Source organism: Urocitellus parryii, chromosome 1, assembly GCF_045843805.1.
Source record: "Urocitellus parryii isolate mUroPar1 chromosome 1, mUroPar1.hap1, whole genome shotgun sequence".
NCBI classification, from domain to species: Eukaryota; Metazoa; Chordata; class Mammalia; order Rodentia; family Sciuridae; genus Urocitellus; species Urocitellus parryii.
In genome coordinates, this window is record NC_135531.1 from 226,678,375 (window position 1) to 226,948,956 (window position 270,582).

A 270,582-nucleotide genomic window follows, 5' to 3' on the forward strand; every position below is an offset into this window, starting at 1 on the left:
TCACCTTTGATCCTCAGGGACAGTAGGAACCTCAATGCTTGTCAATAGTGAACAGACAATAAAAGTTCCTTAATGTTAGAAGGGCTTATTGCCAGTATCCTCATCTTAACTCTGGAGAAAACTCGGAGCCTGTTTTTTTTGCCTATAGGCCCTTGTCCATTCTGTTCCTGTTCCCAGAGACAGTGGTTTGTCCTCTTGGAGGGATGAGACCCCATTTAGCCATTGGCTAAGGTCAAGTGCTAATTCTCAATGTCATCCGAGTTCTGTGGCTCTATAGGTCTTATTGATTAGGAGGGGTCTAAATTGGGCTTTCACGTTTTTCAGAGTAAGTTTATTAAACTAAAAATGTTGAACAAATAGAACCTATATGGTTTGTGATTAAGGCAAATCCTGAAGGTTGTTCACAAATGACTATGTTGGGGGAAATGTTTGTTGAATAGTCACTCCAGTTGGCTTTGAGGAGGGAGGGTACTGGGGAATGAGGAGGGGGGAGATGTCTGAGGTGGGTGAAGGAAAGGGAAAGGGACCCCTGAAAAGACTCTGAGCTGGGGGGCCTCCCTCACCTCCTATGCCTCTTTATTTCCTAAGGGCAGCTTCCACACTAACACTGAGGAAATTCCAACATTCCTGATGAGAAAACTCACTGCAGTTTCCAATTTTGTGACACTCTATCCTACAATTAAGACAGAGCAAAGAATTGCCTTTAGCTGCTTGACTCGTGTACACGGAGGAGAGGGCCACAACTGTCACTCTACAGTAACAAATTGCTGATTTAACTATCTATTAGTATCCTGCAAATTCTAAGTCATTTGATATTTTCTCAAGGAAAACATCTCCAAATTGTCAGCACTCTCTCCTGTGTCCTAATTATCGTATTACTACATGAATTGGTTCCATTCCTTCCCACCCAGAATGGATCCCTCAGCATTGGCTGATCACAGTTACCATTTTTTAATGGCCAAAGTTGATAGATTTACAAAGAGTTTCCCTAAAGTCACTGGCCATGTGGGCCTTGCACATCAGCTTGAGACAGATGTGAATTGAGTAATTCCTACTGAGGCATTGTCAACAACTCAGAAGAAAAAATGTCACCAGCATGTGATGGTGATGAAACTAGTTTATATTTGACTTTGGCTGTACTTTCTTCTAGGGATTAAAACTGCAAAACGTTAACCATCTATTACATTTATTTATTTACTTACTTACTTATTGTTAGTACTGGGGATTGAACCCAGGGACACTACCACTGAGCTACATCCCCAGCCCTTGAAACTTTTTATTTTGAGACAGGATCTCACTAAGTCTCCAGGTTGGCCTTGAACTTTTTGTTGTTGTTGTTGTTAAATATTTTTTAGTTGTAAATGGACCTTTTATTTTATTTATTTATATGCAGTGCTGAGGATCTGAGGATTGAACCCAGGGCCTCACACATGCCAGGCAAGTGCTCTACCATTGAGCCACAACTCCAACCCCATGGCCTTGAACTTTTGAACCTCCTGCTTCAGCCACTTGAGAGAGTAGCTGGGATTCTAGGTGTGCACCATGTACCCGACTACCATCTGTTATGTTTAAACTTCTAGTTCTTTTATTGAAGACAACTTAGGTAGTTTTATTTTTCTATATAATGCTTGACCTACCAATCAAGAGTAGGATAATACCAAAAAAGACAGAGTTAGTCTGAGATAATGATAGTTACAAAAGATGATGGCTAACAGTTAAGTGCTTCCTGTATGCTAGACTTGTGGGGGGTTTTTTGTGTTTTTTTTTTTTTTTTGTGGGGGGATTGAACTCAGGGGCACTCAACCACTGAACTACATCCCCAGCCCTATTTTGTATTTGATTTAGAGACAGGGTCTCACCGTGTTGCTTAGCACCTTGCTTTTGCTGAGGTGGGCTTGAACTCTCGATCCTCCTGCCTCAGCTTCCTGAGCTGCTGGGATTAAACATATGCACAAGGGTGCCCAACTCCCTTTGTGTGTATTGACTCAATCCTCCAACACTTATAAGACAGGCTTTGTTATTTTCCCCATTTTTCAGATGAGAAACTGAGGCACAGAGAGTTTTAATAAGTTACATAGCCAGGCAATTGGCTGCCAGAACCCATGCTCTGAAAACCAGTCGCCTCCACCAGAAGTAGTAGTATCTTCATTATCATCAACAAATATGTATAAACACCATGTCAGGTGTGTGGACTGCTTCACCTGCATTCTCATTTAATTCTTGTAGCAATTCCATATGGAAGCGTGATTACTATTCCCTGTTTTTTTTTTTTTTTGGTTTTGTTTTTTTTTTTGAGAGAGAGAGAGAGAATTTTTAATATTTATTTTTTAGTTTTTCGGCGGACACAACATCGTTGTTTGTATGTGGTGCTGAGGATCGAACCCAGGCCGCACGCATGCCAGGCGAGCGCGCTACCGCTTGAGCCACATCCCCAGCCCCTACTATTCCCTGTTTTACAGAAGAAGACACTTAGATTTACCTAGAATAATGTGCCCAAAGTTACATACCCTTTCTTTCTTTCTTTCTTTCTTTCTTTCTTTTTTTTTTTTTTTTTTTTTTTTGGAATTAAACCCAGAGTCCTCTACCACTAAGCTACCTCCACAGTCCTTTTAGTTGTTTTTATTTGGAGACAGGGTCTTGCTAAATTGCCCTGGCTGGCCTTGAACTTATGATCCTCTTGCCTCATCTCCTGAGTCACTGAGATTACAGGAGTGCACCACTCTCTATGCCCTACAGCCATATCACTTTTAGGTGTTGTGGCAGGGACAATAGCCCTAATGGACACTACCACTGTAAGGAGAGGATCTGATCTGGGCCCTAACTGAAACCACTAGCATAACAGCAGGGAAATGTCAAATGCCCTGGGAGGCCCGCTGAGAAATGGTACATTCCAGCGATGCAGCACCAGGGCCTGAAAATACACGGTGGGTCTGGAGAATTTTATACTGACAGAAAGTAAAGTCATGCTCAAAACAAATCTGCACACTTCTACAAATCAAAATACAGAAAGAGATGACGTCATGTCAAAAGGCCACAGGAGCGAGCCTGAAAAAGTTCCCAATGTCCAAAACCAGAACAATTTGAGTAATAAAATAACAGCAGCATTGAGTTATACCTCAAAGAATAAAATATCCACCAGTGCATAGTGATATAAATAAATGATTGAATAAATAAATAAATGAGTAGAAGAGACAGACTGTTCTTACAGAAGATTCCAGGTTATAAATGTGAAAGGATTCAGAGAAGTAGAAAATCACCATTTGAATCCACAGTAATAATTGTTTCAGGAAAGAGTCATGTGAATGCTAAAATTTATTTTTTTGGTACTGAGGATTGAAATCAGGGGTACTCAACCACTGAGCCACATCTCCAGCCCTATTTTGTATTTTATTTAGAGACAGGGTCTCACTGAGTTGCTTAGCACCTCAAAGTTGCTGAGGCTGGGTTTGAACTCGCGATCCTCCTGCCTCAGCCTCGAAAGCTACTGGGATTACAGGCAGGAGCCACTGCACCCGGCTATTTTCTTTACTTATATGTGGTGCTGGAATCAAACCCAGTGCCTCACACATGCCAGGCAAGTGCTCCACCACTGAGCCTCAGCCCCAGCCCTAATGGGCAAAACTTTGGGGAGAAATAGAACCTTTGAGTAGCCTCAAAGAACCTACATGAATTACTCTGGTGGTTTTAATATATGTCTACAAATTCCTTGACAGTCCTTCCTTCAGAGAAGGAGCCTAATTGCTTTCCCCTGGGGTGTGGGCTGAACTTGGTGATTTATTTTTAACAGAGTATGGAAAAAGAAAATTAGTAACTGCAGGGTAGCAAACCACCTTAACCAAATGATCAAGATGAACATCACGAGACCTCTGCCATGCTGATATCATGTACCCTCTGATGTGATGTCATGAGAAAGGCACTTCTTTCTCCAAATTCATATCCCCAATCTAGTCATAAAGAAATATCCCTCAACTCCAAATCTTTTTTAAAAAATTTTTTTTTTTTGTACTGGGGATTAAACCCATGGCTACTCACCACTGAGTCACATTCCCAGCCCTTTTTATTTTTTACTTTGAGACAGAGTCTCACTAAATTGCTAAGACTAACCTGGAACTTGCCATCCTCCTGTCTCAGCCTCCTGATGGCTGGGATTACTGGCATGCACCACTATACCCAGCAGATCGAAGGACATTCTACAAAATACCTGACCAATACTTTCCAAAAGTGTCAAGTCATAAACAACAAGAAGAGTCTGTCACAGATTGTAGATAACTAAAAAGACAGCCCTGGTTCTTTAAGGAATTAATATTAGGGGAAGCTGGATGGAAACATGAGGGGATTCTTAGTGATAGCTTTGAGGAGGGGAGTGTCCAGCAGTTGAGGGCTGGGTGCCAGACTATTGAAAACACCTGGCATATGGAGATTCCTTTATAACCATCTGCTGATCCCATATGTTCTCTCACAAGACTGGACATACACACCATCAATTCATGATTATTTTCTATTAGTTTTTGAAAGCTTGGTGGGAGATTAGAGAAAACAGATAACATGGCTAGAGAGCGGCAGAGAGGCAGGAGGACAGGTCCAAGTGAATCAGAATAAAGCATGAACTTTAGATAGCAATATGTCATTCAGTAATGTCCTATGCTAATACGAGAAATCAGTAATGGGGAAGCTGGATATAAGCTACATGGGAACTCTCTATGCTATTTTCTCAGTTTTTTTCTGTAAAATTGTTTTCTATTCTAAAAATAATCTATTAAAAAAATATATAAAAAAAACCCTAAAAACTGCCCCTCCTGAGTAAGGTAGACAGATCACAGAGGCTGCTGGTGGTTGAGCAGAGCTGCCCTGGTTCAGTCTGGCTCTGAGGGGGCTTGTGAGTGTGTCCATAGAGAATGAAACACGCGGCAGAAAGAAGAGCCACAGGGATGAGGGAGGACATGAGGGAGGAGACACGGTTAGTCACAGGAAAGCAGGAGAAGGAAGGGGTAGACGACCAAGAAATGAGACCCCCTGCTCCAAGTGCATCCTTTCCCTTGGCCACCCTCCTGCCTAACCCCTCTCCTGACTCTTGACCTCTTACCCTGCTGTTTTCTCCCAGCACCTGTTACCTGGTGTCTGCATATTCTCTGTCCCTCTGGTTCCACTCTCTGCCCTTTCCCACTCTGCCTCTAGCTTTCCTGGGATCGGCCTAATGGGAGGCAGGGGCAGGAACTCTGAAAAGGGAGGAAAATAGGCTCAGAGTCCTTGGCCCTTTGTCTACCAGTGTCCCCCTGTGACCATGTCTCTAGCCTAGAGGTCACAGCTCCTGCCAGGTGGCCCAGTCCCTACAGCTCTTCTCACTGACTTTTGGGAACTGTCCTGCTCACCCAACTTCCGGCCCTCTAATAGGAACGGCTCTCCCTGATGGGGAGGGGCATTGCACTGTTTCTTACTGCCTTCCCTGAACTTTATCCACGTCTTGGAAAATCTTCCCTTTACTAACTTCTTCTCAATGACTCAAGTATGTCATGAATCAAGTATGTCACTGGTTTCCAGCTGGGACTTCAAAGGATAGAAAAATTAACTTCCTCATTATGTTTACTGTCTACTGTTTTCCTTCCTCTTTAGAATATAAGCTCCACGAGGGCAGAGGTTGTATATGCTCTGTTCATACATATTTGTTAAATAAATGAGCACATGCTGCTTGTATTTGTGCTTATGTGGTTGTCACTAGCTGCCTGTGGCACTTGAAGTGTAGCTAGTAGGACTGAAAAACTGAATTCTAAATTTGAATACACATCCATCTAAGGAGAGGCCCCTGAGCTTAAGGCAATTTGCTAGCTACTAAAGTCCACTCTGTCCCAAGACAGATGAAGAGAGTTGCTCGAGACTGAGTCAGCTAAAGCAAATCAATGGTTCTAGTGGTTTCCCTTGCCCTGGAGAAACAGGGCTGCTGGGCTTTCTGCCTTCTCTCTGGGCAGGCAAACTTGGGAATGTATGCCCTGCATTTGAGCATTTGCATTTTAATGCAATAAAACAGTTACAGGGTGCACACCAGGCCCTTAAAAACTTAGAGCTTATAAGAGCTCTGGCCCCTGGCCAAGGGAGTCTCCAGCTGCTGACTGACCCTGCCTGGAAAGTCAACTTGGAAGAGACACAAATGTCCTAATCCTCTTCCAAACCACTCTAAGTAGGTTTATCCAGTGACCTGTAAAACCAAATTAGTAAAGGGACACTTTAATTCCAGCTCGTTAGAGAGCTTCTAAAATCTTGGAGAAAGCCAACACAGCAAATTCTGTGCTGGGTGGGGGCTGAGAAATACATCTCATTTTCAAAAGCAAAACGTCCTTGCTTTTACATGGTTTCTCTTACCCACATAATTCAGCACATAGAACTTTTCTGGGGCTTTTTACAGGCCCCAGTGAAAGTAGGAGGCAGTTCTCAAAAAGGAGAAAAATACGGTGGCCCCACGAGGTCAAGTGATTTTTTTTTTTTCCACCCAATTGTGCCAAGTCCAGTCCCATCTCTGGTCTCCTGATTCTGGCAGGGGAACATTGCACTGTTCTTATTACTCACCCCTCGAGTTGGCTTATTGCACAATATCAGGAAATAGTCCATATGAAATCCTGGCCCACGGAGCGTACATGTTCTGTTTTTTATTCTGCAGCTTTTTTATAATGCGTGTTTTCCTTTCCCATAATGTCATCTGGAAGCAATTCCTCCCAACAGCTGGATCTGCTTTCACAATTGGTAAACACGTAAAATGGAAGGCCGAGGAAGACGCAGAGACTCACAGAGGAGCCTTTCCCCCACCGCTTGGCTCACGTTCTGAGGCTTATCTTGGGTCTCGGCACAAGCCTCATCAAAACCAAGAATGTCTTCAAACAGGCGACCCACATTCATTCCCTCCTTCAGAGGGTCAACATGTTCTTTGGGGGAGAAATTTTCTGAATATTTTGCAGATAAAATTGATGAGATACAGGCCAGATTGCCAGCTGCCAAGATCTGCATGCCACATGTGGAGGCCAGGAAAGCAGCCTCTTCCCAGAGTTACCACCACCATGGTACAGTCAGAACCTCTGGGTCCCCAGGGAGGCCTCCCTGGGAGAGACGTGCCTTCCAGTGCCACTGCCACCAAAGCCCTCAAAGACAGGAAAAGAGCCTAAAGAGCAGTAAGTGGTCATCATCACCAGGATGAATGTCCTCCAAACCAGCTCCTCAGGAACAAGTTTTCATGCACATAAAAGCAGCAACCAGGCTCTGAAGGGCCGAGCCAAGGACACAGCTGTCTCCCGTGTGTTGGCTCATGTTCTCTGCTCTGCCTCTGGGGCCTGCAGAGGCCACCATTCTAGGTGGCTCACCAACAGGACTAGATCTGGTCCAAGAAGTTTAAGGACATGGTATAGGGAACAAAGCTCAGGCACTAGGCTCTCGATCTCCCATGGAGGAATTGCTGTTCTTTGGATTTAAGTTTCTGATATGGGGAAATCCGCTGAGCACAAGGCTGAACTCTCAGAGGGAGCTCGGAAGTGTGCCAGCGAACACCAGGCCCAGCTGCAGGGATGATCACAACACAACGCTGGCCAGCTTTTGGGGCGCGTGGGAGAGCCTGCCTTCTAAGCACAGTCAAAACTCTGGGTAATCGGGGCCACTCACTCCCCACGAAAGGGAGTCTAAGTGTCATGGGTGTTTGATGAGGAAGTTCTCCAGGTAAAGAAGGGGCTCCTTCCCACTGGACAAACAAAAGAAGATTGTCAAGGGGCCAGAAGACCCTAAGGAAGAGTGCCTGCCCTTCAGCACGTGTACTTCTTCTAGAGGAACCTGGGTCCCCTGACCTACCTCTCCAATGGTCCCTCTCTCTCCTTCCCCTGGCCTGGTGGAAGCTTTATCTTACCTGGGGTTGGGGGAAGAAAGTACATCCTACATTTTTCCATATTTCACAGTCTCTTGCCTGGAATTTTGAAAATTCATGAATTTTCAGTCCATGCCAAGGCTCATTCCCTCAGATCCTGGTCACTCTGGTCTGGTCACGTGGACTGCCGGGGTTGGGAGGACACATGGTAAAATTCACTGAAGCCTGGGACAGAGGGATGCACCGTGGGGGGAGCAGCCCATTCGTTAATGCTTCAAAATGATCCTCCAGATTAAAGAAACAGAAGAAGCAGAACAACTGAATGCATTGTGTAGACTGTTTAGATCTTGACTCAAGCAAACCAACCGCAAGGAGGTATTTTGGAATCATCAGAAAAATTTGAATTGGGACTTTGTATTAGAAAATATTATAAAGAGGTACGGTTAATTTGGGTATGTATGATAATGGTGGTGTGATTGTACAAGAAAATGTCCTTATCTTTTAGAAGGTATATATTAAAGAGGGAAATACAATGTCAGAGATTGGTTTTAAATAATTCAGAAAAAAGAAAATATGTCAAGGTATTAATGGTTAAATATAAATGACGGGTATGCATTTGGATTCGTTTGGGATGGTGGTGGTACTAGGGTTTAAAGCCAGGGGCACTCCATCACTGAGCTACATCCCCAGCCCTTTTATTTTGAGACAGACTCTCACTAAATTGCTGAGGCTGGCCTTGAATTTGTAATCCTCCTGCCTCAGCCTTCCGAGTAGCTGGGATTACAGGAGTGCTCCACCATATCTGTCAGTATGTGGGATTCTTTATACTGTTCTCCATACTTTTATGCATGATGAAAAAAAATTGTAATAAAGAGCTTTAAATATAGAGAATCTTCTCACAAAAACTCCTAGAGGAAAACAAAATAGACACCTGAGTCCGTGCCTCAGTGGGGACTGAATTCTGTGCTTGGGATCTCAGTCTTCCCAGGGATACAGTAGGGAAGCGACCAGAAGGCTCCCATCAAAGATGACTCACACAAGCTCTGACCAGAGGTTACTAGGTCACCTCAGCCCCCCTCTGCCTGGCCAGATGGAGAAGGGCTACTGGCTCGCTGTCTTCTGCCCCGCAGCTTTCACCATCTCTGCGGGCTGTGGTTTCCTCCTGTGCAGGCCGTACCACTGCCCGAGCAGCTTGGGGGCCTATGTGACGGAAAGTAGGACACAGACCAGATGCTGATGAGTGACAGCTAAGTAAAGTTCCTGTTATTATAGCTTCAGATTGCTGCTGCTCCCTGGGCCCCAAGTTGCTCACCATCACCCTGCACTGACTCATCCAACGAGCATTAGTCAACCATGAGCTGGGTGCAGATCTGGGAGGACGAAGACTGTCCTTCCTGGCTGTGGGGAAGGTCTCTTATTAGAGAGTTAAAGCAGGGCCTGGTGCCTGCTGACTTCTTGCCTAGCCCCGGCCTTGGCACCGACTCCCACCTTCCATTCTAAGTTAGTGCATGGTCTTTAGCCTTTGCCTGGTCCTCGAGAAGGATGAGTTTCTGTGTTCTGACCTCAAACAGGCTTTTCTAGTAAACCATTTTCCCCTTCTGCCTTGAATTATATTGGGGTACTTTACTTCAGGTATAAAAACTATATTAATGGAAAAGGTCTACAGACATTTCTTCTTGGACACACCCACAAAGTGGCCACAATGGCCAGGGGTCTTGGTGTGCTGATCTTGGACACAAAAGCCCTAAAGGTGGAGTGGTCCTTGGTGGGCCCAAATCTTCTTCACTTTTTCAAGATCTTCATGGAACTTGTCATCCAGACCATGGGTCAGAACCTGGGTGTAATCTCCATCTTCCTGTCTGTTTAAGAACCAGTCAGGGGGGCTGGGGCTGTAGCTCAGTGGCAGAGTGCTTGCCTAGCACATGCAAAGTACTGGGTTCTATCATCAGCAGCATCACATAAAAAAAAAAATAAATAAATAAATAGCAGTGTTCTGTCCATCTACAATAGCAACAACAACAACAAAAGAGGAGCTCACATGGGCCGGCATGGATTTTGAAGGATAGTGTTTTTTTTATATGCTCCTATCATCCCCAGGTTCTCGGGCCCTCTTCATGAGGTGTGCTGGGTATTTTATATTCTTTTAGGAGTAAAAGGCAAGCACCTGATGGAGAGGTCATGCTTTAGTCCTTTCTTAGGACAAACCAGACAACCCAGTCCTCCAGGAGGGAAAGGCAGGCCTCACCCGTGGAACTAGTGCCCAGGGAACTGGTTGCTGAAATCCTTCCTAAGCAATGAGCAATTTCCCTTATAAGGAAAGACTGCTTCCACAGAAACAAAAAGTGAATTTTAAAAATCCCAATTATACTTTATCTGTCAGACTCAACATTTGATGCTCCTACAGTATTTTAGATAGATTCTCTCTAATTTTGATTTTTTTCTTTTTTCATGGTTTCCATCTTTGTCTCCATCATAAGAAAGTAATGAGAACTACAAGTTTTGAAGTAGCACCCACACTTTCTTTTTCTTTCTTCTTCCTTTTTTTTTTTCCTTTGGCAGTACCAAGATTTGAACCCAGGGCCTCAAACATGCTAGGTAAGTTAAGCTCTACCATTGAACTACACCCCAGCCCTAACATCCACAATTTGATTTTTTAAAAATTTCTGCTCATTTTTTTGTGAATAATGATGCAGGAACTGACAAGGTTCAAGCCAAGCAGGAGTCCCACCTGAGGTATGTCAATAGTAGCTCAGATGTCTGACCCGTCAGAGGGTAGGTGGAAGTCCAAATTCAATCCACAGGGGTTTGAAGAGGGTAGATGCATAAAGTTTGAAAGTATGAGTTGTTTAAAAACCAAATTTACAAAAGCTGAAAACATTCACCCAACGTTAACTAGACTATAAGTGTCCTGCAGGCAGGAGTGTTGTGCACTCTGTACATTGCTATATCTCAGTGCCTGAGCCAGGAGCTGGCACAGGATAGGTGCCCAGACAGACTCAATGCATGTGCTGAGGATGCTCTGGGATTCCTGTGCCTACTTGCCCCACTCAACCATCTATGACCATCGTTACACTTCTCTTCAAGACTGGAAGCTTTTGAAAGCAGAAATTAATCTTCTGTCCCAGAATACATACCTCATACATTAATTGAAATGCAATAAGCCTAAAGTAAATGATCTAATTTAGCCAATGATTAAACCATAGAAAAACAAAATCCCAAATAGGTCATGAGAAAAACCATGGCCCATGCGATAGACGTGGACAATTCCTGGAATCTCCAGAAGGCCCGAAGTATTGTGTGGCAGGGAAGTAAATTTTCTGCCCCAGAAATCTGGCAAAAGAATTCATTTGAGGACTTAAGCCTCAGAAAAAAAAGACCCAAGGAAGGAGGCAGAGAAGGGGAGGTCTTTCCAGGGCCCACAGATTAAGGGTATTTAGATACCACTTAAGAAAAGGACCAGATGCCAGCCGGGCTGGTGCTTCAGTGTAACCGTGTTCCTGCAAACTTGCTTATGGGAAAGAAGATCAGAAGCGCTGACGATCATTACCGAAGAAGATTCAGAGGAATTATGGCCTACTCCGGGTTGAAGAGAGAACAAGTCCCAGTCTTTTTTTGGTGTCAAGTTCTATTGAAATGTGCTGTTGTCAAATCAAAAAGGGGACAGATTCGGAATTGTACAACTCTGATGAAAGTGAAATAAAAGAAAATCTGTATCATCTTAATCAAAGCATGTGCCACCTGAGTCGGCTTCCCGTCTCGTCCCTTGGCCTTGGTGACTCTCATGTGCTAGAGGTTAAGGGTTTGTTAAAGAAGATGGGTTTTGATTAAGTGTCACATTTAGTGTGATGTGACATGCTCTTTATCATTGCAAGGGAAGATTGGGGCCAGGGGGAGCTTTATACCTAGTTCCCAATATAAATTAGGAGTCTTGGGGAATGGGTGCTTTGCTGTTGGCCTTGATCTTTCAAGGGCCCAACGAATGTGTATGTGAGAGTGTGCACACATGTATGTGTGTGTGTTTGGAGAGACGGCAGCAAAGTCAGCTTCCAGGTGCCTGCGCTAATGGGCTGGTTACCCCTGTTGGAGTTTGACTTGTAATTGTAACTCGAGGCTCCAGTTCTAAATCCGTCCAAGTTCTTGATGTACGAGGCAAAGGTCTCCGTGCCTTTTACTCCTTTGGAGTTTCAGTGTTGCCACTGCATGGATTTGAAGATGGAAAAGCAGGAAAAATTTTTCCAAGTGCCCGAGGCCGAGCATCCTGCCTCCCCTTTCTCCAAGGGAATGTGCAGAGCCAAGGCTACCTCCTGCCAAATCTAAGATGCACAATACACCTGCAGATTCTGATCCCCATTAACTTGGGGAGAATAGAGAGAATGGGGGTGCAGAAAAGCCCCAGATAGGTCTGGAGTGCTCAGGAGGAAGGGAACCTGGAAGTGGGAATTAGGGGAAAGCGTCTCAGCCTCCCACCCAGTGGCCACCCATCCATTTCCACGTTACATCACTTGCATTGAGTTCCTGGCCTGTTCAGCATCCTTCAGTGGTCTTCCCTTTCTTGTTTGTCTACCAAGAAAAATCCACTCTCCCTCCAGGCATCCAGTGCCCACATCCTGGGTACCACAAAATCCACCTGTTCTTTGTCTCCCAACTGAATGACTTGTTCTTATCTTCAAGCTATTGCTCAGGTTACTCTCTGCCTGCAAAACCATCCCTGTTTCTCTTGCCCCGTGGAGAGGCTATGCATCTTCCAAGAACTGCCAGATCCCTTCCTGTGTCACCAAGGAGCCACAGACAACTGCAGTAACTCCAACTTCTTTATTTATTACAGAAATATGAGCTGAGAGCCTATAATTGAGACCTGCCCAGGCACCTGGGATGAGTCAGAGACAAAACAAATGAAGATCCCTGCCTCCAAGGAGCTTCTGGCGTGGTCCTGGGGGGATTCTTATAGTCAAGTGTGAACTCAATGCAGAGGTGGCCTGACTGCTACGGAAAACAGAAGGGAGCAGGGAAGTGGAGACCAGGAGTTCTAGGGGCGCTGCCGCCAGTTGCAGGTTAGTAAGGATGGTCAGAGGGTCTCACTGACATGGATAAAGGTCCAGGGAGATGAGGAAGCTAGCAAAGCAGAAACTGGGGAAGAAGAGTTCTAGGGGAGGGAATCTCTGCCCCATCCCCATTCCTGCCCAGTCCTTGGGAGGGATGGGCCCCCCTCCCTCTTTTCCAGGGTCCTCTTTAAGGTGGTAGGAAAGAGTGTGCATAAAGAAAATATAACAAAACCCAAGCCAGGCGTGGTGGTGCCTGCCTGTAATCCCAGAGACTCTGGAGGCAGAGGCAGGAGGATTTCTAGTTCAAAGCCAGCCTCAGCAATTTAGTGAGGCGCTAAGCAACTCAGTAAGACCCTGTCTCTAATAAAATACAAAATAGGGCTGGGAATGTGGCTCAGTGGTCAAGTGCCCCTAAGTTCAATCCCTGGTACTCCCCTCTCCCTGCCAAAAAAAGAAAGAAAGAAAGAAAATTCATAGCTGGGCGCAGTGAAGTCCATCTCATTCCACAGTTAATCCCTGATGAGTGCTTGTGGGTGTGCTCTGCCTACTCTGGCTACAACTTTCTTCCTTTCCACTGGGGATGCTCATACAGGCCCTGCTCCCTGCTACACTTCTTGCCCACCCTGTAAGTGGTGAGGTCTCCAAAAGCTCTGGCTTCTACCTCCACTTGTACTTCCTACAAGGCCTCTTCACATCCAGGCTGGTGACTTCAACTACCCCACATTTATATTGGTGACCACACCTCAATTTCTCTCTCCAGGTCTGAGCTCTAGACTTTCATATCTATGGTATGCTGAGCACCAACCAGAGCTCCATGCAATGTACCTCCCACACACTCTCTCCACTCTTCTCTCATCCTTACACCATCCTCCCTCAGTGTACTTGGAGATTGGTTCTGAATATCCCTCTGATACTAAAATCTGGGAAAGCTTAAGTCTGTTATGTAAAATGGTGCGGTATTTGCATATAACTACATCCATTCTCCTGCATACTTTATTATTTAATTTTTTTGTTTTTGTTTTTGTACTGGGGATTGAACTGAGTTTTGCTTAACCACTGAGCAACATCTCCAGCCCTTTTTATTTTTTATTTTGATTCAGGGATTCACTAAGTTGCTGAGGCTGGCCTTGAATTTGCAGTCCTCCTGCCTCAGCTTTCTGAGTTGCTGGGATTACAGGCCTATGCCACTTGACATTATCTCAGATTTAAAATCTAGAGAGCTTTAGGTTCCATATAATATCTAATACAATGTAAATGTCATATAAATAGCTGTCATACTGTACTATTGGAATCTTGGCTAGGAAAAATGTCTGTGCATGTTTAGTACAGACAGAATCATCTAATCCTAACTGCTTAGTACAGAAGAGGGAATGAGGCTCCAGGTGAGCAAGACCCTAACAGTGAGTGCTGAGAGGGACTGAGGATCTGGGAAATGGCTAGAGGCACCAAAGGACTGGCACATGGAGGTAGGTGTTCAGGGGACCTTGGATGAGTGGGTCTTGGAATGAGAAGAGACCCAGGCTGACCATAATCATTACATTAATACTGACCAACACATACTGCAGGCTTAGGACGGGCCAGCGCTGTCTTCTCACCAACCCTATGGGATAGGCACCGCTGTCAGCTCCACGTTACAGATGGAATTGAGCTGCAAGGAGCTGAAGGACTTGTTCAAGGTGAGGGCACCCTGCCCGTCCCCTGAACTACTCAATTTGGGAGGTGGGAAGAAATGGGAAGTCATTGAAGCCTTAGGAATGGAGGTAAAGGTTAGAGATTGCAGAGAGAGGGAATAATTCCCTAGGGAATGTCCAGTAAGTTAGGAGAGTCCATGGAGGAGGAGCAGAGGCGGGGAGACCTGGAGAAGCTTGAGCCCTGGATGCCTTTGGAAGGCGGAAGGAGGCAGGAAGACCACTGGGGTGGAGGGCTGCACCGGGAGCCCTGGGGATCCTTGGTGAAACCGAGATGAATTAGCAGGGCTCCACCAAGGGCTGTGGCAGGACAAAGGCACTGACTGGGGAGGGGCCGAGAGCTCCAATCTTGCCAGCCCCTCCTTCCCCAGGCCAGGCGCCATTGTCCCAGCTGGCCCCCGGCCAAGTCCCAATATGAGCCAGAGCAGCTCAGGATCAGTGGCCCTAGGGAGGATGGGGGCAGGACAGCAGGGGGACTGAAGTTTATTAAAGACTGGTTTTTCAAGTTGCCTGGCTGGAAAGAAAGGAGGAAGAAGTGACTTTAGAGAAGGAATAGGATGGCATGGTTCTCATTGGACAGGAGGAGCCGCCGACAGGGAGGGGATGAATGAATGAGCTGCACACTGAGGCTACCTGTCACCCAACAGATGACTTGCCAACTGAACCTTCCTTACCATCCCCAAAATGTGAAACTCCACCCTGAATTCCCTATACTTGGCTTCATGATTTTCCCCAGAGACAACAGTTTTCATTTAGTCCTGCAGTGAGAAAGAAACTAGGCAAGTAGTTTGCTCCAAAGTAACACTGGCTCCTTGTGGCCTGGAATGTGATATGAGGCACAAAAACACAGACTGCCAAGGGTGTGGAGGACCAGGGATATCCAGAGGGCAGTGCCTTCTGTGAAGAGTGCAAGGTAGCCATGCACGCCCACCTGTAATCCCAGAGGCTCAGGAGGCTGAGGCAGGAGGATCTCTAGTTCAAAGTCAGCCTCAACAAATCAGTGAAATACTATCTCTAAATAAAATACAAAGAAAGGGCTTGGGATGTGGCTTAGTTAAGTGTCCCTGGGTTCAATCCCAGTACCAAAAAAAAAAAAAAAAGTGTAAAGTACTCTGAGGTTCACAGACAAGGCTAGTACCCTTCCCCCCGCTTTATACATATATTTTTTTCTTTACTTGTATATGACCACAATGACTTTATTTTATTTATTTATTTTTATGTGGTGCTGAGAATCAAACCCAGTGCCTCACACATGCTAGGCGAGCGCACTACCACTGAGCCACGACCCCAGCCCATGAACCTTTCTTCCTTTACCAAACAATCAAGCTAATTAGAAAAATAGGTTAACAGGGCTGGGTGTTGGAAAGACAGGGGGGGAGGGAGGGAGGAGGGAAGGAAGGAAGGAAGAGGGAAGAAATGAGAAAGAAAAAAGGAAGAAAGAAAGAAAAGAAGAGAAAATATATTACCAACTCACCGAATTCATCCTGCAGCTTCTGCTATCTCTAGGTAGGCCTGTTATTCAAACACAGGCCTACCTTATGGTGATTTTTCTCTATGTACAGTTGTTCATATATATATATATATATATATATATAATATTTATACATATAATTTTTTTAGTTGTAGATGGACACATACCTTTGTTTATTTAATTTATTATTATTTTTTTTAATGTGGTGCTGGGGATCGAACCCAGTACTTCACTCGTGCTAGGGAAGCTCTACCACTGAGCCACGACCCCAGCCCTCTTTTTTTTTTAAACACAGCTGTAATCATGTCCACAATTTTATACCCAGCTTCTCCTACTTCTTATGTTTGTTTCCTTCTGTCATTACTCGCTTTAGTTTATTTTAATGAGTGCATAAAATGTCATCATGTAGCAAAGTTTACTTAACTGTTGGGTATTTAGACTGCTTTAATGTTTTGCTATTCTAAATTTTTTCTTTTTCTGAATGTTTTGCAGTGCAGAAATACGCACAGACCTTTTGGCATTTAAGACAATTAAGATAGAATTTCAGAAGTAAAATTATTCAGTAAACAGATATGAATGCTCCTAAGAGTTTCAAATTCATGTTGCTGAGTTGCTCCCTAAAGAGGACTATATTAAGGTACACTGAGACTAGCAGTGTCTGAAAATTTTAAATTCACAATGGCTTTAACCAAACAGGCTAAATCACTAAATATACCTATACATCTATATCTATGTCTCTAACGATCTATCATCTATCAGGCAGAAAGTAAGCTTGATTTTATGTAAACTTTATAGTAAGCTTATCACACATGCAGAAAATATACCAATCACAAAGTGAATTTTCATAAAGTGAATACCTGGGATTAAGTAGCAGCCAGATCAAGAAAAACACTAGAAGAACCCTAAAGCCATCAACACGGCCCTTTTTCTCTTTCCAGTCCCACCCAAGGGGAATCACTATTCTGACTTCTCACACCATAGATTTGTTTTGAAGAGTGGCTTTGTTGTAATTTTCATTTCCTGGATTACGAGAGGAGTCAACCATTTTCCACATTTTAGTCAATGAGTTGCAGTTCCTCATTTATCAATTGTCTTTTCAAGTCCAGGAAATGAGTGACTCTTAAGCAATCTCTTAACGTTGAGTGTGACTGAAGGAGGAGTGGAGGCACCAGGACGTTGTTCATAGTGGAGAGACTTGCTGAGCCCCTGCAAGACTCGCCTCAGCCATGCTTCTCAACTGCAAAGCAAGATGGCGCCTCTCTGGGTAACACCTGGCAGGGTAATTTTTGAGTGACAGAACTGAACCTAAATAGACTCTGCTGTTCTTTCAGTGTGTATGAAATTTTCAGAAATAGGTCACTGAACCTTTTTAAAAATAGAACTGACACTTTTGGGGAAAGCATTTTTTCTGCTGAGATAGCACACAGTACAAGATATAATGATCTCTACCAGGTAGATGGGGACATTTGGTATTAAAAATAAATACATATTCTTAATGATAATGACTGACAGGAAACAAAGTTTTTCATAAGAAAGCTCCTCAGGACCAAAAAAAAAAAAAAAGAAAGAAAGGTCCCTAGGGCTGGGGTTGTGGCTCAGTGGTAGAGCACTTGCCCCTCATGCATGAGGCACTGGGTTCAATCCTCAGGACCCATACAAAGAAAATAAAGGTATTGGGTTCACCTACAACTAAAAAAAAAGAAAGGTCCCTAAACATTGTGAACTGAAGAGCCTACAAAAAGTTTTCCCACTTGAATTCTACTGTGGGTTCTTCTGAGGTGTAAGTGATTGCTTGCTAACCCCTGCCCAACCACACCTGATAACAGTTTTTGATGGAGAAAGAAAGGCCACATCACCAGCTGTGGGCAGTATTTGCAGTATTTGCTCCCTCACCGAAGCCAAGAGCTCCTGTCTCCTGGGTTTGATTCTCCTCTCCAGCTCACTCTGGGACCATTATCCAGGCTGCAGTAGAGCTGTGATAAGGCCATCATGCTACCTGTGAACAGCTACGTCCCTCCTCTCCCCAGCACTTGACTGCTCTGGGTCACGCCAGCCACAACACCCTTTGCCTAAGAATCTCCAGGGAATGGTCTAGGGCTCCAGATTTGTTCTGCTTGAGGCTCTTTTCACCCTGCTCCTGAGCCATCCTCAGAAAGCATCCTCTGGCTGTTGCCCCAGCCCTTCCTCACACCCTGCCCCTGCCCTGCTACCTTCAGAAGCCCCATTAACCTCAAGAGTGGAAGCTCCTGTCTTCTTAGGATTTCTCATGTCTCTAAATACCAATATAAAATAGGGCTGGGGATGTGCCTTAGTGGTTGTGTGCCCCTGAATTCAGTCCCTGATATGCCCCCGCCAAAAAAAGAAACAGAAAACTTGTTGTAGACCACCTCCTAGGGTCTCTGCTTTGGCAGTCCTTTTTAGGTTCATCCATTTTCTCATTAAGGATGTGTCCCTTCTGCAAAATAGAGGACACAGGAAAAAATCAATTTATAAACACAAAATTCCTATAAATACAAGTTCTTAAGACTATTACATCTTCCAGCCGGGCGCTGGGAGGCAGCGACAGGAGGATCCGGAATTCAAAGCCAGCCTCAGCAATGGCAAGGTGCTAAGCAACTCGGTGAGACCCTGTCTCTAAATCAAATACAAAATAGGGCTGAGGATGTGGCTCAGTGGTTGAGTGCCACTAAGTTCAATCCCCCAGTACAATTTCCCCCCCCAAAAAAGGCTGTTACATCTTCCAGAGAGACAGACCCATATGACAAAGTGTAACCACAATAATGGTTAGAACATATTTGCACAGTGTTCTTTGCTTTGCAGGACATGTAGATCATTTTTATCCCAAAGACATCAGCACAGAGGTAGGGCAAGCATTGATGTTACGTTACGTCTTACAGATGAGGAAACTGAAGAATAGCCGTGTAAGCAGAATGCTTACACTCATAGGCCAGTTGTCAGCAACTAGAATTAGAACCAACGTCTTGTCACTTGCCCCCCAAAAAGCACTTGTCCAGTGTGCCTTGTCTGACTTCCCTCCTACTCTCAACCCAGGGCCTGGAGACCTCACTACACAGACAAGAGGAAATAATATTTTCTGACATAGGGAGAGAAGCACAGAGCCTCCTCCTGACCCCAACTCGTGTAGATGAGGGGAACTTTCTACTAGGGCTTCCTCTTGGCCATATACCTAAGGCATTTCCTTTTTCTTCTGAAGGCTTACAACATTTCCTTCTGAAGTTCCTTAGGAATGAACCTGGAGGAGCGCCACCTAGTGGCCCAGGCCATAAGAACTGTCACTCATTTTCATCACGCTACTCAACCCCCACTCCACCGGGCCACCTTGCCTAGAAAGCTGGACCCATGCTTCTTGCCATCCACCAGGATAAACTGAAAATGGATCAGAAAGCCTGATGTGAAAAATGAAATCACACAAGTGTTAGAAGAAAGATGGGTATCCGGGCGCTCTGGCGCACGCCTGCCATCCCTGTGGCTCAGGAGGCTGAGGCAGGAGGAACACGAGTTCAAAACCAGTCTCAGCAACCGCGAGGCACTAAGCAACTCAATGAGACCCTGTCTCTAAATAAAATACAAAAATAGAGATGGGGATGTGACTTAGTGGTCGAGTGCCCCCGAGTTCAATCCCCATTACCCCCCCCCCCGCTCCCCCCCCCACACACACACAAAAAAAAAGATGGGTGGATTGATTGATTGATACTTTGGGTGCAGGGAAAGTATTTCTGTGATTAAAAGTCTGAATGCAACCGTGTGCAACTCTGTGTCTCTCCTCTCCAGCTGAGAGAATTGATGGGGCAACTTCTACCCTCTCCAGTGAAAGTTAAGTATCCCCAACCTCCTGGGTTTCTTTTCTCCAAAGAGGAAAACAGATAAAAAAAAAAAAATTAAACTGGTTATGCCCACTGCCCCATTGTCTTTGTGGCAGAAGAAAAGGGTCCTAGGGATGTGCCTCATAAAAGGGAAACACTCTGTTGGGCACGGTGTACACGCCTGTATTCCCAGCTACTTGGGAGGCTAAGGCAGGAGGATGGCTCCAACCCAGGAGTTTGAGACCAGCCTAGATAACATGGAGAGACCCCGATTAAAAAAAAAAAAAGAAAAAAAAAAAGCAGAGGTAAATGTTAAGATATCAAAGGCATAGAAATGCAGTCCAAGTCCTCACACACACAAAAAAAGAAAAAGTACAAGTCAATCCAAATCCCAAATAAATGTTTTATAATGAGAAATATAATATCTAGATGCCATAAAAGAAAATATTAATTAATTCAACAACAGTTAAAAAAAAAACAACTCTTCTGCATAGTAAAAAAAATCTGAAACCTGTGGGAAAATGCGATATTTATCACAGACACAGGTCAATCTATAATATTAGGAACACTTAAACATGGAGGGATAAGGCCACAAGTTGGTAGAAAACTAGGCAAAAGGCATGGAAAATTCACACATATATATACGCAAAAATGTGGGTAGATGGACCTTAAAAATTTGAAAACATGATCAGTTTTACCCACCATGTTAGACAGGCATCTTTGACTGTCACTGAGATGTCAGTTTTTATCAAATTATCCACGCATCAGACGTTTGACAATACATTCTGTTAGCAAGGCTGTGGGGAAAGGGGAATTCTGTTATTCACTGGTAGAATTGCCAAGTGGTACAGCTTCTATGGAAGGAATTTGGAAATATTCAGCAAAACTATATACGCATTTACCCTTTGACCCAGCAATCCTAGCTTCATGAATTTACTCTAAAGTACACTTCCACAAATATAAAACTGCATATCTATAAGATCATTCACCGACTCATTATTTATAATAGTAAACGGTGAGAATTAACTTCAATGCTAATTGAATAAACCATGACACATTCATACAATAGAGTGTAAATGAGCTGAAAAGGGTTGAGGAATATATCCTTGATACTTCACCACTGAGCCACATCCCCCGCCCTTTTTGTGTTTTATTTTGAAATAGGGTCATGTTAAATTGCTTAGGGTCCACTAAATTGCTGAGACTGGCCTCAAACTTGCAATCCTCCTGCATCAGACTCCCTAGTCACTGGGATTACAGGCATGTGACACCATGCCTGGTATTTCTACAATACTTTAAGTGAAAAAAAAACTGAAGAGTGAATATGCTTTTTTAATATTTATTTTTTAGTTTCAGGTGGACACAATATCTTTATTTTATTTTTATTGGTGCTGAGAATCGAACCCAGTGCCTCACGCATGCCAGGCAAGCACGTTACCACTTGAGCCACATCCCCAGCCCCTGCTTTTTTTAAAAAATATTTATTTTTTAGTTGTATTTGGACACAATAACTTTATTTATTTATTTTTATATTTATTTATTTATTTACATGCTAGGTGAGTGCTCTACCACTGAGCCACATCCCCAGCCCCATTTTGTATTTTATTTAGAGACAGGGAGGGTCTCACTGAGTTGCTTAGTGCCTTACCATTGCTGAGGCTGGCTTTGAACTCATGGTCCTCCTGTCTCAGCCTCCCGAGCCACTGGGATTACAAGTGTGCACCACTGTGCCCAGCAATTACATATTCTTTGTCAGATATATTCTACAAAGAACTACAAAGAAGCCATAAACTTTCCTTAGAAGGTTTGTTGTTGGAAATGGTATTTGAGTAGTAATTCTAAAAGTATTTTGGGTGCATTACAGTATAGAGCAATGATTAAATATATTGGTGTTTTGGGGAATTAAGATTGTTATTGTGAAGGAAAAAAAAATTCTAACATGGAGTGGGAAAGCAAAGAAGAATCCTGTGGAGTTGGATTTGAATTGGAGGAAATTTCTTAATTAAAAAATTATTTTAAGGGGCTGGGGTTATAGCTCAGTGGTAGAGCGCTCGCCTATCACATGTGAGGCACTGGGTTCAATCCTTAGCACCACATAAAGATAAATAAATAAGTAAGTGAAGGTATTTTGTCCATCTACAAATTAAAAAAAAAAAGGGCTGGGGATGTGGCTCAAGCGGTAGCGCGCTCGCCTGGCATGCGTGCGGCCCGGGTTCGATCCTCAGCACCACATACCAACAAAGATGTTGTGTCCGCCGAGAACTAAAGAAAAATAAATATTAAAAAATTTTCTCTCTCTCTCTCTCTCGAAAAAAAAAAAATAATTTTTTTTAAACAAATTATTTCAAGCCAGGCACAGTGGCACAGGCCTATAATCCCAGAGGCTTGGGAGGCTGAGACAGGAGGATATCGAGTTCAAAGCCAGCCTCAGCAATGGCGAGACACTAATAACTCAATGAGACCCTGTCTCTTAAATCAAATACAAAATAGGGATATGGCTCAGTGGTTGAGCGCCCCTGAGTTTAATCCCTGGTACAAAAACAAAAATATTTAAAAATATGCATTTCCTAGTTCTGTCCATAAAAGGGTCTGGAAGCAATGATATCCCAGTTACAATGAGAAAACCTGGTGGCCAAAGCTCCCAAGATGACCCCAGCGGTTGGTCCCCACCTCCTGGTACTGAGAGCTTTGGGCATCCTCCTCTACTGGAGTGTGGGCTGGGCTCAGTCACTTGCTTCTACAGAGTAGAACAACTCAAAAGTTATGAAATATCACTTCTGAGATGCCCAGCAATCAATTCTCTTTTTTTACATCACTATGAATATTGTCCATTTGTGCTGCTAAAACAGAAAATCTGAGACGGGGTGGTGTATAATAACAGAAATTCATTGGCTCACAGTTTTGGTAGCTGGAAAATCCCAGAACACATTTACAGCATCTGTCTGGGGCCTTCTTCCTGTGGAATCACAGGAAAGCACGGGGCAAAGGAGGTTATGACAACATTGATCCCACCAATGAAGGTGGATTCTAATTCTTGCTCTGTTCTTTCTTGGCTGTGTGATTTTAGACAAGTTACTAAACCTTTCTGACCCTGAGTTTCATCATTTGTAAAATGTGCTTGATCATGTCTATTCTGCAGGGTTGTAATATGCTAAATGAATAATATCCCCTGTCTCGCTTTACACACTGCCAATTCATTCATTCATTATTATTTCTTGTTATTCCCTTCAATGGGCAAGGGATACAAATATAAATCAAGGGCACTCCCGATCAAATGGGAGAAATCCGGAGTGTCAAGACTCAAAAGGTAAGTGTTGGGTGTTGGGGGTGAGGAGTTGCCTTGGAGGTTGCCTACAAGAGGGGCAGCCAGGCAGAGCCTGCAATGGTGAGTGTGGAGCCTGCAGGGGGGGTGAAGGAGAGTACCCTGCTGGGGGCCCTTAGGGGCAGAGGGAGCAGGTGGTTCAGAGAAGACTAGTGAGGGGTCCGACCAGTCTGGACCTTGGCAAGAGAGCTCTGCAGATTGGACAGGACCTTGTCAGGAAATGGATTGACTTGTGTGGGGCCTGGTCTAAGGTGATGGGGCACCTCCAAAGGACGCATTTCCAAAGATCACTTATTATTGACACGCAGGCCTCCTTATCAGTGCAGCTCAGCTATATCATTCCAGTTTATTTAAAGAAAAACAGCTGAGCCTGGTGGTGTATTCCTGTAACCCCAGCTACCTGGGAGGCTGAAGAATCTCAAGTTTAAGGCCAGTAGGGTAACTTAAAAAAATATGTAAAAAACTAAAAATATAAAAACATATTTTTAAAAATGTGAGATGTAGCTTAGTGGTAACCTGGTTTCAATCCCCAGTACTGCAAAAAAATAAGTTAACAAATGAAGTACCAATATGTCTATATTTAAACGGCACTTGTTAAGTAAATAGAAGGAAACTGTGGACCCTAACCTTCTCCCAGCCTTCTACCCAGAGGGGAGGAGAAAACCTAGATGGGGACTAGGCCTGACTACAGGCGTTGTTTCTGAAAAGGGAGGTATTGATTTCAGAGTAAAACTTTCCTACCATCTTTTGCCCCTATTGTATCCAGTTTCTTTCTTTTTTTTTTTTTAAGAGAGAGTGAGAGAGGAGACAGAGAGAGAGAGAGAGAGAGAGAGAGAGAGAGAATTTTTAATATTTATTTTTTAGTTCTCGGCGGACACAACATCTTTGTTGGTATGTGGTGCTGAGGATCGAACCCGGGCCGCACGCATGCCAGGCGAGCGCGCTACCGCTTGAGCCACATCCCCAGCTCCTGTATCCAGTTTCTGTCCCCAAGCATCTAAAGCCCTTACCCACCTTCCAGGCTGCAGTATCTACTGTTTTTTTTTGTTTTTTTAAATTATTGTTAGCTAGGCATAGTGGCATGTGCCTGTAATCCCAGTGACTTGAGAGGCTGAGGTAGGAGGATCACAAATTGGAGGCTAGCCTACACAAATTAGTGAGGCCTTGTCTCAAAATTAAAAAAAATAAAAAGGGCTGGGGATGTGGCTCAGTTTTAAAGCACCCATGGGTTCAATCTCTGGTTCCAAAAATAAAGTCCATTTAAAAAAAATTGTTAATTGTAAAAACTTATGGACTATAGTGGGATAAGTTGACACATGTATACAGTGTATGATACAATCAAATCAATACAGTTAACATTTTTTTTTTTTTGGTATCATTCAAATCCATGGCTTCTTGTATAAGTGCTCAACCACTGAGTGCTCCCCCACCACCCAGCTCCTTCCTTAAACTTTTCTTTGTTTTTTTTTTTTTTTTTTTTTTGGTACTATAGATTGAATCCAGAGCATTTAACCACTTAGCCAGCCACATCCTCAGCCCTTTTTAAATATTTTATTAGAGACAGGGTAAGTTGCTTAGTGCCTGCTAAACTGCTGAGACTGACTTTGAACTCTCCATTCTTCTGCTTCAGCCTCCAGAGCACCTGGGAGTATAGGCATGTGCCCCAGCTTCCTTAAGCATTTTTTTTTTTTAAAAAGAAATTGAGAATTAGCTGGGCGGTATCGCACTAACTATAATGGCCCCACTGCACTGGAGAACTGGAGAATTTATTACTTCTGCCTTTGGGTACCAGTTATCCAACCTCCCTGGGTCCCTCTTTTCCAGACTACACTTTCTGAATCACACATTTTTATAATGCCCTAACTTTCTGTTTGCCACAAGTGTAAATTATTTTAGTAACAAACAAACAAACAAAAAATCAAAATGAGAGGGACTGGGGATATATCTCAGTTGGTAGAGTGCTTGCCTTGCATGCACAAGGCCCTGGGTTCAATCTCCAGCACCACAAAATAAGAGAAAGAAAGAAAGAAATCAAAATGAGAGAGAGAGAGAGAGAGAGAGAGAGCCCTGCACACAGACTTGGGTGTAAACACCTGTAATCCCACCCATTTGGGAGACTGAAGCAGGAGGATTGCAAGTTCAAAGCCAGTCTCAGCAATTTAGCAAGGCCCTCAGCAACATAACAAGTCCCCAAGCAACTCAGCAAAACCCAGTACCAAAATCAAACATTAAAAGGATTGGGGAGGGCTGGAGTTGTAGCTTAGTGGTAGAGTGCTTGCTTAGTATGTGTGAGGCTCTGGGCCGTATCCTCAGCACCACATAAAAATAAATAAAGGCATTGTGTTCATCTACAACTAAAAAAAATTAAAAATTAAAATTAAAAAAAAAAAAAACAGGGTTGGGGATGTGACAGAGTGGCTAGGTTCAATCCTTGGTGCAGAGAGCGGGAAGGGGAAGAGGAAGGAGAGGGAGAGGGAGCGCATGCCCAGTTTTCACATCAATCTAGATGGGTCCATTTCCAAGCCTGGGGTGTTGGGGGGCGGTGATTAAAAAAAAAAAAGAAGAAGAAGGATGGGGTATGTCTCTCAGTGGAAGAGCAGTTACCTAATTTGCCTAAGGCCCTGGATTGATCCCCAGTACCCCAGGGGGAAAAAATGGTCCCCCCCCCAGCAGTCCCTCTTCAATTTTCGAGGTCCTCTATATCCGTCTCCTCTGTCCCTCCCTTATTTCTAGATTGCAGAAAGCAAGAACAGGAAGGAGCAGGCTTGACAGCAGCGTGGCCTCACGCCCTGGCTGGAGGTAGCCAGGAGAACCCCAGCATCAGCCAGCCCTGGGCCTGTGGCCCTGGGGCTCCTGGCTGGGGTCCCTGGCGGGGACCTGGTGAGGCCACCCCGCCAAGCCCGGGCCTGGGAGCCTCCGCCCCCGCCCGCTGCGCACCCGCAGAGGGAAGCTTCTTGCCTCCTTCCAAATCATTTTTTTTCTAAGAACAAAAACTATGTACAAATGAATATTTCCATCTTTATTTCAAATTCTAGGTTTCAACTGCAATATTAATGCTACTCCACAGTGTAATTTACTTGTAATAATATATCATTATTTCTATTTTACAGTTCTCTTCTTAAAGTAGTAAAGCAAATGTTTAAAACAGCACAAATCCGCAGCCCCACAATTCCCCATTCAGGCTCAGAATTTGCGCTCTCCTTTTAGAATTGCACATAATTGAAAACAATGAAAACCCCCGATGTGCTAAATGCTCTAGTCATTAAAGCATTTTTTTTTTAACTTGGGAATAAAAGACGGTTCTTGTGGTTGTGGTTATTATTTATTTATTTATTTATTTTTAGAAACCCCAAACAGACTTGCTTCCTGTTCCCAGACTGACATCTGCTGGGGATGTCAAGCCCACGGACTTCGGGGGCAGGCCCGCAGCCGGCTGCCACTCGGCACTTTTCGGCAGGGGGGGCGGGGTGGCACAGCGACCTGCGTTCGGGCACCTGGCCAGGCCTGCAGGCCCTTTGCTGTGCGCTCTCCCTGCGACCGGGATGGATCCGGGGTTAGCAAAGGCCTAGAGGTGCTCCGATGTCTCTCTGACTCCGTGCAGCTGAGTTAAGCCCCAGAATAGCACTGTTTTGGCACAGGATCCGGGTTGCTGGTGGCTCAGGCAAGGAGTTGTTGGGCAGGTGAGAATTTGAAGGCAAAAGTAGACACGAGGGCAGGATGCACCTCCTCTGTACCATCATTGTTCTAGGGCAACTGGACCCGAAGGCCAAGAGAGGCCAACGCCATTTCCTGGCTCTCTCCAGGGTGTCTCCAGGTGCACCACTCAGTCTTTTTCTGGATGGCTTCACTTGCTTTGGGGAGAAGAACTCCTTATCTAGGCAGCTGGGTAGACTCCTCCAGGGAAGGGCTCAGTTCACCACCAATGGGATCCCGATTCCCCTGTCCTCTTGTTTAACAAATAGGATCTACCTTTCCTTTTCCACCTAGAATGAGGGAGAAGGGAGTCCCTCTATTTCCCAATTTGTAGCAACTCTGCATCCTCACACAGCACACAACACACTCTCTACTCCCTCCTCACTGCCCTCTGCCTTGGGAGGCCAACGCTGGGATAAAAGTGAGGAGAGTTCTCTCTGGTCTCCCACACAAGCATCTCCAGTGGGCCAAGATTCCCGATGCACTGGATCCTCCTGCCCATCCCCAACTGTCCCCCCTCTCCCCCTCAGTTGACAAACCTGACCTCGATCTTCTCCACCCTCTCCCACAATCTAGTCCCTCTCTGGCTGAACTGCTCACTCCTCATTCCCAAACAGTATTCTCAAAAGCGCCCCATAGCTGGGGCATGGTCACCCAAAGTATTCCCAGCAGCTCAGGAGGCTGAGACAGGAGGATCTTGAGTTCAAAGACAGCCTCAGCAAAGGAGAGGCCCTAAGCAACTCAGTGAGCCCCTGTCTCTAAATAAAATACAAAATAGGAGGGGATGTGGCTCAGTGGTCCAGTGACCCTGAGTTCAATCTCTATTGAAAGAAAGAAAGAAAGAAAGAAAGAAAGAAAGAAAGAAAGAAGGAAGGAAGGAAGGAAGGAAGGAAGGAAGGAAGGAAGGAAGGAAGGAAGGAAGGAAGGAAGGAAGGAAGGAAGAAAAAACCATAATCCACTTAAAAACACTATTAATGAAATGTCACTGTCACAGAAGAAGCCCAGTCCCTTGGTCAAGATTTACCAAAGCCCAGGAACCTGCCTTAGGAGCATGAAATGATTTTAGATGGGCTGAAAAGGCATTAAAGATGGAATTGCTGAATGAGAAAGTGATTCTGCGATGGAGTTCTGGTTTAGTGCTGGGTTTTGTTTTTAATAAACTTTTAAATTTAGGATATTTTTAGACTTACAGAAAAGTTGCAAGAACATTACTTAGAAATTTCTATATACCCCACACTCCCCCAGCCCCCAATTATTGCTAGTGGATGCTTTGACCCCTCCCTGAGGTGAGTCTTTCTCCTTCACAAGGACAGCATCTAGAAGTCACAGGTGGGGAAGGTGATTTTGTGTCAACAGCCAGCAAGTGACATAAGGCATCAATATTTCAAAATCTAAAAGATCTGAAAAATGAAAGAAGTTTTGTAGGTTTGGAGTTCATTTGAGACAAACTATATGTAGTCTTAATCTTTTTTAATGTAAGTATCCATATATTTCTCTGAAAGGTATTCATTGATTCTTTTGCTCTCTTGGGATGTTCACTAATGTTGGATACATACACTAGATCACCTTCCTAAATCAATAAAAAACAAAACAAAACACCCTGCATTCCATAATACCTCTGGCACTCTGAGTTTTCTATTTATGGTTATGAGATAAAATTTATTTAAAAAACAAATTGAAATCAGGCATGGTGGCACATGTCTTTTATCCCAGCAACTCCAGAGGCTGAGACAGGAAGATCGAAAGCTTCAGATGAGCTTAACAAATTAATGAGGCCCTAAGCAACTTAGCAAGACTGTCTCAGAATAAAAATAAAAAGGGCCGGGGGTGGCTCAGTGGTAAAGTGCCCTAGGATTCAATCCACAATACCAAAATAAAGAAAAAAAAATTTTGAAATAGAAAAAGCAAGTCTATTTAAAGAGAAATAGCTCATCTTAATTACAGGTGACCTGTATTGTTTAATTTCTTTTCACTTTTTTCCATCCTTCATATAAACACACAAACAACTACCACCAAAAACAAAACAAAGAATCAGAGTTGCCTTCAGGATCCAGCCCAAACTCCTCAGTTGGTCCTCATCTTTGCTCTGGTTCCCTAGCTCCAGCACCCCAAGGACCAACCTTAGTTCACCCAACAGAACAGGCTTGCTTCTCTCTCCAGGCCTTTGCATATTCTGTTCCATCTCCTTGAAATGCATTTCCCCACTTCTTTTCCTGGTAAAATTCTGGCCTCTTCTTCCAAGCTTAGCTCAGATGCCACCTCCTTTAGGAAGCCCTCCCTGGTTGTATCTGGTATCTCTCTCCTTTTTTAAATTCAATCCTGATCAAGTGATCATCCTGTAGGGTCTCGTGATATATTACATATAACATTATGGGTATGAAAGGGGTTTGGGTCACTTGATTATGCTCATTCAGCTTTATTAGAGGGATTAGTAATGGTGGCTACTAGTAATTGAATTTGTACCCTATTCTAATTGCTTTACATATGCAGATTTATTTAATCCTCACGGAAAGACTGAGAGATAGGAAGTGCTGCTAAAATCCCCCACTTAACATATAAGAAGACTGAGGCCCAGTAGAAGATTTATTTTCCCCAAGTTTCAGAGCAGCTAGGAAAGTACCTACATCATGCGTGAGCAGGAGGATAAAGCAAGATGGCCAGGTCAAGCATCCTCACCAAGCCAAGTTCTGAGCCTCATCTTCCCAGGCTGCTCCAAGCCAAGCGCTCACTCAGTACCCCAGATTTAGCTCAGCCAAGGAGCCTGCAAGTGCTGGTCTCTGCTGCATCTCTACTTTGTCATTCCCTCCTGGGAAGCCTCCTGCCTGGCCTGAGCAGGGTGGGGCTGCCCACTGTGCTTTGTACTCTAATCAGTATTTACAGTTTGGGCCTCACCCTTTGAGCTCAGCAGAAAAAAATGTGCCTGATTCACATTCGTCTTTCATCCTGCACCTGCGCAGGGACCACACTGAAAAAAATTGGTAAACAGGAGAGGATGAAGTAATGGATGGATAGATGGGTGGATGGATAGATAGGATGGACCGAGGGACAGACTAACAAGGAATGGACACACTTTTGTCCTTAGAATTTCTAACACATTTGACACACTTTGACTATAGGAGAGGGAAAGATAACATTTTCCAGATAACACTCTTCGAACCAGATGTTCAGGGAACTGAACAAGAAAACATCCTTATCCACTGCCTTGAATTCTACATCTGCATTTTTAGGAAGATAGTGTGGTAGTGATATTCAGCCCTTATGATCTCCACTTGAGATGGGAACAATTGACATTCGTGAGAAAGTCCAAACTTATTAACTGTCATGGAATGAATTTGATGGTCTAATCGTATTTCAAAATGAATCTGAGGTCGGCTCCTAAATGGCATTACTGCAGCAGACGGTCTGTGAGCAGGTGCTGAAAGGTGCTGTCACCACTGGGAAAGTAGCTCCTTAGGAGAAAACTACATAAATGACCAAATAATAATCCAAGATACAAAGTCTGTACGTTGAGTGCCAAATCCACAGGTTCAACCAACTGCACATTTAAAATATTCAGGGGAGGGGGCTGGGGTTGTGGTTCAGTGGTAGAGTGCTCGCCTTAGGAGCATGCAAGAGGTACTGGGTTCCATCCTCAGCACCACATAAATAGAAAATAAAGATATTATGTCCACCTAAAACTTAAGAATAAATATTAAAAAATATATTCAGGGGAAACATTACTTCTATACTGAAATGAACTTTTTTTCCCTTGTCATGAATTGCTAAACAATACAGTGTAACAACTATTTGCCTAGCACTTACATAGTATTAGGTATTATAAGTAATCTAGAGAAGATTTAAAATACATGGGAGGATATATATAGGTTATATGCAAATACTATGTCATTTTATGTAAGAATTTTGAGCAGCCGTGGCTTTTGGTATCGGCGGGGGTCCTGGAACTAATCCCCTGTAGATATAGAGGGACTGTATTTCATTGATTGCAAAAGCATGAAAATGTCATTGACATTCAGTTTATTAGATTACTGTTTCTTATCTCTTTCCATTCCTTTAAATTCTATAGTGGAAGGATAACATATTCATTAATGAGTGCAGTTTCAAGAGGTAAAAACATTTAAGCATGGGATTAGAGGAAATTATTTTTTCCGGAGACTGCAGACCAGCCCAGGCCAGTCTGGCAATGGTATCCTCAGGCACTGCTATTTCATTTATAAGCCATTTCTTTATCTCTTTACCTCCAATTAGCAGTTGGTAAAGTGTTGATCTTACCAAGGCCCTTGGCTCTGTTACCCTACTTGCTACCAATGTAAATGCTGCACTCTATAAATAATTTCAAAATGGTTGGCCATTAAGTCATATCTTTCAAGCTTGTTTTGAATTTATTTTAGTTTGGTAGAATCTTCACATTTCTCAGTCAATGCATTAATTAAAAAAATTAATAATTAATTTTTTGAAAGATTTTTAAGATGCTTGAAGGACTTTATATTCTCACAGTAGGAAGCAGAATCTTTTTCAAAAGACTCAAGGGCCCCTCAGAGAGCAGCGACTGTGGGAATGCAAGTGGCCCGAGACGGAGAAAGATGCAGTCTTGTGAAAAGTTGTCAAATCACCACTAAGAAGGGCAACCCGCCCCCACCCCTCAACCCTTAGGACTCAGTCACTGCAGATCAACTAGGATGGGGGGGCTGCACCTGCAACTCCTGCGTCTACCTTCAAGAATGGCCAACAGAAGGGTGCAGATGAAAGAGCCTCAGACTGCTCTACCTGCCCTCACCAGCCCTAAGGCCATCTCGGGGCACCTCCTTGGCATGCAGCAGGTTTCCCAAGAGGGTGTGGGAAAACCATCTGCAGAATTTCCTGGGACTCTGTTCCACAAAGTTGTTCCAAAATCTCCTAAGTATGATGGAGCTAAAGTTATTTTATTTTTTATTTTTTTGTGGTGCTGAGGACTGAAGGAGCTAAAGTTCTTTTAGATAGGAGCATATTCACTTCATCTTTGTTTTCATCTCATTCCCCCCCACTAACACCTTGAGCAGATTGGGGTACAGGGCTCTTTACCTTAGAGGAAGTTTCAGGGTGATAGGAAAAAAAAAACACCAAAACAAAACAACAACAACAAAAAAAACAACCAGGGCTTCTGGCTTTTGTTATTCAAAACCAAAGTCCTCAGGAGAATTCTGCTGATTCTTAAGCAAAGACCCCATGAATGGAGTGGGATTTACTAGAGCTTGGAAACAGATTTTGAGGAGCGAAGGGAAGGCAGAAGGTGGCAGGGAGGAAAACCGGATGGAAGAGGAGGAGGAATCTGGAAGAGGAGGGTAAGGGAAGGGAGAGAGGAAAGGGAGGGAATTGGCTTCTGTGCTCAGCAAAGTTCCAGGCCTGCCCTCACGCAGAGCCCCTGGGGGGCCGCGGAGATAAATGGTCAGCAAGGGCACCCAGATCAGGGCTGGCAACCCAGATGTTTGCAGGAATCAGGCCGTGGCTGAAACAGTGGCAGTGACCATGGATCTGGAGAGAAAAGACGTCCTTCCTAAAGGACCAGGGCTCCTGTATCTTGCATTTCTCCCAGAAGGCAAGTCAGGTTCTCAGACACAGCTGGGCCTTGTGGACAGGGATTTTGGACAGCTGAGCTGTCCTGGATGGGTATGGTGAGAACCAGATGGGTGTCCTGGAACTCTGGCACAACTCTGGGTTTGGGGTGCCAGAGAATTCCAGGAAGGAGGGAGGTTATGGTATGTTTTTCTCCTCAATCTGGATGAGAGGGACTTGGAATCAGAAATTAAGTCGTTTTTGTTCAATTGAGTCTGTGGACTGAGACTGGCACTCATGTTCACAGGAACTGCTTTTTTTCTCAAAGTTAGACAAAATTTCTTTTCTTTTTTTTTTAAATATTTATTTTTTAATTCTCGGTGGACACAACATCTTTGTTTGTATGTGGTGCTGAGGATCGAACCCAGGGCGCACACATGCCAGGCGAGCGCGCTACCGCTTGAGCCATATCCCCAGCCCCATAGACAAAATTTCTTATTGTAGGACTTCTCCGAAGTTTTAATACACAAAAGTATTACATTCTAGATCTCAGAAAGGGATTCAATGGACCACTTGTATGCTGGTAAATGATCAATAAAGAATCTGGGCATTGAATCAGGGAATAAACCCCTGGATTTATAGCACTGCCAGTTTCCTTGATGTAAACCTGAAGGGCCGTCCCCACCACAGAGGCTGCCTAGGGCTGACGGAGGCCCTTGTTGTTCTACCCTTCCCTGGTCCTCTGATGGCATCCCAGCTCCTTCACTCCCAGCCAGTGGAGACACCCAGAGCACTCTCCACTCCCATGTAAATGTCTGCCTTGGAGATGTCTCCCAGGTAACCTGGCTTAAGTCCTCCTCCACACCGTGCCATCAGTTACAATTAAAAGATGCTTGCATGGGACTGGAGCTTGGAAACAGCGGTAGAGCGCTTGCCTCATACGTGTGAGGCACTGTGTCTGATTCCCCAGCACCACATATAAATAAGCAAATAAAACAAAAAGGTCCATCAACAACTAAAAATATACTAAAAAAAAAAAAAGAAGACATTTGCTGACTCACTACAATATTTCTACACAGTTGGGTTCCTTTAACTGATAATACCTAGACTAAGGTCTACTTTTGTGTGTGTGTGTGTGCACGTGTGTGTGTGTTGCTGGGGATAGAACCCAGGGCCTTGTGCATGCGAGGAAAGTCTACGTTCTATAAAGCATAACATTAAAATTTTTGCTGGGTACAGTGGTTCATGCCTATAATCTCAGCAATTTTGGAGGCTGAGGCAGGACGATTACAAGTTCAAAGCCAATCTCCGTGACTTGGTAAGGCTCCAGCAATTTAGCGAGACCCTGTCTCAAATAAAATATAAAAAAGAAATAAGAATGTGGCTTAGTGGTTGTGTCCCTGTGTTAATTCCTGGTACAAAAAAAAAAAAATTTAAATTTTTAAAAAGACAGGGTCCCTGAGTTGGCCAGTCTCTAAGATGGCCCCAAATAATTCTTGCCTTCTGATATTCATGTCTCAGTAGAGGACTGATCTATGTAACCAATAAGGTATTTTGGAAATGATACTTTGTAACTTCGGACTCTATGTATGTCATAAAAGACCTAATGGTAGGAGCTGGGGATATCGCTCAGTTAGTAGAGTGTTTGCCTTGCATGCACATGGCCCTGGGTCCAATCCCTGGCACCACCAAAAAAAAAAAAAAAAAAAAAAAGACATGATGGTTTTTGTTCTTCCTGGGACCACTCACCACAGGGAGAGCCAGGTGCCATTTTGGGAGGCCTCCTGAGTAGCTCTAGGGAGGAGTCCAGGGGTGAAAAAAACAGCGCCAGCCAAGAGATTGAGCTTTCCCAGAAGCAGAGCCTTCAGCTCCAACTAAGGCCTTCCATGGCTGTAGCACAACTGAATTCAACTTTCTGGCTCAGAGAAACCGCTGAATAAAAAATGACATTGTTTTAAGATGCAAAATGGGAAGGTAATTTGTTATGCTAAGGAATATAACTAATACAGAACCTATCTATTGGAGTATTTATAATTCAGCAGGGGAGGAAAGAGGGATATGGAGATTTTTTAAAAATTGTGAAATAAAACAGTATGTCTAGAATCATATACTGACTGTAACAAGTTCTGAAAAATGGGCTTGCAGGAGGGAGGGAGGAAGTAAGGTTATACCGTTGAAAAACAAGGAGACCCATTCAGGAAGCTTTCCAGAGGTCAATTTTGGAAGGAAAGGAGGTTGAAAAAAGGCAAGACCACATCTTGAGTTCTCTCCTTTTTGGAGAAACCAAATTCTTGAAGAGTTTGTGTAAATGTTCTTTGCAAAATGTGAAATTCACTTGGAAATCAAGAATTTATTTTTAGAACAATAGATCAGTCGACTTGTTTTTAGTAAAGTAATTCAGCCTTAGAAAAAACACAAAAAATTTACTAACACCCAAAAGTGGTTTGCCCTTGTGCACTGGATTCCAGGCTGAGGAGCAAAAGGACATGTCATGTTTAGGTGGGTTTAAATCAAAGAAGAAAAGATTTAGTTTGGTGGATTGGTTTCCAAACTGGAGAGATGGATATAAGCTGAAATAAAGGGACTTATTTCTATTTCATTGAGAAGAATAAACAAAAACCCTCTCCATCAACCAGAGGAAATTAGTACTTCTTTCCAGGCTTTGTTGTTTTTCATTTTGCTTTTTTTTTTGCGGTGGGTGGGGAGGAATTGGAATCAAACTCAGGGGCACTTGACTACTGAGCCACATCCCCAGCCCTACTTTGTACTTTATTTAGAGACCGGGTCTCACTGAGTTGCTTAGCACCTCACTTTTGCTGAGGCTGGCTCTGAACGCGCCATCCTCCTGCCTCAGTCTCCCAAGCCTCTGGGATTACAGGCATGTGCCACGATGCCCAGCTGTCTTTTTTTTTTTTTTCTTTTTTTCTTTTTTAAAGAAAGTAAAACTGTCATTGAAGTCATGATGGTCAGGAAATGCTCGCTGAAAAACATTCTGGCATCTTTTCATTTTGCCAATTCTCATTCAAGATAGCGGTTTCAGATGGCACAGGGAAGCTTGTTTAATCAAATAGAACATTAAAGAGCGTGAGTCAGCAGCTTGAAGAAAAAGTACCATAAGTATAAAGTAAATGTATAAATATATTTAAAGAATCAAACTTGGGGCTGGGGTTATGGCTCAGCAATAGAGCTCTCACCTTGCACGTGCAAGGCCCTGGGTTTGATCCTCAGCACCACATAAAAATAAACAAATAAATAAAGTTATTAAAAAAAGTCTAACTTACCAATAATTATAGAATGTAAAAAAAACTATAAGGAGACCAAATTTTTGAAAATCTTTCAGATTAGTATAGACGAAAAAGTTTTAATAATTCTTCATAGTTGGTAGTAAGGAGAATCAGACATGTCCCAGGTGAGGGGTGGGATTAGTACCCATGTAGACAAATAAACTACACCTAACAAGATGTTATTGCACATACCTTTGACCCAGCAATTCCATTCCTAGGAATTTGTTCTAGGTGTGAATGTATAAGCATGAACTCAAAGATATTCAGGTTGGATAATTCATTAGAAGAACACACAGAACTCATGGCAAGCTATTTTGCTCATGGTTCCAGTTTATTACAGGGAAACAATGCAGATTAAAGTCAGGCAAAGAGAGGTTGGGGATGTGGCTCAATAGTAGAGCACTTGCCCAGCATGTATGAGGCCCTGGTGCTTATCTCAAATACTCAAAAAAAAAAAAAAAAAGGCTGGGGATATAACTCAGTGGTAGAGCGCTTGCCTAGCATGTGAGGCACTGGGTTCGATCCTCAGCACCACATAAAAATAAACAAATAAAATAAAGACATGCTGTCCAATTACAACTACAAAAACTTTTTTAAAAATCAGCCAAAGAAAGAGATAGGGCAGGGTCTGGGAGGGTTTCAAACATGAAGCTTCTGTTGTCCTTTCATGTGGAGTTACGATGTGTTATCCTCCAGGCATCTATGTAGACAGTTCACATGATGTATTGTCAATCAGGGAAGTTCACTGTAGTGTGTTTCTGTGTTCCGAGTTTTACTGAGGTTTCATTATATAAGCATGATTGATTGATTGATTACCCAAATGGTTGATGTTCTTTCTTTCTTTCTTTTTCTGTGGTGCTGAGGATTGAACCCAGTGCCTCACATATGCTAGGCAAGTGCTCTACCACTAAGCTACAGCCCCAGCCCCAAATGGTTGATGTTCTGACAGTCACTGACACAATCCAACATTCTAGCCCCACTCTAAATCACATGGCTGTATTTTTGGTGGAGGGGCAGATAATCTGGACACTAAGACTCACTGTGTTTATCTCCTGCCCTAAACAAAAATGCTCCTATCATGTATAAAATAGATTAATTCCAGAGGTTGAGAACAAAGGTCAGGACACTCTTTGGGCAAGACCAAATTCTCTCCTACCTTATAATTAAAACCTGAAATAGCTATGTGATTGCTGTCCCACCTGTTCCTTGGTGCATGATATGCTTTCTAAGATGTGTTTTTATGTGAGAGGATTGGACTGCACTGAGACTTGGTGATCATATGGACTTTGATTCTGTATTTCTCTGTTTGGTATCTGTTATTCACGAGGCCAAACTAATAGACAAAATTGTTATCTCCCTTGCAATACAGCTTTCATGGGTGCACAAAAATCATATTATTAATCCTCTGACCAATTATGGGTCCATACTCCCAACTATCTCCTTATCTAACTTTCACACATCAGCCAATATTTCTCCATATTTAAATCATATAGGAGTAGGTTCCAGACAACAAGGGATTACCCCTATATTCCAGATCCTGTTTCCCCAGTCTTGTTCCTATGGAAAACAAAAGAAAATCTCTGCTCAGGCTTTGTTCTCACTCCTTCCTGCCTCCTGACCAAACCTGGTGCTTCTCTATGTGGCCCTGTGTGTGTGGTATGTCCCTTTTCTCTTGGGAACCCCTTCGGTAAGGTGGAGACAGCTTTGAAAGCCCTCCCCACAGGCCTAAGGCTTCCAGAGGCAAACAATCCTCATTGCCTGGTCCAGGTTCCCTCCTGCATGTTGCTGAACTTAATGAACAACTTTTACACTACCAAGTTGTTGCTTAGTATAGGAGATTGGAACTCTACATGGAATTTGATAATAAGTGCAGTAAATTATTTACAAAAGCACTCATTAGCCCACAAACCTGCACTGCCTGAATTCACTGGAAGGGTTCTAACTTGGTCAATGTTCTTTTGTCACTACCTCCTCTCTCTTCCTCTCTCACCACACCCTGCACCTATTCATTTAATGATGCCAATAAGCCATATCTACTGACAATACTTAAATCAATCTACCTTGGCCACCTTAAAAACTAAAACCCAGCTGGGTGCGGTGGCACATCTCTCTAATCCCAGCAGCTCAGGAGGCTGAGGCAGGAGGACTGCAAGTTCAAAGCCAGTTTCAGCAACTTAGCGAGACCTTGTCTCTAAATAAAATATAAAAAGGGCTGGGGATGTGCCTTAGTAGTTAAGTGCCCTAGAGTTCAGTCCCCAGTGCCAACCGCATACAAACTACAACCCAGAATGAAAGAAAAGTCGTGTGTATTCCTTTTGGCATCGTTTATTGTAGCTTCTGACCGGCACTAGTTTGTGATTGTTATTGTTTATGACAAAAATTCAGGGATTTCCAGGAGCTGATTTTAACCAGCACACCTTAAATGGACTCTCATGGAAAGAGCTGAAAACCAGAAAACCTGGTAGATTGAAGATGCACATTTGGTAGTTGATTCCATAAATCTTCACAATGCTCTCATCTGTAAAACTGACCCAGTGACATGGCTCCTTGAATGCTGAGCCCTATTAGCTAGCCTGTTAATCCCCACAGAGAAGTGGTGGAGCGGTGGAGCTGTGCAGAGCACTGCTGGCCTGCATGGAGGCCTGGCAGGCAGCACCCAGGTGAGCCAGGGCAAGTGGACCTTTCACTCCACAGTGCCAATGCTCACTGCAGAGTCTGCTCCACACAGCGAGGCAGCTCAGAATGCTGTGCATGCACTATTGGAGGACCTCAACCTCCTGCTTCCTTACGAGGGGCAAGAAAGCAGAAGTAGGGGGCCTGGGGTTATGGCTCAGTGGTAGAGCGCTTGCCTAGTATGTGTGAGGCACTGGGTTTGATTCTCAGCACCACATATAAGCAATTAAATAAATAATAAAGGTCCATCAATAACTAATAAAAATATTTTTTTAAAAAGAAAGAAAGCAGAAGTGGAGCAGACCTGAATGGAAATTCAGACTCTAAGGGCTAACCAATAGCACTAGCACTTTTCCACACACAGATTAGCATAAATTTAGACCGATAGCATTAGTGCCTTTTCAAGCCCTGATTAGCATAAAGTTGGATTAATAGCTTGACCCAAGTACTTATAACCGCCTAGACTAGCACCCTATTGGCAACCCCTCTGGAGTCTTTCCTCGCCCTGGGAGAGTTCTGTTTCTATTCACAGTTGACTACATTCTACTCTTCCACTCAGACATCTTCATCTGTGGATTTCATTCTTTTTTTTTTTTTTTTAAGAGAGAGTGAGAGGGGAGAGAGAGAGAGAGAGAGAGAGAGAGAGAGAGAGAGAGAGAGAGAGAGAGAGAGAGAGAGTTTTTCAATATTTATTTAGTTAGTTAGTTCTCGGCGGACACAACATCTTTGTTTGTATGTGGTGCTGAGGATTGAACCCGGGCCGCACGCATGCCAGGCGAGCGCGCTACCGCTTGAGCCACATCCCCAGCCCCTGGATTTCATTCTTTGAATTGGGGACACAAGAACCCAGAAAGAAGAAATTGGCAGTGAGCTTCCGGGTTTTGCTGCAACACTGGAAAGTACAGCCCACTATGAAGGGTGGCCACATTTTCTCAGCTGCAGAAGCCCACAGCTTAGGCAGAGGTCATCTGTCCACAGTTTCATCAGCAGTTCCCCAAATGAAGTTTGGCTGTCTTCCTGGATTGCTAGGGACACAAGGTAAAAAGACAGGAGAGGGTTGGAAAGGAGAAAACTGTGATAAAAACATTAAATACAGCACAAACTTAAGCCTCTAGTGATAAAAGTGGGGAAAGTGCTGAAGTTTTGGGCAAATAAGGTTAACAAATGCCAAGCCATAAAGAATGAGGAATGATTTGGGTTTTAATAATGCAGGTGAGCTTTTACAGCAATTAAAAAAAAAAATACTGCCTCGGGCAATAGTAGAGGCTGTTAGTGGTGAGTTTCCAATAATCCCTAAAAGCTGACCCAATTAAGAATTCAAATTCTGAGCCAGAAAGTTAAAAAAAGAAAAAAAAAAACTTTAAAGAAGAAATCTTTAAAACGACTATTTAGGAATATGGACATTTTCTTTTCTACAGAGAGGTTATTGGAAAATCATTTTATGTGTAATATTCCACTAGCCAAAGTACACAAGAAAACCAGAGGAATTGAAACACTCTGCTTTTATAACACTCTTGGATATTTCAGTGTATTTAATAAGATCTTAAGGGGCATGGCCTAACAGCAAGGAACAAATGGGGAATTGGTTTTGCTGGGCCAGAATGGAGCATGTTAGCTATAAATGCTCTTGAGCATAGCAAGCTCTGTGAAGTTAAGTGCATCCAGAAGCTTCTAGCACCAAGGAAAACTTAGTGAGACCCTGTCTCAAAATGAATTTATTTTTTAAAAAGGGCTGGTGACGTAACTCAGTGGTAGAGAGCTCACCTAGGATGTTAGAGGCCCTGAGTTCAATCCCCAGTACTGCAAAAGAAAAAAAATAAGAAAGAGGGAGGAGGAGGAGTTGGAGGAGAAGGAGGAGGAGGAGGAGCTCGGGGAAGAAGAAGAGGAGGAGGACAAAAGTCTGGTGTGAGGCAGCTCCTGATTGACTACCAGATATTCTAGGGGTTGCTTCTCCACCCATCTCTTGGCTTCCCCTTCTATAACTCTAAATACAGTTTTTCATTAACTCTATTTTCAAATAAAAAAGAAAAAAAAAAGAAATGATGTCCAGAGGGCCCTGGAATTCACCCCAAGTCCTTACAGTAGAAGAAAGTATCTTTTCTTGTCTCCATTTTTGTATTAGGGAGAAAAAAAATTTTTCCCAAAGTTCTGCCAAGTCTCCTCCCCAGACTTCCTCATATTTCCTAGTCCTGGCCAAGGAGAAGTGAGATATCATGATGAATTTAGACCAAACATGATTTGTTTCCTGGAACTGGGCACACTGTCTCTCTTTATCAAACAAATTGAGTTTAAAAAAAAAAACAAACCTTTGTTTATTTATTTTTATGTGGTGCTGAGGATCAAACCCAGGGCCCTGCATGTGCTAGGCAAGCGCTCTATTGCTGAGCCACAACCTCAGCCCCAAATTTGAGATTTTTGTTAGCAGGAGAAGGAGTGTGTGTATGTGTGTGTGTGTGTGTGTGGGGGGGGGTGGTTATGTGTAAACAATCAGAATTTGTGACACTTGGAGGCATTAACAGGTGAAAGGTAGAACTTTGGTCTCAAAGCTTCGGTTGTTTATTACTACTCAAAGGATACATAAGAAGGAAATACCTCTTTCATTTGGTACGTTGTTTAATCGGGATAAAGATCTCAGTGAAAGCAGACATCATATGTGGTTTTGGAGGAGTTAAGCCATAGAATAGGCTCTTTCCTTGGAAATAAAACTTGGTCTAGTCTATTTCTTAGAATTATAGTTCTTCATCAAATTTATTTTCAAATAAAAAAGGAATGATGTTCTGAGGTCCCTGAAATTCACCCCCAAATGACTCAAATACAATGAGCCACAAGGCTGAAATCACTTACATACAACATTTAACCAAAGCAAATAAGCTTGCTTTCACGCTGTGATCAGAAGAGCAGGAAGCCAGAGGCTTTGTTCGAAGTCAGGAGAACACTGAATTCTAAAGCTGAGGGTCCTCAGAGGGGGAAGAGAGATATTAGTAAATAGGGTTCGTTAATCCACTCAGGCAAGTGCCTCGGAAGTTCAAGAGGTGGTCTCTTGTCTGCACGTTTATGGGATTTCAAAGGATTGAAATGAAAGGCTATGAACAGTACATACCTCTCTCTCTCTCTCTCTCTCTCTCTCTCTCTCTCTCTTTTTCTCCCTCTCTCTCTCTCTCTCTCTCATACACACATACACATACACACACACACAATTCAATTATTCATCAACGGGCATTGCTGTACTTTACAAAGAGACTGGAACTTTTCTGAAGAAGGGTGGTGGTCCTGAGCAGAAACTGCTCAGATTTGGCAGGCCTCTTGAGAGCAAGAACTGGGGGGTGGGTGGGTGGTGGTTATTTATTTATTTATTTTTAATTTTGGGGTACCAGGGATTGAACTCAGGGGCACTCGGCCACTGAGCCACATCCACAGCCCTAATTTGTATTTTATTTAGAGACGGGGTCTCACTGAGTGGCTCAGCACCTTGTCCTTGCTGAGGCTGGCTTTGAACTCGTGATCCTCCCATCTCAGCTTCCTAAGCCTGGGATCACAGGCATGCGACACTGCTCCTGGCAAGAACTGGGGGATTTTATCAGGAAAATCAAAAGGTAAAAGGCAAACTGAGAAACAGTTTAGCCTGGAGGACAGGGTCAAGCAGGAGGCAGAGTCCTCATTCTAGGTCGGCCATGCCCCCTGTCCAGTGTTGTCATCCTTCTGAAGTAACTGACAGGGCCAACTCAAACCCCAGGTGCTCCCACATCTCTTAGGATCCCATAACTAAAGGGTTAATGAATGGTGACTTCTGGGACTCTAGGCCAATTTTGGGAACCTAGGTAAAACAAACAAAAACCCAACAAGGGCAACTTGAAGAGGGCTGTGAAGAGCTTCTCTGCTTCCCCTTGAACTCTCTCCCCACAGCCCATTTTGCTGAGGGCCTAACTCCAACCTCCCTGAGAAAACAGAAGCTGCACTTCTTCCCAGGCCTTCCAGACTGCAGAGGCAGCAGCACTCCCCAGTCAACCAAAGGCCAATCTCAAGGACCTTGCTGCTTCCCTCCCCCTTTCCCTCTTGCCTCATCAGCCTCAGACTCTTCTCAGGAGCATGCCTACCAACCTCCGCACACAGGCCAGCACTTTCCATTGCTAAAAAAATCAAAATTGACCAACCAACCAGACCGTCCACCCCAAACCCCTCTTCCTGCACATCTCCCTCCAGCCTCTTCCCCATTTCTCTTGCTCACTTTATGGCAAAACTTCCCGAAAGAGAAACCTAACCTGCTTTCTAATGAAACAGAACTTGTCAAGCAGCGCATCTTCATCTTCATTTCTTTTAACTGCTCATTAGCATTTGCCTCTTGCTGGAAACTGTCTCCTCCAGGCTGCTGCAATGCCACCCTCCTTCATGGCATGCCTGCTCACTGGCTGCTCCTTTCAGTCTCTTTTGCCAGCTCCTACTCCTACTCCCTTCTGCACTAGGCTCCTTCTGGGGAAACTCTTTCTTTCTAGATCCTTTGTCTTGTCTAGGCAACCTAATCTGGTCCCCAAGTTTTATTTAAAAAATTTATTATTATTATTATTATTATTTTATTTTGGAAACAGGGGCAAGCAATTTATCATTGAGCTACATCCCCAGTCCTTTTTTAAAAATATACCTTTATTCACTCATTATTTATTTATTAAAAAAAATATTTATTTATTTATTTATTTATTAGGCGTAGATGAACACAACACAATGCCTTTATTTTTATGTGGTGCTGAGGATCGAACCCAGGTCCTGTCCGTGCCAGGTGAGCGCTCTACCGCTGAGCCACAACCCCAGACCCCCCCACACACCTTTTTTTGTGTGTGTGTGTGTGTGTGTGTTTTATTTAGAGGCAGGGTCTCACTGTGTTGCTTAGGTCCTCCCTTAGTTGTTGAGGCTGGCTTTGAACTCCTCCTAATTCAGCCTCCCGAGCTGCAAGGATTACAGGCGTGTTCTACCATGCCCAGCTCACAGGTTTTAAATATTAGTCATATCATAACAATCCTAATATGCCATAAAATTCCCTCTGAGCTTGTGACATATCTATCTGTCAAGTTGATATTCACCTCTGGGCGCTGTGGTGCATGCCTTTAATCCAGTGATTTTGGAAGATGAGGCAGGAAGATCCTAAGTTCAAGGCCAGCCCTAAGCAACCTAGTGAGAACCTGTCTCAAAATAAAACATAAAAGAGGACTGGGGATGTAGCTCAGTGGTAAAAAGCCCCTGAATTCAGTCCCCACCTAGTACAGGGAAGAAAAAAAAATGTTGATATCACCCAACTTAAACCTACATTCAAAATATTTTCTAGTTGGGCTGTTGACTTTCTTATAGTAGAGTTTTAAGAGTTCTTTGTATGTTTTCATAACAGTTCAGATCAATGAAGCTAAATTCAGTAGCATACATCTATAATCCCAGATACTCAGGAAGCTGAGGCCAGAGGATCACAAATTCAAAGTCAGCCTGGGCAACCTAGTGAGACTCCAGGCTAGGAATGTAGTTCAGTGGTAGAGAACTCCTGGGTTCAATCCTCAGTACTGGGGCAGGACAGTAGGGTGAGGATCATTGACCTAAAGGTAAATTCAAAACTCCTTGAAGATAATAAAGGAGAAAACCTAGATGACCTTGAGTTTGGTGATAATTTTTTAAATAAAACATTAAGGCATGATCCTTGAAAGAAAGAATTGGTAAGCTGGACTACACTAAAATTAAAACTTCTTTGTGAAAGACATTATTGGGAGAGTAAGAAGACAAGCTGCAGAGTGGGAGAACAGATTTGTCTTGATTACTATAGCTTTATAGTAAGTCTCAAACTCAGGTAGTGCCTTGGGGGGTGGGGCAGGGATTGAACCCAGGGTCTTGTGCATGTGAGGCAGGCACTCTACCAACTGAGATGTATCCCCAGCCTCAGAAGAGATTCTTGATTCCCACCTCCACACACATTCCACACCTAATTCACCGCCATCTTTTTCCTCTTGCATCCAGTTGCTCAGGTTAAGAACCTGGAAGTCAATTCTTGATTCTTTCCCTCCCAACTTGCATCTAATCTATCAGTATGTCTTGTCAATTCTTCCTCCAGCAAGCAGAGCAAATCAGGCTACTTCTTTCTATGTCTGCATATTCCATGTCAAGAGCCATTTGTGGGGCTGGGATTGTGGCTCAGTGGCAGAGCGCTCGCCTAGCACGCGATCCTCAGCACCACATAAAAATAAAGGCATTGTGTTGTGTCCATCTACAATAAAAAAATAAATATTAAAAAAAAGAGCTATTTGTGCTACTGTGACTGGTCTCGCACTTGCCCTCCTCTCCATAATAAGCAGCTCACCTCTTAAAAAAAAAAAAACAAAAACAGAAATGAAGATTGTTCACACTTCTTACATTCAATCTTAAATGGAAACACAACCAGTCTGAGCAAAATGTTTTATAATAAGGTGTTAAAATGAGATGGGGATAAGAATTGAGGTAAATCCTGGGAGGAAAGGTGGAGCCCTGACAGGGCTCGTATAAGCCACATAAGGTTGTAAAGCCCTGGAAACAGGGCTGATCTGAACGGAGTTTTGAGATGAAACCTGACTCTTTGCTTCTGTTGGAGGGTGAGACTGGAGTTTGTCTGCTTCTGCTGGCAGGTGGGGTCTGCGCAAGCTGCGTGCCCCTGCAGCTGAGAAGTGTCACAGCTCTTAATGGTGGGCCATGCCCCCCAGTGTTGCAGGAGACCCCAGCAGTTCACCATCAACTTTTTGGGTTCTTATTTCCTGAATTTTAAGAATGAAATCCACAGGCCCAGATGAGTGAGAGTAAAAGTAGGATTTATTAAAGAATAGAAAGAGAACACATAGGGGCTGAGATTGTGGCTCAGCGGTAGAGCACTCACCTAGCACCGGTGAGGCCCGGGGTTTGATCCTCAGCAGCGCATAAAAATAAATAAAGATATTGAGTTCAACTACAACTAAAAAATAAATATAAAAAATTAAAAAAAGAAAGAGAACACATAGCACAAGAGTAGAAGCACAAGAGTAGACCCCACAGCAGGTTTTCTCCCCCAGAGCCTGCCACTGTAGGGGTTTATATAGTGCTTGGGTCCAGATATGTGCTAATTAGGACTTCTATAGCTATCGGTCTAAATTTATGCTGATTAGGTTTTGGAAATGTACTGATGTTATTGGTCAACTTTCAAGTCCTGACTGCCATTCAGGTCAGCCCCATTTCCATTATCTCACCGCAGGTCAGGAAGCAGAAATTTGAGGTCAAAATGTGATAGTCTATGCTTGCAGGTTCTGGGCTGCAGTACTGCCACAGAATGGCTTTTGCAGTAAGGGTCCACACCATGCCCAGGCCTGGTGGTGGAAGGATGACTGGTCTGCATGCCTTGGCTCTCCCCTGTGCTGACTCACTGCACCTTAGGTCCCCCACCCCATGACACCTGTGTGGTTGGCTCCATGCTACTGGGGGTGCTGCCTACCACCTGCGCTCCCATCCACCTTGGCCACCACTCTGCTGCTCCACTGCTCTACTGTCGCTTATTGGCAGGGACCAGTAGGCTCGCTGTGCAGCTGGGGAGCCATATCACTATGAGTATAAAATAACTACAGATTTCAAAAACTTAGTGCAGCTTCAGTATTCCTTATCTGAAATGCCTGGAACCAGAAATGTTTCAGATTTTAGAGTTTTTTTTTTCTTTTTCTTTTCTTTTTTTTTTTTCAGATTTAGGAATATTTGTGTAGACTTCACTGGTGTAGCATCCCTAATCCAAAAATCTGAAATTGTAACGTTTCAAAATCCAAATGACTTTCACTTTGGTGCTCAAAAAGCTTTGGATTTCAGAGCATTTCAGATTTCTGGCTTTTAGATTGGGATGCTCAATTTGTGTGACAGAAAAAAAAAAAAGAAATCTAAAACATGAATTATTTTCAGGTTGATCATACATTAAAAGGGTAAAATTTGGCTGGGATCTTGGCTTCGTGGTGAAGTGTTCCTGGGTTCAATCCCCAGTATAAAAAAAAGAAAAAAAAAGGTAATATTTGGGGTATGTTGGGTTAAATAAAATACATTATTAAGAGGAATTTTCTTGGGCTGGAGATGTGGCTCAAGCGGTAGAGCGCTCGCCTGGCATGCGTTCGGCCCGGGTTCGATCCTCAGCACCACATACCAACAAAGATGTTGTGTCCGCCAAAAACTAAAAAATAAAATATTAAAATTCTCTCTCTCTCCCTCTCTCTTAAAAAAAAAAAAGAGGAATTTTCTTTCTTTTTAAAAATGTGGCTTTTAGAAACATCTAAGCTGCACACCTGACCCCATTGTATTTCTTTGGCAGTTCTGTGCTGGTCAGGGTGCTGTGTCGGCTACAGTGCTTCTGTTACCCTCTTCCTGCTCCTGGGGCCTCTCCACTTCTCTGTACTCCATTTAGCACATTGCTTCTTCTCACTGTTGGCTCTTACTGGTTGGTCTCATGACTAGGATGACTGGACAAGATGTGGAGACCAGGTGACCTTTCAAAATTTACATTAGAATGTATGAATCTGATTTAAAACCTTTTAATGGAAGTAGAATCGAATTGCAGCCCTGTATTACCCAGAACCGACCACCTTTGCTCCTTCCACTTCAGCAACCCGGCCTCCAAAACCTTGCCTCACAGCCTCTGCACTTTCCATCCTTGTGCTTGGGCTGCTCTGATGGTCGTACCCCCACTCCTCCAGTCTTGGCTTACATAAATAAAGGTCAGTTCTTCGGCATAATGGAATTCTAGATGGCTTTACATTGCCTTCAAATCCTCAATTCAGTACTTTAAGTGAAAAAAATTTTTGAAACAATATGTATAGGATGATCTCATTTTTGTGAAAAATGAACGTAGATGTACACATGTGTGTAAACACTTTCATAACTATTCAGAAGGATACATACCAAACAGTTACCAAGGTCACCTCTGGGACCATATTCTACATATTGTTCTGCAACTTCGTTTTTCACAAAGCAATATGAATAAGAAATCTTCCTATTCCAGCTCATATAGATGTGCTTTATTATTTTTAATGGCTGATAGTATTCTTTTATATGGATGTATTATAATTCATTTCACCATTTTCCTATATTGATGGATATTTAAATTGTTTCCAATTGTTTTTGCTGTTACAATTGAATCTTATTACAGCTGATACGGATTTCAATTCTTTGGATCATAGAAAATTACCTTTTCATCTGTGGGAACCAGTCTTTTCTCATAGCTTCTGCAGTAATATATCCTGTTCAGTTGTGAAATGTGGCCATCCTAAGCATTAACAAATTTTTATGAGTTTATATGTTGATATTATCTCCAACTTAACAAACATCTTTAAAATTTTAATGTACATAAGCACTATGTGAAGACTTAACGTTTAAATAATGTTGTGCAGATAGTGGCTCTACCGACCAACCATTTAACATCTGGATGCAGTTTTTCCCTTTCTTTTTTTAAATTGAGGTATCATTTATATAAAATACACAAATCTTGATTGTACAGTTTGATGAAATGTTTACATATGTATACATCTGAATAACTGCTCTCCAGATAAAAATATTTAACATTTCCTATATCTTAGCAAGGCTGAGAGATAGCACTTTCTTTTTTCTTTTGGGGACTGTGTCTTGCTTTGTTGCCTAGAACTCCTGGGCTCCTGTGATTCTCCTACTTTATTCTCCCAGTCACTGGGACTCCTGGCCAGGGACAGCATATTTCAAGTAGAATGGTTTACAAGATTTTTTCCCCCCTACAAATTTCCACAATTCTTTGGGATGAATACTTCTTTTTGATTCTTATGGTACTAACAGTTTTAAAAAAGTGTAACACGAAGAAACAGAATCACAAGCCTCTGTTTAGGTATTTTCTCGTTTTTACTTATTTGTGTTTTTTTTTAAAGAATTGCTCATGAGTAAAGGTTGGAATTAATGGGAAAATAATGATTGTTGAAAACTTTCAAGTTTCTTTGATCAAAGAAGATGGGATTTTAAATTTTAATCTCCTAAGTTTGTTTACATTCATTAAGGCTAATATGGGTCATTCAATGCAAATGCTATTCTGTGCTGGTTTTTAAATTATAGACTTTTTTTTTTTTGACACAAAATAATAAGCTGTGCAATTTTGGTTAAGGAAGTTAATTTCCTTTTTTTTTTTTTTTCCTAGAATTTAACCTTTATTTTAGTTGTTGTTGTTTCTTATGTGGTGCTGAAGCAAGCACTCACCAGTGCTAGGCAAGTGCTCTACCGCTGAGCCACAACCCCAGCAGCAAGGAATGTAATTTCTATGTCCATACAAGACAAGGAATAATGGGAGAGAGACTTGGAGAAGTAGGCTTTAGGCTTTGGCTAGATCTCAGATGGTCTCAATTGTCATCTGAGAAGTATGGGCTCCCAAGCCTTTTTTTCTTTTTAAGATACCAGAGGTTAAACTCAGGAGTGTTCTACCTCTGAACTATATCCCCAACCCTTTCTTATTTATTTATTTGTTTTTTTTAAATTTTGAGATTGGGTTTTGCTAAATTGCTGAGGCTGGCCTTGAGCTCATGATCCTCCTGTCTCAGCCTCCTGAGTCATTGGATTACAGGCATGTGTCAATATGCATGGCCCAAGCCTTTCTTTATTGTTTCTTTTCTAGGCCGTCCAAGAGCACCTACAGTACTGCAGTTAATTACATTGAAATAATTATACTTTGAAAATGTAACCACAATTTTCTGTGAGAAAATACCAATTTTCAAATACCTTAAACATTTTAAAATGGTTTATTATGTCAAAACTTGTCATTTTGGTTAGTGTTGTTTATTCTAGTTGTGTGATCTCAGGTAAACCACCTAATCTTCCTGTTGCTCAGTCACTTCTTCTTCTTCTTTTTTTTAAATATCTTTATTCTATTTATTCATTTGTATGTGGTGCTGAGGATCGAACCCAGGGCCTCACATGTGCTAGACAAGCACTCTACCGATAAGCTATAGCCCCAGCCCCATTAGTCAGTCACTTTTGATTCACAGAAATATGTAAGTTAAGCAAGATATTCTCAAATGACATTTTTAGTCCGGAAATTCAGTTATTTACAAGAAGTCCTGGCATGTTATTAGCAAAATGCCAACACTCAATCTAAAAATCTTTCAGAATATTCTTCAGCAACATTAAAACATTAACAATGCTTTTGCAGGACAAGTATTTAAATAATCAAAGAATATGCCCCATAATTTTCTTATGTATAGTACATAAGGATTGAGCCTGTTCATGGTGTTTACTTTTAGGTGATGATAAACTATATAGGAATTGACATTTGTTGAGTGGCTATATATCTGGAAAGACTTTCCTCAGTCCTTTCATAGTAGGACTTTTTTTTTTTTTTTTTGTACTTCCCAGGGGTGCTTTATCGCTAAGCTACATAACAAGACCTTTTTATTTTCTTATTTTGAGACAGTCTCACTAAGTTGCTGAGGTTGGCCTTGAACTTGCAATCCTCCTGCCTCAGTCTCCTAAATAACTAGGACCACAGGTGTGTACCACTATGCCTGGCTCCAACAAGGCCATTTAATCTACATGTTGATACATTAGCATTATCTTCATACAGAGACTCTAAGGCCAGAAGAGTGTCTTGTACCAGGTGAAATCTAAGTGGAACCCAGATCTGATCAAAACATTCTTCATGGGGCTAGGGTTGTGGCTCAGTGGTAGAGCACTCACCTAGCATGTGCAAAGCCCTGGGTTCGATCCTCAGCATCACATATAAATAAAGGTATTGTGTGCAACTACAACTAAAACATAAATAAATATTTTTAAAAAACCCACTCTTCACTCTGTGTAACTGTTCACAACACAGAACAGGAGCTATAAACTCCAAATAAGGTATAATGGAAACAAGTACAGAAAATGTCTATATTTGTTAGGATAAAAGCTAAGCTGTTAAAACAGAATATAGTAGCTCAGAACAGAACACTCTAGTTTCTTTTTCCTTCTTGTACTAGCTTAATGAATATCTATATTCTCCTCAAAGCTGTAGGTTCCTGCCATCTTGTTGCCCCATTGTCCCCTAGGGTGTTGTCTTGGTATGAATTAGTAATGGTGAGGTTTTTTTTTTTTTCTTTTTTTTTGTGGTGCTGGGGATTAAACCCAGGGCCTTATGCATGTGAGGGAAGCACTCTACCTACTGAGCTATACCCCCAGACCTAATGGTGAGTTCTCTGAAAGGAACGGCACAGAAGGGGAGCACACATCTAAGTTGCAAATTAACTCCTTCAAATAGGAGTTTATAGCTATGATCCTGAGAGTAGTGCTTTTATAAAACCATATCAAGAGGACTAGGGAAGTATGAATGTAAAGTAATTAAATGAAGATGTAACCTATTCCTGATACTTTAAGGTAACTAAAATGGGGTCCCCCCCAAAAGGACAATTTACATGAGGACCAGAGGAGAGACAGAGTTAAAAATAAGACATGTCACTATTTATCCATTTTCTCACATTCTATGGCAACAGACTGCATTGACTTTCCTAAATAGAACGGTGGGCCTTCAAATACAGGCCACATACACCATTCCCATCCTTAGTTAATTGTTAAAGTGGGAAAGCCACTCTGTCATCCATAACATAAATACAGACATGCTCCAGAGAAATGGCATAAAATCAAGCTATTCTTTGGTTTGGGAAGCATAAACTCAGTGAAAGAAAATGCTGGATCAGAGAATATTGATTTATGTGACCAAGTTCTTTTCATGTTTTATTAACAAATTTGTAGCTCACCCTAGAGCTGGAAGTCTGGGATGCTGATAAAGCAAAGAATTATCTGTTCTTTTTTTTTTTTTTTTTTTTTAAAGAGAGAGTGAGAGAGGAGAGAGAGAGAGAGAGAGAGAGAATTTTTTAATATTTATTTTTTAGTTTTTGGCGGACACAACATCTTTGTTGGTATGTGGTGCTGAGGATCGAACCCGGGCCGCACGCATGCCAGGCGAGCGCGCTACCACTTGAGCCACATCCCCAGCCCCTATCTCTGTTCTTATAAGAAATACCCAAGCTGAGTGTGGCAGCACATGCCTGTAATCTCAATAATTCAAGAGGCTGAATTGGGAGGATCCATAATTCTAAGGCCAGCCTCAGCAGTTTGGCACAACTCTGTTTCAAAATTATAAAATAAGGGCTGGAGTTGTAGCTCAATGGTAGAGCACTTGTCTTATAACTGGTGAGACACTGGGTTTGATCCTAGCACCACATAAAAACAAATTTAAAAATAAAGAAGCAAAGGATGTAGCTCCGTGCTAAAGCACCCCAAGGTTCAACCCCCAATACAAACAAAACAAAAAAACCCCAAACATCCTCCCCTAAAAAACACAACAAATCTCAAAATTATTTCTGCCCATCTTTCACTGTGACCTTATAGAAGCAAGACTAATAAATTGATATTGATCTACTTGAAAAAAATATCCTCAGTTGGGGATACCCTACTACATTTTTCTTTTTCTTTCTTTCTTCCTTTTTTTTTTTCCGTGTGTGGTGTTGGGGATTGAACCTAGGGCCTTGTGCATGTGAGGCAAGCACTTTACCAACTGAGCTCTATCTCCAGCCCCATCCATTTACATTTCTAATTTTATACTTTCCAAGCAATTTTCTATTCTGTAATTGTCTAGATTAGGTAGATACCAGAAGAAAGTTACAATTGCTAATATTTACTAAGCACTTAATAAGTGCTAAGCAATTTTAGTATTTTAATATGTAAACTTAATCCTCACAAAAACCCTATGAAGGAAAAAGGTCCACAGACTCAGAGTGGTTAAGTCACTTGCATAACCAAGACCACACGGTCGGTCAGGTTTCAAACCTGGCTTCCTGACTCCTGTGTGGATCTGCCTTCACCACTACCACCTGCTAAATAAATAACGTAGCATTCTAGTTTACAAATTAAACTTTGAGAAATAAGTCGTAACAGATATGTGTTTTGTGGTGCTGGGAATTGAACTCAGGACTTCACACACATGAGGCAAACACTCTATGTTGGGTGCAGAGCAGGCTGAACTGTGTTGTCTGCAGGGCAGGCTGAACAGATGTTGGCTGCAAGATAGCCCACGCACTCAAACCCCCCTCTATCTGGTCCTTTATCACCTGTTTGTGTCAAGTCCCGCTCAAGGCTGAGCACTCAACCCCCCTTGGGCCAACAAGGCAGCTTGCAGACCCAGAGGCCCCATTAGATTTGGGCTATAAAAACTCCCTCCTGCTGCCAGGCCCCCCTCTCTCTTGCTCTTTCTCTCTTGCTCTCTCTCTCTCTTGCTCTTCATCTTTCTTGCATGCACTCTCTCTCTCTTGCTCTCTCCCTGTTCATCTCTTCTCTTCTTTCTCTCTCTCTCTTTCTCTCTCTCTTTCCTTCCTTCTTTTCTCTTTGTTGCACTGCTGCAATAAAGATCTTTTGGTCACTCCGAGTGTTGTGGTCACTTTCCTTTTACTCTATATTCTACCAGAGTTACATCCCCAAACTTTTACTTACAAGTTTTTGAGACAGGGTCTTGCTCAGTTGCCCAGGATGTCCTTGAACTTGCCATCTTTCTACCTCAGCCTCCAGCATACTTGGGATTATTGGCGTGTGCCACCCCACCCAGCCCAGATGTGTTTGAGAACTGTGCAGTGCTGCCTAGGTGGTCCAGTGGGCCCCTCGGCCTTTTAAAAAAATATTTCCTAATTATAACATGGAACTTTTCACGGTAGTACTAATTTATAAGTGCCTCAGTATATTCGAAGACTATGAAGATTATTCAAGAACTGTCAATTTTTATATGGGGGCCTAAAGCAATTAGGAGGAAAAAAATATCACTCAACATTCAAACTTCTTTTATTCTACGATTATTCTGTATCTCTACACACTTAAATGCATTGTGATCAACTTTTTTCCTATTTAAGGAAAAAAATCCAACATTTATTTTCTTTTTATTGGGGATTGTGAGCACAGAGGTGCTCGCCATTCCCAGCCCCACCTCCCTTTTGGAGACCATCTCACTAAGTTGCCCAGGATAGCCTCAAATATGTGATCCTCTTGCCTCAGCCTCCTGAGTCACTAGAATTACAGATGTTTACCCCAAAACCTGGCTTTGCTTTTTTTTTTTTTTTTTTTTTGCAGTACTGGGGATTGAACCCAAGGACATGAGCTTTCCATTGAGCTATTCCCTCACTCTAGCCCTTTTAATTTTTTGTTTTGAAACAGAATAAGTTTTAAATAAGTTGCTGAGGCTATCCTCAAACTTAAGATTCTCCTGACTCAGCTTTTCAGATAGCCGAGATTAAAGGTATGTGTGTGCCATGGTGCCTGGCAATAACTAACTTTTCTGAAGTCTGGCAAAACAAAGAGAGTATTAAGTGAATTTAAGTAGATTAGTCAGAAAAACATGAGAGGCTGGAAAAGAGGAGATTTTCTGTCTCTGACTTTGAATGAGAAAAGGCAGAGTTGTGACCAAGCAGCTTTGGAAGTATCAGACAATCAGAGGTGAGAATCAGTGTGGAATTCTAATATAGGAAGTTGATTAATCATGAGTAAGAAGACCTACTCTATCATGGCGCTGGTGAATAGGGAACAGAAGCTTCACTCTGAACTAAGTGATGTGAAGTATTTGTGCTTCTCCAAGAGACCTGGTTCTGACCTGAGCCATGCCCCAAATGCAAATTATGAAAGCAGTGTGAGAAAACTCAACTTAATGGAGGTCACAAACATTTTTCAAGCTTTGTGCACAAATCAAATGTCCTTTAACAAAAAACGATTAAGATGGAGCTACTTATGTGCAAAAATATTTATTTATAATCCTAAAAAATATGAACTATCACTAATCTTTTTTCAAATATTTAGTTATAAATGGACATCATAACTTTATTTTTATGTTGTGCTGAGGATTGAACTCAGTGCCTCACTTGTGCCAGGCAAGTGCTCTACCACTGAGCCACAACCCCAGCCCATATCACTAATCTTAAAGGAGACACCTTATGGGGCTGGGATTATAGCTCAGTGGTAGAGCACTTGCCTAATATGTGTGAGGCCCTGGGTTTGACCCCCAGAACCACATAAAATAAATAAGCAAAATAAAGCATTGTGTCCATCTACAACTAAAAAATATTTTAAAAAAGGGGAGACACCTTATATATAGGAAGCAGTTCTTTTTTTTTTTTTAAATATTTTTTAGTTGGTTGATGGACCTTTATTTTAGTTACTTGTATGTGGTGCTGAGAGTCGAACCCAGTGCCTCATGCATGCTAGGCTAGTACTCTACCACTGAGCCACAACCCCAGCCCCAGGAAGCAGTTCTTGAATGGTTAATTCTGAACATTTGTAGAAAATGCAATTTTGCACATACATATATAGAATGTTGCAGAACTTCCAACCAAATTAAATATTTTTAATATTTGATTTCAGCCCCTGATGAATGCAGTTGTCTCAGAACCAACTCCTTTATCTCTTTAATGGTTTTGTTCTATAATGTGCAATTATCATATCAGAAATTGGATAATAAAATTACACAAACTTAAAAGGTTTCTGAGTGAGGTTTCAAACTTCTTTTAAAAAGTATGCAATTTACTTTGGAGCAGACTCAAAAGTATTTTATTTCTTCTTATACTGCTGAATTACCTAATAATAATCCACTAATCTACCCATTTCTCCAATACAGAAATATAACAAGAATTTTCCACAGCACTCTATATCTGATTTCACTTACTACACTTGGTTTCATTTACGTTTTACTTAGTTCTTTTTTTTAATCCCTTGCTTAGTTTTCTTCTTATTTGTTGCCGTTTATTCTTTTTTTGTTTTTGGTACTGGGGATTGACCCCAGGGGAGCTTAACCACTGAGCCACATCCTCAGCCCTTTTTCATTTAGAGATAGGGTCTCACTGAGTTGCTAAGTGCCTGAGACTGGTTTTGAATTTATGATCTTCCTGCCTCAGCCTTCCGAGCCACTGGGATTAGAGGTGTGTGCCACTGTGCCCAGCCATTTATTTATTTTTATGTTAGGAAAAGGATATCACTATTTGATACTCAAAAATATCCTTTCTTAGGCATAGCCAGCTTTTCCTGAGAAACCACCTATTTTCTTGTCCATTGTGTGATGTAGATTTCTGTATCTTACTGTGACAAAGTAATACAGTGAAGCAAAAAAGCTGGCCTGGGTATGAATCTATATTCCATGTAAATGGCCCTAAGATTATAGAGGAGCACAAAAAGGTGGTGGATGGGGACAAGGAGGTCTCACAAGAGTGTTAAAAAAAGGAGAGCTCAGGGATGAAAGAATTCTAAGACTTTCGTCATCAGAGAAGAAGGCAAATAGTCTCCAAATAACTAATTTGTTATTATTCTTTCTGAATCTTTCTGCTACAATTTAAAAAGTGTTGAATTTATACATACTAAAATTTCAACTGGCCCATATTATTTATTAGCAAGTATGACATTTTAAAATGATAAAAGTCTAATCTTTTAGCAGTTTCACAACCAGTGTATAAACTTTTGTACACATTGCTGTATTGAAACAAAAGTCTAACCCACCAGAAATGAATGGGCCAGTTTTCACAATTTAATAATTTCATAGAAAAGATTAAAAACAAAGACACCCTTTAATATGGTCAGAACAATAATAACAAACAAAATACCTTAATTTTTGAAACAGATTTTTTTTTTCTTCTGGTTAGAGTCAACTGTTATAGACTTTGTAATAATATTCCTATCATCTTTCAATAAATGTCCATCTACAAATTAATTAACTTTTTTGAGACAAATCCCTGGTATACTATTCTTCTGATTCCCATGAAAGACTCACTTTTAAGATACAATTGCAGCTGCCCCACACTGCCAGTTACTGTGTCATACACACGCCTTAAAATTCTGTAATCAGCAGCCACCAGGTGCCGTATCGCATTTAGCACACCACAGTCAGTCAATACAGACATCCCCAAACACACCAAGGCTGGTTTTGTCAAATGTTTTATTGAGTGTAGACATCTGGAGTACTGTAAAACATGCATTATCTGTAGATTCAAAAAGGAGCAAGCCACATTGTCCTCACTGTCAAATGTGTCAGGCTTGGCATACATGATGGAGATTAATGAAGTATCATGAGAGTAATATGGTTCCTGAAAAGCTTCTACAATTTGGAGTAGGGTCTTAATCACGTGAAAAGGAAAGCTGTTTACATTTAGTAACTTGCATTTCATTGGAGGTACACAGTATTTTATAATTTTAAAACAAATAAAAATAATTTGTTTGTAGAAGATTCCCATCCCCCCAACTTTATTTATCTCTTTAGTTTTCAGAAATTAAAAAAAAAAAACTATGTCTTTTGGAATTTGTGTTTATCTGAGCAATAGCTAAAATTTATTTCTTTTTCGGTTGTTGTGGTGTATTAAATTTGAAGAAGATAATATCTCCATCTTCAACAATATAATTTCTGCCTTGTTGTCTGTACTTTCCAGCAGCCTGCAAACAGGAAATACAGGAGAAATGGATTATTATTTGACAACCAAATACATACAGCAAATGGTAAGAGCAGATGCAAAGATATACTACTTGTGTAATAATTAAAAAACAGAAAAAGGAAAGTAAAAAAATAAATATAGAAGGCATATGAGTTGAAGACTAGACTTGGAGAGAAGCAAAGTATTTCTGACTTGGGCAGAACTAGATTTTCCATATATACATAATCATAATGTATTCTCCACTAAACTGTTGGTACATAAATGTAATTATACCAATATCATTAAGTTTCATTACATGCTGTTTATGGTACATTTCTGATGTGTCTGCAAACATCCAGCAAGTTGCTGTAACAAAACAGATCAAACGAGGCAGAAAAAAGACTATATAACTAGTTAAAGCCATTTTACTTTCTTAAAGAAATTCTTTGGTGACAATGGTGATGCCAAAAAGGTAGTTGCTATATGAGAAAGTATAATTAATTGTATTGCATAGATTTTGAACTACTTCCTTGTAATTTTTTTTAGTCTTGATAATGACTATTCATAGTGATGTATACTATAATTCATCATTGAAGAAGTTACTGAATAATGGTTCTGTTTACAAGCAGACTCTAACAGGTTGGAATAGCAAAAACAGATACTTTTTTTCCATTTCTAAATTATCAGCAAAGCAACTGATTCCACCTGCTGGTATGCAGACCCAGACACACAATCTGCCATAACTAATACAAACAAGTGGCAGTTTCAGAAAACCAAGTTCACCCTGTGGCACAGCACATACATTTAACCCTAAGCACAACAGGCTCTCTAGTACCCACACTTAACACTGCACACCACTGATATGGTCTCATGTGATCCTGCCACAGACTACTCAACAATGAGAACTCAAGGATCTTTTGGGAAAAAAAAATCTCAAAAATGTTTTCCTTCTTTTATATTAAGAATATGAAATCTTTGTTCAATAAGATATGTTCTTATCATTGAAGGTATCAATAAGAATGTTCAAAAGTCAAGTGAAATTATACTAATAAGTAGCAAAAACACTAACAAAGATCATACTTCCAAGGTTAAAAAACAAACCAAACTTAAGAGCCCTCATGAACATCTTTTCAATTATCTAGACTATATAGAAAATCACCTACTAATAGAATATGCTATTAAAATAAAAGCTTACTTTAAAAAAGAGAATGTACCCTACCATTCTACAAGGCATAAATAAATAAATATTCACATGATTTTTGTAAAGACATGTGATGTACTGAAGACCATATGCTCCTTATTTCTAGACTCTAAAGCCTACTGTTACAAAATTGTATAGACAATCTAAATCAAATACATATTGACATGACATATTAGTGTAAGTTTATATACTTTGTTACCACTCAAGTTTACTATTAATAGTGACAGTGTTCCTTTAAATTCTCCAGAGACCATTTAATCCATTTCCACTGCTATCAGAAACACTGGTTGAAAAAAAAATCAATACCCATTTGTGAATCTTGAGTATGTATTAAACAAGACACGTCTAACCAGTTCATTTGCACTTGAAAGCAGCCATCTGTAGAAGCCAGCTTTGCCTAAGCAGATATGATTGCTAATAATGTGATATCCCTGTAGACTACAAAGCCCACACAGAGCTATTCAGTATATAGTTCACAGCACTGGCATTAAATTAGTTATGCTGCACTGGTGTTAGAAATACATATACATATACACGCATATATATAATTCTGCTCTCAAACCTAAAACCTACTTATGATATGCAAGTAAACAGCTGTTAAATAAGGGAACATAAGGTAATTTATAAATGCTTCATTTTACTCAGAGTTCAAAAATTTAAGTGTTAGTTTTGGACATTAAAACCACATAAAATATTCTAGGTTGAAAAGTCAGAGGTCAACCATTTCCATTTATAATATAAAGCCTCAGTTGGTGTTAAATATTCTTATAAGCAGAAAATGTTTTTCTCTGAATTGTTAAAGTATTCACAATTCATGCTGTTTTCAAGTTTATTATAACCCAGACTTCACCAAGATTGGTAAGATAGACTTATCATGTAAGAATTTAAAAAAGAAGCATCTTACCTCTGAATTCTACTAATAGAAAATAACCTTTACTCCATGAAAATATACATATGCCAATATTATGTAGCACGTTGACAAATAATTTGAGATTTTTTCCTCCTGAAGTCTAATTAGTATTCCTGACAAAGTTCAATCTCAATATTTGCATACCTATCTCTATCAATATACATGACACCACTGGAAAATTAATGACTTTGCTTAGTTGTAAACTGGAACTACTTCTGCTCATTTTAAAAAGCAAAATGGCTCTCATTCAACAGTAAACCAATTATATCAAGATATCCACCCCCACTCCTGGGGTTCCAGCAGTTCTATTAAAGTCCTGCTGTCCAATATGATCACTCCAATGATACCAGTGAGAATAAATCAAATTTGAAATAAACTTTTTTGTATGCCTTTCAAATTATGAAATAGTAAACATAAGATAGTTCTCCTTAAATTCTATAACATTTTCTATGGTCGTCTTTAAATATTAAATTAAATTAAAGATAAAGAAGCCTTCCTAGAATTTCAAGTTTAATCAGCTGACCTATCCATTCACTGGAGGTTACTAGATTTCTCTAAGTAAAATCTAATAAGAAAAAAGAGAAAAGCAAAAAGCAAAAATAAAAATTTTGCAACAGAATTTATATTTAAAAAATCATTTATGATTCATCTATAACACTGCTTCATTATTAGTGCATGAAAATCAAATCATGTTTATTAGTTAGAATAAAGCACAATTTTGGACCTGCCCTCTAGTGTTGAGAAAGCAACTCAAATTCTCAAATATCCTGAAATGACAATAAAAAAGTAAACCATAAAGTTTTAGCAATAACAGGTTTTATTTAGCTAAGTGTCTATCTCTTGATTTGAATTAATCATGAGACTTGTATTTCAGATATTCATATTATAATTTCCACTGGTTATCAGTGAAAAAATTCTTTAAAATTATTTACAATGAATTAAAATAGTTCATTTTAATTTTTAGTTAAGGAAAAAAACCTTACACAACTACTGACAACAATCTTTAAAAATTATCTAAAAGCATGTGAACATTTGAAACTCCTGAATCAGTTGGTAAGTAATACTAAATTCTGATAAGCTTATTTTAGACTACACTGTTTAGTGATAACTATCATTCATTCTTATCAGGCTAGATAGCATCATATTAGTGAAAAAATAGTGAAACATGAAAATTAAAAAAATGTTCTTTACCTTGACTGCATTTTCAGACCCTTCCTCTTTAAAATCTTCGTATTTCATTACTTCAGCCATAATGAATCCCTTTTCAAAATCTGTGTGAATCTTTCCTGCAGCTTGAGGAGCCTTCGTCCCTTTCTTTGAAATGAAAGACCAGAGAAAACTAATTGCATTAAAGATGACTGAGTGTTAGAATTTCTTTTTTCTGATCTTCAATTGGTGCAACTAAAACTTACTTTAATACCAGTTAGGATGTCAGGTATACAATTAGTACATTTCAACACTGGACACTATCTGTGCAGCAGATATAGCACAGATAGATCAGGAGATATTAAAGAAGTGTAGCTTTGTTTTTCCTAACAGCCGTCTATGGTTTTATTGATTTAGATGCAGTGGTCTGGTTTTGGTGTAGGTTTCATTTCGATTTTCTATTCTTCACAGTAGAAAAAAATAAAGATTTTTAAGCAACTTTCAAGCTGAATTATCAAAGGTATTAAAAAAGATAAAACACTCTTAAAATTTCAGCTCATCTAAAGAACATATATAAAAATCAATATACAAAGGGACATTTTTAAGGCATATCCAACAAATCAGTAACCTACATTCAGCAGATAATTTCAAAATTCTCAAGAAATTTTAATAAGACTTTTAAACATTTTGGATAATACACCCTGCCTCTAACCAATATGAAGGAAATTCAAGTTAAGATAGGAAGAGAAATGTTTTATAATTACCCCCATATGTTAAATTACAAGGGCATACATTCCAGACACACACAACCATAGAAAGAAATCTGAGAAATAATGGTGACCGAAAGTCTGCTTAATAAAGCATGTTAAAGTGATAAGGAGTCTGACACTATAAAGCACAGTTTTTACAATAAAAGATGTATTGGGTTAATATGGGTACTCACTGATGCTTACCTGACTAAATATCTTAGCACATTAAATCATGGATACTTACAATCAGTCTTAAGATAAACCAGCTTTCACATTTTTAAGCCCAGAGCATGCTCTTTTTCCTGATTCACATACTTAAGTTGAAGTTTTAAAATATATCTTTAAAATATATAATAAAAATAAACACTGGCAATTTGTTTACCAACTCATATTTGCTTTGACACTATTTTTAAAGTCTACATAAAAGGACGTTGGTTAGAAGTCAAACATTTTTTTTCCCTCCAAAGGGGAAAGGAGATTAAAGAAAAGTGAATCTCATATTCATACAAGGTATTTAACATTATGTTGAACTGCTTCCATATTTCTATGCATATTAAATCAAAACAAATGTAACAATAAATTATAGTAGTCAACTGAAAACAGAAATCAGCACTAAAATTTATTATGTAGCAGATATTTAAAAAAGCATAACAAAGACACTAAGTTTAAAAGTTCTCGCATTATTTTTATATTCTGTAACACATTATTTGGAACTTTATGTATTTCATAATATTTTTCAATAGTAACTACTATATTATAATATATTTACATCTAAAAGCAAACCATTACAGTTCAGTTTCTGTTGTCCTCTGGGAATAAATTAGTCATCCTCTCTGTTCATATTCCGTAGACATCAATATTTAAAATCATATCACATTTTTAAAGAAGATTGAACATATAACACTGAAAATAAATATCACTTTCATGAATTCAAATAAAAAAGGCACGAATTATTGTACACTGAATTTAGCTTTTTTGAGCCCAACTGTGTATCTATGAAGAGCATAATGATGTCATATTGCTTTTATTGCTGAAAATGTAATCCGAGCAAAGCAAAGGAGGAAAGAACCACCCGCAACCCAAACAAACTTAGCGAATACAAAATGAAAAGCAACATCAATTTCACTGCAGACAAACCCAGTCACACAGATTAAGCAAGCACAATACTGGTTCGTCTTATCTCTGACCACAGGAGGAGGGTAGACAGATTCTACAGGATGAAGAAATTCAGACTATGTAATAGGCAGAATCAATTGTTACCTGCCTCAATCAATGCCGCTCCACTTTCACTGTTCAGCAGCTCACAAATAATTAAAGTTATCCTGGACAAAAACCTCATCTGTAATGACTAGCTAACCGCCACCATGACAAACTTCAAAGTCAGTGATATCAATCTGAATTCAATAGTGTGGAACTGGATATAGCTGATGAATAAGTATGAATCTTACCCTGATGGTCCATGCACGCACTTCATCTGGGCCTGCAGTGAAAAAGTATTCTAACTGGAGTGCTGCAAACCCAGCCTTAATGATCTTTGGCAAAGCACTGAAATAAAATGAAACAAATTCACTCAACACATAAGTTGACTGTGCCACAGATCAGAATGAAGCTAAAATTATTCATTTCAAGCAGATAATGTTAAAGATATTAGCAAATGACCATTCATCTTTCATAACATACTTGAAGAGGTCAGAAAGCAGTGACTATTTCTAAAAATGTTCTTTGTAAAATTGGTTTTAATTGTATTAGCTTCAAGATGTCATTTTATATTATTTACTATTAGAAAAAAAGAAAAATTAGTTTAACCCAACCTATGACTATTTTCATCTAATATTAATTTTTTCTAGGGCTTGGCATGAAAGCAAAATTATTTGATTGAAATCCAATAGTCTAACAATATATTACTGTTACTCAGAAAAAAATATGGCAACTGATTCACTCTTTCCCCTCCCCCACAGAACATGACGAAAGAGTTTTGGCGATCATCCCTCCTCAAAAATATACATAACTAATACCTATGTTATAATTAAAACACTGTACGGAGATGACAGATGACAGTTAAAAACTTAATTTAAAATAAATCTTTTCACTCTGTCTCATGGTAAAGAAAGGAGAAGATTCCCTCTTTATAATGGTAATTACTCTGTCATTTATTATTCTATCAGCGCAAGCAATTAAATTACTGCAAGGAAATAGTTGATAATAAAGTGTAGGGAAAATGAATGCTAATTAACCTTTGTGTCATGTTCGCTTCCAGATACTTCTGTCTCTCCTCAGCACTCAATTCTTGCAACTTGAGTTCCAAGGCCCCACTAAAAGGAATGACCAAGGCACCTGGGTCATACTTGTCCACCCACTCTTTAATTTTTATCAACCTGTAGACAAAAAAGGGCACAACATTATCTTGTAGTGCATGCATGACTGTACCACATTCATTATTATCAAGTAGCACATACATATTCATAAGAATTGCACGGTTTTATGATGCCATCTTTTTGTGTATAGCTTTCCAAGGTCAAGGCATTAACAGGCAGCAATTGCTTCAGGTGTATGCCATGATATTTTACTGTAATATAGTTTTACTTTAGCACATTATCTGTAGGAGCTGTTTTACAAATATTTTTAAACTTTTTAAAGTTACACTAAATTTGTTCAGCCTTAACATCATATCCTTAAATAAAGCCTCAATGTTATACTTTGTTTTCTTTACAAAGTCAATTTTTAAAAAGAGAAAATATAAAGTTCGATTTGTATAAGGATCACACCTAAAAATGCCAGATAATTCTGAAGAATCTTTGATAAATAATTTGTTCCATTGAGATATTTATATGCCTGGTTTAGTTCATCCCCCAACTGCCTTACTGGGGATTGAACCCAGGTCCCTGTACATGCCAGGCAAGTGCTCTACCACTGAGCTATACCCTTTAGCCCTGGTTTAGTTCATTGTTGAACTAAAAGAACTCACTGGTTTTGAACTGTTTTTTTTTTTTTGTTGTTGTTGTTGTTTTGTTTTAACTACAAAAAAACAAAACCAAAACAAATAAAAAGCACAGAAATAGAGATTTACTAATATAGTCAATCAGGTACAAACTGTTCTTATGAACCAGACTTTTGTAGAATCATGAATAATAGAATTGCATAGGAAATAAATTCCTTTAATCACTAAGGTTTTGGAAAGCCAAATCAGTAGGAAATTGATACTAGTTGTTACCTGAAAAGGCATTATTAAGTAGGTTTTTTTTCCCTTTCAAAGTATGGAGTATTTTGGTAAAGCAGTAATTAGTACATAAATGAAATAAATGTGATAATAACCAAAAGGTTTCACTTCTAAGTTTTTTATTCCTGAGCAGATTTTACTGAGCCTTTTTTAAAAGTCTCAGTTTCCTCATTTGTAGAAATGGAGATAATAATATTATATATATTATAAAGAACTTAGAAAAATGCCCTATGAATAGTAAACAAATACTATTATTTTCATTCTCAGATAATAACAGTGTATAATCTTGTGCTTCTGGAACTGTATTTCATACATATCTGACTAAATTCAGTTGACATTTATATTAAAAATTTTAATGTATGCCATAGCCTTATATAATTCTACCCACAGCCTATATTTAGACCAAGCTTTTAATAGCTATTTCAGCAAAATACTATGCATAAATCCTTTAAATGATCAATGTAAATGCCACTTTAGGGGAAAAGAAAAACAAGATCTAAAGCACAAATCTATCAAAACTCAACTATCAAAGAAAATGGCAGGGGATCATAGTTATTAGAAAATTAAGAATATGGCCCACTGGACAGGACTTAAAATAGGAAAAGAAATGAAAAAATTCATAAAAGTTTTTACATATTTGTTATACAACAGTAACTATTTAACATATTATTAGATTTTTAAAATATCTTCATAACTTGTTTCTTTTTGTTCATACCTTAAAAAAATAGATCAATCCCTAAGACTTACTTTGGAATAAAGTATGTAGCCTTAAAAATGAGAGTCAAACCAGATATTTTCTAACCCAAAATTATGAAGGAAAGAATAAAAAGAAAAAAGGGGAAAATTTAAATTGGTACTTTCTGTCTAAAACGACATCACTGCATTCTAAGTTACTTTAGAGACTTACTACTTTCAAACAAAACTCTATATTAAAATGTTATCAATGGTTTAGTAACACACTTTTATTATAAGTTAGAATGAAATACCTAATTTAAAAAAGCAGATCATAAACTGATTCAATGAAGTGAAATAAAACAAGCCTAGGTATAAAGATAAAATAAAAATGTCACACACATTTTGTTTCACACATACGGTCAACATAACTAATAAAACTAGAACTGTTATGAAACAAGATAAGAAATAATTACTTTGGCTAAAACATCAATTCAGAATAACAATAGTTCTACCCTGTCATTTTAACAGCCTTTCCTGCAGAGACCTCAGAGGGATTATTTGCATTCCTCAGGTGTTCTATTGTACAATTCAGATGAATAAAGACTTACAAATCATTCCTCTACCGCCAATGTAAGACTTTGATCTGGTGAATACACCATTGTACCTTAACTATAATTGGCAAAAAAACCTGACAGTGTAGAGCATCACAAGCTTAATAACAAAGGAGAATATCTCAAAGTGTTGACAGATGATCTTCATAATGCAGAAGCAGAGCGGGTACATTTTAGCAGTAAATGAGCACTGAGGTCTAAAGGTCTCTAAAGTGACTGACATCAGACCTGCTATCGCCTCACTAAAAGAAAATGGTACCGTAGCACTCTTCGCAGAGTGAGTTGGGCTCTTTGCCTGCAAGCTTCACTTCTGTGACTTTCACTGTCACAGAAAACACAGGGAAGATGAAAAGTGAGTTAGGTTCTTTGGCTATACGCTTTACTTTTGTGACTTTCACTATCAAACAAAAGTGAGAAATGTCCCAAAATGGTTTTTAATTACATATTTGAAATAAGCCTTGGGTAATTGAAAAATGAGGTTCAATTTCAAGATTATAGATGAAAATATAAATGCTATGTCTACTGGGTCTGATGGTTACAAAAGTGTGATAATGAGGCCAAGATCACAAGTTTGAACCCCATGAGAACCAGTACCTTTTGCAGAAAAATGTCTATTCTCTTGCTATAAACCAAATCCCAAACTATGGCTAGTCATCTCAAAAATGTATGCTACTAGCACATGAAGGATATAGAAAATTAAAGTTGAGCTCAGTTACCAGCACTGGAAAATCAATTCTAAGCACATTCCATCAAAGCAACTGAATAATAATTTCCACATACAAATGTTAGGAAATGTCTAAAGAAAGCCACTGAATTGCTAGTGAGCAAAATAATAATGATAATATTCACACAAATTTCAAATTATATGAAGGGAGAGGAAGAGAAGGAATAGTAAAGAAAGTATACTCCCAAAGAGTTAAACTTATAAAATACTTATGTAGTATTCATTTTGCAAATTTATATGAACAGATATTGTAAGGGAATTCATCCTTCTCAATAAGGGTCAAAACTACATTTGGTTTCCTCAAAGTCTTATGAGTAAGAAATGGAGAAAACTGCCATTATTATATTTTTCTCCCTGGCAGTTCAGCAAAAGGACAAAGCAGGGACAACTAGTTTGAAAACTAAAAAAGATGATGATACTCTGAGATATACTTTGGCAGGTTGTGAACTCTTAAGATCTTCAGCATTAAATTAAAAAATAGTCCAAAATTTACCTTTAGTTTTACAATCTAACCTTCTTAGCCAGTCTTGAAATTTTGGATCCCAAAATTTGATTTCCCTAGGGTTAGTTTACATTGTTTATATTTCTTTTCCTACTATTTTTTTTTTCAATTAAAAAAATTTTATGGCATTGGGGATCAACTCAGGGTCTCATGTGCTAGGCAAGCAGTCTGTCAACAAGCTACATTCCCAGCCCTAGATACCAATTTTATCACTGAAAATTTTATTTGTTTTCCTTTCAAATCTATTTGCACTTTTTGGTCTATATTTACTTGTTTAATAAATTCTTTGTCCTTCCAACATAATTTAAAACTTCCTTTCAGGTTCTTTTTCTTTTTTGACGCTGGGGATTGAACACAGGGCTTTTGTGCGTGTGAGGGAAGCACTCTACCAATTGAGCTTTATCCCCAGCTCTCAGGTTGCTTTTTAATTTAGTTTCACGGGTATAACTCCCTCACTCCTTCATTTGTCATCTGCTAATGACCTCTGGGAACACTGGCTTGTACATGTGCACATGCATATAGTGGGTATCATTCTGGCAGGAGCAGTTATGTTCCAAAGAAGACTGGTGGTCCCTGGGTTGAGATCTATCTATGGGATAGTTTTGCCTTTTTTAGAGAAAGGCATATAGAGAGACCCAGGGTTTGGGTGAATTTACACATCATCCAGTTTTGGGTGAGGGCCATGCACTGTCAATTTCATTCTCCAGTGTCACTGAGATTCCTTCTATTTTGGCACCCTAAGAAGTCCCTATTCTGTTTTCAAGTCCTGTTACGTGGTCTAAAACGATCACACCACCATCAATATGACCCTTTTTTGGTTATTTCATCTAGTGTTTCTATACATTAGAAAAAAGAGGGGAGCTTCCTGTGGTGTTGTTTTAGTCTACTATTTTGACTGAAATCTCTCAATGTTAAGAGTTAAATCAATATTTTATAGAGTTTTAATACAACAGCTTTCAAACATTTTGACCACAACTAACAGTAAGAGACAAATTTTATACTCTGATTCAAACATGAATATACATATCATATTCATACACATAATCAAACTCAGAAAGGCATCAAAAAACAATATTTACCTTAACAAAGGGAAAAGAACACATTTAACAGTGCTATTTGATATTGTACATAACAACCAAATCCTTGCAACTTAAAATATGTCCCTGAAATAGTACCCTCCCGCACCTTCTTTTCTTGGTATTCTGGATTAATCCCAGTGATGCTTTACCACTGGAGATACATCCCCAGTCCTTTTTATGTTTTATTTTGAGATAGTCTCACTAACTTGCCCAGGCTGGCCTCCCAAACCTGTGATCTTCTTGCCTCAGCATCCCAAGTTACATATTGGCATATTACAGGCATATGCCAATGTACCTGACTGAAATAGCTTTTCTAGCATACTTTGGTAAGAACTTTAGTATCATCTTTTCTATATCTCATGCCCTTCCAGCCTTTCCATGACCTCTAGCCACTAAAATTCTGATTATATTTTTAGAAAATTCTTTAAATATGGGTCGGGGGGGGGTGGGTTTATGGCTTAGTGGTAGAACAATCACTTCTCATGTGTGAGGCACTAGATTTGATCCTCAGCATCACATAAAAATAAATAAATAAAATGAAGTTACTGTGTCAATCTACAACAACAAAGAAATTTTTATAAAAAATGCTCAGTGGTTGAGTGCCCCTGAGTTCAATCCCTGGTACCTGCTCCTGCAATAAATAAATAAATTAAATTAAATAAAAAAATCGGTCCAGGGTTGGAAGTGTAGTTTAGTGGTATAGTTACTGCCTATACCACTGGTACAATCCCCAGCACTATGAAAGATGGCCCCATTTAGTACTAAAGCCAAGGTATATGGTATAAAATTATATAGCATTTAGGGTACCTTTTTTGAACATTAGAACTCTTTCAAACCTACTTATTCTATTATGGACTTTTAAAAATAAAAGGAAATCAACTGAAAGCATGAAAATGTCTGAGATGACTATACAAACCAACTAATAATGAAATGGATAGATGCTGACTACCTATTCTACTGACATACAGAAGAACAAGAATGATAGAATAATTCCTGCTATGTCTCCCATGTCCAAAACCAGAAGAGAAAAATGTCACTAGAATTTTAGGGAGGAAGGAAAATACTTTGTTTGAATCCCCTGCAATGTTAAGGAAGTTTCAAATACACAGTTAAAAAAAATACTTTAGACAACATTACGATTATCAATAGTTTCTTCTTTTTTACTTATTTTATTTTTTTATGTAGTGTTGAGGATCGAACCCAGTGCCTCACACATGCTAGGCAAGTGCTTCAACACTGAGCCACAACCTCAACCCCACTTCTTACTTTAGAAGACAAAATTATGTTTCTTTTATTCTAATAAGTCCTAATACCTAGAAAAACAACTGTAGTAAGTTAGCTTTGGAGTCCAGATTCAGAATATAAGTAATGATTCCAGCAGAGAGGACTTGGTGAATTTATATCAAGTGAAATATTGCCACGAACTGTTCTCTATAAGAACCTCACAGAACCACTATCTGAAAAATCTCATTCATTCTGCAGTCATTATAAGGCAGCATGTTTTTTGTGTGTGTTCTGATCAATGGAGTCAATGGGGCATGAGGAGAAGTCTGTAAAGGGGTTTGGAACAAGGTTTCAAAAGATTCATTTGGCTCTTAAAAAGAGAAAAAGAAGAGAATCTCTGCTGGACACTGTTTAGATCTTTCCCCTGAAACTCTAGAACTCATTTGTAATGAAAAGAATGGAAGTGGGGAAATATAGAAAAAAATCCTTGTTCATGATGATACCATAGGAACTCTGAATTAACCATCCCAGGAGACCAACTACTGGGTCTTAGTATGTATTAGGATTTTCCTTGTTATTTATAGCTGAAAGCATCTGGTACTGATGCATCTTTAGGGTTATCTTTATTTAAGTATGTGATTTCAGCTCTTAGTTCTAATTTCAATTTATTCTTTAAGATTCAAGTGTCTCTAGAGCTTTCTCTGAGCTCCCACATAGGCATTATCACCACTTTAAATTGCCTATTAACCTACACATTGCCTATTTTGTGCACTAGAAATTGCCTATTTTTTTAAATCTTCTCCCACCATAGAAAAAACTTCTTGAGGTTAGGACTATGTCTTTGTTCCCTGCTATCTCTACAGAATACTCCTACCACACAGAGGATGAACAAACTTTTCTGAATAGAAAACAAGATAGAAAGAATTCTAGCTAATTCAGGTTTAGCACCCTTAATTTGAAAATCTGAAGTGCTCTAAAATCCAAAACTTTTCAGTGCCATGATGCTTGAAAAGTTTCAATTTCAGAGCACTTCAGATTTTGGATTAAAGATGCTCAACTAGTAAAGTTTATGCAAATATTCCAAAATTTAAAAGAACTCTGAAACCTGAAACACTTCTGATCAAAGCATTTTGGATAAGAAATACTCAACCTGTAACTAGCAGAGTGACTCTAGTTGGTTATTTTAATCATCTGCAAATTGGTCTACATTAGTATACTTCAACTTGTTCTGAGTTTTCTACGGGATTTTCCAAGGTGCTAGGAGGAAAAGGGGCGGAGAAAACAATGACGAAGGAAGGAAAATTGAAATAAAATGACTGGGGATATAGCTTAGTGGTAAAGCGTCCATGGGTTCAAATCCCAGTACCAGGGGGGAAAAAAAGATTTCATCTGAAGATAAGAGTTCTGTTGTTTTGAGCCACTCATTCACTGATTGAATGATCTTCTTCTGAAGTATACACTATTCCATCAGAAGAAGATCAAACAGTGTTAAAATCAAACAGTGGTAAAATCTTTAGGTACTTCATTTAGATTTATTTAAATGCTACTTTCCCCTCCCATCTTCTGCCACTCTCTATTCCCTTATGTTAACTTGTTTTTCTTCACAGGACTTACTACATTACATATTTAATGTTTATTCTTTCTAGCCAGCACTGATAGATCCTTTTTTTTTAACCCCAGCCCTGATAGACCCATTTTAAAAAATCTCTTGTCAACTACAGAATCTCCAGCACCTCCTATTAAAGTGCCTATCATAGGTAGATGCTCGATAAATGTTGGGTGATCAATGAATTAATCTGAAATTTTGTCTAAAAAAATTAAGTAAAAGAACATTCAGAAGAACATATGATTCTTACTTTCCTTAACTAGCTAGCTTTTGCCAAAGTCGAACTTTAGAAACTAGTTTCCTTGACCACTTGAGGGAATTCTTTTTTTAAATAGCTAAATGGTGAAGTGAAAATCACAACAGAACCTGGGGATGGGGGGCAGTCACGGGGGGCGGGAGTGGGGGGTAGGGGGAGCACACCTAATTGTTGTGAGACTACATCAACAAAAATCCATGTAGGGTTTTTTCATTTCTAAGTTATAACTGTAGCTTGAACTACTACAATTCAAGTCTGAACCATCACGCTACTATCTCTAGGTTCATTGTGAATGTACCAAAAGAAGCAAGTAAAACTTTTAGATGCTCCCTGAATCTCTGGCTTCATAACCCCTTTATAATGGCTACTAAGTTAAGATTTGTACTGATACTAAGTGGCCCTAAACAGAGTACATTTCTGAAACTATAGTCCAGTGTTTCTCAAAATACAGTTTGTGGATAACCTGTGAATCCAATAATTTATTTTAAAAACCTAAATTTATGACCTTTAGACGTGAGAGTTTGTACTTAACCCTTCCAACACTTTGCACTCTGATGTCTTACTATTTTTGAATCTGTATCTGTTCTTTGCAATTTTATATTCTGGTCTTAAATATCACACATAGAAATATTCTGCAATTACAGTTATCATGAGTTATGAAGTTATAACTATAAAACATTGTTAGCCTGTAAGGAAATTTCCCAACTATATTAATGATCCTAAATGCAATATGAAATTACTAGGCCAGGCAAAGTGATGCATGCTGGTGATTCCAGCTACTTGAGTGGCAGAGGCAGGAGGATTACAAGTTTGAGGCCAGCCTCAGCAACTTTGCGAGACCCTGTCTCAAAATAAAAACATTAAAGGTCTCAAAAAAAGAAATGCTTGGTAAATGTACAGTGTTAAGACAGTAATTTTTTGCGGGGTTCAGTGGCAATGCTTATAATTCCAGCAACTCGGGAGGCCAAGGCAGGAGTTTAAAGCCAGTGTCACCAACCTTATCAAGACCTCTCGGCAACATAGCAAGAAATATAGGTTTCCACTTATGTGAGGTATCTGAAGTAGTCAAACTCATGGACACAAAAAATAGAATAGAGGTACCAGTGTTAAAGAGGGATTTTGTTCAATGGGTATAGAATTTCAGATTTGCAAGACGAAAAAATTCTGGATATTTGTTGCATAGCAATGTGAATATAATTAATACTGAAGTGAATGCTTCTAAGGAAAGCCTACTTGTTCCTGTCACAAACACATTTAGCACACATGGAACGACCATAGGCCCTGCTAAGATGTTCTTTCATTTTAGACAATCTTTTCAGGACTTTAGGTCTGGCAGCATGAATCCCAGGAAGTCTGCCTGGGCACACACCACATGCAGATTTTGGTGCTTTCCCAACTCCTTTGTAAAAAGGTAAATTCGATTCCTAGGGGCTCTTGACAGGCTAGTTTTGTTAGAGGCTTTATTGTTGGAAAGCCTACCAAGTTATGACAAAAGACCACTTGGAGTGCCTCTAGATATCGTCCCAGGAAGAAGAAGAACACCCCTCCCCGTTTTAAACAGGCAGCACACATAGGAACATCTGACCAACACTGGCCAGCCACTCTGTCGACAGTCAAATGTCAGTTCCGCATCACTTTGTAGACAAAGGCAGACTCTCAAATCTTGCAAAGGATTTAGGAAACAGTAAGATGATTTCTCCCTCCAACTCGAAAATCATACATTTCAGTAAATTTCAGTAGATATGTGTCTTGAAAAACTTAGTTGGGAGTCCCTAAGAAGATGATCTACTGTCAGTCCCTTCTTTACCAGCCTGGGCATCCAAAATTCTTCTGAAGGTAAAATGAATTTTTTTTTTAAACAGTCTTTCCTGCTGTAAGAACTTTTATAATGGAGACTAGTCCCGCTATAGCTAAGACTTTTCCGTGCCATTGGAGTAATGCTGCACTGCTAATTTCTGTGGGCTTCTCAAACCCTTTATAAGTGTACTTCATTAACAAGTCAATGCCATTTCTGTACATAGACTATACAGCTTGCTCAACTTCACTGCTCTTACGAGTTTGTCAGTACTTTTAGCACCGACCTTGGGCTTGCTCCTTCACAGCTTGATTTTTGGTGTTGACTGTTGAGTTCCACAAGGCTACATGGAAGGCTCGAATCAGGCCCCCTTGCCACAGAAGCCCATCCACCTCGCTAGGGCCTAAGGTCTGGGCCTGGCTTTCCTGCTGGCCACGGCTTCCTCTTGCTCCTCAACTGGTTCTCGTCAACTCTTTTATGTCCACTGGATGGAATCACGAGGATAGCGTGTTCTGGGCTATGGTGGGAGTTCAAAGCCTGGTTCAGCCGGCTCCCCGCCACTCTGCTTGGGGATTGGAAGCAGCTGCCCACACCTCCTCTGTGCACAGACACCAACACCCACTCACTTTCCTGGATTTCCTTCTTCTTGAAGGCTACAAATATTCCCTTGTTTGTCTGTCCTACATTTTCTTTATCCATTGATCTATGGATGGGCATCTGAACTGCTTCTCCCTCTCAGCTATTATGAACAACATTGCAGTGAACACGAGTAAGTAAATATCTCTTTGAGAATCTACTTCCAATTCTTTTGAAAGTAGGATTGCTGGGTCATAAAGTAATTCTATGTTTAGCCTTTTCAGGAGGTACTAAACTGGACCATTTTTTTTTTTGGGGGGGGGGGAGGAGTAACCAGGGATTGAACTCAGGGAAACTCAACCACTGAGCCACATCTCCAGCCCTATTTTATATTTTTTTTAGGGACAAGATCTCACTGAGTTGCTTAGCGCCTCACTTTTACTGAGGCTGGCTTTAAACTCACAATCTTCCTAACTCTTGAGCCGCTGGGATTATAGGTGTGTGCCACAATGCCCAGCCCATTTTACGTTCTTACCAGTGATACACAAGGGTTCCAATTTCTTCAAATCTTTTTTTTTTTTTTTAATTTTTAATATTTATTAGTTCTCGGCGGACACAACATCTTTGTTGGTATGTGGTGCTGAGGATCGAACCCGGGCCGCACGCATTCCAGGCGAGCGCGCTACCGCTTGAGCCACATCCCCAGCCCAATTTCTTCAAATCTTTACCAGGACTTGTTATCTGCTAGTTTTTTGATAGTGGCCAACTTAAAGAGAGTGAGATGATATTTCATTGTGGTTTTGATTTGCATTTCTCCAGTGATTAGTGATGTTGAGTATCTTGTCATATGCTTGTTAGCCGTTTGTATAGCTTTTGTGGAGATATGTCTATTCAAGTTCTATGCTTTTTTTTTTTTTAAATTAGGAATTGAACACAGGGGTGCTTAACCACTGAACTATATTCCTAGACCTTTTTTATGTTTTATTAGAGATAGGGTCTTGCTGAGCTGCTCAGGGCCTTGATAAGTTGTTGAGGCTGGGTTTGAACTTGCAATCTTCATCTTTTGCCTTCCAAGTTGCTGGGATTATGGGCGTGCACCACTGTACCTGGTTCCCATTTTTTAATTGGGTTACCTCACACCCAGTAGGTTATAAACAAAGGATAATAATAAGTGATTTATCCACACAATGGAATATTAGATATAAAAAGAAATGAAGTACCAACATGTTACAACATGAACACTGAAGCATTATATTAAGTAAAAAAAGTCGTACACAAATGCCACTCAGAGTATGATTCAATTTATATGAAATAGCCTTTATAGGCAAATTCAAATAGAAAGTAGATCAGTAGTTGCCAGGGGCTAGATGGAGAAGGCAATGGACTGTTTGTTAATGGGCATGAGTTTCTTTTTGAGGTGATAAACATATTCTGGAATTAGTGGTAATGGTGATACAATATTGTGAATATACTAAAACCTACTGAATTGTGCACTTTTGTGTATGGGAATTATATCTAAAAAATAAAAAACCCTGAAACTAAGCTGAGAACTAATTTAAAGATAAAAAAACAGGAATATTAATATTACCCACATTATGATCCTATGATGTTCATGTTCCTGAGGAGATATATGGGTCAATACAAAAAGCAGAGATTTTGGAGTAAGGCAGATATCAATTCAAATTACAGTTCAACTGCATTCTAACTACACAATCTTGGGAAAGCTATTTAAGCTTCCTAAGCCTCTTTAATCACCTATAACAAAAATAATCTACCTACACTCACAGGTTGATGCTAAAGTATTTTGAATATAGGAGACCTTCAAATGTTAGTCCCCAATCTTAGCTGTCTCCTATCAGTGAGTGGGCCATTCTCAATATTTACTGTAGAATTAAAAAATAGTATTAGATTGCCTATGAATAAAGAACAAGAACGCCTTTTAAAAGTCAGTTGTCTATTTCTAAAAAGTCTTGCTTAATTGAATCTTTATAGATAGGAAGGTAATCGAAAGTGAAAGAATTCAATTACAGTGACTATAAAAATATATATTAAGAATTATGTGTGGGGCTGGGGTTGTAGATCAGTGTTAGATCACTTGCCTAGCATGTGTGAGGCCCTAGGTTCAATTCCCCAGCACCACATAAAACTAAATAAACAAAATAAAGGTATTATGTCCATCTACAACTAAAAATATTAAAAAAAAGAACTATGTGTGGTGATGCAACTTTGAAAAAGCAGAGTAGGGAGTGGGAAAGAAAGAAAAGGCAAACATTCAATTGCAAAAGAGCAGAACATGTTATAATAGGGAAAATGCAGTGCTCCGAGAAGAGTAAGAAGGGGGTGCACAATCTTAATATTAGAAGATTTTGGCCTCAAAACCAGGAATTTGAAGAAAAGAAACCAAGACATTCAATGACCTTTAAGGACATTTAAAAAATGTTAATTTATATAAAAAAACACACAAAAAGAAAGCTGCAAAGTGAAAATTAATAAATATTTAGTCAAATTTTAATTAAATGTCTACAGATGCATAACCTTATGTTAACTTCATTAATTGTTAAAATTTGAATTCATAAAAAATTTATTAAAAAAAGTTAGTTTAGCTAGAATAAGAAAAGCAGAAAAGGAAAAGTTTTGTTCATAGTACAGTTGGATTTTTTAAAAAAAATATTTATTTTTTAGTTGTAGATGAACACAATATCCTTATTTTATTTTATGTGGTGCTGAGGATAGAACCCAGGGCCTCACATGTGCTAGGCGAGCGCTCTATTGCTGAGCCACAACACCAGCCCACAGTTGGAACTTTTTTGCCAGGCACAATGGCATAAACCTGTAGTCCCATGATTCTGGAAGCTGAGCCACGACAAGTTCAAGGCCAATTTCAGCAACTTAGCAAGACCCTTAGCAATTTAGTGAGACCCTGTCCCAAAATTAAAAATAAAAGGAGCATGAGATGTAGCTCAGCGGTAAGGTGCTTCTGGGTTCCATCCCTAGTACCAAAAACAAAAACAAAATAACCCCCCAAAACAAAACAAACAAAAAAACATTTGGAATTTTGTGGGGCTAATAAGACTGTAATATACTTCCAAGGGAAGGATAAGTGATTGTGCACATCAGAATCCATTCACACAGACATCATTTCGCAAGTGGCTCTTTCTTCCTGAAGTTATTCTTAAATCAGTCTCTAGGGATGTTTCCTTATTGTAACCAAAGTGCATTTATGATCCTGTTTATCCACCTCCATTCAGTATTTACCACACATGGATATACAAGTTTCATTAAGAGTAGACATATTAAAAATGTGGATGTGTAACCGATGTGATTCTGCAATCAGTATTTGGGGTAAAAATGGGAGTTCATAACCCACTTGAATCTAATGTATGAAATATGATATGTCAAGAGCTTTGTAATGTTTTGAACATCCAAAAAAAAAAAAAAAAGAGTAGACACAGAAGGATCCAAAGTCAAGGCCAACAGTCATTGTAAAAAGGGGAAAGTTATTGTTTCTGTAACTTTGGAGAAAAGGGATTTAAGGGCAGGGGAAAAACAAGGATCACTATAAGATAAATGGTAGGTCTTATCCAAACTTCAGTAGGTACAAACAGGTATGAAACCACATTAGTTGAGAAAAGACGTGTCCTGGAAAAACTTTCTATTCTATCAATGGTGCATAACCTGTGGTGCAATTTTCAACTGCTTCTGAAAGATGATGCCTTATTCTTTCTTACATGAATGATAATCTTAATATAATTTTATGTGTAGTTGTGTACAACATGCCAATTGGCTTAAAGGAATATTTTGACACAAGAAAAGAAATAATTGGGAAATGTGTGGGATTAGAATCATATCTAACAAAACTGAAAGATGGGATATAGTTTATCAATAATAAGCAAGAGCCCATCATTTTACTAAAAAGATACTATATGCAAATGAACTTTTGTAAATAAAATACAAAAACTAATTTAATTGAGAAATTCTATAACTAAAGAACTTCCATAGGTGGGAGCATGGAGGAAGGGAGGAGGAAGAATAGAAAGAAGTTCACTGGATTACACAAAGGGGAATGAAGGGGGATGGGAATAAGAAAGACAGTAGAATGAACTGGACATGACTTTCCTATGTTCATATATGAATACACGACCATGTAACTCCACATCATGTACAACCACAAGAATGGGAAGTTACATTCCATGTATATATAATAAGTCAAAATACACTCTGCAGTCATTACTGTCATGTATATCTAAAAAGAGCAATAACAACAAAAAGAACTCTCATAGGCAATCTGTTTGCAAAGAAGGCAGTATAAACAGTATATAGTTCTCCGCAGACACAACATCTTTGTTGGTATGTGGTGCTGAGGATCGAACCCGGGCCGCACGCATGCCAGGCGAGCGCGCTACCACTTGAGCCACATCCCCAGCCCCTTTAGCTACTCATTAAAAATCATTGTTTTCAGGATTGGGTTGTGGCTCAGCGGTAGAGTGCTAACCTAGGATGTGTGAGGCCCTGGGTTTGATCCTAAGCACTACATAAAAATAAATAAATAAATAAATAAATAAAGTAAAAACAAACGAACAAACAAACAAGTAATATAAAGGTATTGTGTCCAACTACAAGTAAAAAATATTAAAAAAAATCATTGCTTTCAGAAATAATTTCATGTTGCAAATATCATACAAAGAAATACATTTGAGGCAAACCAGTGGTAAGTGTATTTAACTTTGGTATATGTTCTATTATATCACTTTAAATAGCCAGACTAGGAACAATTTATTACTTGGCTGTGTGTATGAAGGGTGGTTTGACACATCTTATTCTCTGGTCTTTTGGGAGAGACAATAACTGATAAAACATCCCTTTGTTTCCTCCCCCAGTATAAAGGTTTCTCTTCACCATCCTGGCAAATTGCCTCTTACACTTATCTACTATTTTCCAATAAATTAATTCATTTGAAAAGTAATTGCCAAAAATAATTTTATTATGAACATATTATAATTAAATGAAGATTCTTAAATGGTTTTTCTTTCTTTATATTAAGATTTCTGCTTATAGCATATATCAAAATAATAATTACAAGAAATCAAATGCTATGCAACTGACTTAAACCCATTTTTATTTTTGTTCTCAGTGCAGATACAGAACAGGTTTTCCATTTTCTAACAACTGATCCAACCGTCATTAAATGTACCCTACCTTTCCATTGTAATCAAAGAATTTGTAAAAGTGAAAATATATTTGTCTATCAAATTGGTAAAGATTAAAAAAAAAGAATAACAGTGTTGGCTGAGGCTAAGATAAAGGTAAATGTACTGTCTTAAATGGCTGCATGATGTTCACTATGGTTTTCTTTTTTCTTTTTTTTTGGTAATAGGGATTGATTGAATCAAGCCACATCTCCAGCCCATTTTTTATTTTGAGATGTGGTCTTGCTAAGTTGCTTAGGGCCTCACTAAGTTGCTGAGGCTGGCTTTGAACTTGTAATCCTCCTGCTTCAGCCACTAGAACCGCTTGGAATAAAAAGGCGTGTGACACAGCACCTGGCAGTATGTTTTTTTTAAAAAAGCAAAAGAGCCAAAAGAAAAAACACTGAGGGACCTGGATAAATATAGTACACTGTTATAATAATATACCACACAATAATTAGAAACAGTCTTAAAAAACATGTGGAATAGCACTCACGATGCATTGAGACCATTCACTCACATAACTATTTATTAAATGTTTATGTGTCAGACATTATGTTCACTAGGTGCTGGGCTGGTGTGAATAAGACAGGCGTTGTCACAGAGATTACCAAGTTTGCCTGTTGATCTTTCTAGATTTTTTGTATAGTCATGCAATGCACAATGTTTCAGCCAATAATGGACTGCATACAGAATGGTGGCCCCATGAGACTTTATTGCCTAGAGGCATCATAGCCATCTAAGTTTGTGTAAACACACTCCATGATATTTGCATGATGATCAAATCCCCTAATTACACATTTCTCAGAATGTGTCTCCATTGTTATGTGTTGTGTGACTGTGTATTTATACACTCCTGTAGGAAACAAGGGGGCACTGATAGCTTTTTCAAAAAGTTATTTTTTTAGTGAGGTAGAACTAACAAAGAATTAAAATGCACAGATTTTGGATATTCAGTTTGATTAGTTTTGAAAATTTCATATATACATATAATTACTTCCTACAAAGATACAAAGCATGCTCCGTTCTAGTTAATCCTACCTCTTCGCCTGATGCTCTGTGTATTTACTGGGGAGGTGTATGATTTCCACCAGATCTACAATTTCCAAGATATCACAATTTATTTATTCATACTCTTATTGATGAACATGTGTATATTTACAGTTTGGGGCTATCTCAAAGCAGCTATTTATACTTTTGTGTAATAAAAACATTTATAACATATGAACATAGTTCCATTTCTTTTGAGTAAATACTGAAAGTTGGAATTACTGGATCACAATGTAGATTTATGCTAATTTATAAGAAATTGCCAGTTTGTGAAAGTTGTTTTACCATTTTCTATTCCAACCAGCAATGCATGACAGTTCTTATCGTCTTACTTCCTTGTCCACATTTGGTGATGTTAGTTATTTTGATTCTAGCCACTTTAGTGAGTATGAAATTATATCTAATTGTGATTCTAATTTGGTTTTCCATGATGTATTAAAGATGCTGAGTACTTTTTGATGTTTAACTATATATCTTGTTTGTGAAGTTTATGTTCAAGTCTTTAAGCTGATTTTTAAAACTGGGTCATTGGTTTTTATATTGTTCATTTGTAGAATTTTTTTTTTTTTTTTTGGTACTAGGGATTGAATCCAGGGCCTTGTGCATGCTAGGCCCACACTTTGCCAGTAAGGTACATCCCTAGACCTTTTAGATTTTATTTTGAGACATGAACTCACTGAGTTGCCAGGCTGGCCTCAAATTTGCCTCAGTCTCCTAGGTAGCTAGGATTTACAGGTATGTGCCACTGTGCCTGGCTCATTTGTAGAAATTTAAAAAATATATTCTGAATAAAAGTTCTTTGTTGGACATACATATAGTAAATATATTTTCCCCAGTCTGTAGCTATTAATTTTCTTAAAATTTTTTATGAACATCCATTATAATGAGGTCTCTTTTTCTTGTTATGGTTAGTGCTTTTTGTGAATCATCCAAGGGATCTTTGCCTATCAAAAGTTGTACAGATATTCTCCTATGTTTCAATGAAGGACTATGGAATAAAATGGCAAAGTGAGAATGTTTAAGTCTAAATCAGAATGCACTGCAGATGATAAATTATGAGGCTGTTACCTAAGTCAAAAATGAAAAAAGGTTTTAGTATTGGTTGTTATGCAGTGTAACTGAAGAAGATGGAAAGACCATCTGAATAAAGACCATCCAGATTTAGAAACAAAACAAAACAAAAAGATGAAACTTAGTGATGAAATAAATATGGCATATAAAAGAAGATATATTAGGGGTTGGAGTTGTGGCTCAGTGGTAGAGCATTTGCCTAGCATGTGTGAGGCACTGGGTTCGATTTTCAGCACCACTTAAAAATAAATAAATAAAATCAAGGCATTGTGTTAATCTATAACTGAAAAAAAAAGAAGACATATTATGGGCTGGGGATGTGGCTCAAGTGGTAGCGCGCTCGCCTGGTATGCGTGCGACCCGGGTTCGATCCTCAGCACCACATACCAACAAAGATGTTGTGTCCGCCGAGAACTAAAAAATAAATATTAAAAAAAAAAAAAGAAGAAGACATATTAAAATGATTTGAAGAACTTAAGCATAAATAATTCAGAGTGCTGATTTTACTAAAAAAAGATAGGAAGGTTGAAAAGTAGATTCCATTGTGGATATCATTATATGAAAAAAAAAGTTTAGTTTTATACATAGCATGCTTAGTATGATAATGAAATATCCAAATGGAAGTTTCTTGTTAACAATATCAAGAACAGTAAAACTTAAAAAGGGAAAAGAGGAAAAAATAAGGCTGTAGATTTGTTAATCATTAGCATAGAGCAGTGCTTTTCAAAGTAGTATCCATGTACCAGCGATGTCAAGTTGGAACTTGTTAGACAATTCTCAGGTCCTATCCTGGAGTCACTGATTCAGAAACTCTTGAGGTAAGGCCATGCAACCTATGTTTTATTTATTTATTTATTTATTTAGCAGTGCCAGATATTAAACTCAGGACCTTGTGCATGCTATGCAAGTGCTCTACCACTGAGCTCTATCTAATCTGTTTTTTAATAAACCCTCCGGACGATCCTGGTGCCTACTTAAGTTTGAGAACCAGTAGCACTGGGTTAGAGTTGAAGCACAAGTGAAAAAAGGTAAGAATTCCTCAATTATAAGTCCCTAGGGAAGAGCCATGGTAGGCAGAGAAAAAAAATCAGTAAAGATTAGATGTGAAAGGCTAATAGACTTGTCACCCAAAGGCCAAGCAGAACACAATGTCACAAAATTTCTAAGTTCAATTTATTCTGATAGAGAGACAAGAACATGGAAGTGCTTTTTCACCCATTATAGACTTCACCTCAGCCCCAACCCCAAAATGAGAGTTATATTGTTTTGAGGAAAAATATTAATCATAACCTACTTTCCACACTAGCTTTCCTTTAAATAAAGGAAATCTGCAAAATAATAATCAAAAAGATACTGCTATATGATGACATTTCTTTGAAGGAAAAAAGAGAAACTGACAGGCATTTTGCCTATGTAATTTCATATAATTCTTACTGGATTTAGGATTTAAGACTACTTGAGCTGGGTATAGTGGCACATACTTGCAATCCCAGCAGCTCAGGAAGGTGAGGCTAGAGGATAGCAAGTTCAAAGCCAGCCTCAGCAACTTAGTGAGGCCCTAAACAACTTATCGAAATACTATTTCAAAATAAAAATAAAAAGGGCTAGGCATGTGGCTCAGTGATAAAAGTCCCCTGGGTTCAATCCCTAAAACAAAAACAAACAAACAAAAAAAGACTACTAGTCTTTCCACTATGTAAGTAGTGGATTGAGCTACATTTTCCTAATGATATTTATTCTTCATTTGTGCACTTCAGTTCCCAGATGCCACTTAGATATAAAGTCTCTTACAAATAGTATAGTATTTGCATATAACCTACTTGCATCCTCCTTTATACTTTCAATCAACTCAAAATTATTTATAATACCTGACATAATGAAAATGCTATATAAATAGTTATATACTATATTGTTTAGGGAATAATGGTTAGGAAAAAAAGGTCTGTACATGATTATACAGATGTAATTTTAAAAAGTATTTTTGGGGCTGGGGGTATAGTTCAGTGGTAGTGCGCTTGCCTAACATGTGAGAGGAATTGGGTTTGATCCTAAGCACCACATAAAAACAAATAAATAAAATAAAGGTATTTTGTCCATTGACAACTAAAAAAATTTTTTTAAAAAGTACTTTTGATCTGTGGTTGGTTGAATTCATGAATGCAGAACCTGCTGATAAGGAAAGCCAGCTATATAATAACACTTTCAAAAATGAAGGAGAAAAATGAACTGTAGTGTGAAAGGCAAGTAGGGCCACAGTTACTTTTAAGAGATAGGACAAGGGGCTGGGGTTGTGGTTTAGCAGTAGAGTGCTCACCTAGCACATGTGAGGCCCTGGGTTTGATCCTCAGCACCACATAAAAAATAAATAAATAAAATAAAGGTATTGTGTTAACTACAGCTAAAAAATATTAGAGAGATAGAGAGATAGATAGATAGATAGATAGATAGATATTGGATAGATAATACCACATTGCTATACTACCTGGGAACATCCACTAAGGAAGGACAAACTGATGATGCAGGAGACAGGAACTACTTGAATAGATGAATGGGATATATAATCTCATGTACAACAGACATGTTGTACTATGGTTAAGTATAGCTGGGGTCAGCAAGTCACTGCAAATGTTTTTGTACAACTTACAGAATGTTTTTCACATTTTAAAATGATTTCTTAAAAATATTTTGTGAGAGTAAAATTATATAAATGTCAAATTTCAGTGTCCACAAATAAAATTTTATTGGAACAATGGCATGTCCATTTGTTTATGTATTGTTTATGGGGGCTTTTGCATTACAACAGCAAAGCTGAATAGCTACAATAGAGACTATGTGGTCCTCAAAGCCCAAAAATGTGATGATTCATAGAAAATTTACTGACCCCTGGCTTAGATAATTTTTCTACCTGTACTCTAAACAACAGATGTATTAACCAGAATAGACTGGCTTCCCGTGATCTATATATTTTTATTAATGAAGACTAAAAGGGAGTGTTTAAACAAGTGGGATAAATTCAATGACTTTCATCCACCTAGCCATTCAATCAAGCATCAATATTTACTGAGTCCCCAGTGTCAAGTACTAGAGGTATAAAATAAACAAGAGAGGAATGGTCCTTGTTCTTATGGAAACTAAATTCTTAGAAGACAGAAAAACAAGAGACAAATAAGTGAAATGGTATAGCTTGTGATAAGGACTGGAAGGAAATACACATGATGCTATCTATGATAGAGAAAAAAAAGGAAGTCTGAGGGATTATTCTAGGCAAGATATTTTTGAGGCAAGGGGAGACAACTATGTAGGGGTAAGTGGTGTGGAGTAAGGCAAAGAATTAAATATTCTCATATTTCCACAACATTAGAAACAGGTGAAGATGGAGAAATATACATTTGTGAATTGCATAAATGTGGACTATGTTCCCTGATGAATTTTCCAATGGCATGTTTGCTACAAAATATACAGAGTATAATTATATAATGGGTCCAAGTGGTTCATAAACAAAATGCAAAAAAAAAAAAAAAACCCAATATAGTATAATTACTTTATTATCCCAGGAATAGGAATGGTTCCAGAAAGTCAGTTCCGCTTATCAGGTATATACAGTAACGGTTATTATTTTTTTTTAATGGAGGAAAAATATTCTACACAATGTAAGTCTTACAGGATACTGGCAAATGTAAACATGCCAAAGAAAGTATACATGGTAGGAACTGCTTAAAATAAAATTAAGCTTTTTGTACTCACATTAAAACAATTAAATATAAAAAGTGATCATAAAATGGTAAAAAATTTTAGAAAGAGTAGAATGTTCTTTGATTGTAATTCATACACAGCTAATGCAGCATAACGTACCAGTTGACGTTTGATAAATGATAAGTAAGCTATGAACTTTGGAAAAAAGCTAGTGTTATGTGGCTCTTAATATTTTTCTTGGCCTTAACTGTTTTAAACACAACCTATCCATTCTGTGGGATGGCTATGCAGTTTGTTTTATGTCTTAAAATAATTTGTCATCTTGTTTTAGATATAAACAACTTTCCACTTAAAATTTAAGCAGATTGAAGTATCACTAAATAAACTGTTCAGTAATCTTTTAGATATTTACAATTAGGCAATTCTAGTTTATTTCTCCTTATGACAAAATGAAAAAAAAAAAATTATTTCCAACCATTTGAAAAGCCAGGCACAGGTCTATCGAAATGTAAGGTATAGTTCAATGTAATGATTCATGGTGTCTCTAATAGAAAGATTCAGCAGTTCTCAATCGAGACCTTTATTCTTTCTCTGAATAAATGATGCCTGAAATTTTTATTCTTGTTCTAATGGAATTTCAATGGCCTTCACTGCAAATCTACTGGAAATTTTTGCATATTAAGTGGAAAAAATTAAATGATGTTAACCACATTTTAATGTGATTAAGGCTGACAGGGTCATTATTTCTGCTAATCACTCAGTTTAAAAAGCTCAAACAAAACTTTATAACAGACAAGGTTTTTAATTTTATGTATATTTTGTTGAAATTAAGAAAAAAAACTGTAAAAGAAAAAGAAGAGAAAAAAAACTACAGTCCTTGACAAAAACCAACGAGTAGTTCTTACAATTTGCAGATGGGTTTCATTATACTTAATCTGGTGATGTAAAAACAAAAATGCAAAACAATCTTACATTGCACATGCTCCTCTGGTTTCTTTCCTTTTAAACATGAAGAGGGTAAGAAAATGTACTTTGTAGAATTTTGAGTTCTGTGTTTCCTATTTGCTGCTAAATGGAAACAAATATAGTTTTTTCTTTAGATCTTATAGCAAACCAAAAACAGAATTAATGCATAAAACTGCCTTAAACAATTCTTCAGTTTCTATTTTTTAGATTAATCTATGCTATGTACAACAAATATTATAAATATATCAGGATAAACAAAATCTTCACTGATTAAAAAAAAAATCTCCCCCAAAAGTGATATTGACATCAGAAGAATAATAGGGATCCTAATCATTAGTAGTACTTACAAATAATTCATCCTTTCTATTTTCTGATAAGAAATTTACTTTCTTCAATGGTTATTCTATACTAGAAACTTAAATTTAAATTAACTTATCTATCTATCTATTTATTTATTTTAATGTGGTGCTGAGGATCAAACCCAGGGCCTTGCACATACGAGGCAAGCGCTCTAACCCCAGCCCCTTCAATTAACTTTTTTTTTTTTTAAAAACATTTATTTATTTATTTTTTAGTTTTCGGTGGACACAACATCTTTGTCTGTATGTGGTGCTGAGGATCGAACCCGGGCCGCACGCATGCCAGGCGAGCGCGCTACCGCTTGAGCCACATCCCCAGCCCTTCAATTAACTTTTTAAGCTCATAAGTGTATTTAGTGTAATCTTGGCATTCCATTTGCAAAGCATTATTTTTAAAAGCACACCATTATAATATTCTTAGTGCAAAAATGAGTAGGATACTAGCAAAAAATTTCTAATTTTCTGAGCATTTCAGTATTTTCCATAAAGAGCAATTAAGATAGATATATAACATACCCAACTGTAAAAGAATGTATCAAATATCTCCCTATCTCTTTTGGTTGGCTGTCAACTGCTTAATCAATAGTGGTTCTTGAAAATTATCTTTATTATATTTTAGCTACTAAACTGGAAATTTCTAAAAATGACTTGAGGATTGTAATTCATTTTGACACATGAAGGTAATATGACTATTCCTAATTCAGTAGTTATAGGTTTACAGAAACAAAATTAATTAGCTTTTAGAAAAGTATGATGAGCAAATGATTTTTAAAAAGAAACACACCTGAAGTTCAAGCACTCTAATTCATATTGATTCACCCCAATCTAGTAAACTTAAACCAAATTCATTAACCAAAAACAAAACATCTCATACATAAAAAAGATTAAATAAATACATTTTGCATTGTAGTTTTCTAAGGCAATATGAAACTATGATCATTGCAAATAAGAGACAAACGGAACAATTATAAAACTTAAGCTACAGGTGCAGTACCTTTATCCAAAACCGGATCATCCTTTTCATGGTAAATTACTCAATTGCATGCAAATAGATAAATGAGTTTACCTCACTGATCACAATCTAAGCAGCTAACAAAAGCAGAGCACCTGGCCATAAACAAGTCCTTTGAAATGCAATTTAGTACTATAAAGTTTGAGAAATTGCTGTTCTGCTTTCATATTAAAAAGCATAACCAAACTACTTTTCAGCAAGAAGCTCAGCCTTTTGTGAAAATAAAGAGATTAGAGTCTGTAGTAGATTATATAAATAAAGAAAAAAAGTCAATATTAACACTGTTTTGTGGCCATAATCCTTCTTGTCCATAGAAAAAATTAATACTATTGAACTTTTTTTATTTAGTGTGATGCTATGCACTGGTGCATCAGCTAATAACCCTCCAGAATTTCTATGCTCATCTAAAAAGAGTCCCTGCTGAATGTTCTAATGCATCTTATTGTGAATCTTCAGCAAATAAAACTTCATGTATGAGCTCATGATGTGCTTTGCTGCCGGAAAGTCACAGACTCTGTGGGAAGCTCTTTATCTTCCCAGCAGTCAGTTCTCTGAGAACATCAGTGCAGCTACTGTAGTTACCTGTAGATTACTTGTATTTTCTCACATCTGTGTCCAGCAATCTAAACCATGATGATAAAGGGTCATTAGGTTTTGAGTGAGGAAGGGGATGGACTAGACAATTTGCTCTGATAAGCTCCTTGTTGGGAACTCCAGTTTAGAATGTGAAATGTCAGATATGTACAGTTTTATACTAAAAGGAAAAAGGAAATTCACTTTTTTGTACTAACAATTAAAAATGATGAAGTTAAATGTATCAATATGGTCTGCTGATTCACATTTTATTTGGGGGCTTTATAATTAAAAGTACTTAAGACAAATAATTTTCTGCTTGTAAAATAGATGTCCACGCTCTATTAGCCACAAAGAATTCAGGTACAATTACTAAGATAACTGCTGTTTGGTGCACAGCAAAGCAATTTCCCACAGTGGGACTTACAGTTCAATTTACCAGTTGGGCAAATATTTTGTGCTCTGTAGTGGCCTAGAGAGTTAAAAGCTGTAGGTAACATTCGAGTAGTGTTATACTTGGAGAAAACTTTCTTCAATCCAAATGGGTGGTTTAGATTTCAAAGTACAGATGATATACTAAAAACATTTCCCCAAATTAACAATATAAATTTAAAATGCAACGTACAAAATACTATTGTCACAGCAAGCCCTCTGACTTCTCATCACCCCAAAACAGAGGCTCAGAATTTAGAACTCAACGCTGTCGTGTTATTTTCATATTTGTGTTGGTTACTAAATCGTTCTGATATATTTCTTTAGCAATTAGCTGATAGACTATGTTATATTCTTGATTATAGAATGGGGATGCTAATTAATTTTAAATGGCTTAGAATAATTGTTTCAGATCATAGAAATATATTTACAATTTTTTTTGTCATTCTTCAGATATTATACACCATATAAACAGGATGCAAAGGGGAAGTTAGTGAAAGATAGAAGGGTTTAAAAACACTAAATTTATATTGGGAATTTACCTCTTTATTTAGGTATGCTTATTCTAGCACTATTATGTCCTCTCAAATATCTACCTATCTTCCCATAAAAGGCATTTTTAAGAGAAAGCAGTGACTGACACAAATAAAATACTGCCTTGCCTCAAATAACTATATTAAAATAACAAAAGTATGTGAATAAAAGCATATAATATCTTAAAATGAAACATCAAGCAGGGATTTGGTTTTTTTGAAATATATTTTTAAATGGTTGGTATTCATTTTACTGTCTGAAGGCTTTCCAATGTTTCTGGAGAAGAAAAAATAAAAATACTTACTTTCAAAGTTGTCTGCTAGCCTTAAACATAAGCAAGCATTATTTTCCAACAGATTAAAGTAAGCATTTAAAAACTCTTTCTTTTAAATACATGAATTATCTACAATTCTCTTACGAAACTCTGTAGGATGGAAGATATGTCACTATTATCATTGTAGACACATTTCCTAAAATAAAAATTATCATAAAATACAACATTTTCATAACCAATATTAACACCCTAAGGCAATATGAGAACAGAAATCCATAATAATTATTCATACACCAAGCCACTGTAAACCTAAATCATTTCTGAAGACCTGAATGTGTCAAGAACTTTGACAATTATGACTGGAGCCAGGAAACTGTAGCACTGCAGAATTTCTTATGAATTTCTCCAGTTACTTTTTATAAATGCTGTCTTGGATGACAGCTTAATGTGTACCACATGCAATATTTATTCTTCTTCAGTGTCAGACTGTCTAGCCATCCAAGGGAATACAAAGAATGTCACTTATTAGGATAAAAGCACAAGGAAAGTAATCAAGGACATATGTAACATCAGCCAATCATGCCCTATTTCAACATCCTATTCCATTCATAACAGTTCAACAATTATTTGCTTACTGATAACTTGCTTTCAGGCTGTTTGTGTTCACCATAATGGTGGTTTGCATTTATTTTGCTCTTTAGAATTGGACACTTGCTGTGCCATACGTGTTTGTCAAAACTTTATATCTTCTGTCAGAAATGGCTTAGAATATCAAATAATTTCTATTTGTCAGGAACTACTAACACAACAATCAGTAACCCTTGATGTCAACAGGGCACTGAAATAAACAATAAAACAACAAATGCCTAACTATTAAACATTTCACTGCAAAAAAAAAATTCCATAAGTGATACATTTAAGAAAGAAGGTATTGTTAGCTCAGCCACATTCACACACCTTTTCCTGCATAAGAATGCTTAATAGGCATGCTTTTTCTTTTGTTTCAGTTTTCCATGATTTATCTAAGAGAATTTCTCAATCTAATCTGGTGGTCTTGAAACTATATACTTCCAATGTCCAAAAAACAGAAAGTCACATTAAAACATATACTTTGGCCACTCATACATATTTTACTTAATAATGGATTTTAAATAATATAATATTCCACCACATACCATAATCATGTACTGTGTAACTGCAGAAACATATATGGATTTAAATCCATATATGGATTTAAATACAGAATTAATTCTGTATTCTAGTAACATTTAAAAGCGTTGGATCTAGACAACTAAGATGGCTAACCTCTGAATACAGAAAAGAAACAAATATTTGATATTCTCCATATTCCCTCTCTTGGTCTCTTCTGTTTCAGATTTGGCCTAAAGTAGAGTAAGTTCTACACAGCAAGAAACAGCTTGCCATACAAACTATCTTATAAAATTTCTTAAAATAAGATGTGAGAGGAAAACAACAACACTTTTTTTTTTTTTTAGAGAGAGAGAGAGAGAGAGAGAGAGAGAGAGAGAGAGAGAGAGAGAGAGAAATTTTTAATATTTATTTTTCAGTTCTCGACGGACACATCTTTGTTTGTATGTGGTGCTGAGGATCAAACCCTGGCTGCACGCATGCCAGGCGAGCGCGCTACCGCTTGAGCCACATCCCCAGCCCCCCTCTAAAAACAACACTTTTAAATAAAAGTATTATTGTAGATTTTTCTAAGCCTACATCTAAATACTATCTTATAAACCAGTCAACATATAAGTGATATATATATATATTAACTTATAATTTTTTTAAATGTTTATTTTTTAGTTGTTTTATTTTTTATTTTATTTATATATTTTTATATGGTATTGAGGATTGAACCCAGGCCCTTGCACATGCTAGGTGAGCGCTCTACTGCTGAGCCACAACCCCAGCCCTTAACTTGTAATTATTAATTGCTTAATCTACTAAGCAATTTTCTTGGTTATATAGTATTATGACTTAGCTGCTGGCTTGCAAGCATGCAGGACTGGAGATGAAAATCCATTTGAATAGTATTGAAAAGGTAAATATGATTAATGAAAAAAGAAGCACAGTCGGATTTTTCTAAGAATTGCTATTCTTATTTAAAAATCTGAAGTATCTACAAAACAGTAAGATATAGCTGCCACATTCTAATATAAGCAAGAACTCAAGTTAGTTAACTTATTATGTAATTTATTATGTAATTACAATGACAGACACTAACCAACTGACCATCAATTTACATCTATACATACACATATGCTCTCAGAATTAAGTAAAATTAGACTTCAAGCCAAAAGGACCTATTTTGGTCACAGAATTATTTCACTTAATATATGTATATTTAAATTCTCACATATATAAATATTTTAATTCTCACTTTTCTTTAAGAAAAGTATTATTCAGTCTGGTAGGCAAAGAAATCAAGGGTTTTAACAAAAACTAACCAAAATATCTTGAGTTCATACGAAACACTGCAATTATGTACATTCTCTAGCAGGCATGGGTTTCTGTATAATTTTTGCTAGAATATCAACAACACAGAAAATTCTTTGTGTGCCATTTTGCTGCATGAAAAGGATGCTAAAATAAAAAAAATAAATCTTTGTACTTTCTCTTATGAGTTTGAGCTAAGAGAAGTCTTTACAACATTTAACTGGGTTTCTTACTTCACTTCTCTAAGCCTTAGTTTCTCTTTACCAAGTGAATAGAAATTTGCCTTTCAAGGTTGTTACGAGGATTAATTAAACCAAATGATTGAACATATTTAAATTCCCCAAAGTCCAGTATATCAACAGATGGTAGTTACTCATATAGTAATTAACCAGAATACTGTGCAAATAATTTATTTGTACTTTAACTAATAAAAGAAAGATACGTATACACACATCTCTACTCCTAAAGTAGTTATCAAATATAAATCTCAAGTACTGAGACTGTAAGGAAATAGAATAAATTAGTATGTGGTTAAAACAAACTCAAATGAGGCTGGAAGTGTTGCTTGCTTAGCAAATACAAAACCCTGAATTTGATCCCTAAGCACCAGAAAACAAGCACACACACATGATTAAAGAAAGCAATTATTGTGACAAAAGAATCAATATGTATTTTAAATATAAAAACTATTTAAATTATTGTCCCTGCAAAGGGATATTAAATTGGAAAATAGATTTTAGAGATAAGTTCAGAACCACAAAACCAAAATTTTTGTATTACTTTTAGTTGGCATTCTCTATGTTATAATGAATTTTTTTTAAGAGAGAGAGAGAGAGAGGGAATTTTAATATTTATTTTTTAGTTTTTGGCGGACACAATATTTTTGTTTGTATACGATGCTGAGGATCGAACCCAGGCCGCACGCATGCCAGGAGAGTGCGCTAACGCTTGAGCCACATCCCCAGCCCTATAATGAATTTTTGATCTCTCATTTTGTTGAGCATGAACTGTCTAACAACAATAAAGCCTTATCAAAATGAAATTTAGAGTGATAAGAAATGTGACTAGTATATGATATATTTCTCAGGGCTTGTCTACCTTTCCAGCATCATCCACTAGTGCCCCAATGCTGAGATATAATGGCACAGTAGTAAAGAAGAATATGAGCTCTGCAGATAAATTGCTTAGGTTTGAATCCTGGCACCATTGTCCAGCTATTAATTTTGGCCAACTACCTTCATCTCTCTGAACTTGCTTTCCTCTCCTCAAAATGTGGGTAATAATACCTACTTTATAAGATTATTGGAATAATACCTACCTTATAAGATTATTGGGAGTCGTGGGACTGGGGCTGTAGATCAGAGGCAGAGCGCATGTATAAGGTACTGGGTTCGATCCTCAGCACCTCATAAAAATAAAATAAAGACATGTGTCCACCTATAACTAAAAAATAAATATTAAAAAAAAGATTGCTGGGAATCTTAAATACAATTGACACATAGTTAAGGGTTTGGTAAGTGTTGACTGACATGACTACTAGCCCAACATTAGACACACAAATTATCTGCCATTATTCCATTTTCATAGTATACCCTCATTTCTCTGTTCATTTACACATCAATTCCCTTGTCCTAGCAGTGATATTTTTAACAAACTCTCTAGTTTGTTATTTAAAAAATAAGTCAAATCTTTTATTGTATTACTATACAAAAGTTAATCTGTAGTTACAGTTATGTTTTTAAGGATCTAACTTGTGGCATTCCTATATTTTAGACTTGGCAGTTTAATAGACTTTCTAGTTTCAATAAGGACCACTGTATCTTTTGACCAAAATTTTATACATAGTATATACTTAAACATGGATGCTAAAGTGTGTGCTAAAATATACTGCTGTTGTCTCTTAAAAATAGGTATTATATAGGGCTGGGGATGTGGCTCAAGCGGTTGCGTGCTCGCCTGACATGCGTGCGGCCCGGGTTCAATCCTCAGCACCACATACAAAGATGTTGTGTCCGCCGAAAACTAAAAAATAAATATTAAAAAATTCTCTCTCTCTAAAAAATAAATACATTAATTATGCAATACTTATATAAAAATAGGTATTATATAGTTAACAAAATTACAAGATAAAGCAAAAACAGCAGCAGCAAAAAACTTACTATCCTAAGACAAGCACACAGTTATCAGATTTCTGGAGGTTTACAAATATATCTTGTACTACCTCTTGGCCACAAGTCATCATGTGTGGAACAGGCAAAAATATAAGTCAAATGGATCTATTTTTACTACTTAACTTACAAGAACCTGGGCAGGTTTTGTAATTTCTCTAATTATCCTATCTGTAAAATGGGCATGATAATATCTGTTTAATAAATATAACATCATAAAACTTCTATTTAGTAAGTTTTAATATTTATGTAAATATGTTTCATCAATTCTTCTATTAACATCTCAGCAATTTCTAATCTCAGAGTTCCTGTCACATAGCAGGAACTCTCATGTATCTCTTTTGGTTTGGTTTAGGAGAAGCTAAATCAATGATATTAAATGGGGAAAAATTAATTCAAGCCCTCACCATGGCCTATTAATCCCTATACTTATTGACCCCTCTATTCTTTTTACCTTATTTTCCTTGTTTATTCTATCTGGCTACCTCAGAGCCTTTGCACTTGCCATCTCCTCACCCTCAGATTTTCTCAAGGTGTATGCACTTACTTCTCAAGGCCTCCCTAACCACCATAACTAAAATAGCCTCTCTGCTCTGCTTTTATTCATGGTGCTAATAATTTCTGGACATTAAACTTAATAATTTCTTATTGGATGCTTATTATCACATAAAACCATAGCCCTATGGAAGCAAGGGCTTTTTCTGTTCACTTCCTAGAAAAGTACATGACACACAGAAGCTCAATGATTATTTGCTTAAAAAGAGAGAGAAAAAACCTCAATATCTATCTCCTCTTTGAGCTCAGAGCCTTCATATGTAACATATTTTTATGAAGTTGATTCCTTTTCTTGATATAAAGCATTAAAAAAGACTGAATACCTACAGGTAGTTCCAACCTTTTAAACAGGGGTATACTTATATATTGATAATTTCAGAGCAGGTTTTAAAGCAGAATTTTTAAAAAATGGTGATAAAAATGGTCACAGATACCTAAGTTGTATTATTTCTACTATATTGTGAATTAAATAAGCTTTTGAGGATGAGTCTCACAATCTTATGTTTTTGACAGGAAAATGCTTTCTAGGTCATGCAACAGTTTGAGTACCATTATTAGCCTCAAATACAGATATGCCAATTGTACAATAAGTTTTTTTTTTTGAGGTGGGGGGTTACAGGGGATTGAACCCAGGGATGCTTAGCTGCTAAGCCACATCCCCAGCCCTTTTTATATTTTATTTGGAGACAGGGTCTCACTGAGTTGCTTAGCAACTCGCTAAATTGTTGAGATTGGCTTTGAACTCATGATCCTCCTGCCTCAGCCTCCAGAGCCACTGGGATTATAGGCATGTGCCACCAAGCCTGGCCTCTATGAATAAGTTTTATTTTCAATTTGGTGTCATTCTAGTCATAGCAACAGCTGTCCACTATGAAGAAAGATTGTGAAGAAGATGGTAAGACTTAGACTCAAAAAACTTATTTCCAAGCAATTGCAAATTGGGAGAAGGAATGAGAGTAGGAAAAGACCAGGTCTTATCTCCAACACAGTCCAGAAAAGCTGCTCTTAAACTGGGTCTTTCAACCTCAGGAATGTTCTGTACAGTTTCACAGTCAGGAAAAAAACATACCATCATAAAGCTATATGTGAGAGGTAAAAAAACAATAAATATCTGCCTGGCCATCTTTTCTTTCTGAATTTGGTATAGTTCAATTCATTAAAATCATAAAATTCTACAGTTTGGGGATATAGCTCAATGGTAGCACATTAGCCTAACATGCACAAGGCATCATAAGAAAAAAAAAAAAAAAAACCAACCCTCTGCCCACAAATTTCTAGTACTGGAAGGGAACCTTAGGGATGATCTTTAATTCTTTACTTTCCCTGCCTCACCACCAACACACACGTACATACATATATTCAAACAACAGAGAAAGTAAGATATAGATCACAATGGAACTACTTAAAAAGACTTTTTAAAGAACAAACTCCTAATTTTAAAAATGATGCTACTGTGATAATTAACAAATAATTTACACTACTGGAAGCCATGGGGTGTAAAATAATCTAAGATGCACATAGTAAAATTACATTGAAGTAGATGGTAGGACCATAGGATCATATGATGGCAGCAATATTATACTGCTCTATGTGTATATATAATACATTTTGTTCCTCACTCTAAATAACAGAAAGAAAAACCAAGGGAATGTACTCAGAAAATGCATTCCAAAGGTCAAACACATTCTTTCTCTATTACTGAGTTCTTTTTAAGCTTTGAAAATTAAATTTGGGAAATATTATTTATTTAGAACACATTTTATGTGAACAATACGGATGAACTACTTTCTACATGAAAGGCTAAGTCATTTGCCCAAAGTCAAAGAACTAGTGAGCAGCAAATAAAGACCACTGCACCAGTATTTCAAATTTTAAAATAATGTTCTAAGTAAACAAAAGTTCCTAAAAATATCTATTCCCTAATTTATAAATAGAACACATTATCAAAGTTTCTCAAAAGTTCTTTTTTTCTTATAGAAACAATGTTATTAATGGTGCCCAGCATTTCAGTCTAGCCTTCAAAATCTACTTAATCATCCAGTAAGTGAACATTAATTCCAAAGCTAGGTTTTGTGATGGGGGAACATGAATAAAGTACAGGCGAAAAGAGTAGGAAAAAACAATGTGCACAAGCAGGATATTTAAGCAAAACACTGAAATGGCTCAAATTAGCATCCTCTTCTATAATCTTCTCCCAGGGAAACCCATTTTTCAGATCCTGTACTCTGTCTTGAGGCTCCATTCTAAACTCCTCACAAGGCTCTACATCCAACAGTCCTATAATTTCTGAGCTTTAGAATTCTTACTTTTTACCTATTGCTACCCAAAATTCTCATTCTTGAGTGTAGATCATTCTAACTCATTATTTTGGAAATGAAATTTGAACTAGAGGTCCTTCATCTCTGGGGCATAAAGAAATATGTCCTTCAATTATTCACCAAATTAAGAAGGGTTCTCTGTATACATAAATCATTTGTAATTTAAAGAACATTGTGTAGTTATAAACCAAATTTTGTCTTTCACTTCCTAGATCATAGGTGTATGTGCATGTATGGAGAACACTTGTTTTAGCTTTGTGTCAAATGCTAGGATATAACATTTTTTAACAGCTTAAACATTTTAATCTCTTAAAGCTAGGAAAAAAATAAAACTTTTCCTGTTTATGTGGAGCATAGTTTAAAAAAAAATCAAAGTCCCGACGTATTTGATAAATCATACCACTCACAAATCACTAAGTCAGCAAATGATGCTAATGAAGATTACAAGGATACGCCCAAATGTACCACATTCTCTTTTCAGTGAAACATCTTGCAAACAGAAATTAATGGCTATAAAAAATATTGGGCAAATTCAAACAAATCAGAGAAAATTCCTAATACACATATATTGTGCATCAATAGCATAATGCTCATATAGAGATACACTTTCTTCTACAAGTATCTTTTTCATAATATGAAGTAAAAAGTATACTAGTAATTAGTACCTCTTGATAAGAATATGAAATTGCTGAGTAACCAAAATCATTTCATGTAAAAAAACTCCATAAATTCACAAATATTATTACACATAAAAAGCACATCTGTAAAAAAGAATAGGAAAATAAGAAAACATTAGATCTATTCCATGATTTCTCCCCTAACTAGGTATACAATTTATAGTATCTCCACACTGTTTTTAGTTTTGTACAAATTATATGAAAAACTACAAGACAGACAAGTGTGTGTGTTGGGGAGAACTGAATCATTGTATAAGAATTAATAATAAAACTTACTTGTATTTAAAATTTACTTTGTGAACTTGACACTGCCCTTGATTACAATGGCTTAAAAGACTCCAAGTATCTGTCTACCTATCTTGAATCAATTTCATCACTTAGAATAACTCATATAATATTAACAAAAAAGAAAATATTATGTGACTACAAATCCACCAGAGTATAAACAAATGTGTTTATAATGAATGCATGTGTACAGACACATATATACTATGAGGAAGTCTGAATGTCTTAAATTTTATTTATATTTTCCAGGTGAACATGAATATGCAGTGTAAATAAATAATAACATAAGTCCTTTACCAATAATTTCAAGACAGATGGGGACAAGAGAATAAAAAAATGAAACATAATTAGTAGCTATTAGGTTTAAAACATATCTAAAATTAGTTTGTTTTGATTTCATAATTGGACAGCATACACTACTAACATAGCAGCAAAAGTGCAAAGACTGAAATCTAAACCCTAATAAAGCAATGGTTTGACAGTTCAAATGTCCTGTACCTGCTTGACACCATGACTCAGTAGGCAATCTCAAATGAAAATACTGCATATAGTATAATCTTGGTTATAAGTAACTGATAATATTTAGAAAATGAAAACCTCAAGTGTTCAAAAATCATTAGCATCCACCAAGAATAACAAAAACTCCTACATGGTTTTATTAAATTCATCTGAGAAACAACAATTAAAAAAAAAAAAAAAACTTTCAATGGATTCTCTCATCTTGATTGTAAAACAACTGCAACCAAGCTGGCTAACACATTAGTATCACTTCAGGGGCGAGGTCTTAATCATAAATCATCAAAATAATGAATTCAACATTGTTAAAACTAGTGAGTAAATGCTTGGACCCATTCCAGTTTTTGTCTTTCAAAAAGTCGGAATATCTACTCAATTTCAAAATGCTTCTTTTTTTTCTAGAATTGAAAAATAACATGTTTCCATTTAAATTTAAAGCAAACTTTAAATAATATTTTAAATATTCATTACTTCTAAATGGTGACCTGTAAGATAGTTTTAGTTTTTTTTCTTGTGGCAAAAGCCACAAACCTCTCCTCCTCTTTTCTGTTTAAAAGTTTTCTGCTTCCTGTATGGGTCTTAATTTGTCACAGTAACATTACAAGTTAACCTTAAAAAAACAGAAACTTTTTCTTTTGCTAAAGGAGCAACTAATACAAATGGAGCTTATATATAAACATTACCAAAAAACAAGATGTTAACACAATTAAATGGATTTAGTAGTTAAAATGAATTTTAACTATTTACATCTGCTTGCAGTGTTATAAATGATGAAAACCTAGTGTTCATATCCTTAATAATAAAAATTTATTCTGTAATTTAATACAAAGGCTATGTTGCATAAACAGAGGATTTAAAGCTGTAGCAGAGTGGCTGAATGAAAGGAAAATGGCAATCTTTCTGGCTCCAGTAGATGCCATTCCCTATCACACAATGTTTCCCACTCATAAATACATGACAAATACTTCCTCAATCATTTTTTACGAGCAGGGATGCACAGGGGGTAGTCAATGGCTAGCTTGAGGGAAAATAGGAACAGCAGGCGGCAGAAACTGTACAGAAAATGGCTATGTGGTAAATTCTCTTCTGGAACATCACTCAGTTACCCAGTCTTTGATCTTTCAGCTACAATTACACTAACTTCCACAAGATCTGGATCCACCCCCCCCCCGCCCCGCCATACACATACCCCAACCTCAAACCAGATCATTAGTTACACATAAAACCTACTAAAATTTTGTTTTATAAAATATGATCATTCATACCTCTACATTGCTACAAATTAAAATTTGTTATTTAGACAAGAGCTTACTTTCAATTGGCTATAACCATATCATCATCACAACTGGTCTCACAAAAAACATGGGGTGTCTGGCGACAGCTAAATCACAGACTGGCGTCTCCTAAGCAGTCTGTCTACCATTAGGGTCTGGGAAATGGTATTTACTATACAATTAGAGCCATGGAGTTCTACCTGTAATCATCCAAATACAGGTGTGAGAAGCCCCTTTGGGCAAGGAAACTGACTCATCCCTTTTCATGTAAACTTTGATGTCTGTATTGTTTCACTCAGCCTCAGGAAAGCTTACCATTCATACTACCATGAGAAGATTTATTAACTGAGGTCAAATAATAAATTTTAAAATTCCTTCCTAAAGGTAACAATTTTTAACACATTAATCATCAAATTTATAAGAACTGAAACAAGACAGAACCGATTATTTTAAAGTTAACTACTTGCTGGAGGACACTGACCAGTCTGAACAATGTTTTTAGGTTAAATTGTGTTTACTAGAACATTACCAATAAAAAGGTAAAATTCAGCTCCCTATCAGGAAAACAAAATGTCTTATAGTAATATCAACAGGGCATTTTTAGTTGCAGTAATTTCACAGAATTTATTCTAATGATTTATTGGAGTTAACCATCTGACATTAATTATTGTTTTGGCTTCTAGTCTATGAATGTTTATTTTTCAGTTTAAAGCCTTCTCACTCTTTGATATCATATGGAAATGAGAATTTTTAATGGAAAATTGAAACCATGTGCATCTAAGTACTTAATGAAGTACAGGGAGAAACTGACAATATATTTTAGGAGAATTCAGATATTTTGCTTTTGATAGTTTTGATCTACTTTATAACTCAACAGTATAAAATATTGAGGGTCCAGTGAGGCAAGTTAAAATGAATTCTATGTCAAATGTGGACATATGATTCTTTTGGAGTTTCTAAAAATCTTGTAAAAATCAAGTTTCTAAAAATCTTGTAAAAATCAAGTTTCTAAATCTTGTATGTTTTGATTACATGTCAAAAATGACAATACATTAATGCATAGTTTTCACCTTGGAACATTTTTAAAGTATTTGAATGGTACCTACCCCCACCCCGAGTTTATTTTAAAGCATTCAATCTGTACTTTAAAATTTATGTCCAGCTACAAAACCAAAAGGATATTTTAAAGTCACTTAAAATATCAACACAGGTAGGAATTCCTAGCTTCAAGTTTTATTGCTCCAAAAACCTTTGATTTTCATTTTGCAATGGATAAAAACAATAATGCCCAATGAACTCAAATTTGCTAAATAAATATGTATGATTCAAAATTGCCGAACAGTTTTGTTTTTTTTAAGTTCTCTCAGTATAAGTCAATTAGGAAACTCAATTCTAAATTTAACACCAGTCAAAGCTTTCATGTCCACTTTGAACTTTTACATAAGGAAAAAATATTAAAATTAAACACAGTGTTATATGTATGTGTATCTGTGTGTGCATAGATAAGTATCTGAGTATATCTGGAGAGGAAAAACTTACCATTTGTTTTTCTTTCTAATGTAGTCTTTTTCAGAGAGATTAACCAAGTAGACCATTGGTTTTGAAGTCAAAAATAAGTGTTTATTCAACACTTCAATCTAAAATTGGGGATAGAGAAAGAACACTTTGAAAAAGTTGGGTAAATATGAGCAAATCACTGAACAATTTATAAGTACACCTTCTTTAAAACAAGTAGGCATTTTCATTTTTATTATTCTTGTTTCCAAAAGATTAGTTGTTATGAAATACCAAGAATGAGAAAATGAGGAAATGAGGAAGGTGAGGGATGAGGAAAAGGAAAAATCAATAAGCCTAGGAATAAACAATTACTGACAGAAATAAGAAGTTTTACTACATATAATGATAAGTATAAAATAATGACAATTCTAATTTACTCTCTAAGAAATCAAAGGCAGTAACAGCATATTTATAACTTACCTCTTTGTCATTCCAATCATGATAGAATCGAACAGGTTTCTTTTGATCCATAACCCAGGATTTGACTTTGCACATTATGTCCTATACATGATTGAGAAAAAAGCAAATATAAAATAAATACTAAGCATTTAGATATTAAATATTAAAAGTTTTCAAATCCTCAAGGATAAAAAATTTTTAAGTAAAGGGGAATTAAACCATATAATGATTTTCAGCACTGCATTAAAAAAACACCACTGAAACATTAAGGCATTAAATTTTAATATACAAAATGAAGATGTTAGCAAAATTAGTAACAGTCTGAAAAATTTCAAGACAACTCAATCACATCATAGACATAATATTAGAGTTAAAAATATTTCTACATTACCTAGTGATGCCACATGCAAGACAAACATGCTATTAGGAAATGGGGGCAGAGGGTATATTGGAAAGAGACTAAATTATATTTTTTCCTTAAAAAAATAAAATAAATGAAATTGAGCCTATTATTGATGATCTCCCTTCCTTCCAAAATATTAAATCAACTGACCAAAATCTTTTTCCTTCTGAATTAATTTTTGCCCACACCTTCTCCTTCCCACTTCTTTTGCCGCTCCCCCACCCCAACCTGCCAAAGCCTCCATTACACAATGGCAAGAGCCCTGCACTGGTGACCTCCAACCAGCTGCATTCACTTTCAGAACATCTCTCTCTGCTGGAAATCTAAAGGCCTTTTAGTTAGCAAGCTAGTGTGCATTCAGAAGGAGTAACTGCAGGAAGAGCCCAATGTGCTTTGTTTCTCTGGCCTTTCTTCACAGAAAGATTAATCATCTGTGAAATGGAAACGGCAAACAGCAAGTGACACAAACTGAACCCTTCAAGCCTTTCCTCATCAGTTTTGTGGTTCTGAATCTAAAAGCTGCGTGTGGCAAGGTTCTCCTTACAGGCAGGTGTTAATAAAAGGCTCTCAGGTCTGAAAGGTCAAACTTGGCTCTCCCAGAAGAAGCACATTTGAGAGTCATGTGGGGCTTTTTTGTTATTGTTGTTGTTTTTCTGTTACAGATAATTTATGGATATGTTTTAAATATGCATTTCTCAAAATGCATTGTAACAATTATTATTAATAGATTTCTCAGATTTCCATCAATGTGTTTTACTCAACCATAATCAATAATTCTCCCATAAATGTCTACTTATATAAATTATCTCAATATTTAGTATACTTTTCTTCCAAATCTTGCTGTTACCAATAGAAAAAATAAGGAAAAACCCCCATATTCTTAGATCCTGATTTGAAACCCTCCAGGAAAAGGACTTCCCACAGATTTTAACAAGGAAGGGGCAAGCTGAAAACTTTTAATGAAATCTAACATGTTCTGCTTAAGAATAATCACTTTTACTCTTCTATAACTGAATTTCACTCATAAATGTTTAAAAGTGGCTAATGTAACACCATTTCCTACAAGGAGAAGATCAAAGTGCTATATTACAAATGCATTATGATTAAAAAAGCCCTGTGCAGCCTTGCTATTAACTGTTCTTTAAACCCTAAAAGGCTTCCCATAGATCTCACTTGGCATTGCATATACAACCTTTGACAAGTAATGTAGACCATTTTTATTCATTGCCTAAAATTGTAGGCAATTATGTGCGTCACACTGGCCACCTGCAAATTCTGAATGCCTGCTCCAGTTGTCAGTGCAAAAAACTAATGTCGGAGGGGATTAATCTAGGGGGAGAGAGTCCTCTTTAATGGCTCCAGCAGGTGAAATGGCCCAGCTGGTTACTATGATGAGTGGCCAGAACAGCTTATGTAGAGACACGCAACAAGATTATACAAAAGAAGGAGAAAACAGTGGTACCATCTTTTTTTGGTTCCATCAGTTTTTTCAATTAAAGAAAGAAAATTTTAAAAATAGACAAAAGAAAGTCAATCCAAAAATAAGGGAGTTAAATTTTAATCATATAAAATGTGTAAAATACTATTGTAACTGTAAACACTTTTACAAAACTAACGGGCTTCAAAAAGCACAGAATCACTAGTGAAGGAATTTGAGTACACCTCTTTAAATTAACTAGATCACTACTTCAAATATCTTATCACAATAGCATTTTGGCACAAGGTTTTCTTCTATTTTGTTTTTCTCCTCTCTTTTATGCCAACATATTATACCACAAATTAGGAAGACCCCAATTTTGATTGACTCATACTTAAAAGTTCTCAAATAGTATATTCCTTAAAGTCACATTCAAATATTTTTAGAAAAATTTACAAATTATAACCTAGTTTTTGAAAAGATGGAAATAAAATATTTGGCACCAAGTGCTCTCAATTATCCCCTTAAAATATTTAACAACCAAGAAAAGACACCTTAGATTTACTAATGATGTCGGTTTTTACCTAAAACAGAAGTAGACTGCAACCACACGAGATTACTGCATATAAATGATCGTATGTGGTATGATTTGTTTGTCCTTTTCTTATATAAAGTAAAAATTAATTCTAATGTTAGCAAAATGTTAAAAGACATTATATTCCCTACCTGAAAAACTCATAAGCAGATAAATTACATTTGCACTTGTTTGGATGTAATGCTTACTTGACTGAATTTTTTTTACCCCTTGTGTTTGTATATAAAAGCAAATATATAAATGATGGCTAGAACAATAAAAGGTTACAGGTAACTGAATTTCATTAACTGAAAACATACATACTTTACCCATTTTTAGAATATAATAAAATATAAATTAGAACATAATAAAAACACAACACTTTAATCTTTAATTCATTTAAAGGTTACTTTGGGATTTCATATTTACTATTTTACATAGAAATATAGATGTAAGAGAATTAAATTGAACTGTTTTGATAACTAACGAATTCCTCATTTTGAAAATAAGTTCTATATATTATGGAGACACATAACAAAAAATTCCTGGTCATTTGAATTTTGGGGTTAGACTAAAGTTTTAGGAGTGTACTAATTCAAGAAGTAACAACATAATGTTTAAGTGTCAGAATAAATCCAACAGGTTTACCATTTACCAGGTCCATGACCTACTCCACTGATAAAATGCAGATGATATCTACTTCTCGGGGTTTGTTGTATAGATCAAAATAGATCATACACATAAAGTGTTTAGCACAGTTCTCAGCACAGGTAATAAATATAGTAGTTAGCATTGTTGACATTATTGCTGAAAGATTAAATACCGGGCTGGGGTTGTGGTTCGGCGGTAGAGTGCTTGCCTAGCATGTTCGAGGCCCTGGGTTCGATCCTCAGCACCACATAAAAATAAATAAAATAAAATAAAGGTATTGTGTCCAACTACAACTAAAAAATTAAAAAAATATATTTTTTTTTAAAAAAGAAAGATTAAATATCAATGGTCTATAAAATGGCAACATATTCTCTTGGATGCTCCTTTACAGCACATACACAACTCTCCAATATGCACATTACTCATTAGCACCACATAAATCTAAATAAAATAAAGGTATTGTGCCAACAATACCTTTATTTTATTTTATTTATACCTACAACTAAAAGTATTTTTTAAAAAAACTGGGACAATAACTTGAACACATGGTAATCACAAGGATAAAGGTACATTCACAGAGTGGGAGTATGAGGGACTTCAGCTAGTCTCTGCCTGCCATCTGTAATCCTAAAATTCCATGGCTAAATGGACAGACATGGCACAGTTCTAGGTACAAAGTAAATATTAATATTTATGGTAGAATGTATAATGTAATTCCATGTATGGTTTTGAAACTATATAATACATAAATAGGTAGACTATGTAATGAAACTGGACAGATATCACACTACATTATTAGTTACAGAAATCTCTAGGTTAGATTCCAGAGAGTGTTTCCCCTTCTTCCTTCATTTTAAAAAATACCACATTGTTTAAACTTTTTTTTAACCAATGAACATCATTTTGGAATGGGGGGGTGGTGGATAAAGGTACATTCACAGAGTGGGAGAATAGGGACTTCAGCTAGTCTCTGCCTGCCATCTGTAATCCTAAGATTCCATGGCTAAATGGACAGACATGGCACAGTTGATCAGGGAGGTTGACTCATATTCCATAATAATGATAACTTCCAAGTCTGACATTTCTCTAGCCTAGCCAAACCTGCGACGCTAATATTTGATGATGATATCCCGATGAGATGACTTGTGCTGGTTACGTGGCTTTAACACAGACAGCAATGATGCACTCAGACCAAAATAATCGGGGAAAGTCTTCCAGCTCAAACTAGTCTCAACAGAAATCTACTAATACAGCTTCTTCCAACTCCTCCAGTTACCTCTAATTACCAAATTGAGGAAAACTCAAATTAATCTTTCTCTCATAAAACAGACCTCTATTGTATACTCTAACCGACAGAAACATACATATACTATTTGAGTTGTGATTCTCAAGAAATAGTATTATCCCATCATTATATACAACTTTAATGCACCAATAAAAAATAAAAAACAAAATAAACAAGTATTGGGTCAATGAATATCCTTATGGGGAAGAAAAAGAATCCTTACTCACCTTCTACTATATACAAAATGTAAAGTTTTTATAGAATAAAAAGTAAAGCTGTTTCAGAATAAAACATCTGCAAGGTAACATAGACTGTCTTTATGACCTTGGATTTGACGATTTTATTATTTTTTTTCTCTGACACAGTTTGGAAGTGTAACTATGCTTGTTTGTCTTTTCTTTTTATATATACATGACAGTATAGTGTATTTTGACACATTATGTATACATGGAGTATAACTTATTCTAAATAAGATCCCATTCTTATGGTTGTACATGATGTGGAGTTTCACTGGTGGTGTGTTCATATATAAACATAGGAAAATTATGCCTGATTCACTCTACTATCTTTCTTATTGATAAATGTTTTTTAAAGGAACACAAAAGCAATAATAATAATGAAGATTATTTTTAAATTGGACTATGTTAAAATGAGAGCACTTCTGTTAAACAAAATCAAAGTAGGAAAATAAAAGTCCAAACTGACACACAATTGGTACAGAAGAAGATAACCAATGGTCTATAGATAAGGCTTAAGAGGAGGAAATATTTAGTATAACATACAATCAGTAAAATGTAGGATATAGCTCAACAAACTATCATGGAATAAACACATCCCTATAATTACAACCCTGACCAACAAATAGAACATTACTAGCAGGGTAGTCAAATGGTTCACTTTTCTCTAGAGATAATCACTATCCTGGTTTCTTTGCATAACTAATTAATTTGTTACTGAAATATTTAAAACTGGACTCATACAATATAAGTAATATTTTGTGTCTGGCTTCTTTAGCTCAATATTGCTTGAGAAATTAATCCATGTTGTTAACCTGTAGCTCTAGTGTTTTTCTCTGCTGTATAGTATCACTATAGGAAGATTCCAATGTATCCACTCTATTGCTGATGAGCAGCCAAATTATATTTTTACACTATTTAGAATAAAGCTTCTGTAAACATTCTTACACATACATTCTGGTAAATCCTTGCACCCATTTCCCTTGAGTATATACACAAGACTGGAATTGCTCAGTCATAGATCACATATTCATGTAAACTTAATATATATTGCTAGCCAGTTTTCAAAAGCAGATGTACTGATTTTACTTCTATCAGTCCTGGATGCAAATTCCATTTGTTTCAGTCTTTCCAACACTTGGTATTATCAGTCTTTCAACTTATGTAAGTACATGGTATCTCACCATGGTCTGAATTTCTGTAGTGACTAACAGGGAATTTGTTTCATTTTGCTGTCTTTTTCTTATTTATTGGTAGGAATTCCTTGCATACTCTGAAGAAAAGTTCTTTGTCAATGCTGCAAATACCTCTTTTCTGTAAGGCTTACCTTTTCTCTCTCTTGTGGAAAAAGAGAAAGTGGACAGGTAAGAATATCTGGGGAAATGTTCCCATGCACTGTAATATCAGTTCTTACATGAGTTTGTTCCTTTCCTCTCAGGGTATATATAAGTTGTTGATTCTAAAGTAGTCTGGTCTCAAATGAGTATAATATTAGTTATAATGCTCCAACACAATATGTACTTCTGTATTATCCTGGAACAGCTTTGTACTTCCTAACTACTATCCTCAAATAAATAACAGAGAACACTGAGGACCTACAAAGCTCAAGTCTCATTCCTTTTTATAAAGAATACTAAACACATTGTTCAATATGGCATGTGGCTCCCAATCCTTTCCCAAAGGAACATGACTCAGTTCACAGCTTCTGCTGAGAGGACAGTTCTAACAAAGACAGTCTCCTAGTCAGAACTAGTAGACACTTGACTCTATTTAGTTGTCTCCTGCAAAAGTTCTGCCAAAATGGGAATTCACTGAGGCAAGGTGATGCTTGACTTCAGGAATCTGAATTAGGAAATACCCAGAGAATAAATTTGGAGACTTAAGGTGAAAGGATACATTGAAAAAATACAGAGCAGAGTAGGCATGACGTTATAAATAACTAATTCTAAGTAAGCAAAAGTCAGGGAAAAAACGATAACACAGGTGATGAATTTTAGTGGCAGTGCTGGGGATTAAACCCAGGGCTTCATGCATGTTAAGCAATCGCTCTACCACTGAGATATATCCCTAGCCCTCATTTTCCAACATTGTCTTTCTTAAATAGATTTAAGATTAAACCTTATCTTAATGCTTTGGTTTTATGGGGTGAATTATGACCCCCAAAAGGATATGTTGAAATCCTAATCCCCAGTATACAGAATGTGATCTTATTTGAGAATCAAATAAGATGAGGTCATAGAATGGGTTCTTGATCCAGTATGACTAACGTCTTTCCAGGAAGAGGGAAATTTCAGTAGAGACACAGAGAGTAGGTGGCCATGTGAAGACTAAGGTAGAGACTAGAGTTATGTCATAACAGGCTTAGAACACTTGGGGCCAGTAGAAGCCAAAGGCAAGGAAGGATTTCAACCCTACAGGTAAGTATCAGGGGCCCTGCCAGCACCTTCATTTCAGACTTTTAATCCTACTGAATTGCAAAATATTAATTTCTTTCATTTTGCAAGTCATCCACTGTTGGCATTTGTTATGGCAGCCCTAGGAAACTAATACGCTTACTTGGTGGATACCAAAATGAAATGCTTGTCCCAGTCCTACTTTCCTACAGTGTTTCAGTTTTACTTGAGACAGCAAACCCACTACTAAAGATGTCATCTATGTCAGACTAGATCTACTTTACCCTTAGGAAAGATTCTGTTTTAACATTTAAAAGTAGGCTTATTTTTTTCTACAGGATATCTAATTGAAGTTTTTTCCTGCTTATTAACAAAAATATAAATGACATTTAAATCTGGAAATTGGAAATTTCACAGTAAGAGGTTTGAATGTTTAATTTCTAAAAGATCATTCAGAAAATAAAGGAGACCCAATTAAATGAACAGGGAGAGGGGATCAGCAATATTAAAGAATAATCAGGTAAATACCTAGTGAACAAAATGACCTACCTACCTTTCTCATAACTTTCCCTTTTATATCTATCACATATACATTCAGACCATATTATGAAGAACATAGGAAACTTTTTTTAAAAAAGAAACTCCAGGGCTGGGGATGTGGCTCAGGCGGTAGCACGCTAGCCTGGCATGCATGCGGCCCGGGTTCGATCCTCAGCACCACATACAAAGAAAGGTGTTGTGTCCGCCAATAACTAAAAAATAAATATTAAAATTGTCTCTCTCTTAAAAAAAAAAAGATGTCAATGGATCTTTATAAAAAAAAATAATAAAAAAAATAAAAAAGAAACTCCCCTATAACAAGTAGTTGATATCATAATCATATAGGTGCCTTCTTTCTACAGAGAAAACTAAAGATAAATCCAAAGAAAGAAAAAATATATAACACCAGCAAATTAAATTTGTAAAACAAATGAACAACTAAAAATAAGTAGAATGATTGTGACAAAAAATATAAATGTACACTGGGTAAAGAGATGAGGAACACGGACTATTAATGCCTTCTGCCCCCATCTCTATGCCCTCAAAAGTCCTGTACATGCTAATGGCTTTATAAGGCAAATATCTTTAACTTTGCCTAAGCACTGTGCTCTGATAACATAGATATCAAGCTGCAGGGAATTAGCACTCTTCTAAAAGTAGCCCATAACCAGTAACTGATGGAAATTGGTTGATAATCATGTTAGCTTCCTTGTCCTTTCAGTAGAAAATTACAAGTCAAAATGCTTACCCACAGATATCTACACTGTTTCCAGAGGTCTTCAGCAGGACTGAGTCCTAGCTATCCACTGTGGCAACCTGCTCATTTACATACTTTATATTGTTTTGTTTACTATCTCAGTAAATATACCTGATATATACCTCTCCCAAAGAAACCATTTGTACTCTAATCCTTCCCTCAAGGTCTGCTTCTGAGGAAATCCAACCTAAGATATACAGACTAGATTAAATGAGTTATGTGTGTTCATTGGCTCTGTGTCTCAAACTGGCACGCTCCTAAGAACACTCATCAGAAATTTCTTCTGGGGTTGTTTTTTTTTTTTTGTGTGTGTGTGTGTGTGTGAACACCACGGACTGAATCCAGGAGTGCTCTGCCACTGAGCGACATTGTCAGCTCCATTTTTTTTTTATTGAGACAGGGTCTTGCCAAGTTGTTCAGGCTGGCCTTCAAGTTGCAATCTTCCTGCCTAGGACTCCAGAGTTGCTGGGATTACAGGTGTATGCCACCAAGCCTAACAAGAATTTCTTCTTAATCTTTATTTATAAATTACATGGTCTCTACCATATTTCAAGTTAGTGAAGGTAGAAATGGTCCTTATATTTATGCCTTCTCATGTCTGCATAAGCTTCACATCTCTTACAACATTACTTTTCCAAATTCAAACAGAAATCTCAAAACACTTTCATTCAGTCCAAAGACAAAATTACAGTTTGATGAATATAGGTCACAAATAGCAAAAGTCAATGTATATGATTTTAACTCTCTCTTTGGAGGCCACTGGAAGGAAATAATTTCCCTAAATAAATTAACATAAAAACAATACACTGCTATAGGAAGAGATCAAGTAACAGAAGTACAGCAGATAGAGTCAAAGTGCCTACCTACAGATGTTAACAGGTAAGACACTATTAACTGTTTGATTTATGACAAAGACTTCTCTGAAATAGAGAAAGGACTGTCTTTTTAAGAAATGGACCTGGAACAACAGGCCTTCCACATGGGAACAACAGTAACAACAACAAAAAATCAAATTGGATGACTATCTCAGCATCATCAACAACAACAAAATCAATTCCAGGTGAGAAGCAAAACAATGAAGATTTTAGAAGACAAAATAGGAAATTATCTTTTTTTTTTTTTTTAAGAGAGAGTGAGAGAGGGAGAGAGAGAGAGAGAATTTTTAATATTTATTTATTTATTTTTTTTAGTTCTCGGCGGACACAACATCTTTGTTGGTATGTGGTGCTGAGGATCCAACCCGGGCCGCACGCATGCCAGGCGAGCGCGCTACCGCTTGAGCCACATCCCCAGCCCCAGGAAATTATCTTGTTGACCTTAAGGTAGGAAAGATTTCTTAAGACAGAAAACACTAACCTTTAAATTAAGACCTGTTCATCAAAAAATACCATAAAAAGAAAAAAAGAAAAGCCAAAGAGCAGAAAATAATTGCAATCCGCTTACAACAAAGGCCTACTGTCCAGAATATATAAGTAATTTTCAAAAAATTAATGAGAAAAAGACATTAGTTCAATAGAATAATGAGCAAAACAGTTAGAACAAATACTTTAACAAAGTAGATGTCCTCAAAGGTCCAATAAACATTTTCACAGGAGTTCAACCTTAAATAGTTAGGGAGCTGCAAATCTGAATCACAAATACCATAACTATCAAATTGCAAAACAAAAAATCTGACAATACAAAGTGTTGACAACAGGATAAATTCTCTTATGCTATGAAAATAGTGCTATCCAAAACAGTTGATGATATATACACTACTGACTGACTTCTAGATACATACCAAACACACAAATATATACATACACAAATATATACATTACAATTCATATTGATTTCAACATCAGGCAAAACTCATTCATACTATTTTAGATGGTATATGTACCATCTGGTGATATTTAAAAAGTAAAAATAGTATTACTATAAAAATCAGAACATTGGTTAGTGATGGGGAAATGTGGGGGTACTCTTATTTCCTGATATGTAAGGAGTTTTTTTTTTAACTAGTATTCGTTTACAACTGCATGTTAAATGATAAATATGCTATTAGTGTATGTTTTTGTATGTTATATTTTATAATTTAAAAAGAAAATGTTAAATAAAAAAGGCAGAACAAAACGTTGGCTCTATAGCTAGCCTGATCTGGTTGAAAACTTGATCTTTGTAAATGTTAATCTTCTCTTCAAATTGAATTACACATAAATAAAATTCTATTTTTTAAAAAATCTAAAAGAAAATTTTATAAGCCATTTGTTTTTACTGTATGTATAAATATTGAATTTGCTATATAGTATGCATTCTCAATGGGAGTTAATACCTTTCCAGGAAGGGAAAAAATTGGTTCTTGGTGTCAGGGGACATATATATGGTTCTCAAAAACTCAACCCTATTTGACAAAATCCTACTTATTAGGATTAAATACTTATTAGTATTTAACTTTTCTCACTAGGGAGGAATTAAACTAATTAATTTAAATTCAATTTTTTCCCTAACAGTGGTAATAATAACAAAAAGGTTGAAAAACACTGAATTACAATTTGTTTTCAAGCAACTCAACCTAATAATAAGGAAAAACAAAAGGTAGAATAACAACACTTCTTGGAAAAATTAGGCTATGTTTTCTATCCATCCAAAAGAGCTTGATATTGAAAGGGAAAATGATTAAGGAAAAGGTGTTTCAACTTTCCTGTAAACATAAGTTCAAGAGGTGCTTTACAAATGTTGTATGTGAATTTGAGGAAAATAGTTAAAAATGAGAAGGAAATGTTGTTACAAGCAATAACACATTCTAGCTTTCTTCGATAGAAAAATCAGAAAATGGTAGCCTAAGAATATCAGAAGAGTCTGATGCCCTTTTCTCCCATTTAAATAAAACAAAAACTGGCAAAGTTACTTTTAAGTTAGTTAACATTTCTGAAAGATCTATGGATATCAGGTAGTTTCAAGGAACAAAAGGGTGACCACAAAAAGGACTTACTTTGATTACAACCATGCTGGTTGGAACAAATGAATTACTTTCAATGCCAACATCTTTCCCATAAATTTTCCCTTTTTTTGAAAGGAAGGTGTGTGTATATTGATCTGTGCGTGTATAAGATTTTGTTTTGTTTTGTTTTGGTGGTGCAGGGTATCTAATACAGGGCCTTATGCATATTAGCTAAGTATGTTACCATTCAGCTACATCTCAGTCCCAGGAATGTTTACTCAAACTTGTAATACCCCTTGCCCTTCTAAACCTTGTACAATTTCTTCAGACAAATCTCTCCATTTTCCATTCTATACAAAGAGGAAATAGATGATTTTAAAAGTTAAAAGAAGTAAAGCAATTTGGGCTTGCTCAATACCAAGGAAAACAACAGTACAACACAGGTTTCTTTATCCCAAATCCAAGTGTTTTTTTAACCACCAGTTATTGACCATTAGTGTGCCCAAATTTAGAATTAATTCTGTAATTGATTTCTTCCTTAATACTGAAGTTTTGCAAATTTATTAAAAATAAATGAGGAAGGGGAAAGATGGGAAAATCACAGTTTCTAAAAATAAGAAAATTAAAACAAATGTATATATTAAACTTAATATAGAAAAATTAGAAAGAAATATCATCCCATGACAAAGATGCATTTAAAAGTAACAATGATTTTTAGAAGATATTAATAAATAAGAAAATGGACACCTAAGGCATGGCCTTTTTTAAAAAAAATAATTTTTTTTTGGTTGTTGTTGTTGTTGTAGATGGACAGAATGCCTTTATTTTATTTATTTTAATGTGGTGCTGAGGATCGAACCCAGTGACTCATGCATGCTAGGAAAGTGCTCTGCCACTGAGCTATACCCCAGCCCAGCATGGCTTTTTAAATGTAAAAGAATTCAATCATATTAAAATTAAAAACCTCAAAACTGATTTAAAACATTTATTACAATGTTACTAATAATATGCTAGAAAACATATCTGAAAAGTAATGACAATGATGCATGTTTTCATTCCATAAAATATAAAAATCATGTCTACTTAAAGGATGCACTCATTCAGGCAATCCCTATGGAAGACCAATTCTTTCTGTAAATCACTAATTAAAATCCAAGAAATTCATAACCTCAGTCATTTATTTAAATTTGGTGTTTTTCATCATAAAATCATACTTCATCAAACACTAAAATTCAAAGGTCTGCATTGTAACCACATAAACACTCCATATTACTAACTATGGCTTGCCAAGAACACATTATATAGACTATCATCATGACCCTTGGTTGCTCAAAAAAAATGAAGTTTCTCAAAAAAATTTTTATCAGTAATAACTCTTGCATTCTAAAACCCTATAACAATTAGATGTTTTATGTGCTTTATTTTTGTTATTTTTTTAAATTAAGAAAAAATTTAAGTTTCTAAAGAAGCTGTAAATTTTTACTTACATATTCAGGTTTTAGTTTTTTATCTCCTCCTCTCACAGCCACCTTTTCTAGTTTATCTATAATGGGCCCAATCATTTCCTCATCTTTAAGCTGAAGCTCTTCATGTATTATTTCTATATCTCGAATGGGATCTACACTTCCTTCAACATGCGTGATATCATCATCTTCAAAAGCACCTAAAATGAATTAAAGGGAAGCAATTTAATAAACAAATACAGAAGGTCATTATGATTAAAGAGAGCAGAGTGGAAGATTTTTAGATGTGAGCAAATAGGTTTAGTGAATAAATTATTCTGAATTGTATCCAAGTAGGACAAAATATTTTTTTTCCCATTTAGTAATAGCACTGACAGCAAAACAGTTCAAGAGCCTCAACATTTCAAAAACTGACTGAAATAAATAAGTAAAAGTATAGTCCTTACAGAAAAAAATTATGTTCCAGAACTACTGGCATTTCCAAGTTTGGTACATTAAAGGTACTGAATTCCAGGCATGAAAGACTGAAGTTCTAAACCACACTATTAGGGTTTCCAAGGGAAACCAGATTTGGGGGGGTGGGGGCGGCTGAAATCATCTGGCAGACCTCTTCCCTGCTTCAATCTACTTTATCACTGTGGTTCTGACGGTGATTAGATAATGAACCACTCAGACACACAATTTACACAGCAGCTAATTTCATCGGCCTGATTTGAGGGTATGGTTTTTAGGGGGCTATCAAAGAAGCAGATGAAGGTGCATTTGTCATATATGAGTGACAACCATTCACACTATCTGAACAAAATGGTGCTGGCCCTTATTAGAAACACATGCTATTATCACATATTTAAAGTGCAGTTGAAGCCATAATTTCAAATTGCCAACTGGAAACATAAGGGTAAAACAACCAGATATTACTGAAGCATGTGTACTGACTTTATGCCCTTTTGAAGACATAATGTGGCAACATAATTCAACTGGGATTTACTCAAATTACCAGATAAAGAACAGTATCACAAAAAAATGAACAAATACGAAGAAATATTATAAACAGAAAGCAATGATATATCCACAAAACAATAAACACATTTATAAACAAATTAATTTTATTAAAATTACCAATTTGATTATACTCCCCAAACAATATATTTTCTAACATAAAGTATCTTTACTTTCAAGAGAGGTATCATAGAAATTATAAGAGTTTCCTTGAGTTTGGTAAGACAAACAGTAAATATAGTTCATTCTTAGATACCAAAGACTTGGATGTTCTAAAGACAGGTTACAAAGAGTTTTAAAATAGCCAGGCATGGTGGCACATGCCTGTAATCCCAGCAACTTGGGAGGCTGAGGCAGGAGGATCACAAGATCAAGACCAGCCTCAGCAACTTAGCAAGACCCTGTCTCAAAATAAAAAATAAAAAGGGCTGGAATGTAGCTCAGTAGTAAAATGAGAAGAGAGAGAGGGTTTTAGAATATAACTTCCTAGAATTAAAAATAATGAAGTTGTTTGTATCCTAATGTGGATTATTCAGTAATAATAAGTATATTATTGCAATTAGAATGTAAGTATTTAAAATAATATTTGAGTACTTTTGGTATATAACTATCGCCTTATATAATGTCAAATACATACAAACAAAATTAGTAAGAAATAATGAGGTGTATTATATTTTACTAATAAGCACAATGGACCCCCCCCCAAGCATATTATTTATTGTGATGATTTGAGGCATCTTACACAAATGATACAACCAAACAAACAAATAAAAATTAGCTTCCTGGCAATCTAAGCAAAATTAGTAGCCTGGTCAGTTATAGAAATAATAGCCGTCAATGACATTCAGAATGAAAAATAGGGCCCAATGACTGACTATTGTGATGTTTTCAACAATATTTTTACAGTGCATTAGCAGACTTAAAATGGCAATTTCTTCATTATAATCCTCAATTTTAACCAAGTAGGTAACAGAGAAGGAGTTAGTGACTGTGATTCTTTTGGAAGTATATATATTATGTTTAGTCAAACTTCTTTGTCATAGTTGTATCTCACTTTTAACTTTTTATAATGAACACACTTTTTTTTTTACAAAAACAAATCATTCTTTTGTTTTTATTTAAAAACTATTTACTTTAAAAAAAATATTGATTTTATTTATTTATATGTGGTTCTGAGAATTGAACCCAGTTCCTCACACATGCTAAGCAAGTGCTCTGCCACTGAGTCACAACCCCAGCCCCCAAGTCATTCATTTTAAAACACAAGTAGCAAGTGTAAATCTTTATTTTTCAAATGACTGTTAGAAAATTACCCATAAACTAGGCTTAAATTATATTCTATCACAAAGAGTTCTTATCCAGGAATCCTATCATGTTTCCTCTCACAACAAAGTATGTCCTTTTTTTCAAACCATCTTGATTTCACTCCCATTTCCTATGCTTTCCCCTTCTCCTCTGCTACCTGGCAGATGACCTAGTCTTTCTCACTTCATAAGGAAAAATCATGTCATTTGTAGAGAACCAAATCTCCTTTCTGTTTTTCCTCAACCTTTTTCTTATTCCCAGCAGTAAAAAGGAAAACACTATTTATTATCCCTGGTCAATCTCTCTACCATTTCTGTTCTGGATCCTATTCCTTCCCACAAAAGCTACTCTGTAAATGAAATGTTTCTTGTATTTCTTGAGACCTCAATCTATTACGCTTCTTTCTCCTCTATTTGCATCATCTCCATTTTCATTAAAACTTTTCCAAGAACATTCAAGTAGCTTAAGATTCTGCATAAAATTGATTATGTCAGTTGCCCTGGACATTAAGTCCCACTCCAACAACTGTTTACTTTCCTCCAGTTCAGAGCCATACTATCTGAAAAGCTGTCTATGCATACTCTCTCCACTTCTTTATTTTCTATTTATAACTCAACCCACTGTAGTCTGGCATTTGCCTCTACATCGCTACCAGAAATCAATGTCAGAAAGGACCCCACTGATTTAGCCTCATAATGCTAAATCAAACAGCTATTCTTTAGGAAGTGACTGTTCGGTAGCATCTAACTTCAGAGCTTTGAAAGTCTCTTTCATTGCTCCTTTTAAACCATATTCTCCTGATTTTCTGCTATTTTCTCTAGCCATTTCTTTTGGGGTCATTCTTTTTTCTATTTTTGTGATACTAAGGTTGAGCCCAGGGATTCAGGAATGCTTAGCAAGCACTCTACCACTGAGTTACAATCCCAGTCCCTAGGTCATTTCTTTTCTTGCTGTATTTCCACATAAATGTTGATGTCTCTTAACTCTCTTCTCTTACCCCTTTTACATTCTAAGAAAATTTCCATAGAATTCTTCTGTGTTTCCAGTATATTTTGAGGCAACAATAAAATGAAACCAAAAGACTTTTTAGTTATATAAATGATTTCTAATATAAGACTATTCACGAAGTGAAAAAATGCAAAGTATCAATATTTATACTAAAGTTGTGAGTTAAATGATGAATTAGCTATTTTCAGTGATTACAAATGGACTGAAAATTGATTGGTTTACTCAATTCATAAAAGCCTGTTTTATTCCATAAAGTCCTTCACAGTTTTATTTATATAATCAGAAATAAAAATATATTTTGAAATCCAGGTCTTCAGAAAACGAATTGCTGTGTATCAGTTCATACATTTAGGTTGTATTCAGTTTTCAAAGAAAACATCCTTGGCTGGACAACTAAAGTACATTGTAAAACACCTGGTATATCTTTTCTTGCTGTATAAGTATAAGCTTTACAGCAATATTTTATAAACCATCTGTCACAGAAACTTTAATATGCCAAATAGCATGTTTAGAGTTTTTGTGGTGAATAAGAGGATATGGGGTCAAGATGGATCTATATGACTTGTGTTTTTTCTATACTCTATACCACTATAAAATGCAGAGATAAAGAATTATTTGGTATATTAACTTCCAGGCTCTCAACACATATACAAACCACTTAATTAATATTAACTAAGCAATGCCTTGCTAAATGTAAGTTTCCTCAATGAAGAAAGCTCCCTTGTACATCCATCAGTGTGCTAAGTCTATAAGAACTAAAAACAAAGATCAAAACAATAGGATTTTTGGTCTTAATAACATATAATCTAGTTGGGAAAACAAACTAACCTATTAAAAAGGGAGAGCAACACTCACTAGCAAGGACCTTAAATATAATTAATAATAGGTAATCAGCAAAGTCTTTAAAAATGAAAAAATGTTAGTATAGGTAAATAAGTTAAAGGACATGACAAGTAACAGGGAAAAGCACTGGATAAGAAATAAAAGTATGAAATAAACAAAACTCATTGGTCATAGTGAGAAATTGTATTGGAGAGAAGTAAAAGATAAACATTCATTACATCAGGTATGGGTGCAGGACAGGGAGTCCAGATATCAGTGTTAAGTCTGGATCTCATCTGCTAGTCACTAGGGAGCCAACAACGGTTCTTATATTAGTAATAAACAGAAAGCAACATTTTTAAAAGACCAGAAATAGGGAACCAGGTAAAAGGGAATTGCTGTATTTCAAATATTGAGAAGAATTGCACTAGGATATTGAGAGGAGACAAAAAGACAGGATAAAAAGTGAGAGAACTAAAGAAAACAATGTTATCTAGAGAAAATCAATAAGTAGGAGGTGAGGGGAGAGAGAAAGGGGGAAGAGGAGGGAGAAAAATCACCATAAGATTTCAAGTAAAAGGTCTTTATTTTCATTATTGTAAAGTCAATGTATGTAAAATTAAAAGCCCAAATCAGGAATGAAAACAAAAGGTGTTATGTAACCAAAGTATAGACTCTAAAAAAAAAAAAAGGAGAGAGAGAGAGAGGAAAAACATATTACACAAACGTGAAGATCTTAATAATTCAAAATTTCAGGATATCCTGTATGCTACATTATTTCATATTACTTTCCAGTTCGTTCTGTAAATAGTAAATGTTGGGAAAAAAATAGTAAATGTTGGGAATATCTATGCTGTAATCAAGAGTTCCACCAAAATCAGTAAAAGGCTTGGGGCTACATTTCTAAACCAGAAGGTAAATGATTAAATACAATGTTAAAAATCAAGACGAATATTCTTCTAAAACAAAACAAAACAAAATTTGAATCTTCAAATTTCCAGACCATTCTGCAATGCAAAGTCCCATCTTATGTCTAAACTCTGGTTCCCAACTTCTTTATAATTGTGTGTGTGTGTGTGTGTGTGTGTGTGTGTAAAGTGATGTCACTATGGTTGCCTAGGCTGGTCTCAAACTCTTGGATTCAATGATCCTCCCACCTCAGACTCCCCAATAGCTAGGACTATAGGTGTGTGCCACCACATTTAGAAGCTCATTAATATTTAAAGAGAAGGGAGTTTTTATTTGTTTTTTGTAGTGCTAGGATCACACCTGAAGCCTCAGGCATACTGGGCAAGCTCTCTAAGAGAACCATACTTGCATTGGCGATTTATTTAACACCTATAGTGTCATTCAGAAACACTGGAATATGCAAGTTATTATTTATTTTTCATAAATGAATGACAAAATTATTACACAGGAGAGGAAAGGAGAATGTAAGTTATTTATTGCGCATTCTAAGTGCTCTGACTTAGAAGTGCAGTTTAAGCCCCAATTTTCAGATGTACTTCAAAACTCTAAAGATAAAGTCCCTGACATCTTGACAAAAAAAAAAAAAAAAAAAAACACCAAAAATCTTGTTAATTATTTTCTCCAAAATTTAAGAGTTCGTTTAAACTAAAAACAATATTTTAAAAGCAGTGAATAAAAAAAAAAATTGGGTAAAAAGGATGAGATAAAGTAGGCGAAAAAAATAAGCAGGCATAAAGACATGGAAAAAATGTTAAAATTGGAACTTACATCAGTGTAGCATCAAGCAAAAAAGCTTTTTGGTTATGACTGACATCATTTAACCAACAAGAAGCAATACATTACAATATTATACAATATAATTCTTTTAAATGTATAGAACACCAGAAACTTCTGCCTAACAGTTACTGGTATTATACTTATATTGTAGATAATTAGACATCCGTACCATTAAGGAATCCTTACAGTCACTTAAAAGTTATGAATTATAACCTAGAGTCAACACCTGTACTTAATTATATTCAATTGCTCAAAGATTTTACATTTTTAGTTGCTGTAACATATCAACTCTTTCCAAAGAAGTAGGCAGAAAAGAAATACCTTAATGAGAACTAACATTCATTTCTCAACAAGATTTTCACTTCTTATTCTATATTACATGATAGACACTTTAAATGTGTAAAAGGCAAATTTAATCAATGATATTTTGAATTCTTACTAATTGAGATTCTGCTCTACTTCCAATATTGACCCAGTTACTTTTGCTATATTTATCCTTCTCGATAACAATCTCACTAACTTCCTAACAATTATTTGGTTTTCTGAAGGTAGAAAAAATCCCTGTATAATCTGGCCTGTGCCACCTTCCATTTTCACTACCACCCACTGTCCACAAATCCTTACCTCAAGCCAAATTCTCGGTAAGCCCTGAACATTCCTCCCGTCATTGTATTATTTATTGTCTATTCCTATTTTGATGCCTTAAAGATATGTGTTTTCTCTTATAAATTACATCCATCCTTAAAATGCATAGCTTAACATCACTCCATCTACAAAGCAATTCTGGAGAAGTTCAGATCCCTGCCATCCCTGACTTGCAGAAGAGCTGTAGAAACTTCTTTGGAATAAATTACAGTAAAAATGATGCTTATTAAATATATTGCCCTAAATATGACTTCTAGGTTAAACATATTACCCTAAAAAATGGTTTCTGAGAATTTTCCAAGGAGTAGTGTAAGGGAGAAAAAAGGCAAAGAGAGATATTAACAAAAACTAGAAAAATTCTTAACCAAACTAAAAAGGTTTGGGGACATAGCTCAGTGATAAAGCACCCCGGGTTGAATTCCCCAGTACCAGTACTGTTAGCAATCAATGAAGGGGTCAAATAAAGTTGCCATCATTCAAGAAACAGACTAAACAGCAAATCAGAGCTTTAACTTTTTAAATGTTGATACCCATAATACCACACTGTTGATCTGAGTTGGAGTTTCTGTTTTTTAACTTCCATGCTGTTACTCATCCTTCTAATGGAAATGTTCTTCCTCCCCTTTTCTGCCTTTCAAAAACTTGCATATACAGTATGTACAGTCTCGTTCAAAGCCTTAATTAAATGTCACCAAAATGACATCTCCATGACAATACATTCTCTGAGCATACCCTATATTTGAATTGCTACAATAATCTATTTATTTGATTTGTAGCAAGTACATCTAGTGTTAGAACAAGTGACTCTACTCCTAGTTACCTAAACCCTAGAATTATGTTGTGCCCCTGCCCCCCAACCCAAGACCATCCTAAATGTCTGTCTGGTTCCCATCAATCAATGCTTTGATCAGAGTTGATACACAACTGGGAATAAAGTAATGAATAAAGGAATCAATAAGTGCATAAATACTTCAAGCATTTACTAGCACTCAGAATTTAAAAAAAAATTGTTAGAGAGGAACTATAGAGTCTAGATAAAGCTAAACATGTAGCACAACAAAGGATAAATTTCACAGCATATGGTAAGATATACAACAAGCATTTCAAAGAAACCAGTGCTAAGCATATCAACCACATAAATTAACAAAGAAGGAAAGCACAAAACTTATTACAGACTGCAGACATAAGCAGTTTCCTGTACTTTATCTCTTCACATCTGAACTCAACTATTGGTGATGGATATTCTTTTAGGTTATAAAATGCCTATGAAGATTTCCAGAGAAGTGTTCTTGTGACCCTGCTTTTGCTCACTTGTTTGCCCACACTCCCTTTAAATGATTCTGTTATTTATGTATAAGATACATAAAGCTTGCAGAGGGACTGATCACAGAGTAGTGGATTGTTGAGTACTGAAAAATGACATGAGTTGGGCATAGTGGCACACACCTGTAATCCCAGCAACTTGGGAGACTGAGGTGAGAGAATCCCAAATTCAAGGTCAGTCTCAGCAACTTAGCAAGGCCCTCAGCAACTTAGTGAGAACTTGTTTCAAATTAAAAAACTAAAAAGGTTTGGGGACACAGCTCAGTGATAAAACACCCTGGGTTGAATTCCCCATTACCAAACAACAATTAAAAAAAAAACAAAAACAGGAAAATGGCCAAATCTTAAAAATACAAAACTGAATTAGCACTGAAGAGCAGCAGCCATGCTACCCAATGGCTGTAGGCCTGAAGGAGGCAGAGAACATGAGCAAACACAGGCACAGCTGTTGCCATAGGTGACTTATCAAGCATATCAAGTTTGTGTGGGAATGATCCTAAAAGTGTTCAGCTTTGCCCTATAAGAGCAGTACCTCATGTAGCTGCTCTGGATCTCTAAGGACACCCTCTAGTTCCCAAGAAAAGAGTGGGGACACACATTCATGAGGGCAAGTAAAGCTAAGAAATGTCCTGGCCACCATAAGGAAAGTGGTTGCCAACAAGGGCCAAGCCCCCTCTCCCCTCTGTACATTAAAAAAAAAAAGCTGAATAGAATCAGTATCTGCTTTCAAAGATGTTTACAATCTAATAAGGTAGAACAATCAGCACATAATAAATAAAAGAAAGTAAACCCAAGTGGAAGGTGAGACAGGGAGTCAGTATTCAGTACAAGTTGATGGGGGAAAAAAAGCCTCAAGGTTTCATGGAACACTAGTGTTATACAGAAGCCATTTGAAATTTAGATTCAGATTCACATACAGGTTTTTTTGTTTGTTTTTTTTTAAAGAGAGAGAGAGAGAGGAGGGGGAGAGAGAGAGAGAGAGAGAGAGAGAGAGAGAGAGAGAGAGAGAATGAATTTTTTTAATATTCATTTTTTAGTTCTCGGCAGACACAACATCTTTGTTGGTATGTGGTGCTGAGGATCGAACCCGGGCCACACGCATGCCAGGCGAGCGCGCTACCGCTTGAGCCACATCCCCAGCCCCTCACATACAGGTTTTGATGGAAGTACAAATTATTTTTTAATCCCATATTTAAGTGTACTGATGCTGTGAGAAGAAATAAATATTGTCTCTGCTTGAGTTTGAAACTGGTGTTTAAATGCTTGAAAATGTAAACAGTGACAGGTATTAATCAGTCAAGTAAATGGCTGGCTATTAATTTTTAAAATAACCATTTTATAGCCTTTGTTCATAATATCACTGGATTCTGACTTTTACTGAGTTTTCTAGGATACAGAAGGCAAAATAGAAGGAATGTAAAAGAGAGGACTCACCAAGAATATATGGTGCCAGAGAGGGTTTGACTACATCCACTTTACACAATGGGGATCATCCTTGGATCCAAACATACAGTACTATGAAAAATAGATATCCTAAAACCAGACAACATCCTTCACAAAATAATTACATCTCTAAATACAATAACCTACTGTTCTGAAATGGGACTAGAAACATGAAAGGAAGCATAAGGCCTGGAGAGATTAAGGACAGGCAAGCAAATACATTCTTTGTTTGTGGATTGTACAAGGTGGGTCACTGCACCCCACTAATCTTTCCAAGAAACCCATTCTAATTGGCCCAACAAAAGGAGGGATTTTTAGAATGCCTACTGTAATCTTAAAGTCCTTGACAGGTCACAAGATCGTCATCACCACTGATAGTTAAGCCAGAGCAAACAATCACCACCAGGTGGTGCCAAATCAAAGCCAGAACCAGAATGGATTTGGATGGGCTTGAACCTTGTGACATCCATCACACCCCTGTACCTATCAGTGCAGGTTTACCCGTCATTTCAGTCATCTGGTGAAAAAGTAACTTCACATTTTATGTAACTGAAACTTCTGGACCCACAAAACACTGTAGCAGAGAAGGAGTGGTTACTGTGTTATATTCTTTTGGGAAGTGGGGGGCAGTAGAACTGGATTTGTGTAACAATACTAGTTACAAATGAATGAATTTTTTAAAATTTGCTTTATGCCATTTCATTAATATAAACTCAGATACAGTCAGCAATAATCAGGAAATCATAAAGAAGAATTCAGTGTACAAAGAGTTAAGGCATAACTGATACTTTAAACAGTAAATATGAATATGATTAATGTTTTAAGGCTTTCACATGGCTCTACTAATTACCATGATCTTCAATTAAAGTGAAATGATATGGGGTTGGGGTTGTGGCTCAGTAGTAGAGTGCTTGCCTAGCATGCTTGAGGCACTGAGTTCAATCCTCAGCACCACATAAATGTAAAATAAAGATGCCCTGTCCACTTAAAACTAAAAAATAAATATTAAAAAAATAAAGTGAAATGATATAATATCACTAATCCCCCTGAAAAAAGTTATATGATTCTACTAAGCTCTTTTGTCTTCACAACTGTTTTGTCTTTAGAGCATAAAACATGGATTACAGTAATAAAGACAACCTCCTAACCCCCAATGTAAAATTGAAACCAAATTTTTTTTATTTTAAAAAAATAAATAACAGTGGAATGCATTACAATTCTTATTATACATATATACCATAATTTTTCATATCTCTGTTTGTATATAAAGTATGTTGACACCCAATTCGTGTCTTCATACATGTGAAACCAAAATTTTTGATGTTTCTCTAAGCTCCTTTAAGAATCTCCTCAAATTTTCCAGTGAAAGACTTCATGGAAACTTATTGCCTTGAATTTCCATTCTATCACCTCCACCACAAGATTTTTAGCACTGCTTATATGTTATACCTGTCAAGATCTGATGACTGTATGTTATGTATTCATCTGAACAGAACCACTACACTTAGTTACAGGCTATCATCAACCAATTCATTCTCTTGCTAAAATCAAGTCATCCAATTACTCCTTGACTAATCAAGGCTGTTTTGCCTTTTTCTTTTTTCAAAAGGTACTCAACAGCATAAACAGTTCACTTACAAGAAATGGAAAGGGGCTAATCAGCAGAATTATTGTTTTGCTGCTACAATTTGCAGTATTTAAATTTAGTTGCTGATTGGACTGAAAGTTTTATGATATAGCATATGAAACTAGTTTAATACAACTGTGATGCTGTGTAGCTTGTATTGTCTTGGCATGGCTATGTTGTTCTACTTTGTAATATTCTTTATTCTTTAAAATAAGGATATTTAAAGGTAAGTTTCAGTCTACTTTCCCCTGTTTTATCAACAAAGTTACCTAAACTATTAATTTCAGAGCATTATTTTTAAAGTTAACAACTGTGTGCATACCTACACATGTTTGTTACATGTATATAAAAACCAAAATCACTTAGATTGTTTTAATCCAGATCTGTTTTTGGCTTCTAAGCAACAAAAACTGAGCAGATATTATTTAATTGTGATTTAAGAAAACAAAGTTTATCTAAAACACATCTTAAGTAAGTTACCTGTCATAGAATAGTGAATGTTACATTTTAAAAATGGGGAGTATTTGAATAATAAGAATAATCTGAGGCTGGGGTTGTGGCTCAGTGGTAGAACACTTGCCTAGCACATGTTAGGCCCTGAGTTCCATCCTCAATGCTGCATATAAATACATAAAATAAAGGTCCATTGCCAACTAAAAAATATTTTAAGAAATATTTAAAAAGAATAATCTATACAAAAACTATAAAATTAAATTATTTTCCATTAGTATTGCTACTCGTATCTATACAGAATTACTGCAAGAATACATAACAAAGTGACTAAAACTGAAACACTAAAAGAAAATCTTTTTAGATTGTTGTTTATATTTATTATAAAAAAATAATTTAAAGAAAATTCATCAAACCATGATTGAAATAATCAGAAAATTTTGAAAAAAAATCGGGATACAGTCTTTTAACTGAGATTTCCTGCATTAAAAACAGAGACACCATAAGAAAGACAGTAGGATGAAGTAGATATAACTTTCCTATGCTCATATATGAATACACAACCAGTGTAACTCCACAACGTGTTCAACCACAAGAAAGGGATCAGAATTTTAATGAGTTCTACCCTGTATAAATATAATGTGTCAAAATACACCCAGCTGTCAAATATATCTAAAAACAATAAATAATTTTTTTAAAATACAGAAATACCTTAACCAAAATGACAAATTTGACTTTGTAGAAAGAAGTAAATCAATTTTTAATAAAATTATAAAATGTAACACTAAAATGTCATGGCATTTTAAAAACTTTAATCATGAACAAATTCTTCATGTTGTAAAACAATCTTATACACTAAACATCAACCAGAACATACATCAAAGAAGGAAAACACAACAGATGCAAATAGAATTAAAACAATTTCTGAGTCTTTTATATATGAATATAAACAAATAACATTACATGTAAGTAATTCTTCATAGGCTTATATTTTGCATACTAAGATGTATCTAGAAATGAATTCTATACAGAATTATAAAACTATACTTTCACTATATGTCTGATAGTCTTATTCAACACATACATAAACATTTCAGAAAAGTCTTAATTTCACAAATGCATTGATAAGGCATGTCAGTACATTTTAAATGATCTTTCCATCAACTTAAAAAATGCTAACATTTTAACTAATTTTTATAAAAGACTCAATCTGTATGTATGCTGAAATTCAAAGCAGCAAGTAAATTAAGAACCAAAATAAATTACAGAGCACTAATATTCTTTTTCTTTTTTAGAACTTACATTCTTTAACGAATATTTCTCAGAGCAGGCACACCTGCCAACATATTAAAAATAAGTAAAAATCAACTAAAGTGATAAATCAAATGCCATAGTAGACTTGACTTCTTGAGACAGCATTTTCAGCCGTCTTTTGTGGCTTTGTTTGGCGCCATAGTCCTTTAAGTTTTGTCTTCATAAAGCCCTAACTAGTTGTAATCATTTGCAGCCTAATTGTGGACATTTATCTGCTTTTCTTATGCATAGAACATAGCTATTAAAGCTGAATGGTGATGGTGTGAAGTATAGGTTAAATTGGGTGAAATTAAAGCAAATTACTCCGGGATGTGGAAATCTGAAAATAGAAACCACCAATGATTTGCAACCCTCTTGATGATCAGCTTCACAGAACCCTAAACGACAAGAAAACTTACATATTTTAAAGTTAACTAGGTTTTTAAAAATAATATGTATAAATGTATTTTTAACTACATGTACTGCTTAGAAATGGTGGAAAGATTATTTGTTTAACTCAGCTGCAATGTTAAAAAGATCTCAGGTTTCTATTTTAAATAGTGTAGTTCATTTTTAAAATAAGATTTCTTTCCTCTATACAAATTTTTACTTTCAAGAATGCATCCAATTATATTAAAAATAATAAATACAATATTATGTCTTATTTTGGTAAGTTTTAATTCTGAATAAAAATATTAACACTAGGGATAATAAAGACTGAACACTGAAGTTATCATAACAAAAGCAAATTAACAATGTAAACATAAGTATTATATCTATACAGTTATTTATGCATGTCATATATAAATCTACAAGTAATTAGCATAAACATGTATACACAGAGACCTAGCAATACATGTAAAACATCAAAATTTAGGAACTTTATTTTTATTTATCTAAAATCTTACTGCTTGACTCACAGATTTGGATAAAGACAAAAAAGACATATCCATTTCCACCTTGCACGTTCTTTTAGGCAATCAAGTAACATAGTATAAAAATTTTACCAGATCATAATCTAGACAAGCTTACTTTAAAGGAGAAAGAAAAACATTTCATCAATGAAATGAATATCTTGCCTTCTTTTATTGACAGCTGCATAAAAAGTCCATTTTAGGTATCTGAAGGGAGACAAAATTATATGACATTGCCCATACCTTCAAAGAGCTTATAGTCTAGTTGGAGACTAAAGTAACTAACCCACAGCTCATGAAATGGTATCCACATAAAGAGGACTCCTGATCTCAGAGATAAGACAGAAAGAGGAAAAGGAGGACGAAGGTAGGAGTTTCACAGAAAATATGACCCTTAAGGTACAAAACTTTGCCAGAGGTAGGCAAAGACAAGGGTGAAATCATAAGGTTCATGTAAGACACAAAGTATAAACCTGTCTGAGGAAAATTTAGGAAAATAAAAAAAGTGTGCCAGAAAATATATTAATATTTACAAAAATGAAAAATCTTGAATAACCAGGTAGAAAGTGGAATTCTCAGGAAGGCATGAATATTTTACAAGAGGCAGTAATATAATCAAATGCAATTACTCTCAAGCAGTGATACGTCTAATTTCTCAACAGCCATATCAAAATTGAGAGTGATATGGCAAAAATGTGGTCCTCTGGAATATTACCAATATCACCAGATACTAGGATTTTCCCTTTGCCTCATACCAGGCTATGTAGGTACTGCATCCTACTTAATAAATTTGTGCTTATGTGTTCATTATCTTTATGTTTTACAGTTAGCATAATACAAAACTCAGTATTTACTATAATATTCAGCTACTGGTAGATTTTCATTTGTGTGTATTTTAAAACCACAGCAATGATATATTCATAAAGAATAAAGAATATTAAGTTAAAATTTAACAAAATGCATATAATTATTTCCTACTTTGTAGAAAGTAGACTTTCCACTCCCCCTGTGGTATAGAACCCAAATCCTTGGACAAAATTACTATGGGATATAGAAATGATTGAGAACTGTGGCTCTTGAACGAAGAAACTGGAGGAAGAAGAGAATAGTGATTCACACTGATCAGAAACAAAACTCCAATAATAATTTATTATTAAGGTCATTTAAGTGATGGTGGAAATATAATGAAGAAAAAAAGAAGAGATGCACTTCCAGAAAAGAGGAACAGAACTTGATGATGGATTACATGAATAATATAAAAAACATCTGTATTATCTTTCAATAAAAGTATGAGTCACTGCTTAGAAAGCTAACAAAAAGGGTGGTTCCCCTCTTATTTGGAGTACAGAGCTATTATACTTAACCAAATAAATAAAGACTCTTCAACAGAAAAAAAAAAACCTTTAAAAATACTGTATTTAACAAAATTTTGGATCTATACTCTGACATCTTTTTCCCATAAAAACAAGCATAGAATTGGCACTAACCAAATCAAAGAACGAAGATACAACTGAAATGAATTTGAATACAATTCTGCTTTATATCAGTTTGTTTTCATGAACAATAAACTTTGCCACATATTTAATGAAGAAGAAACATTTTATTTTAGTAATGAAATTTTATCAGAATTATATTGCTTCAATTCTCATAATAATGTGATATTTTAAACTAGTATTATGAGGTATAACCATGACAAGAAAGATATTTTCCAGTCAAAAAACAAAGTATAGGGCTGGGATTGTGGCTCAGTGGTGGAGTGCTTGCCTGGCATGAATAAGGCACTGGGTTCCGATCCTCAGCACCACATAAAAATAAAATAAAGATATTGTGCCCACCTAAAACTAATAAATAAATAAATAAATATTTTGAAAAAACAAAGTAAATTCGTTGCTAATTTTTTTTTAAACTTTAGTGGGCTCTTTTTCTCTCTCCAAATTAACAGACCTACAAATCAAAATGTTCAAGTTTGGCACTCATATGTAACATATTTGTTGTTAACTCCCCAACATTATAGCCTCTTCGAGTACCCCAATTTCTTCTCAGAAATTTCAATGGTTTCAGGTTAGATTATTCTATTTGCCCACAATGACAAGCCAAGGATTGGACATGTGACCTAAGCTGGCCCAATTTTTTAAAACTGGAAGGCTGAGACAAAGTCACTCTTTCTATCCTAGCAGATATAAACTGAAAACCATGTCAATAGTGAGATGCTAAAAGCCATTTTAGAATCATAAAAGTAACCAGCAATAGGATGAAGCTGATCAAGGCAGAAACTAGAGAAATAAAACAGTAAGTCCTTAGAGACAATTTTGAGACTGGGAATTACCATTGCCTAAAATCACGTATCTTGTCTTAGGAATGCAAGCCAATAGATGACCTTTACTTTTCAGCTATTTTGAACTAGAGCTCTATGGTAACTGGAAGTATTACAACTCATACCTTATGTTTCCTACCACAGGTAAAACACTGTAATAATGAGTATCTACTATCCTATATTTAAAAATAGGATACAGCAAAAACAAGGGTAGAATGTATTAAGGTAAATTCAGGATACTAAGCAAATCTGTTAGAGGAAAATACATCAAATTGGTAGAAAGGGTGATGGAAAGAGTATTTGTTCAAGCCAACAGTCCTTGCTTCAGAAATTATGAGCCTGCCATTAACTTGCCCAAGGTTACATAGCTCACAACACTGTTTCTGACCTCAAATTTCTGCACTTCCAAATGCAGATAATATGTATTAGGGGAAAAAAATACAGTGTAGTAAAATCTGTGATGCAAAGTAGGGAAAGAACAAACGTCGGTCCTTTTTCCTCCTTTCTTGGAGAGTCCATGTCAATATTTTATCTATTTTTTTATTTTAAATTTTGAGAAAGGGTCTGCCTAGGTTGCTTTGGGCCTTGATAAATTGCTGAGGCTGGACTAAAAATTGCAATCCTTCTGTCTCAGCCTCCTAAGTCACTGGGATTATAGGCGTGCACCACCATACCCAGCCATGCCAAGAAAATTCTTGTTTACTTTCATGTGATCAAATTCCATCTCAAATTTTATATGTCTTAAACATAAAATGATTTGTTTATAATTTTAACCCTTTATTGTATATAAGAGTACAATCTAACAAAGAAATTAAATTAGCTTGTCTAAATAATTTTAGTAACAGAGAAAAAGAAACACAATTTATAAGATAATGATATTGCCTTCTTCTTTTCATTGTCTGCAAATGACTTATCATTCACAGCTTAAATATCACCTCCTAATACTTATGATGAGACAATACCTAATATGTTTTTTTAATCTACCTGATAAACATTCTATTTTTGACTTAAGTTAGGGAATTTCAACTTACATACTAAAAGTAAGCTAATTATTTATAAGTGGAACACAAATTTACCTCCTATAGGTAAAGACACAACAAAGCCTCTGAGAAACAGTTTCCTACACAGACTGAGAACATCCAACAGTACGAGCAATGAGACACAGAGAACTGGGAAGCTCTTCTAGGAACCCAACTATGGGAGTGGTAACACTGGTTCACATACCTGGGAAACATGATCTGAACATGAATGAGGAACACTCAACAATGACTAAAGACTGGCAGCAATGTGAATTCCTTGGAAATACCACAGATCTAGTTAGCATTTATTTCAATGGGGTTCTGATCCCCAAGAAGAAAGTCATTTCTATTGCTACTACTACAAAATTCAAAAGTACCTTCTTTCATTTTGCCAAGTATTGGCATCCATATAATTTTAAATATTCACAAAATTCTGTTATGATAATGTAGACTACTACAAAATTTCTGTTGGTGATAATCACCAGTATTATCTATAAAATAATAAGGCACAAACATACAGTAACATACAGTAAAATGTATTTCTTGTACTACTGCCATATCCAGTCACTACTACAAATTTATGGCCCAAAATTACTGCTAAGATTCTATTAACTTAAATCTTCTTTAATGGGAAAATATGTTACGAGTTCTCCTTCCTTTTCCTATAACTCTGTTTAGTTAAGAATTTACTTAAAATCTTATAAGGGCTTGGGGATAGAGCTTAGCCTAGTAGATATCAGGTCCTGGTTTTGATCCCAACACTGTTAAAAAAAAAAAAAAAAAGGAAAGGAAGAATAAGAAAAATGAAGGAGGGAGGGAAGGAAGGAAGGAGTACCTTAAAATACAATTCAACATTCCAGAAAGAAAAAAAGACCTCCTTATAATACAAGTTCAGCATCTCTAATCTGAAATTTTGAACTGTGAAATCTTTTGAGTGACTTTCAGATTTTGGATTTTTGAAATTAATAATTCTTAACCAGTAAAGTACATGCAAATATAAAAAAAATCCAAAATATGAAACGTTTATTGTACCAAGGCATTTCCAACAAGGGATAGTCAACTTGTAGTATCATAATAACTGTAATACAAGATAAAGATTAATGCATGTTAAAGAAAATCAATGATCTAAACAAATTTTTTTAAAAAATATTTTTTAGTTATAGATGGGCATAATACCTTTATTTATGTGGTGCTGAAGTTCAAACCCAGTGGCCCACATGTGCTAGAAGAGCGCTCTACCACTGAGCCATAACCCCAGCCCTAAACAAATCTTGAACAAAATGAAAACAGGAAAAAAACCCTAGAAAACAATACAATATTTAGTTGGTCTCCAGTAAACAAAACAAAACAAAAACTTCCTCCATTAGAGATCAGTAAATATAATCTAGTTACAATTTAGTCACTAACATATTAGATTGAATCTTTTATATCTTTTCATTTTATTTTTAGTATTGGGGATTTAACCTCAGGGGTACTTTACCACTGAGTCATATCCCTAAACCCTTTTTATTTTTTATTTTGAGTCAGGGTCTCTCTTAGTTGGTTAGGACCTCATTAAGTTTCTGAGTCTGGCCTCAAACTTCTGATCCTTCTATGTCGCTGGGATTACAGATATGTGCCACTATGCCTGGCTATATCTTCTTTAATTCAACCTCGAAGGGTATATGAGAGACAGCACTCCAGCACAAGTAAATTGAGAATCTTTAGAAATTCAGTCTTTATAATTATCAACCATCATTCAATGAAAATTTCTTATATAAAAATTTAAATATGACTATTATTACTAATACTATAGATAAAATACTGTATGATTATGGTTATATTTTGGTAATAAGTTGAATTTAAATTTCAAATGCCTTCCCTTTTTTTCCACATTTTTATTGGTGCATTATAGTTTACGTATTGATGGAATTAATTATTCATACATGTGCACAATTTAACAACATAATTTGGCCAATATCACTTCCCAGCACTTTCTCTTTCCCTCTGCACCTCCTACCCCTTGTTACTTTTCCTCTACTCATATTCCTTTGATTTTCAGGAGCTCTACCCCTAAACTTTCTTTTTCTTTTTCCTCTCTAGCTTTGGCATATGAAAAAAAACACATGAACCTTAACTTTCTGAGTTTGACTTATTTCACTTAACCATCCATTTCCTGCAAATGACATTTCATTTTTCTTTATGGCTGAATAAAACTCCATTGTGTATATACACCACATTTTCTTCATTTATTCATCTGTTGATGAATACCTAGGCTAGTTTCATAGTTTGCCTATTGAAAATTGTGGTGCTATAAACATGGGTACGCATGAATCTCTGAAAAATGACTTTAATTCTTCAGGATAAATACTGAGGAGTGGTACAGCTGGGTCATAATCTGATTCCATGCCTAGTTTTTTGGGGAACCTCCTTACTTATTTCCATAGTGGTTATAACTAATTTATAGTCCCAACAACAGTATAAAAGTGTTCCTTTTTCTTCACAGCCTCTTTAGCATTTATTATGATTTGTATTATTGATGACTGCCATTCTGACTGATGTGAAATAAAATCTTAGTGTAGTTTTGATCTGCATTTCTCTAATTGCTAATAATGTTGAACATTTTTTCATGTATTTATTGGCCATTTGTATTTCTTCTTTTGAGAAGTGTCTGTTTAATTCATTTGCCCATTTATTAACTGGGTAAGATTTTTTCCCATTCTCTAGGTTCTCTCTTCACATGCCTAATAATTTCCTTTGCTGTGCAGAAGCTTTTTAATTTGATACTATCCCATGCATTAACTCTTGGCATTATTTTCTGAGCTTTAGGGTTCCTACTGAGAAAGTTGCTGCCTGTGCCTAAATGCTGCAGTGCTGATCCTATGTTTTCCTCTGGGAGTTCCATAATTTCTGGCCTAATTCCGAGGTCTCTGTTTCATTTTGAGTTGGCTTTTATGTAGGGCTAACGCAAAGACAGATAAGGAGTCTAGTTTCATTCTTCTACATATGGATAACCAGTTGTCCCAGTGCCATTTATTCAAAAGGTGTCTTTTCTCCAGTGTTTGTTTTTGACACCTTATTCAAGGGCCAGATAGATGACTGTAGATGTCAATCCCACACGGGTTTGTCTCCATGTCTTCTATTCTGTACCATTGGTCTATGTGTCTATTTTTATGTTAGTACCATGCAGTTTTTGTTCCTATAACTCTGTAGTATAATTCGAAGTTAGGTATAATGATGCCATCAGCATTGCTTTTTTGGTTTAAAATTGCTTTGGCTATTCTGGGTCTTTTATTCTTCAAAATGAATTTTAGGATTTTATTTTTCAGTTCTGTGAAGAATTTCATTGTCAAGTACCTTTCTTATCTTAAGATTCAAAACCCATTGCCTAGAACTAAAGAATAAATCTGTTAAGAATAAACTGTATTCCAGTTTTGACTTACTAAGAAGTCCAAAATTCCACATAAGTAATGACATAGTAAGATTCTACTAGAAAACTACCACTCCCCACCCTGGTATGGAAAACATTATAAAACATGGACAAGTTATAAAAAGCAGTTACCCCCAAGGTCCTGGAGAACTAAGGGAATCAGGGAAGTTAAGAGCACATGCTCAGAGATAAACTATAGTCTTTCTAGCCTGGGGAACCAGAAAATAAAAGCCAGGGAAACTATGGTATGAAACAATCCAAAGGGAAGAGAAAGGGAGGGAAAAAACAAAAACAAAACATAGAGGAAATTCCCAAAGTCAGTTTTCTCACCTCTCTGACTGATATCAGAACCACAGTAGTCAGGGCAGACCTCAAAGCAGAGCAGCAATAGGAAAAATATCTGAGTGAAACAGCCACTTAAGAAATGGAGTTAGGGTGAATGGATAATTATGAATGTAATGCATTCCACTATTGTCATGTATGTAAGAAATAAATTTTTTAAAAAAGAAAGGAAAGAGTTAGTATTTCAAATCCAATTGCCTACTAATAAAAAGGAAACAACACATATCAGAGAAAAACAGTGGAATCCAGAATCATCACAACTTGATATTAATAATGCTCAAGATGCAATCCAAATTTACCTAAGGAAGACCAAGCATGCTTTTAAAAGATAACATGTGAGACTAAACTTGAAAGGACCCAGATGTTGAAAGTAATTGAAAACAAAATATTTAAGTGCCAATTAAAACTATCTCCTATATATAAATTATGCGCACAATTAACAAAAATATAGGCATTTCTAGCAGAGAAATAGAAATAAGGAAAGAAAAGGAGAAGGGAGGAGGAATAAACAAAAGATCTTTAAGGGGGGGAAAAATCCCTAAATGGACATAACAGCCAAATTGAGATGACTATCAAGAGAGGATGTTAACTAGAAGACAAATCATTAGAAACTACATAGTCTGAAAACAAAGAGAGATAAGATTGAACAAAAATGAATAGAGCCTCAAGGACCTATTACATGAAATGGTCCAAAATGCACATAATTGGAGTCCTGGAAGAAGAGGGGAAAGAGATGGGGCAGGAAAAAAATTGATAAATTAATGAGAAAAATTTCCCAATTTACTAAAAGACAGAAGTTTGATGACCACCAAGGAAAATAAACTCAAGACCATGCTAAGACACATCTAATGGCTGACACAGAAAAGCAATGGCATGTCATCACAAATATCAAAGATAAAGAGAAAATCTTGAAAGCAGCAAGAGAAAAATGTCTCAATTAGTAGTTGATTTCTCATCAGAAAGTAAAAAAGACCAAAAGAGAGTGCAACGACATTTTTAAGTACAGAAAGAAAGATAACAAAACTGTCACAAAGAATTTTATAGTCAGCAAAAATACTGTTAAGAATGAATCTAAAATAAATACATTTTCAGATGAAAGAAAAGTGAGAGAAATCATCACAAACAAACAGCTTTGCATTATAATTAATGCTTAAAGAAAGGTCTTCAAATTTAAGGACAGTGTTAATAGAAACTCAGATCCAAAGGAAGGATGAACAGCATAAGAAATGGCAACTATCTCAGTAAAGGAAAATGACTACTTGTGGGTTTTTCATTTTTCTCCTTACTTCTTAATAATACAAATATGTGTTTAAAGCAGAAGTTGTTTATGGGATGTACCAAATATCACTAAAATGTACATTTTAAATGGTTAATTTTATGTAATGTGAATTTTATCTCAATTTTGAAATAATGTAGGGCTTATAATATACATATGACATACCACAACTATAGCATAAAGGGACAGAAAGGGAAAACGGGCTTGCAAGTTTTCTGTATTTTACATGAAGTGATATAATAAACACTGTATGTAAACTGTTAAAAAGTTAAGGACATCTGTACACAAACTGTGAAAAGTTTAGGATGTATATTGTAATCACTAAGACAACCACTAAAAAATGGTGGAGTAGTTAAATAAAATCAGTACTAAATTTTTAAGAAATATTCATATAATCAAAACCTACAGAGAAAGAAAGGAGACAAAACATGGAACCAACAAATAGAACACAAAGAAAAACACAAATGCAAACCTATGAGTAAGACCATTAGACAATGGACTAGGGCTGGGGAGACGGGGTTGTAGCTCTGTGTACAGCCCTAATCTAGCATGCAGACAACCCTGGGTTCAATTCCTAGGATTGTTAAAAAAAAAAAAAAAAAGACAATGGCTTAAGCACTTTAAGGGTACTATCAGAATGAATAATAAAAAAGGACACAACCATAAACTGTATATAGAAACAGACTTTAAATACAGACATGGATAGTCTGAAAAGTAAATGAATGGAAAACATAAACATAAGATAGCTTTAGCAGTTAAATTAGTATCAGATAAAAAAAATTTCAAAATAAAAAGTAATGCCAAAAGTAGATATTTTATGAGAAAAAGCAGAGTTGTCAGTCCTCCTCTGTAATTTCACTTTCTATGGTTTTAGTTCATGTATAGTCTGAAATTATTAAATGGAAAATGCCAGAAATAAACAATTCTTTTTTAAAAAAATATTTTAGTTGAGGATGGAACACACAGTATCTAAGTATTCATTGGTTTTTAATATTACTAAAAAATATTTTTATGTGGTGCTGAGGATCAAACCCAGTGCCTCACACATGTGAGGCAAGCACTTTTCCACTGACCTACAGCCCCGGCCCAGGAATTCTTAAGTTTTAAACTGTACATCCTTTGGCTGGGACTGTAGCTCATTGGTGGAGTGCCTGCCTAGCACACATGAGGCACTGGGTTTGATCCTCAGCACCACATAAAAATAAATAAAATAAAGGCATTCTAACCATCTACAACTACAAAAAAAAATAAATAAAAAATTTAAAAAAATTGTGCATCATTCTGGGTAGTGTGAAGAAATCTTGTGCTGTCCCACATGGGACATAAATCATATCTCTGTCCAGCATATCCAAGCTGGATATGGTTATCTCCCCATTACTCACTTAGCAGTTCAATTGTCACACTATTGCAGTGCTTGTAATTCAAGTAATCTTATTTACCTAATAATGGCCCCAAAACGCAAAGTACAGTTATGCTGGCAATTCCCATATACCAAAGAAAAGCCCTTAAGTGTTTCCTTTAAGTATAAAGATGAAATTCTTGATTTAGGAAAAAACATAAATATAGGGTTTGGTATATGTGCAGTTTCAGGCATCCATGGAGTCTGAGGAACACTATCCTCCAAAGATAAAGAGAGATTACTGTAAATTCATCAGGAAGGCATAACAGATGCACAAGGCAAAATACACACACAATATATATGTACCTAACAATAGTTTCAAAATATAGCCAAAATTGAAGGAATTAAAGATGAAATGGACAATTTTACAGAGTTGGACATTTTTAACACTACTCTACTAAATTGATAAAAACAGTTTACAAAAAAAGTAAAGACATCATCTTGACTGAAATATTTAAAGAGCATTACATCCAATAAAAGAAAACATTATTTCCAAGAGCACAGTTCATCTGTCTCACACTGAACCAAATACCAAGTTTCAATAAGTTTTAAAATACTTAAGTCACACAGAAGATGGTCCCCGACTACAAAGGAATTAGATTAGAAATCAGGAAGAATACTAAGAAACCACCAAATAATTGGAAATACACATACTTCTTAAGAATCAATGGATCAGAAGTTAGCCAATCCCCCCCCCAAAAAAAAACAAATGCCAAATGTTTTCTCTGATATGAGGCTGACTCATAGTGGGGTAAGGACGGGGAGCATGGGAGGAATAGATGAATTCTAGAGGGAAGAGGGGTGGGAGATAAAGGGAGGGGGCAGGGGATTAGCAAGGATGGTGGAACGTGATGGACATCATTATCCAAAGTACATGTATAAAGATATGAATTGGGTGTCAACATACTTTATATACAAACAGAGATATGAAAACTTGTGGTATATATGTGTAATAAGAATTGTAATGCAAAAAAAAGTACATTTATAAAGACATGAATTGAAGTGAACATACTTTATATACAAAGATATGAAAAACTGTGCTCTATATGTGTAATAAGAATTGTAATGAGGTGTCGTGTAATTAAAAAAAATAAAATAAAAAAGAAAAAAAAAGAATCAATAGATCAAATAAGTTGCAAGGAAAATATCTTAAATTAAATAATAGTGAAATATAACATCAAAATATACGAGGCGCAGCTAAAGCAGTGCTCAGAGAAAAGTTTGCAACTTTAACTATACAGGCAAGAAACTAAAAAAAATCAATAATCTGAGTGTTCTTTGTAAGGAATTAGAAGAAGAAAATTGAAACTATACAGGTCAACAGCTGGTATGGTAACATGAAGCTGTAATACTAACTACTCAGAAGGCCAAGGCAGGAGGATTACTTGCACCCAGTTCAAGGCCAGCCTGGACAACAGAAGGAGACCCTGTCTCAAAAAAATGAAAAGCAAATAAACAAAAAAAAACCAAAAACCAATAAAATAAGTGTTTGTGTGTGTGTGGGGGGAGAGAAACTGAGAGAAAGAGAGAAAGGGAAAGAGGAATGGAGTGAGGGGGGAAAAAAGTAGAAAACAATAAAGGTACGTGAAGAGTACGATGAAACGGAAAATGAACAAAGAAAAATCAGCTAAACCAATGTTTCTTTAAAAAGAACAATAAAATTAATAATCATCCAGATCAAGATTTTTAAAAATTACATTTCACTCCAATATCAAGAAAGGAAGAGGGTGCATGATTATAGATCCTAAGTCATAAAACATCACAATAATGTTTATGCCAATAAATTTGAAAACCTCAATCAAAATACTAGAAACAAATTAACAAAACTGAACCAAGAAGAAATAGAAAATATGAATAGTCCTATATCGATTTCAAGAAATGGAATTTGAAACAAAAACTTTCTCGCCAGGCTCAGATGGTTTCACTGATAAATTCTATCAATTAGGGGCTGGGGATGTGGCTCAAGCGGTAGCGCGCTCGCCTGGCATGCGTGCGGCCCAGGTTCGATCCTCAGCACCACATACAAACAAAGATGTTGTGTCCGCCGATAAAATTAAAAAAATAAATAAATATTTAAAAAAAATTCTATCAATTAGGGCAGAAATTAGTACCAATATTTCACAAACTCTTTCAGAAAAATGGAGGAGGAAATAAGTATTTATAATTGATTTTATAAGACCAATATTGGTCTAGTGTCAAATCAAATATCACAAGAAAAGAAAATCATAGAACTGATAATCCCTCCTTAAAATAGATGCAAAATCCTTTAAATCAAATTCCAAATTATGCATAATTACGTATAACACTCACCATGACAGTGAGTTCATCTTGAGAATATGATTTATTACCCCAAATTCAATCTATATAATTCGCCATACTAATACAATGAAAAAAGGAAAACCACATGACTACTTTTTTAATACATATTTTTTAGTTGTAGGACACAGTGCCTTTATTTTATTTTTATGTGGTGCTGAGGATCGAAGCCAATGCCTCATGTGTGTTGGGAAGCACTCTACCACTGAGCCACAACCCCAGCCCCCATGACTATTTTAATAGATGAAAGAAATGCATGACAAAATTTTACTCTCATTCAGGATAAAACTGCTCAGCAAACTAGGAAAAAATACTTCAATCTGATTGGAGAGAATCTATAAACAACATGTGATATCATTTATAATAGAAAAATGTGAAATATTTTGAGATAAATTTAAAAAATATGTACATTACTTGTACTCTGTTACCTACAGGTAACAGAGGAAAAGATCCAAATAAATTAAGAAATTAGCATGTATGTGTGTGTACATATATATGTGTATGCATGCGTGTGCGAGAGCACACTCTAGAGATTGAACCCAGGGTCTTTTCCATGCCAGGCAAGTACTCTACCAACTGAGCTATATCCCCAATCCAAAATTTACCATATTTACTGATTGGCATTCCCCATTACTAGTTTTAACACAAACTCAAAAATCAGTGAAATTCTAGCAGATAGGGAGGGAAACAGGGTTGACGAAAGGAAAAAGGGAGGAAAGAAATAAGATGACAAGTTGATTTTAAAATTTATACAGAAACTTCATGATCCTAGAAAAGCTAAAACAATCTTGAAAAAACAAGGACAGAGACAGAAGACCTATAGCATACTGATTTCAACACTTAGAATTAAAGCTATAATAATCAAGAAAATGTAAAATAGACAAGGCAGAAGAATAAACAAATAGATTGATGGAACAGAGCTGAGTATAGAAACGGACCTAACACCTGACTTCCCAAAATGGTCAACTGATCTTTAACAAGGTGCCAAGATAATTCAATCATAGAAACGATATTCTTTCCAACAAATAATTCTGGAATAACCAGATATACACATACCTCATGCCATATGTAAAATTAACTAGAAATGATAGACCTAAATGTAATAGCTAAAATCACTGAACTATAATAAAAAGGATAAACGATCAGACAAAAAAAATAATAAACTGAACATTCTAATAAAAACTTTCGTTTTTTGAAAGACATAATAAAGAAAACACAAGATAAGCCACAACCTAGGTGAAAATTTTGCAAACATACATTTGATAAAGGACTTTTATCCAGAGCATATAAACAACCTGTTCCAGATCAAAATAAGACAAAACAATCCATGGGAAAATGGGTATAAGATTTAAACAGATACTTCACTCAAAAGATACATAGTTGGCAAACAAGCACAAGAAAAGATGCTTATTGCTAATTACTTGGTAAACAGAAATTGAAGACACAATGAAATATTCTTGAAAAATGAAGTTTACATGACTGACAATATAAAACATGTCAGAATGTGGAGGAACTGGAACTCAAATATTGCTAGCAAGAAATCAAAATGTTATAGCTAATTTGGAAAATAGTGTTAACAGTATCTCATAAAATTGAAGCTAAGCACACTTATGCTTCAACAATCCCACATCTAGGTTTTTACCAGAATGAAATAGAAATACGTCCACGCAAACACACACAAATGCTCACAACACTACCAGGAAACAATTCAAATATCCATCAACTCAAGAATAGATGACCAAATAGTGATATATCCATACCATTAAAGGCTACACATCATAAGTAGAAACATCATTAGTAGAAACAAAGTATTAATGCATACAATATGGACAAACCTCAAAAACATTATGTCAGGTAAGGAAAGTCAAACACAAAAAACTATGTGCTATATGATACTATGCAAAATTCTGAAAATGATAAAACTATCATGGTAGAAAGTGTATCAGTGGTTGCTAGAGGATAATAATTGGGGGAGAATCAACAGCAAAAGGATATGAGAAAGCATTTTAGGACAATGGAAAAATTGCATATTTTGATTGTGAAAATGGATATCTGACTATACACATCATATTGAACACTAAGAGGGCTGAAGTTGTGGCTCAGTGGTAGAGCGCTTGCCTTGCACATGTGAGGAACTGGGTTCAATCCTCGGCGCCACATAAAATAAATAAATGTGTGCTTCTGTTATAAGTACATTATGCCTTAATTATTTTTGAAGAAAACACAATAATTAGAAACTTCATATATAAATTATCTTTGATAAAATTTCATACTTGATTACTGAATCTCTCAACATTATACGCTCTTATGAAATAAACTAAGATTGAGTTTCACCACCAACTGAATTTCAAGATATCCTTTCAAGTTTCTAGAAATAAAATGAGAGTTGATTTTTCAAATTTAAGTTAAAATTAAGAGTACAAAAATCAATTTAAAATATTATTGTCACAAATATGCATAATGAAAAATAAACTGTGGGAAATAATTAGCTATAAAAATTAATTGTTTTCCTAAAGATTTAGAGACTTTCCTAAACTCATTCTTAAAGATTTGGGGCTTTTCTAAGCTCCTCCTCAGGTGATCCTATGGTTTTGTATAAAGGCTCTTGACAAAGTACTTAGGCTATTAAAAGCTAAACATTTCACCGTGGTAAGGCCTAGGACTTAAAGAGCTTCATATCACAAACGTGTATGGGTGACAGTTTAAAACAAAGAAAACAAAGCATAGTTTCTGCACACCTTTATTTTTTCAAAAGGAACCACTTGATTTATATGTCAAACTCATCAATGGAATTTTTTTCTAAAGATTTCCTCAATAAAGCAGTTCATTTCTATGCTATTTAGTTCACTGTATTTTTTACAAGCACCAGGCTGAGCAAACCATGATTGAGAGAAGCCATCTTATGCACATTGCTGTTGTCCCACATCATTCAGAACAAACCTTTTTAGATCGTTAACTACCACAGGAGTGCTGATTACACAGGCACCAGCAATTTCCTAACCAATGACCACCTGAACAATGATGTGTTCAGCTTCTCAGACCCTGCAGCCTTTCAAAGGTGAATCATTTCACAGTTTGGAACTAGATCTCCATAGCAACTTCCCTTTGAGGGTTTTAGAATCACCATCCAGTAATTCTATGATCATCAAGCTCAACCATTCCCAATGGTTCTTTTCACAGCAGATGGAAAAGGAAGCCTTGAAATTTTACAGTCTATTTCAAGCAATTCATCTGGCAGCCTATTAGAATTCAAAATATTTCGACCTTCAATCACAAAGCATGTTATCTGAAGCTGTGGTGATCTCAAGTCAAGACAAGCAGACGTTTTAGTCTAATCATCCATGATGAGAAGAGACTGACAAAAACTCTTAATTCAACCACCATCAAAATGCTTATTTTAACTGCATGAAAGTCTTTCAACAGGCAATGAAAACACACCATGTACCATTTTATCACAACCTTCTGTTCAAGGAAAATATGAATTCCGAATATTGACATGGATCTGTGCACTTCTTAGACTGCTTGGAGCAAATATGTTTCTTAAAAGTTAGCATAAATCCAATTTAAGACCACTATTATTCTCTGCTGCAAAAGCCAGAAACCTTAAGTAAATGGTAGTGGACTTTTGATAAAGTCTGTCAGTTTAATAAAATCAAGTGCAGATTGCTTAATTTTTTTTCATGTACACTCTAACATAGTCTATCAGAAAATTCATATCAACTCCACAGGAAATGAACAGCAATTAAAAGGAAAAGATATAAACTTAAAAAAATTTTTACAAAAAGTTGTTGACTTTCCTCAAATTCTCTAATGACTTCAAAATATACTAACTCTCCAATCTTTAAAATAATAATAGATTCAATCACATAAAAAAGCTGTACACTTCAAATTATTATTAAATTGCAGGTAGGTTATTATTTATCCAAACCCTTTTGTTCTTGAAAGTTCAACTATATGTAATAATTTCATTAAATAATTTTCAGTATTTATTCTAAGTATTAGTCAAATATAAGTATTTATTTCAGCACTGAGATAGGATTTAGTGGCATATTGGAAGTCTATGCAAAACTTTTAAAATCTATTTTCTAATAAGGTCAAAACACAGTTCCTTATGAAGAACTAAACCAACTCTAAGAATGAACTAAATGAATAAACACTGTTTTAATTTCTGAATCCACCTCTTTCCACATAGATGCACTAAATAAATAAATACCAATCCAAAACCTTAATCTTTTAGAACAGTAAGATAAAAATTTAACCATTTCATGAGCAAACAGAAAAAAAAAAAAGACTTTCTCTCCTTCAAAAACTGTGCCAATTTAAAATGTCTGTATATGGACAGGCCTATGGACTAAGTACATTTCAAATCAAGTATATGTATAAATTCTGCTCAATATCTTTAATCTAAGTTTTATGTATGGTTTAAATATCCAATCACAAAATGAGATGACATCAAAATTAATGTTCTAGAACTAGTCCACCCCCCAAAAAATCTTATACACTCTAAAATCCTGACTTCTGAAAACTAAGTACTAGTTTTAAAAGAAAAAATAAGCAATTTAACAATTCTTTCCAATAAGGACAACATTAAACTTTGCTTCTAAGTCTACTTAGTTTTAAAAATTCAACTTCCACCAGAAAGAAATAACCATAGCAAGAAAAATGACATAACATTATGCCTTACTTTAGACTGGTTTGCTTTATGATCTGAACTATATACCTTACATTAAAACTGTCTTAGATATAAAAAGAAAAGTAAATGTGAGTAGAAATTTAAACCATGAATAATGCTTAAAAGCATAATGAGCAGAAAATTACATACACAAGTGTGTATATATTTTTTTATTTTTAACCATAAGTAGTTTATTTTAGTCATATCCACTGGTAAAATATAACAAAGGGAATGAGGGAAAAAGCTTACTAATAAAATTCTCTAATTCCCAAAATTCTCAAAATGCAATTTTATGGTTATAGTTTGACAACAATATGAGAAATTACTATTAGTACCATGCATCAAAGTTTAAATAAATAGAACTTCTCAAACTAGTTAGGCATGAGCATTCTTTGTTAATATCTGAGTTCAGTTCAGTTACCATTCAACACTTCGTGTTCATGTGTTGGATATTTTAATATATATCTTATTTGGCCTAAAGGCTCATTTATGGGAACTCAATGTTAACCTAAGAATATTCAAAAGCTCTTCACTAGCAACAATTATTAAATCTATAAATATTTTTGCTCATTTATCTGTAAAACGGAGGCTCGTGAGAGATAAACTAAAAGGTTTATAGACATTTCTACTGGTGGTAACAATATTATTATAAACTTCCTAGAATTACATGGCTCTAAGGATACAAGACAGATTCACTTATTGAGTAACTCTGAGTTATAATGAATTTCAACATCTGTCTTAATTCTCCATTTGGCTGTAAACTTTTTAAGGACCAATATATTATGAATTTTACTAACCCAGACTTTAGGGCTTCCTATCTAACATTGTAGTCACTTAATAAATGTTTGCTATCAATTATTAGATTATCAATTATTAGATAGTAGTGATGATTAACGTTTCATGCTCTTGAAACATTTTGGACTAGTAACTAAACTTACTTTTCACTTCTCAGTCACATAACAAGAATCAGAAACAAACAGATTAATGAGAAAACATAATAAAATGGAAAATATTTTTATATCTTTGTAAAAAAAAAATTTCTTATCTTCCCCTTTTCTCCCATATTTACAAGAAACCTAATCCTAGCAATAAGCTAACACACAACTATTGAGTTTAACAGCCTAGGGTAACCTTAAGTTTATTTTATAACATATAATCAAGCAACATACTATAATTTAAGCACACTGAAAACAGCAGTTACTAGCTAATTAACATTAGCAGAAACATTTTGCTCAATGAAGGTTAAAAAAACCCAAAGATTCCATAACAAAATATAGTTTGTTATAAAATATTGTATTTAAGATACACAAAAAACAATTTTACACTTGATGTTACATTCAGATAATTAAAAACAAATGTATCCATTTTTATTCTTATCAATAGCTTCATCTGCATTTTGACTGCCAAATGCTAAGAACATATAAATAACACCAGACTACTCAGCTTTAAGTACAGCATCAGAATCCAGTCATATAATCAAAGCACAAATTTGTTGTGTGTATGTGTTAGTGCTCTATTTCTTCAATCAATATACTCAAAGTGTAGTTACCATAGTATTTGACCTCTGACTGGGGCAGTAATCTAAAGCAAAGCACCTCTAGAAAATGTGTTATTCCTCAGCTAAAACAGCAGGATGTAGTACTAGGGCTAAAACCTTTCCCTAAAGACAGTCATGCTGCTTCAGTGATATCCTGTTCCCATTGCCTTATAGACACACAACTTGAGAATCCTTTCTGTATAGACCAACTGACTAGCCCTAGCAGAATATTAAAGTTTGAAAGTGCACGCTACATTGGAATTTTGGCATATGTTATTTGATCCACACAATCTGAGAAAAGATATAAATCAAAAGTTGTAGGTTGGGGATATAGCATAGTGAAAAGTGCTTACGAAGCATGCCCAAGAGCCTGAGTTTAATCCCCAACACCACAAAAAAATTTGTAGACATAAATATATGTATGTATATATATAGTAAATACCATATAAATGTAGTAAATACTTGTATTATTTTTACACATATATAAAGTATTCAAGAAGAGTTCTTTATGATAAATGCCAAAGCTTTAAAAAATAAACATAGCCAGCCCTCCATATAGGCAGACTCCACATCATGGGATTCCACCAAACTCAAAATATTCTGGGGGAAAAACTGTTCTGAACATATACAGACTTTTTTCCTTATCACTATACCCTAAACAATACAATATAACAACTATTTACATAGTATATTATAAGTAGGCAGGCCTGGTGGCACATACCTGTAATCTCAGCAACTCCAGAGGCTGGGAAGTTCAAGGCAAGCCTCAGAAATTTAGTGACACTCTAACAACCTAGCAAGACCCTGTCTCAAATTAAAAATTAAAAATCTCAAAATGGTGGCAAATGCCTATAATCTGAGCAGCTCGGGAGTCTGAGACACAAGGATCACTGAGGCCAGCCTCAGTCATTTATCGAGGCTGTAAGCAAACTGGTAAGGCCCTCTCTCAAAATAAAAGATAAAAAGGGCTAGGAATGAAACTCCATGGTCAAGCACTTCTGGATTCAATTCCAGAAGTATACATAGGAGGATGTGCATGGGTTATATGCAAAAGCTATATTATTTTTTTTATAAGGGACTTCAGCATCTATAGATTTTGTTATCTTCAGGGGATCCTGAAACCAATCCCCCAAGAATTCCAAGGAACAACTGTACTAACAGCAAGTTTTCATTAAGGGGCTGGCTTCTTAACAAATAACAAAAGCCCTTAAAATAATGTACATGTTTGACTCAAGAATTTCTACTTTTAGGAATATATCCCAAGGGGAAAATAAAGTAAATAAACAATGGTACAAATGAGATATATACACAGAAGTTTGTAACATCATTAAACAAATATTGGGGAGCACCCATGTGCCCAGGGTCAGGAATTTACATTGCAGTAGGGCAAACCAGAAAATACACAAAACAATAATTTGCTTATACTTAATCTGAGAAAAATGAAAAAGGAGTATCTGGCAATCTGGAGGTCACTGGTGATCTAGATAAGAGCATTTTAAAATGTTTTTAGGGAGACAAAGCTTTATTTGAGGCAGTTAAAAACAAAAAAAAGGATGAAACATGAAGAAATTGAGACTTCTTTCAGTTTTGCTGTAAAAGGGAACAGAGAAATAAAGTAGTACCTGGAGGTGAATCATGGGGGTCAAAGAAGTTCTCTGGTCTGAGTTTTGTTTTGTTTTTAAAGATGGGTGATGTTACAGTGTGTTTGTGTGCTCAGAGAAACAAACTGAAAGAGAAGAAATGTGATAGCAGGAACTCAGTCCTATGACAGAGAAGAAAGCAGATGTAAGGTATCAGTGGAGGGGTTGGCCTTGGTAGGGATAATTCACCTGTTATCATAAAAGGAAAGAAAGAGCATATGATATAATGCCCTGGTTGGTTGTTGTCTCTGTTCACAAATGCATGATTTGTTCAAAGAGTATAGTGTTTAAAACTGTAAATCCACTAAAACATTTACATTACTATTCTCCTTCCCTATCTTATGATTCTCCTTAGGATTATTACCATCTTATATACAAATATTTTGATTTTTTTTTGTGTGTGGGGGTACTAGGGATTGAACTCAGGGGCACTCAGCCACTGAACCACATTCCCCAGCCCTATTTTGTATTTGATTTAGAGACAGGGTCTCACTGAGTTGCTAAGCACCTCACCGTTGCTGAGGCTGGCTTTGAATGTGATCCTCATGCCTCAAGCCTCCAGAGTTGCTAGGATTACAGGCATGCGCCACCAAGCCTGGTCCAAATATTTTGATTTTTAAATAACTTGTTTATTGCCTATCTCCCTCTTTTAGAATATCAGCACTTTGAGGGCACAGATTCTGGTAACTTTTATTCATTATCCTATCACACCAAGTGAATGAACTATTGAAAAGGGAGATATAATTCCTTTTGAACTGCTTTGTTTCCCAATAAAATATTCAATTCAACGTTTGTGCACTGATATGAAGAGCTCCATAGGACTTCCCCCCACACCTCCTGTTGAGGAACAAACCCACAGCCTTATGCATGCAAGGCAAGCACTCTGCCACTGAGCCATATCCCCGGCCCTTGTCCAGGAGATTTTAAATGCCAAAAGTAAGATACCTCACTGTATAGAGTAGGCTATTTTTCATTCAGGAAAAGGGAAGAAGAATGTATTTCTTTTTGTCTGTATTTGTATAAAGAAAGTATAGAAGAAGAAACAAGAAACTGGTAAGAATAAATACCATAGGCATGAGGTGATAAGGCAAATAGGAACAAGGTGCAAGCTTCTTTGTACATACCTTTATATATAATTTTGACTTCTTTTTAAATTTTGGTACCTGGGATTAAACCCGAGGTGCTTAAACACTGAGCCACAACCCAGCCCATTTTTAATTTATTATTTTAATTTAGACAGGGTTTTGCTAAGCTACTTAGGGCCTGGCTAAACTGCTGAGGCTGGCTTTGAACTTGCAGTCCTTCCGCTTAAACCTCCCAAATTGCTGGATTATAGGTGTGCACTACCACATCCAGCTAATTTTGACTTCCGAGTAACATATAATTAAGTATTCAAAACAATTACCTTTGGATATAAATTTGCATAGTATTTATCAGTATTTAGTGCTTAACATATATTTTATTTAATTTTCATGACTGTAAGTAAAATATGACAATTATTTCAATTTCACATATGAGGAACCTGAGACTCAAGGAGCAACTAATAAGCAAAAAAGCTAAAATTAAAAAACAGATTGGGTAACTTCTACATTGAAAGTGAAATTCTACAAGGCAATATGCACTGTTTCAAAAGACTTACGTTAAAGTTACAGACACCATATTAAGGTTTTGATCTAATACCCAGTAGTTTTACCAAAGAGTAGTGTGAAAATTTTCCTTTTGTTGTATACTCAGCAGTGTTCCAAAGGAAAAAGTATACCTAGCTCTAAACGGATATAATAGGTTCTATTTCACATACGCATTTTGAAAACTTCCTACCTTAGAAATGATTATTGTTCAAAGGAGATATTAAAAAATAATTCCTGATCAAAGGATACAAAATATCCGACTGGAAGAATAAATTCAAGGGCTCTATAATGGTGACAATGTATTTGTGTACTTGAAAATTACTTAGTAAGTAGATTTTAAAAGTTTTCTCACCACAAAAAAAGTAGGTAAGGTAATACATATGTTAAATAGCTGGATTTAGTCATTTATACAAACATCAACCATCATGTTGTACACCATACACGTACACAATTTATACTTTAAAAATATAATAAGAAAATAACTCCTAATCAGATGTCATTTAGAAAATTGACAAGACTAAACAGCTTCAATGTATGTTTACAGTAATGCTTTCTCTTTTATTCCTAAAGTCTGAAATATAATGTGTCCTCTACCCACATTAACAAAGTCAGTTTTTTCCCCCTACAATGAAAATATATATTTAGTTAGCTTTTCATTGCTGTGACAAAAATACCTGAGAAAAAGCACTTAAAGGAGAAAAGATTTATTTTGGCTCAGTTTCTTTCTTTCTTTCTTTTTTTTTTTTTTAGTAAGCAGATCATCAAGGTAGGGAGCAAATGGTAGAATAGAGCTGCTCACCTCATCACAGCCAGGGAGAGGGAAAAGAAAAAAAAAAAGGTAGGACACAAAATACATTCCCAGGACACCACCCCAAGGACCTTCAACTAGGTCCCACCCCCTACAGTTTCATCTCCTTCCAGTAGTCTATTCAGCTTGAAGTTCAATAATGGATTAATACATTGATAAGGTTAGAGCCCTCATAATCCAAAAGCTTTCCCAAAAGCTCCACTTCTGAACATAATTGCAGTGGGAAAGAAGCCTTCAACACTTGAGCCTTTAGGGACTATTCCAGATAGAAGTTACAATGTATTTCTTCTTTTCTTTTGTCATATTGGGGATTGAACTCAGAGCCTTGCATTGCACATACTTGGCAAGCTCTCTGCTACAAAGCTACATTTCCAGACCACCCCCATATATTTCTTCAAGGGAAATTCATTTTGTGAATTCTTCCTCATGCATGTAGATAGAGTACCTAAATTCTAAATGCTTGAAATTTGGGAACCCTCTTGAGTACAGCATATGTGTCCAAACAAATGACACAATTTGAGAGTAGTTTTGCAATTCTTAGTTTAATCATTCACATTTGACTTTATTGAAATGTTGAACTAAAACCTATCATCTTGCTAGCTATTCTCTATTTGTTCCTTCTATTCTTTCTTCCTCTTCTTCTAACATCTCTTGTGCTAAGAATTTTTTATGATTCAATTTTCTCTCTTCTACGTATGTATTATTTAGGCCTCTGTTTCAAAATTTTAGTATTTGTTCAAAGGTTTAAAATATAAATTGTCGGCTGGGTGCAGTGGCACACGTCTGTAATCCCAGCGGCTCAGGAGGTGGAGGCAGGTGGATTACAAGTTCAAAGCCAGCCTCAGCAATTTAGCAAGGCACTAAGCAACTCAGTGAGACCCTGTCTCTAATAAAACACAAAACAGGGCTAGTGAAGTGGCTCAGTGGTTGAGTGCCCTGAGTTTAATCCCTGATACCCCAAATTGTCAATTAACCTGAATTAACTGTTTTTTTTTTTTGGGGGGGGGATGCTGGGGATTGAACATAGGAGCACTTAACCACTGAGTAACATCCCCAGCCCTTTTTAATATTTAATTAATTTATTTATTTAGGTACCAGGGATTTAACTCAGGGGCACTCGATCACTGAGCCACATCCCCAGCCGTATTTTGTATTTTATTTAGAGACAGGGTCTCACAGAGTTTCTTAGCACCTTGTTGTTGCTGGGGCTGGCTTTGAATTCTGATCCTCCTATTTCAGCCTCCTGAGCCACTGGGATTACAGGCATGTGCTACAGCATCCAGCTCCTTTTACTCTTGTAAATGCGGAAAACACAAAATACACTGATGCTATTTTTGTCTTAAGCAGTCAGTTATCTTACATAGAGCAGGAACGGACCAACTAGAGCCAACAGATTAAATATACTGACCAACCATGTTTTCTGAAAATAAAGTTTTATTGGAACATACTATTCGATGTATATTCACAATAATATATTCACATTATATTAGCAGGGCTGAGTAATTTCAACAAAATGTGTGCCCCTCAAATCCTAAAATATTTATTGTATATTCCTTTCTACAAAGTTTGCTGACTCCTGTTTCAGAGCAATTAAAAATATTATTTTTACTTCATTTATTTCATTTCTAGAGATCTTTCTGTAGACTGAAATTTGTATAGGTTAATTTCTCTAAATGAGGAACTTGCTTTAACATTTCTTATAAAGTAGGTCAGCTAGCAAAGAATTCCTACTTTTTGTCTTTCTAAGTAAGATTATTTCTCCTTCATTTAAAAAAAATTTTTTTATTAGGTATAGATTTGTGGGCTAACAATTTTTTTCTTTGTCACTCCACTGTCTCCTAGCTTTCATAGTAGCTAACAAAAAGTCAGCCAAATTTCTTTCTTTTATTTTTTCTCTTTTGTAAAAGGATCTTGCTATGTTGGCCAGGCTGGCCTCAAATTCCTGGGCTTAAGTGATCTTCCTGCCCTGATCTCCTGAGCAGCAGGGACTACACACATATGCCACTGCACATGGCTAAATTCTTACCTTGCTTTCTGTATGTAATGTTCCTTTTTTCCTCTGAGTGTTAAGACTTTCCCTTTGACTTTTCTTTACAGCAGTTTGAGTATGCATGTCTCTGGGTGTAAATGTATGTGTGTGCTATTTATTCAGGTTACAATTCTCTAAGCATCTTGGACCTATGGTTTTATGTCTCACTAATTTTGGGAAATTCTTCATCACTGTTTCTTAAAATATGGTCATGAGCTGCAAAATGACATTTTGGTCAGCAACAGACTACATATATGACCATGTTCTCTTAAGATTGTAACGGAGGTAGAAAATTTCTATCACCCAGTATTTTTACTAAACCTTTTCATGTTTAGATACACAAATAATTACCACTGAGTTACCACTGCCTACAGGTTTACAGCCTGAGAACAACTAGCTACACTATATAATCTAGGTGAGTAGTAGGTTATACCATCTAAATTTTTTAAAATATGTTTTATTTCACACAATTATGAAATCACTAATGAGGTACTTCTCAGAACACATGCCTACCATTAAGCAATGCATGATCATATTTCCTTAACCCCATTCTCTTTTTAGTTGTTAATTATGTAAATGTTAGAACTATGTTTCCCACTGATCTTGAATATTTTCAGGGTTTTTTCCCCCAAGTTTTCTTGTATTTCTGTTTTACTTTCAGTCATTCTAGTGATCCATCTTAAAATTCACTGATTCTTCCCTTATTGTGTAGATTTTAACGAGTCTGCTAAAAGCATTTCTTACCTGTGTTTTTAATTTCCAGTTTTTCCACCATTTGATTCATTTTTTTCCTTTCATTTCTGCTACAAATTCCCCATCTGACCATATATGTTTCCCACCTTTTCTATTAGATCTTTATATTAATTATTCATAGTTATTAAAATTCCTTGTCAGAGATTGTCAGCAGCACCTATGCCATATCTGAGGCTAGTTTTTTTTGTTTGTTTGTTTTTTGTTTTTGTACCAAAAATTAAACCCAGGGGCACTTTATCACTGTACTACTTCCCTAGTCCTTTTTTCTTTTAATTTTGAGATAGGGTCTTGCTATATTGCCTGAGGCACTGAACTTGCAATCCTCCTGCCTCACTCATCCTTGAGTCACTGGGATTACATGCATCAGCACTGCACTTAGCTTGAGGCAAGTTCTAATCATTGCTTTTTCTCTGTGTTCTTCCTTGCCTCTTTCATGCCTTATAAGTTCTGTGGGAAGCTGAACATCTTATGTGGAAAAGCAGAGACTCAATTAAATAGTTTTTATTTCTAAAAAGGTAAAAGTCTTTTTTTCTCCTGAGACTTTAGTGAGTTTACCAGAACTTGGGCTCTGGGCCAGGCACAGTGGTGCATGCCTGTAATAATTTCAGTGGCTCTGGAGGCTGAGGCAGGAGGATTATGAATACTTAGAGGTATCCTGTCACAAAATAAAACACAGAAAAGGGCTGGGAATGTGGCTCAGTAGCTAAGTTCCCCTGGGTTCAATTCCTGGTACCAAAAAAAAGTTTTAAAATAATTGGGCTCTGTTTGAGGTTGGCACCATTGCTAATTCCTGGAGAGAGATTTTACAAAAGATAGGGCTTGGTTTATCAGAATAAAATCTATCCAATTATGAGTTTAAGTCTTTTCCTTTGCACTGTGCCTCTTTGTCTATTCTTTATTTCCTCTCTTCTCCTTAACCCAGCAGGACTCTTTTTTTTTATTTATAATTTGAAACATGTTAGTTGGTGATAGGAGGAATCATCCTGTTGTTCTGACCAAACTTCAGTCTTGGCCATGTGTTTCTGGATCTTGAGGTTGTAGCCTTTTCAGTTCTCTCCCTCCTTGCTCTTAAGTTACAGTAGTAGGTCCAGCATATTTCTGAGAAAATAGGTGTGTTACACCTCACCCACCCACCAACTTTTCCCCCCAGCTGAAATGAATTTCATCAAGGTCCTAAGCCTTGTTGTGCTGATTGCCTCTTTCTTCCCCATCCTCTCAATCCACTGTTCACAGATAAAGGCTTTTGTTTTATAATAGAGATACAGGAGAAGGATACTGACACTACTGTTCTCCCCAGGTTATGTGCCACAAGGCATACTTTTGGGGACTCCTTCCCATCTGTCATCTCCTAGGGTTCTTACCCCACCCACTGTGTCATGGAAAAAGAGGACACAAAAGGGCACAGGCAAGGTCTCCCAATTTCTGCAGTTTTCACATATTTCACAAATTCCTGTCAGCCTGTACTTGAACTTCACTAATCTGTCATGATTTTAGTTGAAGTCTTCTTTCTAGTGTCCAGCTGTGTCTACCCCAGGAGGGCACCTATGTCCTTAGATTTTGATGTCAGTCAGACTCTTTCATTATAAGGAGTGATACTCCTTCCAGCTCTCTACGTCCCAAGGCAGAAGCTGGAAGTCTTCATAACTTTTTAAACCCTCTTTTAGAATAAAAATATTTCTGGATGACTAGTCTATATTTCAAAGATTTTTAAATCCCAATGTGTAAATTACCAAGTACCCAATTCTTATTCAAACCCCTATACCCTCCCTTAAATACACTCCTTATTTATTTGTATAAATGTTTAATTAAATAGCTAAGTACAAATTTTCTAAGGGAAGAAAGGAAGATTGTACCCTTTAGTGAAAATTAAATATGATTGTAAGATTTATTCCTGTGGCTTGTTGATTACAAAGAATAAAATATACATGAGTACCACAACTTCTCTATGTCATTATCACAATTCGGTGTTCCACAATGTGCTTTTGTTAATTTTTACCTTGTATAAAACACGTGAACACACACACTCATTCATATTCATTCATTTCTCTCTTTTTCTCTCTCTCTCCCAATTTCCCACTTCCCTCCCTCTCTGTTTAGGAGGGACTTAAATATGATTTTCTGTTTTAGTTATATATCCTATCTGAATCCTTTTGTGCTTTAACCTCCATCTGGATTTCCCTCCTGTTGTGACACCAGTATTTGTAAGAATACTTCCTCTGATTAAAACACTAAAACTTATGTGTCTGTAATATAAAATCCTATCATAAAAAACCATTTAAAGGCATGTAAGTTAAATTTCATACACTTCCTGCTATTCACTATCTATTACTATACTCAAAAAATATTGCCACTATAATTTTTTATTCAGATATCACCAGCACAAATTTTCTAGTTCATGCATGAAAAAAAAATTAATATGCTGTCTTCATATAGTAACTCATCCAAAATAGAAAACTATCCTTGTACCAACTGAAGTCTCAGGGACAGATGCACTGATTAGAGATTTCAACAACATAACTCATGCTGTCTAAAAGGCCTTCTAAGGCAGATGTTCCATCGTATGACTCATTTAACCATTTACTTATGTACTAATGTCCACTATATTATACCTCTCACATTAAAGTGACCAAGTAGAGGAAAAGAAACTCCAAATTTTGTTCCCGTAAATATAAAGCTCCCACTCTAGATTCAGTTAATTCCTAAAAAGAACAAAAAAGGCTTATTTGTAAGTGGTTTTTTGCTTCTTAATAACTGAATTCATGTAGTTTCTGTATACAAACTAGTGTTGAGGTTCGGCAAGCCAATTATATATAGCACACTTATCAGTAGCGACACTAGAAAACGTCCTTATACTATACTTAACCTTTTACTTATTATTAAAATAAAAACTAAAAAATGACTTTGGAGTGGGGGTAATGTTGGGGATCTATCCCAGGACCTCACACATATTAAAAAAGCACTCTACCACAGAGCTACAGCACCAGCCCCAAATGGTAACATCCTTAAAGCTTTTTAAAAAATATAAACTGAAAAACTTGCTTTAAGCAATTTTATGCCCTTAGTTCAGGAACCTATTCAATGAAATAATCAGCTAAAGAAAATACTTGTAAATTTAAATACTGTCAATATACTAATGCTGTTAACTTATTTAAATAAATTATAACCAGAATTATTTAACAAGCCAGCAAAAGGAAAAAATTCAGACTACTTAGAATCCATTGGTAAAGTTCTCTAAGTATCTAGATTGCTGTGTAATGGTAATGTAAGTATAAAAGAAGTTATCTAACAGTCTAAATATTTATTCTAATATCAATCTTAAGTCCTGATCAGTTATACTTTGTTCCTTTTTTAACAGAAGTAAATGAACAAAAATAACTGCAAAATGCTTTTAATAGGGAATTTTAAAAAATTAGAAGAATACTACTAAAGTGATCGTGAATGTATCATATTGGGACCATTAAACTTCATTTTAAAATCAAATTATGTAATTGAAGGATTCTCCACACACAGGGCTTTCCACACTTTATCTCTTAATGTAGTATTTATTGAAGACAAATTTTAAAATTAGGGAAAATCTTTAGTAATATAACCACTTTCTTATTTGCTATCAAAATAAGGAAGAAAATTTTATAAAACTGTCATGTTAAACAGTAGTCAACAGCCATATACAATCAGTAAACAAATTCAGTTCAAGGGAAGAAGAACTGCATCACCATTTAGTGGTTGCAACTTAGATTATTCTAGCGTGTAATACTTTAATTGTATAAAACAAAGCTGATGTCACAAATAAAAAAGAACTTCTTGGAAAGCAAGTACCACAAGTAATTTCTATGTTGCCACTGATGGCTGACAAGTGATGAGCACTTTGTTCAAATGTATACACTATGCACATAAGAGAACAGGTGGTTAACAAAAAAAAAATACTGAAGAGAAACTTTAAAATTTTTTTACAATCAATACTTTTATAATATGCCTTGTCAGAATATACTCTATAATTTTGCACAGTGAAGATTTCTTAGAGAAGTACAGTATTCTCAACCTAAAAAAGAAGCTGAATCAGATAATGTAGGATTAATAAGGGGCTAAAAATGTTTATATGAGATATTGTATTGGTATTATTGACGACGTAGTCTATGAATTTAACAATTGTTACAATACTTTAAAATGCTTTAAACAATCTTTTTTTTAATGTGGTTTCTTTAATTTTTTTTTTTTAGTTGTTAATAGAACTTTATTTTTATCTACTTATATGTTGTGCTGAGAATCAAACCCAGTGCCTCAAACATGCTAAGCAAGCGCTTTACCACTGAGCTACAAACCCAGCCCCAAGCAATCTGTTCTTTAAATGGATGTTTGGGTACTATTATTCAGCGTGGAGAAAACCTGCCAAAATAAAACACAAAGAAACAAATACCCTAGCTCTTTAGGCCTAGTGGTGATGGAGCTATTTTTCCACAGGTGGAAATAATCAAATAAATGGAAGTGTCCAAAATAACTATCATTCCTCACCTAATACTACTTTTCATAAATCACTGGAAATTATATTGTTTTGATATTGTCACTTTTTAAAAAGGATAATGCAAAGTCAGAATGAAATAAAAATTTCAAAAGTTTGAGATATAGGTACTCATTTCTCCATTCCCCATTCCAATGAATCTCAGGGAAAAAATATGATTAGGAATTGTATCTACTATAAGTGATTCTTTCCACTTCCTTACCCCCAAATATTACTATACACAAATCACCTTTATATCTCTTAAAAGACTTTAGTTGTTCGAGTTCAAAGGGTAACAACTAGGGATAGAGAACAATGGAATTAAGCCACTAAAAAATGAAGAAAAATTAAACAGCCCAGTGTGAGCAACAATTTCTTTTAGAGTCACATTAATATAACCAAGCAATTACCATTAAAACTGCTTAATTGGGATATTTCAGTATTAATTTTACTGAAGCAATACCTATTCTTATATGTTGGGTAAAAAATTAGAAGCACACATAAATTTTGGGATATATTCCAGAATTAAGCAGTTAACCCAGTTTATTTAAACACTCTAGCCAAATATTCATATGTAAGCAAGGGACTTGAAACATAGTTTCCAGCCAAAACTTTTTCAAATGAGTATGTGGCTAAAAGCTCTGCACATCTGTTTGCAATGTTTGCAAAACAAAAATGGTAAAACTGAGTAATACATTAATTTCATTTACCTGGAATAGAGGAAATTGAAGAAGTTCAAGTTGAAGACAAACAAAACCAGGAAGATTTGTAAAGGTTAATAAACACTGGACATTTTTCAAATACTTTATCTGAGCATGAAACAAGGTAGTGTTCCAGTTATTGTTTTCTTCATAATTTAAAAAAAAATTCCATTTTCACTTAGAAATTTCGAGGTGGAACAGTATTAATTTTACTAAAGCAACACATATTTTTATATGCTGGGTGAAAAATTAGAAGCACACATAAAACACATTTGCTACATAACAAAATAATGGTTGTCAAAAGCAGCTCAGGCTGAACTAGTCACTTTGTTGCAGAACACTGTTTATTCTTGAAAGAACATCTGACATTCAACTATGGTGATTTAATTTGCAGTATCTGGCCGATATATTCTATCTTTCTGTAGGGTGTAAAGTGGTTGAATCTGTATCCTTTTTTATAAAAGTAATTTTGTCTAGAAGTTATAAAGAGGGACTGTTCAGTGAAACTCGTTAGCAGTTAAAAAACTGCACAGCACCCCTTTTGATCATGAGTGTTATAGTCAACTAACTAAAAACATACAATATAAATAGACAGATAAAGGTTGAAAAAGACAGACAGCAAGGATTCAACTCCAAGTTCTTTTACTAATTTGTGCAAGGTACTTAATATGTCTAATTGATTATATAGTGTGTAAAATGGAAATAGTAGTGAACACTTCATGTAAATCTTGTGAAATATTCAATGATGTAACAAATATAATAATAAAACTTTAGTAAACAGCCTATAATATATTAATCCTCAATAATTCTAGTAATAGAACATTGTTATTATTCATGTCATGTGCGGGAAAGATGATGGGAAAATGTTGGTTAAAACAGTTCCTTTCACCAACTGTCAAGGGATATATCATCATCAGTTCAGTAAAGGTTAGCTACTATTTTTCAGTTAGACAGTATGGGGCAGTTATCAAAAATGACATGAAAATATAAATACAAATATAGCCATATTTTCATAGAAACCAGATAAAAATGTACTATCTGAAAGGGACATTAACTTTCTCTTCTAGATTTCTTAATAAAGTGTTACCCAATAAATCATTTAGAGTGTGTGTGTGTGTGTGTATAATATAGTGATATTCATAATATAAATAAAACTTCTGAGTAAATACTCAGTATAAACCTTCTATTTACAAGTAAAATAGGCAAGTCTTCTATTCCTTCTCAAATCAAATGAAGTAAACTTTTTCAATTCTCAACCATGAATTAAAATGTTAGCAAAGAAAGAGAGGGAATATAACAATGAGGGGGTCAAATTCTAGCCTGCTCTTAAATTACAAATTCAACCCAAAGATTAATTTACAGCACCCTACCGCTTACAGAAAACTAGAGAGACCATCACCCTAATGAACTCTAGAGCATTTTCCCCCAACAACTGTCTAGTCATCATCTCTACTTGTCTTCTTATAATGGTTCCCTTCCCCTTCAACAGCTTTCACTTTATTCCCTATAGGGTAGACAATTGCTATTTATTTTCATTGAGATATACACACAAATTATTCCCAATTTGAATTGTATAATTTTACATTTACAGTTGTTTAAATAAGAAATCCTTTTGGAAATCAACATGGCATTTTGTGGCAAGAGCTATTAAGAGAAATATTACTCAGCCATAAAGAAAAATGAAATTATGGCATTTGCTGGTAAATGGATAGAACTGGAGCCTTATTATGCTAAGGGAAATAAGCCAATCCCAAAAAACCAAAAGCTGAATGTTCTCTCTGATATGTACATGCTAACAGGCAATAAGTGGGGTGGGGATAATAGAACTTCATTGGATTAGACAAAGAAGAACGAAGGGAAGGGAGCGGAGATGGAATAGGAAAAAGAGTAGAATGAATCAGACATAATTTCCTGTTCAAATATAAATACATGACCAGTGTAATTCCACATCATGTACAACCCACAAGAATGGGAAGTTATATTCCATGTATGTATGATGTGTTAAAATACACTGTACTGTCATGTATATTTTATTATTTTTTAATATTTATTTATTAGAAGTAGTTGGACACAATACCTTAATTTTGTTTCTTTATTTTTATGTGGTGCTAAGGATCGAACCCAGGACCTTGCACGTGCTAGACAAGTGCTCTACCGATGAGCCACAATTCCAGCCCTGTCATGTATATTTTAAAAGAACAACAACAAAAGCCATTAAAAGAAGTAGATTATTTCACCACTAATTTCTCTTTGATAACTGTTTCATAAGGAAATAATCCAACAAAGGTAAAGCAATATGCAGATTAAAAAATTACTCACTGAAGAGTTATCTGACAGCAAAATAGCTGAAAACATCAGCTATCCAATATTTAGAGAATTACAAATTCTTGACCAAGGACACAATGAAATATTATCCTATCATTTAAAATCATTAACATTAAAGAGATTTTAAAATAAGAAAAATGTTTTATCATATAATATTAATAAAAATAACTACAAAATAAAGGATAGCTGCAAAGATCCAAATTTTGCTAAAAAATGTTAATTCTGCCACTCAGTAGCTATGTAATCTTGCACACCTTCCTTACCCACCAATACTAGGGATTGAACCCAAGGCTTCAGACAGTGCTCTATGCCCAGCCCTGGATGCATTTTTAGAATTCCTTGATATTCAGTTTCCTCATCTCTAAAATAGAGTAATAATATTTAATTCACAGGAGAAAATATTTGATTCTTTCCTATAAGAATCAAATAGGGGAGTTGGGGCTATAGCTCAGTGGCAGAGAACTTGCACAAGGCCTTAGGTTCAAACCCTAAGACCACTGACTCCCCAACCAAAAAAATCACATTCAAAATAATTTCAATTGAGGGGCTGGGGTTGTGGCTCAGTGGTAGAGCACTTGCCTAGCATGTGTGAGGCACTGGGTTCAATCCTCAGCACCACATAAATAAATAAATAGACAGATAGATAAATTTATTATTTAATAAATTATTATTAAAAATAAATAATAATTTTAATTGAGAGCTCTTTCCCAAATAAAACTGTTGTCCACAATACACAAATCAGAATTTAGCCTATACATACAAAAATAGAAAAAATCAAGTTAGGAAAATAGGTGGAATATATGCCAGCCCTGAACTTTTACATCTAATACTTTATTAATATTTGAACACTACATTCAAAGAAAAGAGAGAACACTATTCCCAAAAAGTTTAAAAGTCATGGGAAATCAGTAATTTTTTGTTCTATTCCTCTGGAAAGCATGTAAGACCTCTGTAACTGGTCAAAACAGAAGGTGGCCTTTCATCTAAAGGACTAAGGAAGAGGAATAAGACCATCTTCCCCTGGCCCAACCTCTTACCTGTATGAAGTGCAAAATATCTAAAGTTCAGGTGGAACAATGAAGTCTTCTTCGAGTGCTAAGGAAAGAGCTGAGTCAGTCAAGCCTATGGGAGCCAGTATTTTAGTTAGCTTTTTTTTGGGGGGGGGGTGGTGGCAGGAGGCTACTGGGGATTGAACTCAGGGGCACTTGACCACTGAATCACAGCCCCAACCCTATTTTGTATTTTATTTAGAGACAGAGTCTTGCAGATTTGCTTAGCACCTCACTTTTGCTGAGGCTGGCTTTGAACTCTAGATCCTACCTACCACCTCAGCCTCCAGAGCCACTGGAATTACAGGTTTAGTGAGCTTTTTGCAGCTGTGACCAAAATACCCAAACAAGAACAACTTAGGAGAAGAAAGTTCATTTAAAACTCAGTTACAGAGGTTCATCGATGGACAGCTGACTTCATTGTTCTGGGCCTATGGGGAGGCAGAACATTAAGGATAAAGAGCCCAGTGGAAGAAAGCTACTAGCTAATGGCAGTCTGGAAGCAGGGATTGGGCAGGCAAGGGCCATAGGGAGGATCCACCCTTCCAGGGCAACCCCCCAGTTACTCACCTCCTCCCAAACACGATGAACCTGCCTACAGATACCACATAGTCAGTCCATTCAAACTAAGATGTACTGATTAGGTTACAGCTTTCATAATCCAATTCTCTCTCTGAATATTCTTCTATCAAACAGAGGATCCTTTGGGGTACATTTCATAACCAAACTGTAACAGCCAGGTAGTAAAAGGACAGCAAAGACAGAGTTGGGGCGGGAGAAGATGGACCAGACAACATCATGGCCCTGAGCAAGCAAATTCCAGGCTCATGGCCAATTTGGGGAATTCTAAAATGACACCTTAAAGTCACCAAGGTAGAAAGAAAATTTCTGATTCTAAAGGACAAATGCTGCTGTGTAGCCTATGGCCCTTAGAACCCTATACCCCTGCTTTTCCTTCAACTGCTAGAGCCAGCAAGTACACTACAAAGCCCTAAGATTGGTCACCTATGTGGGAAAACTGTACCTGGCATACAATGGGTAGTTTAAGGGTATCAAGTATAAAATTTGCAAAAGGACAAGTTACAGGGAAATTGAAGAGTCATATAATAAAATCAAGTGCTCATCTGATTTCATTCATGGAAGTTAAGTGTAACGAATGAACTGGTTTTCAAAACCAAGTCAGTCTCAATGCTTTGACAATGTTCTGATAACTAAAATAAAACAGTTCAACCTTGATGCCTGAAGATCAAGAGACTCTCCAGGATCTTAAAAGTTGCCTCCACATTCCTGAGTAATCTCAACTTATTAGTGAAACAAGAGTTAAAAAGAACCCATACAGTTGGCTATTCTGGGCAGAGAAGACAAGAAAAAGAACCTTTAAAATATGCCAGAAAATACATATATTCAAGAAAAAGAACTCCTCAATCACCTAAAATAGATAAAAGACACACATGATATGTTCAAGCAATTAAACTGTAAATAGCTTTATACAACGTTACAATGAAAAGTAGAAGAAACTGTTTCCTACTGCTATAATATTTTCCACAGTAAAGAGAAGTTGGTTATTAGAATGCATTGTATATGTAGATGAGAACCACTGTATAATTACTTAACCCATTGAATTTGTACTAAAGGAACAAAGAAAACATATGTTTTTTGGTCAAATTGTTTACTACAATCCAATACTAAATTAATTTAATAAATACTGCTGAAAAAGAAAATTACAGGACTCAAGGGAAAAAACTATTATTTTAGAATACAATCAGAGAAAGCCTTATATTGGTAATTTGTGTCTAGGCAAAAATGTGTGACTCATTTAAAACTTTTAAATGATGGTCTTATGTAGAAGGGGGGAGGGGAATCTTGAAAATAGTAATTTATGTTTACGGTAATTACAGATGATTTACTAAACATATAAACACCTAACTTAACCTAAGGGGGTGGGGCAATTACATGAAGGCCTTTTTACCTTCTCATTTAGCAGTTCAATAAAGCAGTAGTGCCTTGAGGACTATAATTCCATATAAACTAGAAAGGTAACTTAAAAAACTATTTTTTCCATCAGTTCCATCTTCACCTCTTTTTAGCCAAACACCCATAACAAAACTAAAGAAACTCTCTGGAATCTTATTGTTAAATTAAAGCTTTAACAACTTAGACATATGAAATTAAAACAGATACAGAAGGATAGTAATATAAACCAGAATGAAGACACATCTGTTATTAATAACAAAGGAGAAAGGATAAGAGCTTTTATTTTTTCCAGCCCCAAATTCTAACCATCTGCACAGAAATCATCTACATGGATTGATTTTAGTTCTACCTGCATAATAATTTGCCTGACCAGCGTAAGAGGGGTAAAAGTCAAAAGAAAAGTGTAGTCAGTCAAGGGTTTAAAATCATATTTGGGAGAAGAGACAGAGAGGAAGAGGAGTATTTTCTAAGAATTGTATAACTACACAGACATATCAAAATAAAAGAAATAGTATCAAAATCAAACAATATAACTAGCATTTATTCCCCAAACTGAAATGCTCTACTTCCCAGAGTGGTGTCTCTGTCTCTCTGTCTCTCTCTCTCTCTTTAAGAAAAGCAAATATTGAAAAGTTTAAAAAGAAGCTAAATTATTGAAATAAAAACTTAGCCATAATATTACACACATCATCATAAATGAAAACATTTTTACAAAAGAAAGAAGAAATAAAATTAAAACTGTATTTTAAGTAATAGCATCTACTTGGTCATATCTAATCAAAAGGGAAAGTGTAAAACTGTCTATTCATAAAGTATAAGGAAAAGAGGTATGAACCCATAAATGAATTACAATTTTATATGTGCTATGGAATGACCCTTATTTTCTCTAAATCACAAGTTTCTATCTAAATCGCATATAATCCAATCAATTATATATATATAAGGGAATACTTTTCTTTTCAAGTAGATGACTACTGATCATATTTCAAACAATAGTGAGCTGGCCTGTCTAGTTTCCCTTTGCTCTCATAAATAGGAATTTTGTTTAGATAATTCTGCACTATGCATATTAAATATATTGGCATAATGTTAATTAAATTGCTAAGAATCTATTTAAAAGGCTATGTTTCTTTCCCTTAATATCATTCTTACTTTTCAAAATACCACATGAAATAAAGTATTGAGTTCTCAAAGATGTTCTTTCGTCTTTGCATCTTTCAAAGCCCACCTTGGGTTGGATGGCCACCTCCAGGCTTTACTGGAAGAACAAACAAGGTCCCCTTCACACTTCCATAGTGAAATGAGTAAGCTGGATAATATCCCCTCACCAAGAATATACAAAATAGGAAAGAGCTACACATAAAGAAATTAGTTTATTATTAAGACAAACAGGTTTAAGGGCAGCCCTACTTTCCTGTCAGCCCAACATATGCACATGCATACACACACACATGCACAGGTTGACTGCACTAAAGTTTTTTAGAATTATCCCTTTATGGTAGAACACAGTATACAAACATAATGCTATGGGAACAATCAAGAAAGTAGCTTCTCTAACAACAGAACTTACTCATTTAGTTATCTGAAAGTAAACACCTTAACTAAATCATCCTGTTTGACTCATCTTGATTAGCCCAGCTTAAAAACATTTTACAGAAACAGAAAAAGATTACTGATAACTCTGACATTACAACAGTCTAAGCCAAAGTAAGGGGTACTCTACCACTGAGCTATATCCCCAGTCCTTTTATTTTTAATTTTGAGATAGGGTTGTGCTAAGTTGTGGAGGATGGTCTCAAGCTTGTGACCTTCTTATCTCAGCCTTTAGAGTCACTGGGATTATGGCTTGCACTACTGTGTCTGGCTTTCCACCCCTGCCACCCCACCCCCACCATGTGTGTGTGTGTGTGGGGGGGGTGCTGGGAATACAGGGCCTCACATATGCCAGGCAAATGCTCTACCACTGAGCTACATCCCTAGCCCCTCTCATTGTATTAATGCACAATTCTTAATAATTTTACGTCGTTTTTGTACATCTAAAATTGGGATTAAGCAATCCTCTTGTCTTACCCTCCAGAGTAGGTAGGACTACAGGGGAAAATGCCACCACACACCCTGCAACGCATTCACCTATTAAAACCCTAAGGGTCTAAAGAAAAACAAGTCACCCATCACTCTCTGCAACTCAATTCTATAGCCAGGCTATCCCATACTGAAACCACGAGCCACATGCTATTAAGTAGTATTAAGTTATTAATAAGTACTTGAAATGTAGCCAGTCTAAACCAAGATGTGCTCAAAGTATAAAACACACACCAGATTTCAAAGACATAATACCAAAAAAGTAAATTATTTCAATTTTTCATATTGATCACACTTTGAAAATACTGTGATTAGGTTAATTTAATATATTATTAAGATTGATTTCAACCGTTTCTTCTTACTTTTTAAATAAAACTATCAGAAATTTTAACATATGTAGCTCACATTTATACCTTATATTTCCATTGGTCAGTGCTGATTAAAAATAAATACATAAAAGCTAATAGTATAGGTCCACAGCAGTGGTCCTCAAGTGTGAACAGTTTTGCTCCCCAGGGAACATTTGGCAATGTCTGGAGACATTTTTGGTTTTTGATGGGAGGTGCTATTGGCATGTAATGGAAAGACATCAGGGATGGTGCCAAATGTCCTGCAGTATACATGAGCCCCTCCCACTTCAAAGAATGAGCTTCCCTAAAATGCCAATATTGCTGAGATTGAGAATAATCACACTTATTGTGAGCACCCAAACTAGCAGAAATTTCTTTTCAAAATATTTTTAAATCAATAGTTATTTGAAGAAATGTATGAAAACTTAATATTACTAAATATCCCTATGTGTAAATGATGTCAACCATAGTCCTCTCACTTGCGTATATAAGAATTCTCACTGGGAGAGAAACCCTAGTGTTATTTTCCAGTGATTGTAGAAACACACTTATCAGTCCTTTGTCAAGAAAACAGACCCTAAGCTCAGTAATTTCTAGTCTTTATTTTTAAGGTTATACTCCTCTAAATAACCCTTAGGTTTCATCTCAAAAAGTTTGTAAAATAATATTTTTACTATAGAGGGTAAGAAAAGAGGATTTCTTGATCCCAGATTCATTATTGATACGCCTAATTTCCTTTTCGATAACTTACTTGACCAATGGCAAATTTACAATTGTGTTACATACTGGATAACATGGGTATTTTATAGTACCTATTACTGGTATTTGATTTCAAATGCAATATGACCAAATCATGAAGACACAATCACATGGATCCGTTGGTATGTTTGTGGCCTGCTCTCCAGACAAGAATGATACAGACTTCTAGGGGCTTCCCCAGTACACTCTTATCTTCTATAGCAAAAGAATCCAAATTTCAGATTAGTAAGACGTGATATTTTTAAAAATCTCTTACAGATTTTCTTGCAGTTAGTACTGTCCACATTCTTATTCCTGGCCATTGAAAAATAAGCGGAGGCCATTGTGTGGGTTTCTTAAAAATGGTCCTTCTTACCTAGATCCTTCATTCCACATTTCGTTCTTTTCTTCCTACTTCTCACCTTGCAAGGAGATCCAGACCTAGTATTAAAAGATCTATTGTGACGATGAGGACAAAAGCCAGTCTAAGGAAGACACTGCAGCAAAGTCACAATGTGGTCTCTTTAAGTGTCTGTACTAGCCCTAGATTTATTTGTACTTCCAAACCTCCCACTGATTATTGGTTAAAAAAAAAAGAAAGAAAGAAAGAAAGAAAGAAAGAAAGAAAGAAAAGACACAACCCATAATTTCTCTCCTTGTCTTGACTACTGTGATGCTCAGCAGTAAGATTTATTCCTGATTTCAATATTTCATTTGGCACAGTCTAATATTTAGGCTCCTGACTATTAATCTACCTTTTTAATTTTTACTTTTTCTTGGCTCTCATCATTTTCTTGGTTGTTTTAATGTCTGTCTTTTGGAGAGCTAAAGTTCCTTTTAGAAATCAGCAAGGCAAAATAATACAAGAAGTTGAAATTTCACACAAAAATAAGTCCATAGACAGAAATTTTAACTATAAAAAGCAACCTGTGAATACAAAGTACAGGCAGTATCTCCTCTTCCCAAAATCACCTCCACCATCATACACACATACATACTATCTTAACTGAAAAAAAATCAAGCTGCATTTAAAATTTTGTCCTCTAAAATTATAAGTAATTATACACTTTATATATAGTTAACAGTTCGATATAACAGAACCTCCCATATGTGTCTCTAAATTGGGAACAAAACTATCCCCTACCTCAGAAAGCAGAACTCTTTATTACTAGCCCATAAAGTCATATTTCTAAGTACTACTAAGAATCTTTAACAAGTATTATCAATAAATAGCTGTCACTAGATAGAGTAATCCTGCCAAAGATCCAGTCCTTCAGAGAATACACAAATGTCTTAGCTTCTTCTTGAAATATAATTTTAAAACTTCTAAGGTCAAGCTCTACAAAGCAAAGAAATCAGTGAATTCAATAAGCTCATCATGTTCAAAGCTTTAAAAATCTAACAATAGGAAGTTATATTGCTTCTAAAAATTGATAAAAACAGTGATAATTTAAAAAGAACAACTCAAATTATAACTATTTACAAATGATATGATTCTATACCTAGAAGAACCAAAACATTCCACCAGAAATCTCCTAGAACTAATAAATGAATTCAGCAAAGTAGCTGGATATAAAATCGACACCCTTGGGACTGGGGTTGTGGCTCAGTGGTAGAGCACTTGCCTAGCATGTGTGAGGCACTGGGTTCAATCCTCAGCACCACATAAACATAAATAAATAAAGTAAAGCAGTAGAGCGCTCGTCTTGCACGGGCAGGACCCAAGTTTGATCCTCAGCACCACATAAAAATAAAGGCATTGTGTTGTGTCCATCTACACCTAAAAAATATATATTTTTTAATTTTTTAAAAAAAAAGATATTGTGCCATCTACAACTAAAAGTATTTTTAAAAAATAAATAAACACCCATAAATCAAAGGCATTTCTGTACATCAGTGACAAATCCTATACATCAGTGACAAATCCTCTGAAAGAGAAACTAGGAAAAACCACTCCATTTACAATAGCATCAAAAAATAAAATAAAATAAAATACTTAGGAATAAACTTAATGAAAGAGAGACCTCTACAATGAAAACTACAACACGCTAAAGAAAGAAATTAAAGAAGACCTTCATGGAGCAAAATATTTACTATATGGCCCATTAAAGAAAATGTTTCCTAATGCTATTCCAGAAGAAAACAAAGGAAACTGATGGTGTTTCATCACTTATGAAAGTAAAACAGAGGAGTAAGCATCCAACCAGGAACAATATTTCTCAATCTGTACCCCAATACTACATCAGATACATTTTTCTGAACCTAGTTTTATCTATTCCAATATGTGATGTACCTAAAATTATTCAAAAAACAATAAATAATTAGTAAAAAATTAATATCCACACACAGATGGAGAGTGAGGTTGGGATGAATCTGATAGAATTCTAAATGTATATTTTATATCCTTTCACCTTGTAGTACACAAAAGGTCTATATATAAATATTCATTAGCTGTATCATCTGTAATTGAGAAAATTGAGGTTCAGAGACACAGTATTACTTTCTTCATAGTTACATAGCTAGCAATTGAGAACTGATTTTTTTTTATTCTCAGGTTTGATTATAAACCCATACACATTCCACTTTAAGGACCAGGTTGAAAATATAAAAAATAATTGTATTGTACTAATATGATTAGATTTTTTCCCCATTATTCTTTTTAATAACATTTAAATAGGTTTTTTTTTGGGGGGGGGGTGCTGGAGATTGAACCCAAGCCTTCACTGGGCTATACCCCAGTTCCTGAACAGTTACTAACTTTTAAGAGATTACTTTAAAAATATATATCCTGACCAGGGATGGTGGCACACACCTGTAATCCCAGTAGCTCAGGAAGCTGACGCAGGAGGATTATGAGTTCAAAGCCAGTCTCAGCAACTTAGTAAGGCCTTAAGCAACTTAGAAAACCCTGTCTCAAAATTAAAAAATAGAAAAGGCTGGGCATGTTGCTCAGTGGTTAAGTACTTCTGGTTTCAATCCCTGGTACGAAAAAAACAAAGAAGGAAGGAAGGGGAAAGGAGGGAGGGAGTGAGGGGAAAGGAAAGGAAAGGAAAAGAAAGTGTGTGTGTGTGTGTGTGTGTATATATACATATATATATATATATATGTATATATATATATATATATGTATGCATATATATATCCTGAATGTCACAATACACTTGAATTTCTGCTTCAAAGTGAATAAAGGTTTAGACAATTTTTTTTTAATTTTACTTGGCTTATGTAAAAAATAACCTGAAGGAAAAATGTGGATAATTAACCTCAAAAAATTTTTAAAGTGAACCTGGTATTTAGCTTTTTAAAACAATTTCATGACAATAAAATCTTCCATAATAATAATGCATCATAAGTATAATGTGCATTTATTTTGTTTTCAAAAGCAATTTAATCCATTAAATAATCTTTGGAATATTAATTTTCAGTGTTTTTATAAACACGGGAAAAATATTTCTTTACAATACTGGGAATCAAACCCAGGACCTTGTACATCTATGCAAAGGCTCTACCATTAACCTACATCCCCATCCCTAATATGAGTTCTTAAAGACCCAGTATCTTCTTAGGTAAATAGAGACAAAACAAATCGAAAAGAATACATTCTAAATGCAAGAAATCCATCAAAATCCTTTACTGACTTTCTTTTTTTAAAATATATTTTCAATATCTTTATTTTTATTTATTTATATGTGGTGCTGAGGATCGAACCTAGGGCTTCACACATGGGAGGCGAGCACTCTACCTCTGGGCCATGACCCCAGCGCCTTTACTGACTTTCTACTTGACAGAATTATCAAATCTCAAGTGTTTCATTCAGAAATAAAAATAACTGAAAAAAAATTCTACTCAGATAGTACTTATAGGATCATGCAAACATTGTAATGTAACCAAATATTCCCAATTTAGTTCCATGGAGCTCTGACATAGGCATCAAGAGTCAAAGTAGAGAGTATAATGGTGATTACAGAGGCTGGGAGATGGAGGAATGGAGAGATGATCGTCAATCTCATTGAAATTGAAGAAATATGAGTATGTGTGTGTGGGGGGGGGTATGTGTTATGTTTTAGTTCTATTGCACTGCATGGTAAATACAGTTAATAATATTAAGCGTTTCAAAATTGCTACAAGAGTAAGTTTCAAATGTCCTTCCCACAAAAATTGTTAAGTATTTGAGGTGATGGAATATGTGATTTATTTGACTTCATTATTCTACATTACATTCACAAATCATATCACTCTGTATCATATAAATTTAAACAGTTATAAACTATCAAGTTATAGTAAGAGAAATAAATAAATGTAAGCAAGCTACTTTAACCCTTAAAAAATTAGCTACTTTTCTTCCTGCATTGTCAGTTTTACCTTAAACATTATTTCTTCCAGAGGCTAGACAACAGAGTTGCAGTTAATGCTATGCTGTAACAGAAAGAATGTGGCAGAAAAGACTGAAGTCATATCAAGTTGGTTTAATCACAGGAACTACCATCTTTTAGCTATGCAACTTCGACAAATGATTTTCCCTCTCAAAGCTTTGGTTTTGTCACATAAAAATAAGGATAATAATAAGGCCTATATACCTCACTATGTTTCTACCATCAAGACATAACAATCTGAAAAACTATTAAGTAAGCAGAATGGTATAAAGTCATTATTATTATCAGTTGCACCTAGTTATTTAGTCAAATCGGCTTTTGGGTAAGTCTAGGGTATTTATATCTTAACATAAGATGCTGCCTCTCCAACTGGGGACTTCATACTGCTGGAAGAAAAAAAGAAAGTAAGTATGAAATTCCAAAAACTTTTGCTTAAAGCTAAGTATAGGAAATTACACCATTTACCAAAGCCCTGATGTTCCTCATTCCTTGTAGTGAAGGTCATAGGTAGAAAGTTTGACAAGCACAAAAATCTTACCCTTTTTATTACATTTTATATTTTCCAGGCATTTTATGTTTTAGATATAGGGAACTCTATTAGTTCAAGACTTACTCTGATTTAAGACAGAATTTTAAAAAGGTAAACTTTGTAGAGTGAAAAAAAAAAAATCAACAGAGGTTGAACACAACTAATCCAAAAAATTTAAAATCCAAAATCCTGCAAAATCTTAAACTTTTGAGCACTAATATAACACCACAAGTAAAAAACTCGCATCTGACTTCATGTGACAGGTCACAGACACACTAAAAATACGGTATAAAATTACCATCATGGTTGGGGTTGTGGCTCAGCAGTAGCGCACTCACCTAGCACGTGTGAGACCCTGGGTTCAATCCTCAGCGCCACATAAAAATAAATAAATAAAATAAAGGTATTGTGTCCAACTACAACTAAAAAATAAGTATTTTTTTAAAAAAATTACTATCAGGATATGCATACAGAGTATATATGACACATCAATGAATTCTATGCTTAAGTTTGGATCCCATCAACAAATATTTCATTAGGTATATGTAAACATTCCAAAATCTGAAAAAATACCAAATCCAAAGTACTTCTTGTCTCAAACATTTCAAACAAGGGATATTCAACCTGTATTTAAAGAAAAAAAAAGTGAAAAAAAAATTTCGATGTTTAAAGACAAAGGGCTGGGGGTCTAACAAAATTTTGTTCAGTAGGAAAGCATTTGCCTACATACACCAAACCCTTGGCTCAATCTCCAGCACACTGGAAAAAAAACAGTTACCTCCTCCTAGGATCCAGAAACATGTCTGATGAATGGGCCCAGAGATATTAATATGCTAATAATACCATTAGATTTCATCTGTAAATATTTTTTTCAAAACTAAACAAAAAATGCACTTTTATTATTTCGTCTATGTACCATTCTCAAAAAGAAAAAAAAAATACAGTAACAGAAGAGAAAAGCAGTTACCAGGTTTAAGGGTAGGAACAGCATGGGAGTGGAATGGCATAAGGGAATTTTGGGGGATGATGAAAGTAATTGTTAATGATAGTTTCACCAATCTGTATATATGTTAAAAGTCATAGAACTGTGCACCAAAAATGTACAACTAATGGATAATTTATAAAAATATGTGCACATTCCTGAACTTGAAAAATGATATTTGTTTGTTTGTGGTGCTGGGGATCAAATTCACATTCTCATGCATGCTAAACAACATGCTCTACTATTGAACTACACCCCAAGCCATCCATCATATGATCGATATTTATTTATTTGTTTGTTTGTTTGTTTTAGGGGGGGTTACCAGAGATTGAAGCCACAACCCCAGCCCTATTTTGTATTTTATTTAGAGACAGGGACTCACTGAGTTGCTTAGCGACTCATCGTTGCTGAGGCTAGCTTTGAACTCTCCACTCTCCTGTCTCAGTCTCAAAGCGTTGGGATTACAGGTGTGTGCCACTGCACCCAGTGGACAAAATCTTTTTTCTCCTTTTTTTTGTTTACTTTTTTAAAATTTTTATTTATTTATTCTAATTTGTTATATATAAGAGCAGAATGCATTTCAATTCATAGTACACATAGAGAGCACAATTTTTCATGTCTCTGGTTGTACTCAAAGTAGAGTCACACCATTCTTGTCCTCATACATGTATTTGGGGTAATGGGGTAATGATGTCCATCTCGTTCCACTGTCTTTCCAACCCCCTGCCCCCCTCCCTTCTTTTTTCAGACTGCCTTCTTCCACTCAGCATAATTACCTTAAAATTCACATTACTATGTGTAGAAAAACTTAAATATTGCAGCTTCATGCTATACGTAATTAGTTCACATTTGCTACAAATCAATGAATGTTTCATTTTTAAACCTCTCCAACTTGACTCTATTTTCAGTTCTATTCCATACAAAAATTCAATTCCTTTTATATTCAAGTCGTTGGTTCTCTTGTCGCCATCTTTTCTCACAATTGCCTCACCAATCCAACTTCTATATATCTCAAGTACAAAAATTTTAAATAATGTCCCAAATAGAACCCACCATCTCTTCTCAATACTTGCTTCTCCTTCTATACTTAACATCTCTAAAAGGGGATCATGATTCTTTCAAGTAATATAGTCCAAAAGCCCTGGAGTCATGTTTGACTCCACCTTGTCTTTAAATCCTCACATTAGTCACCAGAACCAGTGGAAAAACATAAAAGGCCTATGTTCAGGTTTTAGGTTCACTTCTCAACATAACTGAATTTCTCTTCCTTCTACCAAATTCATTCTTTGCCAGAAGGTCTCTCCGTACATTTAACCAATAGGTAGCCATTTGAATCAATGCTTCTCAAATTATCTGTGGTGAGTTTTTGTAAAATACTATAAAATGACTTTTTGTAGGCAAATGAAAATTTTAAAGACATACAAAAAAAATTAGCACAACTTTTTAATTATTTGATTCAAACTTTTAAAAAATTAATCAAAATGCCACAAATCTTTCTAAATGCTCATTCCCAATTACTATAATTACCTAGTTATGAACCAGTAACAAACAAAAACACTGAACCAGACCATAGCTGGAACCTACCTCTAACTTTTGCTTTCCTTGTTTGCATTAATTTGGTCATTATAATAGATTATTATAAAATGCAGTCTTGACCTGAGCCTTAACCTAAACCCATCTATTTTGCCCAAGAATTGCTATGTCCTTGGTTCAATTTTGCAGTCAAAAGAACTCAAGTCAACCCAAGGTTCTACGTGTTTTCTCTTTTTATATTATATCCCACTCTCCATAATGACTAGCTGATATACAGTTTCTCCTTAATCTTTTGATTACTCATAAGGGTGCCTTTCTCTCCTCTGAAATAATTAGAATCCCATTCTCTATCAGTTCTGCCTTCTCAACACATGGAAAAGTTTAAAAGTGCAGAAAAGTTCCACAGCTTAAGAAAATTTCAGGGCTACAGGTGTAACTCAGTGATAGAGCACTTGCTGAGCATGCATAAGATCCTGAACTCAATACTCAAAGAAAAAAGAAAATTTCAAAATGTCTTTACACTCTACAGAGTTAGTTCCTCAAAGACACTTTTCAACAACTTTAATCCAGAACAGGGAATAAAATTCAACTAAAATATCATATCAGAATAGCATATACTCACTATGGAATTAAGTCTTCACAAGTGCAGATGATACTAAGTGACATTAAAATTACATATTAATCCATGACTCATCTTGCACAGCAAAGCAATCTTCTACTCATCAGTCATTTCTAATTTTTTTAAAGCAATAATGGAAATAAAACACCAAGCTTAAATGAAATCAATGAATGAATAAACAACCATACTTACGTGTTAGATGAAAGATCCCATCACAGGCACTAATATGAGATAAAAAGGCATTTCCCAGGCCCTGCCCATTGTGAGCTCCTTTCACAAGGCCAGCAATATCTACTACATTTAGAAAGGCAGGAATTTTGCTGAAATACAAAAGATGGTTTCATTATAAAACAGTTCTAAGAGCCTGTTTATCAACCAAATTAATTACCAATACATTTCATAAATTCTTTCCTTGATAGAACAAGGTTTAGAAGGTACTCAATAATGATGATAAATGAATACCCTTCCCACACACACAAAAAAAGAAATAACCTTTTAATACATGAGCCTTTCTTACCTAGGAAAATGAGGAATAAAATGAAAGCAGAATAGATTTTCTTATTCTATCATTTGAGATTAATTATTGGTAATTTTACTGAAAGTTCTGTTGGCACATGCACACACACAAACACACACACAAAAGCAGTGGAGAATGCTTCAAGAGTATACATAAACAAGGCAAGTTAATCATCAAAAAATGAGCCAACTTACTTGGTGTCAGGTACTAAACTAAAAACTTTACATGTATAATTCCATTTTGAAGTTCAAAACACCTCTATAAGGTAGGTGCTATGCTACTATTAAACCACTTTGCAGATAAGGAAATTGTGTCTTAACGGGAGTTAGGAAATTTATTGTATCATTCAAATAGTAGTGACAAACAGGCTGAGTTTGAATTTAACCACCACATAGGCTATATAGTCAAAAAATAAATGTAATGATGAGAACCAGTTATCAGAATTGTAATGAACTAGTTAATAACAGCAAGAGAATTAGATGTATATACAAAACAACTTTTGCTTTGCCAATTAAAGGCACAGTTAACACAAGGTAGAAACCAACTAGAAAAATCAGTTTGCCATTTAAAAATGGAGATTCAAGCATATGAGCAAATAAAAGTTACTTCAATGTCCTGTGACAAAGATATATGATATAATGTCAATTTCATTCCCTGATAAACTACAACATAAAATTTCCACAAAAGACAAAACTATTATCTACATGAAAAAGAAATCATTTCAAAATAATTGTCCTATAAAAATTATTACAAATAGTAATCACTTGATAATTGTTACCAGCAAATCCACTGAAAATATAAAAATGTGGTTATCTTTTGAAGTTGGATAGTGTGTTTCCCTCTCCAACATCTACTGCCCCTTCTCTTGGTATCTACAATGTAGTCCAGAGCTTTGAAGAAGCTTGCTATATCCCTAATTCTAGAAGCATAAAGTGCAGACCTATTATAAACCATTTAATCTCATTCCTAGACAAAACCAATTATTCTAGGACCTTTGTCTTGCCCTATTTGCCTTACAAGATTTGTGGAGAGGTTTGTCATGAGGAGTTAAAAGAGGTTCTTCAATAGAAGTTCATCAGTCTCCTTAGAATTTCTAGAAGCAATTCTTTCTTTCACTCTTAACGCAAGTGAGAGAGTATACAGTCCCAAGAGTTGAGAGATATCTTCTGAACACAGAGAAGGCAACCTTATGATCAAGCTGATGAAGAGAGTAGAGAGGGGAAAGAATTGAAGCCCTTGATGATACCACTGAGCTTTATGTCATACTACCTGTTACTAATTCAATAAATAATATGTTAAGAGCAACCAAACTCATCCTAAATGACAATATTTCTAAGTATGGTTGTTTATTCATTCATTTATTCAATAGGATAAATATGAAGTACAGTAGCATGCATATGGCTGGAAAAGCATTGGATTTTAAGTAAAAAGTTCTCAATTCTATTCCTAGTTGACATTAACTATTAAGCTTGCCTTGAGGCAAATTATTTGATCTTTCTGGGTTTCAGTTTCTTTTTATGAGGAAGCTAGACAAGAAGATTTCTAGCTCTGAGATTCTATTTCCTAATAAAAAATTTGTTTCTTAACACAATGCAGTGGCACACGCCTGCAATTCCAGCAGAAGATTGCAAGTTCAAGGCCAGCCTCTGTAACTGAGCAAGAGCCTTTATAAAAACAAAATGGGCTAGGGACATATTTCAGTGCTAAAGTGTCCCTGGGTTCAATCCCCAGTGAAAGAAGTCGGGGGAAAGGTGGGGGAGGAAGGAAGGAAGGAAAGTTTGTTTCTTTATTCTGACTCTTGACTTAGATACAGGATAAAAGTTTAACTTCTAACACAATATTTCCTTTTTTTTTTTTTTTAATGTTTCCAAGTCCAAACTCCTGTGTCTTTTTTTTTTCTTTTTAACATTTATTTATTTATTAGTTATTGGCGGACACAACATCTTTGTTTGTATGTGGTGCTGGAGGATCGAACCCGGGCCGCACGCATGCCCGGCGAACACGCTACCGCTTGAGCCACATCCCCAGCCCCCTAACACAATATTTCAAATTCAAGGATTTCTAATATGTTATATACCAATGATCTCATGACCAAGAAAAATAATATTTTAGATTTTATGAAATTCTAAGACTAAAATAATATTTAAAATCTTTTAATTACTTTACTGTAATTAGCAGAATACTAAAACATTTATAAATTTTTCTTCAATAGAAAAAGTCTAAATGATACTTCTAAGTAGAATTTTTCTTTTATTTAAAACAAAAAACAAACACACAAAAGATGAGGGGCTGCTAATAACAGAGAAGTTTGGGGTAGGAAGAAGAAATACTATGAATTATTGGTTCTCTTTTTCTTTTTGCCTAAGCAAAAAGAGGTCAAAATTCTTTTTATTTCCCTGAGGACATTTGATCAATGTTTCTTAGTAAAGGAAAATTTTAAGAAATTAATACCACTGCTGCTTAAAATTTCAACAAATTTGAAGTTCAAGAGCTTTATTGTTGTTGTATTCTTCTCAAGTTACTGAAAACTTTTAGCAATGTTATATGACCAGTCTAGTGGGCTAGGGACACAAGGAGGGAGTCAAGAGGGAAATGAAGGCAGCATGATGTCAACTGAAACTTGTCCAGGGAAGGTACAAGAACAGCCCGCCAGCAGCCAACACCCAAGGTAAGATGAGTGCCCAATCAGAAAGCAACCTTGTAGGATCAAGAGAATGATCACATGTGAAAGGATTAGACAAAGGTATAAATATATTGAGGAAAACAAGAGCTAGGATTCTCATTGTTAGAGATGATAGGGACAAATATGAATAAAAAGAAAGCTAGAAAGAACCCTATAGTGTAGGACTGGATTAGAGGTGAGCTGTGGTCTTTAATACAAATACAGAAATATGTGGGATGGGTATACTGTATATATAAATACATGTAAGTAAATACACATTTATTTACTAGCTCTGTCCACTGTGAAGAAATAGGAAGAGTAGTGGCAACAAAAACAACTACATCCAGACTCTGTTTCCAAATAAGATTCTCTGCTAAAGGAATCAGGGCTCTTTGCAGAAATGGTTAACTCCAAGACTAAGGCAGACAAAATATGAGTGTGGAACATCTTTTCTGTTGTGGTTGTTTGTTAGTTTGTTTGTTTGTTAGTTTTATAGAACTGCAAATTGATCCCAAGGCCTTGCATATGATGGGTAAGTGCTCTACCATTAAGATTCAACCAATGAAGATGGAAAGTATTTGGGGAATGGCAGGAAATGTGCCTGTACTGAATGCATAAAGATTCTATTTCTTGTCATTAATGCCTAAATAATATTAATTATTTACATAGCATTTACATTATATTAGGCATTGTAAGTAATCTAAAGATATCTAAAATATTTGGGAGGGTGTGAATGTACAAATATATGCCAATGAATTCTGCTATTGTGTATAATTATAGTGCACCAATAACATTTTAAAACTTTTTTTCCCTTTACACAGTGCTAGGAATCAAACCCAGGGCCTCATCTCACACTGCTTGGCAACTACTCTACTGTTGAGATATATCCTCAACACCACAATTTTTTTTTTTTTTTAAAGAAGTCTGGGGCTGGGGATGTGGCTCAAGTGGTATCGCGCTTGCCTAGCATGCATGAGGCACTGGGTTCAATTCTCAGTACCTCATAAAAAAAATTTAAAAACAAAGATATTGTGTCCACCTAAAACTAAAAAATAAATTAAAAAAAAAAAAAAGGAAGTCATGACAGTGTAAGAGTAGTGGACAGAAGGGATTTCTAAAATTTTAATTTTGAAACTTAAGTTAAAAAATATTTAAAGAAACCTTAATCCATTTTTTTAAAAAAGTATATAAGAGAATATGCATACGTTATATACAAAAAATACACCATTTCAGTAAGAAATTTTGGTATCTGCAGGGGTCCTGGAACAATCCCTCCTCCCATCCCATCCCCATGTTGAGAGACCACTGTACATAGAAGTCACCTAAAAATTCTACTACCCAGAGATATCCAACAATGAGTTTGTGATCTTCATTACATATGTTTTCCCGTGCACATAAACATACACTATAATTTTAAGTGACATGAAATCATATAACACAAACTGATTACTTCCACTACTTCATACTGCCAAGGAAATAATAACTGCAATGTTAACAACTGGGTGTTCCTTCTTGCCTCTAGATTACTTTTATAATCACCCAAAACAATGCTACATTAAAAATTTTAAAAGAAAAATCCTTCTACTTGACTTTGAATATATTACATCTATTTATTTATTCAGTATGTACAGGGCCATGAAATAAATAATGACATAAAGTATTTCTTACCTCGCTGGTTTGTGATACTGGCAAAGAAAGTCAAACCTTTCATCTGGCACAGGTACTCTGCTCTCATTAGGATCGATAGTGCAGAATGGGAAGTTTTCTGCTGAAGCCTGACTATTGGTTAATACATTAAAGAAGGTAGATTTCCTAAAATGAAAAAAAAAAAAGCAATTTCAAAGGTTAACACCAAGAAAAATTTATCTTGTGCTAATTTCAGAGCTCAGGTAAGATATTGGTTAATACATTAAAGAAGGTAGATTTCCTAAAATGAAAAAAAAAAGCAATTTCAAAGATTAACACCAAGAAAAATTTATCTTGTGCTAATTTCAGAGCTCAGGTAAGATCTATGAGGACTATAAAACCAACATGGGGCAGGGATTGGAGGAGGAGGAAAAAAATACAATCTTACTAAAAGAAATGAATGAAATTTACAATGATGCAGCTCATGATTTATAATTAGATTATATTACTGTCTCAGTCTATCTGAAACTTGAAAAGAATGTTCCCAAAGAATCTTTGTTATAAAAGATAAAAGAGTCTCATGTCATACCACAAAATCTATTTTTTTCATAATGTACCATACCAGCATCATTTCTTCTATATCTAACATAACCTTTTCTGGCATGAAATGTTGAAAGGTATGTATTTAGTTAGGGCATCACTTCCCAAGCCTTCTGAATTGAAGGGGAATCTAATTGTCTCACAGGAACTACAAGGCCTGAGCTCATATTCCCTACTAATTGTTAGGACATTAGGATTGCTGGTAAATCTGGAATTGTGAATTGTAAAAGTCAAAATTTAAATGTTTTTCAAGGTATGGCTTATATCAACATATAAAATATATCAAAAACAATTCCACAAATATGAAATTAAATGGCCACTAGTTTTCTCATTATCTGACTCTTATCAAGTAATATATGTGCTCAGAGGATGAGAACTCATATTAATACTAGCCACAGTTTTTAAAGTATATAGTCATACATAATAACTGGGTTAATTATGACAAAATCATATATGCATGGAATTTGATTTGCTCCATTTCAGTTCCCAGTGCCCACACGCTTTCCTTCCTCTCCTCTCTGTTCTTCTCCCTCTACTCTACTGATCTTCCTTCCTTTATTTATTTTTGATTGGTGCTTTATACATATACATAAAGGTAGAATTCACTGTGATTATGTTGAATTCATTCCACATTCCCTCTCCTTTCTGGTCACTCTTCCCTGCCATTCTATATCACCACCTTTTACTCCACTGATCTTCCCTATATCTTTATGATATCTGATCTCCCTCCCCCTCTTTCCCTTAATTTGTTCTAGCTTCCACATATTAAAAAAAAAAAATTGACCCTTGATTTTCCGAGTCTGGCTTGTTTCACTTAGCATTATGTTCTCCAGTTCCATCCATTGACTGCAAATGCTACAATTTCACTCTTCCTTATGGCTGAGTAAAACTCTGCTGTATATATCTACATACCACATTTTCTTAACCCATTTATCTATTGACAGGTATCTGAGTTGGTTCAATAATTTGGCTATTATGAATTGTGCTGTTATACATACTGACGTGCCTGTATCGCTATACCATGCTGATTTTAATTCTTTTCAATGACTAACCAGGAGTGGAATAGCTGGGTCATATGGTGGTTCCATTCCTAGTTTTTGTTTGTTTGTTTTTGAGAAATCTCAATACTACCTTCCAGACTAATACTAATACTAATACTAATATGCAATTTCACCAAAAATTGATGAGTGTACCTTTTTCCCCATATCCTTGCCAGCATTTTTTTTTTATTCTTGACAATTGCAACGCTGACTGGAGTGAGATAAAATACTAGTATAGTTTTCATTTGCATTTCCCTGGTTGCTAAAGATGTTGAACATTTTTTCATATTGTTTTGCCATTTGTAACACCAGCCAAATTTTTGAAAATATGAATAATGACAGTGCCAAAATTATAGAGTTAAATCCAAAACAAAATGAGATTTTTAAGGTTATGCTGCTTTACTTTATACAACTTTTCAATTCCATCAATAACAGAGACAGTAGAGAATTCACACAGTGACTTCTCCTTGCTCTAGATATAGGTCACACTATGAATGAGAATCACTGTTATGTAATCTTTTTGTTTTGTTTTGTTTAAACTATAGGAATTGAGGAAGGAATTTAGGATTACTTGGCAATTGTGAGACCAGTACTTGTTAACTATGGTTAGACGTGATTATGTAAAAATGTTTGCATGTGGACTAAATTTGATAAGTATACTCAAAAAGTGTAATTGTTATGTTAGCATGGTGGGATTATAGATGATTACTTTCTTTTCCAAAAAAAAAAAATTTAAGGCAAAATATTCAGATAAGATCTAATTAGCCTATATTCATCTGGAGAAATTTATACTTACTACAGCTAGCTCATTTGAACTTTTAAATCAAACCATGCCCTTTTTTATTTAATTCTGAGAGCCCTATAAAAGAGTTCTGAACAAAAGGCAACAATCAAGGATTATCTAAGCAAGAAGTATGTTTTAACTACAAAATATTTAACTATACCTGCCATATATCACCTTCAGACTAAACCTTTCAGAGTCAAGTAGAAATGTTACGTGGATAAAATAGCCACATAAATCATTGCTATTTATTTAGAATACCACCAATCAAAACAGTACCTTTTAAATGCCTGTCAGTAAGGATAAATGCAGACATTATCAGGCTTCTTTGCAGATGTACTGGTGTAGAACTCTATATTTTAAATATGTTCAAGTGATACAGATAAGAAATCAGATTTTGAAGACCTTGGGCTAGATTCAGACTCAGCTAACAACCAATAGAATAACACCAACTACTGTAGAATTCATAGTAGCACCCTTAAGAGCCTAGTAACAATACCCAAACTCCAGGAATTATGATTAAGAGGAAATCACTGATTTCTACAAGACTGGCTTTGAATTTCAATCCTAATAAGACAGATGTCACAATACTTAACTTAAATCTACTCTATATATTTATAAAGGTTTAGTCCATCTATTTCCAAAAATACTGTACGTTTTATACTTTATACTAATAGAAATTAATGTCATCTTTCACCTTAATCTGATGAAGCCTGCAGATGTTACTACCATTTTAGAGGACAGAAGAACAAATGATTTCTCACGAAATCATTTAGGTCCTCACTAAATTGCTGAGGCTGGCCTCCAATTTATGATCCTTCTACCTCCCAAAGTGCTGAGATTACAGGTATGTACCACAGCATCTAGCTGAAGAAAAGCCTTGTAAAAGCAAAGAACTTGAGTTTGGGCCAAAGCCTAAAGTGTTAGGGCCCATAGGTTCTTTATGAAATGAGAATCTTACACACACACACACACACACACACACACACACACCACATTTAGATCTCTTGAAGTTATTATAAGGTTTAAAAGTAGAAAAAAGGGTATATAAAACTGTAGAAATCCTCTCACGCAAGAATGGAGGTATACAAATTATTTCAGTAATGATAAAAAACAGTGGCTGTACTTTGCTTCACCTATTCAAGATTTAATCTCTTATTTTGGAAATTATTTTAGTATATTAAATAAATCTGACTTATGCAACCTTATCTCTTGAAGAGATACTTATACACACATGCATACATGTTCCTTGCAGCCTTATTCACAGTAGCCAAAAAGTAGAAGCAAATATCCATTAAAAGATGAATGAATGGATGGAAGGATGCCACCAACCCTGTTTCAAAGCATCTCTGAGCCTGCCAGGTAGACAATATGAGCAAAGTTCACCCTCCTGAGCTGAAAAAAAATACAGACAAGAAGTTATCATTGAAATTAAATGGGCAGACATGTCCAAGGAATACTTCAGAAAATTGACTCCTTTATGAGTCTTGTGATAAATGAATGTATGGAGATGACAACTAGGGGGCAACAGAATATTGGAATGGAAATATATGAGGAAATAGTATCATGTTAGAAGCTTTGGAACAAGTATAAATAATGGCTGTTCAGTAGAGAAATCCACGTGCCCTCTTCAAAGGGCCTGTTTTTCTACGGCATAAAAATTGGGTCATGCACATTTTCATATTAAACTTTAAGTTAAATAAACTTTTTAATAGTAAAAAAAAAATGGATAAAGAAACTGATATACATACAATGGAACATTATTTGGGCCCCAAAAAGAAAGGAAATCCTGTCACATACTACAGCATAGATAAACTTTGAGGACATTTTGCTAAGTAAAATAAGCTATCCAAAAAACAATAAGAATTGTATGGTGTCACTTACATGAGATATATAGCAGTCAAAATCACGAAACAGAAAGTAGAATAGTGGTGCCAGAGGTTAGAAGGATAGAGAACGGAAAGTTGTCTAATGGGTATTGAGTTTTAGATATACAAGATGGTGTATATATGCTACATTTTTTTTTATCCGTTCATCTACTGAAGGGCATCTAAGTTGGCTCCACAGTTTAGTTTTTTTTTTTTTTTGAGAGAGAGAGAGAGAGAGAGAGAGAGAATTTTTAATATTTGTTTTTTAGTTTTCGGCGGACACAACATCTTTGTATGTGGTGCTGAGGATCGAACCTGGGCCGCACGCACGCCAGGCAAGCTTGAGCCACATCCCCAGCCCCACAGTTTAGCTATTGTGAATGTGCTGCTATAAATATTGATGTGGCTTTGTCCCTGTAATATGCTGATTTTAAGTCCTTTGGGTATAGACCGAGGAGAGGGACAGCTGGGTAAAATGGTGGTTCCATTCCAAGATTTCCAAGGAAGTCCATACTGCTTTCCATATTGGCTGCACCAATTTGCATTCTCACCAGCAATGTATGGGTGTACCTTTTTCCCCACATCCTCGACAACACTTACTATTGTTTGTCTTCATAATAGCTGCCATTCTGACTGGAGTGAGATGATATCTTAGAATAGTTTTGATTTGCATTTCTCTAATTGCTAGAAATGATGAACATTTTTCATATATTTGTTGACTGATTGTATATCCTCTTCTGAAAAGTGTCTGTTCAGGTCCCTGACCCATTTATTGACTGGGTTATTTGTTTTGGGGGGGTTTTTGTTTTGTTTTGTTTTTTGGTGCTTAGCTTTTTGAGTTCTTTATATACCCTAGAGATTAGTGTTCTATCTAACGTAGGAGGGGTAAAAATTTGCTCCCAGGATGTAGACTCTCTGTTCACCTCACAGATTGTTTCTTTTCTGAGAAGAAACTTTTTAGTTTGAATCCATCCCATTTACTGATTCTCAGCATATATACACAATGGAATTTTACTCAGCAATAAAAGAGAATAAAATCATGGCATTTGCAGGTAAATGGGTGGCATTGGAGAAGATAATGCTAAGTGAAGTTAGCCAATCCCAGAAAAACAAATGCCGAATGTTTTCTCTGATTCATAGTGGGGTAGGGAGGGGGAGCATAGGAGGAACAGACGTACTCTAGAGAGGACAGAGGGGTGGGAGGAAAAGGGAAGCAGCAGGGGGTTAGCGAGGATGGTGGAAAGTGATAGTACATGTATGAAGACACAAATTGGTGTCAATATACTTTATATACAACCAGAGATATGAAAAATTGTACTGTATATGTGTAACAAGAATTGTAATGCATTCCACTGTCATTTATTATAAATCAATTTTTTAAAAAAAGGATATGTGGGCTAAGATTGTGGCTCAGCGGTAGAGTGCTCGCCTAGCACAGACGGGACCCAGGTTTGATCCTCAGCACCACATAAAAATAAAGGCATTGTGTTGTGTCCATCTACATCTAAAAAATAAATATTAAAAAAAAACTTTAAAAAATGCAAGATGGAAAAGTTCTAGAGATCTACACAACAAAGAAGAATGGAGACCAGGTAAGTTCAATTCTCAGCACCACATAAAAATAAAAAATAATAATAATAAAAATAAAGGTATTCTGTCCATCTAAACTACAAAAAAATATTTTTGTTGTTTTTAAAGAATGGTTACAGGGTAATCTTATGTATTTCTTACCATAATTTCTAACACAAAAAATCCAGTTTGTCTCATGAAAAACCATGAAACAAACTCAAACTGGGAGATATCACACAAAATACCTGACCAGTACTCTTCAAAAGTAAATGAAAAATTTCATGTCCCTTAAAAGGTCATAAACATAAGAAACACTAGAGGGGACTTAGACTTAGACATGTAGAGGGCTAGGGCTGTAGCTCAGTGGCAGAGCGCTTGCTTGCATGTGTGAGGCACTGGGTTCAATCCTCAGCACCACATAAAAATAAACAAATAAAAGAGATATGTGGGTTTGCAGTGCACATGACACAAGCCTGAAATCCCAGCAGCTTCAGAAGGCTAAGGCACGAGTTCAAACCCAGCCTCAACAAAAGTGAAGTACTAAGCAACTCAGTGAAACCCTGTCTCTAAAATACAAAAGTGACCCTGAATTCAATCCAAAAAAAAAAAGACATGTGGACTAAATAAAACTAGTAATCTATACTGGAAAATGAAAAAAAAAAGTGAAATCCAAATGAAGTTTATTTACTAGTTGCTAGCACAAAAGTAAATAAATTAATGAGCTACAAATTTATGTGAAATTATGTGGTAAATATACCAAAACACTAGAATTCTGAAAAAGAAACTTAATGAAAATTAAAAGACTTAAGCCACTTAATCTATAAAATATTTCTAAGGCATACAATTACTAATGAGTAACAGGAAAGAATGAATAGGAGAACAGATCTCTTATACCAAAGATCATTCAGAAAAAATTAAAAGGAGAAAGCAAATAATTCTCAAATCACAAAAAATAAAAAATCACATGAAAGAGCAGACGGGCATTTTGGACTGCTGACAAATATACAATAGATTTAAGTTAATTATAAAGAGTTAGGGAGTTTTGCTTCCCCTTCTCCTATGAGAAGTGCCCTCCTGCTACAACAGCTAGAAAACCAGACAATATATATGAAACCACAGTTTTTAGACAGAGGAAATATAGCACAAAACTACATTCCCTGAGAAAAGACTAACAAATGAATTAAGCAAAATTGGGGAAACCAACAGAATCCCACAGTCATGCCAAGTTAAAGAGACTAGGAGAAGAGGAACCTAAAGTAGTAGAATTTACAATAGTAGAATTTTCTGAAAAGGCAGAAGTTGCACAGAGAGATTTTTGAAGAGGGTCCTCTCAAAATTATGACTGATTGGGGTTGGGGTTGTGGCTCAAGTTGTAGTGCGCTCATCTAGCATGCGTGAGGCACTGGGTTCGATCCTCAGCATCACATAAAAATAAAATAAAGGTAATGTGTCCACCTAAAACTAAAACAAATAAATAAATATTTTTAAAAAAATTATGACTGATTATCAATTTGTATATAATTAAGTTCCATCTCTACCAAAGCCAGGGAAAGAGCCACCCAAAAGCAGTATGTTTAAAAACTCTCAGTAGTTTACTTTCCTACTAGCCAGAGTAGAGAGATCTCCTAACATAAAGGAATTTAGATGGAGTCCTTAAGAGGGTAAAATCTTAGTACCAAGGCTATAGTAATGCCAGGACCAAATATATATATATATATATATATATTGAACTCATCATAAGAAAACATACTAAGAAGACTCAGAACAATCAAAATTATATACAAATAACTAAATGCCAGGCCAACAATCTTCAAAGGAGTATAAAAAAATTTAGCACAAAATTTACAGTGTCTAGAATCTAATAAAAATGACAAAGCATGCAAAAAAGCAGAAAAATAGGTACCAAAATCAGGATGAAAGCAACAAATACAAATAAACCCAGTAATGCAAAAGGTTGGAATTATAAGACAAATGTTATAAATGTTATAAATCTATAATTTTTCTGAAGGATATAAAGTGAAATATGAAGACAACAACAAAATAAAAGACACGAAAGGGAATATTATATGAAAAATATAATATCTGAAATAAAATTGAAATGAAAAATGCACTGAATATAAATAATAGCAGATTGGCGACTGCAGAAGAAAAGCTCCTGAAGATAGGGCAATAGAAATTGTCAAAATGAAATATCCAGGGGCTGGGGATGTAGTTTAGTTGGTAGAATGCTTGCCTCAAATGCACAAGGCCCTGGGTTCAATCCCCCGCACCTCAAAAAAAAAAAAGAAGTATCCAAATAGAAACGAAATAATCAGAGCTTCAGTGGGATACTATTAGGGAACTAATACACATGTAATAAGAGTCTCAGGAACAGAGCAAAGTGGTACAGGTTAAAAAGAAGTATTTGAAGAAATACTAGCCCAATATTTTACAAATTTAATGAAAACCATAAACCTAAAATCTCAACAAACATAAGGAAAAAAACACCAATGCTCATGGAAATCAAATTGTTGAAAACCAGTATTACAGAGAAAATTTTAAAGAAAACCTGAGGGAACAAGAAACATATAGATGAACCAAGATTATAACAGAGTTCTCCTTAAAAAACTAAGAAAATGGAAGATAACTTCAAAGTGTTAAAAGAAAAATTTAACCTAGAATTCTACAGTGGAAATATCTTTCAAAAAATGAAGACATAATAAACATGTGAAATGATGCTCAATATAATTAGCCATTAAAGAAACCGCAATGAGAAACCACTTAACACCTTGGCTATAATCAAAAAGACAATAACAAGTTTGGGTGAGGATGTGAAGAAATTGGATCCCAAATATACTTCTAATGGGAATATAAAATGGTATATACTTACTTTGGAAAACAGTTTGGTAGTTCCTCAAATAGTTAAACATAGAGCCACAAAATGATCTAGAAATACCACTTTTATAAGTATATACCTATAAGAAATAAAAACATATGTCTACACAAATATTTGTGTCTTCTAAGGCAGGAGCAGAGAAAGTACAAAGTACAAGCCTGAAACACACTGTGATGCCAGGAAGTTGAAAATACACAAAAAATAAAGAATATGTCAAAAAGAATATGAGAGAACATGAAAGGTTCTAAAGGTCAAATCTAAGCAATGTGCACAAATAAATAAATAGTAATAGGTTATTACCAACATAATAATAATAAATAAGAATCTATACTGGTAAATTATAATCAAATACATGAATAAGTAAGGGAAGGCTTTTTTACAATAGAATTCCATACAATAGAATTTCCATTGCTCCTTCTATAAAATTGTTCCTTCTATAAACATAGAACAATGGAAATGTAAAAATCACCATTTTTTAACTTATTCATTTATTTTTTATTTATATATGACAGTGGAATGCATTACAATTCTTATTACACATAGAGCACAAAAATCACCATATGGTAAACAATACAATTATAACTGTTTCAAGCAAAAGTTTTAATACATAACAAAATTAGGGGGCAAAAGTATGAGAAATAAGATGTACACATATCAAAGAATTACCCACAAGATGTTTATTAATTGCAATGGGAAAAATAAGAACTCTAATTTAGTGAAAAAAAATCCATCAGACACCTCCTTAGACAAGTGATCAAAGTTAACATCAACAGTAACTAGATAAATCAGTGCTTGACATTACACTTCTCTCTCTCTCTCTCTCTCTCTCTCTCTCTGTACTGAGGCTTTAACCCAGGAGCACTTAACCACTGAGCCAAATCCCCAGCCCTTTTTATTTTGAAACAGGGTCCCACTAGTTGTTTAGGGCCTTGCTAAATTGATGAGGCTACCCTCAAACTTGCAATCCTCCTGCCTCCACCTCCTGAGTCCCTGGGATTACATGCATATGCTAACACACCTGGCCCTGGTACACTTCTATGCCCAAAAATATAGATCTTAAACTGAATCATGAGGGAATATCAGACAAACCCAATAACTACACAATAACTGGCCAATATTCTTCAAAACTCTCAAAAATATGAAAGTCAAAGACTGAAAAACTGTTCTAAATTAAAGGAAACTAAGAAGGTAAAAACAATTCAATGCAACATATAATCCTGAGTTGGCTCCTGAACCACCCCCCCAAAAAAGGACAAACAGTAAATCAATATTTATTTCCTGATTTTGACCACTGTATCATAGTTATAAAAAATATTAGTTAACATTAGGACTTATAAGTGTGAATTTTTTCTTTTTTTCTATCAGGAATTGAACCCAGGTGTATTTAACCACTGAGCTACATCCCCACTTTTTAAAAAATTTTATTTAGAAACAGAGCCTCACTAAGTTGCTGAAGCTAGATTTGAACTTTCAATCCTCCTGACTAGGCCTCCCCAGCCACAGGGATTACAGATATGTTTAAGTATGAATTTTTTTAAACATGAATTTATTTAATTTTTTATTCCTATAGTTATTTAATGGCTTTTGATTCAACTTTTTTAAACATAGTTGTCAGTAGACCTTTATTTTATTTATATTATGGTTCTGAGACTCAAAACCAGTGCCTCACACATGCTAGGCAAGTACTCTAACACTGGGCAACAACCCGAGCCCTTGATTCAATTTTTAAGTTAATTTTTACTGGTACATTATAGCCATACCTAACAGTGGGATTCATTTTGATATATCTGTACATGCCCATAACAATGTGATCAATTTCATTTTCTATAACCTTCCCTTTTCCTGCTCTCCATCCTCCCCTAGTCTTCTTCCACTACTCTAAAGGTCTCCCCTCTATTTTCATAAAGATTCCCCCAGATACACTTTCCTCCCACTTTTTTCTGTCTAGCTTCCATATGTGAGAAAACATACAGACCTTGACTTTGCTATGTCACTTAACATGATGATCTCAAATTCCACCCATTTTCCTGAAAATTACATAATTCTCCTCTTCTTTATGGCTGAAAAAAACCCAACTCCATGGTGTATATTTATCACACTGTCTTTATCTACTTTTCTGCTGATTAGACACTTATACTGGCTCCACAACTTGACTATATAATGTGAATTGTGCTGCTATAAACATGGGTATGCATGTATCACTATAGTATGCTGACTTCAATTCTTTTGCATAAATACAGAAGAAAGTATGTGGGGTCATACAATGTTCCATTCCTCATCTTTTGAGGAACTTGCACACCAATTTCCATAGTGGTATACTAATTTACAATCCCACAAAGAGTGTATAAGTGTTCCTTTCCCTCCACATCCTCACCAGCATTTATTATTATTTGTAGTTTTAATAACTGCCATTCTGACTGGTGTGAGATGAAATCTTGGTGTTGTTTTGATTTTTACAGATGCTGAACATTGTTTTTACATATTTATTGGCCATTTATATTTCTTCTTTTGAGAAATGACTATTTAACTGATTTTTCCATTTATTGAATTATTTGGTTTTTTTGGTGGGAGGTTTTTTGAGTTCTTTATATACTCTGGATATTAATCCTCTATCAGAAAAGTAGATTTTCCCCCCTTCTGTAGGTTCTCTTATCCTGTTCTTCTATGTTTTGTTGTTAAGCAAAAGCTTTTTAATGTGATGCCATCCCATTTAATTGTTGGTATTATTTCCCAAACTTAAGAAGTCCTATTAAGAAATTTTTTGCCTGGACTTATGGTTGGAGTGTTGATCCTGTTTTCTTCTAGTAATTGCAAAGCTTCTGGTCTAATGCCTATGTCTTTGATTTATTTTGAGTTGAATTTTTTTGTGTGCAAGGTGAGAGACAGGAACTAGTTTTGTTCTTCTACATATGGACATTCAGTTTTCCTTGCACCATTTGTTAAAAGGTTATTTCTCCAACATATATTTTTGGTGCCTTTGTCAAGGATCTGTCTGATTTTGTCTTTGTGTCTTCTATTCCATTTCATTGGTCTGTGTGTGTATTTTTATGCCAGCACCATGCATTTCTATTACAACAGCTCTGGAATAAGTTAAAATTTGGTATTGTGATGCCTCCAACATTACTTTTTGTGCTTAGAATTGCTTTGGCTATTCTGGGTCTTTTATTCTTCTGTATGAATTTTAGGGCTGTTTTTTTTTTCTAGTTCTGTGAATAATGTCATTGGTATTTTGATGTAGACTGCACTGAATCCATGTATCACTTTTGGTAATATAGCCATTTTAACAATACTAATGTAACACTCTCACAAGCATCAACTAAAAAAGATCATTACTCCCTTTGGGCAATTCCTGGGTGTTTGAATAGAGTATCCTAGCTGTCCCCAATATCCATTCTTCCCTTTTTTTCGGGCAATAAAAATTTTAACTGAACAGACACCTGTCAAAGACTACATTTACTTACAACTAAATTCTTGTGTCTAAATTCTGGACAAAAGGATATTAGCAGAAGTATGCTGTGGCAGTTTACAGGGGGAAAAAAAGAGACTGTTGGCCACATCATTTCAAAACCTTGGGGCCATAAGGATAAGGCCACATCCTAGGGATTGCTGAGCTATGAGCTGAAAGAAGCTGGGGTTCCTGAAGACTTCATAAAGCAGATCTACTACATCAATCTATGACAGCAAAACACACAAACAGAAACTTCTGTCTATGCCAAGGTTATCTGGGGTTTTCTGACACTCTAAACTGAATGTAATATTATCTAATACAGTGGTAGCAAAAAGAGCCATCCCTGACAGAAGTCTAAAATGTCAAAAAGTAGTTTCCTCCAAGAGCTTCTAAGTCTCACACCCACAAACATACATTGGTTTAAGAGAAACTAATCTGCAAAGCATAGCTTCAATAAGAAAAACAGGGCAGAACTAGAAACTAAATCTCCATAGCTCTACTTTGGTATTCTTTTGTAATTCATTAAAAAGTGAACATTGAAATATATCTCCTAGGGCTGGGGCTGTAGCTCATTAGTAGAGCGCCCGCCTCACATGTGTGAGGCACTAGGTTTAATCCTCAGCACCACATATAAATAAATAAATAGATAGATAAATAAATAAATAAATTGTGTCCGGCTACAACTAAAAAAAAATTTTAAAAAAAAGAAAGAAAGAAATATGTCTCCTAGCTGGACAAGGTGACACATGTCTGTAATCCCAGCAATTTGGGAGGCTTAAGCAGGAGGCTCAAGTTTGAGGCCAGCCTCAGCAACTTATCAAGACTCTCAGCAACATAGTGACACCCTGTCTCAAAATTTAAAAATAAAAAAAAAAGGACTAGGGATGCAGCTCAGTATAAAGCACCAATGGGTTTAATCCCCATTACCAAAACAACAACAAAAAAGTCTCCTTATCATTAATTCATTAATCTCTCTCTCTCTCTCTCTCACACACACACACATACACACACACATACACACGAGTAAATCTCTCTCTCTCTCTCTCTTACACACGAGTGTAAGCCATCAAAGGGGGGAAAACTACCCCATTCACAAATAATTACTGAAAGTCTGCTATGCTACTGACACCCTTCTAAGCACAAGAAATATACCAATAAACAGCAACAATACAATCCCTGCCTTAGTGGAATTTAAATTCAAATGGGGGGGGGGGTTGTCAAACCATTTATTAAATTAGACAGTACATATAAAGCACTCAGAACAGAAATTGGCCTATACTAAGAGTTCATTAAATATCTAATATGACCTTTAAGTTTCTATGTAATTAGTCTTACACATATTAAAAAGCAAGCCTTCTTACCCACCAAGATCTTTAAATATCAAGAGATTCTTTAGATGTTTTCTATATTGAATTGTCCTTATTTTTGATAAGCAGATCATCTTTTAGAGAACTACCCTTTTCCAATAACCTACTTCTTATGAACCTATCCAGAGATAGACATGTCCAATCAGATTTCCTTGCCCAGGAATTTGAATCACAGGAGAAGTAGCAGGAGATGAGAAGCACAAAGAAGTTCAGGAATCCAAGTAGCTGAGGTCCACATGGACCCATCTCTGACTGTACCACCATGGTTCCTGTCCCTCCTAAGCCTGGCTATTCAGCTTCTCCTTCTAGTTTATTCCTTCAGTAAGTCTCTTTTTCTTGCTTAAAATAACCAGGATTTGTGTTTATTACAAAGAACTCTATCTGATACAGTTGTATAAAGAAAAATCGTTGTACAAAAAGTTTTACAACCAAACACAACTGCCAAAAACTCATTCAACTGTACCTTTAAAATAAGTGAATTTGCATGCATGGGCCCTGGTTTCAATCTTCAACACCCCACCTTCCCCCCAAAATAAAAAGAGTAAAGTTTACTGTTTCTAAAATATACCTCAATAAAACTAGAGAGGAAGGAATATTTAATTTAAAAGCATAAACAGCACATTTATGCTAAACAATAAAATATTTTAGGTTATTTTCACAAACATTGATTTTATTATAATCCACATTTAAAAAGTTTACATACAAAACACTAAAGATGGCCAATTTTAAAGCAGACCCACTTAAGCCAGGCATGACTGTAATTCCATCTATTTGGGAGGCTGAGGCCAGAGAATTACGAATTTCAGACCAGCCTTGGATACTCAGCAAGACCCTGTGTTAAAATAAAATTAAAAGGGCTGAGGATGTAGCACAGTTTAGCCTACATGTGTGAGGCCCCGAGTTCAAACACCAGCACTCCCAAAAATAAAAATATATAAGTAAATAAAGTAGTCCCATTTAAAGTCAAGTTGCATTGACTACAGTGATTCTAAAATAAGAGAAATATGTCAATAGCTAAAAACTATGTCTTCCTTACTAGTGCAATAAAGCTCACAACAAACATAATGATCATATCCTGCTTTCACATTTATTGATAACACCCTACATACTTTGCTTAATTGTTTGTTTTGCTTGTATTTCCACTCTATTTAGCCTTACTTTGCAAGCAGACTATATCACAGCAGGAAATCCCTTCAAAATGCAAACCTCTCCAGCTCTAGGAAAGACTGAAATTAGGACAACGACACACTTGTTTGCATTTTACATTTCAAGAATTTAAGAACTGCCCAACTTAAATACCATGCTTCATTCAATGAGCAATCTCTATGACAGGGCCTCCAAGGAACACATGAAGAACATAATTGTTCCACTTGCCATCAAGGCTCAAAGCACATTCTGAAATGCCTTCAGTCACCATCATAAATCCATACTGAGTCTATTATCCATTAGTACACTCTAATCACTTTGGAGACCGTTTATATTTTTAGTTTATATTTAGTAAAAGGTATATTACAGAAGTATTAAAAATGAAAAAAAAAGCAGAATTGAACATTTAAGTTACAGGTATACAGATTTGTATGAGAAACCCACATATTTCCTATCACTGTCTATTTGCAAATACATTATTCACTTTAATTTTTAAAACATTATAAAACTCAACCTTTTCCTCTCACACCTTTCAGATTTAGGCACTTTATTACAGAACTCTTTTACCTAGCAACTTCTACTATTTTAGACAAAGCTGTCACCTCCTCCAGTAAAAATCCACCCATCTGACCCGTGATCTCTAAAGAAACTCATCAAATTTATAACGGGGCTTATAAGACTTTTTCCTAAAGTATCCTACTGTATGGTCTGTTGTAGCCAGCCTGGTAGATACCCACATGTAGCCAATCAACATTGAAATCCATTTTAAACTACTCTAATTCCAATTAAATATAATATCCTTTCCCCCAACAGTGTTTCAGGCAAATATAGCTGCCTGTTTCACTGATATTTTAGCTATTATTGTTTGTTCCTCTGAGTTTAGCAAAACAATATAAGTAACTCAAGATTCAATACAGTATCTGTGCAGAAAACAAAAATAAAATACATCTAACTAAAGCCTAGTTTTGCAACATTAATATTATTGCCCATTTTCTTCAAATTCAATTTTAATTACCTCATGAATTTTCATTTCTCAAAAGAACCCAAAATATTTACAAAATGGAAATAAGAAAAGCCCCAATATTCACCTACCCAACATTTGGCAATCCAACAATACCAATTTTCAGTGAGGTTCCAAATCTTCCAATGATTGGAGGTGGTTTAATTCCATCACCTCCCTTTTTGGGGGGCATCTGAAATATCAAAACAAATATGTACAAAACGTTTTACTACCTTATGGACAAAAACACTTTTCATCATATAAAATTATATTACTGGATAAGAAAGAGCAAAACATTTAAACACAGAGCTAAATCGGCTTAATATTTAACTTAAAAAAAAAAGTTGTCACAGAAGTCACTCTTGAGAAGTTCTGGAAAGATTGATCTTAAAACTTTGTGGCACCAGGAACCAAAGATAAAATTTAGTTCCAACCTTCCACCCAGACTACTCACTTTCTCAACCTGACATGATTATATGAATGAAAATACTTGGAAACAAGTGATGGCGCACACCTATAATGCCACCTATATGGAGGGCTGAAGCAGAGGAATGGCAAGTTTCAGGCCAGCAACTTAGCAAGACACAGTCTCAAAATAAAACCTTAAAAAAAGAGCTAAGGAAGTAATTCTGTGGTAGAGCACTTGTCTAGCTTGCACGGGCCTTGAATTCAATCCCTAGTACCACAAAAAGAACAAATCCATTCTAGAACCACTAGCAACCAAGTCATCTCTCACCAAACCATTTTCTATTATCTGGAATATGTTCCTCCCCACGTCCCCACAACTCCAATTTTCACACAGATGAACACATACTGTATTAGGGTCCTTCCAACCAAGCCCCGACCTTTGGTACATAAGTAAAACACATCAACGCCTATAAGCAAACTTCAAAATCTATACTCTGGTTACTTCTAATCCTAAATTGATCCACTCAAACCCATTCACCATCTCCCGTGCTGGGAAATATACCCAGGGCCTCACACATGCTAGGCAACCACTCTACCACTGAGCTACGCCCACCCTAACTCGAATTCACTCAACCTTTTTATTTACAAGTCAAAACTTCCGCTGTCCCTTGAGATCCCTGGCTCAAAGTTCCACTGTGCAGAATTAATTCCACTTTACTACTGCCAACTGAACTCACGAGGACGACTAATGTCTTAGAGGCTGGAACATAAATCTGCCCCTATCTTCTGGATGAGTACTCCAAGGACTACTCAGGGACCGTGCTCCTGAAGTGATATTTCAACCTCTGATCCCAGACTCTGAGAGCCAAGAATCTCCCTTCTCAGGGTCTTGACACCTGTTCTAGGCCAACCTTCAGGCCTCCAAAGAACAGCTGCATGCAAAGAGCCTGTCCAGTCCTCCGGCCTACAGATGGGTGGTCAGCCGCCTCCCAAAGCGGGCCCCCGCCCAACAACATCTTTTCTCTCTGGACTGGGCCACTGGCCGTCCGAGTCCGGGAAGAAGGCTTTCGCCAGGGCGTGCGGGGAAAAGGAGTGGGCCATTCTCCCGACGCGCGGCCTAGTCCGAGAGTGCCTCATTCATCCACACACCCCACGCCGCCGGCTGCCCTCGCCCCATCCCAGCCGCCTGGCCGGGGCCTGGCGCCAGCCTCAAGAGACCGGGCCTGGACGCCCAAGATCGGGCGGAGCGCACGGCCGCGGGGTCCCTGAGGGCCTCACCGTGCTCCGGGAGGACGGTGACACCGGATCCCAGGCAGCGGGAGACTGGTCTTGCCGGCAGCTGGAGGCGGGGAGGAAGGCGGAGAGAGCGCAGGCCCGGCCCCTCCGCCGAGCTGCACGCACGACGGCGGCGGCTGCGGCGGAACTGGCGGGCCCGGCGCCGGGCGGCACCTGCGCGCAGGCCCTGAGCCCCGCCCGCCGCGGGCCCCGCCCATTGGCCCGCCGGGCCGTGGGAGGCGGGAACAAGGTGGGAGGAGCGGTCTGGCGCCGAGAGAGTGGGAGGCGTCCAGACGCACGCGGAGACCTGGTCTTCCGCTCTCTCAGCACGTGGGCTCCGGACCCACAGGCCGACTCCTGTGGGCCAGCTCGCCCGCTCGCAGCCCGGCACTTGGCCCGCTGGTTCCTGAGAGCACCCTCAGCTCTGACAGTACGCCCCGAGATCAGGGTCGCCCGAGGTCGAGCGAGCCGCCGCGCCAGGCTTCGCATTGCTTGGCCGCCAGCCTAACTCCTCGGGAACCACAACCCTTGTCGCGCCTTCCCTTTCCCATAATTTGTTTCCTGACGGTGAGACTCCGTTAAACTTTCTTAAAGGGAAAAAGGTGTAAAGGAAGCTTATGCTCCAAGAATTCCTTCCCCACCTTAGAGTTCTGGCGTCTCACACAGGCAGTGGATCATGGAACGCGTTGAAAAAACCACCTCCAAACACGTACACCCTTTTCCTCTGGACGGTTAAATTGGGAAGCACAGCTTGTAATATGGATTCTGCCATTCATTACTCTGTGACCCAGGAAAACTTCTCTGGCTCTGTTTATATTACGACGTTATTGTGAAGATAAAACGAGACAATGTATGTGAAGCTGGTACTAACCGCCCCCAGTACAGATTGGAAAGGCTCATAAACAGGAGCTTTGGTTAGTTTTAGAGTTTTGTCCGGTTTCACCCACACCTGCTGACTGTATTCCATGAACTCCACTGGAGAAGGGATTGTCCTCTCTTTCAGTGGGCGTTTAACTATTGCAATGAATATAATAACTGTCCAAAAATTGTCCAAAATTTGTAGCTTTGTAATGTAATAACTGCCCCAAAATTGTAGCTTTTCTCTTAAGATTCTAGTTATTAATAATGGAAAGAATGTGAGTTGATTGAGGGATGAGGGAATACAATATCAAAAAGGTAAAGTAATTTGGAGAAAGTTCCACAACTAGTAAATGCCATGGCAGATTTCAAACCCCAATCCAATTGGCAAATCTCTTTCAGCCAAAACTCTTCAAATAAGTACTCATAAGCAGCAACTGAGCCACTATTTATAATATAATTGCATTAAGGTTTTTCTTAATCCTATAAACGTGAACTACTAAGGTAAGTTAAAGAGCTTTATCTATAATTTTAGAAATTCTCAAGGACACATACAACTTGATATAGTTTTGATTTTATACTTTATCTTTGTATCATTCACAAATATGCAGTGTTTATACTCTCAGTCTAGTACCCTTGTCACCAAAACCATGTATTTATGAAATAGATGTCTGGGTGCACTTTATCTATGAAAAAGAGGGAAACTAGCCCACATTTTATAGCCACCATCAATAATTGTCCTAACAAAGCAATTCCTGAATCATTTACTGCTGTTTTAGTAGTGAAGTTCTATAGTTGGGTTCCCACTGCTACTTGTGGAAACAGAGAGGAACCATTACTTTAAAAACTCAAAAACCTTAAAGAGTCTTCTCTGCCCAGCAACCAGCCACTCCAATACTAATTGAAATCATTCTTCAGTTGTGGAGTAGTGAAATCATCTTCAACTTATCACTGTCTTTTGGCCAAATCTAGCTATTTCTTCAATCTCAATATCTCTCATATCTACCCATTCTCTTAAATTCACACTGTCAAGTCCTTGAATCAATTCCCTATTTCTCTTTTTACAGCTATATCTTCTTACCTTCACTTTTGACAGCCTTTAAAGTGCTATGACAAAGCAGGTCTGGCAGATCTTTGTGAGCTTTGTGAACTAAGCAGAGTTTCAGGACTGGCCAGTTACTGCTACTAATAGTTATAAAATTCTACTAAGGGTCCACTGCAAAGTAGGTAGAGGTCATATAATCAAAACCTCTCCCTACTAATTGAAGCATGCAGTTTTCACCCTAGTGGATATCTACTACCCTACATGATAAGAAAAGATTCAGTGAAACAAACTAGATATTAAAGAGTTAACACTAATGTCAGGCTTAATGAAGTGACTTTGAATATGAGAAGAGGATAGCAGAATCCCAGCCACTGCCTCTTTTTCTCTTTTTGGCTTCCTGGTCATGAGGTGAGAGGTTTTGATCTGCTGTGCTCTGCTACTATGGTATTACTGTCTCACCACAGGCCCAAAAGCAGCAAAGCCCACTGATCATGGACTGAAACCTATAAAACTGTGAGCCAAGACACAAAATCTCAGCTACTTGGGAAGCTAAGGCGGGAGAATCCTAAGTTCAAGGCAAGTCTGGGTAATTTAGTGAGACTCTATCTCAAAAAAGGGGGGAGCTGGAGATGTAGTTCAGTGGTAGGGCACTTACCTAGCATGTATGAGGTCCTGGCCTCCAATCCCCCATACTGCCAAAAAATAAGACAGCCAAAATAAACATTTTATCTTTATAAATTGATTATCTCAATTTTTAGCCACAACCAGGGATCAGGTAAGTTGACCTGAAGTCACAAAGGATCTGGAAAGTGCTTTGGGTAAATAATTTGTCCCCTAATACAGGGTAGTATAGTTGGAAACCCAGAGATTTACTGAGCCTGTATAGAAAGGTAAGGAACAGGAAACAAAAATTATATATAGAGAGAGAAAGGATAGAAAAGGGAAAGAAAAAAAGGAGCAGCAACATGTTCATGTGCTTTAGGTCTTGAATATATCTGTATTAGTCCATTTTTCATTACTATAACCAAATAAATGTGAAGTTGGATACTTTATAAAGAAAAGAGGTAAACCTGGGGTATAGCTCAGTGGTAGCACACACACTTAGCATGCCAAGGTACAGGTTAATCCTCAACACCACAAAAAGAAAATATGTTTATTTAGCTTAAGGAAGTTCAAGGACATGGCACTGATATTGGCTCAGCTCTGGTGAGGACCTCATGGTAGTAGATAGTATCTCATAAAAAGAACAGACCAGGGAGGGACCAAGCCAGTCTTGCTGTTGTTTTGTTCCTGAGACAGGATCTCACTACGTTGTCCAGACAGTCTTGAACTTATGAGTTCAGTGTTCCTTCTATTGCAGCCTCCTGAGTAGCTGGGACTATAGTCATGTGCCACTACACCTGGCTCCTAGTCTTGCTCTTTTGGGGGTGGGTGGGTAAGAGGGCACTGGGGTTGGAACCCAAAATGTGCACATAAGTGCTGTACCACTAAGCCAGGTTCCCAGCCCTTTTTAGCTGCTTGCTCAGTAAGTTTGTTTATTGTCTTTATCTGAAAAATCTTCGTATAAAAACTTTTATTTGGTTTAGATCTCAGCCCCTTACAGAGCTCTGAGGAAGCTTGCCTTCTTTTGGGCTACCCGATTGTTCTTCTGGGCAAGAGACATTTTGGGACTGTTCTATCTCTTCTTTTTAACTTCTCTCTTGGGCTTCTTCTCATAAACTCGATTCTGTCATCAAAATGATCTTTACTATACATCTCCATCATGTCCGCGATAACATTCTTTATATACTGAGATAATTGTTTCTCTTAAGTATCTTCAGATTCCATTAGATAACACATATAATCTGCAACATTCTATCTAACCCATGATGTTCTCCCAGTGTATTTCTGTGTTGAACTCTTTGCTTTCAGAATCATTACCAGGGAATTGTTTAGTACTATGAAGGATAGACGAGCCTCCATCCCCACTCCCTTTAGGGCCCCCAAAAACTTTATTTTCAGTTGTAGTTCTGGCAAGACCTGCATCAAAATAGCAGGTGAAGGCACCAGGTTGATCATCAATGATTTCCACATTGTATTCATCTCCAGCACCTTCACTTGGCCTTTATATATCCTGTCCATGTCAAACCTATTGAGAAGGCCGAGGGCCAGTACAATATGCTGCAGCATAATTTGTTAGGCCAACTTTCACACCAAATTTTGGTAATACGTGTAGATAAGTTGCCCCAACTATTATATCTCCTTTTATATAGGCTTATGCAATCTGATGAGTGATATCTCTTGTTAGTTACCTGAACTATCATCCTATATTTGGGTATGTTGTACTTATTTTTGTCCTCTATCACCAAGCATTTCCAAACCATAGTTATCAGTTTAGCCTCTCATCTTCATCTAAATTTCACTTAATATTTCATAAAGTAGGCCTGATTCTTGACAACTTTAACAATCTTCATCCTGCAGAACAGAGACTAGCATCTGTGACTTAACACAGACCTGCATTCCCTGCAGCATTACAGAGGAGAAAAATTAATTTTTCTTTTGAAACAGGATCTCACTAAGTGGCCCATGCTGGCCTTGAATTTGTGATCCTTCTTGCCTCAGTCTCCCCCGAGTCACTGGGATTGCAGGCAAGTGCCATCATACCCAGCAGAATAAGCTAGATAATGATACAATAACAGAGAACTCCAAAATTCGAGGGCTTAGTAGACTAAAAGTACCTCTCTTACATTAAAGTCTACTGGAGATCTACCAGCTGTGCACAAGTTTACTCAGCATTTTTAGGTTGCTTCAGTCTTAAAACTCTTCCATATCAAAGTGCTCTCATCTCAAGTGACATTTAATTGGCTAAATTATGTCACACAGCCATGTTTAATTTCAAGGGAATCCTTCTTGCCCACAAAAGTAGATGAGAATTAGATATTGTTAAATAATGAAAATGCCTAACAGTATTTGTTCACAAATAGATTTTGAGGACATCCTTTCTAAATAAATATATGAAATACAGTAATCCTTCCCCCTTATTCAGAGGAGATGTTTTCTAAGACTCCCAAGTGGATGCCTGAAACTCTTGATACTACCAAATATATGTGCTGGCTTTTTCTGTACATATATGATAAAGTTTAATTTGTGAATTAGATATAGGAAGAGATTAAAAACAATCACTAATAATAAAATACAACAAGTAATATACCACAATAAAAGTTATCTGAACATGGTTTATATCTCAAAATATTGTACTTGCCCTACTTGTAATAATATGATACAATGCTCATGAGATAAGATGAAGTGAGATGAATGACAAAAGTATTGTGACAGGGTGTTAGGCTACTACGTAAGCATTACTTTAACACAAGCACTGCAATGCCAATACTACTGGTTAATTTAATAACTAAGATGGCTACTATGCTGGATACAAGGGTTGAAATCATATCTCTAACAGGATGGAGTGGTACAGCAGAAGATTTCATCTCCCCATTTAGAATGGCATACAATTTAAAATTTGTAAATTGCCAAGCAGGTCGGCACTTACTTGTAATCCCGGGAATTCAGGAGGCTGAGACAGGAGGATTGCAAGTTCAAGACCAGCCTCAGCAACTTAGCAAGAATCTGTCTTAAAATAAAAAGGGCTGGGGAAGGAGCTCAGATTGAAGCCCTGACTTCAATCCCCAGTACAAAAAGCAAAAACAAAACAAAACAAAACAAAAAACTATGAATTGTTTGTTTGCATTTTAAAATTCTTACATTGTAGTTGACCATGGCTAGCTAACTGAAACCATAGAAAGTGAAACCACACCATGCTACCAAAAACACTACTATACAGATTCAATGCAATCCCAATAAAAGTCCCAATGACATTCCTCATAGAAATAGAAAAAGCAATCATGAAATTCATCTGGAAAAATAAGAGACCCAGAATAGCCAAAGCAGTCCTCAGCAAGAAGAGTGAAGCTGGTAGCATTACTATTCCAGACCTTAAACTATACTACAGAGCAATATTAACAAAAACAGCATGGTATTGGCACCAAAATAGACCTGTAGACCAATGCTACAGGATAGAGGACACAGAGACTAACCCACATAACTACAGTTATCTTATAGACAAAGGCATCAAAAACATACATTGGAGAAAAGAAAGCCTCTTCAACAAATGGTGCTGGGAAATCCACATGTAACAAAATGAAGTTAAACCTCTAATTCTCACCCTGCACAAATCTCAAAGTGGATCAAGGACATAGGAATTAAACCAGAGACCTTGCACTTAATGGAAGAAAAAGTAGGCCCAAATCTCCATCATGTTGCATTTGGCCCCAATTTCCTTTCTTAATAAGACTCCTGTAGTACAAGAATTAAAACCAAGAATCCAGAAATGGGATGGATCCAAACTAAAAAGCTTCTTCTCAGCAAAACAATCAATCAGTGAGGTGAACAGAGAGCCTAGAGAATGGGAGCAAATCTTTACCACAAGCACATCACATAGAGTACCAATCTCTAGGATATATAAAGCACTCAAAAACCTTAACACCAAAACACAAATAACCCAATCAATAAATGGGCCAAGGAACTGAACAGACACTTCTCAGAAGAGGATATACAATCAGCCAACAAACCTATGAAAAAATGTTCGAGAATTAGAAAAGTTAGAGAAATGCAAATCAAAACCCTCTAAGATTTCATCTCACTCCAGTCAGAATGGCAGCTATTATGAAGACAAACAACAACAATAAGTGTTGTTGAGGATGTGGGGGGAGAGGTACACTCATACATTGCCGGAGGAACTGCAAATGGGTGCAGCCAATCTGGAAAGCAGTATGGAGATTCCTTGGAAAACTTGGATTGGAACCACCATTTGACCCAGCTATCCCGCTCCTTGGATTATATCTAAAGGACTTAAAAATAGCATGCTACAGGGACACAGCCATATGGATGTTTATAGCAGCACAAGTCACCATAGCTAAATTATGGAACCAACCTCTAGATGCCCTTCAGTAGATGAATGGATAGGGAGAATTTGGTATATATACATGATGGAACATTACTCAGCATTAAAAGAGAATAAAATCATGGCATTTGCAGGTAAATGGATGAAGTTAGAGAATATAATGCTAAGCGAAGCAAGCCAATCCCCAAAAAACAAAGGCCAAATGTTTTCTTTGATAGGAGGATGCTGACTCATAATAGCTATGGGTATGAGGACATGGAGGAATGGAGGAACTTTAGATAGGGAAAAGGGGAGGGAGAGGAAGGGAGGGGGGAAAGGAGTAGGAATGATAGTGGAATGAGTTAGACATCATTACTCTAAGTACACGTATGAAGACATGAATGGTGTGAAAATACTGTGTGTACAGTGACTTGAAAATTTGTGCTCTATATGTGTAATATGAAATGAATTGCATCCTGCCATCATGTATAACAAATTAGAATAAATAAATAAATTTGACAAAAAAATTTTGAATGATAGTGGAATGAGTTAGACATCATTACTCTAAGTACACGTATGAAGACATGAATGGTGTGAAAATACTGTGTGTACAGTGACTTGAAAATTTGTGCTCTATATGTGTAATATGAAATGAATTGCATCCTGCCATCATGTATAACAAATTAGAATAAATAAATAATTTTGACAAAAAGAGAGCTGTGGGGGCTGGGAATGTGGCTCAGGCGGTAGCGCGCTTGTCTGGCATGCGTGCAGCCCGGGTTCGATCCTCAGCACCACATACCAACAAAGATGTTGTGTCCGCCGAGAACTAAAAAATAAATATTAAAAAAAAAAAATTCTCTCTCTCTCTCCCCCTCTCTCACTCTCTCTTTAAAAAAAAAAAAAAAAAGAGAGCTGTGGCTGTGGCTCAGCGGTAGCGCACTTGCCTGGCACATGTGAGGCACTGGGTTAGCTTCTTGGCACTGCATATAAATAAATAAAGGTATATCAACAACTAAAAATATATACATATAAAAAGAATTTTTTAAAAAGTGAAACCACAGATAAGGGACAACTAACTATTGTACTATTCTTCTTTCTAAAATGATTCTTAGAAGTCATAATTAATGTTACCATTGTGGTACCCCTTTGTTCTAAGAGAGGTTCATTTCCCTCACCCAAATTCAAGGCCTAAGACTTCCTGTTTATAGCACATGGACATACCAGCCACAACAGATGGGACTAGGGGTGGCTGACCAAAGCTGGGCAAATCAAGATTCTCTTTCTCCCTAGGAGCCATTCTTATTACATAGCAATAAATTCTATTGGACGTTTAAAGGGAACCTAGAATCAGTGTTATGTCATATGCTTTCTTGACATAAAGCTATTCTAAAGGAAGAGAAAAATAAAAACATGAAGGAAGAAGGATAGGTAATTATATATATGATCCTAGAAAAACTGAAAGGAAAGAGTAATCCCAAGAATTTCCAATTCCAGAATCTAATCCTTCTAAAAACCTATATATTTTCTGGCCATGGACCCTGAAATAATCTTGAGTTCTACCAAGAATTTCCATTTTCTGGGTAAAATCATTATGCAGTGATTTTCTATTTCTTATAGCCAAACAATATTTACAGTGACTAAAACAGACAAGAACTTAAGACTATCTGAAAACTGTTAATTATGTTGGAGGCACATGGTCCAAGGTTCCTAATTTTAAATTATAAGACAGTGGGGCAGGAGCTGTGGCTCAGGGTAGCGCAGTTGCCTGGCACTGGGTTTGATTCTCAGCACCACATATAAATAAGAAAAATAAAGGTCTATCAACAACTAAAAAAATAATAATAAAAAAATTATAGTGTTTCTTGGAGTGTATTCTGTGGAACAGTAATCCTACAAACTGCTCATTGAACTAGGGATCCAAGGGATCCAGGATCAGATAAGTTTAGAAAGCACTACATACCACATTGGGAGATTGATAATATATATTAGATATGTAAGGTTTTGCGATGAAAAGACTGGTTAACTCCTTAATTTAGCATTAACAGATGCTAAACTTGTGAATTGCCAAGCACGGTAGCACATATTTGTAATCCCAGCAACTCAAGAGGCTGAGACAGGAGGATTGCAAGTTCAAAGCCAGCCTCAGCAAATTAGCAAGAACTGTCTTAAAATAAGAAGGGCGGGGAAGGAGCTCAGTAGGACTAAAAAGACTGTTTAATTCATTGGTTTCCTGGCCAACAAAAGTAAATAAGAGCAATAGTTTGGTACTCATTTTAAATTAGAGGTAGGTTCCCCAAAATAACTTAAGAATTAAGAAAGGAAGTAAGAATATACTAATAATCATCTTCAAGATTAAACCATTTTTTCAGTCTGTTACAAGAATGTTTTAGGTTAAAAGATGATTATTAAAACCCTATTTGGGGGCTGGGGCTGTAGTTCAGCAGCAGACTGTTTGCCTAGCATGCACAAGGCACTGGGTTCTATCCTCAGCACCACATAAAAATAAATAAAACAAAGGCATTCTCTCCATCTACAAATAATTTTTTTTTTAAATCCTATTTGTGGTGTGAAGTTGTAGCTCATTGGTAGAGCACCTCCCTAGCAAGTGTGAGGCACTGGATTTGATCTTCAGCACTACATAAAAATAAATAAATAAAAGGTATTATGTCCATCTACAACTAAAAATATTTTTATAAATAAATAAAACCCCATTTGTGTGCCAGCCACTTTACATATGCATGACCTAATTTACTGCTCAAGATACGTATAAATGTGTATTATTACAGCCTTTTTACAGCTAAGTACACCAAGTTTGTAAAATGTTAAGCAATTTTGTTGCACTGCCATTGTTGGTAACTGTTAGGTTGCATAAAACCAGCTTCATCTGACTACAGAATTTTATTGTCTACTCAAATACGCCTTTCCCACAGTGGGCAAATGATGTGCTATACATAGTGAATAGTGCAGTCTAGCTAACAGTGGAGATGAAGAAGTGACTACTATTAGAATGGCCAAAATCAAGAATGGTGAAAACATCAAATGCTAGTAAGGATGTGGAACAAGAGGAATTCATGTTCATTGCTAGTGGGACTGCAAAATGGTACAACCCCTTTGAAAGACAGTTTGGCACTTTTTTGCAAAATTAAGCATCCTCTTGCCATATGACCCAACAACTGCATTTTTTTTTTTTTTTTTTTTTTTTTTTTGGTGCTGGGGATCAAACCCAGGCCTTGTGCATGCAAGGTAAGCACTCTAACAACTGCATTTTTTGATGTTTGCTCAAACAAATCAAAAACTGCCCACACAAAACCTGCCTATTATTGTTTTTTTTAATTAGTTATACATGACAGTACAATGACCTTGATATATCATACATTTGAATCAGATGGGATATAATTTCTCATGTTTCTGAGTGTACAGGTTGCAGAATCATATTGGTCATGCAGTCACATATATACACACAGTAATAATAATGTCTGTTTCATTCTACTATCTTTCCCATCCCCCCTTTCTCTCCCCCCCATCACTTCTCTCTACCTAATCTAAAGGTAACGTTATTCTTTTTTTTCTCATATCTTCATACATGTATTTTGTATAACGATGAGGGTCTCCTTCCACCATCCATGCAATTCCCCATTTCCCTCCCTTTCCCTCCCACCCCTCTTCCCTATCTAGAGGTAATCTTCTTCCCATGCTCTTCCTCCCTACCCCATTTTGAGTCACCCCCCTTATATCAGAGAAGACATTCGGCATTTGTTTTTTTGGGATTGGCTAACTTCACTTAGCATAATCTGCTCTAATGCCATCCATTTCCCTGCAAATGCCATGATCTTATTATTTTTTTAGTGCTGAGTAATATTCTGTTGTGTATAAATGCAACATTTATTATTATTTATATGAGCTTTATTTGTGATTCAAACCTGGAAGTAACTAGTATGTCCTTCAGAGGGTGAATGAATAAACTGGTGTATCTGAACAATGAAATACTATCTGATGCTTTTTTTTTAAAGGAGCGAAAGCAATGAAAAGACACAGAGAAAACTTAAGAGAAAGGAGCCATCTGGAAAGGCTACGTGGTATAACTCCAACTGCATGACACTTCGGAAAAGACAGAACTATGGAGACAATGAAAAGCTCTGTGGCGTCCAAGGACACAAGATGGAAGAGAGAGATGAATAAGCAGAGCACAGAGGATATTTTAGGAAGTGATACTACTCTGAATGATACTGTAATGGCAGTATACATACCAGTATACGTCTTTCAAACCTATAGAAAGTACTACAACACCATCTTAATGTAAACTGTGGATTTGGGATGATAATGATATGTCAGTGTAGGTTCATCACTTATAACAAGTATACCTCTCTGGAAAGTGATGTGGATAATGGGATAGTATGCATGTGTGGGAACAGTTTAAGTGTAAAAATCCCTGTATCTTCCTCTCAATTTTGCTGTGGATCTGAAACCACTGTTTTTTTTTTTTTTTAAGTATATTTTGAAAAGAAGTATGTGTTCTTTTTACTGGAGCAAAGATGAATTCAAGTAATTTATGTAAAAATATTGACCCCTAAAGGGAAATTTCTGGCTAGGATTTCTGTTTCTAATCATGACTATTTCAGTTAAGTAAATATGACTATTAGCAGTGTTGGAAGACATATTCAAAATAAATTAGTAGGCTTTGGTGTTCAAGGACAAACAAGAGCCTGAAAACTTTAAGGCTTCTGTATTTGTGACATGACCAGGATTACCTAAATTGAGGCAATGATTAAAATGTCAGATGCACAAGGCCCTGGGTTCGATCCTCAGCACAACAACAACAACAAGAAAAAAAAAAGTTTTGTCAGGGAACCTTCTGTTAAGGAAATCTTGGATGAATTGCTGAGAAATCATTGGTAAATTATTAAATTATGCATGTAAGTAGGAAGGTGAGATCCTAGAACAGTTTCTTCTCACTTCTGCCATTTCGCCTCAATTCTCATTAAGCTTGAAGATAACTATTTTCTAAGGCTATTTATAAAATAAAATGAGCATTGTCTGACAGTGCCAAAAAGACTGTTCGAAAACAAATTAACTGTATATCAAATTGATGATATAACATTATAAAGAAAAGAACTATTTTCAGTTCTCTTAAAACACAAGACTTTGGGACTAGGATTGTGGCTTAGCAGTAGAGTGCTTGCTTAACATGTATGAGGCACTGGGTTTGATTCTCAGCACTGCATATAAATAAATGAAATAAAGGTCCATCAACAACTAAAACAAATTTAAAAAATAAGACTTCGATTTTGTAGTCTCAGAAATATATATGTTCTAAGGACAAAAAGGCTAATTTAAAACTTTATTTAATAGTCTTAACAGAAAAAAAAATCTTTGTATTGCTAGGTGCAGTGGTGCAGGCCTATAATCCCAGCTAGGAGGCTAAGGCAAGAAGATTTCAAATTTAAGTCCACCATTAGGAATTTAGCAAAACCCTGTCTCAAAATTTTAAAAATAGAAAGGTCTAAGGATGTAACTCAGTGTTAAAGCACCCCCAGGGTACTCCTAGTTAACACACACACACACACACACACACACACACAAAATGATATGTTAATGTGTTAGGAGGTGAAAACTACAAATATAAAAATGAAGTAAACAGTGATAACCTAGTATCAGTTAATAGCTATATGCCCAGATTATACCATTTTTAAAACCTATCATGTTCCATTGTCCTATAGATAGGACACCTATAAAAACAAATTAACAAGTTTATAAGTTTTTATAGGTGTCCTGGATATAGGACGATGGGACATAATGGATTACAATAGCTGATTCCATGTCTAAGACAAAAAATATATTACCTGCGCCTGGAACATCTTGTACCTGAAAGCGAGGAAGTTACCAAAGACTGCTACAGTCATGTCAAAAATATACGAAAGTCATTTTCATCTAGGCCTTCCTCTGGCCAAGTATGGAAAAATTTAAACATCCAAAAGAAAAAATGACTGATTGAGATACGTTGAATATCTAAAATCCATGTATTCATAGTGATGTGAAAAAGAATTAATTAGTTGGCCTGTAATCCCAGTGACTCAGGAGGCTGAGGCATGAAGATCATAAGTATAAGGCCAACCTCAGCAACTTAGCAAGGCTCAAAAAAATAAAAAGGGCTGGAGATGAAGCTCAATGTAGAGCATCCTTGGGTGCAATCCCCAGAATTGCAAAAAAATAATTAATAAGTCACTATTCACCATTAGAAGTAGATAGGGTATGTGTTTATTGACTTGGGATCACACAACAAAGTGCCATAAAGTCAGTGGCTTAAACAACAGAAATTTATATTATAATTTTGGAAGCTGCCAGGCCTGGTGGCACTCACTTGTAATCCTAGCATTTGGGGAAGCTGAAGCAGGAGGAGCGCAAGTTCAAAGACGGCCTCAATAATTTAGCAAGGCCCTCAGCAACTTAGCAGAACCCATCTCAAAAAAGAGCAGGGGATGTGCCAGGGTGTTAAGTGCTCCTGCGTTCAAACCCTAGTACCAAAAAATAATAATAATACTTCTGGAGGCTACAAGTCTGGAAGCGAAACGTTATCACAACAGATTTATTCTGAGACCAGTCCTTGGCTTATAGATGGCCTTCTATACATAGTCTTCCCTCTGTACCTGTATCCAAATTTCCTGTATTTATAAGGACAATACTCATACTGGGTTAGGGCTCTCCCTAATGATTTTGTTTTAACTTAATTGCCTTTTTTTTTTTTTAATACCAGGGATTGAACCCAGGGACACTTAACCACTGAACCACATCCCCAGCCCTTTTTATGTTTTATTTTGAGACAGGGTCTCACCAAGTTCATCAGGGGCTTGCTAAGTTGCTGAGGCTGACTTTGAACCCACTATCCTCCTGCTGCAGCCTCTTAATCGATGGAATTAGAGGCGGTGCCACCAGCCTGGCTTAATTGCCTCTTTAAAGACTATCTCTAAACTTAGGTACTGAAGGTTAGGTCTTCAATATGTTCATTTTGGAGCACACAACTCAACATGGACAGGCAGCAGGTACTTACTTTGAAAATTACAAATTAAAAGAAAAACAAATTGGCGGGGCTGGGGTTGTGGATCAATGGTAGAGCACTTGCCTTGCACATGAGAGGCACTGGGTTCTATCCTCAATATCATAAAAACAAGTAAATAAAATAAAGGCATGTGTTTATAAAAAAAAAAAGGAAAATTATCCCCAAAAGCTCATGTGTGAGACAATGCAAAAATAGAGGTGAAATGATTGGGTTATGAAAGCTTTAATCCAATCAGTGAATTAATCCTCTAATAAGGATTAATTGAGTGGTAACTGAAGGCAGGTAGAATGTGGCTAGAGGAGGTAGGCATTGGGGGTGTGCCTTAAAGGGTATATATTTTGTATCTGGTGAGTGGAGTCTCTCTGCTTTCTGATCATGTGAGCTGCTTCCCTCCACCACACTCTTCTACCATAATGTTCAGCCTCACCTTGAGCCCAGAAGCATGGAGCTGGCAGTCTATAGACTAAGACCTCTGAAACCATGAGCCCCCAAATAAGATTGTTCTTTTAGTCTTTTAGTCACAGAAGGGGAAAACCTGACTTAAACACCCTAATTGAAGGAAATCTAGCTGATAAATGTAAAGGAATCATAGATTTAAAAAACCACTATTATGTGAGCAGTGCTCATCAAAGGATGATGAAACTATTAGAAGAAAGATTGATAATTCACTATACAGTATAAAGATTAAACCAGACTGGGATTGTAGCTCAGTGGTAAAGCACTTGCTTAGCACGAGTGAGGTACTGGCTAGATCCTCAGAACCACATAAGAATAAATAAATTAAATAAAGGTATTATGTCCACCTACAACTAATAATTTTTTTTTTAAAGATTAATCCGGGGCTGAGGCTATAGCTCAGTGGTAAAATGCTTGCTTCGCATATGTGAGGCACTGGGTTCAATCCCCAGCACCACATAAAAATAAATACAGATACTGTGCGTTCATCTACAACTAAATAAAAAAAAAAAAGATTAATCCATTACCACTTGAAACCACCAATTGAGAGTCACTAAAAGTGAGACGCGAGAGTCATGCCCACCTGTAATCCCAGCAATTTGGGAGGCAGAGATAGGAGGATTGCCAAATTCAAGGCCAGCCTTAACAATTTAGCAAGGCTGTCAGCTACTTAATGAGACCCTGTCTCAAAACTAAAAAAAAAAAAAAAAAAATTTAAAAGGGCTGAGGATATGGCCAGGCATGGTGGCGCATGCCTGTAATCCCAGTGTCTCAGCACGCTGAGGCAGGAGGATCAGGAGGTCACAGCCAGCCTCAGCAAAAAACAAGGCACTAAGCAACTCAGTGAGACCCTGTCTCTAAATAAAATGAAAAAAAAAAAAAAAGGTTGGGGGGTTGGGGATGTGTCTCACTGGCCAACTGCCAGTTCAATCCCTGGTACCAAAAAAAAAAAAAAAGAAAATAGGAAAGAAAGAGAGACAGACAGACATTATATGCCTCCTGATATGATGCAATAAAAATTACATTGCCTTGCCAACAAGAAAAGCTTGCTAAAGTTAAGGCTGAATCAGTTGAACTGTTAGTTCCAACTCCAAGTTTACAAATACTGTGAATAGAAGGACAAACTAAATGTCACTATAAGGAAGCAATTATCCCAAACCAGAGCATAGGGCACTGTGTAAGATAACTGACCCGATTTCATCAATAGGCCAATGGCAGGAGAAGAAGGATGGGACTACTGTTCTGGACTAAAATATATTTGAAAGAGTCATAACAGCAAAATGGGATGTGTTGACCGGTTTGAATCTCATTTCAACAAACCAATCATAGGAATGCTTTTTTAAAAAATTGTTGATGGACTATTAATTTATTTTATCATAAAATAATTTTTTATGTGCTGCTGAAAATCGAACCCAGTGCTTCACACATGCTAGGCAAGTGCTCTACCACTGAACTTCACCCCAGTCCCCATAGAAATGTTTTTGAGATAATCAGAAAAATTGATGATTATCAGTTAGATAACATTAAGGAAAACTCATTAACTTCTAGGTGTGGTAATATGTAAAAAAAAAAAAACTCCTTATTTTTTAGATATAGAAGTATGGAAGTATTTAGGGGTGAAATGAAAAGAGAAATGTCAGAAATCTGCTTTTCAAATTACAGAAGAGAAGGAAAGGAAGCTATATATAGCATATACCTACCAGCTGCTGATCCCAAAGCCAATGTCACATGTTTTACGTTTTTGTTAAATCAACAGCTAGATCAGATACGCTGAGGGAAAGGCCCAGCTATCTATATGTTAACAAAGCCTTGAGGGGATTCTGATGCAGCTAACATTTGAGAATCATTGTAAGGGTGTTGGATATTTTTTAGTATGTTTTAAAACTCAATAAAGAAAAAGTTTCTGGGGCTAGAGATATAGCCTATATCTCTAGCCTAGTGGTAGAGCACTTGCCTAGCATGAGCAAGGTCCTAAATTCAATTATAAAATAAAAATGAAAATAAATAAATTTATTTTATTTATTTATTATTTTATTTATTACTAAATAAAATTAAAATGAAAAAAATTTAAATCAACTACTTGTGATATATGTGATAGCCTGAAGGAATGTGGATTTTTAGTTCCTTCAGGGGTTCATCATAACAGCATAAGTAACCCTAAGTGAATTTTATTGCATGTAAATGATTTCTCAATAAAGAGAAATTAAGATAGAATTTCTATATGGTTCTTCATAAAGGTGTCTTTATAAGGGTTGTATGTATTGTGTGTGTGTATATAACGTATTGATATTATATAAAATAAGGGCTTGTTTGTACTTAATAATATTAAACACCTATAATCCCAGTGGCTTGGGAGGCTGAGGCAGCAGGTTGGAGAGTTCAAAACCAGTTTTAGCAAAAAGCAAGGTGCTAAGCAATTCAGTGAGACCCTGTCTCTAAAGAAAATACAAAAAAGGGCTGGGGATTGGCTAAGTGGTTAAGTGCCCCTGAGTTCAATCCCCAGTACAAAAAAAAAATTATATATATATAATTTTGTGTGTATATATATGTATGTATGTGCATATATATATATACACATACATGCATATATATACACACACATACACACAAGGTATCCAGAATAGCTCTTTCTGAAATTACAAGTTATATTTTTCTCTATGTTAAACTTAAAGTTTTTCTATTAATTATGCTGTCTAGGAAGAGGACAAGGAGGAGGTAGGAGGGGAGAGGGGGAGAAGGAGGAAGAAGAAGAGGAAGAAGAACTTTGTGGGCATCCTGCATATCAAATTATCATTTGATCCATGGATAAGAGCCACAAACTCATCTCCTTGAGACAGAACCCCCCTTTGCCTTGGTTTGAGAGTCCAGTGCTGTGAAACAATTCCCTTAAGATTCTTAGAAACACTCTTGCTTAACAGAGAAAATCAAAGAAAGAAGTCCTACTATTTAGCTGGCAGCAACTTGGGTTTGATCTTTGCCAGCAAAATCCTGTGTTGGATACTATATTTGAATTTCAGCAGCTAAAAGAAACCAATTGATACTTGGAACAGTCTTCCTGGAAGTCTCCTTAGCCACATCCTCAAGTTCATTAGGTATTTTTTTTTTTAATCTTGCATGTTTCCATTATTGACAGTATTGCTAAACTCAATCATGACATAAATGGGAGTTGCCTTTGTCCAGCATTCAGTAACAATTTTATTACTTACCTGCCCTCATTTATAGTCTCCTCAAGGCCTTCTGGCATCTACCTACCAGCTGCTGATCCCAAAGCCAATGTCACATATTTTACGTTTTTGTTACAGTGGTACTCCAGATGATTCCAATTTCTGTTTTTGTTACCTATTGCTATGCAAAAATCTCAAAACTCTGTGATTTAAAACAACAGCAATTTTAGTATCAAGCATTGAGCTGGGTATTGTTTCTTCCAATCTTGTTGGGGTCTTGTGTGTGGTTGCAGTCATACTGAGGAGATTTTGTTTAGAAATGAATGTCTGTGTTCCCCACCATATTCATATGTTGAAATTCTAATCCCCAGTATAATGATATTAGGAGGTAAAATCTTTGGGAAGTAATTAGGTCACGAAGGGTGGAGCCCTTCATGAGATCAGTGCCTTTATAAAAGAGACACTAGAAATTGTCAATCAGACTTACTTCCTCTATCCATCTCTATCTCTGTCTGTCTAGGATATTAGTATATTCACCATATTGTAGAATTGTTACCATTAGTTAATTCCAGAACATTTTCATCACCTTGAAAAACAAACAAACAAACTGGATATCCACTAGCAATTTATCCCCATTCCCTTGTCTTCTACCCCCAACTCCTGGAAACCACTAATCTGCTTTCTATTCCTATGGATTTCCTATTCTGGACATTTCATACGAATGGATCTGTGTGATATATAGCTTTTTGTATCTGAATTTTGTCAGTGTATTAGTAAGGGATCTCCAGAAAATAGAAACAACAGGATGGATGGGTAGACAGATAAGAGATATTTATTATAGGAAATTGGCTCAACATGACAATAGAGGATGAGAAGCATTATGATCTGACAACCCCTGCAATTCAGAAACCCAGAAAAACTGGTGGTGTAGTTCTGAGAATCATATAGTTGAGGTGTAAGTCCAGTTGAGAGCAGAAGTCTGATGTCCCAGTGCAAACACCAGGCAGAGAGAAGAATTTTCCCTTCTTCTAACTTTTTGTTCTATATATGGATATAGCACATATTTATTCACTTTTAGTTGATAGACTACACATTTTATCTATTCATTCATAGGTAATGGAAGTATTTTCACTTTGGGCTATTATGGATGCTACAGACATTTATTTATAGCTTTATTTAATTTAAACTAAAAATTCCTACAGAATATTTTAAATAAATGTTTTTGTTTTCAGTTTTTTTCTTTTTTCTTTCAGTTTTTGCTTTAAGATTGTGGACAATATTCTGGAAAAGAAAGCTCTCTAAAAGAAAACTGATTTCTGGAGGGGGAAATTAGGGCAATAATGAGTACTTAGATAAAGTGTAGAGTGTGAAGTTAGAAATTACGGGTCCACTTTACTAATCAAACTCATAACCCCAGGAGGATGACAAGAACATAAAAGAGAATTCAAGCTGTTTTTCAGGGGCAGGGGGAATTTATATAACAAAACTTATATAAAAGTTCTCTTGTTTCAAGATTTATAGGAAGCATAAACCAAATAAAATTGCCTTATTATGAAGATTTGGGCAAAGAATTCTTTTCTAGCTAGTTATTTACCATAGCAAGAGGCAGAGTGCACACCTCCCCTGTCCTGTTTCTTGTTCTGAGCGTGTTTTTGTTTTTACATATAATTAATAGTCCCCAGATGTACTTGCTTTTCAGAGCCCTATCTTTTCACTTTCATCTTTCATAGGGAACAGAGGTTTTCAATATTTCCCTAAGCCCAAAAAAGACCAAACAATAGAGCCATGTTGACAGAACTTTTGGGAAATGTTTCCTTTAGGCATAATGTAAATAAATCTCCCCTGTGTCATCTCAGCACACATGTCCTCTCATTTAATGCTGAGTTTTAAGATCTTGTCACTACCTGAAATTACTCTTCTGAAATCTTCCATTAGAAACCTCATTTTTTTCGGCACCACCCCCTATCTCCTTCATTCCACATGTCCTTCCTGTTAACCTACTCTTCAGCCTTTACTCTGTCCCTAGCATCTTAGATTTTCAAACTTCTAGCCCTCTTATGTTTCCTTCCTCTCAACCAATACCAACCCCCCGCAACCCCTCCACTCTGTCACCCCCTCACCCTCCACCCCAGTCCTGTCTCAAACAGTCAGCCTTCTTTTGTTCTTTCCCCTCAATTCCCTGAGCCTGGAGGCTTTGGCCTCCCAATCCTGTCAGCCACGCAAACAAAACCCTCCTCTGGTCTCTTTAGCCTTCCCTCTGCTGGGGCATCAAGGTGGCCAGAAATTATTTTATTCTTTTTCTATTCACAGTGGCTACTCCAAACTTTTACTATTCTCAAGTCCCAGACTTCAGCCATGATTCTCTCAACAAAAAGAAAAAAAACGAAAGAAAGAAAGAGAAAAAGAAAGAAAGAAAGAAAGAAAGAAAGAAGAAAGAAAGAAAGAAAGAAAGAAAGAAAGAAAGAAAGAAAGAAAGAAAGAAAGAAAGAAAGAAAGAAAGAAAAAGAAATGTCTTGGGCTGGGGTTGTGGCTCAGTGGTAGAGCACTTGCCTTGCATGTGTGAGGCACCAGATTCGATCCTCAGCACCACATAAAATAAAATAAAGGTATGTGTCCATCTACAACTAAAAGATATTTTTTAAAAATAAATAAATAAATAAATGTCCTCAGGTTGAAGCTCCATCTTTTCCACCTACCAACGTCTCTGAATCTTCTTGATCCTTACATCGTTCCTCTGTGCTTTTTGTTCTCTTTCGGCCTCCTTCAGGACCTCATTCTGTCAACTTGCTCAGGTACAGCATCAGGTTCTTGTGTGCTTCTCCTCCTATATAGTCTCCACAGTAACATCCTGAAAATGCTCTCCTTTTAGCCTATCCAGTCTCCGGATCCACCTTTAATTTCCTAATTATTTCCCTGCCCTCTGACACTTCCCTGTCTGTAGTTCAGTCCCTTCAATGCAAATAGCACATTTAAAAGCACAAATCTGGCTGTGCCATACCCCTAATTTAATTTTTCTCATGGCTCCTCATAGTGTCCAGGATAAAATCCAAACTCCTTAGCTTGGTAGATAAGACCCTTAATCCTGTGCGCCCCAACTCCAGCCCCATTTCTCCTTGCTCTCCAAGGAGCATTGCATTTTTCCTATAGCAAACTCTCAGTCACCATCATTTTCTTTCTTTCTTTTATTTTTTCTTTAATTCTCCTTTTTTCTTTCTTGGATTGAATACAGGAGTTCTCTACCACTGAACTACATCCCCAACCCTTTATTTATTTATTTTTTTATTTTGAGACATGGTCTCACTAAGTTGCCTAGACTGGCCTCAAACTTGAGATCCTTCTGCCTCAGCCTTCTGAATTGCTGGGATTACAGGCATGTGCCACCACACCTGGTTCATCATGTACTTTCATGTACTCATGCCCCCTCCCAGAATACTCTTTTTTAAAAACTTTTTTGTAGTTGTAGATGGACAGAATGCCTTTATTTTGTTTATTTTTATTGGTGCTGAGGATAGAACCCAGTGCCTCATGCCAGCTAGGCAGGCACCCTGCTACTAAGCTACAGCCACAGCCCCCAGAATACTCTTTATGATGGGCTTAATTTTGTCCCACCAAAATTCATATGTTGAAGTTGGAACCTCCACTACCTCAGACTGTGACTGTATTTGGAGACAGGGCCTTTAAAAAGATAATTAAGGTAAAATGAGGTCAAATGATATCTTAGTCCATTTTGTGATGCTATAATAGAATATATGATGCAGTTACTTTATAAAGTAAAAGAAGCTCATTTAGCTCACAATTCTGCTGGCTGGAGGATCTAAATAGCATGGTCCCAGCATCCTGGGGAGGGCTCTCTGTCTGTGTCACAGTATGGCAGAGAAGCAGAAAGGGAACCGGCTGGGTGAAAAAAAATTACCAAACACCTGGGTGACATCATCTTTATAACAACGTGCTCTGGTGAGAAATCACTCCTGAGAGACCCAATCTACTCTGAGAATGCAACTTTAATCTATTCATGAGGGTAGAGCTCCGGTGCCCTAATTACCTTCTACTAGGCCCTACCCATTAAAGGTTCCACCACCTCAAAACATACTGGGGATTAAGTTTCTAGCACATAAACCTTTAGGGGATAAACAACATCCAAACCATAGCAGAAGTGTGGCCCTAATTCAATGTGAATTAGGGTCCCAACCCTTATAAGAAGAAGAAATCAGAACACCATGTGAACATGCAGGGAGAAGATGACTACCTCCAAGCCAAAGACAGAGGCTTCAAAAGAAAAGGATCCTGACAACACCTTGATCTCAGACTCCCAGCTTCCAGAACTGTGGGGAGATTAAATCTTGTTGTGTAAGCCACCCAGTCTGTGGTACACTGTTATTATAGCCTTGGCAAACCAATTCATTCCCCATGTGCTCTTCCAGAATCTTCATATAAATACCTGGTATATAGGGGTCACCGACTCCTTCCTTCAAACATATGGAACCCCCTCTTCTCCCCAACACTCTTTTCCTACTAACACTTAACTTGAGCTCTATTCCTCTAGGGGACTCTGCGCTTCCTATGGGCACCATTACATTACCACTGTCCTCCTTCACCAGTGTTCTCTATGCCTCTGTTGCTTCCTTAAGCCAGAAGCAGTATCAATATTCCTGCCATGCTAAGACTCTTTGTCTGGATACAAAATATCTAGAAGCATTTTTTTCCCCTTGATCAATAGACTCCAGAAGCCTTAGAAACTGACAAAATTTTATATAGATATATATCTATCAGTGTGTGTGTATGTATGTATGTATGTATATGTATGTATATATATATATATATATATATATATATATATATATATACACACACACACTAGAAGATATATATATATATATCTTCTAGTATACCAAGAAATTGATGTGGTCTAAAAATATTTGAGTCATACAAATGTTCTTTCAAGAAGTTTCTGTTAATCTTAAACACCCTTACCATGTATAATTAATAATATTTTTTTATTATTATTAACCATGAGCTTTTCAGATTTTGTAGTATTTATGCCTCCTAAGGATGTTTTTGAACATAGTGGTTAAGGACCCAGGAAAATTGTATAGAAGGAAACAGGTAGTTGTAGAATTTTTGTTGTTGTTGTTATTGTTGTTTTTATTTGTACTGAGGATCAAACCTATAGCCTTGCACACGCTAGGCAAGCACTGCTGAGCTAAATTCCCAGGCCTAGAGTGTTGTTTTTTTAAAAGACACCCTGGGGGCTGGGAGTGTAGCTCAATGGTAGAGTGCGAGCCTAGTATGTCCAAGACCCGGGGTTCAGTCACCAGTACTGCAAAAAAAAAAAAAAGAAAAAGAAAAAGAAAACTAAAGATATCCCAAAATAAAGTTACAACCTTTGCCAGGCTAGCTGGAGTTCTTACAAGATTGCAAAAGGCGTCTTCCTTTAAAAATAGCACTTTCTGTAGAAACGATGGAGATAGAATCTGTCTGCATGCTATCTGAGGTCAGAGGAGTAAAGAGAAAGGAGAGGTGACATGTTGTCTGTAGCCTCACTCATTAGAGCTGGCGAGAGCATCTTAGGGAGGCGTACAACAAAAGAGACGACAGGAAGATCAGCTCTATCATGATGAAGGCATTGGGAGAACTGGGCTCTTGCCATACAGTTTGAGGTTGGAGTCACCTCACTAAAGCTTTGCTTCAAGTGCTTTTCAAGGAGATTGTATGGCTAGCCAGCTTTCTTGTGACTCAGTTCTTCTTTTTAAAGGAAATGAGATTTGGTGCACACTTCAGATATGGAATTTAAGGGCCAAAATCCTTTTTTTTTTTTTTTTAAGATGGACAATAACCCTTATAAAAATCTAGTCTGTAAAAACAAACAAAGAGCAACCCAGAAAATCATGGAGGAAGAGCTGCCACACATAATAATGCATGGGAGACTAGGCAGCCTCATCTTCAGGGCTGTGAAATTCTCTGCAGCAATAAAGAAAGGTGATTCCCATTTCTTGGCCCATGGCTCTCTCATTGATTGCAAACGTTACCGTCCTCTTCAGTTCCTAGCAAAAACTAAATTAAAAAAATCACAATCTATATCCAGACTGTTCCAGTTTGCACTTGCTCTATTTCCTTAACCGTTTCTGACTTTGCCTCATTCATCTTCCACCCCATATAAATTGTAGCATTGTATAAGAGTAGGGGAGGACGGTGACTTATGCAATAGGAGAAGTCATGGTCCAAGAAATGGGACAACCTCCCTTTATTGCCCCAGGGCTCTTTCACAGCAATGGAAATGAGATTATAGGTCTGTATTTCTTCTTCCTTTGTAGTAATCAATGTCAGATTTCTCTCCCATTTGTTCTCACCTTCAAAATATCCCTCATCCCAGGGACGGTGTCTTACCCCTTTAATCTCTAATTGCCAAAGGATTTGTTCCTAATCTTTAGATGTGAGGGAAGGGAAGTATCTGGGGCAAATTAACCAAACTGTGGTACTATCCACCAACGCTTCATGTGATATTGTATTCTGCACATCCTCCCATCCTGTTGGTAATTTTATATCATATCTATGGAAAAGACCCTGAGTCTAACCTGGATTTAAAGTTCAAATTTGCTTTATTCCACTCTTGTGCCCTAATAACCACCCTAATTGCTGCCCTGTTGTGCATTGCTGGTGGTTAGGAACAGCACACAATTTCACACCTGCCCTACTCACATTGTTACTGTGACATTCAAATGAGGCGATGAATGTGAAAGCTTCCTGTAAAATCTCAATTGTTACACAAATATCTGTAGTTATTTTTATTGTTACAGCATTTTTTGATACACTGGAAAAAATAGCCTGTGATTCATTTGTTTCTTCACTCATTTATTCATGAAATAGATTACTGACCTTGGAGATACAGAGGTAAATAAATGAATATTTATAGTCAGATAGTATCATCACTTCTGCAGAAAAACCTGTATGAACCCTTTACATAATTTCTCACAAAACTCAGTGAGGTATTATTATTATTATTATTATTATTATTATCATTAATTATTATTTTCTTATTTGCAAATGAGGAACTTGAGGCTCCCTATAGTCCAAGATCTCATGATTTTTATTTTTTATTAATTTAGTTTTAACTAACACATAATGATTATTTATTTATTTATTAGTACCAGGGATTGAATTCAGGGGTGCTTTATTATTGAGCTACATCCTCACTCCTTTTTTATATTTTATTTACAGACAGGATCTCGCTGAGTTGCTTAGGGCCTTTCTAAGTTGCTGAGGCCGGCTTTGAACTTTTGATCCTCCTGCCTCAGCCTTCCCAGCCACTGGGAATAGAGGTATGCACCACCGCGCCCAGCTGATTGTGTCTATTTATGGAAAACAATATGATGTTTTGATCTATGTGTATATTGTGGGAAAAGTCAAATAAGCTATTAAAACTAGCCATCACTATACCAACTTCTCATTATTTTGTGGTTGAGGATATTAAAAATCAATTCTTTTAACAATTTTGAAATATATAATACATTATTATTAACTGTGGTCATCATGTAGTACGTCACTAAAACTTTTTCCTCCAGTCTAACTGGAACTTTGTACTCTTTTGTCAATAGTTCCCTTTCTCCATCCCTCTCCCCCGCTGCCATCCCATTGTAACCACATTTTTGTGTGTATGTAGTGCTGGGGATTGAACCCAAGGCCTTGTGCATGGGGGGAAAACACTCTACCAACTGAGCTATAGCTCCAGCTCCTGGTAACCACTTTTAACTATTTCTGTGAAAGGAACTTCTTTAGATTTCACATCTAAGAGAGATCATACAGTATTTGTCTTTTTGTGCCTGGTTTATTTCCCTTAGCACAACATCTCTCTAGTTCCATCCATATGGTCATGAATGACAGAATTTCCTTTTTTTAAGGCTGTATAGTATTCTATTGAATATATACATAGGGCATTTCTTTATCCATTCATTAATGGACACTTATGTTGCTTCCATACCTTGGCTATTGTGAAGAGCAGTACAATGAACATGGGAATGCAGAGTCCTTTCAACATACTGATATCAATTTCTTTAGATAAAAATCCATAAGTGAGATTGCTGGATCATATGGTAATTTCATTTTTGGCTTTTATCCTACCAAATCCTGTGAGGTATTTTCATTCCTATTTGCATATGAGTAACATGTAGCTCTTATATAGGCAAAAAACTTTTCACTTTTAAGTGGCAAAAATAGTCCCAGAACTTTTTAAAAGAAAAACTGTGGTAAAACAGATGCATAACAAAAAAATACCATTTTAACCATTTCTAAGTGTAAATTCAGGGGTATTAAGTACATTCACATTGTTGCACAATCATCACCACCATCCAGCTCTAGAACTTTTCATCATCCCAAATTGGGACTCTGTACTCATTAAACAAGAACTCTTCATTTACCCACTGGCAACCATTACTCTACTTTTTCTCTCTAAAAATTTGACTATTCTAGACACTTCATAATAAATAGAGTCATATAATACATGTCTTTTTGTGTCTAGTTTATTTCACTCAGCATGTTTTTATGGTTCATTCTTACTAAAGCACATGTCATCAAATTTTCATTCCCCCTGTTTTTTTTTTTTTTTTCTTTTGGATATTGGGGATTGAACCCAGGGGCACTTTACCAAGGAGCTACATCCCTAGCCCTTTTACTTTTTTATTTTGAGATAGGGTCTCACTAAGTTGCCAAGGCTGGTCTCAAATTAGATCTTCCTGCCTCAGCCTCCTAAGTAGGTAGGACTACAGGCATGCACCATCACACCTGGCTCATTCTTTTAAAAGACTGAATAATATGCCATTGAGTGTGTGATATTTTGTTTATCCATTAATTGTATGATGCACATTTAGCTCAGGTCTTTTGAATGACAAACTTCTTAACCTATAAAACAAACCCAAGTGTTTATTATAATCACTATTATGCTGTCAGAATAGATTAAAGCTAAAACAATGCCTTTTGAACTTTACTCTGAGTTATTCTAAGAATCATTTAATTTCCTTATTATAATTGGACATTCAATTGAGTAAGTTTTCCAGAATAATATAATTCTACAAACTCAAGGGCAGGGGATGTAGCTCAGTATTATAACACTTGCCTAGCATATGAGAAGCATTGGTATAATCTCCAGCATGGCAAAAAAAAAAAAATCTTCTAATCGTATAAACTCAGATTATCAAGGATGATAGAAAAATATGCAGATGAATTATATCGTTTTAAAATTAAAATTTATTTCGTAGAATTTTTTCTCATTTCAGAGTTAAAATCTACCACTCTAAGGAATCTTCACACTGCTTTCCAGAATGGTTGCGCCAGTTTGCACAATTTGCAGTCTCACCAGTAATGTATGAGTGTGCCTTTTTCCCCACATCCTTGCTAACGTTAATTGTTGCCTATATTCTTTTTTTAATATTTACTATTAAGTTTTAGGTGGACAAATATCTTTATTTTACATTTATGTCATGTTGAGGATCGAACCCAGTGCCTGGTGCATGCTAGGTGAGCATTCTACCACTGAGCCACAACTCCAGCCCCTGTTGCCTATATTCTTGATGATTGCCATTGTGACTGGAGTGAGATGAAATCTCAGTGTAATTTTAAATTGCATTTCTTTAACTTCTAGAAATGTTGAACATTTTTTCATGTATTTATTGACCAACGGTATTTCTTCTGTGAAGTGCCTGTTCAGTTCCTTTGCCCATTTACTAATTGGGTTATTTGTTTTTTTGGTATTAAATTTTTTGAGTTCTTTGTATATCCCAGAGATTAATGCTCTATCTGAGGTGTGGATTGCAAAGATTGTGTCTCTCTTCACGTTCTTGATTGTTTTCTTTGCTGTGAAGAAGTGTTTTAGTTTTATTCTATCCCATTTGTTGATTCTTGAGTTTACTTCTTGGGATTTAGGAGTGATATTAAAGAAGTCAGTTCCTAAACCGGCATGATGGAGAATTGGGCCTAGTTTTTCTTCTATTAGGCACAAGGTCTATGGTCTAATGCCTCAGTCTTTGATCACTTTGAGTTGAGTTTTGTGCAGGATGAGAGATAGGGGTTTAATTTCATTTTGATACATATGGATTTCCAGTTTTTCCAGCTCCATTTGTTAAAGAGGCTTCTTTTCTCCAATGTATGTTTTTGGCACCTTTGTCTCTTTTGAGATAACTGTATTGATTTGGGTTTGTCTCTGTGTCTTCTATTCTGTCCCATTAGTTTACCTGGCTGTTTTGGTGCCAATACAATATCATTTTTGTTACTATAGCTCTGTAGTATAATTTAAGGTCTGGTATTGTTATGCCTCCTGATTCATTTTTCTTGCTAAGGATTACTTTGGCTATTCTGGTTCTCTTATTTTTCCAAATGAATTTTATGACTGCTTTTTATATTTCTATGAAGAACATCATTGAGATTTTAATAGGAATTGCATTAAATCTGTATAACACTTTGGGTAGTATGGCCATTTTGACAATATTAATTCTGCCTGACCATGAACATAGGAGATCTTTCTATCTTCTAAGGTCTTTCTCAATTTCTTTCTTTAGTGTTCTGTATTTTTCATTGTAGAGATCTTTCACTCTGGAAAGCAGTATGGAGATTCCTCAGAAATCCATTTGGCCCAGTTATCCAATTTTTCCCAGTTATCCCATTCCTCAGTTTATATCCAAAGGACTTAAAATCAGCATACTAGAGTGATGCAGCTGCAACAATGTTTATAGCATCTCAATTCACAATAGCTATACTATGGAACCAGCCTTCAATAGATGAATGGATAAAGAAAATGTGGTTTACATATACACAATGGAATACTACTCTGCCATAAAAAGAAATTAAATTATGGCATTTGCCAGTAAATGGATAGAACTAGAGACTATCATGCTAAGTGAAATAAGCAATCCCAAAAAACCAAAAGATGCATGTTCTCTCTGATATTTAGATGTCAACTCACAATGGAGTTGGGGTAGGGAAGGATAGATGTACTTTGGATTAGACAAAAGGAAATGAAGGGAAGGGAGGGGGAATGGGAATAGGAAAAATAGAATGAATCAGACATTACTTTCTTATGTTCATATATGAATACACAACCAATGTAATTCCACATCATGTACAACCAGAAGAATGGGAAGTTACATTCCATATATGTGTAATATGTCAAAATACATTCTACTGTCATGTATAACTAATAAGAGCAAATAAAAAAATCTATCACTAACAAAAGTGACACTTGGTTTTAATCACCCATTCTAATTGTATACAGTGTGAAATTTTTTTCATAATCAAAGGAAGATAATCTCATGGTAGAATCCAATCTGGTGGTAATTTCCAAGAGGAAGGGTGGTCTTGACTCTGACCTCAGATTCTGACCTCTTTTTTTTTTTTAAATATTTATTTATTTATTTTTTAGTTTTCGGCGAACACAACATCTTTGTTGGTATGTGGTGCTGAGGATCGAACCCAGGCCGCATGCATGCCAGGTGAGCGCACTACCGCTTGAGCCACATCCCCAGCCCAGATTCTGACCTCTTTGTGTTTAGCGGTCCACAAGAGATCTCAGCTCAGACAACTAATTATGATTTGGAAGAATTCTGACAATGTTATCTGACAATTACACATCAGCTTTTCAGAAATCAGATCTTTATGTTTTATTAACAATTATATTGAGGTATAAATCGCATACAATGAACATCACATATTTAAAAGTGTACAACTTGGGCTGGGGATGTGGCTCAAGCGGTAGCGCGCTCGCCTGGCATGCATGTGGCCTGGGTTCGATCCTCAGCACCACATACCAACAAAGATGTTGTGTCCGCCGAGAACTAAAAAAAATAAGTATTAAAAGTTCTCTCTCTCTCTCTCTCTCTCTCTCTCTCTCTCTCTTAAAAAAAAAGAAAGTAAATATATTAAAAAAAAATAAAATAAAAGGTACAACTTGGTAAGTTTTAATATATACATATATACCCATTCATTGTTTTGCATGTGGATATCATTACCATTTGTTGAAAAATTATCTTGAATTGCCTTTAAATCTTTATCAAAAAATCAGTTATCAGGAGCTGAGATATAGCTCAGTGGTAGAGCACAAGCACGTGTGAGGCACTAGGTTCGATTCTCAGCACCACATATAAAAAAATAAAAATAAAGGTCCATTAACAAAAAAAAAAGTTAAAATCAGTTATCAGTATATGCGTGGGCCTACTTGTACACTCTATTTCATTAATCTGTTTTTCTATCCTTGTGCCAATATATCTCACTGTCTTAATTACTAAATCTTTATAAGTCTTGAAATCACATAGTATAAATCCTTCAACTCTAATCTTTTTTTCAGTTGTTTTGACTATTCTGTATCTTTTGCATATTTTTATTTTAATTTTTAAAATTAATTTGTCAATTTCTACAAAAGAGTATGCTGTTTTTAATGGGGAATGCATTGAAACTATAGATCAGTATGGAGATAATCAACATCTTAACAATAATGCATCTTCAACTCCATGAATAAAGTATAGCTCTTTTTGTTTTATCTTTTTTTTTAAGATACTCTGCTTTTTATATTTCTATGAAGAACATCATTGAGATTTTAATAGGAATTGCATTAAATCTGTATAGCACTTTGGATAAGTATGGCCATTTTGACAATATTAATTCTGTCCGTCCACAAACATGGGAGATCTTTCCATCTTCTAAGGTCTTTTTAATGTGACTTTATTTATTTATTTATTTTAGTTGTAGATGGACATAATATCTTTATTTTATTTATTTATATTTATGTGGTACTGAGGATCAAACCCAGTGCCTCACACATGCTAGGCAAGTCTCTCTACCACTGAGCTACAACTCCAGCCTTTTATTTATATCTTTATCCCTCAGCAGTGTTATGGAACTTTAGTGTACTTCTTGTATATCTTTAGTCAGAAAAATATTTTGCTGTCTGCATTACCATAGGAAATAACATTAGTACTGTGGTGATTTTAAGACATGTTCACAGATTCTTTGGGATTCTGTCCTTCAAGAGGTGGCACCTAATTTCCTTCTCCTGGATAGCTGGCTAGACTTCACGACAAATACATGAAGAAAATGATGGGGTGTGGCTTTGAAGATTGAGGCTTCTTTCTTGTTCTCTCTTGAATCACTCACTGTGGGCAAGGCGGTTGCATTTCATGAGGACACCTGAGCAGTCCTATGGAGAAGCCACCTGGTGAGGAACTGAGGCTTCTGTGAGCGGAGACCTGTCAAGGATCAAGCAAAAGGCTGGGATTGTGGCTCAGTGGTAGAGCGCTCGCCTAGCACAGGCGGGACCCGGGTTCAATTCTCAGCACTACGTAAAAATAAAGGCACTGTGTTGTGTCCATCTACACCTAAAAAATAAATATTTTTTAAAAAATCAAGCAAATGAGCCATGCTCTAGTCCCAGCCCACCTTCAGATGACCACAGCTCTAGCCAACATCTTGGCAAAGGTTTGGGGTGGGGTAGTGGTGGAGAGAAGAAAACAGATAGGAGACAGCTCAGAATGATTCTCTTTCTCTACCATGCTTCCCCGACTAAACTTTCCTGTTCTCCTGCTTGTCATACCACCTCTCATTCTCAGAGAAAGTAGACACCATCTTGGTAATAACACACATTCAGCCCACATTGCACCTTTAAAACTAAAAGCCTCTAACTTTAGTGGAAGGTTCACCTTACCCTCCTCCTACATGAGGCCAACTCCTCCATCTGCACCCTGATTTCCATACTCTTCTGTCCTCAAAGAACTTAAACTATTACAGCTTTTTCCTACTTTTGACTTTAACCAATCTATTTCTATTGGCTCCTTCTGAACAACACTTAACCATCTCAATTTAAAGGTTTTTTGAAATACAAAGTAGTGAGTACAACAAAATTGAGTGAAACAATAAAGTTCAGACAGGGCTTAGATAAAAGATCTTGACCCTTCTAATTGTTCAAAGCTCTTCCCAGAGAACTTTTATACCCAACAGACTAACGACTTATTACTTTGAAACAAGTATTTGTTAGCATCTTCCAGAACTGTGATAAAAAACTGGACATGTGTTCATTCATCAGAAAAAAAATAGAACTTTTCTTTAAAATTCTAACTGGAATATATATATTTTTCATGCGTTTCCTAACTACAGAGTAAGAGAGAGAAGCAAGTTTTCTTGGTAGTTAGGAAGGTATAATGATAAAGATTGAAATGTGTAGTCATTTGGATGAAGACTTTCTACCAACATCATTTATTCTACTCCTTGTCAATATCAAAACAACGGGAAGTCAGAACTTTTTCAGATTCTTGACTTTTAAACATTTTACACCCCAAACTGGTGGCCCCACATTCTCATGCACCCAAATATTCTATAGTTAAAAATGAATTAATACAATTTAAGGATCTGATTTGTTTAAAAAAAAAAAGCATTTATAACTGCATCAAAAATCTAGAATAGCTAGGCCTGATGGCACACATCTGTAAATCCCAGCTATTTGAAAGGCTGAGGCAGGAGGATCTCAGTTTAAGTTCTCCAGTAATGCCCATAACTTCCCACCTATCCCTTTTGAGGGGGACTAGCAAAGAACCTGCCTTTACAGGGACTGTTTGGTGCCAGACACAACTTGCTTTTCTAATTGTGAATTGGAAGTGATCCTTACCCTTGCTCTTCCTTCCTTCCCCATCAGGCTTTGGCTCTGCTAGTGGTTAAGATAACTCAGTACCCTGCAATCATAAATGTTGTAGAGTTATAGGAAGAGAGAAGAAAGCTTGAAGTGGGTGTTCTTTTCTCCCTCTGTGGTACACATAGCAATGGAAATGTCATACGGAATTGCCACAATACACTGCTACACAGCCCCTGGACTTGTCCAGCTAGAGGTCAGCACTCCATAAAACCAACAAGGATACAATCATTTGCCTTTTAGTAACAAGTCCTTCACGTGATAAAAATTTAGACTGCATCATTTTTCTAGGTAGCTAACATTATTAACACATTTAAACTACTTATTTTGAAATTTGAGTTATAAGGATGCATGAGAGATACATCTGCTGAATTCTAGGAGCCTGTCAAAGTAATAGAGTTTCCAAAAGGCATCTACAACCGGCAACTAGTTTAAACAGTGGAAGGATGGGGCTGATTCCGGTTGCTGCCTTGGCTGACAAGCTAAAGGGAAATGAGTGGAATACAAGAAGGAATCAAATTCTGATCTTTCTTCAAATGCCTATTGTCTATTTTATCAAAAACATTTGATATTGACACAGCGCAGACTATTGAATCTCAATAAAATCTATTCTTCACTTTCTTCTACCTCCTCTGCAGACTGTTGACATTTTCTTTTATTTCAACACTGATGTTTTCCTTTTACATTGGAGGTTTTAGCACTGATGTTGTAATTGCTTATCACACAGCTGGCCCCGTTATGATGTTTTTGTGAATGTCCCTTCATTTTCCTGATGGTCCTGTGATCCAATCTACAATCCATTTAAAAACAAAACATTCATGTGCCATTTTATGCTGTGGCTCTTTTGGAGTCCCATTTCAGCTTCATTAATATTGATGCTGTCTGTCTCCTTGCTTATTTCAGAAGATTCTTTGAAATTAATCTTCAGAATTCGCTGTGATTTGTTGCTGTTTTGTGCGTCAGCCCCAGTACATCTTGTCTCTCGTTAATTTTGTTTTTCTTTATTTTTATGCGTCTGCTATGACTGTTCTCCCACTTGTACTACTGGTGTGTGTCAAGTCCTTTATGGAATCCCGGTTTCGTCTCTGCCTTTCACTGTGATTTTCCATCATTAGGGACCTCTTGAATAAAAATGTAGCCCTTGTTTCTGACAGAGTCCATGTTCCTTTTCTTTCCTTTCTGTGTGATTTTCCATCATTATGGTTCTTAAATTTCTTGAATAATGATATATACTATGAACAAATGGACAGAACAGTAATGGCTTCATCAGTGTTTTCTAAAATGTCTCTGTAGCTTTGAGAGGACACAGTACCAAAGCGAATCTACTATGTATGTAAAAGAATCTTTTAAATAGATTTTGTGGTCTGTTGGTGACAACACTATGGTGCATTAATAATTCACATTCTTGCTTACAGCGGCTGCTTGTTAGAATGTCAGTCCCTTGGCAGTCAGGTCAAGAGTAGCCTTGAGTCCGGATGGCTCTGAGGAGTACAGGTATAATGCTATATTTGCTTATTTTTTCTTTAACATTTCAAAGATAGCCAATATTTCCTTGACCAGAAATGCTAAGTTGGAAATTGCACTCTAATTTTAAAATGTAAGGTATATTAAGCCAAACTTTTCCAATTTGAGATATTTTGTCTGTTGGCATGAGTAATTTCACTGACCACTTCTGAATAAAATAAATCCATACTTCTAGTTGCAAATAGAAAAGGAAGCATTATGGGTGATAAAAGAATAGTATTCAAACCTAACAACTACAATTGACTAAAGCTAAGTCAATAAATGCCATGAAATAAGAGTGTAAAGCTGAAATTATTGGCTGTCCAATCATTGCTATAAAAATGAGAAAAAGTAATGCTAAAAATGAGACATATAAAATATACTGTTCACTATTGGTGAAAAACACACTTGATTCATATTCAGAATACCAATTACCAACTGATGAATTCAGAGTCAGTACAAGCAGTTTGCTTTCTTTTCTTTTCTTTCTTATTTTAGTTTTGTACTAGGGATTGAATTCAGGAGCACTTAACCACTTAGCCATATCCCAAGCCCTTTTTTTGTATTTTATTTAGAGACAGGATCTCACTGAGTTGCTTAGTGCCTCGCTAAGGTGCTGAAGCTGGCTTTGAACTCTGGATCTTCCTGCCTCAGCCTCCCAAGCTTCCGGGATTACAGGCATGCACCACGGTTCCTGGCCAGTTTGCTTTTTGAAAATGCCCTGTATTAACTATCAGAATCTACAGACAGCTGGGCATTTCAAAATATTGTACAAATCTATGAGGTGCTCAAATGATTACCAAGTTAAGCAAAAGAGACTTAGTAGTTTCCTTTAGAAGAAAACCAGTGTAATTGGGATGTAAACCTGGAAATCAAAAAATTCTGAGTCCTTGTTTTATAATTAATATAGTCATGCATTGCTTAATGACAAGGATATGCTCAAAGAAATGCACCAATTTGTCATTATGTGAACATGATAGAGTATACTTACACAAACCTAAATGATACTCTATTACATAACTGTGCTACATGATAAACATACATATACACACATATATACTATATATACATATGAATCTATATTATATATGGCATAGCCCATTGCTCATAAGGATAAGATGAACAAAACAATATAAGATTAAATCAAGCACAGAGAAAATGATGCAATCAGAACACATGGTAAACACAAGATGTGTGCAGCTGCTGCCAATATAACATGACATATTGTTTTAAAGTAAAAACAGTCTTTTTTTTTTTTTTTTTGCAGTATTGGGGAATTGACCCTAGGACCTCAGGCATGCTAGACAAGCACTCTGCCACTGAGCTACATCCCCAAATTTTATTTTGAGACAAGTTGCCCAGGCTGTCTTAGAAGTTGAAACCTTCCTTCCTCAGCCTCTTGGGTAGCTGGGATTATATGTGTGCACCATTGGGCCTGGAATACAGTAAACTTTTTATAAATAAGCGTGTACTCTAAAATAACTCTGTATAGTATAGCCAGGCACAGTGACACATGCCTGTATTCCCAATGTCTTGGGAGGCAAAGACAAGAGGATTACAAATTTGAGGCCAGTCTCAGCAACTTAGAAAGGCCCTAAGCAGGGCTGGGGATGTGGCTCAAGCGGTAGCGCGCTCGCCTGGCATGCGTGCGGCCCGGGTTCGATCCTCAGCACCACATACAAACAAAGATGTTGTGTCTGCCGAAAACTAATAAATAAAAATTAAAAAGAAAGGCCCTAAGCAACTTAACAAGACCCTGTCTCAAAATTAAAACTAAAAAGGGTCAGGGATATAACTCAGTGGTAAAGTGCCCTAGGTTCAATCCCTGTCCCCACCCCGCTCCAACCCCAAAATGGTAAAGTATAGAGCTGATGTGGCTCAGTGTTAGCTAACAACGACATGAACAACGACAATTGAAGCACCCAGGTCAAGCCAGGGCTTGAATGTTTAAACCTGGCAAAAATGGCAGAATTGGGAACAGAATATAAACCAATATTTTTAGGCTACTTTTACTTTGTCCTTGTAATGGTTTGGATATTAGGTGTCCCCCAAAATTTCCTTTCTTAATGCAGGAATAGTCAGAGGTAAAATGAATAGATTGTGAGAGCTATAACCTGATCCTAGCTTGAATGGACTAACTCCCGGGGTAACCACAGGCAGGCGGGACATGGCTGGAGGAGGTGGGTCACTGGGAATGTGCCCTAGAATGGGTCATGTTCCCTGTGGTCCCTTTACTTGCTCTCTGTTTGCTGGCTGTCCTGTCCTGAGCTGCTTTCTTCCACTACACCCTTTCCCCATGGTGCTCTGCTTCATCATGGTGCTCATGGGCCCGGAGCAATGCACTCAGCTGATCGTGGACTGAACCTCTGAAATCTTGAGCCCAAAATAAACTTTTCCTTCTCTAAGTTGTTCTTATTGGATGTTTTGGTTAAAGCAATAAAAAACTGACAAACACAGTCCCCATGAAAAAAGATTCCAGACGTATAGATGTTGATCCTTACTTTTTTGACACTTCATCTGAACGATTTGATATGTAGGCCTTAATCTCTTTCCTAGCAAAATCCATTGTTTGATTCACCTTTGGACCTATCTTTTTTCTTTTTCTTCCTTTTCTTGGGGGGTGGGGAGAGACTGGGGATTGAACCCAGGGCTTGTGGATGCCAACCTACTTTTCAAGTATTATATATTCAATAAATATTTGTAGAGTTACAAATGCAGAAATAGTCTTGATCCATCCAAATAAGAGTGAGCTCCAACCATTACTCAAGCAAGAAATTCTAGGAAAAGAAGTTGCCATTGTTGATCCTAGACAAATAAACAAACAAAAGAAATACTGAGTAGATTCTTCTCAGATATGAACAAAGATTTTTTTTTATGTGAAGTAATCATATTCACAATTGTTGGATCTAAATTCTGACATAAATCAGACATAAGGAATGGGAAAGTGGCAAATTCAGTTCACAGTCCTTCTTTGAAGTCTCTAGCAATGCTCTCAATTATTCAGTATTGTGTTCCTTTCTTCCTGCTCCCAATATACAAGACCACTGAATTAGCAGAACATTTTCTGGTGAGCAGCTGAATTCTAGGGCTACCATATGGGCTTTGGCAAAAGGTGACAGTTTCCTGATGGACATATATCCAATGATCTTAGCAGGTATCTCCCCATCACAATATCCTCCCTCACTGTCACAACAGACTTCCCTCACTGGGTCAGAAAGCTTGACAGCAGATTCCATATTATACTGTTAACTGATTTGTCCCCATTATGACTTTCAGGTCACCTTCCTCCCAACACAGATTTGTTGAGGGAACAATGTACAGGGAAAGTCTGAATGCTATAGTGATTTACATGATGTAGTCCTTTTATCTACCCCAAAATAGACTGCAGAAAGCCAGCAGCAGACAAATTGCCATCTTATGTGGCACATCAAAGAGGACAGGATAGTTGGGTGCAACTTGCAACTATTGACCAAATTAATTTGTAGTATTCACCCATCATCAAATACACCTTCTGGAATCATGTGCCTCCTGGATATAATCTTTGTGACAGCAGAAATGGAGAATATGCAGGGAGCAATATATATTCATTATTCTTTCAAAGAAAAGGCCCGCTGGGATAGGAAGGGCTGTGGAACAGCTGTTTTCTTCCCAGTTTTTACACATAAAAGAAGGCTATATGTAAAACACCTGTAGAGTAAGGATTATCTAATATGTTTACCATAGGTCCGCTGCTCGGTATATTGCTTATTCTATCCTGAGTCCAAGCAAACATTTTTAACAAATGGAAACCTACCACTTGTAGACCTGGAATCTGACCACCACTGAACTTATTTGGTAGCCCTGAAAACCCTGCTATTTTTCTTTGATGTTACCCATGAGAGAATGAATTAATTCTGTCCAACCAACAGAATGAAGCTAGATTAGAAACAGGTTCAGGTTGATGTGTTCTGTTCTTTGAAATTTCCAGAGTGCAAGAAAGATTTTTTAAACTGCTTAAGAAGATAGGTAATTTTACTAGGGCTAAGCAAGACTATTCTAAGACTTATTTTCTGGTTCCTAATCCCTTAACCTAGAAACCAAAGCTTATAGTGAAAAGGACAGAGAGAAAGATAATTCAGTCTTCCCCAAGGAGACAGGTATGGCTCATTTTATTCCTTTGCTGCATGAATGAGGAGAAATTAAGAAGGAGGAAGAGGAGGAAGAGGAGGAGGAGGAGGAGGAGAAGGAGGAGGAGGAGAATAATGCAAAATACCTGGGTGTTTGGAGCAGAAGGGGAATTTCACTGTATGCAAGAAGCAAGGAGGAGAATTAAATTCATGTCTTGAATCACATTACACTGCACTAAGTTTCTTGAAGTCTACCTAGAGTATCAACTCCTTCTCTGAAGAAGGACCAATTTCTCTTTTCCTTTCTATAGTTTACAGAGCTTGATTTCCTATCTAAAACACTAGCATTCAGCACTGGAATGGCTTTGGCCAACATAGCCTCTTCTTTTGTGCCTGTTCCTGCCCACTTAGTGAGCCCCTGTCTCAAAAACAAAGGGCTGAGGATGTGGCCTGGTGGTAAAGTGACCCTGAATTCAATCCCCAGTACTATGGAAAAACAAACAAACAAAAAACAGCACTAGAAGCCAGACAGTTTTCCATGGATTCTATATCTAATGAAGATATAGACAATAATTATTCCCTCTATCAGTTATATTTTGTCCTAAAAGTAAATATTTTTTAATAATTTCTAGGGTACGTCTTTAAGGCCAATTATTGTAGCCAATTATTGTATTTTTTTTTTTTGGTTGTTGTTTTGTTTTTTGATTTTTTTTTCCCAGTGTTGGGATCAAACCCAGAATTCACATGCTAGACAAGTGTTCTACCACCAAAAAACACCACTAGCCCTGTGTAGCATCAATTTTTGAAAAAAAAAAATTATTCAAATTCTATTATCTTAACAATGTCAAAATGAAGAGTCAAATCAATAAACATAGTTGGCAATTCTGTCATTTGATACAAAGTCAGTCCCAAAGGGTGGTAAATAAGGCCATATTCCATTTTTCTGTATTTGATCTTAGGTTTAGAAATCTTTTTGTTTCCCTCTGGTTATAAAAATATTTATCATATTTTTCTGGATTCTCATGTCAGGGAAAAAAATTTTTTAAAAAGGTTGGGAAGCTGGGCGCAGTGGCACACACTTGTTATCTCAACAGCTCTGGAGGCTGAGACCGGAAAATCTCAAGTTCAAAGTAAATCTCAGCCATTTAGCAAGGCCCTAAGCAACTTAGTGAGAACCTGTCTCAAAATAAAAAGTGAAGAAAAGGGCTGAGAATGTGGCTCAGTGGTTAAGTGCCCCTGGACTCAATCCCTGGTACTAAAAAATAAAATAAAATGAAATGAAATAAAATAAAATAAAATAAAAATAACAGATAGGAAATGTTGGGGAGAGCCTGCTACAGACAGAGCCTACCTGCCCATTAGCTTCACATGGGACAGCAGTACACTAAGCCTAAAGCCCAGCATTAAGGATGTTTCGTTTCATTACTAAGAGTTTGGCAATCAACAAGAGGACCTCAGGGAAGCTACTCCCTCTAGCCTGTCCATTGTGTAATATGTCAGGACTCCATGTGGGCAAAATAATCAGTGACAAGAATAGCCTGAGGAAAAAAAAATTATCTTTGTTCTTGAGATTTGCAGGACTAAAAAGCATCTCATGACAAGGCAATTAGGACCGGATGCACATCATCTGGCCTACCCACTGTGAGAAGGCACCCACAGTCTGGGAATACCCACCAACTGCCTATTATAAACCACTTCTAAATCAACTTCCTGACAAGACAGACTTTTAGTAAGAGTTCTCCATCTTCTTGTCAAGTGAGCTTTTCAAATAAAGTTGCCTTCCTAACCCTAACACTTTGTCTCTCAACCTGATTGGCCTATCATGTGGTGAGCAGCTGGACTTGGGTCTAGTAACAAGCCAGGTTTGGCTTTGCCATCTGAGTATGCTAATAGCATGTCCTTCTGACTTGAGGAAGGTCAGTTTGCTAGTTTCTGTTCTTTGCCATGTTCCCTAAAAGGGAAACTTCCTGAATGCCCATTCCCTAATCTCAGTCTACCATAGACCAGGCCTACCTGCAAAACTAGTTATTTATACTTCCAGGAAGATATTCAACTTAACATGTTCAATTCTTCCTCTAGGTAAGAATTTTGAATTTCTCAAAATTATTATTGGCAATTTGGGATAGATAAGTTTTGTTGTGGGAGACTGTTCTGTGCATTGTGGAATATTTAGCAACATCTCTGGATTCTACCTACCTGTGCTAATAGTACACCTACCCCCAAGTTGTGACCAAACTATCTGCCTATCTTTCTTTCCTTCTTTGTTTTTTTTTTTTTTTTTTTTTTTTGGGGGGGGAGACTTGGGATTGAACCCAGGGTGCTTAACCACGAAGCTACATCCCAAGCCTTATTATGTATTTTATTTAGAGACAGGGTCTCGCTAAATTGCTGAGGCTGGCTTTGCGCTTGCAATTCTCCTGCCTTAGCCTCCTGAATTGCTAGGATTATAGGTGTGAGCCACCACCCCTAGCATTTCTTTCTTTCTTTCTTTTTTAAAAATATTTTTTCAGTTGTTTATGGACCTTTATTTTATTTATTTATTTTTACATGGTGCTGAGGATCAAACCCAGGCCTCACACGTATCAGGTGAGTGCTCTACCACTGAGCTGCCACCCCAGCCTGGCCCCTAGCATTTCTTTCCTTCTTCCTTTTTCTTTTCAGTGCTGAAAATCAAACCCAGGGTCTCTTGCATGTTAGTCAAGCACTGTAGCACTGAGCTGCATCCCCAGCATCCATACTGAATTTAGATATTGCCAGATGTCACTTGAGTGTGGGGGTGAGGATCACTGCTATTACAATTACTTTAGATTTGGGAACATAAGGAACATTGAAAGGGTAAAGTTTCTAAGCTGCAAGGCCTGAGTTAAAAAGTGAAGGACCAGGTATTGTTAAGTTCCTCTACTACACCCAGAACCTGAAATTCCTGAGGCAGTTAAGACAACGCCCTACTGGCCATTTAGCCTAGGGCCCTGTGCAGCTTGTCACATAGGCATAAAGGGCCCGAACCAATCAGTTTGAATGTGTACCCCGCTTAGGAGTGACCAATCACCCCCGCCCGACCTGTTCCCGCCAATGAATGTGCTAATCATGTATGAGAGTTATTGTTCAATTTTCCGACGCCTCATGCTGATTTGTTCTGATGTATGCAAAGCCCCCCCCCCTCCCCAGAAAGTGTACTTAAGCACTGCTCGACCCCTCCCCGGGGCTCTGGGCTGCTCTCCCTTCTTGAGTGAGCACGGAGCCCCAACGCGCTGGAAAGGATCCCCAATAAATCCCCTTCTGCAATTGCATGAGTCAGTCTCTTGGTGGTCTCTTCCTCTGACGCTTCGCCGGACCCGTACACATAATTATAAAAATTATTTTAATGATCTTGTCTACTAATTCCATCATCTGTGTCCACTTTGTTGAGTTTCAATTGCTTTTTCTTCTTATAAGTTTTTACTTCTTCATATACTCTATAGTTTTTTTTTTATTAGATATCGGACCCTATGAATTTTACTTTATTGGGTGCTGGATAGTTTTATATTTCTATAACTATTCTTGAGCTTTCTTCCTAGATTCAGCTAAGCCACCTGGGAGAAGTTTGATTTTTTTTTTCAGGTCCTGCTTTTAAACTTTGTTAGGTGGGACCAAAAACATTTCATCTTGCCGCAGTCTGGCTGGGCACAAATCACGAGCCACTGAAGCAGGAACAAACTTTATTTCTGAACTCCACCAACACACTCCACACATGCTCCCGGGGAAAAAATGCCAAACCATGCCACGCAGCTCCTCCTGGGACACACTACTCCAACAGGAAATCCCTCCTCTGGAATTCCCTCCTACCGCACTTCCCCAGCCAATGGGAACTCTCCTGGAGTCCTAGGCAGACAGCAGGGGTCTACTCTCCAATTGAATGCACATCTTAACATAATCATTATCATCTCAATGGCTTGCTGGGGTCACCTTTCAACCCAAAATGCCACGGTCATTCCTACTTGGCTATGGCTCTCAGCATCATCTAGGGTTAATTTTATTTTGTTACTCAAACAAAACTTTCTGGGTACTCTGCACAAAATCTGCTGAATTATGAGATTTTTCCAGTCTACATGGTAGGAATTGGGCCTGTGTGAACTCCTTATGAGTGTTTTTTTCCTCTAGGATCTAGTGTAGTTTCTTCACATGCATGTGCTGATAAGTACTACAGCTGAATACCTGAAAGAGGCCCTGGACAGTTTTGGGTCACCCCTCTGCCCCCCCCCACCTCACCCCTCTCTAAGAAGCTTTCTCTTCTCTAGTAATTTGTTTTGCAAACCAGCAGCTTTATTTCCTCCCAGCTCCCTAGACTCTTCTTGGGTCTCCACCCCTCCCCTGTGCTATAGCTTTGTACCAAGCTGGGGCAGTCACTGGGTTCATTTGACTTGCTTCTCCTCTCTCAGGGGTCATTGTCCTTCATTGTCTTATGTCCAAAGTCTTGAAAATATTTTTTTTTAAATATTTTGTATTATACATATTTTTCTCTTAGTTGTTTAAGGCAAAAGGGAAAATCTGGTCTCTGTTACTCCATTTTGGCTAGAAACAAGTATGTACTACATTAAAGTTTTTAATTTATTTGGAATTTATATGGGTGCTAAACTTTCTGAGTTATTGAATTTCGGAGAATAACTGTGCCTCCCGTTCTCACTGTTTATTGAAAACTTTTAATAGAAACAAAATTCTACACTTAATAATAATTTTTACTCCAAATATATTTCCTTTGTTTTCAACCATTCAATTTTAATAATAGGAAGACTAGTGTTTGATTCTTATTCCTTTGTAAATAACTTATTTTTTCTTTGTACAGAATTTTAGAATCATCTCTTATGATCTACTTAGGTGTAGATTTTTGAAAAACAGTGTCTGTAAAGTCATGAATTTGATAGAGTAATTTTAATATTACAACCTACCTACTATAAAATAAAAAATTTATGATGATTGAGATAGAAAATTTGTTGATGCCATCTAAAACCATCTCCAGTGTCATCAGTGTTACCTCTGTCATCTTTTGGGAAAATTTGGGCTGAACTATAGAGTTAAGAAAAATTATAACTGATTATCAGAGAAATTTCTGAATGGGTTAAGATTACTGGAAATATTCTCCATGGGTTTTGATACTTTGGAGTTTTCTGTCTAGATCTGGGTCTGTGATTTTCATCATCTTCGACTGGACAATGTTACATAGAACTTTTTTTTTTCTATTTTTTACATAGAACTATTAAATTACAAAAAACTGATCATGCAGGGGCTGGGGTTGTGGCTCAGCGGCAGAGTGTTCGGCTAGCACAGTCGGGGCCCTGGGTTCCATCCTCAGCACACAGTTATCTCATTCATAAAAAGGGTTAATGATGTCTCATATGGTGGTTGTGAGAATTAAATAAGCCACTATATGTAAAGAGCTTAGTACCCAGAATAATGTTCATGTTGTTATTGGATATGAACAAACTTTGGAAGGAACAGAACAATAATAGCTATGACCAATTTGGTAACCCTCAAAATAAAGTCTGATATCTGCTGCCAGCCTGCCTGTTTTCAAACTTGTCTCCATTATTCCTGTACATTTCTCTTCTTACATTTCAAGAAATAAAAGCTGTTTGGTTAGTTGCAACACTCTAAGAAATCTCACTAAAGCATCCCTAGCCAAAGTCTTATCCTTATTGTGCTACACTGATTACAAAAATTCCTCCAAATTTATCTCCTCCCAGCATCTTTATGATGTGACTATGTAGTTTCTCTCATCTAGAGATGGAGTCTATTTTTCCTACCCTTAACTCTCTATTGGCCTTCCTACTTTCTACAGAATGCAACAGCAATTTCTGACCTGAATTCTTCATTCCTTTCTTGTGCTTTTTTGGAACTCTACCTTACCATAATAGCAAAGCCTGAAGATAAACCACTGGAGGATGAGGGTGCAAAGATGAATTACCTTGGCTATGCCCTCATCTCCCAACTGAACTACCAGCTGATCACAGTCACAAGTGAACTCAGCTGAGATCAGCCAAGCCCAGTCAGATCCTCAGAACTGCCTAACCAACTCATAGACTCATGAGCAAAAATGTTTCTATATGCTAAAATATATAAGTGAGTAAACTTCTAATAATTTCCATAATTGATTCTTGGCTATTGAATGATTATTTTTGTTTTGTTTGTGGTATACAGGATTGAACCCAGGGCCTTCGCACATGCTAGGCAAATGTTCCACCTCTGAGTTACATCCCATCCCTAAATAATTGTTATCTGGGGCCATTTGCTTGGGGATTGCTGAGCATACATATCCCACCCATCAAAATAAATTGTTCATCTGAAAACGTGCCCTTGTTGGATCAGGACATTGCCAACATGATCAACTCATATGCATACTCAAGTAGGAGATTTTCTCCATAATATTTAGACAGAATTCACAGTTCTTAGCCACTAAGATTATATAACAGTATCATAAGAATTTTTAAAGAAAAGAGTGTAAGTAGTTGTTCCATCTGCAGGACGAATTCTTATAATTGGGACCATTAGAACCAAAATGTTTGCATCACAAAAGGATTTGAGACCCAACTGGTTAGCCTCCTGTTTGGAAACAGTAGTTAATAGAACAAAATCTAAGCACTGCTGGAGAATGCACTGTTTCTTGGGAATAGTCCCTTTATTTTTATTTTGTAACAAGAAGTGATGTGATTATATTATGGCACATTTTCTCCAAGGTAGATGAAAACAGAATAACATTCTCTCTGGGTTGCTGGCGTTTCCCTTATGATTTTAAGGATAATTATGACTTTTTCTCTTTCACTGAACTGAAACTCTGCCATCCTGTATTTTTAGGACTGGTCTTTTGCTCTGGGCCTCAGTTTCCTCATATGTAACATAATGTTATTCCCAGGTCTCTTCTATCCTTGTGAGTTCATGTCAATTTCAGAAACAATTTTTCCCTTAATTTTTGGTCTCATCAAACATTTATTTTATATTTATTATATTCCAGGCATTTTCCTAGACACTGGAGATACAGCAGTGCATAATGACACATGACCTCTGCCTTCACCTTATTATAACAAAAATGGCAGCAAGCACATCAACAACAATATCTAATGTTGTGTTTCATTATAGGTTCCAAAACACTTTTTTTTTTTTTTTTTGGTATTGGGGATTGAACTTGGCCACGGGCACCGAACCACTAAGTCACAAACCCAGATCTTTTTTGTATTTTTTATTTAGAGAAGGGTTTTGTTGAGTTGCTTAGGGCCTCACTAAATTTATGAGGCTTTGAACTCTCAATCCTCCTGACTCAGCAACCCCCAAGCTGCTGGGATTACAGGCTGCACCAAAGCACTTTCTCAGGCATGTTTATATTTGACCTTCACTGCACTGCTGTTAAAGGGCTAGGACAAGTATTATAATCTGCATTTAACCTATGAAAAAATTCAGAAACAGAAATATTAAGTAAATTGGCCAAGGCTATTTGAAACTGTAGCCTTAGAACCACTTAGGAGCAAGATTTTTTTCCTGCTATATTTGGGATTGAACCCAAGACCTTGTGCATGCTGGACAATCACTCTACCACTGAGCTACACCTCTAGGCCCAGAAGTTAGAAATTTTGGTCCTGATTATTATTATTATTTGGTGGGTTGTGTTTTTTTGTTTTTGTTTTTGGTACAAGAGACTGAACTCAGAACTCAGAGGAGATTAACCACTGAGTCACATCCCAGACCCTTTTATTTTATATTTTGAGATAGTGTTTCACTAAGTTGCTTAGGGCACTAAATTGCTGAGACTGGTTTTGAATTTGTGGTCCTCCTGTCTCAGCTTCCCAAGCCACTGGGATTAAAGGCTTGCACCACTGTGCCCACCTCATCACAATTATTTTTTAAAATGAATGTTATAAAATATTTCAAGCATGTTCAAAACTAATAATACAATAATCTCATATACCTATAACCCCAAATTTAAGGCTATCAAGATTTTGGCCATATTTTCCTTATTTTCTACTTGTTTTTCTTTGTGGAAGTATTATAAGCAAATCCCAAAGATCCTGCCGTTTCAACACTTTATACTCAAATACAAATCTTTAAAAAGTAAGAGTATTATCTTAATGAGACTATAGTTCCACATTCAAACTTAATAATATCAATGAAAATAATTACTTTGTCTCATTTAGATATGTCTTTGTGGGTGTGTATGTATGTGCAACGGGTATTGAACTCAGGGGCACTCAACCACTGAACTACATCCCCAGATCTTTTTGTATTTTATTTAGAGACAGGGTCTCACTGAGTTGCTTAGTGCCTCGATGTTGCTAAGGCTGGCTTTGAACTCGAGGTCCTTCTGCCTCAGCCTTCTGAGCAGCTGGGATTACAGTTGTGCGCCACTGCACACAGCTAAATATAATTCTTTTTTTTTTCCAGTTTTAAATGGACACAATACATTTATTTTATTTATTTATTTTTAAGTGGTGATGAGGATCAAACCCAGTGCCTCACACGTGCTAGACAGGTGCTCTACCACTGAGCCACAACCCTAGCACTAGATATGATTCTTGATGCTCCTTTAGGTAGAATGAAGCTCAAAAATCATTTTGCTATTCAGTCACACACTGACTGACTAACTAGCCAAACATAATATAAATTTGTCTTAAAACAGTAGCTTATTGGTTTCATCTCTCCTTTCCCCAAAACCTTTATTTTATGTTAGGGAATGCTGCCTCCCTTTTTTCCTTAGTGTCTCAGTCTAATTATTCTAATGTAAGAGAATACCTGAGACTGGTAAATTATAAAGAAAAGGAATTTATTTATCACAGTTCTGGAGGATGAGAAGTCAAGGATCAAGGCATTTGCCTGTTTGGTGTCTATTGAGGGCCCAGTCTCTGCTTCAAGATGAAGCCTTGCGCTGGATGCGATGGTGAACAGCTGTAATACCAGCGGCTCCAGAGGCTGAGGCAGGAAGATTGGGATTTCAAAGCCAGTCTCAGCAAAAATGGAGGAACTAAGCCACTCAGTGAAACAATGTGTCTAAATAAACTACAAAATCGGGCTGGGGATGTGGCTCAGTAGTTGAGTGCTCCTGAGTTCAATCTTTGGTACCACCCCGACCCTGCCAAAAAATATACATACATATATAGCCTTGAATGCAGGTGCAGTGGCACATACCTATAATTCCAGCTACTTGAGAGTCTCAGACATTAGGATCTCAAGTTCTAGGCCAGTCTGGGCAATTTAGGGAAACCCTGCTCCGAAACAAATGGAGCTAAGGAGGAAGCTCTGTGGTAGGGTACTTGCCTAATATGTACAAGACTCCACCACAGAAAGAAGAAGAAAGAAAGATGAAGCCTTCAATGTCCACTCCTGCAAACTCTTTTTATAGCACCATTAAGTTCTTTTAATAGCAACATTAATCCATCCTTGAGGGCTGAACCTTCATGACCTAACCTTTTCATTAGGCCTCATCTTCCAGCACTGTTGCAATGGAGATTAAGCTTCCAACACACAAATTTAGAGGGAACAAAAACACTCAAATCATAGCACTTAGTGACAGAATTTTTAGCTAGAAACTTGGTCACAAGGAATAAAGCCTTCCTGCAGCTAGATGTAGCTAGAGGAGTAAATTTTAGTACATGAAATGTTAACTGAGGTGTTGAATTGAGCTTCTGGAAATGTTCTGAAGGAGAGAGCACATTTTCTTTGCTGACTAGAAGGTAGAAGCAGTAGCTGGATATTAAGCATCATGACCTAAGTAAAACAGGTGAGGTGTTCCAGAAAGAAACAGATCCCTGAAGGTCATGAAGTTATCATGTCAGTTTAGAAGGATATTTCTATCCTCTGAATTTCAAGCCAGTGTTATTTATCTTTATCTAATTGTTTTGACATAGGTAGCCAAACACACACTAGCTTTTACATATTACTGTATAGTTTTCTCCTTATCCCTCAATTTTGGTAGAGCTAGACACAGAAAAATGGGTTAATTCTTGAGCTAATGACTCTTCAACTAATGTAACTGTTAACTGAGTTGTATTCCATAAAACTTAATGTTTTAAAATGATAAATATTGGGCTGGGATGTAGCTCAGTGGCAAAACACTTGCTAAAATGATAAATGTTAGCCGGGGGTGGTGGTACACGTCTATAATTCCAGTGACTCGGAAGCTGAGGCATGAGGATCAAGAGTTCAAAGCCAGTCTCAGCAACTTAGCTAGATCCTCAGCAACCTAGTGAGACCTGGTCTAAAATAAAAAAATAAAAAGGGCTGGGGATATGGCTCAGTGGTTAAGTGCTCCTGGGTTCAGCTCCCAGTACCAAAATAAAGAAGGAAAGCAAAAAGGGGTGTGGGGGGGGAAGGATCGGGGAGGGAGGGGGCAGAGAGGGAGAAAGAAAGGAAAGGAAAGAAAGAAAAATGTTCACCTTCCAAAACCCTTTTCCCTTGGGACCAGCCTTGCTATATAATGAACATCATTTCCACCTTCTTAATTAATAAACTACACAAATATACCTATTGTTTGCTTCTTAAAAGTGTTCTGTTCCTAAAGTTTGCAGAAAAAGATTTGGAAAAGGGTGGGAGAGGCCTGAAATTCTGAATAACAAAAATTGGATGTTCAAACAAGCTCAGACTCATGACCTGCCTCAGAGCTCTGAAAGCAAATCACAGATTTCAGAGCTAGTCTGGGTGAACTACAGTGAGCTGTCACAATTGATGTAGTCATTATCAGAAGATCACAGTATATGTACAGAAGTTCAAATATTGTTAACAGTTCTACGTTTAAAAGATTTTTTTTTATGTAATTTTACAGCTGGTAAATCAACCCCTGATGGCATAGTGAAATAGGGCCAGAATATTAAAGCATTTAAACATGGGTTTTTAATTTATTAACCAAACATTAGGCCATTTCCTCAGTCATAAAAGAAAAAGGAAAAAAACTGCAAAATATCAAAGAAAAGTATGAAGTTTTCTTTCAAAGATGCAGGCTGATTTCCAACATTCCAAATCTTTGGATTATGTCATCAAATGGAAGCTAATAAAAAAGAATGTGCAACCAAGATATTGATATTATTTTTTAATCAATAATTCTCTACCAGAACAATATAGCAAATTTTATTTTAAAGAGATATGAGTGATTAAATGATTAGATCATCACCTTCAATGGTTCTTTGAGCCAATAAGAAATTCCAGTAGAATTCTGGACTGACTGCCGTTTATCTGCTTATGAGAAATTCAAAGAATTGTAATGCACTTACTAAACTATACATGTGAGAACATAATGTTAATTAAAACATTGCAAATCTTACACTTTTTAATTTTTAAATACCTGAGACAGTAAAAAATCAACTGTCAGATGGCAATCATCTGCACTCAGGAAACTATATATATATATATATATATATATATATATATATATATATATATATAAATAAAAAAGAAAAATGTTCACCTTCCAAAACTCTTTTCCCTTGGGACCATCCTTGCTATACAATTAACATCATTTCCGCCCTCTTAATTTATAAACTACACAAATATACCTATTGTGTGTGTATATATATATACACACACACACACAAATTTATGCCAATAAATTTTAGGGTATATATACACATACATACAATAGGTATAATTGTGTAGTTCATACATTTATACACACACACACACACACACACACACACACACATAATTGCAGACTGTATTTTCTAAAAGTGGTTATTTTCCAAGTGTTTCTTTTTACAATGTGACCTTAACATTTCTCCCAAAGGAGAGATGGAATTTATGTCCTTTTCCCTTAAACATGGGCAAAGATTTGTGACTGCCTCAACCAAGAGAGTACTGGAGAACCATGCTATGTAAATTTTGAGGTCAGATCACAGAAATGCCAATTGTTTCATCTTGCTCTCTGGCAATAGTCTCTGTAGGAAATCATCTGCATACTATAAGGAACTCCAAACCAGCCCATTGAGAAAGACCACATTTGAAGGTGGCCCAACTGATGGTCAGCATCATTGGTCACATATGGAAGTGAAGATGCATTTAGTAATTTCAGCTTCCAGTCCTTGAGTCCTTTTCCAGTCTGTGCCCCACTCTAAGTCTTTGAGACTTCCCTGATGGTGTTTTATTCATCTATCGATCAATCGATCAATCTATGCATTTACTTATTTAGTTTTGTTTTGGTACTGTGGATTTCAACACAGTGATGTTCTACCACTGAGCTATATCACCAGTCCTTTTTTATTTTTTGTTTTGAGACAAGGTCTTGCTAAATGGCCCAAACTGGCCTTAAACTTGCAATCCTCCTGCCTCAGCCTCCTGAATCACTGGAATTATAGGCATGTGCTATCATGCCCAGCTCCACTGAAGCTTTAGATGTCATAGAGCAAAGATAAGTCATTCCACTGAACCCTACCTGAATTCCTGACCTACAGAATCTGTGAGCATAATAAAAAAGTTGCTTTATGCCAATAAATTTTAGGATGGTTTGTTATTCAGCAACAGCAATTGGAACATACATGTTACTTATAAGCAATATTAAAGATAATACTTTTAATTTCTATAAACTTCCCCTGGATAGAATCATAATAAACTTCATATATTTTCAAAATAGCCTTCAAATGTAAAATAAGAAAAAGGCTGGGAGTATGGTAGTGCTCTGTGGTAGAGCACTTACCTAGCATATGCAAGGCCCTGGGTTCAATCCCCAGCATTACAACAATATCTGACCCTTATTTTGCCCATTAAAGAAGACCAAGGCAAGGAAAAGTTGCCATTCATCCACCACATGCATTATTATTAGCTAGAACTAAGACCTTCTGTTTTTCAGAAATCTTTTCTCCAAAGTAATGCTGTCAGCCAAATTAGTCATATTTCATTTTTTTTTCAAATTTATATCATTATGAGTAATTTCTATCTTGAGTTTTAGGCCCTTGACTCCCAATGTCAACTGAGCTTTCTACTTGAATATCCTACCATTATTACAAACATAGCTGGTCTCAAACCAAACTGAAGGTCTTCTTTGTAAATCTGAAAGAGAATAATAAAGAAAATCATGCAACATGTTAAAATCTGGTGACTGTGAATATGATAAAGGATAAATAAAGTGTATCTTTGTGTAATTTTTTTCCAGTGTGAGGATTGAACCCAGGACACTCTACCATTGAGTACATTCACAGACTTTTTAAAAAAGTATTATTATTATGGAAATTCCTAATTTCCTCACTCTTCTACCGAATTAATTACTTTGTCTTTATGTTATTGTGGACATTTTCTTGTTTGTTTTTCCAATATCTAGTACCCCTTCTTAACAGTGTAACAGTGCCAGAGCCATGATTTTCCTTTGGAGAACCATTCTTCTCCAATTTTGATCTTGTATAAGGGTGTGATTCTATCCCTTCTCTGATTCCAAGGATGGAAATTTAACTCAGGTGTAGCATCTCCCAGAAGGTCAATAAAGAAGCAGGTTTTTTTTTTCTTTTAATTGTTCAAGTAGTTAAGAAAAAGTCCTGATACTATACTGGTTCTGCTCTTTCTTTCTTGCCTTAGAAGAAGAAATATGCATATATTTGCTAGCAAATATTGTTCATGGTGAGCTTACTATGAAAAAATATTTTTTGCAAATAGAGTTGATTTTCTCTCTTTTTTTTTCAGTTGTCAGCCTGGCTCAAAATATAATTCCTCAAGTTGAAATATTATATTTTAGTAGGGCAATCTAAAATATAGTCCCAAGCTGGACTCTTCATTCTTTCAAACTTGGTTGAGCCATTATATTGCAAACAGTGACTTCCTTTTTCAGAATTTTAAAATGTATTTATCTTTTCTTTTTTTTTATCTTCTGCAAAATGATTAAATAAATAAATCCCAGGAGGGACCTACCCCGCAAAAGGAGACATCTCACTAACAGAAGCAGAACCAGCACTTCTTTTGCCACTTTTGATTTATGTACACCATAGCTTCAGGTTTTGAAACTTACCTTCCTTTTGAGGTTAAGGCAGGAGGATCACAAGTTTGAGGTCAGCCTGGGCATTTTTTTTTTCTGATGTTTTAAAATTGTTTTATTTGTTCTTTTTAGTTATACAAGGCAGTAGAATATATTTTGACATATATACATGGAGTATATCTTCCCATTTTTGTGGTTGTACATGATGTGAAGTTACACCGGTGGTGTATTCATATAAGAACATAGGAAAGTTATGTCTGATTCATTCTATTGTCTTTCTTATTCCCATCCCTCCTCCCTTCCACTCATCCCCCATTGTCTAATCCAGTAAACTTCTATTATTCCCCTTGATCTTTCCTTTTTGGGGATTCAGCCTGGGCAATTTAAAAAGGGCTAGGGATGTAGCTCCATGGTGACGTGCTCCTGGATTCATTCCCAGTACTAAATGAATTAAATAAAGAAGGAGAAGGACCTAGAGTTATCTGCGTTAGGGAACATGATGGCAAGGGGGATTTTGTTGAAATGCAACAATTGTTTGCCAACATTCAGAGTCCAGTTGCTCCAGGAAGTCCTAATGCACACCTTGTTCTCCTTGTTTATTCTTCTCTACCTCCTTGAAATGTCAACACATAGCTTATGAAATCTACAAAACTCAATGCAGTATGCACCACACCCTCTCTCATTCTGTTCTCTCACTAACCAACACCATTGCCTTCTTTGGCAATGGCACACCTATCAGGTATTTCCAGAAAGATTTCACAGTAGACTATTGGCTCTTCTACTCCCTTTTTTCCTCTTGCTAAGTCCCCAGGGACTGATCCAATGCCCTTTAAAACATCCCCCCTCTTTTTTTCTTTTTGTCCATTTTCTTTTAATAAATGAAGCCTTTAGATTGTTTTAGTTTTTCTTCTCACCTAGAAGCTCCACTGTCAGGTGGAGGCCCTTGTATGGTATCCAGTGATCAACACTGAATTCCATCCTCACTGGTATTTGCTCCTTGGAGGTGAAAAAATAAATGTTTTATAAAGCTCAAATTGGCCTTATCAAACAAAACATCTGCTAGATCAGTGAATGACTGGTGACAGCAGGAGACAGCAGTGCTGGCCTCTCCAATAGAAGTCACTGCAGTTAATGGAAGCTATTATGGGAAAATTCTGGCAAGAAGTTTTCTTTTTCTTTCTTTCTTTTTTTTTTTTTCTCCTCCAGACAGCTAAAAAAAAATTTTTTTTTAAAGAAAAAATGTATTCAGTTGCTAGGGTAACTGTGGTTTCAAAACTACTGTAACAAAAGCCAGATATCACATATCAAACTACCAAATTGTTAATTTGACTGGTATTATAAAATAACTACTTGAAAGAGATGTTTTCTCCTTATCTAGCTATAGAGAACAGAAGAAAATAGAGAACAAGAGGAAAATGAAGGAAGAGGTAAAAAGGAAACCGGTGAATTTGTTTAAGAAGTGTTTTTTGCCTTTCTAAACATTTGTTGGAAATAAAAATCCCTTTATGTTAGATACATTTGCATGCAGGAATTATTTAGTCAAATTCAAAATATGAGGAAAGTACTGGAATATCTTGTTTCCGATGTTCTCTACACAAATTTCAAACCCTGACTGGGTTTTACCGGAATGATTTTCTGTGGGTGCTTGGTCAAGAAACTGGGAAGAGACATGCATGTTCTGAAATCTCTTATGGATGATTGTGTTTTTCTCGGTTTTGCTTCTCATTTCTTGATTTAAAGGAAATATAATTAAGTGCTCGGATCTAGAGTCAAACATAGCTAGGTCCGAATTCTTTTTCAATCCTTTACTAAATTCCTTTAACCTCTCTGAGCTTAGTTTCTTCATTTTAAAACAGGTATCAGAGCCAGGGAATAGTTGGGCACCGCTGCAATCCTACCTGCTCTGTAGGCTTAGGCAGGAAGGCTGCAAGCTCAAGGCCAACCTGGGCAATTTAGTGAGACCTGGTCTCAAAACAAAAAGAGAGGGGGCTGGGAATGTAGCTCAGTGGTAGAGTATCCCTGGGTTCCATCCCAGTATGGCAAATATGTAAATGAGGCTATCAGAACAAAGGACTGACTTCAACAAATTAATTGTAAGGAAAGAAAAAGAGAGAGAGAGAGAATCTCAATGTAAAAAAGAAAAGAAAAAAAGAATGGAGAGGGACCTACAGAGTAAAAGAGACAAGAGGCAATCAACTAAATGTCATGTGTGGCTATTTAGATATAATTAAAAATAATTGTAGGGTGGGGTTGTAGCTCAGTGGCAGAGTGCTTGCCTAGCACATGTGAGGCACTGGGTTGGATCCTTAGCACTGCATAAAAAATTAACAAAATAAAGGCATGATGTCCATATCCAACTACAAAAAAAAAAAAAATTGTAGCTGGACATGGTGGGGCATGCCTGTAATGTCAGCAATTCTGGAGGCTGAGGCAGGAGAGGCAGGAGAGCCACCAGTTCAAAGACAGCCTCAACAACTTAGCTTAGGCCCTAAGCAACTTAACAAGACCCTGTCTCAAAAAAAAAAAAAAAAAACCCTGTTTCAAAATAAAATATAAAAAAGGGCTGGGGATGTGGTTCATTAGTTAGGCACCCCAGTTTCAATTGCCCATTACAAACAAAACAATCCAACAATTGTAAAAAAAAATAATTTATGAGCCACCTGGAGAGAGTTGAACATTGACTAGATATTTGATAATGTGAAGGAATTATTTAAAATGTGTTTAGGTATAATTTATAACATGACATTGTGGGGTTTTAAATTATATTTTGATACATATTGGAATATGTACAAAGAAAATGATATGATGTTTGACCTTTGCTTCAAAACTAAGAGGAAATCAATGGAATACAAATGAAACAAGTTTGGCCAGAAAGTAACAATTATTGATGCTAGATGATGGACATTAAGGAGTTTCTTAAAGTATTCTCTCTACTTTTAATATATATGTTTGACATTTTCTATAGTAAAATTTTTTTTTTTGGGGGGGGCTACTGGGGATTGAACTCAGGGACACTGAACCACTGAGCCACATCCCAGTCCTATTTTGTATTTTATTTAGAGACAGGGTCTCACTGAGTTGATTGGTACCTCGATTTTGCTGAGGCTGGCTTTGAACCTGCATTCCTCCTGCCTCAGCCTCCAGAGCTTACTGGGATTACAGGTGTGCACCACTGCACCTAGCTATGTAAAAAATTAAAAAGAAATATCATTCATACTTATCTGATAATTATTGGTGAATTAAATGAAATGCTGTATGTAATGCACTTAGCAGAGTGCCTGGATATAATAATTGCTCAATAAATGATTGTTACTCCTATTAGAAACAAGGCCCTTTCTTTCCCACATTCAGAACTATGGAAGCCATAGCTAACCTTACTTGTTTCAAAATAGGTAGCTGCTAGCTGTTATTGTATTCTTCTTCACCTAATCAGATTCTGTATTAGGCCCTGTGCTTCCCCCCACCCACCCCCCACACACATACTATAAATCTGTTTTAGAATGGCTGTAGATTTTGCTTTAGTTTCACAGGGTTTTTAATTAGGAATACTATTTCAATGGAAAGTGAAAGCCAACAATGTTTTTTAGCTCAACTACTAATACTGAGCTCATTGCTAAAAATTTCTCTATATAATTTTATGGTTAACCTTCCTAAGACTTCTTGAAACGAGAGGAGAAAACTGACAAGATTTGAGGCCTGCAAGATCACAGCATTATGTGGTGGGCCTTAGCTCACACCCAGGTCCTGAGATCTCCAAAACGCCCATCTAGGATTCCTGGCTGTCAGCTGCCTTTCTTTATATTTCCTTGTCCTAGTGGAAAAATAACTACAACCCAGAAAAGGCTGACATTCCCAATCAAGACTCTGAAACCCTGTTCATGGGTCCTGTGACTGAGAGGCAGCCCTGGTGTGGACAAGGTAGTGAAAGATCTGCGTATCTGATAAGAAGATCAGTCTTAGAGTAGTTTGGGGCCCTGCAGAGGGAAGACTCAGAATGAGATTATAGAAAGAAAAAAGCTTTGAGGATTACACTGACATTTGTGTTTAATTTCCCTCTTATTTCAAATGCTATGCAACTTTTACAGGAAGAAGAAAGCAGTTCTCATATACCCTATTCGAGAACCGTTCCACTTCAAAAATTAAAAACAGCCAGCTACCATCCAATATTGTTGGCCCTAAATTCAAACTCCAGCTGTAACTTAGTTTAGGAGTTGTGCCGACACCCTAAATTTGCAAATGATGAGAGTTTAGAATCCTGCTTACATAAAGCGGGACATTCCATGTAAGGAGGGTGTCTGGTTACAACCGGAGTTATTGGTTGTTTAGATCCAACGTTCCCAAGAATGGAGGGGAGGGAGAAGAACCAGGAGAAACCGAAATTCTCGGCAACCAAGTTGCCTAAGAAGAAGTGTTAGTGCCTCAAACTTGAAGGTCAGCCTCTGGGGTCCCTTTCCACGACACCAGGAGAGGTTGGATTATTTCCGCAGCCGCTTGGAAGATTCCCAGCTAACCCTTTCCCTGCCGAGGCCAAGAGGCCCTCACTCCAAGGCTAATCCTGCAGCAAGGAGCCAAGCTGCAGTAAGGAGCCCACATCACCCCTAGTTGAGGCAGACCGCCCACCGTCTGCTGTGAGTCCCTTACCTTTTAGCCAGCGATAAACTAAGGTCTTCTTAATTAGGAAACTATAGCTATTTAAGAAGAAGCGCAAATAGCTCGCGCTGCGCGCATCCAAGCGTGACATGCTCCACAGTCCCGGCACCCCGCCCCAGAGCAATGAACTCAGAGCCTCGGAGCAGAAGGGGTGGAGAAGAGGGAGCTAGTGTGCGGGGGCCGAGGTGTCCCGAACGTGGGGGCAACCCGCCCCTGGGCCCCGCCTCCAGTCTTACCCCCAGGCTGGAAACTGCTAAGTGGAGAACTCCCCTCCTCAAAGCGGCAGATTTAGGAGGAGGGGTCGAAAGCCGTAGGAAGGGGGCGCTGAGCTCTGGGTTCTACCGCTCCGAAATCTGGCTCTGTCTGCAGGCTGGCCTCAAACCCCGGGGCCGCCACGCGCTCCGCCTAGGGCACGGGTCGGGGATCGCGGTTTCCTAGTCTTGAAGTTCTTTTCTTGAACTGATGGAGCCGACCCTCGACCCCTTGCAGGGTGGAGAGTCCTTCCGTTCCCCCTTCCTGGTTTCTCGGGTCGGAGAAAAGATGTGGAATTGGGTTGGAGTGAATATTCCGCGTGCTCTATAATTACGCACACACTGAAATCTTCACCGTTGACTTAAGTTACTTGGCGTTGCGAGGGTGGGGGCCCTGCATATTGATTAAACGTAACCTCTATTTACCTAAACAATAAATGTAGAGATTAGCAACGTTCACTTGATCACAATAATGGGGTTGACAATTAAGGGGCAATGTATCCCAGATGTAACCGAGCCTATGAAAGACGTGCAAGCGGGCAGCGGACTTCTTGCGGAGGGGCGCTGGGGGCGGGTGGGATGGGGGGCTGCAGCTTCGTAGACAGCCAGCGAGGTGCAGAGCAGGAAGCTGCACGGAGGCATTGCAGAGAACCGGGAGGAGGCCCAACCGCCTCCAGGCCATCCGACCCCAGAGGCACGAAGTTGGTTTTGAGGGACCTGAACACCCCTGCTTCCAGGGAGGTATCTGGAGCTCCAAGCCCGCCTCCCCGCGGCGATGTCACCTGCCTCAAGGCCGCCTCTCTTGCTCCTGCCTGGCTGGGAAGGAGGATGGACGCCGCTGGCAAGTGCCCTGGTGAGTGTGTCTGTGTCATCAGTGTACTTTCCGCTGTGGCAACCGGAGCGGAGGGAAGAGGAGGCACACGGGTCTAAAGCGTGTGGAACCTTCCTCTAGCCCTATTTATACCCTCCATTCAATACTCCAAGAATAGAGACGGGGTGGAAGGTATCCACTTGGACTCTGGAAGGGCGTGGGCGAGACATCAGTGGGTGTGACAGAGGAGGGCAGCCTGCCAAGGCGGGGCTCTAGAGTGGCTGAAATCAAGAAAGCTTGGACTTGTCGACCCAGGACAAGCCTGTCCTGGGAGATGTCATATGAGTCCTCGAGGGGAATGTTAACAAGCCAGCTTTCTCAGCCTCTCACTGGGCTGTAGAGGTCTGAGATCCCACTGCAGGAGGGGATTGAAAAGGGATTTAAAAGAACTAAGAGAAGAACTCAGCAGAGTGGAATTCGGGGTAATAAAGGACAGAGGAGAGCAATTGTGTGTGTGTGTGTGTGTGTGTGTGTGTGTGCGTGTGTGTGTGTGTGTGTGTGAGAGAGAGAGAGAGAGAGAGAGAGAGAGAGAGAGATCATAATCCACCTAGGAAGGTTTCTAATCCTGAGCTCCCATCGCATATTGGCTGCAAAAGACACATGCATGTTGTTTCTCTGCTCTCTTCTGCGTCCCATAATTAATCCGGAATGCTTCCTATTCCACATTTAGAATAGGAAGGAAACAAAAGGATTTGTCCCAAACACCCATAAACAAGCCAGGACGAAGCTCCTTCCCGCCAAACTAAGGCGGGGAAATAAACAGCGCCTGCCCAAGCTCTAGGCGCGGGAGCCCGGGAGAAAACTAGGCTGGTTAAGAGGATCTGGAGGCTGCGAAGGAGGCAGGCAGGAAGAGACCCAGAGAGAAGGTTGGGAAGGAGAAGAAGGAGGAGGAAGAGGAGGGACCAGCAGGGGCGGAGTCGGACTGGGGTGCTGGGGTTCCGTTGTAATCGCCCCCTCCCTGCCCAGGTACTTTCCACCCCTTGGCCCCTTCCCCCATTTTAAAGCTGAAGGCAGACCAGGAGAGGAGGGGGTTAGACAAAGGGAATTCTCCTCCTCTGGGACGGGTGAAGTGCGTCTGTCCTCTCCTTGCAGGCTCTGGAAAAACTGGCATGATTTTCCTTGTCGTGAGAAGACCTAGGAGTGCAGCGGAGGAGACAACTACAAACAGACTTTGGATTGGGAAGGAGGGCGGGAGGACGGGGGCGGGGGCCAGCTTTGATCGCCTCAGCTCTGTTGTAATTTTGTCCCCGCAAGATAGATTAGCTGGAAGTCAGCCCCAGCGAGGAGTTCCGTTCAGCGGAGTCCCCTCCCTCCTTAACCCCCTCTACCGCGTCATCTCACTCCCGGAGCTTGGTCCCTGCTCCTCCCCAAGTCTCTCCTGAAACTTCAAGGGCTAATGATTCTGTGTACCCGCAGTGATCAGGAGGCCACACAGTTCTCCAACCCTCCGTTAAACAAATATGTAAGTCATCCTCCCTGTCTCCTGGGACAGACCGGAGGAAAGGAGGCAGCTGGGACCTCTGCTGGCAGTGTCCTCCGCTAGGGAAGTGGTGTCTCTGTGACCTTCCGCTGCTCGGCACGGTCTCGGTCTCCCTCTCCCTCAGCTCTTCCTTAGAAGAAAGAGGGGCAAAGAATATGCATCTCGCCACCCACCGGACAAGCCGGGGAACCTATGTCTTTGCTTGAAAAGTTTTCTAAATAAATCACTCTGGTGGTTCTAAGCTGTGATGAACAGAGACCAGGACCGGCTCTTCTCCACCATCACGTCACGGATATAAAGGATATGGAGGCATCCTCCCCCACCTCTTTCTTTCTTCCTCATATAAATCAGCCATATAAATCATTCGCATTGTTTAAGGTACATTGATCAATCTAATGGCTTGTAATAGGCTCCTAATTGCCACTTGCAGAAGCTTGCAGGCTCATGTTTCTAGGGGGAAAGTTCTGAATGCTAGCCAAGATCCACCTTAAGCTTAAGACTGGGCCATTACCGAACCCAGGAAAAGCACCAGGATGGCCCAGTCACTCCAGTCTCAGCGCTTCAGGGGAGGGAAGAAAGGAGTATTACTGGGGATATTTGCAATTTTTTTCTTCCAATTTTCAGTTCCATATCAGTAATTCATTGATGAGCAAAGCTTAAGCTGCAATTTATTGATTATTGTGGACTGAAGATCATTTTTTTTAAAGTATCAGACAAGAAACCTTCCTTATTTTCAACCCTTGTGTTTGTATTGACAGTTAAAAACTTCCTTAGTCACAAACCAGTAGGCTCTTAGTCATATCTTTTTCTTGTTTCTTTCAGTGGTAGTGAGAAATAACAAAGTGATGGTGTGGGGAATTTGTTAAAGAGAAGGAAGAAAAAGTCAAACTTTGTGTAGGAGAGTCCTGCAAGGTATGCCTGAATGGTTGTTTAACATGGTACAGTTGTGCTTTCTTCAATCCCTGGATGAAGGAAGAATGAGTTCGAAGTTGGAAGCCTCCTCAAAAGCTGCCTGTGACATGATTAAACTGAGGAGGCTGGTACTTTGGCTAGGAGAAGATGACTAATGACCAGAATCCTCTGACCATTGGCTTTCTTGATATTAGTTTAGAATTTATATGAAAAAGTTAATTATTGTCTCCAATAGAGTAGAGTTGGCTAAGGCAACAAATGGGGATCATTTTGATAGAGATGCTCTGAAAAAGAGGAAAGTCAACACTGAATTCCACATTTGCTTAGTTTGAGGACCCCTCCATCATGGTTGATGAGAAAGGGAAGAAGGTACAACCCTAAGCCCAATAGGCCTCCCATAGTTTTCTAGTAATGCAGTAAACAAATCTATGATGCTTGTTTAATAATCTTCCAATAATTGCAGTCATTAAAATCATCACACAGTCTACAGTCACCTTCCTTCCTTTGACACACCAGAGTCTTGTCTTTAATTGTTAATTCATTTTTGGCTCAGATAAACAGATCAAGGCAAGCTTCAAATATAAGCCCCAGATACATCTAGCAGCAGAAAATTTGTTGTGTAGCAAAGGTTTGGACTGTACTTGACAGACTTGGGCTTTTTAATTTCTCCAGTAGATCTTATAGAGGCAAGAAAGATTTGCATCTCTTACTACCTGTAAATAACAGTGATACCTCTGAGATAGAAAAAAAAAAAAAGATGGAAGTCTCATTGGCCTATTGATTCTTCCTGACTCTTTTATTTGCAAGGGTTGGACTGGAAGGAGGGAGAGCATTATAGAACAAATATTAAATGAAAGCTCAACAGAAATTGTGGGAGAGTTCCTCAATTTTCAATTAATTTTCTTGATCCATTTGATCTCAATTCGGGTGCTTTTAAAGATATAAATACATGTTAACCATAAAAGATTCCCTCCTAATCAAAGGCTGCATTTCATTTTCACTCACACTGACAAATTCCAACTGCAGAAAGGATTCACCCGACTCAACAGGCGTTAGGAGACTGTACTGGGCTTCCTTGCCTTTGCTCATGGCAGGCGAAGATGGCACACAAGGGCAGCTTTTTTTCTTTTTTAACTCAAGTTATTAATATGTCTCCCCAACTCCCACACCGAGCTGACCTGATAATCACTGCTCTAGTGTAGATCATGCAAATGAAAAGCATAATTAATTGCGCAAATGATTCAAAAAGAGAGCTCTGTGGCTTAGCAAATAAATAAATAAAGGCAAGTGGGAGGACAGGTAAATGCTTTTTGCAAGCTCCTCTCCCTCTTACCCCCAACCCCACTCCACATCTTGGTTCTGGTGGCCCGGACTTCGACTGCAGCCAGCTCTGCCAAGGCGAGAACCTTGAGTTCATCCTCTTTCACTACCTCCCCTCCCGCGGATATTCTCCATTCTCCCCAACTCCATCCCATACCACCCCGGTGCTGTACATCCGCTGCGAAACTCTGCTTCTGGTCAAAACTCCCCAGGAGACTGGGCAGCTACCTAATATTTACCCAGCTACAATACCGAGGAGTGCAGACAATAACTGGTCTTCCTGCTCGCTACTCTGCTTAGTGCATCAGGGAAAAGCATTTTATCTGTGGCGTAGGAGCTCCAATTCTTCCGATCAGCGCTAAAGACGCAATTGTTTCCCCAGCTTTGCCTCTTTAACACAGCAACTTGAGCAGTTGCTCAGATCAAAGCTCTCTGGAAAGGCAAGATGGGAGAAACAATATTTGTTCAAAGGAAGTGAACTCTTCCCTTTAATTACCCCATTCTTCTTTATTAGAATTCATATTGAATTTTTTTTTGCAAAAAATTATGTTGATTTAACCATAGTGTATTTACGATGTAAATATATTCCAGGATGAAAACGTCACGGATCAATTGTAAAGGACCCGGATACATAATTTTAAAAAATCAGTTTCAGTGTATATGAGGTTCTCACCCCACTTTCTCTGCTCAGTCAGATTTGTTTATGCAGAATCGACATTTAATAGTGCTAATTGCACTCCAGTTAAATTGCCCTGATTGCAGAAAGGGAAGCAATTTTCATGCTCTCTGTCTGGGTTTGGAAGAAATTGTTTTATATTCACCTCTTTATAAAGAAGTGGAGATAAGGCACCGGGGCCTTTGCACAAATTGCACTTAGGGGCTGACTGGCAGCATTCAGGCGCTATAATAGAGCATTATTTGGCCGTTTTGAATAATGTAAAGCGTTTGCTGAAAGCTATTCTCCTGAAAATTGCTTTAACTTTTAAAAGGGTGATGATTCACTCCAAACCAGGCCTTTGTTACATTGTCATTATTTCCCCAAATGTTTTAACAGTCAGCTCAACACTTTAGCATAACACATTGATCTTTGTTTAAAAACTAGATTTTTTAGCGGATGAAAAAAATCTGTGTGTGGGGGGACTGGACTTCCTACGAAAAGATTTCCATGGGGCCCCACCTTAGAGTTGATCTGGCCCGAGTGTTTGTCTGCGTTCGTTTGGAAGATTTCCCTAACTTTTATTGTGATGCGGACGCGTGTCTAAAGGAATATCCGAATGCCCACGTCGAGAGTCTGACAGCTGCAACAACGTGGAAAACGGTGGGAGGGGTGGGGAGAGGAGGCGGAGAAGGAGACAAGCAGGGCGCTGGGAGCCCGAGGTGCCCGAGAGAACCGTTTTAAACGGTTGGCTTGAAAATGTCACCAGTGCTAAGTGGCTTTTCGGATTGTCTTATTTATTACTTTGTCAGGTTTCTTTAAGGAGAGGGTGTGTTGGGGGTGGGGGAGGAGGAGGACAGGGGAAACCTCTGCGCTTCTCCTCCTGGGCTGCACCGGGTGAGTCGGAAACGCCTCACTGCCACTTAACAATCCCTCTATTAGTAAATCGACGCCGAGACTCCACAGGAAGCCTAGGACTAGTCTCCCACTTCCAGGGCAGAAGTCACCTGTTGGGAACGGCTCCTCGGTCCCCCTGCCGGGCTTTCCAGCTCTTCCAGGCGGCTCCATTTCCCCTCAACCTTCCACCCCAAGTCCCTTAGGGGATTTTCACAACCCCACCCCCGCTTGGATTTCCGCCTTAGCCCCCCCAAGGGCACAGCGCTTCGCTTATAGCCGCACTGGTCTTCCCCCCTCCTCCTTTTTCTTTCTCTGTCATAATTTGGTGCTTTCGCCACCTTAAAGCGTTAAGTGGGGGGAGCATTCTGAACTAAAGTATTCTAAGGAAAAGAAGAAGAGGAGGAGGAGGAGGAGGAAGAAGAAGAAGCAAAAGCGACCCACATAGCCCTCCCCACCCACGAAGTGTGCCAGGATACACACAGGCTTCATCTTAGGGCTGAGAGAAGCGCTACGGTTGTTCATACTTTTGGGCCAAGAGATATTGCAAAAGAGGAGACAAAACACTGGGAGAACAGTTCCACATCCTCCTCATTTGCTCCCCCTCCGCGACAATTTGTCTTTTGCACATGAGCATTTGGGGTTAATTATTTATTATTATTTTTTAAGTGCAGGATGTGAGTTTGGAGGGGAATGTGCTACATTAAAACCAGTACCCAGGTTTGCCTGAGGGCGCTGGTATTTCTAGTTCAAAAGCAGCCTCTGGCTACCCCAGAAAAGGAGAAAGTGGGGCCCAGAAAGAAGGGAAACTGTTCAGAGTTTGCCAGAGACTCGAGCACGCGTCCTTGTGTGTGTGAGGACACCTCTTTTCACACCAAGGTCTGGGGAGCGCTTCAGGATGCTTCCAGAGTGCGGAATGTTGAAGGCGCCCACGTGTGGCCTGGTCGTCCGCGCTCGCGCGTGAAGGTCGGGGAGACGCTCCTTCACAAGTCTGCGAAATCAGGGCGCTCCAGGATGAGTCTATCTCTTAATAACGCACCCCAACCTTGCAGAGGACCCTCTAGGCCCTGATGGTCGGGCGTAAGCATGGGCTGGAGCTGGCACAAAACTCGACTCCAGGCTGAAACGCGACATGCAAATCTTCGCTGGGTTAAACAAACAGCCTAGCAAGCTGCAGCTTCAGCGGGGGTGGCGGTGGGGGCGGACGCCGCTCTCGTCGGTCTCTGTTTCCAAAGTTGTTACAGTGTGAAAATAAGCGGCTTCGTGCAGCTTGTTGTATGGGCTGATGCTTCCCACCCCCACTCCAGCCCCCAGCAAAACCTGGCAGATAATCAGTACGTCCCACTGTTTAGTCATATTTGACAACTGGGTTAAGTTGGTATCTAGGCGCTGGTGAAACCGTACAAAGGGTGCCCTCAATTACCACCAGAAGCTTCTGGCGTGAGTGGCACTTGTATTACCCCCCGGGTCAGAGGCCAGAGCGACAATTAGGAATCACTTAGACCGCTGAAGGGAAATGGCGGGATGCAGTAGGCTCCAGGCCCTCCCAACAAGTCTGTGGTTGTAGACCTGTATGCAGAGGCCTGTTTTTCTCCTCTCAGAGGAGCTGTCCCTTTGCGCCCCCACCTTAATGTGACTGAGTAAAACTGAATCCGGTGAAAATAAGGAACAGGGTAATAGACCGACAATGATAAAACCTCGAGCGAGAATGATGGATAAAAGCTCAAGTTATGCTCCGCAGGCAAGAGCCTGGACACACAAAGTGAACGTTGACATTTCTCTCTGTACTTGGGCTCCGGGACTCGGCGCCCCCTCCCCTACTGCCTCCTTCCCCACAAGTGGAGTGGAATCGGACTGTCAGCCCGAACTTGCAACATCTTGGGGCAGCTGGGGTGGGGGAGCTTATGGCTCGGTCTCTACGGTACTTAAACCTGGCTCGATGCGTGTGTGTAAATTTTTAATTGCACTGTAATTTCTTCAGTCCCCAGCCCGCGCCCCCCACCCCCGCCCTCACCCGCAGACTTGACTGGCACGCGCCGGGAGCCCGGGCTCGGGCCCTTCGGCACGTCTGATTGGCTGCGGGGCAGCTCCCGTCTGCTCTGCCTGCGCCCTCATTGGGCGAGAAGCGCAGCCAGCGGCACTTCAAAGCGGGTGCTCCTCGCACTTAGGCTGAGTTTAGCCGGCGGGAGCCCGGAGTCCGCTCGGCGCTAGCGCGGGGACACGGGAGCCGCGCGGGACCCGAGCAGTTTTTCAGAGCAGTCGCCAGGCTCAGCCCCTCTCCCGGCCCCGCCGCGCAGCTCAGAGACCTGCTATGGCCACGTCTATACTTGGGGTAAGTCGCAAGCGCGGCAACGCATTTGCTTGTTTTAACTAATTTTTCATTATGGCTTCACCGGGTCTGCGACTCCCAAGGAACTGTTGCTGCTGGACCGCAGCTTCAGCTTATTTTAGCACTTTCCACATTTCCGGGATTGATTCTTTCAGAGTTATTGGAACCCAGAAGATGCTTTTACAAGAAAAGGGTTTCTTAAGCAAGTTTCTTTTCATTTGGTTTTAAAAGCTAAAGATTTCTCCCCCCCTCTTGATTTATAGCCCATCCCCCCTTGCTTTGGGGATTGTTGCAGTTAGACGACTGTGGTGTTTCCAGAAAAGTCTTAATCGTTTTGCAGTCCGTACACTCACCGTTAATAAACATTTACATTTACGCGTCTCCCCAGTTCGCCCCTGACTTTGAAAACCGTCTCTGGGCCGCTATCTTCAGATTGTTTTTGTAATCGGTGTGTGTGTGTGTGTGTGTGTGTGTGTGTGTGTGAATTTTAAAACCAAAATTTTCTATTTAAAAAACAGACAAGTCGTGTAGCAAGCCTTGGAAGAAGTGCTCCAAGTTTCGCCCGTCCCTGGGTTGCTGTTTCGGCTACCTCCGCCCTCGCTGGGTGTTTGTTGTCTGTGTTTACCTTCACGCTTCACCCGGAAGGGCGACTTGGGGGCTTCTGGGAGAGAGTCTTAAGTCCGGTTCTAGGCAGGTTTTGCAGCAACTGAGGTGGAGAAAACCGAGATATTTATGATTTGTAGCCTCACCGAAGAATAACTTCCTGGCGCCCGGACCTTCGCTCTGGCGATCGCCTCTGCCCCGCGGAGGGCGCGGGGCATCCTCCGCGAGCGCGTGGGGAGGAGGCGCGAGCCAGGGACCCACGGCCCCCCGGGACCAGCTGTGGAGGACGAGGCTGCTCACGGGTGCACTTTGTGTCTCCCCCCACTTCCTCCTGCCCTCCTCCTCCTTGCTCCCTCCCTCACCCCACCCACTCTAGGAAGAGCCGCGCTTTGGAACGACCCCGTTGGCCATGCTGGCGGCGACCTGCAACAAGATCGGCAACACGAGCCCGCTGACCACGCTACCAGAGTCGAGCGCCTTCGCCAAAGGAGGCTTCCATCCCTGGAAGCGCTCTTCGTCCAGCTGCAACCTCGGCTCCAGCCTCTCAGGCTTCGCTGTGGCCACTGGCGGCCGTGGCTCGAGCGGCTTGGCGGGTGGCTCCAGCGCCGCCAACAGCGCCTTCTGCCTGGCCTCCACGTCGCCCACGTCGTCCGCCTTCAGCAGCGACTACGGCGGCCTCTTCTCCAACTCGGCCGCTGCGGCGGCGGCGGCGGCCGGGGTGTCCCCACAGGAGGCGGGCGGCCAGTCGGCCTTCATCTCCAAGGTTCACTCGACGGCGGCAGACGGCCTGTACCCGCGCGTGGGCATGGCGCATCCTTACGAGTCGTGGTACAAATCAGGCTTCCACTCGACGCTGGCGGCGGGCGAGGTGACCAACGGTGCGGCGTCGTCGTGGTGGGACGTGCACAGCAGCCCGGGCTCGTGGCTGGAGGTGCAGAACCCCGCTGGGGGGCTCCAGAGCTCGCTGCACTCGGGCGCCCCCCAGGCCTCGCTGCACTCGCAGCTGGGCACCTACAATCCCGACTTCAGCTCGCTTACGCACTCGGCCTTCAGCTCCACGGGCCTCGGCTCCTCTGCCGCTGCCGCCTCGCACCTGCTCTCCACCAGCCAGCACCTGCTGGCTCAGGACGGCTTCAAGCCCGTGCTGCCCTCCTATTCGGACTCCAGCGCCGCAGTGGCGGCCGCTGCCGCCAGCGCCATGATCTCCGGCGCTGCGGCTGCCGCCGCCGGGGGAAGTTCGGCGCGCTCGGCTCGCCGCTACTCCGGCCGCGCCACCTGCGACTGCCCCAACTGCCAGGAGGCGGAGAGGCTGGGCCCTGCCGGGGCGAGCCTGCGGCGCAAGGGCTTGCACAGCTGCCACATTCCGGGCTGCGGCAAAGTGTACGGCAAGACATCGCACCTGAAGGCGCACCTGCGCTGGCACACGGGCGAGCGGCCTTTCGTGTGCAACTGGCTCTTCTGCGGCAAGCGCTTCACGCGCTCGGACGAGCTGCAGCGGCACCTGCGGACTCACACGGGCGAGAAGCGCTTCGCCTGTCCGGTGTGCAACAAGCGCTTCATGCGGAGCGACCACCTGAGCAAACACATTAAGACGCACAACGGGGGCGGCGGGGGCAAAAAGGGCAGCGACAGTGACACGGACGCCAGCAACCTGGAGACGCCCCGCTCCGAGTCCCCCGACCTCATCCTGCATGACTCCGGCGTCAGTGCCGCCCGGGCGGCGGCGGCAGCGGCTGCGGCGGCGGCTGCGGCGGCGGCCTCGGCGGGAGGCAAGGAAGCCCCGACTGGCCCCAACGACTCTTAAAGGCTGGACGAGAAGCGCGAGCGAGCGAGTAGAGACACGGAAAGCGAGTGAGAGGTTCGGAGGGCGAGCAAGCGGGGCACCGGAGGGCTCCAGTGACGCCCTGAAGCCCGGATGGGCGCGAGGTGGAGCCACGCGCGGCGCCTCGGCCCTGGTTTGCCGGCTTAGCCTGGAGCTCCCCTCCGCCGTCCGCGCCCAGATGAGAATCGAACGCGTGGTCCAGAAACAAAAGCAAACCATCCTTCGACACGAACACCTTTTAACATTGCACACACAGATATATACATACACCAGAGACCCACAACCCCAAGTATCCACACTCGTGCGCGCGCACACACACACACATACACACATCCCTACATCCCTCACACAAACTTCTCAAGCGAAGAGCAATACACAGAATCGCCCCTTCCTCCCCCACTGTCCTTCTCTGTCCTTTTCTCAGAAAACTAGCCACCACCCAGCAAAGGACTGTCAGAACATTTGAAAACAAATGGACCTATAAAAACAGACCCTTTGTGTGGATTATATTATATATAAAATGCTCCAAGTCCTGCTTGATATCTACTTACAATGAGACTTTTTTTTTCCTAAAAAGGAAGCATCAAAAAAAAGAGGCTTAAGGTGAGAAATTAAACTGGAAGTCTAGCGACAGTTTCTCTGTATTTCATAACATCTGTATAAATAGGGTTCAAAAGATTGTGTTCTCTTTTATTTTCTTGTAAATGTTCATTCGAATAGAGTTTTTTTTTTCTTTTTGGTGAATTCCTGAAATTCAGGGAGTTTTTTTTTTTAATTTTCTGATGCACTTTGTGAAAGTCAGTATATATGTAAAAAGATATTTAAAATGTTGAGTTATCATTTCACTCAAACACGTAAGTTAAGGTCATCTAAAGAAATTAAATGCGTTTATCTGTATGAAGAAAATCTTGACATATTTTCATTTTGGTATTATTAAAGGACTCTGAACAATACACTTCCTTTTTTTATTTTAAATCCTGTTTCCCCCTTAATAACCTTTATGTGGTTGACTTTTTTGTTGGGAAACAATTCCATTAATGTTAGTTGTAGGTAATGTAAAGTTTATGTGGGTTATAAAAGCCATAATACATATACATTTTTGAGAAGTCAAAATTATTTATTTGTATATCAACAGCATAAATTAAATTGGGTTATAAGAACGTGCAGTTGTATTACTTAATGGGTGGGCTCTGGAAAAGTGACATTTTAAGTATCTGCATCACCTAAAAACAGCAGAGTTCCTTGGCAAGTCTAACTGGGGAGACACCTAACTTCCCAGAGGGGTCAGAGAAAACTCTGGTGGATTTGTTTGTTTGTTGAAAGTAATTTGAAAACAATCTGTGAAAGGAAAAAGCTTTTTAGAGAGAAGTCTTTTAGCTCTTAAGACCTTCTAGGTTGGGAGGTATCTCAGGGGAATAAATCGCTAGAGTCAATACCCCGGAAAAGACATTTCATGCCTAAATGAAAATCTTGTTAAATGTTATTAATTTTGACTTAGAGCACACAGCAGCCCCCTGTGCCTTGTATTCCCTTATTAGGGATTCATGTCTTATCAAATATCTAATTAATCTCCTAGACATCATTTGTTCTGGCCAACTTTATCTCAGCTGGTCCACAGGGAAAACTCCAAATATTCTCTGTGACAAAGCTCCCTTGAAGATCTTTTTAATTGTCTAAATTAACTGCACCAAATTTGCATGTCAAACAGTAAAGGGCAACCTGAGATAAAATGTAAACGTTTTAAAAGCCCCCAAACTAAGCACTTGATTTGATAACTAGGCTTTTTAATGTTATGGAAGACAACTGCTCCTTTCCTTTTCAAAGAAGGCTGATCTATGCAAATAGTGAATTGGAAATGCCTAGGTCCCGGAGCCGTCAAATGGCCCTCGCAGGTTATTTGAATATCAGTGGCGCTGCTTCTGAAAAGGTTCAAGGATGCTCTCTGACTTCTTTGTGATTACTCAGTGCGGCGTCTTATTCTGAAGAAAAAAACTCAGGAATAATTAAAGGCTGGGATCAGGCCTGGGAACACATTTGGGACAGGAATCTCATTTAGACAGTCTCTTTCAAAATAAGGCACAGTTAAATTGACCAGAAGGCAATTATTGAAATGAAAATTATTTTCACTCTCTTTGTCTTCTGACCACCAACTTAACAGCACCAGTTTAAAAAGAGGGAGAAGGGAGGGAGAGTAGAAAAGAAAATTGGTCAATGAGACAATTTTTGCAATTCGGAAAAAAAAATGTTAATTTGGAAAATAAAGTACATATTTGCAGAATAAAAATATTTCTAAAAGGCTTCCTACACAATAGGAAATGCAAGAGAAGTCATCACCAACAGATTTCTTTTTTCTTTTTCGATTACTGTCCTTGGAAACTTGAAGATTTTAATTCGTAGAAAAGAAAAAAATTAATTATTGTTATTAACAGTCATCAGAACTCCGCTCTGAAAAGCCAAGTAGTGAAGTAGCGATTGAACAGAACGAAGGTCCCCAGCGGGGCGTTTGCAATGTGAGGTTCAGTGGCTTCTTTGCTTCTTTTGCTCGCTCCCCCCCACCCCCACCCCCGGCTTCGGCAGCCCTGCTCTTCCACAGGGAAAACTCTATTCTATAGTTTTTCTTCACTTTGGCCATTTTGTTTCACCGCTCAAGCCGTTTCTAACGGAGACTCTTCGCCCCTCATGCTCCTTCGGGGTTCATATCTGGTCTTGGGCAGAAGCTGGCAGAGGTGCTTTGGACAGAAGCGCTGCAGGCCCAGAGTGTGCCGGGTAGGTTTTGGGGCCGGGGGCGGGCGGCGTGGAGGTGAGGACGTGGTGAGGGTTCCCGAGGAATGAGGGCGCCCGGGTGTCGGGTCCAGGAAGCTTTGTTTCTCCTTTATAATAAAAGCAGATCAAAGGGCCTGGCTGTGCAGGTCCCGCTTGCCGCGCAGCTCCCTCCGCAGGCCAGTGATCAAGGCCTCTGCGCCCTGCCTCTGCCCCGCGGGTCAGCCGATGTCCATCACCGCGGCTCCCTGGAACGGCGGGCGGCGACACAGACCCAAGTGTCCTGCGGGGAGACCAGAGTGCGCGGAACCTGAACGCGGTGGGAGCGGGACAACCGTTCTTGGCCGAAACCAACCTGGGAACACGGATTCCAACTGCCTCCAGCCCCTCCTCCGTCCCTTCCCTCAGCCGTAGGCATCCCAGGGGCGCGGAGAACCTTGACCCCAGTGGGTGGCGACCAGCTGAGGCCGAGCAAATTGGAGAGGGCGTGCGTGAGAAGAGAGAGTCCATAAGCGAGGACACTAGCTGGGTCCCCAAAGGAGGTGGGGCCGTGCCTCCCCAGGGCCACCTCGGGGCCGGGTGGCCTGGGCCTCTCTGGCTTCGCGACCCAGAGGAGGCGAACGCCGCCGCCTGAACCCGGGCACAGATGTGGAGGTCGGTGCGAGGCTGGAGGCCGTTGCACCGGGGCCCGGAGTCCCTCCCGAGCCGGGGTGAGGGAAAATGCGATTTCGTTTCAGCGGGTTTCTCAAAGTTTTCTGTTCCTCAGCTTCTAGGGCAATAGAGGAACCAAGACCCAGCGTTCCTCGGCCTGCGCCTATCCATCCCCAAACCACACCCTCCCTCGGTGCTTTCCTTTCCGGACGCTGCTTTAACCCCCTGGAGTGAATTGGATCCTACCTGGTGAGGAAAAAGGAAAGGAAAAAAATTTTTCTTTATGCAAAGGAGAGAAAACATTATTTTGACGAGATTAGATTGTGCACCTGAACGGCGTGTCTGGACATTCCGTCAAGTCGTTGCAAATCGTGTAAAATTGAATTTCTTATTATTCAGATGGAAACTTTATTTATTTTAACTCTAATCTTATTTGCATCTATTATCTGTATTCACCAAAGCTCTCTTCCACTACAAAAATGCAGATGAAGTAAATCTCACATAAATCCCGCCCATTTGGGTAATTGGTATACTAAGTGTTTATTTTAAGTGAGAATAATTTAGCTACAAATTTTCTTAAGGAATAACATTCTTAACACATTAAAAAAACTGAAAACTCTGATTTGCTTTTATGTTTGACAGTAGCTCTTGATTCCCACAAGAGGAGCGTGGCGAGTGCGGCTCGCTGGCGCCATCTAGAGCTCCAAAATGGGAGAGCCGCCCTGTCTGCCTGGAGCTTGGCTCTTTGCTTGCGGAGACCGGCTTTTCCAGTGAGCTGCAGCAACCCAGCGAATCAAGCAAAGAAAAGCGGGGTTTTGTGTTCTATCAGGGAGCGAGCTCCGCTACTGGGGGGCACTGCTTAGCCGTGGCTCCCAGGGAAGGGGGTCGTTTTTGGAACGTGCTAGCTGGAAAAGCCAAGCAAAACAAAATAACGTCCCGTTTGGCCCTGGTGTTAGCATTGCTGCATTTAACAGCCTTTTCAAGGCAACTTCGGGTCTATCAACTCAGAGAACGTTGAGCGCAGTCGGCGGCGCGTGGACCCTGAGATTGGAACCTAGTTATGGGAGCAGCGCCTACTTGGCTCAACGACCCCAGATTGAGGCCTCCTGGCCTGGAAGCCCATGGGGCCGGAACCAAGCAGATAAAACCCGCCACCAAAACCACCCCCACATTCCCAGACACCCCTGGATGGAGAAGAAAGCCAAGGACCCGCAGCTTTGGCCAGCCAGGACGCAGGGACCTCCCAAGTTGCTTTCTGCATAGCCGCTGCTCTCCAGGAGGCCACCTCAGCCCGAGTCAGGCGCCGGGACGCCTGTGCCGGCCGAGGCCGGGCGAGGAGCCCCTAAAGCCCTCGCTTCGGACCCTTCCGAAGGGTGCGAACACCCCTAGGGCACAGACCGACCCTCTTTGTCCTTTTTCCCTTTGAAACCCAAATCTAAAATCAGATAACAGTTGGGGGCGTTGGCCAATTTTCTCTCCTCTGTGCATCGCCCTCCCCCCGCCGCCCCTTTCCCTCCTCTTCCTAGTCCACTACCCCACCCCCATCCCCAGTCCTCAGACGTCGTGCAGTGACTTCATCCCTCCCCCACCCCTCGCGCATTTATTACATTTTAATTTTAACAGCGACACCTTCCAACCCCGTGCCCGATGCGGCGGAGGCGCAGTCGCCCGAAGCAGCGAGAACCCGGCCGAGGCGTCTGGGCGCCTTGCTCCCCGAACTCACGCCAGAGAAACGCAGTGCGTTTCCGGGAACTCGCAGCCACCTTTGCAGCGGGTACTCGGCTGGGTTTGTATTTGCTGTTTTAATACAAACCCCGCCGCACTGCCTATTTCAAAGATGTGCTAATTACTACTTGGATAGCAGGGCGCAAAGTCCTTGTCCATTTCCCAGTACAAAGTAGGTTGCTAGAAAATTTGAAATTGCCTTTCAGCCTAAAGCTGCCTTACCTGAATGTCATAATTACAGTAATTATGTACATCCAAATTACATGCTAATTAAATTAGAATCAAATCGTTCTAAATCGAAATCAAATGAGGTAGTGAAGAATTAATCAATGACAACATAAATAGAGAGCTTCCTTCAGAGATATTTATTGTAACGATCCAAGGAGGAATTTGATCTGAAAAAGTCACCTGTTTATTTACTTTCAAATTAGTAATCAGTTATTATCCCTTCTCCATAATTTTAACCGTTCAGTGTTATTTACCCCCCACCCTTTCCAGATGCTGGAGTTTATAGAAATATGTATGAGGTAAATACATACAGACATGCCTCCCCCATATATTATTGATATAAATACGTGCGGTATGTTTTCATCTCCAGTTAGGGAGAAGGTTTCAGAATGTCCATGGGGATACATCCATCCAGTGCTCGTTCTCAGGGATCCGGGAAATGTTAGCACCTTGGGAGTTTTCTGGTTTTTTTCCGAAAACCTTTGCACACTCTTCCTTTGGAAACGCACGCTGGGCATTTTGCATTGTTTTGTGTGCATCTTATCCTTCCAGGGTGATTCATTTATAAAAGAAATGCAAACTGATAGGGTGTGACTCCCCCAGTCCGTTATATGATTGCAGATTGATGACAAGCGTTGACATTTTCTTTTTTTGCCCCAGGAGCGAGAGATTAGCACTGGCTTCATAAAAGCGCCTTCTTCACCTGTGGAGCCCCAGCCACCAGAGAAATTCGCTCGCCTTCCTAACTATTGCTGGCGAGTCCGCCCTCCGACCCGCGCACGGGAGACGCGCAGGAGGCCAGGCGAGCTCAGGCGGGAAGTGGCAGGCAAGGCCCTGGCGCGCAGCCCCCTGACCCGCAGCCTCGAGGAGTGGCCTGGGAATTTCTTCGGGATGCGTTTAGGCCACTGTGGTGGAGAGGGGACGAAGGACCGGTACAGAGAGCTAACTCGGACCCTTTCCCGCTACATTTTATGAGTAGGGAGTCTAGAGGCCTCCTAGCGCAAGAGGCGCATCTTCCAGAAAGGTTGTGCACTCTAATTCTCAGTCCATTTGAGAGTGCTCAAAAGATTGCCAGAAGCGTGTCGGGAAAGAAAACATCAGAGAATGCAGTGTGGCGTCACTTCTGGGGAGGGGAAGGGGCGACCCCAGTTAGGAACTCACCCTACCACTCTACCCCAGCCTCTTCCTGCTTCCTTTTGGTTTAGGGTGATGTCCTTGGAAGCCCGGCTCTGAACCGCACCAGAGTTCCCGGACCTCTACTTCTTCTCACCCCCTCGGGAAGTCTTTGGAACAGTAGGGACAGAGGTTTTGTGTGTCTCCGAGTGGGGGAAGGCGGCTCACAGGCAGTGCGGCCGGAGCGTGCATTTCTCTCCAATCCAAGCAATTCTTGGCATTTCATTCCGAACCTCGCTTCATTATTACTGTTACATTCTGGGGGTTCTGGGGTTCTGTTAAGTGTGGTGTGAGGGAGGAGAAAAGGAGAAGGTGTCGAAAAGTTATCTGCTTCCTTTTCTGCCAGCAGGAACCGGGATTTAGGAGCCTCAATCAGAACAGCTCTCAGTTGCGTTTCCCAAAGCTAAGTTCCCTTGTTTCTATTTGTTCCTCACAACTTTTAAAAAGCATTTCTCCTTTTGATCTTAAAATGCTCCCAAGGCCCGCAGGTATTGCATGCCTTTCTTTATTTCTTTTCAAGAAGTGGTAACTATAGCAAAGGTTTCTTTTCAGAAAACCTAAATAAGATGTTTTAGTATCCTTTAGCTACTGGAGCTAAAAATGCAGCTTTCTTCCTGGTCTTAAGCACAGGGTGTGGAGGATGTGGCCTTTTTGAGAGGCCTCCGCCAGCGTCTTGGCTCGTTGGTCGTTAAGTAAAAAAAGTGAAATGGGCCAAGTGGATTTTGAACTCTGAGCTTCAGGGCTAAAGCATACCAAAAATGTTCCGTGATTAAAATTGGGAAGCCTGCTTCCAGCAGTGGGGACTTGATCTGTTTCTCTGTCAGCAAGCCGTCTCATGGAAGAACAGTAAGAAAGGTCCAAACCTTTCACATAAAAAGCTTTCTTCAGATTGCATCTGTATGATTCAAAA

General features: G+C 37.5%; 2 protein-coding genes, 1 long non-coding RNA gene, 1 other non-coding gene and 3 pseudogenes across 9 annotated transcripts; 3 read left to right on the forward strand and 4 right to left on the reverse strand.

Moving 5' to 3' along the window:
• Nucleotides 1-56,284: 56,284 nt before the first annotated feature.
• On the reverse strand, nt 56,285-195,840 carry Ola1 (Obg like ATPase 1). 3 transcript variants are annotated; one of them, XM_026389565.2, is made up of 11 exons: nt 195,683-195,840; nt 194,089-194,189; nt 178,345-178,488; nt 173,690-173,817; nt 113,055-113,230; nt 100,410-100,490; nt 99,972-100,069; nt 63,011-63,151; nt 62,225-62,321; nt 60,073-60,195; nt 56,285-56,792 (listed from the first exon to the last, which is right to left on the reverse strand). In XM_026389565.2, exons 2-11 carry the CDS (start codon nt 194,187-194,189, stop codon nt 56,691-56,693), a joined length of 1,191 nt encoding a protein of 396 aa, XP_026245350.2. In that variant the 5' UTR covers nt 195,683-195,840; the 3' UTR covers nt 56,285-56,690. The 3 variants fall into 3 exon arrangements, with proteins under 3 accessions (XP_026245350.2, XP_026245352.2, XP_077654978.1); XM_026389567.2 differs by lacking the exons at nt 194,089-194,189; nt 195,683-195,840 and adding exons at nt 165,838-165,902; nt 175,032-175,212 and having other exon boundaries at nt 178,345-178,434; XM_077798852.1 differs by lacking the exons at nt 173,690-173,817; nt 195,683-195,840 and having other exon boundaries at nt 194,089-194,155.
• On the reverse strand, nt 72,525-73,164 carry LOC144256617 (actin-related protein 2/3 complex subunit 5-like protein; annotated as a pseudogene).
• LOC113183314 (small nucleolar RNA SNORD75) lies at nt 177,753-177,812 on the forward strand. The gene has a single exon (XR_003300853.1). It is a non-coding gene; the product is annotated as a small nucleolar RNA SNORD75 (small nucleolar RNA).
• Nucleotides 182,095-182,316, forward strand: LOC113183289 (putative small nuclear ribonucleoprotein G-like protein 15 pseudogene; annotated as a pseudogene).
• Nucleotides 195,841-199,179: 3,339 nt separating the features above from the next.
• LOC113183274 (large ribosomal subunit protein uL18 pseudogene) lies at nt 199,180-200,044 on the reverse strand (annotated as a pseudogene).
• Nucleotides 200,045-244,384: 44,340 nt separating this feature from the next.
• On the reverse strand, nt 244,385-252,789 carry LOC144252910 (uncharacterized). The gene is made up of 4 exons (XR_013343085.1): nt 251,990-252,789; nt 246,382-246,435; nt 244,568-244,629; nt 244,385-244,444 (listed from the first exon to the last, which is right to left on the reverse strand). It is a non-coding gene; the product is annotated as an uncharacterized LOC144252910 (long non-coding RNA).
• On the forward strand, nt 251,705-263,200 carry Sp9 (Sp9 transcription factor). 4 transcript variants are annotated; one of them, XM_026389594.2, is made up of 3 exons: nt 251,705-251,779; nt 252,987-253,102; nt 261,690-263,200. In XM_026389594.2, the coding sequence occupies exons 2-3, from the start codon at nt 253,025-253,027 to the stop codon at nt 263,115-263,117; spliced, it is 1,506 nt and encodes a 501-aa protein (XP_026245379.1). In that variant the 5' UTR covers nt 251,705-251,779; nt 252,987-253,024; the 3' UTR covers nt 263,118-263,200. The 4 variants fall into 4 exon arrangements, 3 of the variants coding, with proteins under 3 accessions (XP_026245379.1, XP_026245380.1, XP_026245381.1); XM_026389595.2 differs by lacking the exon at nt 251,705-251,779 and adding an exon at nt 251,971-251,976; XR_003300851.2 differs by lacking the exons at nt 251,705-251,779; nt 261,690-263,200 and adding an exon at nt 254,213-255,256 and having other exon boundaries at nt 253,016-253,102.
• The last annotated feature ends 7,382 nt before the right edge of the window (nt 263,201-270,582 follow it).

Coding starts and splice junctions, on each gene's coding strand:
- Ola1 (XM_026389565.2), bottom strand. CDS start 194,189: ATGCCCCCCAAAAAGGGAGGTGATGGAATTAAACCACCTCCAATCATT. Junction 173,818..178,344: donor CAGTATCACAAACCAGCGAG/GTAAGAAATACT, acceptor TTTGTATTTCAG/CAAAATTCCTGCCTTTCTAA. Junction 60,196..62,224: donor TGCGTGCATGGACCATCAGG/GTAAGATTCATA, acceptor TTCATTTCAAAG/AAAGGGACGAAGGCTCCTCA.
- Sp9 (XM_026389594.2), top strand. CDS start 253,025: ATGTCACCTGCCTCAAGGCCGCCTCTCTTGCTCCTGCCTGGCTGGGAA. Junction 253,103..261,689: donor CGCCGCTGGCAAGTGCCCTG/GTGAGTGTGTCT, acceptor CACCCACTCTAG/GAAGAGCCGCGCTTTGGAAC.